Below are 285,748 nucleotides of genomic sequence, written 5' to 3'. Positions count from 1 at the left end.
GCTCACACGTCGATCTCTTACTAAGTAAGCTCCCTAAATATTTGAGAGAGAGCTTCATTGAGTTCCTGCATCTTGAAGGAAAATTGACTTTCACAGCATTAAATCCCTACAATTTGAGAGACTTGGCAGCCTGGTCATATTCGAAGGCTCAGCAGTAGCGGCTATCAGACCATCTTGTCCAAAGGTATCAGCATAAACGGCTCAAATCTAAGAGATCCAGAACCCTTATTACAAGAAACCAAGCTGTTTATTATCAGGGTTATTGCAGTTCACTCCCTCCCATCAAGTCAAAAGGCCTTTGTATCAACAAAGAAACAATCAAACGTTCACTGCTTGTTCTGCCGACGCGATGACCACTACCTGAATAAATGCTCCCAAATGAAATCTCGATCTCAGGAGGAATTACAGAAATGGTTAACAAAGGACAATAGATGCTGGAAATGTGGCCATACATCTCATTCAACCACTGACTGTATTCTATGGATGCCTTGTCCAGAATGTGGGGGCCTCCATTTGCAGTTATTACATCTTGTTGAAAAAAATGTCGTAGAAATTTCATGTCCACCGCGCAAAGTGTACTTCTCTCAGACGTCAAGCTGTGTGCTTATTAAAGTTGTCCCAGTGATCCTTTGGAACGGGGATGTTTCCCTGAACACATATGCCATATTAGATGATGGCTCAGTCCGAACGATGATCCTACCTGCGGCCGTTTGTCATCTCCAACTTGAAGGGGAAAATGGAAGTTCTAGCACTTCGTACCATCAGGTCAGAGCTTACTCATATTGAGGGAATCAAGGTTCACTTCGAAATAGCTCCAATTTCAGACACCACAGTCCGATACCCCATCCATGATGCATTTACTGCAAAGGAGATCGACTTGATTGAACAAACTTATCCAGTTCACTCACTTCAGCAATGTTACCATCTTCATGATATTCCACTTTGACCCTTTAACAAAGTTCAATCTCTTGTCCTTATTGGCTCTGACAATCCATCTTTGATCTCACCTATAGAGCCAGTTCAAAGAGGTAAAGATAGTGGTCCTATTGCTGTTTGTACTCCACTTGGTTGGACCCTTCAAGGCCCTGCAAGACCAGGCAACACACCGGCTCACCGTCTTTTCACAGCCTTAATGAACCCATCTGATTCGTTGCTCAGCCATGTTGAGAGACTATGGAAATTAGGTATCTTACCTTTCCAAAGCGAAAGACAGGTCACTTGTTCAAAGCAGGACATTCATGCAATGCAAACACTGGAGAACCAGACTCAGCGAGTTATAGTCGATGGAATTGAACGTTATGCCACTCCATTGCTGCGCATAAGTGGTGCAACTAAATTGAAAGCTCCAATCGAAGCAACCATGCCCGGCCTAAGGAGTACAGAGAGGAGGTTACTTAAGGATCCACCGGTGGCTGATATTTACAATGCTGAAATTGTAAAACTTGATAATCCGTGCTATGTCAAGATGGTCACCCCTGAGAAGGATAATGATACTGAAGAATCTTGGTACCTGCCACATCATTTTGTGTTTCACAACAATAAACCACGTGTGGTGTTTAACCCTCTGGGGTCAATGCACGCGCCGGCGCGTTTTGACGCATCTTTTTCTGATAAGGCCGAAACAAACTTAAATTACTCCGTCAATTCTGATCGTACAGATAAAAGAAGTATATCATTCAAATCTGTAAAGGGTCTAGTTTTAGTGGTATACCATCATAATAACAACAAAACATTGTGCTTTTTTTAAATAAAGAAAGCCGACAGGGTGCGCTCTCGGACTTTTCTGTCTCTGCCATTTCTCTTCACAGACGCGTAAATAAAACAACCAGAATCTCAGCGAATACTTGGCTCATAAAAATAAGAATTATATGGCTAGAAAGCTTGAAATGTTTTCTTTTGAGTGAAACAATTCAAGTCAAAAACAAATCATCACTTTTTATTTAATCCGTATGAACGTAAGGAGAAGTCCGTTTTTTCCTGTCTCACCTCATTACAGGTAATGCGGTCCCGCCTTGTACACTGTCCACTGTTCACATGTAAATAATCTCAGGTGAACCAGGTAAATATGTGCACGCCCCCGAGAAATGACACAAAATATCAAACTTCATCATAGAATTTACTCACTTTTTCGGCGCGTTTGGATGATGGCGCGTTACGCACGTGAAGCGGCGCTCCTTACATTCCTCACAGAGACAAATAGTTTAGCTTGTCCTCAGAGTAAAAACACTGATTTTAACTCAAATGAGGATCGTTTGGCTCCTCATTGTGTTGTATTGTGCTGCACTAATCCGTCCCATCTACATTGACTGAAAGGCTCATTATGCGCGGCTTTGTCTGGACGTTCAGTGCGTCTTTTGTGTTCTCAGGTCCTCAGGTAGTCCTCAGGTAACGCTGAGGACTATTCATCCTCAGACACACCCTCTTGCATATGGCCTTTCTGGACAAAAAGTGTCTTAGAAAATTTAAATCAGTGTATTGTTTACTGTGAATGTGTGAACAAGATGACATTCACAGCACTCTGAAGTAAACACTTTAGCCTACAACATGCAGGTCTCCAAAGTCTTGTGAACCAATGTTCTGTTTGTGTTTTATGGTCTTATTTCAGTGAGTAAAAAATTGTAGTTTTTCACTAAGCATGCATAAACACTTTTTTCTCAAAAACACAATAATGTATAAACTTGAAGCTCACATATTATTGTAGCCAATTTTGTGCTGATTACAGTGTTATTAGACTTTAGACATTAATATGTTTAAAAAACACTGAAAAAAGCACAAATGTCAGGACATGTCAAAATTTGTCCAGGCCCCAAAAACCCCCTCAGATCCCAGAGGGTTAACTGCTCTTTCAGGTAACTGCTCTTTCAGTTTCTTCTATCTTTAAATGAATAGCTTCTTCTGGGTCCAACATTAAGTTCCTCATTGATAGGAGTCCTCCTTCACTTCCGTCAGCATTCAGTGGTGATATCAAGGCAATGTTTCACCAAGTACGGCTGCTACCGTAGGGCAAACCCTTGTTGCGCTTCCTTTGGCGTTATATGGAAAAAGAGGTGGTACCAGATGTTTGAGTGGCAGGTACTACCTTTTGGAACCCCTAGTAGCCCTTGCTGCGCCACCTTTGCCTTGCAAAAACATGTCAGAGATAACAGTACAGGCTATGATGATGTTCAGCAAACTTTAGAGAATAATTTCTATGTCGACAACTGCCTGACTAGTCTTCCCAATGTCCCAGAAGCTAAGTCATTGGTAGATAAAATCTGTAAATGTCTTGTGACAGGTGGTTTTCAAATGCGTCACTGGGCAAGTAATCATCAGGGCATTGTGGCTTATTTACCTCCTGAGGCCCAATCACAGAATGTGGAATTATGGCTATCACAAAATTGGGTTGATCCACTTGAATCTGAATCTATCAGTATATTTCATACCCTATCTAACCCGAGCAAAAATCCTTGTCCAGCAATTATGGTCTAAACAAAGAGATTGGGACAATCTTTCTTTACCAACTGATATCTGTGCCGCTTGGAAGATTTGGGAGAATGAGCTGCCCAATCTTCAATGCATCTCCATCCCAAGGTGTTACACTCGAGTTGAAACATCCGACACAATAAGTTATGTGTGTCTTGTGATGCCTCTGAAAGGGCCTATGGTGCTGTAGCCTACCTGCTCGGTAAGTCAAATAAGGATTGTTACAACAGTTTCATTATGGCCAGATCAAGAGTTGCCCCCTAGAAACAACTTTCTATGCCACGTCTCAAACTCTGTGGTGCTCTTGCCGGAGCTCAGCTAGCTTATCTTTCCAGAAGGAGCTCACTATCCTCCTTCAAGACACCACCTTTATGGACAGATTCCACCACAGTCCTGGAATGGCTCAAGTCAAAATCCTGTCACGATAAGGTATTTCTAGGTGTCTAGGTGGCTGAAATCCAGGAGCTAACTGACCCAAAGTGCTACTTATGGCCGATCTTCCATCTGCCTGTCTCAGGCTCCTAAGCCCCCCTTTTTACTCTACTGGAGTAGACTGCTTTGGCCCTCTTCTAGTCAACGTCGGAGGACTTACAGAGAAACGCTGGGGAATCATTTTCAAATGTCTTACCACCAAAGCTGTACATCTTGAGCTACTTACCTCCTTAGACTCTGATGCCTTCCTCCTTGCCCTTAGGAGATTTATATCCTGCCGAGGCAAACCTATGCAATTCTGGTCGGACAGAGGTACCAATTTTTGTGGAGCAGAAAGAGAGCTCCAGGCCATGAAACCCAACCTACAAGAAAGGCTTCACTCCTATCAAATTAATTGCTGGTTTAATCCTCCAAATTCTCCTGACTTTGGGACTATCTGGGAGACGGAGATATGCTCCGTGAAGTCTGGCCTTCAAGTCACTATTGGACATCAAGCAGTGTCGGAGGACATGCTTCACACAGTTCTTACTGAGATGGAAGGTATCCTCATTTCGAAACTCTTGGGATATACATCCTCGTATGTGGCCGACCATGACCCCGTAACTCACAACATCTTGCTGATGGGGTGGCGTGATTCCTCTCTGCCCCAGGTCATTTACGTACCAGAGGCTATGGGGCGGCGACACTGGCGTCAAAGCCAAATTTTGGCAGATCAGTTTTTACCTTACCTGTCAGAAACTTTGAGCACTTGTTTCTGAGTTTGTGGAAGTTGTTTGTTTTTTTGTGTTGATAAATCTACCATGAAGGTGCTTTGTTTGTGTATACAAATCAAAGCATATGCAAACTCATATCAATATTAACCTTGAGACTTCAGTGTCACAATTCCAGAGTAGAAACCATCAAAGAAAACAACCTCAGCTTGAGCTACACAGCAGTGACCATGGGCAGAACCATCATCATCATTTTTCTCTGTACAGTTGTTGAGGGGGAAATAGGGAAACACAGCTTTATTTCTATAAAGAAGACTTGGCTTGATGCTCAGAGTTACTGCCGGGTGCATTACACTGATCTTTCCTTGTTAGTAGTCAGAGTGACCAAGACATGGTTGTACAAGCTGCAGGTGGACAAGATCCCGCAGGATGGATTGGTCTCTACCGAGACCCTGACAACACTACTGCCTGGATATGGTCAGGAGGGGGAATCATCACATACCAAAACTGGGCTTCTGGTCAACCAGATAATAACAAGGGAAGAGAGACCTGTGTACAACTCATGTCTAATAGAAAATGGAATGATGCAGGTGCAGCAGCATACTTTCCTTTCTACTGCATCAATATTAACGTGGTGAATATGAAGATGGCCTGGGAGGGGAGGCCCTGGAGCACTGCAGAAAGAACCAGAGTGATCTCCCCAGCCTGCTCTCTGAGACTGAGCTTCTTCAGGCCCAGAACGCGGTACAGAAAGCCGACATCTCTGACCCAGTGTGGATCGGTCTGCGTTACCTGAGTGATCACTGGCTCTGGGTGAAAGGTGACCCTCTGGTGTATGAGAACTGGCCCCAAGGAGATCAGGACCACCAGTGTCCAGTACAAAAACGCTGTGGAGCCTTAACCACAAATAAAGGGTGGGAGAACCGTGACTGCCACGACAAACTCGCATTCATCTGCATCTGAGAGAGTCACAATATTTTATCTGGTAAATAAATGGTGTGAAATCTATCACAGTTTGGCTTTTGTCACAAGAAAGACACAGCAACATAGAGAATACGGAGGCAGCAGCTGCCGATGGACTCAAAATGTAGCTAAAACAGGGCTGGTCCAACTAAAATGTCTAGGGAGGAAATAATATGTCCTGATATAGAGAACTGTAAAATGAATCTACACTGATATTTTCCATCCTTTGTCTTATTACTCTATTAATTGTTGTTTTTGATGACTGGTGTCTACTGTCAAACTAAAATCATTTACTAATTAAAATGTTGTAAGGTCAGCCTTTGACTTTGTCAGATTTCTGGAAAAGAGCCTCCTAAAAGAAATTACTGTCAAAATTAAAGTCATTTTCCAACTGAAATATTGAACCAGGTACCAAGCCATGACTTTGTCTGGAAAAGAGCCTCCTAAAAGAAATTAAAGCAATATAAAGTTTTGATGGTGAGCCTGACTTTGTCAAAGCTAAATCCACTGTAGCTGATCTAAAACGTACACATCTGCCATAGCAAAGTTGGGTTGGTCTTAGATAAGACCAAACTAGAACCTGGTCCAGATCTTATTATTGCAAAGCCGAACTTTTGTACTTCAGTACTCACTGCAGTCAGAAATCATTGTGCAAAAACTCCAAGACTGACAGATTTACCTTCTATACAGACATCAAGGATGATTTTCACTTACAGTCACAGTCTAAGCACAAGTTTCTGCATATGTGACAACAATCAGATACAAGAATTGAGCAGTTGTCTCAACCCAAATAATCAAACGTTGTTTCATGTGAACACAGCCCAGCTGACTATGGCGCTTTATCAGTGGTTGTATGTTATTTCACAGGTACAACTTGGCTTTGAAGCTGAACCAGCAGGTCCTGAAGATGAAGAGTTAGACCCAGACTCTAACCCTGAAATACGCCTCTTAGTGACCATGTTCACTTGGTTGAAATTGCTGTTTTCAGGTTAATCTGTTTTAACAGTGTCATTAAATCAAACCTGTCAAATGTTTTATGTTGAAACTAAAATAAACTGATAGAAGGAAAATTTGTATTATATAAATTGTCAGAGAAAAAGTGACTAGTGTAAGTAGTGTGATTTCTGAAATCTTCAGACTGACACTGCTCCTTCTCCACCTCCCCAGTCTCAATAAATCGTGTGCACATATGCAATACCTGCTCTGCCCAGCTATTTGGCTGAATTTTGTATGTATAAGTCCTTTGTTTTTCTTTGGTTTTTAAGTGTACGACGAAAATACTTTGTGTATACAAATCAAACCATGTGCAAAGTCATATCAGTGTCAACCTTGAGACTTCAGTGTTATCACACCTGTTAACACAAACAAGTTAACCAGACTTCAAGCCTGTCTAACTGACATAAAGGCCTGGATGACCAGTAACTTTTTACTTTTAAACTCAGAGAAAACAGAAGTCATTATATTTGGGCCAAAAAATCTCAGAAATAACTTTTCTAAAATTATAGCTACTCTAGATGGCATAACCCTGGCCTCCAGCAGTACTGTAAAAAACCTTGGAGTTATTTTTGACCAGGACACGTCCTTTTAACTCACACATAAAACAAATCTCTAGAACTGCATTCTTTCACCTGTGCAACATTTCCAAAATTAGGAACATCCTGTGTCAAAATGATGCAGAAAAACTAGTCCATGCATTTGTTACCTCAAGGCTAGATTACTGTAACTCATTACTATCTGGATGTCCCAATATCTCCCTAAAAAGCCTCCAATTAATCCAGAATGCCGCAGCCAGAGTCCTGACAGGAACTAGCAAGAGAGATCATATTTCTCCTATATTGGCTTCTCTTCATTGGCTCCCTGTAAAATATAGAATAGAATTTAAAATCCTTCTTCTCACATACAAATCCCTTCATAATCAACCTCCTTCATACCTTAAAGACCTCATAGTACCATATTATCCCAATAGACCACTTCGCTCTCAGAGTGCAGGTCTACTTGTGGTTCCCAGAGTTTCCAGAAGCAGACTGGGAGGCAGAGCCTTTAGTTATCAAGCTCCTCTCCTGTGGAACCAGCTCCCAGCCTGGGTTCAGGAGGCAGACACTCTCTGTACTTTTAAGGCTAGACTTAAAACCTTCCTCTTTGACAAAGCATATAGTTAGGGCTGGCTTCAGGCAACCCTGAACCATCCCTTAGTTATGCTGCTATAGGCCTAGACTGCCCGAGGACCATTGGTGCACTGAGCTCCCCTACCCTGACCCCCCCCCCTTCCCCTCCCCTCCCTTCTCTTCCTCTCCTCCCACCTCATGTATATTCCACCATTGAATGTCATTGAACAGGCTTGAAGTCTGGTTAATTGGTTTGTGTTAATAGGTTTAATAGATAGATACAACTGAGTGTCATCTGCATAGCAGTGATAATTAATAGAGTGCTTCCTAATGACATATCCTAAAGGAAGCATGTACAGGGTGAACAGAATCGGTCCTAGCACAGAGCCTTGTGGAACTCCATAACTAACTTTTGTTCGAGTGGAAGGTTCATCATGGACATGAACAAACTGGAATCTGTCCGATAAATAGGATTGGAACCATTTTAACGCTGTTCCTCTGATACCAATCACATGCTCCAATCTCTGTAATAAGATGTTGTGGTCAATGGTCTCGAATGCAGCACTAAGGTCTAGGAGGACAAGTATAGAAACAAGTCCATTATCTGAGGCTAAGAGAAGATCGTTGGTAACTTTCAACAGTGCTGTTTCTGTACTATGATGTGCTCTAAATCCTGATTGAAAATCTTCAAATAGTTCATTCCTGTGTAAGTGGTCTGATAGCTGCTTAGCAACCGCTTTTTCTAGGATTTTAGAAATAAATGGCAGGTTGGATATTGGTCTATAATTAGCCAAGACTCCTGGATCAAGACTAGGCTTTTTGAGTAAAGGTTTGATTACTGCAGTCTTAAAGGCCTGTGGTACATAGCCTGATTCTAGAGATAAATTTACCAAGTCTAATAAAGATGAGTTCATTAATGGCAGGGTGCCTTTAAGCAGTCTAGTCGGGATGGGGTCTAAGAGACACGTTGATGATTTTGATGAAGCAACTGCTGATGTAAATTCAAAGAGATCTATGGGAGAGAAGCAGTCTAAACATAACTGAGGTCCTACAGATGATTCAAGAGCTACTGTAGTAGAAGATTCATTTATGGCAGGTATAGGAAGCATCTGCTGAATTTTATCTCTAATAGTTGTGATTTTATTTGTAAAGAAACTCATAAATTCATCACTGCTGAGAGCTAAGGGAACACTGGGCTCAACAGAGCTGTGACTTTTTGTCAGCCTGGCTACAGTGCTGAAAAGAAACCTTGGATTGTTCTTATTTTCCTCTATTAGTGATGAATAGTATGCAGTTCTGGCTTTACGGAGAGCTTTTTTATATGTTAGTAGACTGTTTTTCCAGGCTAGAAAAATTTCCTCTAAGTTTGTGGAACGCCACTTCCTTTCCAGCCTTCGCGATGCCTGCTTTAAGGTACGAATATGTAAATTATACCATGGGGCTAGTCTTCTCTGATTCACTAACTTCTTTTTGAGAGGGGCTACAGAATCAAGCATTTCACGCAGTGAGGTTACAGCGCTGTCAACAATATGATCAATTTGGTAGGGAGTGGGATTAAAGCAGCTGCCCTCCACTATGTTTATACTTGGCATAGACGTAAATAAAGATGGAATCATTTTCTTAAATTTATTAACAGCATTGTCGGATAAACATCTGCTGTAGTGGAATTTTCTTCCAAACGCTGCATGATCCATCATTTTAAATTCAAAAGTTATTAAAGAATGATCTGACAAAACAGGATTATGTGAAAAAACTATTAGATGTTCAATTTCGATGCCATAAGTCAGAACAAGATCAAGGGTGTGATTGAAACAGTGGGTGGGTTTATTAACATTTTGAGTGAAACCAATTGAATCTAATATAGAATTAAATGCAGTGCTGAGGCTATTATTTTCAACATCTACATCCATCCATCCATCCATTTTCTACCGCTTATCCGGGGCCGGGTCGCGGGGGCAGTAGCCGAATCAGGGATACCCAGACTTCCTTCTCCCTGGACACTTCCTCCAGCTCTTCCGGGGGGACACCGAGGCGTTCCCAGGCCAGCCGGGAGACATAGTCCCTCCAGCGTGTCCTGGGTCTTCCCCGGGGCCTCCTCCCGGTGGGACATGCCCGGAACACCTCCCCAGGAAGGCGCCCAGGAGGCATCCGAAACAGATGCCCAAGCCACCTCAACTGACTCCTCTCGATGTGGAGGAGCAGCGGCTCTACTCCGAGCTCCTCCCGGGTGACCGAGCTCCTCACCCTATCTCTCAGGGAGCGCCCGGCCACCCTGCGGAGGAAGCTCATTTCAGCCGCTTGTATCCGCGATCTCGTTCTTTCGGTCATGACCCAGAGCTCATGACCATAGGTGAGAGTAGGAACGTAGATTGACCGGTAAATCGAGAGCTTCGCCTTCTGGCTCAGCTCCTTCTTCACCACAACGGACCGGTACACCGACCGCATTACTGCTACCAATGCCCCGATCCGTCTGTCAATCTCACGTTCCGTCCTTCCCTCACTCGTGAACAAGACCGCGAGATACTTAAACTCCTCCACTAGAGGCAGGATCTCTCCCCTGGCCTGGAGATGGCAAACCACCTTTTTCCGGTTGAGTACCATGGCCTCGGACTTGGAGGTGCTGATTCTCATCCCAGCCGCTTCACACTCGGTTGCAAACCGCCCCAGTGAACGCTGGAGATCCTGGCTCGATGGAGCCAACAGGACAACATCATCTGCAAAAAGCAGAGACGAAATCCTGTGGTCCCCGAACTGGACTCCCTCCGGCCCCTGGCTGCGCCTAGAAATTCTGTCCATAAAAGTAATGAACAGAACCGGTGACAAAGGGCAGCCCTGCCGGAGTCCAACGTGTACTGGGAACAGGTCTGACTTACTGCCGGCAATGCGAACCAAGCTCCTGCTCCGTTTGTACAGAGACCGGATAGCCCCCAGCAAAGAGCCCCGGACCCCATACTCCTGGAGCACCTCCCACAGGATGTCACGAGGGACCCGGTCGAATGCCTTCTCCAAGTCCACAAAACACATGTGGACTGGTTGGGCAAACTCCCATGAACCCTCGAGCACCCTCGAGAGTGTGTAGAGCTGGTCCAGTGTTCCACGCCCAGGACGGAAACCGCATTGTTCCTCCTGAATCCAAGGTTCGACCACCGGCCGGATCCTCCTCTCCAGCACCCTGGCATAGACCTTCCCCGGGAGGCTGAGGAGTGTGATCCCTCTGTAGTTGGAACACACCCTCCGGTCCCCCTTCTTAAAAAGAGGAACCACCACCCCGGTCTGCCAATCCAGGGGTACTGTCCCCGAATGCCACGCGATGTTGCACAGGCGTGTCAGCCATGACAGCCCAACAACATCCAGAGACTTGAGGTACTCGGGACGGATCTCATCCACCCCCGGTGCTTTGCCACCGAGGAGCTGCCGAACTACCTCAGTGACTTCGCCTTTGTGATGGATGGATCAGCCTCCGAATCCCCAGCCCCTGCTTCCCTTATGGAAGACGTGTTGACAGGATTGAGGAGATCCTCGAAGTATTCCTTCCACCGTCCGACAATATCCCCAGTCGAGGTCAGCAGCTCACCACTTCCACTGTAAACAGCGTTAGTAGAGCACTGCTTCCCCCTCCTGAGGCGCCGGATGGTTTGCCAGAATTTCTTCGGGGCCGACAGGTAGTCCTTCTCCATGGCCTCACCGAACTCCTCCCATACCCGAGTTTTTGCCTCCATCACCGCCTGGGCTGCAGCACGCTTGGCCCTGTGGTACCTGTCAGCTGCTTCGGAAGTCCCACAAGCCAACCAAGCTCGGTAGGACTCCTTCTTCAGCTTGACGGCATCCCTTACCTCCGGTGTCCACCACCGGGTTCGGGGATTGCCGCCACGACAGGCACCCGAAACCTTACGGCCACAGCTCCTAGCCGCCGCGTCGACAATGGAGGTGGAAAACATGGTCCATTCGGACTCAATGTCCCCAGCCTCCCCCGGGATCTAGTAGAAGCTCTCTCGGAGGTGTGAGTTAAAGACCCCTCTGACAGTGGGTTCGGCCAAACATTCCCAACAGACCCTCACAGTACGTTTGGGCCTGCCAAGTCTGTCCCGCTTCCTCCTCCGCCAGCGGATCCAACTCACCACCAGGTGGTGATCAGTTGACAGCTCTGCCCCTCTCTTCAATCGAGTGCCCCTCCTTGAACCGCCACCTTATCGTGGTGGAGGGGTTTGAGTGCCCGTATGATCCTAGGAGCTATGTTGTCCGGGGCTATATGCCCCTGGCAGGGTCTCCCAAGGCAAACAGGTCCTAGGTGACGGACCAGACTAAGAGCGGTTCAGTGACCCCTTATGGAGCGACAATTGAAGACCGTGACGTCGTTTGGATGTGAGAGACTAAGAGTGAGGCTCTCAAATGAGTTATAACTGTTCTGAGGATGAAAGTTTAATAATAAGTTTGAGTGGAAGATTGCAGCTGCTCCTCCACCTCGACCTGTGCTTCGAGGAACATGATAATTTTTATGACTGAGGGGGGTTGATTCATTCAGACTGACATATTCATCCTGCTGTAACCAGGTTTCAGTAAGATAAAGTAGGTCAATTTGGTGATCAGTTATCAAATCATTTACTAACAGAGATTTAGATGAAAGAGACCTGATAATTTCTAGAGATGAGAGCTGCACCATTCAAAGTGGGATGGATGCCGTCTCTCGCTACCAGACCGGGTTTTCCCCAGAAAGTGGCCCAATTGTCTATGAAGCCCACATCGTTTGCTGGACACCACCTAGACAGCCAGCGACGGAACGACGACATGCGGCTAAACATGTCATCGCTGGTCAGATTGGGGAGGGGTCCAGAGAAAACTACGGAGTCCGACATTAATTTAGCAAAGCTACACACCGACTCAACATTAATTTTAGTGACCTCCGATTGGCGTAATCGGGTGTCATTGCTGCCGACGTGAATAATAATTTTCCCATATTTACGATTAGCCTTAGCCAGCAGCTTCAGATTTGACTCGATGTCACTCTGGCCCCAGGAAACATTTGACTATGGTCGCTGGTGTCTTTATTTTCACGTTCCTGACTATGGAGTCGCCAATTATCAGAGTCGGTTTCTCAGCGGGTGTGTCGCTGAGCGGGGAAAATCTATTAGAAACGTGAACAGGCAGGTGATGAGCCGTGGGCTTCTGCTTAGGAGAACGTTTCCGTCGGACCGTCGCCCAGGCTAATTCTCCGGGCTGCTCCGGAGCTGCCCTTGGACCGCTAACAGACCCTGAGCTCGGTGGCTCCACACCAGCTAACGGGGCTAGGCTAGCTGGCTTTTGTTCGAAGGTACGGAGCCACGCTTCCAAATCAGTGATCCTCGCCTCCAAGACTAACAGAACCTTACACTTATTACAGGTATCATTATCGCTAAAGGAGGCAGAGGAATAACTAAACATGTGGCACACCGAGCAGGAAAGAGAGAGAGAGGGAGAGGCCATGTTAGCTAAGCTAACTAGCTAGCAAAGCTAACCGGTAGGCTAACGAGCGCTAAGTCAGGAAATAGCAATAAATACCGGTCAAAATAGAAAGGTACTTGACTAGTACCGGAATGTAGCAGTTAATGAATTGTTTAGAGTTTAGTTGGTTTTTAGGAGTGTTAGACTATAGCTAGTCTGTTGCTAGTCTGTAGACGAACTATACAACACACACTTACCTCAGTCCCACAAACCATAAGACAGACCTAGTATTTGCAAATGACAACTAACAATACCCCAGAACTAGACTTCCTCCTCTTACCGCAAACTGCAAAAGGAGGTGGTGTTTAAACTTTTGGCAATCCATCTATCCTGCTCACCTACAGACAACTAATCTTCAAAAATGGACCACAATCATAAATGTATTCTTTCTCCTAATTCCCTGGCTTACCTGCAACTAAAGACATTGTCACAACTGGAGATCATGGCTCAATCTCCAAAGTCTCCCACTCCCAATAGCTCTACCAATGTACTTCTCCGTCCCTCTCATCCATTGTGCCACTCTATTACACTAATAATCAAAGCCATACACTTTTTCAATGCAATCGCGCACTGCTTTCCTGCTGCCACTGCTTCGGTCATCCAGAATATACTTCCTTTCCTGCTCCACTTGATCCCTGGATCTTATCCTAGAATATTCAAAGGAAAAGAATAGTCCATACTGGTTCTAATGACACTGTGTGACATGCTATGCATGTCATGCTTTATTGTTTAACTTTGAGTAACAGAAGTATAGCAACTTGTGTTTTGTTTTGATGACATTTTTATTAGTTATTGTTTTGTGTGCTTTGTGTGTATACATGGTATTGACATTTTTTGTTTTCTTGAAGGTTTTTTATTGGTTCATTGCATATATTGTTTCATGCATGACTTTGGCTGTGTTCTGTACTGTAGTCACATGTTCAGATTTCTGTAGCTCTGTTTTTTTTTATGGTCAATAGTCCATAAATGATTTCGTGTAGACAGGAAAAGCATCTAAGCCTATCTCCCATAGTAATATTACTAATTTAATCAAGATTCAAATTACTGCCCCAGGTCCAACAACAATTCACGCTTCAATATTGCAGAATCATCTTAGGTCAGCCCTTCATAATTGTAGATCTATTTCTAAAAAAACATTCATTATGAATGATTTCCTGGTTGCACCTTGGCAATTATAGCCAGCTTATTGAAAGGTCTCCCGCTGCAGTGTCCTAGGGTTTCTGTGGTGTTGGCCCTGTTGCTATTTACAATGTAGGAAGCAACCCAAGGTAACCCAAAGGTTTGTAATGATTTTTGTTGTTTGAAGTGTTTTACTTTCATTTCTCAGGTTATATTTGCTACACTTTATTCATAACATTGTTATGCAGTGTCATTAAATCAAACCTGGAAAGGAAGTTGATACTAAATAAATTGCAGCAGAAAAAAACCCTACTGTAACTAGTATGATTTCTGAAATCTGAACTTCAGTGACACTGTTTCTTTTTCATAGAAATCCCATCCCTCCCCGATACCACCTCACCAGTGTCAAAAAATGTTGAATATGCATGCATCATCTGTTTTCACTACCCAGCCATTTGTATCCTTTTTGTGTTTGTGAAAGTCATTTGCTTTTCTGCGTCTGGTAGGTCTACCATGAAGATGCTTTATTTGTGTATACAAACCAAAGCATATGCAAACTCATATCAATATTAACCTCAAGACTTTCAGTGTCACAATTACAGAAAGACACCGTCAAAGAAAACAACCTGAGCTTGAGCTACACAGCAGTGACCATGGGCAGAACCATCATCATCATTTTTCTCTGTACAGTTGTTGAGGGGGAAATAGGGAAACACAGCTTTATTTCTATAAAGAAGACTTGGCTTGAAGCTCAGAGTTACTGTCGGCTGTATTACACTGATCTTTCCTTTGTTAGTAGTCAGAGTGACCAAGACATGGTTGTACAAGCTGCAGGTGGAAAAGATCCCACAGGATGGATCGGTCTCTACCGAGACCCTGACAACACTACTGCCTGGATGTGGTCAGGAGGGGGAATCATCACATACCAAAACTGGGATTCTGGTGAACCAAATAATTTTTTTGGAAAGGAGTCCTGTGTAACCATCGTATTTGATGGAAAATGGAATGATGCAACTGAAACACGATCCTTTCCTTTCTACTGCCTTAATATCAATGTGGTGAACATGAAGATGGCCTGGGAGGAGGCCCTGAAGCACTGCAGAAAGAACCAGAGTGATCTCCCCAGCCTGCTCTCTGAGACTGAGCTTCTTCAGGCCCAGAACGCGGTACAGAAAGCCCACATCTCTGACCCAGTGTGGATCGGTCTGCGCTACCTGAGTGATCACTGGCTCTGGGTGAAAGGTGACCCTTTGGTGTATGAGAACTGGCCCCAAGGAGATCAGGACCACCAGTGTCCAGTACAAAAACGCTGTGGAGCCTTAACCACAAATAAAGGCTGGGAGAACCGTGACTGCCAGGACAAACTCGCTTTCATCTGCATCTGAGAGAGTCACAATATTTTATCTGGTAAATTTCTTAAATGGTGTGAAATCTATCACAGTTTCTGACTTTTGTCACAAGAAAGACACAGCAACATAGAGAATACGGAGGCAGCAGCTGCCAATGGACACAAAATGTAGCTAAAACAGGACTGATCCAACTAAAATGTCTAGGGAAGAAATAATATATCATGCAGGGGAAGATTAAAATTGAAATCTACTCTTATGTTTTCCTTCTTTTTCGTTGTAACTTTATTACTCTTGGTTATTTGGTGTCTGTATATATCTATATACATTTTAACTTACACTGACATTAGGCTTTTATTTAGCATTGCTCTTATCTATTCTGCCTTGCTTTAAATAATTTATATTTTATTTATTCTGTATTTGGTTCTTGTCATATTAGTTGTCATGACATGAGAGTAGCCAAAAAATTTTTTCATTGTACTATGTATATGTATGTGACAATAAATTAATTCAATATGTTTTGTGATGTTCACCTCAATGTAGACTTCACTGACGTCTACATTATCAAGCTTTTAGTTGCATCATTAATCATCTTCTGCTACATGTCTGTGAATAATCTCAGTTGTCCAGATGAAGTTTCACTACTCATCCATGTAGTTTTGCATTACCTACTTGGATGAGTAGTGAAATGTTTTGTCCTAAAAACTAGACATCCAGTTGCCATGAATGTCATATTGTTTTATAATACAGATACATTATCCAGGAACACATTCACTTGCTCAACAGTGAACATTGACCTTTCTAGCATGTCATGATTACTATCGAAATTAAAATCATTTACTCAATAAAATGTCTTGTAGCAGATGTCAGCCAATGACTTTGCAATCAATTTCTGGAAAAGAGCCACCTAGTATTTAAAGCTATGTCAGGTTTTGACAATGAGCCTGCTTCTGTCAAAGCAAAATTTATTGTAGCTTATCTAAAAGTCACACAGCTGCTAAAGTAAAGTTGGGTTTGTCTTAGATAAGTTCCAGATCTTATTAATGCAAAGTACAAGCATTGTACTTCAGTGCTCATAGTGGCAGAAATCTTCATGCAAAAACTTAAAAGCTGTTCTGTTTGCAGTTGTCTAACACCCACAAAAGTAATAAGGATTTTATTCAAGAGTTTTTGGAGTTCCTAACTGAGTTTATGCCAAGATTTGACAGCCTGCTGATTTGTGGTGACTTCAGTATTCACATATGCTGTTCTGACAATCAAATAGCAAGTGTGTTTATAAGCCTATTGAACTCATTTGACTTAACACAATCAGTACATCGACCCACACATCAGCTTGGACACACACTGGACCTCATCATCTCACATGGACTTCCTGTATCACTCAGAGAAATACCTGCATCTCGGATCACCTCCCCATTTTATTTGATATCACTGCTCCTCATCCTGCAGCTAGACCTCTTATTCCAGCCTGTCACCACCACATCATCACCTCCTCCACAGCCACACAATTTGCAACTGCTTTCATGAACACCTTTATGCACCCAGGTTGATTTGGCTTCTCCTCTGTGCCCAGATGATTTCATCTCCTCCTTTCACTCCTCCTGCTCAGAGATTTTGGACTTGGTTGCACCTTTTAGCTGTAAACCTACTAAAATTACTCAGGGACTCCTGGCTTATTCAGGGTCCTATGCATGGATCAAGAAATACTGATGTCCAGACCTAAATTTGGTTTGGGATCCATCCATATGGTGGTCAACGAAGTTAGGAGGTCCGAGGACATGTTCCCCTGGAAGAAACGTAAAAATAAATAAAAATAATCCCTTAAATGTTGATTTCTGGGGAAATTTGTGGAAACTTATGAATAAATTAAGACTCAAAAATATACTACATATTGTAAATATTATTATTATATAATACAGCCTATTAGGATTATTATATTCAAATAATGTAAAAGTGACACCTGTTGAACTCACAGCAGCATGACATTTACTGAGGGCAGTAAAAATGTTAAAATCTTATAAACAATGAATTTTCTAAACTACAGTCTGAAATACAAAAGAGATTACAACAAATAATTTTGAAAGTTGAACATTTTTATTTAAAATGAGTAAAATAGTACAGTTTGTGTATGTCTGTGTGTGTGTCTGTCTGTCTGTTTCTGTGTGCGTCCGTGTGGATGTTTGTGGGGGGGGGGGGGTTCTTTTGTAATTGTCTGTAACTGTCTGTGCCTGTTTGTGCGTGTTTGTCTGTCTGTGTGTGAAAGGGTGTGTCTGTTTTTATGTCTGAGTATTTGTGTGTGTGTACGTGTGTGCTATTACATGTGTGTATGTATGTGCATGTCTCAGAGTGCGTGTATTTGTTTGTTTGTGTGTGCGTGCGTGTGTGTGTGAGAGAGAGAGAGAGAGTATTTGTGTTTGTGTCTTTAAGTGCGTATGTGTTTCAGTGAGGGTGCAGTGGATATCATCCAGAGGTCAGTATTGTCAGGGTTCTTCTTATAGATTCACTGAAATGACAGAAATTAGTCTATATGAATTCTGATTGATGGTCTTGTCTGTACCATGACACCATGATTTCTTGCTTGTCTTTGTTGAAGTTTGACAAAGCTGAAGGTAGTAGATATGAGGCGAGCATAGCTGGTTCAGAGTCTTCTATAAACCTAATGTGTAGTTGGCTTGTCACATGGTCAATAAAGAACAGATTCGGTCTGTAAAGTTCTACTGACTGTGATGGTACGTTTCCTCTGTTTTGTTGTTTTTTGTCTGTTTTTTTCTGGAACAACATCACTTGAGCTGGCATGTTCTTTTGCTTTCTCATTCTCCTCATTTCATAGTGTAGAGATGACACTATTCTAGCTTCTTTCTTCGCAGTCAAAAGGTCCATTTTTGGTGACTGGATGAATGTGCCAACAGTGATGATCATATTAAATGATTCTATACTATGTCATAAGTTGCTAGCCTCGCCAGATTGTGTTGATGTTCCTGTTCCAATTCAAAGAGTGCTGAGTGGACTACATTGAAATGATGCAGAAAAGCTTCTGGAACCCCAGCATGTGTCTGACATGAGTGGGATGCCTCCTGTTCCCCTTTTGTCATTAGCCCGTGTGTCTGTTATTTGCTGTTCTTGTAGCATGTTCTTCCAGACAGCAGAACCAGACAAGAGAACAGCAACATTTTTAATGGTAGCCCTTGTATTTCTGATGGCTTGAATGTCTGTGCATCCATGAACAACCACGACTGTGCATGGTTATGGCCATGTGTGAACAATGCTCAACCTTGAAGCTCTACAATTCGTTGCTGTACTTTATTCAAATGTCTACTCATTGTGCTGGCTCCATCATAAACCTGTCCTCTGAGATATTCAATTTCTAGGCCCCTCTTCTCCAGTTGAGAGAGGATGGTTTCATTGATACTGGCAGCATCTTGTCTGACAAGAGGACAGAAGCCCAGGAACTCTTCACATATTTCAGCTCCATTGTCCTGCTTTATGTTATGAATGCAGATAGACAGTTGTTCTGTTCCACTCACATCCACTGATTCAATTGCAAAGACTGAAAAGAACTTGGCTTTTTTAATTTCCCCAACTATGTTTTTATGTAATTCAGGCTCACAGCAGGCTATTAATTTATTCTGAATTCTTGGTCCTATATATTTGGCATTTCTTGGTGAAGTCTTGAAGTGATGTTTAAGTGTGGCATCAAATGAAGATTTCCAAGTGAGGAAATGACTGAAATTGCCATCTTCATTTTCTCTTGTCCAATTTCCCACGCAGTGCTATGGTGTGCTTTGAGAAATTGAGGAGAACATCTGTGATGGACAGGAGGGTCTTATAATTTTCATTGACCTTGTCAATATAACACAAGTTATGCTTCTCTGTCAGAGGCCTTTAGATGGCCTGGGCTACAACTGTGGTTTGAAATAATTCCCTTCTTCATTCTAATTGCATTTTTCCAGTCTCGGAACCCTTGGTTTATGAAAACAGCATTTGTTGTTTTTCTGCTAAATGACTTACAAACAGCACAATATGCAGAATCTTCTGAAGCAGAATATCGAAGCTGAGGATATTTGTCCTCCACATTCACATTGTAGCATAGTAGCATTTGGTCAAACTTTGTTTTTGGATATGGTCTCTTTGGACCACTTATTTGTCTTCACCTGTTAGTGGCACATTCTGTCACGGCGGTGTGCGTGCGTATCAGCGAAGAAGCAGGAACCCACGAGCAGATGCCAAACAGAACAGAGTTTATTGTGCTGAGGAACTGAAACGGGGCGGTGGCCCCTGATGAGTCGCCCGATGGCTGTCGGTCGAGGCGGAGATCTCCACAGGTGGCGAGACGAGGCTGGAAAACCTGGAGAGGAGGTAAGTCGTTAGACTGGGAATTGCCAACCCGTCAAAACAATAATCGGTTGTTAAGCTACCGGGAAAGTCTGACAACGAACTGGCGATCTGACCGGAGGGAACCAGGCTTCTTATTGTCGGAAGGTGATTGCTGATTGGAGAGTCGTCCCGCCTCGCGCACCTGTGAACAATAAGCCCTGAGAGGGAAAAAGGCTGGAGGAAAGGAGAGGGTAGGAGTAGTAGTGAAAAATAAAAACAGGAAGGGAGTCCCGCCGCCTCATGACAGTACATGGGGCGCCACGGGGCGCCACCCGGCGTCCCCCAGGCCCTACCGGATGGCGGCGGAGGAACGCCCGCACCATGTCCCGATCCAGGATGTCGGAACGGGCCACCCAACTACGTTCCTCCGGACCGTAACCCTCCCAGTCCACCAGAAACTGAAGACCTCTACCACGCCGGCGGACGTCCAGGAGCCGGCGGACGGTGAAGACTGGAGAGTCGTCGATAAGGCGAGGGGGCGGAGGGGCAACAGCCGGGGCCTGTAGGTTGCAGGAGGAGACTGGTTTCACCTGGGAGACGTGGAACACCGGGTGTATCCTCATGGTGGAGGGCAGGACCAGGCGGACAGCCACGGGGTTGACCAGATGGGAGATCCGAAAAGGCCCGATGAACCGGGGGGCCAGCTTCTTGGCGTCCGAGCGGAGGGGGATGTCCCGTGTAGACAGCCAGACAGACTGGCCGACCTGATAGGCTGGGGCAGGAATCCTCCGCCGGTCTGCCAGACGTTTATTCTGTGCTGAGGAACGTCGAAGTGCTGCCTGCGCCTGGCCCCAGACGCGTTTACAGCGCCGGAGATGGTGCTGCACGGACGGCACGGCGACCTCTGCCTCTTGGGAAGGAAAAAGCGGAGGCAAGAAGCCGATGGAGGCTTCAAAAGGGGTCATCCCAGTGGCAGAGGACCACTGGGAATTGTGGGCATACTCAATCCAGGACAGGAAGGAGGACCAGGAAGATGGGTTCGTTGCCGCCAGGCACCGAAGTGTAGCCTCGAGCTCCTGGTTGGCCCGTTCACACTGACCATTGGATTGTGGGTGGAAGCCGGAGGAAAGGCTTACCGAAGCTCCCAGTGCTTTACAGAAAGCCTTCCAGACCCTGGAGGTGAATTGGGGACCCCGGTCGGAGACTATGTCCAGAGGGATTCCGTGTAGGCGGAAGACATGATCAGTCAGGAGCCGTGCCGTCTCCAGTGCAGTAGGGAGCTTGGTGAGAGGGACGAAATGCACAGCCTTTGAGAACCGGTCAATGATAGTGAGGATGGTGGTGTTACCTTCAGATGGAGGGAGGCCGGTGACGAAGTCCAGGGCAATGTGCGACCATGGCCGAGAGGGGACTGGCAGCGGGTGTAGTAAACCCGCCGCCCTCTGGTGGGAAGTCTTGCTCCGGGCGCACGTAGAGCAGGATGTCACGAACCCCCGGACGTCGGCGTCCATGGCCGGCCACCAAAACCGCCTTCGAAGGATGTTGCGAGTCCGCGTCACCCCTGGGTGACAGGCGATTCTGGAGGAGTGGGCCCACTGCAACACCTGCGGACGCACAGAGGAAGGAACGAAAAGACAGTTAGAAGGGGCCCCACCCGGGTCTGGTTCCCGGGTCTGCGCCTTCCGAACCTGGGCCTCCACATCCCAGGTTAAGGCGGCGACGATTCTCTGAGCCGGGAGGATGGTCTCGGCGGGGGCCTCCTTCGGGACCTGGGGTAGTTGGCGCGAGAGGGCGTCTGGCTTCTGGTTGCGGGAGCCCGGCCGGTAGGTGACCGAGAAATTAAACCGACTAAATAATAAGGCCCAGCGTGCCTGTCGGGAGTTGAGCCTCTTGGCAGACTGAAGATACTCCAGGTTCTTATGGTCTGTCCAGACCAGGAAAGGTTGTTCGGCTCCCTCCAACCATTGTCTCCATTCCTCCAACACCAACTTTATTGCCAGCAGCTCACGATTGCCCACATCATAGTTCTGTTCCGCGGGTGACAAGCGTTTGGACATAAAAGCGCAGGGGTGCATCTTGTGATCCTCCTCGGAGCATTGGGAGAGGACCGCCCCGACCCCTACATCGAAGGCATCCACCTCGACAATGAATTGCCGCCGGGGGTCCGGTTGGATCAGGATAGGGGCGGATGTGAAGCGGAGCTTAAGGGCATGGAAAGCCGTCTCTGCTTGCAGGGTGCAGCCAAAAGGGATCTTGGTGGAGGTGAGAAGGGTGAGGGGCTGAGCCAGGGTGCTGTAATTCCTTATGAAACGGCGGTAGAAATTAGCGAACCCCAAGAAGCGCTGGAGCTCCCGCCGGTTCCTGGGTCGCGGCCAGTTTACTACCGCCGCAATCTTACAGGGGTCTGGTCGGAGCCTTCCTGCCTCGATGATAAAACCGAGAAATGTGATCTCCGAGCAGTGGAAGTCACATTTCTCAGCCTTCACAAAGAGCCGATTCTCGAGGAGGCGCTGGAGAACGAGGCGGACATGGCGACGGTGTTCGGTCAGTGAACGGGAAAAAATAAGGATATCATCTAGGTAAACAAAAACAAACTGATGCAGGTAATCCCTTAGCACGTCATTAATTAGAGATTGGAAAACGGCCGGGGCATTAGTTAAACCGAAAGGCATAACCAGGTACTCGAAATGCCCGAGCGGCGTCTTAAACGCCGTTTTCCATTCATCTCCCTCCCGTATTCGGACCAGATGGTAGGCGTTTCGTAAATCTAATTTGGAGAACACTACTGCCCCCTGCAGGACCTCAAAAGCTGAAGTGAGCAGCGGCAGGGGATAGCGGTTCTTAACGGTGATCTCGTTGACCTTACGGAAATCTATGCAGGGACGAAGGGTCTTATCTTTCTTTTCAACAAAGAAGAACCCTGAGCCGAGTGGAGAGGAGGAGGGTCGGATAAGACCCGCCGCTAGGGAGTCTCGAATATACTTTTCCATCGCCTCTCTCTCGGGGCGAGACAGACTGTACAATCTGCTCGAAGGCAGGGGAGCCCCCGGGAGGAGGTCGATGGCGCAATCATATGGCCGATGTGGAGGAAGGGAAACGGCCCTATCCCTGCTAAACACCTCTGCCAGATCGTGATAACAACCTGGTACGCCGGAGAGGTCCGGAGATGGCTCACTAGCGACCCCTGTGGGCCCGGCGGGGGACTGCGCGGACCGGAGGCAGGTGGCATGGCAGAGGGTGCTCCACCCCGTGATCTTATTTTGTTCCCAATCTATGTGTGGGTTATGCTGTTTTAACCACAGGTGACCTAAAACTAGTGGTGACACGGGAGACGGGATGAGCTTAAAACTAATCTCCTCTCTGTGGTTGCCCGACAGGAGCAGGGGAAGGCGCGCGGTTGAGTGAGTGACCCGTGCCAATGGCCGCCCATCCAGCGCCTCTACCTGGACCGGCATCGAGAGGGGTTGCTGCGGTATGCCCAATTGGTCAGCCAATCCCGTGTCTAAAAAATTATCCTCGGCTCCAGAGTCAATCAGAGCCGAGATGGAATGAGTCTGGGTTCCAATCGTGACTACTGCTGGTAATAACAAACGGGAATTACAAGTGGTGCTCTTAAGTGGGCTCGCCATTATCCCCACGCCTACTGGCGAGCCAGTGCTTTTGGGGCGCCCGGGCAACTAGGGCAGTTGGCAACGAGATGATCTTTCAAGCCACAGTACAGGCAACATCCCTGGCGGAGGCGCCGCTGCCGCTCAGCACGGCTAAGTCTGGAGCGACCCAGCTGCATAGGTTCCTCTGGTTCCGCAGGGCAGGTTATCAGGGAAGGCGTGACCACTGCTGGGGTCTCGGAGCCGTGGGTGCCGGTGCGCCTCCGTCTCCATCCCGGCTCCACCTCCCTCTCTCTCCGTCGTTCCCGCAGCTGGTTGACCAGGGTAACTGTAAGGGATACCAGAGCACTGAGGGAGGGCTCCTCATTTCGCCCCACCAACAGGTCCTTGATGTCTCCGTTTAGTCCCTGAACATAAACCCCCATTAGCTCTCTATTTCCCCAGTTCACGGCCGAAGCCAAAGTATTAAACTCTATAGCATATTTTACCACCCGCCGGGCTCCCTGGCGGAGAGCCAGCAGTCTCTTAACCGCTGTCCCTGCATGGTCTGCATAGTCAAAAATCTGGCGGAAGGAGGTTAAAAACTGTTCAAAAGTCTAAGTCTCTAAGGGGCGAGCGGTGAGTTCCGCCTGGGCCCACGTAAGAGCCTCCTCCCTTAATAGTCCAGAAAAAAAAAGTAACTTGGACTGGTCAGTGGTGAAGCTAGTGGGACGAGCCTTGAACACATTCGTGCATTGAAAAATAAAATTGCGGCACTTATCTGGGTCGCCAGAGAAAAGAGAGGGATCTGGTACCGGCGTGTCCCGCGGGGGGCCCGGTAGGACTGCAGCACTGGACCGGCTAGAACTCGAGGTGTCGGCCTCCGGCTGGAGGGCCGGGGGGTTCAGGCAAGCGGTCAGAGCGCGCATCTGTTCCGTCACTTGTGCCATCTGTTGAAGGAGCTGATGATTAGTCTCCATTACCGCTCGTAGGGCCCGGTCGTGTTCGCCCAGAAGTGCCCCCTGGCGCCGGAGTGCCTGCTGCAGGTCCGAAGCCGGAGGAAATGGTTCTCGCTTGGTATCCGCTGGGTCCATCATGGCCAGTTCGTTCTGTCACGGCGGTGTGCGTGCGTATCAGCGAAGAAGCAGGAACCCACGAGCAGATGCCAAACAGAACAGAGTTTATTGTGCTGAGGAACTGAAACGGGGCGGTGGCCCCTGATGAGTCGCCCGATGGCTGTCGGTCGAGGCGGAGATCTCCACAGGTGGCGAGACGAGGCTGGAAAACCTGGAGAGGAGGTAAGTCGTTAGACTGGGAATTGCCAAGCCGTCAAAACAATAATCGCTCATCTTCTCTGATCTCTCCATCTTGAACATCTGTTCTCTCTGTCTTTGTCTTGTTCATTCATCTGTCAACTGCTCTTTGTTGTTACTGTCCCTCTGCATTCACTGCCTGTGACTCCTCACTTGTCTCTCCTGCTGAAATTCATTAAAATAATTCAATTATACACCTTCATTATCTTTGTCTTTGAGTTTGCATGTTTTGAGATTTGAATTATATAGGCTAAATGAAGACAGTAAATGGCTAAGCAATGTGTTTGATAAAATAATGTGCAATATTTTGTTTGTTTTGACTGACTTGTTCTGTTGTAATACATATTTATAATTGGGATATATCATTTCTATTTATATATTTGCCTATTGGCTATGCTATGCATGTTAGCCTACCTCCATCACCTCTCTCCCTTTTTCTCGCAGTATCCCCTCCAGAGTTCCAAACTTTTTGCCTCATCTGGTGAAGTCTTTTCATTTTTGTATTCTAATAGCCTAATGACTCAAAGGGCTAGTCCACAGACTTTAGTTAAACCCTCTTCTTCAAAAGGTTGTGCTTTTAGACAGGTTCAATTTTAGAGTTTTAGAGGATTTTAGAGGAGAATTTTATTAACTTTAGTTCGTAAATCAATGAATCTGGAGACTGCTGAGATTATTCTCTTCATTTTATGAGATGTACCATCAGTCAGTTAATAAAGTCGGTTATCTTGAAGCCATACAATGTATTTACGGCACCCAAATGGTTATTTTTAGCAATTATTTCATGACTTCTGTTATATGTGCCTTGGAAAAAATACCAAGGTGGTGGGTATGACCATGAGCTTAATGATACCACCCGAGCCCTCAGGCACAAGTGGAAAAAAGACAAGTGTCATGTATTACTGGGTATATTGAAGGACAGTATAGCCAACTATCAAAAGCCAGTCAAAGAAGCCAAATGTCATTATCTTTCAAATATTATTTCCACCAGCTGTGATTATCCCAGGGTGTTCTTTAACACAGTTCAGTCTAAAATGAATCCATTTAGCAGTGCTTTTAAAAATGTCACAATCTAACTGTGAGGTGTTCTTACAACACAAACACATTCTGTTTGGACCAGTGTCTTTGTCACTGTTCTCTGAGAGTGGTCCAGGGCCTCACAATGACCAACTGCCCTCTGAACATTATTCCAGCAAAGGTGTTCAAATAGGTTTTTAATACTATGTAATAATACTAATACTAATAATACCTTATCTCCTCACGCTTATTAATAGCAGCCTCAGCTCAGGGTCTATCCTAGTCACCTTTAAGGATGCTGTGGTCAGATCATTTCTGAAAATACCTAATCTAGACCCTGCAGTTTTATCTAATTTTAGACCTGTCTCTCATTTATTATTTTTATCTATTTTTTTTAGAAAAAGTTTTTATTCAGTTACAGTCAATTTTAAAGAAGAACATTATTTTAGAGAAATTTCAAGAACAAGAAATATTCTTGTTTTAGATCACAACACAGCAGGGAATCAGCGCTGTTTAAAGTAAACAATAATATTCTTTTATCCCTTGATGCTAAAAAGCCTGTGCTGCTGATATTGCTTGACCTCACAACAGCTTTTGACACTGTGGACCACAACAAGTTGGCCTCCAGGGCACAGTCTTGCAGTGGTTCAGCTCCTTCCTGACGAACAGGAGTTTTGTTGCAATGGTTGATGACTTGTCATCTTCCACTGCCCTTCTGTCCTCTGGTGTGCCACAAGGATCCATTCTTAGTCCTGTCCTCTTTTCATTGTTTTCATGTTACTGCTTGGATCTACAGTGGGTACGGAAAGTATTCAGACCCCTTTAAATTTTTCACTCTTTGTGTCATTGCAGCCATTTGCCAAAATCAAAAAAGTTCATTTTATTTCTCATTAATGTACACTCAGCACCCCATCTTGACAGAAAAAAAACAGAAATGTAGAAATTTTTGCAAATTTATTAAAAAAGAAAAACTGAAATATCACATGGTCATAAGTATTCAGACCCTGTGCTCAGTATTGAGTAGAAACACCCTTTTGAGCTAGTACAGCCATGAGTCTTCTTGGGAATGATGCAACAAGTTTTTCACACCTGGATTTGGGGATCCTCCGCCATTCTTCCTTGCAGATCCTCTCCAGTTCTGTCAGGTTGGATGGTGAACGTTGGTGGACAGCCATTTTCAGGTCTCTCCAGAGATGCTCAATTGGGTTTAGGTCAGGACTCTGGCTGGGCCAGTCAAGAACGGTCACAGAGTTGTTCCGAAGCCACTCCTTTGTTATTTTAGCTGTGTGCTTAGGGTCATTGTCCTGTTGAAAGGTGAACCTTCGGCCCAGTCTGAGGTCCTGAGCACTCTGGAAGAGGTTTTCTTCCAGGATATCTCTGTACTTGACCGCATTCATCTTTCCTTCAATTGCAACCAGTCGTCCTGTCCCTGCAGCTGAAAAACACCCCCACAACATGATGCTCCCACCACCATGTTTCACTGTAGGGATTGTATTGGGCAGGTGATGAGCAGTGCCTGGTTTTCTCCACACATACCGCTTACAATTAACGCCAAAAAGTTCAACCTTGGTCTCATCAGACCAGAGAATCTTATTTCTCATAGTCTGGGAGTCCTTCATGTGTTTTTTGGCAAACTCTATGTGGGCTTTCATGTGTCTTGCACTGAGGAGAGGCTTCCGTCGGGCCACTCTGCCATAAAGCCCCGACTGGTGGAGGGCTGCAGTGATAGTTGACTTTGTGGAACTTTCTCCCATCTCCCTACTGCATCTCTGGAGCTCAGCCACAGTGATCTTTGGGTTCTTCTTTACCTCTCTCACCAAGGCTCTTCTCCCATGATTGCTCAGTTTGGCTGGACGGCCAGGCCTAGGAAGAGTTCTGGTCGTCCCAAACTTTTTCCATTTGAGGATTATGGAGGCCACTGTGCTCTTAGGAACCTTGAGTGCTGCAGAAATTCTTTTGTAACCTTGGCCAGATCTGTGCCTTGCCACAATTCTGTCTCTGAGCTCCTTGGGCAGTTCCTTCGACCTCATGATTCTCATTTGCTCTAACATGCACTGTGAGCTGTAAGGTCTTATATAGACAGGTGTGTGCCTTTCCTAATCAAGTCCAATCAGTTTAATTAAACACAGCTGGACTCCAATGAAGGAGCAGAACCATCTCAAGGAGGATCAGAAGAAATGGACAGCATGTGAGTTAAATATGAGTGTCACTGCAAAGGGTCTGAATACTTATGACCATGTGATATTTCAGTTTTTCTTTTTTAATAAATTTGCAAAAATTTCCACATTTCTGTTTTTTTTCTGTCAAGATGGGGTGCTGAGTGTACATTAATGAGAAATAAAATGAACTTTTTTGATTTTGGCAAATGGCTGCAATGAGACAAAGAGTGAAAAATTTAAAGGGGTCTGAATACTTTCCGTACCCACTGTATTTTTGCAATATAACACAATCTTTCTTTCCATCTATATGCTGATGACCTCCAGGTCTATCACTGCTCTAGATTCTCTGCATAGCTTCCTGTCTGATATAAACCAATGGTTATCCCAAAGCCTTCTTCATCTGACTACTGCAATGCACTTTATACTGGTATTACACATGCCTCACTCGAAATTAAGCTGATCGTCTTTTAACTAGTTCATTCACATTTAACAGGCTGACTACTCCTGCTGGCTGTAATCAGTCTCCAGGCAGACACACTCTTTAGCACAACAGCCCTGGCAACAGTAGCTGGCCAGTAAGAAGTAAGTACAGTAAGAACAGTAACTCAAAAGTAAGTAGCTAATGAAAACACGGTCCTGTGACAAGCACCCCATATAGCTGGCCAATGAGGACACAGCCCTGTAACACCCATCCCCAAAAGACTTTTGTGAAAAAAGGTGAACTGAAAAAAACAAAACTGAAAAATTGAGACTTGAAACTGAAAAATACTTATTTACTTTCAGTGTCTTCACTTCTGTTGAGTTCTCATATGTCATTCCATATTCCAGAATGTTGTTAGAGGGGATGATACGCCGTGGTAAACATGAGTCTGTCCCAACTTTTTTGAGACATCTGGCTCCCATCAATTTCAAAATGACCCTATGACACATATACATTTTTTCAGTTCAAACATTTGATATGTTTTCTGTATTCCATTGAATAAAATATGAGCTTCTGAGGTTTGAAAATCATTGCATTCTGTTTTTATGTCAGGGTTGTCGTTGAAGAATTGTCATTAGGTTTTAGTCAACTATTAATCATTACTTTTAGTCAAAATGCAATTTTCTTCCTACTGAATCCTGCAGGTGTAAAAGCCAGATAACTGTGTCATTAAATTCAGCGTTTCATATTTAAACAAAAGTAAACAGATAGAAAGTAAATTATTATTAAACAATTGGGAACAGAGAAAACTACTACTCTAACTGTTGTGATCGAGTCTTTAGACTGACTCTGTTTCTTCTTCCTACAGATCCCATCACTCCCTGATACCATGTTTCCAGTCTCAGAAGTGTTGAGCACACATGCAGCATCTCCTTTCTCTACCCAGCTGTTTTGTATTCTTTTTGCTTTGTGTTTAAGTCCTTAAGTGTTTCTTGGCGTGTTAGTTGTACCATGAAGCTGTGTTTGCATATACAAACCAAAGTATATGCAAAGTCATATCTATATCAACTGTCATGCTTACACAATACAAGCCATCTAGGAAATAACCTCAGCTTGACCATTTATTGTGAATATGCAAACAAACAAACCAACAGCAAAGAAATACAAAGTATGTATGTATATATATACACACATATAACTAATAAAGGATCAATGCAGACATGATTATTTATCTGACCCAGACTGTCCAAAAAGGAGTGAGAAACAGTAAATACTTATTTGCTCTCACCCCTTTGCATGTACAATAAAATCAAGTCATGAAACTTTTAAATGTAAATATCACACCTCGAATAATCCTGAGGTAACAGCTTAATCAAAGAATAATAGAAGCTATTCATCTTTCCCCATTATTGTTTTTTACTTTCTTCTTCTCGCTTATCTCGCTTATAAAAATATATTAAAAATATCTTGGACAGATATTTTTAATATATTTTTTTAAACTGAACTTTACACTGTTTTTTCAAGATTATTCCACAAAACCACCCCACAGACTGAGATACACATGCTTTTGAGTGTGATTCAAGCACAACGTTGCTTCATATTTATTTCCATTCTTAAATTATCACCCCCGTCTCTATGCATAAATAGTTTCTACATATTCCTAGGAAATAGTTTTCTATTTGCATTGTACATTCTTTGCACAGTTCTGAATTCAACAACTAATGTACAACTAATCTGTAATTCCAGAAACAGTATATTAGTGTGACTGCAGAATCCAACATGGTTTAACATTAAGATGGATTTCTTCTGTAATGTGCACAATGTTTGTGGTACTTTTGTAGGTGTTGCCCCAAACTTCCAAACAGTACATTCAGTATCGTAAAAACCAGAGAACTCTGGCTAACATTATTTATCATCGCTTTTACTTGTGTATTGATTCTATGGTTTCCAAACAGCATTCATTTAGTTTCATTCAAATTTGCTGATAGTTTATTTAAGTCAAACCATAATTTATGTTTATCTAAATCTGATGTGACCAATTCCAAAAGCAGCTTCAAGTTTTCTCCAGAGCAAAAAATATGTCATCTGTAAATAAAATGAATTTTAGTATCTGGGACACCTTACATATGCAATTTATATATAAAATAAATTATTTGGGACTCAACACTGACCCCTGTAGCACTCATCATGTGATGTCCAATATTTGATGTTCTATTGTATCAAAGGCTTTTTAGTAAATTGTTTTCTGTCTCCAGTCTTGAATAATGGGATGACCTTAGCTGTTTTCATTTTATATAGAAATACACCTTTGTAAAGGATAAATTGTAAATATAAGCTAATGGCTTTACAGTTCCATCAATCACTTTCTTAATTACAAACATGTCTAGGTCATTCCACTCAATGGACATTTTGTTTTACATTTACTGACAATGTCAATATTTTGTAGCTTTGGCTGTCAAGAACATTGAGCTTGGGTTGATTTCTACAAACTCATCAGCCTTCCTCCCTCCTTCTTCTTGCTGTGGCATATTGATTTGCTCTGCTAGATTTTGTCCCAGGTAACAGTAACAGGTTTTGTTCATGCTTGTGCTTTGAGGAGGTTTGACTGTACACTGGAGTTTCTGCAGGATTTGCAGTAGAAGAAAGCCAAGAGGAAAAGGTAGTCATTCACATGGAAGGAGGGTTTTTTCATGGCATATAATCCAGGCAGCTAGTGACATTTCATAACTTTGGGATAATCACAACAGAAATAAAAATGCACAGCAAACATGGACCTGCAGGTCTGCATCTGACCTTAAGTGACTGACTTAAGTGACTTAAGTAACTGACCTGCATTCTCCATCTGCAGGGAAACATATAATCCAGCTGTGTCCAAATGTGGCAACAGAAACCAAAGATTAAGTCCAGAATAGAATAAATCATTATTTGGTTGAAATTGCTGTTTTCATGTTAATCTGTTTTAACAGTGTCATTAAATCAAACGTGTCAAATGTTTATGTTGAAACTAAAATAAACTGATAGAAAGAAAATTTGTATTGTATAAATTGTCAGAGAAAAAAGCGACTAGTGTAAGTAGTGTGATTTCTGAAATCTTCAGACTGACTCTGCTCCTTCTCCACCTTCCCAGTTTCAATAAATCTTGTGCACATATGCAACACCTGCTCTGCCCAGCTATTTGGCTGAATTTTGTATGTATAAGTCCTTTTTGGTTTGGTGGTCTTTGGTTTATAAGTCTACAATGAAAATACTTCGTGTATACAAATCAAATCATGTGCAAAGTCAACCTTGAGACTTCAGTGTTATCAATATACTACACATATGCTGCTGACATTGTTACCTCAATCCCACAAACCATGAGACAGACCTAGTATTTGCAAATGACAACTAACAATACCCCAGAACTAGACTTCCTCCTCTTACCGCAAACTGCAAAAGGAGGTGGTGTTTAAACTTTTGGCAATCCATCTATCCTGCTCACCTACAGACAACTAATCTTCAAAAATGGACCACAATCATAAATGTATTCTTTCTCCTAATTCCCTGGCTTACCTGCAACTAAAGACATTGTCACAACTGGAGATCATGGCTCAATCTCCAAAGTCTCCCACTCCCACTAGCTCTGCCAATGTACTTCTCCATCCCTCTCATCCATTGTGCCACTCTGTTACACTAATAATCAAAGCCATACACTTTTTCAATGCAATCGCGCACTGCTTTCCTGCTGCCACTGCCTTGGTCATCCAGAATATACTTCCTTTCCTGCTCCACTTGATCCCTGGATCTTATCCTAGAATATTCAAAGGAAAAGAATAGTCCATACTGGTTCTAATGACACTGTGTGACATGCTACGCATGTCATGCTTTATTGTTTAACTTTGAGTAACAGAAGTATAGCAACTTGTGTTTTGTTTTGATGACATTTTTGTTAGTTATTGTTTTGTGTGCTTTGTGTGTATACATGGTATTGACATTTTTTGTTTTCTTGAAGGTTTTTTATTGGTTCATTGCATATATTGTTTCATGCATGACTTTGGCTGTGTTCTGTACTGTAGTCACATGTTCAGATTTCTGTAGCTCTGTTTTTTTTTATGGTCAATAGTCCATAAATGATTTCGTGTAGACAGGAAAAGCATCTAAGCCTATCTCCCATAGTAATATTACTAATTTAATCAAGATTCAAATTACTGCCCCAGGTCCAACAACAATTCACGCTTCAATATTGCAGAATCATCTTAGGTCAGCCCTTCATAATTGTAGATCTATTTCTAAAAAAACATTCATTATGAATGATTTCCTGGTTGCACCTTGGCAATTATAGCCAGCTTATTGAAAGGTCTCCCGCTGCAGTGTCCTAGGGTTTCTGTGGTGTTGGCCCTGTTGCTATTTACAATGTAGGAAGCAACCCAAGGTAACCCAAAGGTTTGTAATGATTTTTGTTGTTTGAAGTGTTTTACTTTAATTTCTCAGGTTATATTTGCTACACTTTATTCTCCCCCTAAACCAGCCAGTTCATTCTTGATGGAATTTTCTGAATTTATTGTCTTAAAATACAAGAGTATTATTCTTTGTGGGGATTTTAATATGCGACAGACTGGTGACCTGTCTAGGGTGTACCCCTGCCTTCCACCCGAGAGAGAGCTGGGATAGGCTCCAGCGGATCCCCGTGACCCTGAACAGGAAAAGCGGGTATAGAAGATGGATGGATGGATGGATGGGATTTTAATATCAATGTTTATGTGCTTTTCATCCACATGTATCTGGACATTCATAACTGTGGTCAGACCGTGGACCTAGTTTTCAGTCTGGGCCAGTTCCACAGAAAGCCCTGGCTTGATCCCAAATTATTGTCTAATCTCCAATCTGCCTTTTATTTCTAAAATTCTTGAGAAAATTATGTTACTTTCCATTCTGGAAACTACCAGTATTTTCAATCTGATTTTCACCAGAACACTAGTACTGACTGCCCTCTTAAAAGTCACTAATGGCCTTATAATGCAGTGGTTTTTCCTGCACCAAAAGAGCCAAAAACACAACAACCAAAACACTGAAGACAAGACTGTACAATAAGCATGGCACAAAGACACAAGAGCACATTAAAGTGTACACAGTTGGTCACAGAATTCTCCTGAATAGGTTGAGATGTTGCGTTGGCATATGTAGTGCAGCTTTAAAATGGTTCTCATCTTATTTGTTGAGCATAAAGTTCTGTGTCTATGTTTATGTCTTCCTTTTCCCATAGTAAGTATGGTATACCACGGGGTCCTATGCTTGGTCCTGCTTTATTTTCTTTGTACATGTTCCTGATGTCATCCATGTAAAGATGCTGATGATGTAAAAATTTAATTATGTTCTTATGCAGATGAAGCTCAGTTGTACCATCCCGTCATGCCAAAAGACTATAGTATGCCTGGCTCATTACATCTCTATTTTTTTTGTTTGTTTGTTTGTTTGTTTTAAAAAGCATGTCAGCCAGGTTTTAGACTATCCACAGAGAAAATCATTCACTATATGACAGAGTTGTAATTAGGCCAGCACAAAACCTATAGTGATAGATAGCATCAATGCTGATAACTTACAAAAACAGTCATAAGTTGTTTTTGTTCATGCAAAAATGGGCCTATCTGCAAGGAAAACTGTCTACAAATGTGACAGCAGAAACCAAGGATTAAGTCCAACAAATGTAAACTTTCATCTTTTAATTTTGCCAACAGTTTTAAAGAAAATAAATCAAAAGCACAAATAAAGGACAATGCAATAATTTTACTGCAAAATAAACAACAAAATAGATTGTTGCTCCATACCATCCAGAACACAGAGTAGCGTTTTCTGATCTCATGTTACTCTTGATAGGGTGACAGTGTCAAGTCAAAAATAAACATTTACTGATATTACATCTCTGTTATTAAGGCTTGGTGAGATTTATGCACAAAACAACTTGATCACAGTGTGTATTTGATCGATTGGATTAAAATTGCTACTGCTCATGTTTTCAATCTGTTTTAACAGTGCCATTAAATCAAACCTGGAAAGGAAGTTGATACTAAATAAATTGCAGCAGAAAAAAACCCTACTGTAACTAGTATGATTTCTGAAATCTGAACTTCAGAGTGACACTGTTTCTTTTTCATAGAAATCCCATCCCTCCCTGATACCACCTCACCAGTGTCAAAAAATGTTGAATATGCATGCAACATCTGTTTTCACTACCCAGCCATTTGTATCCTTTTTGTGTTTGTGAAAGTCATTTGCTTTTCTGCGTCTGGTAGGTCTACCATGAAGATGCTTTATTTGTGTATACAAACCAAAGCATATGCAAACTCATATCAATATTAACCTCAAGACTTTCAGTGTCACAATTTCAGAAAGACACCGTCAAAGAAAACAACCTGAGCTTGAGCTACACAGCAGTGACCATGGGCAGAACCATCATCATCATTTTTCTCTGTACAGTTGTTGAGGGGGAAATAGGGAAACACAGCTTTATTTCTATAAAGAAGACTTGGCTTGATGCTCAGAGTTACTGTCGGCTGTATTACACTGATCTTTCCTTTGTTAGTAGTCAGAGTGACCAAAACATGGTTGTACAAGCTGCAGGTGGACAAGATCCCGCAGGATGGATCGGTCTCAGCCGAGACCCTGACAACACTACTGCCTGGATATGGTCAGGAGGGGGAATCATCACATACCGAGACTGGGCTTCTGGTCAACCAGATAATGACAGGGGAAGAGAGACCTGTGTACAACTCATGTCTAATAGAAAATGGAATGATGCAGCTCCAGGAACATCCTTATCTTTCTACTGCATCAATATCAATGTAGTGAACATGAAGATGGCCTGGGAGGAAGCCCTGGAGCACTGCAGAAAGAACCAGAGTGATCTCCCCAGCCTGCTCTCTGAGACTGAGCTTCTTCAGGCCCAGAACGCGGTACAGAAAGCCCACATCTCTGACCCAGTGTGGATCGGTCTGCGTTACCTGAGTGATCACTGGCTCTGGGTGAAAGGTGACCCTTTGGTGTATGAGAACTGGCCCCAAGGAGATCAGGACCACCAGTGTCCAATACAAAAACGCTGTGGAGCCTTAACCACAAATAAAGGGTGGGAGAACCGTGACTGCCAGGACAAACTCGCTTTCATCTGCATCTGAGAGAGTCACAATATTGTATCTGGTAAATTTCTTAAATGGTGTGAAATCTATCACAGTTTCTGACTTTTGTCACAAGAAAGAAACAGCAACATAGAGAATACGGAGGCAGCAGCTGCCAATGGACACAAAATGTAGCTAAAACAGGACTGATCCAACTAAAATGTCTAGGGAAGAAATATGTCCTGACATAGAAAACTGTAAAATTAATCTACACTGATATTTTCCATCCTTTGTCTTAACCCTCTGGGGTCGACGAACGCGCCGGCGCGTTTTGACGCATCTTCTCCTGATAAGGCAAACAAACTTAAATTACTCCGTCAATTTTGATCGTACAGATAAAAGAAATATATCATTTGAATCTGTAAAGGGTCTAGTTTTAGTTGTATACCATCATAATAACAACAAAATGCTGTGCTTTTGTTAAATAAAGAAAACCGACAGGGTGCGCTCTCTGTCTTTTCTGTCTCTGTCATTTCTCTTCACAGACACGTAAATAAAACAACCAGAATCTCAGCAAATACTTGGCTCATAAAAATAAGAAACATATGACTAGAAAGCTTGAAATGTTTTCTTTTAAATGAAACAATTCAAGTCGAAAACAAATTATCACTTTTTATTTAATCCGTATGAACGTAAGGAGAAGTACGTTTTCTCCTGTCTCACCTCATTACAGGTAATGCGGTCCCGCCTTGTACACTGTCCACTGTTCACATGTAAATAATCTCAGGTGAACCAGATAAATATGTGCACTCCCCGAGAAATGACATAAAACGTCAAACTTCATCATAAAATTTACTCACTTTTTCTGCGCGTTTGGATGATGGCGCGTCACGGACGTGAAGAAGCGCTTCTTGTATTCCACACAGAGACAAATAGTTTAGCTTGTCCTCAGAGTAAAAACACTTGATTTTAACTCAATTGACGAACGTTTGGCTTCGCATTGTTTTGTATTGTGCTGCACTAATCCGTCCCATCTACATTGACTGAAAGGCTCATTGTGCGCGTTTTTGTCTGGTCGTTCAGTGCGTCTTTTGTTTTCTCACGTAAATCACATGACTATTCATCCTGAGACACACCTTCTTGCATATGGCCTTTCTGAACAAAAAGTGTCTTAGAAAATTTAAATCAGTGTATTGTTTACTATGAACAAGATGACTTCACATCATTGTAAACACTTTTGGCATCAACATGCAGGTCTCCAAAGTCTTGTGAACCAATGTTCTGTTTGTGTTTTATGGTCTTATTTCAGTGAGTAAAAAATTGTAGTTTTGCATAAACACTTTTTCTCAAAAACACAATAATGTATAAACTTGCTGCTCACATATTATTGTAGCCAATTTTGTGCTGATTACAGTGTTATTAGACTTTAGACATTAACGTGTTTAAAAGCAACTGAAAAAATCACAAATGTCAGGGCATGTCAAAATTTTTCCAGGGCCCCAAAACACCCTCAGACCCCATTAATTAATTGTTGTTTTTTGATTACTGGTGTTTACTGTCTAAACCAAAATCATTTACTAATTAAAATGTTGTAAGGTCAGCCAGTGATTCTGCCAGATTTCGGGAAAAGAGCCACCTAAAAGAAATTAAAGCAATATAAAATTTTGATGGTGAGCCTGACTTTGTCAAAGCTAAATCCACTGTAGCTGATCTAAAACTTACACAGCTGCCTTAGTAAAGTTGGGTTTGTCTTAGATAAGACCAAACTAGAACCTGGTCCAGATCTTATTATTGCAGAGCCCAACTTTTGTACTTCAGTACTCACTACAGTCAGAAATCATTGTGCACAAACTCAAAGACTGACAGATTTACCTTCTATACAGACATCAAGGATGATTTTCACTTACAGTCACAGTCTAAGCACAAGTTTCTGCATATGTGACAACAATCAGATACAAGAATTGAGCAGTTGTCTCAACCCAAATAATCTAACAATGTTTCATGTGAACACAACCCAGCTGACTATGGCTCTTCATCAGTGGTCGCATGTTATTTCACAGGTACAACTTGGCTTTCTGGTTCAGGATTTGCAGTAGAAGAAAACCAAGAGGAAAAGGTAGTCATTCACATGGAAGGAGGGTTTTTTCATGGCATATGATTCAGGCAGCTACTGACATTTCATAACTTTGAATTGGGATAATCACAGCAGAAACAAAAATGCACTGCAAAAATGGACCTGGCTGTCTGCAGGGAAACATGTAATCCAACTGTCTCCAAATGTGGCAGCAGAAACCAAATATTAAGTCCAGCAAATGTAAACTTTAATCTTGCATTACGCCAACTGCTTACAAGAAAATAAATCAAGAAGGCAAGACAATGCAATGGTTTCACTACCAATTAAAGAAGAAACTATGTTGTTGGTCCTACCCAGCGAAGAGCAGAGAAGCATTTTCTGATCTGATGTTACTCTTGATAGGGTGACAGTGTCTAGTCAGAAATAAACTTTACTGATATTACACCTCCGTTATTAAGGCTTGGTGAGATTTATGCACAAAAACAAATTAATGTCAAGGACAGATCATAATTTGGTTTAAACATAGTTTTTCATTTTTTAAAAGTGTCATTAAATCAAAGCTGTCAAATATTTAATATTCAAACTAAGTAACCTTATAGAAAGGAGGTTGATATTAAACAAATTTCCACAGGAAAATAAATGTTTTTGTAACTATTATGATTTCTACAATGTGGGCTTCACACCAACACGGCATCTTCTTCATACACATCCCATCATTTCATAATATCACTTCACCTGTGTCAATTTATGTTGAGCACACATGCAACATCTGCTCTACTGCTGAACTTTGTTTCTCATTTGCTTTTCTTTGCGTGATAGGTCTACTGGGGACATGCTTTATTTGTGTATACAGTATAAAACAAAGCATATGCAAATCATATCAATATTAACTTTGAGACTTCAGTGTCACAATTCCAGAGTAGAAACCGTCAAAGAAAACAACCTCAGCTTGAGCTACACAGCAGTGACCATGGGCAGAACCATCATCTTCATTTTTCTCTGTACAGTTGTTGAGGGGGAAATAGGGAAACACAGCTTTATTTCTATAAAGAAGACTTGGCTTGATGCTCAGAGTTACTGTCGGCTGTATTACACTGATCTTTCCTTTGTTAGTAGTCAGAGAGACCAAGACATGGTTGTACAAGCTGCAGGTGGAAAAGATCCCACAGGATGGATCGGTCTCTACCGAGACCCTGACAACACTACTGCCTGGATATGGTCAGGAGGGGGAATCATCACATACCAAAACTGGGATTCTGGTAAACCAGATAATAACAAGGTTAGAGAAACCTGTGTAGAACTCATATCTAATAGAAAATGGAATCATGCAAGTGCAGGAGCATCCGAGAATTTTTACTGCATCAATATTAACGTGGTGAACATGAAGATGGCCTGGGAGGAGGCCCTGGAGCACTGCAGAAAGAACCAGAGTGATCTCCCCAGCCTGCTCTCTGAGACTGAGCTTCTTCAGGCCCAGAACGCGGTACAGAAAGCCCACATCTCTGACCCAGTGTGGATCGGTCTGCGCTACCTGAGTGATCACTGGCTCTGGGTGAAAGGTGACCCTTTGGTGTATGAGAACTGGCCCCAAGGAGATCAGGACCACCAGTGTCCAGTACAAAAACGCTGTGGAGCCTTAACCACAAATAAAGGGTGGGAGAACCGTGACTGCCAGGACAAACTCGCTTTCATCTGCATCTGAGAGAGTCACAGTATTTTGTCTGGTAAATTTTTTAAATGGTGTGAAATCTATCACAGTTTCTGACTTTTGTCACAAGAAAGAAACAGCAACATAGAGAATATGGAGGCAGCAGCTGCCAATGGACACAAAATGTAGCTAAAACAGGACTGATCCAACTAAAATGTCTAGGGAGGAAATAATATGTCCTGATATAGTCTTGTACTGCAGCTCACCACTGACAAAAAGTGGTGCTCTATTTATCTTTATTTGCTGACTTGTGTTGTGAAGTCTAAAAATGTGATTTCTTGACATGTAAGAAAAGAAAATGTATGTAAGCGGAACATTGTCCTCCATATTTAAGCCTATTCATTCATCTATGCATTTTCTTTAGCACTTATTCTTGTCCAGTGTGGCATATAGACATTGTCTACCAAATAATATTTTTTATTATTCTCGTATTTCTTTCACATTTAGATTCTTTTATGAGTTGACTGTAAGTTCAGTTTTCAGTTTACTAATATTATATGTAATTTCAGTAAATCAGTGAAATGTTTTTGAAACCAAATATTGCATGTTAAACTTCATTTAAAAAACATGTTTTTAAAGTGTGATTCTTTTCAGAAAACATTAAATATTATAATATTATATAAACATGTAAAGAAGAAATACACTCAAAAGAAAAAAGCAAAGAAAAATTATTTAGCAACTAATTTATAGTATCAAAAACAGTTGTTTGATGTTTCTGTGTTACTCTGGAAGAAAACTTCATTTACAATGAGTTCCTAAATTTTGCTGGTGTTGAGCAGGAGGTTGTTGCAGGTGGTCCATCTCCTCCCTATTGGCTGACTCATTGTGCTTGGTGAGCCTGATGACCATGGTGTCGTCTGCAAACTTGATTATGGTGTTAGAGTCATGCACAGGATTGCAATCGTGGGTGAAGAATAGAGTAGAGAAAAGGACTCAGCACACAGCCTTGTTTTAATCTGGTACTGACAGTGCAGGACCAGTGATGTTCTAACCAAACACAGTGGGGCCTTTTGGTCAGAAAGTCTAGTAGCCAGTTGCAAAGTGCTACTACCCAGGTCTTCACATTTAGTGATTAACTTGGAAGGGATGACAGTGTTGAATGCTGAAACAGCATATGAGTCTTTATTATCCAGGTGCAAGAGGATGGAGTGCAATGCTGTGGAAACTGCATCCTCTTTCAATTCAATTCAATTTATTTGTATAGCGCCAAATCACTATACAAATCATCTTTACAAAAAAAAAAAAAACCCATTAAATCCCCACACGTCCGCAGGTCCCATATATAAGGCGGCGGTTCGGGCGGGCTCTTCCCTTTCTTTTCTTCAGCCTAAGCACTGAAAACAGGATCTTCCAATGAACTTAAATAACATTTAGCTCTCATTTAGCTCTCTCTTTAGCTTGTAACCTTGCTAATGTAAAGGTAATTCAATTCAATTCAATTCAATTCAATTTTATTTGTATAGCGCCAAATCACAATACAAATCATCTCAAGGCACTTTACAAAAACTAAAACTAAAAACCCAACAAATCCCATATGAGCAGGCACTTGGAGACAGTGGAGAGGAAAAGCTCCCTTTAACCGAATAAAAAACCTCCAGCAGAACCGAGTGCAGTTTGGGCGGCCATATGCCTCGACTGGTTGGGGTGAGTGGATAGAGGAGAGAGAAAAGAACAGCAACAATAAACAAATTCAGTGCACCGATGGTCCTCGGGCAGTCTAGGCCTATAGCAGCATAACTAAGGGATGGTTGAGGGTTGCCTGAAGCCAGCCCTAACTATACACTTTGTCAAAGAGGAAGGTTTTAAGTCTATCTTTAAAAGCACACATAGCGTCTGCCTTCTGAACCCAGACTGGGAGCTCTGCCTCCCATTCTACTTTTGGAAACTCTGGGAACCACAAGTAGACCTGCACTCTGAGAGCAATGTGATCTATTGGGATAATATGGTACTATGAGGTCTTTAAGGTATGAAGGAGCTTGATCATAAAGGGATTTGTATGTGAGAAGAAGGATTTTAAATTCTATTCTATATTTTACAGGGAACCAATGAAGAGAAGCTAATATATTTGCATAATTTGTAATTGATTTATTCTTTGAAACTTTAATATTAATTTATGCAATTGCAATGCCTTGATTTTAGTAAAGTTAGTACACAGCCATAGCCATAGATGCAATGGTACTAATAATTGGCATAATTTCTTTCGGTGTTTCGGTTTTCGGCCTTGGTTTCCTCTTTTTCGGTTTTCGGTTTCGGCCAAGAATTTTCATTTTGGTGCATCCCTACTGAGTAGTCTTAAGCTGTAGTCACACCACAAAGTGCTAGCCATCCATTAGTCAGGTACAATGGCTCCCAGAACATGTTCATTTTTCTGTACTGTTCTGCTTATGTCTCCCAGACGATGTCCCATTTCACATTTTTTTTCTATAAAAATTGACTGAATATGCAAAAAGAGATCTCTGAGCTAACAAACTTGTTATTGGTATGTTGGCAAATCCATAAGCACACATAGCGTCTGCCTTCTGAACCCAGACTGGGAGCTCTGCCTCCCATTCTACTTTTGGAAACTCTGGGAACCACAAGTAGACCTGCACTCTGAGAGCAATGTGATCTATTGGGATAATATGGTACTATGAGGTCTTTAAGGTATGAAGGAGCTTGATCATAAAGGGATTTGTATGTGAGAAGAAGGATTTTAAATTCTATTCTATATTTTACAGGGAACCAATGAAGAGAAGCTAATATAGGAGAAATATGATCTCTCTTGCTAGTTCCTGTTAGGACTCTGGCTGCGGCATTCTGGATTAACTGGAGGATTTTTATGGAGATATTGGGACATCCAGATAGTAATGAGTTACAGTAATCTAGCCTTGAGGTAAGAAATGCATGGACTGTCATTTTGAGACAGGATGTTCCTAATTTTGGCAATGTTGTGCAAGTGAAAGAAGGCAGTTCTAGAGATTTGTTTACTGTGTGAGTTAAAGGACATGTCCTGGTCAAAAATAACTCCAAGGTTTTTCACAGTAGTGCTGGAGGCCAGGGCTATGCCATCTAAAATAGCTATAATTTTAGAAAAGCTATTTCTGAGGTTTTTAGGCCCAAATACAATGACTTCTGTTTTCTCTGAATTTAAAAGTAGAAAGTTACTGGTCATCCAGACCTTTATGTCAGTTAGACAGGCTTGAAGTCTGGTTAATTGGTTTGTGTTAACAGGTTTAATAGATAGATACAACTGAGTGTCATCTGCATAGCTGTGGTAATTAATAGAGCGCTTCCTAATGACATAGCCTAAAGGAAGCATGTACAGGGTGAACAGAATCGGTCCTAGCACAGAGCCTTGTGGAACTCCATTTTAACGCTGTTCCTCTGATACCATTCACATGATCCAATCTCTGTAATAAGATGTTGTGGTCGATAGTGTCGAATGCAGCACTAAGGTCTAGGAGGACAAGTATAGAAACAAGTCCATTATCTGAGGCTTAGTGAAGATCGTTGGTGACTTTTAACAGTGCTGTTTCTGTACTATGATGTGCTCTAAATCCTGATTGAAAATCTTCAAATAGTTCATTCCTGTGTAAGTGGTCTGATAGCTGCTTAGCAACAGTCATTTTCATTCAGTCATTTTTAAGGATTTTAGAAATAAATGGCAGGTTGGATATTGGTCTATAATTAGCCAAGACTCCTGGATCAAGACTAGGCTTTTTGAGTAAGGGTTTGATTACTGCAGTCTTAAAGGTCTGTGGTACGTAGCCTGATACTAGAGATAAATTTACTAAGTCTAATAAAGATGAGTTAATTAATGGCAGGGTGTCTTTAAGCAGTCTAGTCGGGATGGGGTCTAAGAGACATGTTGATGATTTTGTCTTTTTGTCAGCCTGGCTACAGTGCTGAAAAGAAACCTGGGATTGTTCTTATTTTCCTCTATTAGTGATGAATAGTATGCAGTTCTGGTTTTACGGAGAGCTTTTTTATATGTTAGTAGACTGTTTTTCCAGGCTAGAAAAATTTCCTCTAAATTTGTGGAACGCCACTTCCTTTCCAGCCTTCGTGATGCCTGTTTTAAGGTACGAATATCTAAATTATACCATGGGGATAATCTCCTCTGATTCACTAACTTCTTTTTCAGAGGGGCCACAGTATCAAGCGTTTCACGCAGTGAGGTTACAGCACTGTCAAAAATATCATCAATCTGGTAGGGAATAGGATTGAAGCAGCTGCCCTCCACTATGTTGGCACATGGCATAGATGTAAATAAAGATGGAATAATTTTCTTAAATTTATTAACAGCGTTGTCAGATAAACATCTGTTGTAGTGGAATTTTCTTCCAAACGCTGCATGATCCATCATCTTAAATTCAAAAGTTATTAAAGAATGATCTGACAAAACAGGATTTGGGGGAAAAACTATTAGATGTTCAATTTCGATGCCATAGGTCAGAACAAGATCAAGGGTGTGATTTAAACAGTTGGTGGGTTTATTAACATTTTGAGTGAAACCAATTGAATCTAACATAGAATTAAATGCAGTGCTGAGGCTGTTATTTTAACATCTACATGAATGTTAAAATCTCCCACTATAATGACTTTATCTGAACTAAGCACTAAATCAGACAGGAAGTCTGGAAATTCAGTTAAAAACTCTGAGTAAGGGACAGGTGGACGGTACACAATGACAAGTAGAACTGGTTTTTGTGTTTTCCAGTTTGAAATGTGAGAGGCTCAGAGTGAGGCTCTGAAATGAGTTATAACTGTTCTGAGAATTAAAGTTTAATAATAAGTAAGTGGCCCAGCATCTAGCCCAGCCCAATCTGGCCTCATTTTTGGCATTAAAATGGTTTGTATGAATATTTAATTGTTGATTAGCTGAATTAGCTAAAATGTGTATGGAGGACCAGTCCTTAAATTTCAAAACAAAATAATATTCTAACAGATTTGAGGTTTGTAAACACATTACTCCAGCTGAAATTGTACTAAGTTGAATTTCTCAAAATTGGAATAACACACCCAGATAATTCATGTAGGAGTTTAGTTTCAACAACAGAGGAAACTGGTGATAAACCAAGACCTGTGCATTTTTGGATGGAGAAGGAGACGCTTTATGCTATGCCAGTCTGTTGATGTCACATTTTAGTATCAGCTTGGCTCACTTGGAACCTCGGCCAATTAGGTACTAAAAAAGTACCTGGTACTAGGTACTATACTCTGTATCCTCTAATGGAAAACCAAACAAACGAATCGTGTCGAGTTGACGGTTGCATTTGACAGACAGACGGAGCTGCCGTATCCTCAGTGATTTCACACATGTGAAACCACATGTGATTGAGGATCTGCCCTGACAGAAAACTGACTGGCAGAGCTGCCAACGGCATTAATGTACTCTATATTTCTCTCCTCTCGCTTTCTGTGGCCAAGGCGGCCTTGACACAGGGATCAAACATGTCAGTGCTGGTTTTCTTTTTTGTAAGCTCAAAATACAATAAATGCTGTATCAAACAACTTCTCTCAGTCAATTCATGGAGTAAAATTCTTTTACACTTCAAGACACTCAGAAAATGTGCTTTTCAATCCATTCTCATCCCAGTGATCATACACACTTCCACACACATGCACACTCCCTACAAATGTCTTTGTCATTTATTAGTCCGAGCACATCATCACTTTATGAACTACTTTTAACTATCAAGTATCAACATCAAAAGAAATCAAAGGAATCTATTCATCTATTCAGCAGTGTCTTCATTCCTGCCATGTTTCACTTTCAGTAAAAGGAAAACTCTATATTTCTGAGCGTGCAATCCAAGCCAGATTAGCCTTCGTTCCCATCCCTTCATCTTCCATTCCTTTATCTTCTGAAAGTTTTTCACTTCTGTACTCATGGCAAGTAAACATGCATTGTCATTTGTGTCATTATAATAATAATTTCTGCTTTTCAAGAACTCAAAATACTGAGTGCCAAATTCACAATCAATACTTGTATTCACTTTATTGCATTTAGAAATAATATAACATTTTAACCCCCAAATGGTTTTTCATCATGTTCAAAGATAAATTGACTGAGTAGTAGGGATGCACCGAATATTCGGCCACCGAAAATTTTCGGCCGAAAGACTTTTATCACCGAAACATTACGGCCGAAATGTTGTGATGACGCAAACAGAAATCGCGACCTGCACGTGCTTGTCTGAAGCAACATGTCTGCAGTGTGGACGTATTTCAGTGTATCTGAGAAAGACCCACAGACAGCGATTTGTAAAACATGTAATGCCGAAATTTCAAGAGGGGGTGCATCTGCAAAGACTTTCTCCACGTCCGGTTTATTCCTGAAAACCAAACATTCCGATCGCTACTTCACTGCATTGTTGCAATGTGCTAAATAAATATTTGCATAATTTGTAATTGATTTATTCTTTGAAACTTTAATATTAATTTATGCAATTGCAATGCCTTGATTTTAGTAAAGTTAGTACACAGCCATAGCCATAGATGCAATGGTACTAATAATTGGCATAATTTCTTTCGGTGTTTCGGTTTTCGGCCTTGGTTTCCTCTTTTTCGGTTTTCGGTTTCGGCCAAGAATTTTCATTTTGGTGCATCCCTACTGAGTAGTCTTAAGCTGTAGTCACACCACAAAGTGCTAGCCATCCATTAGTCAGGTACAATGGCTCCCAGAACATGTTCATTTTTCTGTACTGTTCTGCTTATGTCTCCCAGACGATGTCCCATTTCACATTTTTTTTCTATAAAAATTGACTGAATATGCAAAAAGAGATCTCTGAGCTAACAAACTTGTTATTGGTATGTTGGCAAATCCATAAGCTTTGTTCATTCACTAACTATAAAATTAGTTTATTCAAAAGACATATTTCTACCATCATTCTTATCTCATAAGTGTCTCCAATTGATTGCTGTGTTGTGGAACAGTATATACGCTGATGTTAAATAAAACGCAGTAATGCAGCTTAGGTCAGCACGGCGGTGCTGTGCACCTCACTACAGGCTACAGCTACAGGCATCTGGGTTTTTGTGGAGTTTGCATGTTCTCCCTGTGTCTGCATGGGTTTTTTCCAGGTGCTCCAGCTTCCACCCACAGTCCAAACTCATGCAGGTTAGGTTAGTGTGTGTGTGTGTGTGTGTGTGTGTGTGTGTGTGTGTGTGTGTGTGTGTGTGTGAGTGTGTGTTCTGAATGCTTAACGTTAAAAGAAAGACGCAAAAAGAGACATATAGTGGATATTCTGTTTGTTGAACTTACTGAAACATCGATTATACTATGGTGTTTTTATGATACTGAACAGCTTTTCATTGGTTATGCCAGATAAACCCTGATGTTTACTGATCATGCTGTCCCTTCAATGACTCTTGGTTCATCACTGTCACCCATGTTTACCGTAGCAGAAGGATATTGATTCTTTCTAAATAGCTCAGACTGTGAATGCATCACTGTTTTGGAGAGCAAATGAAGGATGTGTGAGTCACTCAAGGTGTGCCGGTGAGTAGCATAGACTGTTTTCTTTGGAGTTTGTTCTCAATATTCACTCTAAATTAAACACAACACATAGATTCACATACTTACTCTCACATGCACAGGACTGCAGGCTTGTAAGGAGTTTTTCTTTATTCTTTAATTTATTTATATCCTTCTGTTCAATAGATGAAAGGGGAAATAAAGTAGCATGTAATTTTTTTCTCCTATTCCTTTATTCAAGTATCACCGTGAACTGAATTCAGGTCCAGTAAATGGTTTCAGAACATTGTAGAAATATGAAAGATTTCCAGAGGCCAGAACAGGATACAGCCAATTCAGCTAGTACCCCAAAGTGATATTTAAAAGGGTGTACGAGTTGTGACAGGACCTAAGAAGGAAGTCAGGTGACCCGCAGACTAGCTTAGCTAGCTGGTTAGCTTAGCTAACATGGCCTCTCCCTCTCTCTCTCTTCCTTGCTCGGTGTGCCACATGTTTAGTTATTCCTCTGCCTCCTTTAGTGATAATGATACCTGTAATAAGTGTAAGGTTCTGTTAGCCTTGGAGGCGGGGATCACTGATTTGGAAGCGCGGCTCCACACCTTTGAACAAAAGCCAGCTAGCCTAGCCCCGTTAGCTGGTGTGGAGCCACCGAGCTCAGGGTCTGTTAGCGGTCCAAGGGCAGCTCCGGAGCAGCCCGGAGAATTAGCCTGGGCGACGGTCCGACGGAAACGTACTCCTAAGCAGAAGCCCACGGCTCATCACCTGCCTGTTCACGTTTCTAATAGATTTTCCCCGCTCAGCGACACACCCGCTGAGAAACCGACTCTGATAATTGGCGATTCCATAGTCAGAAACGTGAAGCTAGAGAGACACCAGCGACCATAGTCAAATGTTTCCTGGGGCCAGAGCGGGCGACATCGAGTCAAATCTGAAGCTGCTGGCTAAGGCTAATTGTAAATATGGGAAAATTGTTATTCACGTCGGCAGCAATGACACCCGATTACTCCAATCGGAGGTCACTAAAATTAATGTTGAGTCGGTGTGTAACTTTGCTAAATTAATGTCGGACTCCGTAGTTTTCTCTGGACCCCTCCCCAATCTGACCAGCGATGACATGTTTAGCCGCATGTCGTCGTTCCGTCGATGGCTGTCTAGGTGGTGTCCAGCAAACAATGTGGGCTTCATAGACAATTGGGCCACTTTCTGGGGAAAACCCGGTCTGGTAGCGAGAGACGGCATCCAACCCACTTTGAATGGTGCAGCTCTCTTAGGTTTATTAGCCAACCTAAAGCCTGACAATCCAGAGTGGGGACTGGGACGCAGAGACTCAGTCTAAAACGCCTCTCAGTTTCGTTAGAGCCGCCGCCCCCCTCAAACCACATAGAGATTGTGTCTGCCCCTCGAACATATAAATCAAATAAATCAGATGTTAACAGAAGAGGAGTTATTCATAAAAACTTAATAAAAATTAAGACCACTCCTCTTATTGAACAGAAAAACAGAACTGTCAAATGTGGATTAATAAATATCAGGTCTCTTTCATCTAAATCTCTGTTAGTAAATGATTTGATAACTGACCAAATTGACCTACTTTATCTTACTGAAACCTGGTTACAGCAGGATGAATATGTCAGTCTGAATGAATCAACCCCCCTCAGTCATAAAAATTATCATGTTCCTCATGTCATGTCATGTTCCTGGCATCGAAGTTGAACAGCTAATAGTTTTTCCCCAAAATCTTGTTTTGTCAGATCATTCTTTAATAACTTTTGAATTTAAAATGATGGATCATGCAGCGTTTGGAAGAAAATTCCACTACAACAGATGTTTATCCGACAACGCTGTTAATAAATTTAAGAAAATGATTCCATCTTTATTTACATCTATGCCAAGTATAAACATAGTGGAGGGCAGCTGCCTCAATCCCACTCCCTACCAAATTGATCATATTTTTGACAGTGCTGTAACCTCACTGCGTGAAACGCTTGATACTGTGGCCCCTCTGAAAAAGAAGTTAGTGAATCAGAGGAGATTATCCCCACGGTATAATTTAGATATTCGTACCTTAAAACAGGCATCACGAAGGCTGGAAAGGAAGTGGCGTTCCACAAATTTAGAGGAATTTTATCTAACCTGGAAAAACAGTCTACTAACATATAAAAAAGCTCTCCGTAAAGCCAGAACTGCATACTATTCATCACTAATAGAGGAAAATAAGAACAATCCCAGGTTTCTTTTCAGCACTGTAGCCAGGCTGACAAAAAGACACAGCTCTGTTGAGCCCAGTGTTCCCTTAGCTCTCAGCAGTGATGAATTTATGAGTTTCTTTACAAATAAAATCACAACTATTAGAGATAAAATTCAGCAGATGCTTCCTATACCTGCCATAAATGAATCTTCTACTACAGTAGCTCTTGTATCATCTGTAAGACCTCAGTTATGTTTAGACTACTTCTCTCCCATAGATCTCTCTGAATTTACATCAGTAGTTGCTTCATCGAAATCATCAACGTGTCTCTTAGACCCCATCCCGACTAGACTGCTTAAAGGCACCCTGCCATTAATGAACTCATCTTTATTAGACTTGGTAAATTTATCTCTAGTATCAGGCTACGTACCACAGACCTTTAAGACTGCAGTAATCAAACCCTTACTCAAAAAGCCTAGTCTTGATCCAGGAGTCTTGGCTAATTATAGACCAATATCCAACCTGCCATTTATTTCTAAAATCCTTAAAAATGACTGAATGAAAATGACTGTTGCTAAGCAGCTATCAGACCACTTACACAGGAATGAACTATTTGAAGATTTTCAATCAGGATTTAGAGCACATCATAGTACAGAAACAGCACTGTTAAAAGTCACCAACGATCTTCACTAAGCCTCAGATAATGGACTTGTTTCTATACTTGTCCTCCTAGACCTTAGTGCTGCATTCGACACTATCGACCACAACATCTTATTACAGAGATTGGAGCATGTGACTGGTATCAGAGGAACAGCGTTAAAATGGTTCCAATCCTATTTATCGGACAGATTCCAGTTTGTTCATGTCCATGATGAACCTTCCACTCGAACAAAAGTTAGTTATGGAGTTCCACAAGGCTCTGTGCTAGGACCGATTCTGTTCACCCTGTACATGCTTCCTTTAGGCTATGTCATTAGGAAGCACTCTATTAATTACCACTGCTATGCGGATGACACTCAGTTGTATCTATCTATTAAACCTGTTAACACAAACCAGTTAACCAGACTTCAAGCCTGTCTAACTGACATAAAGGCCTGGATGACCAGTAACTTTCTACTTTTAAATTCAGAGAAAACAGAAGTTATTGTATTTGGGCCTAAAAACCTCAGAAATAGCTTTTCTAAAATTATAGCTACTTTAGATGGCATAGCCCTGGCCTCCAGCACTACTGTGAAAAACCTTGGAGTTATTTTTGACCAGGACATGTCCTTTAACTCACACATAAAACAAATCTCTAGAACTGCCTTCTTTCACCTGCACAACATTACCAAATTTAGGAACATCCTGTCTTAAAATGATGCAGAAAAACTAGTCCATGCATTTATTACCTCAAGGCTAGATTACTGTAACTCATTACTATCTGGATGTCCCAATATCTCCATAAAAAGCCTCCAGTTAATCCAGAATACTGCAGTCAGAGTCCTGATAGGAACTAGCAAGAGAGATCATATTTCTCCTATATTAGCTTCTCTTCATTGGTTCCCTGTAAAATACAGAATAGAATTTAAAATCCTTCTTCTCACATACAAATCCTTTCATAATCAAGCTCCTTCATACCTTCAGCTTCAGGCAACCCTGAACCATCCCTTAGTTATGCTACTATAGGCCTAGACTGCCCGAGGACCATCGGTGTACTGAGCTCCCCTTTGTTGGGTTTTTAGTGTTAGTTTTTGTAAAGTGCCTTGAGATGATTTGTATTGTGATTTGGCACTGTACAAATAAAATTGAATTGAATTGAATTGAATTATACCCTTAATCACATGTTTATTATTGAAACCATGAAACCATGACGCTCTTCTAACCTTAATGAAGCCACCATGACGCTCTTCTAACCTTAATGAAGCCATGTTTTTATCCCAGACTGCAATGTTTCCGTAACTTTAACAAACTGCTTAGTTTAATCCAAATTGTGACATTGTGATGTCCTTAAACCTTAGCATATGAAGGTTTTTAAGTATATTGACTGCATAATGGTTCAGACACAGATAAGAAAGCCCCTCTGGGATGTTTGTTCTGGTCTTTGTTAGACATGTTCATTCTGGTCTTGGATTGAAGCAGGGAAAAACTACATTTTGTCTTATTAAAGGTCCTGCACCTGAAAGCTCCGCTTTATCATTAATTGTTTACATTGAACCTGGTGTGCAGACCTTTTTATTCTCCGTATCATGGAACTTTTGTCAATAATTAGAAAATGCAGTCTGTAATTTAAAATGCCAGATTTGTTTCAGTTTTATACCAGTATAGGTTTTGTTTAATTTTCAGAAGTAGTTGGTATGAAATATTTCTGAACAAAATATTAAAAGGATGATGACCTTTTAGTTCCTAGCTTCATGCTGATTTCTACATGTTCAAGGAACAGTTTGGCATTTTTGGAAATATGCTTATTTGCTTTTTGGCAGTGTCACATGAGAAGATGAATACCACTCTTGAGAAGGAGTCATCTTACAGTTCAGTTTTGTAATGCTTAAATAAATAGTGATCCTTAGAGGTGATAGACTTCGCTATCTTATTAAATATACTCTCCCCAGAAAAGATTAAATGAATTTTACAAAATGTCACAGCTTCATCTAATGTCAAACAATAACATGTTTGATTTGAACTGGATCATCTTCTTATCAAGTCTATAGCAGAGGTGTACTAGCAGAAAAATATTCAGTAATCTTGATTATTAAATAGCCTTTTAAGATTTGCACTTCATTTTCACTATAATTGAAATCTGATGAGCTTCAAGCTTCTGAATCGCTATCATGGCAGCCTTATATCTTCAGCATCTGCAGTCAACCATATCTAGGCCTTTTTTCTGATTTAATTTAATTTTAATTTAATTTTTCCAAAAAAAAATCCCATACAGATGAATGGAGAGAATGTTCAAATCCTCTTCAACTTTGTCCTCTTTCAGCTTTAACTGTGACAACATAATTTCAGCTAGAAACACCATTCACCACATTTAAACAGGTCTACAAGCATTAATCTACTCACGGCTGCAATTTTGTATCTTGATACACCATTTTCTCAAAAGTAGTAGAGATTTTTGTCTTCTTTCAGGTAATGCTGTTCTCATTTTGATAGGACCTATGGTTTTTCCACCAGGTGGCCAAACCCACGGAGAGTGACTGCTCAATCTCTCATTCACTCCCATTATAAAATAGCTCCAGGAGTTCTGGTAAAAATCACAAATGAAGGCTGTTTCTAACTTGCCAGCAATCCTTCATTTTTTGGAATATCTTCACAAAGTAGATCCGTCTCTTTGTTGAAGCCTCCTGGCACTGTTAGTGAAGGAATTATTTTGATAGGTCTTATACTTTTTCTGTATTCCTCCATTTTGTGAGGTGAAGTTTTCTCTGCTTCTCTATTCTGCGTGTGTAAAGTGCTGTGTCACTGTCACTCCCCCTCACACTCTGGGCTCAGGTCACCATAGCAACAGCTCACAAAGCAATAGCACAGATCAAAGCTGTCTGTGGTTGGTAATTAAGAATAACTGGCTGCCTAATGTCCACTGCTTTTACACATGGGGCCTATTCTCAGTAATTTAGAGCAAGTGACTCTGTGGCTGTTTTAAATATCAGCCATGGTGTTGTCTCCCAGCAGGCCATGTTCAGACATTCACAATAAAAGTCTTTAATAGGAAGATATTACATTTTTGTAAAGTATAAGGAACATTCAAATAAGGTCCTGATTCTAGTAAAAGGTCAGAAGAGTCTCCTGCAGTACTTTGTCTTTTCAAAATAAAAGCCCTGAAATAGCATTTTCTCAACAGAAAAACCTTGAAACAGCAACTCAATATTACAATGGACAATTACCTATTGGCATACAGCTTCAGGTACCAACTGAGGCCATTTTCAATATCAGCCATGGTGTCTGCTACCAGGACATGGTCAGACTTTCAAAATAAAATCTATAGTCTTTTATAGGAAAATATTAGATATTTGTAAATTATAGGGAATATTCAAAAAAAAGTCCAGATTCTTAAATAAGGTCCCATGAGTCTCCCGTAGAAGTTTGTCCTTTCAAAATAAAAGCCCTGAAATTGCATTTTCTCAACAGAAAAGCCCTGAAACCGCAACATGACCTTAAAACGGACTTTTGCAATTGGCACACAGCTTCAGGTACCAACTTAGGCCATTTTAAATGTCAGGCATAGTGTCTTCTTCAGGAGGACATGGTCAATATTCAATATTAAAGTTCAGATCTTAACTCAGGGTCACATGAGTCTACTGCAGCATGCTGACTTTTCAAAATAAAAGCCTTTTTATTAATAATTTCAAAATAAAAGCTAAGAAATTAAAATATTTGCTCTTTTCCAGCACATTTTCCCTTTCAGCCTTTTGACCAATGCTCATCAGTTTATTCTTTAGTGAAACTACTTTCATTTCTTCAGGTCTTCCCTTTTTCAGTCTCTCCTTCTTTCTCTATTCCTTCAAATACTCCTGCTTTGGTTACACATCATTTACCTTCTGTATTTTTCAGCAGTATTTATTGGTTTTAAAACTACACTATATAGTTTTTCTACAATTTCACTTTTTTGCTGTTTCAGTCTTCCCTTTTTCTTTCTTTAACTCATATTTAATTCCTTCAGTTCTTCCTTCTTTGTCTTCTATCCTATCCTGCTACAACGGTCCTTCACTACACTGTCTTCTTGCATGATAGTGTAAGGCTTCTTTCTTTAGCAATTGAAAGCCAATTTATTTCTACTTCATTATATCATTCTCTTTCCACCCTTTTCAGCAATGTTGAATGTTTTTTTAGCTAAACAAGTCAAGCTTCCAACTCCAGTTTTACATTTCAGTTTCCAGGATTCTTCAGCATTGCATTTCAGCCTTCAGCTTATTCAGCAATGCATTTCAGCCATTTTCAGCATTTTTTGGGCAGCTCCATTCAGCTTTCAGTATTCACACGCATTTTCAGCAGGAAATGCATTTGTCTAGTTTATTATTTCAGGTCATAACAATCATACTAGGGGCATCTTATAAAAAAGCTGTTTCTGAGCCTGAATGTGAGGCTTCTTGTAGTGCCTCCTATAGGACACAGTGGTGAACAGTTCACTTTCTAATTCCAATGTTTGCTGCCGCTATCGTGAATAAATGAACTGATAATGTGCTGTGCAGTTTTACCAACCAGCTGCAAGGCTTTTGTTAGGTTCTATGGTGAAATGAGTTATGGTGTCTGAATATGCAGACGTGTGGAAAGTCCTATGCACAAGGGTTATTTGACGAAGATCTGGGGTGTGTTAGACGAATATTTTCATGTGTAAGATGTTGTATTCACATGTCCTCTCAAATCTGTTGTTTTTGTTATGCCATGCTCCACACACCTGTGTGAGGTGGGTAAATGCCTGGTTAAACATAGTATTAAGGGAGCAGAGGGTCTACTTTTTGTGCACAGCCTGAGCGGCACAGTTGGTCTCCAACCAAACCAGCATATCTCTCCAAACATAAGATCTTTAAGTATAATTGTATAAATTTTTATGTAACGGAGCATTATGCATGAAGGGCTAACAGCTGGCCAACAGTTAATGTCCCCCTCCCAGATGAGCAAGATATTTAAGTGAAAGTCTCTGGGCAGTGTTGCTGCTCAAGCTAGGATAAAGCATTTTTCTTCCAGCTCTTGTGATGTGACAAGCACAAATGCTCTGCTTTGAGCATTGTTTTATTCACTCTTCACTCTACCCTCCACAGTGTGGAGAAAGGTGGAAGAGGGGGAAAATGAGGAAATGCAGACATGCAGAAGGGAAAGATGGTCAGAGGAGTTTTGGATAGGGAAATGAATTGAACATTTAGAAGAGATTGAGAGATGAGAAGAAAATATGTAAAATGTTTTTATCATCTTCACTACCTACACACAACCTCTTGTTAGGAGTTAAATAAAAGATCATGGAGGGTGAGCAAATGAAGGAGGAAAGATGAAGGAAAAATAAATGAACAGTGATGTAACAGTGATTCTTCAAATTAAATCATCTGATATGGACATGATTATGGTCATCTTCTTCTTTTCCTTTCAGCTGCTCCCTTCAGGGGTCGCCACAGCAAATCATCTGCCTCCATTTAACTCTATCCCCTGTATCCTCCTCACCCACACCACCTCTCCTCATATCCTCCTCCACTACATCCAAGAACCTCCTTTTTGGTCTTCCTCTAGGCCTCCTTCCTGGCAGCTCTAACCTCAGCATCCTTTTACCAATGTATTCACTGTCCCTCCTCTGAACATGTCCAAACCATCTCAATCTGGCTTCCCTGGCTTTTTCTCCAAAACATCTAACATGAGCTGTCCCTCAGATGTCCTCATTCCTGATCCTATCCATCCTTGTCACTCCCAGAGAGAACCTCAACATCTTCAGCTCTGCTACCTCCAGCTCTGCCTCCTGTCTTTGCCTCAGTGCCACTGTCTCTAAACCAGACAACATTGCTGGTCTCACCACTGTCTTGTCCACCTTTCCTTTCATTCTTGCTGACACTCTTTTGTCACACATCACACCTGACACTTTCCTCCACCCGTTCCAACCTGCTTGCACACGTCTCTTCACTTCTTTTCCACACTCTCCGTTGCTCTGGACTGTTGACCCTAGGTACTTAAAATCCTCCACCTTCTTCACCTCTGCTCCCTGTAACCTCACCGTTCTACTTGAGTCCCTCTCATTTACACACATGTACTCTGTTTTACTGCGGCTAACCTTCATTCCTCTCCTTTCCAGAGCAAACCTCCACCTCTCTAGATTTTCCTCCACCTGCTCCCTGCTCTCACTACAGATGACAATGTCATCTGCAAACATCATGGTCCACAGAGATTCCTGTCTAACCTCATCTGTCAGCCTGTCCATCACCACAGCAAACAAGAAGGGGCTCAAAGCCGATCCTTGGAGCAGTCCCACCTCCACCTTGAACTCCTCTGTCACCCCTACAGCATTTTTTTCCCAATGATTTTATGATACACTTTTTTACCCTTTTTTTAACTACACTTGAAATTTTAGTGAGGGTTTTACTTTTCTTTTTAACAACTAATCTGACCTATTGAGGGACTACAGCCATGGATTGTTTATATTTCAACACGTCTGGAAAAGAAAACACATTGTGCCAAAACTGCCGGATATACTGTATCTTCAGGAAATCAGTGTGCTACAAATGAAGATTCTTGCTCTGGAATCTGAAAAAGGACTTCATGACACGCTCCTGTTCAGACCCAGTGGTAAGAAGCCAAAACCTACTATCAATAATAAGTGCTATGTTGACCAAAACGCTACTCTGAACCCGGACGATACAGTGTCTTTCCCAAAACTTTCAAGAGTGGGAATTGATCAAAATGAAGCCACCTGGCATAAACTTGGTGCCAAGCCAAAGCGTCACAGAATTAGACAAAAGAATGGTAGCACCCTAGGACCACATGTAGCATCAACAAACATACAGCTCAGTAACAGGTTTCAACCACTGTCTGAACTAAACCCTGTTGAGCAAGAAATGTCTGCTGTGACTGAGACACAAAAAAGCAGTAACTTTAAAAACAGGAGTCATGGAGCTAGTCAGAGAAACAGATACAAAGAATCTGTGACAAATGTGAAGGACAGAGATATCCTTCTGCTTGGAGACGGTGCTATTGGTGACATAAACAACAGCAGAATTATTACATACAGCTACCCAAGTGCCATGGTCACTGATATAGCAGCTCTCCTCCCCCAGGTCATCTCAAAACACCATGGAGTCAAACAGCTGATCCTGCATGTAGGTGAAGTGGACACCAGAAAGGGAGAATCAAAGGTTTTAAAACAGGACTTCTCTAAATTTTTAGAGGAACTTGACAAACTGAAAATCCAGTCATTTGTCAGTGGACCTCTCCCAAACATCGACAGGAGGATTAATAAATTCAGTCGGCTGCTTACATTGAACACACGGCTGTCCAAGGCCTGTGAGATAAGAGGAGTGCACTTCATTGATAACTTCAACCTGTTTTGGCAACACGACAACCTATTCAAGGGAAAGGGCCCATATCTGAGCAGGAGTGGAGTGAGACGGCTAACGGATAACCTCCTCCACTCTCGAAGGCACCAGACTGGGTCTGGATGGTCGTGTGAACAGCCAAAGGCTCCTCTGAGAGAAGAGAGGAGTGAAGTAAACACTCACCCTCACCAGCAACAGCACCTTCAATGGTGCCCCCTCCACTGCCCTGGGCCCCCCCCCCAGCTGCATCCACATCCTCTGCAGACTCAACATTGACCATCCCATCCCCGGCTTCACCAATGGGATTTCCAAATCATTTGTAAACCTTGGTGAAATCAGGAATTAAAATGGTGCCTCGTACCCCTAACCTGACAAGGTCACGGGTATTATCATCAACGCCAGTGAATTCATCCCCCCAGCAAACACCACCCCCTTTGCCACCCAGGAGCATGACCTCTGTCCACAAGGCAGATACCAACTCTGCAGCCATCTAGGAGACACTTGGTAAAACTGACACACTTTACACCTGTAAATTCGTCTGAACACCGACGCTGGCAGAGTCTCTGTCTTAATACTGCTGGATCTAAGCGCTGCTTTGAGTGGACCATGTGATCCTGTTACAAAAGGCAAAGGCAAAGGCAAATTTATTTGTATAGCACCTTTCATACACTACGCAATTCAAAGTGCTTTAGAAGGCATATAATTACATTAAAAGCATTGAAAAGAGCATTTAAAAATAAAGACATTTAACATAAAATAAATTTAAATCAAGTAAAGTAAATTAAAATAAAACATAAAAGCACATTAAGAAAACAAAGATGAACAATTATTTGAAGGCAGCAGTAAACAACAGAGTTTTCAGTCCTGATTTGAATGAGCTGACAGTTTGAGCAGACCTCAGGTGTTCAGGAGGTTTGTTCCACAAGTGAGGAGCATAGTGACTGAATGCTGCTTCACTTTGTTTGGTTCTGGTTCTGGGAACATACAGTAGACCTGTCCCAGATGACCTGAGGGGTCTGGAAGCCTCATAGGGAACCAATATATCTTGGATATATTTTGGTCCACAACCATTTAGTGCTTTATAAACTAGCAATAAGATTTTAAAATCTATCCTTTGACTAACGGGAAGCCAGTGTAGTGATCTGAGAACTGGTGTGATATGGTCCAGTTTCTTGGTGTTTGTAAGGACTCTGGCAGCAGCATTCTGGATTAGCTGCAGCTGCCTGATTGACTTTTTGCTAAGACCTGTGAACAAGCCATTACAATAATCTAACCTACTGAAAATAAATGCGTGAACAAGTTTTTCTGCATCTTGTTTAGACAGAAAACCTTTTATTCTAGCAATGTTTTTCAGGTGATAATAGGAAGATTTAGTGATGGATTTTATGTGGTTGTTAAAATTCAGGTCTGAGTCAATGATTACACCAAGGTTTCTGGCTTGATTTGTAGCTTTCAATGACATGGAGTCAAGGTGAGCAATGACCTTTGACCTTTCATTTTTGGGGCCAAAAACAATCACTTCTGTCTTGTCTGTATTGAGCTGGAGAAAATTCCGGCGCATCCATTCTTCTCCATTCACTCACATAATGAAATTAAAGGACTATAATCATGAGATGATACTGATATATAAAGTTGGGTGTCATCTGCATAGGTATGGTAGTCAATGTTGTAGTATTCCATAATCTGAGCAAGGGGCAGCATGTAGATATTGAATAAGAGAGGACCAAGAATAGACCCCTGAGGAACCCCACATTTCATTTTTGTTTGCTCAGACTCATAGTTACCAAGAGACAAAATAGTCTCTATCTTGTAAGTAAGATTTTAGCCAATTTAACACTGAGCCAGTAACTCCCACCCACGCTTCTAGTCTATCAAGCAGCACATCATGATCAACTGTGTCAAATGCAGCACTGAGATCCAGTAGTACTAAAACAGAGGTTTTGGATTCATCATTATTTAAATGTAAATCATTTAAAATTTTAATAAGTGCAGTCTCGGTGCTGTGGTGTGCGCGAAATCCAGACTGAAGTGCATTAAAAAGATTGTTTTGAACCATGAATCTGTGAATTTGTTGAGAAACTACTTTTTGAATTATTTTTCCCAGAAATGGAAGATTTGATATTGGCCTGTAGTTACTTACTGCTGAATCATCTAGATTAGGCTTTTTAAGAAGAGGTTTTATAACAGCAGTTTTTAAGGCCTGGGGAAACTGCCCTGACTGAAGAGAACTATTGACAATCTGCAATACATCTGGAGCTAAGCTGTTAAAAACATTTTTAAAAAAATTTGTTGGTAAAATATCAAGGCAGCATGATGTAGATTTTAATTGTAGAAGCGTTTCTGCCAGAGCTCTGTGATCAAGGAGATCAAAATGTTCTAGATTCACTGGAGAACAAGGAGGCACAGGTGATATTGTCATGTTCCTTGGACTGCAGCTAGAGATAGTTTGTCTTATCTTTGATATTTTGTCTGTGAAAAAGGCTGCAAAATCATTGCATGACTTTTTGGACAGCAGTTCAGAAGGAAGAGAAGGTGCTGGGTTTGTGAGTCTGTCTACAACAGAAAACAATGTGCGGGCATTATTGGTGTTTCTATTGATAACCTCTGAGAAAAATGATTGCCTTGCATTTTTTAGTTTTTGGTTATAGTTGTGAAGAGTTTATAGTTTGTGTAACAAAAGTTAGAGGACTGGATAGGCATCTCTGCAACTGTCCTTAAATGGTCCTATCACAGTCCTATCATGAAGACAGGAAGTATTTCATTGATGTTGGTAACTGTGTCTCGGACCAAATGGCGTTGGCATGTGGGGTCCCCCAGGGGTCCATCTTGGGACCCCTTTTGTTCAATCTTTACATGTTTCCTTTAGGCCAGTTAATACGCAGCAATAATGTGTCCTACCATAACTATGCAGATGGCACTCAGATTTACATTTCACTCACAGCTGGTGAGTATGGACCAGTCGATTCACTGTGCCGCTGTATTGAACAGATCACTCTGTGGATGCAAAACAACGCTCTCCAAATAAATAGTGACAAGACTGAAATAATCATTTTTGGGCCACAGAAACAAAGAGAAAGTGTCAGCAGTCACCTCAAGTCTCTTTCTCTAAAATTTAAAAATCCAGTCAGAAATTTAGGGGTAATCATGGACTCAGACTTGAACTTTAGCAGCCACATTAAATCGATAACATCGTCAGCATTTTATCATCTCAAAAACATTGCCAGAATCAAAGGGATCATGTCTAAATCAGACTTGGAAAGACTCATCCATGCATTTATCTCTAGCAGGTAATCTATACTGTAACGGCCTGTTCACGGGGCTCTCAAAACGAGCTGTAAGGGAGGTGCAGTACATTCAGAACGCTGCTGCTCGGGTCCTGACTAAAACCAGGAAGTACAACCACATTACTCCTGTTCTCAGATCTCTGCACTGGCTTCCTGTCCCTCAGAGAATAGACTTTAAAACAGCCCTGCTTATGTATAAGTCTCTTCATGGCTCAGCATCACATTACATCTCTGACATGTTGATGCCATATGAACCATCTCGAACTCTGAGAACATCAGGGACAGGCCTTCTGCTCGTGCCCAGAGTCAGGACAAAACAGGGAGAAGCAGCGTTTCAGTTATATGCAGCTAAAACCTGGAATAGTCTTCCTGATGATGTTAGACAAGCCTCATCTCTGACAATGTTTAAGTCCAAGCTAAAAACCTTTCTTTTTAGTGTGGCATATATCCTATGACAACTGACTGTGTTTTATCCAAAGTGATATATCTGCACTCAGTTTCCTTTAATATTAATTTCACTTTTAATTCTTGCTTATGTATTTTTAACTTGTCTTTTATTTCTGTAAAGCACTTTGAATTACTCTGTGTATGAATTGTGCTATATAAATAAACTTGCCTTGCCTTGCCTTGCCTTGCCTTAAGTAGCCCAGTCAAAAACTCTACTGCCGCCTCTCCTAAACACTTCCATACCTCCACAGGTATGTCATCAGGACCAACTGCCTTTCCACTCTTCAGCCTCTTCAACGCCTTCCCCACTTCATCCTTACTGATCTTTGCTACTTCCTGCTCCACAGCCAGTTCCTTCCATCTTTCCATCACACTTGTGGCACCTGTCAACACATTTCCATCCCTGTCCTTGATCACCCTAACCTGCTGCACATCCTTCCCATCTCTGTCTCTCTCCCCCGCCAACCTGTACAAATCCATCTCTCCCTCCTTAGAGTCCAACCTATCATACAAATCCTCATATGCCCTTTGTTTGGCCTTTGCCACCTCTACCTTCACCTTATACTGCATCTCCCTGTATTCCTGTCTGTTCTCTTCTGTCCTCTCAGTGTCCCACTTCTTCTTAGCTAACCTTTTCCTCTTAACACACTCCTGAACTTCCTCATTCCACCACCAAGTTTCCTTATCTGCTTTCCTCTTTCCAGATGACACACCAAGTACCCTCCTACTTGTCTCCCTGATCACTTTAGCTGTAGCTGTCCAGTCATCTGGAAGAACCTCCTGACCTCCCAGACCCTGTTTCAGCTCCTCCCTGAAAGCCACACAACACTCTTCCTTTTTCAACTTCTACCACTTGGTCCTCTGCTCTGCCCTTGTCCTCTTCATCTTCCTCACCACCAGAGTCATCCTACACACCACCATCCTATGCTGTCTGGCTACACTCTCCCCAGCCACTACTTTGCAGTCACTAATCTACATGATTATGGTCATCTATAAGCCAAGAATGGCTGGGGATGAGGTTTTTACCCTCAACAAAGGAGCTGATTTCACTCTATCTGGTCACTTGAGTACTAGATCAGAAAACATAATGTCTTTTAATGACATGTCATGTTGCTCTTGTCCTCAGTGTCTGTGCTGCCAGTGTTAACTTCACAGCTCAGCACAGCATTGGATCAAATGCTTTTATAAAGTAGTTAAACTAGTGTTTGGCTCCATCTGGTGGATGTTTGAGGAATGTCTTTTTTTACTGAGCAATACTGGAAAAGAACAGTATTTATGAAAAAAGTTGGAAGTGGAAGATGTGACATGAGATTCATCTCTCACAGTTTGTCTCTTAAATTTTAATCTTAACAGTTGTCACCTCTTGCACTCTCAATAGTCATAAAACAAGTTTAATGTTTATTCTGTTGTTTTGTTCTAAGTCCACCAGGGGGGGAAGTTGCCTTTGATTCACCTTGCAGTTGCCAGTCCAAGCTTTCCTTTCCAGAAAGCTGAGCCTTGCTCTGTTATGTAAGTTTACAATGGTCTGTGGGTTTGAAATGCACAGTTCATTAACACAGGAACCATAACTTGGTGCCAGGTTTAGCATGTATCTCATTGCACATAGCTATATTATAAAAGGAGTTGGGCATTTGACATATGCACAGAAACACAGCCTCACTTTGAGCTTTCCCACGCCTTACTGTCAAATACTTACTAATAAAAACATAACACCTTTCTCTTTTCTGTCACCTGAAGTACAGCCATAAATTAGATTCCCATATGCTTAACTTTTTCCACTGTAGCAACAGAAAAAGGTTTAATTAGCCTGTCACCACCACTTGCACTCTTTCTTCCTCCCTTTTCTCCACAAGTCTCAGTTGCATTATCCCATTTGAAGCATTACATTGGAAATATATTATGTAACATGTATTTCTTTACATCTGTCCGTGTGTGTATGTATTGACCCTGGTATAGGCTGAAATACCAGGAGTCTGTTTTTATGTGAAATGCCATACTGTAAGCATTCCAGCACTGGGAAGACCAGTCCAGGCAGTGGGGCACTTGCTCACTCCTCCCTTTGAAAAAACAAATTCTCTTACCATGAAACACCTGCTGTCCCCCTCCTCTTCTGTTGCCTCTTCCCCTTCTTTCTCACCAACCCTTTGCCTACTTGTATTCACCGTTCTTTCCTGTGGTCGTTTCTCGTTTTCCTAAATCAGCACTTTCTCATGAAGCTGATGTTATGTGTCGTGTTGCTCCCAGTGTGAACCTCTCAGGTAACAGGCCATGTGACACAAACTGCACAACATTTGCTTGTTTAACTTCTGACTTGATTTTGTTGTAAGTGGTGGAAAGTAACTAACTACATTTAGTCAAACACTGAGATCCATTCCATTTTTCCATTTTATTTTATTTTGTTTTTCTACACCACCACATTTTAGAGGGAGTTTCTGTGCTTTTTGAATCCAATACATTTATTTAACAGTTGAAGATTGAAGTTGAAGTTGAAGATTTAATCTATGAAGGATATGAATGATATGATCATCTTATGAGGCTGGAGTGCCCAGAGAAAATGGGAATCATACCTAGAACATTCTTGCTGTGAGGCAACAGTGCCAAACACTGCGTCACCGTGCCATCTGTAGGTTTAAAGTCTGTACGCATAGTACCTGAAAATAGTTTTACCCAGTTCTGAGTTGGAGAACATTTTTAGTCAACCTCTCCTGTGATCTGGTGTCATGATTGCAGGTTTGGAGATCATCAAAAACAGTGGGGGTTCTGGAATATATAGTTAGTGCCATCAGTATAAAGATGTGCCTTAGAACACTGAGTTTAAAATTAAATATTGTATGGAAACACTAAAAAGTAGTGTCCCTAAACTTGATCACCTTCATTTGATTTGAAGTCATCTGCAGCAACAATTTATGTGTATCAGAACCTGTTTTTATTCTTTCTGCTTTCATTTTCCATCTCAGATCAATCCTGTCATTGTTTCATGGGTTTACAGCCCTAAAATAATGGTCTTGCACATTGTAACATGTAACTACAACTACAACTAGAAATTCCTAGGGCACTGTACTAAACAGCTGCAATTCTAATTAAAAGTGCAGTGTGGAACCTCTACGATGTCAATAGCTGCTTCTGCTTGCTGATACTTTGCAAAGCAAGAAGGCTGTTGGTTACTTGATAAATAATTAGTACATCATCTGTGAGTGGTCAAAGGACAGTGCAGCTGGGTTCAAAGCTCCATAAATGTGATCTCGGTACTACACAGACATCTCCACAAACCAATCACAGCACATCACATACACAATAATGAAAGTCACACACAAAGCTGTTGTTGTCCAACAACCTGTATAAAACGTAGTTAAAACTAGCTCCACATTTACCAGCTGTAATAGTAAGGTGCTGCTTACACACTGCTTCAGTCTTAATCAATGTGTTTTATTTTAAGATTACTTAAAATACTTAAATAATATTTTGAATGCAGGTTAAGGCTATTTATAATCTATTATTTCTACTCTGTTGTACTGGTACTATTATTTGAATAAATGTTCTGAGTACTTCTTCCACTACTGCCACTAAAAGTGCCTGAAACTGTTACTATTTATAAAAACCTTATTATGGCAAAGCTGTAGTCTACTTCCTGATTAGATTCTGAGCAAATTCAGCCCATCTGTGGCTCAGACTCTGATTGAAATCTCAGCTTGGAGAAAACTGGCCTTGACCTTTATATTTCCCTGATACTCTGCTAAAACAATGCAGATGGAATAGACATAACCATAAAACTTCACAGACAAGTACTTACGGACTAAAAATGACTGGTCGATTTCACCACACAGGACTAGTTTTACATCTCTGTCAGAATGAGGCTCCTGTGCTTCTGATTTTCTCTCGTTCAGCATCAGTGGAGAAGCGGAAAACAACAGCAGTCACAGGACTTTCAAAGCTCCCCTTGTCTGATGACCACAGGCAGATTAAAATAGATCGGCCATGACCTTGTCTCCTTGGACACATCATTACAGCTTTGACTGATAACTTCCTGAGGTGGTTTCCTTTTTTAAATGGAGAGTCATGACTCCAGTCAGTGAGATACTAGTCAGACAGGTGCATGCAGACTACAGATGAATGTGGGTTGTAGAAAAAGATTAACCAGAAATTGTATCTAGAACTTAGCATAAAGACTGGATATGGGGGAAATTATTAGTCTGGCTCTGTCCAATAGTAAAAAAACTATCCAACAGTACATTTAATACTCATTAATTGATAGCATGTTTTTTGGACCATTGCTTTCCATCCACTGTCAAGACTTGCTGATTGGTGAAGATTTGCACATCAGTGTTCACCAACGTTGAACTTTGTGCTTCCTCATGCAGAACCTCAGATTTTGCAGTTTCAATTGAAATGAATTGATTTTACCAACAGATTTTGCAATATTTTTAATCCTGTTATGATCAGAAAATCAGACAATGAATACGATCAGGAACTGAAGAACCTCCTGCCCACGTAATGAAATTACTTGTATTTATACCCATATACACATGGCTTTGTTAGGATTAAAGCTCAGCTCAGTGCATCACAAAATGTGCATAAAATATACCAAAGTCTGGTTGAGGTTAAGCTATGGGAGGAACAGGAAAGATGCACAGCTGGGGATGTTTTCCTCATATTCATCTGTCTTATTATGAGTGTTCATGTTGTAGCGGCTGGTTTGGGACATTGTAATCTCAAACAGAAGAACATTGCTTGGCAAGGGACTGAAAACAGCTAACATCTGTCCACTGTCTGGGTGAAGAAGAAGGGCACCCACTAACCGCACCATCATTATACTCTCTCAGCTTCAGAAGGAGCATTTGTTGATTTGTTTTATGTTTTACGTCTAATCTGATCTTTATTTTATATCATTTAATATTACAAAAAGGCTACAGAAATAGATAATCATTGAACAAAAGCAAAAGTAGTTTAAAAAGTGGACATGGAAAACATGATGTGAAGTATAGAACGATAGTTCATTTTTTATTTATAGAGATGAGGCAGATCATTTTCCCCTGTTTTAACTTGACTGGAGCCGCCAGTGATGTGCTGGTTGAGGAGTAGATCACTATTTTTGATGTTTGAAATCTAATATAGGGTGCAAATAATTACCTCCTGAATGAAAGTGAACCAATTCACCAGCACAGAGAGTTCCCATCATTTGAAATGTTTGGCTTTTTCAAAGTCTAAGTCATAACTTTGTGAGTATACATGGACATTCATAGCTGGAATATAACCTTTAAACCCCTGCTGATCACATTTCCATCATCAAAGGACGGCTCTGTTAGGGCAGGTGTGGTTGAAAACCTGTGGTTGAAAAGAAGGACAGCAAAGGAGGAGGTGGAGGAAGCCAATCATCATATGAGCTTCACTTAAAATAATAATCTTACTTTCCCCCAGGACTTTCTAGGTGATCAGATCCTCATCATTCCCATGTCAGCTCCATGTGGTTAGAAATAATAGTCAGCAACAGCCAGGCCATCTGAATTCAAGATGGAGCATTCAGAGAGAAAAACAATCAAAAGCTACACTTTCAAAATTATGGACAGACATCTTCTCAGACTATGATGGTCACAGACAAAGAAAGATATGTTTACACTTTCTGACAACTGCTATTATCTTGCTAAACACATTGCACTTCAATTTTCTGTCCTGGCACCTGTACTGGTCTGGAAAAACAGGGAATTTCTCCTGCCTCCTTTTTTCCCAGAGGTGGAGGTCGTATTAAATGTCTGGTCCAGCTGAATATATTTACTTAGTGTTAACAGAGTGGTGGCCAGAGGCTCAGGAATGTGCCTAAGTGTGACTTGAAAGCGACTATTACCTTTTAATTTTTACCCCATAACATAAACAACAGCGGTCCTGCGATTTCATGAATGGCTGCATTCATTCCAAAACACGCTCGCCAATCAGCAAACTGCCCCGTGTTACAGCCACGCTGATTGGTTAGAAGCATGGAGAGGGGCGGGGTCTGTCGCAGGCTCAGAGCGAGTATAAATAAGTTAGACCGAGTTTCTCCGGCAGAAAAACAAAGAGCAGGGTCTGAAAAGAGGTAGAAACGGCATGAAACTAAACTGACAACTATTCATTGGAGTCTAGAGATACTATTCCATATTTATTTCTCTTTCGCTTCATAGGCCAACAATGACGTTTCTTATCTATCTGTCTGTACTGACAACAGCCGTCATTGCACAGGTAAGATGTTTATTTCCTGACAGAGGCTCCTGTAGTCTAATGTCTATGTAAAAAAATAGATTAAACATCAGCATAGCAATACCGTGATTTAACAAAAAAACAAAACAAAGCTTTTATACATATTTTCCTCTACAAAGATTTATTCTATATTAATAGTAATTACTGAAGATCTATCTATCTATATATAATGATCAGTCTAATTCTTCTGTTTTTGCCCGGCCTGTCTGGTAGTAAGCATGTCTATTCATGTCTACTCTTTAAGCACTGTGACATGCTGATTCTTACAGACTGGAACAAGTTGCCTCTAGTGCTGAGCTATGACTCAAATCAGTGAGGGACTGGGTATAAAACCTGAGCTGTCTAGACACTCGAGGATGGCTGGCCAGCAGTGACCTGACATCCTGTAGAGGCATGCTGTAGTGCTTTGTCTGTGGAAGAAATAAAAATCTGTCACGAACCCTGCATAGCTTAAGAGATAATACAGAATCAAATTTAAATGTACCAGAGTGCCCCCTTAGACTTTGCTATTGGCAATAAAAGATTAAACTGGTGAGCAAAGGTCTCTGGCCAAGTTTCTTTGTCTCCACTTCTGACATTTTTTATTTTTATAGCTGTCAAAAATGTTCCATTACCCAGACACAAAGTGGTTTGAGTGTTGTCTTAAGATGAGACCTCATGCTCTGCTCCTCCCTTCATCCTACCAGGTGACTGCTAGCTGCCCAGCAGAGTGTAACTGCCCTGCAGACCCTTTGATTTGCCCTCCAGGGGTTAGCACTGTATCAGATGGATGTGGGTGCTGCAAGGTGTGTGCTGCACAGCTTAACCAGAACTGCAGCCCCATGAGACCGTGTGACCACCACAAAGGACTGGAGTGTAATTACGGCAATGATGTGACTATGGCCTGGGGCATCTGTCGAGGTGAGGGAGCAAGGAACGATCCATACGGAGATGATAGAATTTCAGTTATCAAAAAGCAGCTTCTGCCAGTATTTGCACTGATCCACTGGGCATAGTATTAACATGCATGTACATGCAAATGTAACATTTTTTCTGAAGTTCACCATATATAAAATTAATATGGTGAATGTGTTAAGCTCCAATAGTCAAAAGCCACTATTTCTGTGCAACTAAGAAACTGATATTAATTAAAACTCCTTTCCAAAAAGTCACAACTCAGTGATCATGTGACATGTAAACCTGCACACCGGGAACAGAACAGGGGGTGTTTTAATGAGTAGTATCTGTTTTGTGACAGCAACAGGGAGTTTCAGAGATAAAAATACACTTTCCATCTTCACCATGCCAGTGCTGCCTCACAAACTATGAATAGCTGGTCTTTCCTTGCTTTGGAGACCAGGAGTCTCATGCCCCCTTATTTCCACTGATCTTTTAGCCTTAGTAGTCCCATGCATGATTTTTGTGTGGTGTTGCAATGTGAGGTCATTGTGTATGTTTTGATAAAGTCAGGAGAAACTTTGCATAATAGGAATCATTTGAACTGTTGAAATTAGATAATATGGGGAATATGGCTGAACATCCCTGTGTGATGTAAGCAGAGGCTCTATAATTTGTCCCCTTTTAAAGCATGTCCTGTCCTGTAGCAAAGGATGCATCTCAAAAACACTTAGCCCGTGGATTCTGTTGTAATTTGCGAATCATATTTCAGTCGAGTATTATTTCTTTCCAGCTAAATTGGAGGGACGCACCTGTGAGTACAATGGCAGGATGTACCAGAATGGCGAGAGCTTTCGGGCCGGCTGCAAACACCAGTGTGCCTGTATTGACAGTGCTGTTGGTTGTGCTCCCCTCTGCACCAACAAGCTGCCTCCTGTTTCACCATCCTGCCCCTACCCGCGGCTGGTCAGGATACCTGGGCAGTGCTGCTTTAGTGTGGACTGCCAGAAAGGCATTGTGCACCTCTCACCTATGCATCAGGTTTGTTTTTTCTTATAATGACAAATGTCTTGAGGAAACTGATACGTTATTTTTGGGACATACACTTAAACTGGAGTAGTGTAGTAATACTTGTGGAGGTGCAATACATCACTTGCCCTTGTGATATTCTAGTGGAAAAGAAAGAAAAAAACATTTCTACAAAACAAAAAAACTGATAATAAAATATATATATTTTCTTGATTAACAAATAGGAATAGCCCAATTGAGATTTTTTCTAACTACATAAGGGCTGCAGCTAATGATTTATTTCAATCATTAGTCTAATAACTCTTGCGATTATTGCAAGAGCACTGTGGTTTTCCTTTAACCAATTGCACTAAAGTAACCCCTTGATAATCAGAGTGCTATGCTGATAACACTATGGAAAAAAAAAGCATATGACATAATACATACACAGATGAATCCCCAACAAATAGCACTGTTGTGTCTCTTGTCACAGGTGCCTCCACCACAACAACAACAACAACAGCACAGACCTGCCCCACACCACACTGAAAATGAGCTGGTCTTGGCTAACAAATTTACAGGCATCAAGCCTGGTGGCTGGGAGAGTGAACATGGCTACAAACATCTGCCTGGTGAGAGAAAGACAGAATCATTTAAAGTATTTATTTTCAGGGAAGTTTGTTTTAAAATGTCTGTCCCATAATTAAAGGCAGAATTAAGAGTTCTTTGATAACTGAGTATGGACTCAATTGCTTTTACACTTAAACTGATTTGAAACCATGCAAGTGGCTTTTATATGAACAATGGATATTAATTACATTTCTATAAATATGCAATTACTGAGGTGAGAATGAAGTAAGAATTCATCCTGATAGAGAAAGAAATGTGTTTACCAAAATCCATGCAATAGTTGAGTCTGAACTAAAGTAGTGGACTGACTGACCAACAAACAACAGACATTGCCACCGAGAGTACCTTACTCTTAAAAAAACTAAAAATGAATTTTAAAAATAATGTGTTGTAACAGAAAGAGTTTTTCCTGCTCTTTCAACCTGTCAATCCTTTTGCAACCCTTAAGATTAATCTTGTGACCCCTCTTAATGGAGTCTGACCACCAGGGTTGGAATCGCTCTTCTAATTGATGTGTGTTTCTTTTCCTACCTGCCATCCACCCTCCTCCATGTGTTTGATGCTCCGCAGTGTGGAACCATCTGAAAGAGAAGTGCCTAGTCCAGACCACTGACTGGTCCCAGTGCTCTCGCAGCTGTGGAATGGGAATTTCTTCTCGCATCACCAACAAGAATCCTCAGTGCAAGATGGAGAAAGAGACGAGGATCTGTACCATACGGCCATGCCATGCCCTGCCTGTCCCAGCCAAGGTGACGTAGACTGAACTTGACTTGTACTAAAGGAAAGAGAGACAGACAGGGAGGATAGGCTAAATATCCACATTACTGTCAAGAAGACTTTTTATCACAACAGTTTATCTCTCACGCAGTGAACCCTGGACACTTATCAATAAAGAAATTATTCCCTTTCTTATCAATCCATGTCTGACTATGCAGAGAAAAACAATAGATGTTATAGCCCTGAGTAAATATGTTCTTAGTACTAACGGCATCTTTATCCCAGGCTTAAAAAAAAGATTATAATAGCGGTTCTTTCAGGAAGTTCTGCATCCAGTAAGAACTGGGCCGGGCTGATTTACTGTTTCTGTGGCAGGCAGGGGTCTTTTTAAATATAGTCCCTCACCCACAGCATTCCTGCCAAGCATCTCTCAATAGCTTTGTGTTCTCACATTCCAGGGAAGTGGTGTGTCTATATTAATTCTCCATGTTAGACAGAGCTATTTTCTCTGCTCCACTGAGTTAAAAGCTCTGGTGCCAAGAATGATCATAGGTGTCATGGTGTTTAACAGAAATGAACCATCAAATGTTGAATAATGTTTAATTTTTAAAATTAATCACTTAAATGTAGAAATAATCCATCTCTTATGTAAAGCTGAAACTAATTAGATTTTCTTCATCATCATCATCATATGGTTTGTTTTGGTGAATTTTGCTATTGAAGGCAATTATAATTATGTCTTTACATTTTCTTTTTTTCATCCAACCAAAGAAAGGGAAGAGGTGTTCCCCGACCCACAAAGCCCCAGAGCCTGTCCGCCTGTCCTACGGAGACTGTGTAAGTGTCCGTCTCTACCGGCCCAACTACTGTGGTGTGTGCACGGATGGACGGTGCTGCTCACCACGTCGTACACGCACTCTACTTGTGACTTTTGTCTGCCCAGATGGTGAGCATTTCCAGAGATCAACCATGTTCATCCAGTCGTGTAAATGCAGTGATGACTGCGGCCACCTCAATGATGTGGCCCTCCCACCACAGCACTGGATGTATGGAGACACACACAAGTTCGTAGACTAGTTCTGTGAAAGTAATTTTTTAATGTGATGAGTTCAACTTTGTTGATGAAGGAAGACATTACAAGACAAGGGACTATTTTTCCAAAGTGGCTCTAAGTGACTGAAGACCACAGTGCCTGACTGCACAGACAGCAGGGGGCTATCTTGGTTTTATTCACAATTCCAAAGGTAACCTTTATTGTAATGTACGACTTACATGGCTGCTCCTGTTAAAATAGATGTGGGAATCAAATTGGAGCCCTGAAGCACTCCTAGACTTTTCTTTGAGAAACCTCAGATCAGCTTTAGAGGATAAACACTACAAGAGGAACAATGCACTTTGTTTAGCACTGACAATTAGGAACTGTAACATATAGCAGTGCACACGTATCATCTTGCTTACTGTGACAGGAAAGACTCTATATCCCACAATGTACTGTGATGACTCCTTTAGTGACAACCCGTAGATACGTACACTTAAATGCCACATGCGATATGTCAGTACAGCCGTCAGGTTAGAAAGGCTGTATTAGGCAGGAGGTCTGTCCACAATTAAAATAATCATAACACAATGAATTACAACAGACTGTATAGTACAGGGTACTTGGTTATGTTAAAATGTGGCTGTTTATTCCAAAGCACTTCATCTTTTGTAGATTGTAACTTTCATATTTCTAAAATATTTAAACCTAAGTTACACTTGGTAATTACTGAAAAAAGCATCTTTTGTTCTTATTGCACTGTAAAAAAGCCATTTTGCCTTATTAGAATTTTATATATAATTTTGAAAATAAACAATGAATAAAAAAATACAAGTACTAAATATCCAATACATCCATTGAAGCACACACGGAGGATACACAAACTTCACATAGAAAGTCCCCAGGTTGAGAGGAATTCAAACAGGGAGCTTTCTTGCTGAGGCGACAGTGCGAACTACCTGCCTTAAGTCATGTTTTTGGTGAAATATTCACATTTTGCTCAGTTACATTTTATTTATGCAATATTTATATACAGTGTACTGTGCATCAGGAGGGTTGTGCAATTAAACAATTACACATTCTGATAAACCAATAAATTACTTCCAGCTGCATCCATACAGAAACCTTTTGCTAATGGCATCAGGATCACTCTTTTGTTTAAACATGTTGTCAGTCCAGGCCTGTCAGAGTCTTCTAATGAAAGCTGCAGACCACTCAACAGTCAATGGCTCAGTGTCCTTTACGCTTATAAATTTCTGTTTTAGACCCCTACCTACAAAAAAATCCTTAAGAAAATTCTGGTTTGTACCTAATGTTTCAGACATGTAGGTTAAGGTGTGGTATCCTTCAGATTATTAATGTGTAGCTATGCAGCTAACTAATATTCACTCCACGGTGTTTGGTAGATGTTAAATTAATATTAATGTATTTCTTTAGAAGACATTAGGAAGATTTTGAAAATGTTGATTACTTTGGATAATGCACCACGGGCTTATATGTAATTGATGACAAACATGCGTCGATTTGCGTGGATTACGTCGATGCGTCGCACTGTTTACGTTCAACCCAAACTATGGCGGGTTCCGTTTCCGTGTGAAACGGGACTTTATCTGGAGAAGTGTGAGTGTGTCCAGACTAAGTCGTAGAAAGTGTGAGTTCTTTAACGGAGCCCCAATAAAAAGTTGTTCTGCGCTTTGTGAGACTCAAATGTCCGACGGTCCCGCCACAGCAGCTAGCGTTAGCTTAGTTAGCTAACTGCTGGACCAGGCTCAGGAAAAACCTCCCGCGGCTCTTCGACCTCAAGACGACGAGACAGCTGAGTAAGTATTTATCTTAGCCGGTCTGGTCTGGTTGTTGGTGTCTATCAGCTCCTGGGAGCAGTTGTTGCCTTTTTCATCTGTCGTGTTTCGGAAGAAATAACGGAAGGCTTAGCGGATGCTAACCGCTAACGTTAGCAAGACAACGCTGCTTTGCGGTTTGTGCGAGTTAAATGGATTTTGTTTATATGTTTGTTTATATCGGCCTGTAAAACTAACCGACCTGTGTTTACATCAGTGTTGCGGTGTCAGTCCTTCTAAATAATCTCCAGATAATAATTAATACGGATTACAGTCGGTAATAACGTTCGCCATCGACTAAATCACACTCAACACGCTAAACAATGCAAGATAAGGTTAATATACAGAATATATCACTTTTCTCACTTTCTAAATTTAAATTTTAACATTTTTCGTTTTGTGTTTTTTTTTCTATGATAATTAGGTGAAAGTTAAACATTGAAATTGTTTATTAATAGATGTTATGTTAAAATGGGTAATAAATGCACAAATGCAGTTTTTTGAAGAATTGACTAATTAAGAAGAAAATGATTGACAAAAATTAATTATTAGATTAATCGTTTACTTTTAAAGAACTAATCGACAACATATTTGTTAGTTATCGCAAATACGTAATTTAAAATGTGTTTAAAAGACGTTTTGTTATTCAAAATATACAAAATCAGCATGTTGTTAGCATCAACACAAACTGCACCAATTGTTTTTGTGCCATGCTGACATGACAAGCCATCTGAAGTGAATCCAAACACAGCAATGAATTTCATTTCACTTGAACTTCAGGGAGGACTCAGCCATTGTGCAAATACCGCCCTGTCAGATTTAGACAATCCAGTGATGAAAGATGTATGCTGCATTGTTGGATTGTTTGGAGTCTAAACCATTGATGGTAACTTTTAAATGTACATTTGGCATAGCCTTTTCATGTGATATCTTAGACTGAAGAGTGCCATATCCCTTAAATAGGCATAACATTGTAGTGTGCCCTAATTTCTACTTTTAAGACAGTCTATAATTTAATTAAGCACATATGGCATGTTTTTACTTGGATTTAATTTTACAGTCATGTGTTAAATAATTCTTCCACATCACCTTGTATGAAATGGAATAAGCTAGATGCACTGTCCTTCCACTGATGTCAGGGTCAGGCAGGCTTATCACCCCACCAGCTAAGGCATAAATTCAGTGGAAGGTTTTGGCTCAGTATTCATTAATTATCAATTATCTACTAAGACATCTATGAAAAGATATCACAATAGATGTTTTTTTCCATTGTCAATGCATGAATGCATACCCATCTTAAGTCATTTATGTCTGGTTTCAGGTTAGCACACCAGGAACATGTCCAAACAGTCCATCAAAGAATTGCACAACCTACGTCACTGGCTTGTCAAAGTCCAAGGTGCAGTTATTTGCAAAAGTATGCCAGTGCTTTTCCTTTAGACATTTTTTTATTACTTGAAATGAAGCAGTATAACACAAGCTTTTTTATATATATATAATTTATTATGGATAACACTATTCTGTAAATGCATATTCTTTATTTTGATCCAAATTGGTATTATTGTTAGACCAAGACACCACAATATAGCTCTTAAGTCGATGTTGTTACACTCGTGATAAAAATGGCTGCTGAGCTCAGGTTTCATGTGAGATTTTATTTTTATTCAACCTGTTCAGTTTCAAATTTTCCCACTTTGCAGCTAGTTCAACATGGTGAACTCTTTGGGGAAACAATGGCTGTTTTCATACTATGACAACAGCACCCTCTGCTTGTGAGAATGACTATCTACAATCAAAAGTAGCCACATAACAGTTTGCATTTTGATAGCTTCAGTGTAACATCTAACAAACAAGCACCAAATAAGGTATAAAAAGTTTATTTCTTAAACCAAAACAATATATCCATGGTTTCAACAAGAAAAAACACTAGAACACACACCCCGTAAGACATAATACAAAAAGTTTGAACATTGTGAACTTGCCAACAAATATGGGTGGAGGGGGGGGGTCTTTAAAATGCTTAGCTTTTTTGCCTCCACCAAAATACAGCAACACCAAGGGGTCACACGCAGTCTTCACTGAAAAGATGCTTCAGGCTCATCTGGACTGTTCAACTGCAAAGAGAAAAGGTAAGGTTTTTCAGGTGTCACTTTATTGGATAAAGAAAAAGACAAAAGATGTGTTCTGTCTTGTTCGCTAACTTGTAAACAGATTCCAGTTATGTGACAGTTTAACATGTACATCAGTATCCCATCATCATGTTATTCAGATTTTCAAGTGTTGTCCAGTCATGTTGAAAACTCCTAGAAATTACTGTCTTTTCTGGCAACACTGTTTTAGGACAAACACAGTTTAATTTCTGTGTAGACTGTGTAAAGACAGCTGCAAGAGAACTTACTGTAGGAGGAAATGTCAATCTCCTCTGGTAGTTCTGCTACATTGACCTCAAAGCGGTCTTGGACCTCATTCAGGGTCTTAGCGTCAGTCTCATCTGACACAAACGTGATGGCCAAGCCTTTAGTCCCAAACCTGCCAGCACGGGCCACCTATAATGCAGACAAGAAAGTTAGGCCTCAGATGAATCCTTTAAAGTCTCCATAAAAATAAAGTTTGCTTTTAATCATGAACAAAGGTTACAATCATGAAATTCTTTTTTGACCATTATGAATTTCTAAATGTTTTAGATCACAATCTCCCTATTAACCAAACACAGCCTCCACAGTAAAGCAGGTTCCTGTGTCCTTTTACACGTGTACATTTAAAGACAGATCAGGATTGTTTCGGTAATTTTAGTACAAGCTAAATCTCCTTGTAAGTGACTGTTTATTCAAAATACACACCTCTGTTACAAATAACATAAAATAACACAACTGGACTTACTCTGTGAAGGTATGTGTCAGAATCCTCTGGCATGTCGTAGTTGAAGACAATGTTGACTCGTTCAATGTCCATGCCTCGGCCAAAGAGGTTGGTTGCAACCAAAATCCGCCGCTGGAAGTCTTTAAACTGCTGGTATCGGGATAACCTGGAGAGGATGGCCAACAACAGGTAAGGTAATATTCCAAGGTGAAAAACTAAGTAAACTGCCAACCTCCACACAAAAATAGATGTAAATCCTCCCCAGTTAATTAGATTTCATACATCAGTCAGCTACCTTGATTGTGCTGGTGTCCACTAACATTTTAGTATTAAAATTTACATGGCCTAAAACAAGTTACAACACAGCAGTGTGCTTTTTGTATTTTTTTTTGTGCTTAAGCTATTAGTGTTAAATTGGAAGTGTAAACAAGAAGTCAGCGCCTACCTCTCCTCCTGTGCCATACCCCTGTGGATGGCAATAGCAGGGAAGTTCTGCTCTACCAGCAACTGGGACAGAGCCACACAGCGATGCACTGACTTCACAAAGATCACAACCTAACAGGAACCAAGAGAAAAGGACTGTATATTTTTACTGAGAAAGACTGATGAAACAGACTGAATTTATTAAAACCTCCCCTTATTAGACAAAAATTATTGATGAAAGGCTGCAAATCGATATTTGTTAATTAAGCCCTTTAACAAAAACTTTAACTGACTCTGACTCATCTAAAACAACTGCAAACTACCTGGTTGAACTCAAGCACATCAAGCAGGTCAAACAGCTTTCGGTTCTTCTCACTGTCCTTCAGCTTGCAGTAATACTGCTGTAATCCATGGAGTGTCAGCTTGGTCTCATCATCCACAAACACTTCCATTGGCTACAAAACAAGGGCAGAAGCATTAGTTTCTCACACACACACACATATCTCTACTGACCACATCAGAAATATAAGAAGCATGAAGCAAGAAAAGCTGTTGTGTGTGTAAAACTACTAGGTCAGAGAGGCCAGAAGTTCCCTGTAGCTTATGATTTTCATGTGACAACTCTAAAATGTAATTTTCTGAACTTGCACCAACTTTTGACAAATTAACTGTTCTCCTGGATTGCAGCTGACCCAAGAGGAGTGACTGTCTGAGCCAAGCAAAATCTACCAAGGAGAATCACTTTACCCCTCTTGATATGGCCACTGATGACACCCACAGCCACCAGTGGGCAAAGCATTGAGGGAATTCAACACTGAACCAACTCAACTATCATATTTGTCAATTGCAGGTAAGTATTTTTGAGATAATCATAAAAACAGCAATTGTGATTAGCAATGCTACATGGTAAAATTTTCATAACTTAAGTGAATAAAGATTTATGTCCCTTTTTAACATTTCTCTATGAAAACTACAGAAAAGCAGACTATTTACATAAAACAGCTTATGAATAAGATTCCATTTAGATTATTGACAAACAGCTTGTAGCTCATTTTATCTTGGCTAAAAACAAATGAAGATGGAAAATATTTACATATAGCTGACTAAGCAGATGAGGGCCATCTGGAAACACCAACAATCTCAAGAATAACTTACATCCTGCATGAACTTGCGGCAGACAGGGCGGATTTCCTTGCTTAGTGTTGCACTGAACATCATAACTTGCTTCTCATGGGGTGTCAGCCTGAAGATTTCCTGGACATCACGCCTCATGTCTATGACATAAAATAAATACTACACATTATTCTTCTTATAAATGGAAAAAACTAACTTGCTTCTTATCTCTAAATGACAGGCAGTTATTTCTCAAGATAAATTTCAAAGTTTCATATTATTATAGTCACTAATAGATAACAGAGATTATTTCACAGATAATTTACCCTAAATATTTTATCCATATTAGTATAGAATTCTCACTAACTGGTCTTTCTCTTGGTTTCCAAACAGACTAAAAATGAAATGACAACTGGAAATGTCCCGTCTTACAAACTTAACCACAGTCCTTTACCAAAGTTAATTGTTTCTTAATAACTCTTGTTCCTCTCACTCACCCAGCTGTTCAAGCATCTTATCGCACTCATCAAGCACAAAGTGTTTGATGTTCTTCACACTGAGGGTCTTGTTGCGGATGAGGGCCAAGGTGCGCCCTGGAGTTCCTACAACAATGTGAGGACAGTTCTTCTTCAGGACTTCCTCGTCCTTCTTGATGGCCAGGCCTCCAAAGAACACTGACACTTTGACACTGGGCATGTATTTGGAGAAGCGCTCGTACTCTTTGCTGATCTGGAAGGCCAGCTCTCGAGTGTGGCACATTACAAGAACAGACACCTAGTATACACAGAATGAGTATATTATTTCTCTTAGCTTTTTACTCTTTATTACTTACTCTTGCATATGCAAGATGTCTCAAGTGTTACAATTTGACTCGAAATTTTCTTACATCTGACAACTACAAAAATGAATCCAGAGCAGTGTTAATTTCGTTGACGAAGTGTTTTCATTATAATTTTCGTCAACAAGCTTTCACTGACGAAAACGAGACGTTAACTAAATAAAAAATTAAGTGATGACGACGAAAACTAAATAAAAATATATTGACATTTTCGTTGACTAATAAAAACGAGACGAAAATGTGAGTGAGGAACATTTTTAGAAAAGATCCAATCAGAATTAATCTTGTTAGACGCACATTTGAAAAGTAACTGATCCACCTAGTGACACGGGATGCGCGAGTACACAACATCATCATAGCCTACACTGGGTTTCTGTCTGACTTAAACTATAATGAAATGGAAACAGCTGGGAGAAAACAAAGAGAAGATATATGGGTCAGTTTCATGTTTGATGCAGTGGCATTACTGCTAAATACAGTTTTTCTTTTAAATATTTTGGAGTTGCTGCTTTGCTTTAAAGAATGAAGAATGTTATATGCAGGTTATGAACAATCCATATCTAATTTTTGGTCTTTTATGGAAAAGCCATATTCCATATATATTTAATGAAACTTGTTTTTCATTTAATTTAGAATATTTTGTGTATTACAATAGTTTTACTAAATTACACTTAAATCAAACCCAAAATATTTTAGTCTACTAAATATTTTTACTACTGTAGATTTAGTTGACTAAAATCTTATGCTATTTAGTCGACTAAAACTAAAACAAAGCAGATGACTAAAATATGACTAAAACTAAAATGCAATTTTACAGTGCAGTGCATATTCTTCCACTACTCTGTACATTGTCATTGTCAAGAAAATTGCATTTTAGTCAAAAGACTATGACTAAAACTAAGTTCAAATCTGCTGTCAAAATTAACACGGATCCAGAGGAATCTAAGTTTACACAATATAGCATATATATATTGGGCGCAGTTGTGGCCGAATGGATAGAGAGTCGGACTTGTAACCTGAAAGTTGCGGGTTTGAGTCTCAGGACCCTCAATACCACGACTGAGGTGAGACCCTTGAGCAAGGCACCGCACCCCCGTCTGCTCCCCACAATGGCTGCCCACTGCTCTGGGTGTGTGCACTTGGGTGGGTTAAATGCAGAGTGGAATTTCCCAGTTTTGGGATGTATAAAGTAAATTCTTAATCTTAATAGTTCTTAATATGAGAAACCATCAGTATACAGACATGTAGAAGCAGCATAATGACTCTGCATTAATTATGCACAACCTGAAAAAACAAATGACCAATTTACCTGACCATCCACAGGTTCTATCTGCTGCAGGGTGGCCAGGACAAACACTGCCGTCTTTCCCATACCAGACTTGGCCTGACACAAGATGTCCATGCCCAGGATAGCTTGAGGAATACACTCATGTTGGACTGAAAATTGAACAAATGTGAATTTAAAATGAATGGAAATTACAAAAGCACAACAACATGAGATCAAGTAAGAGATTGCATATTGTGAATTATTGTGTACAGCTATAGTTTTAAAATAAGGTTTGTGTACACAACTTTTCAGCAACCTAAAAATGCCACTCACCTTCTGAGGGGTGCTCAAAACCGCAGTCGACGATGGCACGAAGTAGCTCTGGTTTGAGAAGAAAGTCTCTGAAGCCAGAGCTATGGATGGATACGTAAGACCCCTTCACCTCCTTCTTGTTTCCTGGGATCCCACTCTCGGGGGCTCCCTGGGGCTCCTCATCCTCTTCATAATCCAGAAGTTCATTATCCACGTCGTGCTCAGTCATCTGAGAGGACAGAAATTCCACGAGCCTTAATCTCAAATTCCCGTATTCAAAATATCTAGTAGTTTTTTACTATAGTACTGTCTGTAACACACCGTCAACCTGAAGATTGACAATGTGTTATGAAAATAAACGAGTTAAAAGGAAAAATGTGTATACTGCTTCGACGGCGTATTGATCATTAACCAGGATTAGCGGCAAAGCCCAATGAATCCTCGGCTAACGTTAGCAGGCCGGAGGCTAAACTAAAAATGGATGAATTGTTCGGAAGAGAAAGGTAATATTAGCCTTCGCATGTGCGGTCCTTGGTGATCGAAGCGGTCATAGGGACCCGTTTAGTCGTAACAAAAACTAACTCAAAATGATATCCGGGGGCCGTGTGACCCGGTAGACATCGCACTCATCAACAATGGAGTCGCTTTCCTACGGCCAGACCGGCTAGTTAGCATGCTAATGGCAGTTGCTAACCTTGATAAAGACTCACGACTCAATTTGAACGTTTATTTTTGCTATAGTTCTAGCCTCTCTAGCATCACAAACATTGTATGTGATGTATGTCAAATTGACGCTTAGTCAGAAAACAGAAATGGGTATTTAGAATAACCAAATGTCTGAAACTAATTTTCTAAATAAAAACGAAGCTAATGTTATTGCTGCTAGCATTTCGGTTAACGCTGCAGGAGCAACTCCCAAAACCTATTTTACAAACTGCGACAACGCTTTCGAAACTGTTGCGCATTTATAGCAACTAAACATGCCTACACACTGGTGACTTCGTTGTGAGAAGCACAAAAGTACCGTATAGTTACCTTGGTATGATATTTTATGCTCAGACGACGTCAATGTGCGTGATTCTAGCAGGCTAGCGAGTATTCACAGCACAGCGAGCACACATGTATGGTGTGTTCAAGGACACCCTCAAAAATACTCCGTTTTCCATGCTATGTGACCCATCGGCCGCAAAAGAACTTGTTGGGGTGTTTTTACTTAATAATAAAATGGACCCTGCACTGACTTTATCAGGGCAGTTGTTATATTTGTCTACATCTTGTCGTGCGTACTTTACATTACACCTATTGCTAAATTAAATAATACGTACATGTTTAAAATTATTATTTTTTGTCCTGCCACTGGATGGTGATCATATGGACTGACTTATGAACAACGTCGGAGTCAAAATGTTAGTGTTCCCCTTATTCACGCGTATTCCTATTGAAATAGTTAGGTCCAAACTGTGTTTGCTATTATTACGGGTAACACCTGAAGGCATCAGTCGTAGCATTGCCTGTACACAAGTCAGGTTTTCCGTGACTGTGATTGACAGCAACAAAATGGGCAGGCAAATGAGTCAAAGTGTTGACATTAAATCAAGTATAATTATACATTATTACTATTGTTTTTTTGTTTTGTTTGTTTTTTTGAAGTCGTTTGCAGTCAATGTGTCACTCCTGCTATTTATATAGCAGAGCATACCGGTTGTGCAGGCATTATAAAGGTCAGGAAAAATGGTACTGATGTTTAAGGAAACATAGTTATGTCTCATTATTTCTTTAAAGAATATATGAATATACATTTACAGTGACTCTGTTGCTTCTGTCTTGTAGACAGTATAATGAACTGTACAAGCGCTGTGCTTGTACTCTTTACAAGAATGCTCATATTTGTTAAATAGGGCCTCACTACAAAGGCAGAGACTAAACCATGTCTAAATAGTGTAAAGCATCATGATATCTAATCAGAACTAGACGGAAATATGCTATCTAATGACTATCTTTGTTTACTGTGGTCGAAAGATCAAATCTTCATCCAAATTGCTCTAAAATAGTGCTTTTTGTTTTTTTTTTGGTTTTTTTTGGTTAAAAATCCATTACTTGGGTTTTTACATACACGGAAACCTTCAGATATTGTCTCACTTGGCTTACAGATGGCTTCCATAGCCTATGTAGGGCATAAACACAGATTTTTCTTTAAACCTTTGTACAGACAGTGCACAAAATTAGTTTTACTACTAACCAACAACTTATTTTCTTTACAGGTACAAACATATATCTACAAACTTACAAAAGTCAAACAGTTAATTTAATATTACACTCAAACAAAACAGTCAGTCAATCATAGATTGATTGATTGCTAAAACAATCAATAAACCATGTAGTTTATTGCTATGGGTCAGTCAATCACAGAACCAAACAAAGATCGAGACTATTACAAGCAACGTTTTATCACACAATTAATCATCTACTTGCAATATATAATAAATCCTGTAACGCTAACACCGCTCTCACACCTGCTGGTCCCGCCTTCCAGCAGAATTAAAGCTAAACAGTGATTGGCTCTCATTGTTGTCCTTCAGAAGCGAACGCTCAGCTCGGAATATCATTGGTTCTTGACATGCCACTCACATCTTACTCTGCAATTTGATTGGTTCGCTGCACCTCGTGTCCGGAGAAGACTCAGCATGCCAGCCATTCCGTGAGGTTTACTCGTAATGATTGATGCTGTCGTGAAAACCGTCTCTCTGTTGAGCTGTAGGCTGCACCGCACGGCTGTCACGGTTATTTTAGCGCGGATCTACAGAAAGACTTTTTTTCCCTCTGATTCGGTTCACAGGCACCGACACACGACACAACCCCCCCACTCACCGACCCACCGGTGCAGACCCTGGCGGCCAGCTGTGAGACGAGGCGCTCCCTCCCGGTTGTACGGCGGCAGGAGGATGTCACTGCGATGAACGGTATCACCGTGCGTGTCCTCGGTGGTCTATTTAGATTTTAATTAGCTGATAATACACGTTTTCATTTCACGGCTGCCAGGAGTGGGAGCGACGTTAAACGCACCGCTTCGATTATGGACCAGGAGACCAGGTAAGAATTTAAGCTTTTATTTCGTCATTTGAGACGTTTATTTTGAAAGAGCACATCAGTGCTGCCGCGTGGAGCCTGTATTGACGGGTGCACGAGCTTATTAGTTTGCACCAATCTGTAAAAATGAAACAGGCGCATATATCATGTCACATATTATTACAGCCACATCAACAGCAGCCTCAGCTGTGCTCCATTAAGCTCCGTGTAAAATTACGCTGTGCAGCATGCCAGCGCAGACACGGCCCATTCCTTAACCTATAAACCACATTTATTGCTAAGGCATAGCATGCTGCGGCTGCGTGTCATGTCCATATTGCCTTTTCTCAGCGTCCCCGTCCTCATTTTTTAATGTGGTTACACAAGCGTGTTGTTTTGTGGAAGGCAGGGCTTTTGGTGCTGCTGCATAGGGGATGATGTGTCGTCTTCGCCACAGATGCTGATCCAGCCAAGCCTTGAGTCAGCTGCAGAGCATGAAGGCCTGTTGGTCAGCAGCAGCAGGCCGTCTCTAACCGGGATAATGAGCTGTCATGTCCAAACAATGCAGTCAATAGGATTACAGGCTCTTCAAGTATGAAACTGCAGAACAAAGGATTAAAGGAGTCACTCCCATCTTTCATACAGAGCTGTTTTATTCTGGGCCAACAGTGGATAGAAGGCAGAGTGGCTTCTATGTTGTGTCCCCCTGTATGTCTTTCTCCTGATGATAGTCCTGGATAAAGACTATAGCCTACACTTTGAGGCCTTTCCTGTCCTTTCCCTGGTCACCTTGGTTAAAACTGTCATTTAAATCCACAGTTTTGACATGAAATTTAGCCTCTGTATCCATCTAAGCAGAGAGTTAATTACAGGTTGTCCCTTTAAATGCTCTTGACTGCATGGAAGACAAAAACCAGTACTACTTGAAACCTGAGGAACAGAACTGGAAACCATGGAGTTTGATGACTCTATACTTTAAATCTCGACTAGGCAGATATCATTTTTATCTCCCGAGTGGAATTAAAAAAAGTGGAGAACTGACACAGTTTTTTGGCTATGATGTTGAAGGATTAAAGATACTGTCACAAAATGAGAGATCTCCTGCAGGCACTTCTCATTTTTAGGAAGGGATATTCAAGGAATTAATTATCTTATTCTGTTGATTATAATTGCATCTTAAATGCCCCATGACTAAGGACATATGCCACTCAGTCATGGGTTCACTATGTCTTTGTGTGAGATACAATGAGATTACTTGCAGGCTTATCTGTGAAATCCTCTCACCATGCAAAAGGCCTCACACATTTCACCATCAAGGAAAAAGGTATCTGATTCTCACATCCTTGTGACCTGTTTTTATGTGCCTCAACCTTGAAACTTCCTCTTTATCTGATTCCATCATCACACACATAGACGAGTGCGTGTTACACCACAAGGCACGCCAGTGCTCATCCCAGCTCACCGTTTCCTATGTTTCACTGTTATTGGTGCTCCATGTTATTCATCTGTGTGAGAGATTGGTAAGCTAATAGGCGCTGCTTATTTTCATCAAGATGTACGGTTGCATGTGTGTATGTGCGTGCATTTGAATGTGAGACGCATGAGTGTGTTTATCCTCCAGCAAGAACAGGAGGACGGATAACATCTCACAGCCTTGTCTGTGTGCTGTACAGTTCCTGTCTGCTGTTGCCCAGGTTTATTATTGTCTGCCACTGTGTTTGGTTGCCACATAGGGATGGCATTGACCAACAAGGCCCACATGTCAGTGGGCCATGAAAAAGGTAGACTGATGGAATTCCTTCATGTCTAAAAGAAGCTTTACCTTTGATCACTTGTGTAAATAAGATCAGTAGTGCTTGTTTTTCCTGAGCTCTTACATCTACTAGTGGCTTAATCCAGAAAGAAAACCTGAGATGAATCATCCTACAGGCATATTATGTGTTTTTAATAAACTGGGGTTGTGTAGACAGTTCTTATCACATGGAGAAGTGCTATTGTAAGTGCTCAGCATTGCATACAGTACATTACATACACTCAACTCTGTTTCAGGATTTTCAGGAACAACAAGAGGTGTGGTGTAAACCTTTAATCATCCATTCAATAGGGAAATATTAGTCATGTAAACACTTAATCCAATCATTCCTCTCTTGATGGAATAAATACATTGTTTCTTTACGTTTGTCAAATGTGGGGGCACATTAGATGACATGATGAATTTTCGGGAGCTATGAAGGTCCATTTGCACTATTCTCTTATTGAAAGTTTCAGGAGCAGTATGTACATCTAAGATCGCTGATTAGTTAAAAAGAGAACTGCAAATACTGTTTTCATGACATGATGTGTGTCTGTCTCAGTATCCTGTATAAATTGAATTGTCTCAAAACTGGAAAAATAAGCTTCTGTTATATTTCTGGCATTTAAAAACATCGCAGTAGGCAGAACCACTTTGCCTGTAAAAAGTTATGCTTTCAGCATGTAAACCCACATTGTACTGGATCAGCGTCCATATAAATAGTTAATCAGAATGGTTTCACTTGAATTGAGGAAATATTGTCCCTGTAACCGCAGCTAATGTTATCAAAAATAACTCAACTGAATTGATTTAAAAATAAGGGATTCAGTCTTGTTTTGTTACTCCACAGGCTAAATTTGGTCTCTGGAAAGCCCTCAGTTGACTTTAATAGAAGTTAAAAAGATATATAAACTACAAATCTATTTTTCTTTTCAGTGTTGACTAATCTACAAAATAATTTCTCAAATTAATTGTACAGTCTATAAAATGTCTAAAGTTAATGAAACAGGCTCATCATATTTTATGGCTTCTTTTGTCTTGTTTTCATAACCAACAGTCCGAAACCCAAAGTTTTTCCACTTAAGCCTTAAGTGTCTTCTGTCCCAGCTCATGCTTGTGATCGTGGCTGATTTGCTGGTGGCTCGTTACCGTGCTGGCCTGGCCTGTGCATAGCACTGCACTTTATCTTCTTTGCTGACACATGGAAACAGAAAGCAGCTTGATGTCTTGGCTGTTGAGCTTGAGGCTCACTGCGACTGTGGTTCCTCCCCAGCTCTCCCCTGTCCACACTATCGTTCTCAAAGGCTGCAGATTTGTAACCAGATCTCTGTTGCCCTGCAAATTTTACTATCACTTTATAATCAATCGTGAACTAATTTTCCCAACTACTGTGTGCATTTACACCAGCATGCAAATTATGTTCAGATAATGTGGTAGAAATAAATGTAGGACCACTACAAATGCTGCAGAGGTTCAAACCCATCTTAAAATCATAAGCTTGACACCGAATATGTTGCCTACCTTTATATTTAGACAGTGACCAGTTACCAAGCAGAAAGGGTATCGCTTAAGTGTATGCATGCCAGACTGCTTATGCCTTTAATTACCTGGACCTCTGTGATTTCTGAAATGGATACATAGACTTTCTATATGAAAGTCAGAGTATTTTATCAGATAAGTTATTGTTTAACAGGAAAATGAGGGACTGATTTACTGCAGAGTATGGGAGTATGATTAACAACACAAATTAATGAGTGAGAGACTAAGGTGCTGTGGAACATGTGTCGTCACACCAGGCTGTTGATGTTGTTTTCTTCACTCAGTCAACCTGTAACGGATGTGTCCCACTAAGTTAACGGACCATCTGTGCGTTGTTCGAAGAAACAACTTGGATGTTAAAAGGGTTTTTTTTTTTTTTTTTTTTTTTTTTTTTTGACAAAAGATTTTTTTTTTTTTTAGTATTTTTTATAGATGCCAGAATATATCTATACTAGAAGATCTAAACATCATGTTATAGATCTTCTCATTTTTCTGGTTCCAAGTTGAAACCAGTGTAGTCTCAGATCATCAAAATATGAAATACAAGAAAAGCAGCTCGCAGTAAAAAGAATCTTAGGATGATATGAGTGGTTCTTTAGCGTTTAACAGCATTTCCATTTATTTTTTTAATCATAGCAAGTGATTAACCTCTGAAGCCCTTAAGTTATTGCCAAAACATTTTGCAACCGTACCACTGGTAGTTATTTATAATCCTGTTTAACTGTGCCCTGTACTGTGTCCATCTGGTTTAACATGTTCAACAGGAACTCGGTTACTGATCACTAGCCATGACAGTGCTGCTGGGAAAGTATGAAATTAAAAGGTGACATAAATGAAAGCAGCAGGAGAGTTAATGTCATTACTTTGGCATGACATTAAGCAGTGGCTATGTGCCCATGATAGCACCCAGTTTGTAGGGGTTATCCCTACATGACGCACTGATGTAGTTCAGTTTAGGGATTAGTTTGCAGTTGGTATCATAATTGTTTTACTTACAAGATATTAAATAATATGGATCAGTGTTGGTAGTATTGAACTGAGTATTTAGTGCGAGCAAAGGGCAAAATTGTTGGCTGCACTTGAAACTAATTGATGGGTTGTGGTCATGTGGTCCTATTTCTAGGAAATTTCCTCTCACTGGAACTGGGGAACCACATTAGCTGGAGAGGAATACCAAATAAATTTAGAGCAGGAAAGTATTAGGCATAAAAAGTGGTCGGTGGATTTAGGGAAACATTAATCATCGCTGCCTCTGAATATGTCTCCCCCTCATTTAGGCTTAATGTCACACTAAGTTGCACTTATGAGAATTGGTAATTTCATCTCAATTATCTACACAGTGCAGGAATGGCTTTTTTTTTTTTTTTTTTAAGAAGAGACTACCGCAACAACGATGCTGGAAAGCTGATATTCTCTGGTTTATTTGTAACCTGACATGAACATGAACTTACAGTACATAAACCATCATGCCTTCAGGATTCAGAATAGCTTAGGCATGAGTGGTGCCTTAGTGTGCAGAACTTCAGTGTTCCATGTGTAATATTTAGAGCGATCAGAAATGGAATAATAAATATGTTATCAACAGTGTGTAATCACCAGAAAACACCAACCACTGCATTTTCCTAATCTTAGAATGAGCCTTTTAAATCTACATAGGGAGTGGGTCTCCTTTCACGGAGGCAGCCATGTTGCACTGCCATGTTTCTACAGTAGCCCAGGAAGGACAAACCAAACACAAGATGTAGACAGGGAAAGTAAAGCGATGGCCACCGTACACTCTATCATGTTTAGATACAGAGGGTGGGATGTGAGGGGTGTTCAGAAACTTGTATTCTGCAGTCTCACCACTAGATCTTTCACATTCATTTGTTACAGCTTTAAACTTTAATGGCACAATTAAAAATTGTCCATTGCAAGTAAAGGTCTTGCGTTCCAAATTTAATTAAGGAACGAAGTATTGGAAAGTACAGCGCTCATGTCAAATGAAATGTTATATTGTGACATTGTCATGTTATTATTTATGCATTTATTTTTGAACAATACAGCTAAAGTTATAGGTTGTCAAATTCTAACCCTACTCCTTTAGCCTGCTATTAGTTTGTATGTGCATCATTATTTAATAAACAGATGTTTTGTATATTTAAAAAGTGACCCAATATTATATTGTTAAATGCAGTGTATTTAAAAAAAGGTGCAATTTTTTTCTCTGAAGGTATAAAGTTTTAAAATGTGAATACTCAAGTAGAGTAATTATCTCATGATTTGACATTTTGAGTAGAGAATTTGAAGAGAAGTATTTGTCAAGCAGATTTAAAATCCAGCCTTGGCCATACATGATCACAAACTGATAGTTTCTTCTGCACCAGAGAGGTATGTTTAACTTCTTAATATTTTTTTTAGTGCAGTGAAGACTAACTTCATGCATGGGTTGTAGGTAATGGAGTTATTTTCATTCCATTCATGGCTTTCTCAAACAGGAAGGAAAGGATTTTGTGTAGCAATATTAGAAAAAAAACACACCCCTCCTTTACAATGGGACACTTTGAGCAGTGTGGAGCCCAGCAGCAGTCACAAGGACAGTGGGTACAGTAGATGAATAGCATAGAAATGAACACTCCACGTGTCTGTAACCAAACACGAGATCATGAGTTGGAACAACAGCAAGCTTGGCAGCTATGGATTAACAAATGGGTTGCCCATGAGGTCAAGCCTGGAAGGCCCCAGGATCAAGGCGTACTCGCAATTAGATGGAGGGGGGAGGAGAAGAGGGTGGAGATGTTAGTGAGGGTTCCTATGAAAACTAGTAGAATTTTTCAGTTTTTCTCTCATAAACTGCTGGTCAGGTTTTTCTGATTTTGGGTTTCTGATTTTTTTATTTTTTTTATTTTTTTTTTGGCTGCTTGGTTTATATTCTATGCTACAATATGTCAACAATAGCATGAATGTAATATGTCTTTGTTTTGCAAGATGGAAAATATGCATGGCTCCATCATTTAGTTTCTACATCAAGAAGCACAGAGGAGCACTGTGAAAACATCTTTACACTAACAATATTTTGTGAATCAGGCACATTCAAAACCTGGATAGGCAAAGGGGCTGTGGTTTCATGTCAGATAACTGGAAGGGGTGTGTGGCCTTCCATGTGATGCTGGTGGCCAGATGACTTGATCTAAAGTTATGGTGATTTGTGAAATGAATGTAAAGTCCTCAAGAGGGATGAAAACAAGTGTGTGCATGTGTGTGGAGGAAGGTCAGAGGAAGGCACAATAGAACTGTCTGTTTTTGTGAACAGTAAGAGCCTGGAGAGGACGCGTTCAGGCATAGACTATGCACAATGCCATAACTGTGCATAGTGATATTGGTTAAGGAGAGACTGAACATGCACACACACAAAATTGTGTATCAATCCACTGCACAACAGAGCTCCTACAAAAATCAACATCCCTGGCGTGCTCACACATTGCGATAGAAGAATACAGAGAAAGAACATGGGGAATATGAACATGGGCGCACCAAACATGAAGTGCATATCAGTGTACATGGCATGGTATACAGCAGTCTTTTGTGTAGCACTCACATTAAGGATGCTCAGAAACATGGATATAAGTGAAGTCCCCCCCCCCGACACACACACACACCTTTATCTCAGCCCTCTACAATTTCTCCCAAAAACACAGTGACATTAGAGTAAGCCTGCAGCCATATACGGAGCATAAGCTGAGCTCAGGAAATCTGGCTTGTTTCGGTTTGTCAGACCTTCACAATGTCCTTCCATTAATGTGAGTGTGTGGAAGAGGAAAAGGAAACTCTCTTTAATTCCACTCTGCTGTAGCCCTGCATGACTAACACTTTCTATGTTGTGGTCTGACCACAATGACACAGCTGAATAGACCCCTCCTGTAGTGCTGAACCCTCCCTAATACATCATGAGATGATGCTTGGCAAGTTTTTATTCACATTTTAAAAAATAAACATGTATTAGTTTAATATGATGCCATTTGCATTTGCATTTCTAGTTTTTAAGTTTGTGTTTTGTTTTGTTGTCACCAAAGGTCTGGTAGCTTTTTTGGTTGTACATGGATATGGGTCATCAGTGGTATTTTTGGTTTGTCAATCCATCCTTTTGGTGACTGATGTTAAGCCCTTTTACAAACAGGATTGGTCTCAATGGCTTGTTAATGGCTCTTTTGATCGGGCTGGATTCTGTGCATGAATGTGGTGCTTGTCTTTCCCCATGCTGTGTTTTCCTTTTTCAGATAGTTATTATTCTCCTCTCCTCTCATCTAGGCTCTGTTCCTTACTCTCCTTGTTTTGTTGTGTATGTTCATATGCTTCATGTTATACAACTTCTAAATGTTTCCCTCCGGCATTTTTCCAGAATTTTTGTGAGTTTTCTAATATAAGGTCAGTGCGATATATTGTAGGTCAAACTATTCACTCTGTTATACCGACCGGTCCTCACAACTAGAGAAAGACCAAGATATGCATGTTGTGGATGTGTGCATTAGGTGATATGTTTATTATTAGGGATGTTAATGACTGATCGTTAGTCGACTCATTGCCATTAGGAATTGAACCACTTAAAAATGTATTATCTGACAATGCTTGTTTTTCGTAACATTTCTCTGTAGCTCCGACAAGCTCACAGATCCAGTAACTTGTACACCACAAGAGGGTGCACTTACAGTTAAGACAAGCTACTGGCATTGAGCAAATCAGCAGAAAAAGCTGCCCATTGGAAATATAGAGGCAAGTCCTAGGGTGGGAACATTACATGCTATAAGGGAGTACTGTGAAACCGTGACAAAGTGCCAATGTGCCACCTGAAAAGTCAGCACCCAACGTGTGCAGTGCAAAATGAAAGTGGAACTTCGTCCTATCAGTAGGTGATCATGTCTGTGTTAGCTGGGAGAAGCTGTAACAATATATGTGCAGAGGCAGTTCCTCAGAAGCTTTGCTCTATGACTGAAAAGGACATGATGCCTATAAATGTATTGGACACATGGTAGACAAGCTCCGAGATGACACTGAGTCAGGCTGAAGAGGTACCATAACTCATTAATGAATAATCCATCATTAATTCTTAACGTGTTTATTGGTTAAGGAAAAAAAGCAACATTTGCAACCCTATACATATTCACTTGACATTATTGGGTATATTTACAGTGATGAACTCTTTCACATGTCAACATTTATTAAACATATTTCCAGTGCATGAGTTTAAGACCAGATACTGGTATAATCTTAGAAAAGCAACATACCCCAAAAAAATCGAAACAATTCAGCCAATGAAAAACGTTACCTGCATTAAGCCGGAATGACACAGTGATGTATCTCTCCTCCAGGAATCTTATGTGGATGGTGAGGCTGTTGGTGTGTAGTACAGCTCAACTAACTATCTCCCAATAATAATCGTTCATCAATGTCTCTCCAACACAAAAGTGGAAAAAACAGTTGTATAAGGCAGTATGCATGTTGAATGTGTCTTCATCTGTACAGTATCTCGTCTCTGATTAGAAGCTTTCAGCCCAATGTTCATTGCATGTGTGAAATCGACACACTGTCCCTTCATCTGTCATTATGCATGTGTTTGTAAGGATCAAAATGGTGCTAGTAAGCAAAGCACATGGTCTAGATTTGCTGTCTCACATCAGCAAGTTGAATGTTGCACTAAAGACACAAATTCCTGTCTCAGAATTTTCCTTAATCACTGGAAGGTCAAACATACACAGCTTTGTTTTTCTGTCATTTATAAGCTAAAAAACAGTCAATTATTTAAAAAAAACACTAAAGACAATGTCCGCGACCTGAACAGCACCAGTTTTTCACTGACTGAAAAAATGTTTTTGTGAATTCACACCTGGGTTTAGAAGAGAAGGAAACCAAAAGCTGCCCTCACCCTTCTGTTCATTGACAATAGCATCAGGTCCCTGTGGACTGTGTGACACCTGCCTTATTTCTCTGGATGTGGTCAGTGATTCATCTCATTTATTTAATTAGTCTGGTTTTAATAAATTCTCCGGTTCTGTCCAATAATTTTTTTTTGCTAGCACAATAATCTCACAGGTGTTGTGTGAAAGGCATACAGTGTGATATTGGTTGAATAATATTAGCAATAACTGCTTAGTTTGCTGACTCTCTCACTCCTCTTCATGACCATGGAAAACATGACAACCTAGAAATAATTTTTGTCACATTAGCAGTAGTGTTTCCATATGAGACATCGCTGTGTAACTATCTCATAAACACAGATCACTGATAACAGAGTCTGTCTGCGGTGACGGACCATGAGGTCATAATGATGTCATCACTAAGGGCCACCCTGGTACTGTGGGTATAGGAGCCATGGAGTGGAGGAGCAATGTTGGCATCTAAATGTGGACTGGTATCTTGCCTGTGGGTCTGATATTTTTGCTCCTCCTAATTTTTAGGTGGTTTGTATATGAATGATGAAGTCTCCTTCATTTGTTCATTTGTTTGATTGTTTCACACTTTATTATTCTGATACAACAGCTCAACCACTTTTGGTGTTCCTAATGTGTTCGATGGCATTTTTGTCCTTTTGTCCAAGTTTCCTGCTGAATCTTCTTATATTCTATAACAGAATATTTATAATTTGATGACGTTAATTGATAAATTTGATTAATCTGTTAAAGGTAGTTGGTTTCATTAATTATCTTTAACTGCAGCATGTTATTTTTATTCATTTGTTTCTTTGTTTATGACAGGTTTGAAGATCTCTGATTGTATTCGCTCCGCGGTCAGACAGGTGGCCAATCGGGGCGACAGCCAGGTTCACTGAGGAGGGAGACCCAACAGTGAGACTGGGAGACCTTCTTACTGCAAACACACCGCTTCACCCATCCCACCCCATTGTCACCACAATGTCTATACCCAGCAGCAGCCCTGAAAGAGAGGGCCCTGGTGTGGCTATCCCACAATTAGAGTGCCCTTCTTCTCCTCCCGGTTTGGACCCAGACCCACCGTCAACAGCCAGCCCAGTGCTCAGCCCAGACTCGTCTTCCCATGATGCAGTGCTGTCAGCACCAGCGGTCTCTCCAGCAGATTCTGAGAATCTGAGTCCTGATGAACTGGAGCTGCTGGCCAAACTGGAGGAGCAGAACAGGTGAGATCAGTCGCTGTAATAACAAAACTGTGATTGCAGTTTCAGAGTGGAGCCTGCTCAGTCATGTTAATCCCATGCCCTGTTATCTACCGTTACTATATATATATTTTTAAGCTTCTCATTCTCCCAGAGCACAAATTTGTTGTTGTTTCGCTGTTTTAAGATATTCTTTAATTTAACACAGATGTAAATAAAAGTAGGGTCTCATTTCTAGATGACTGCATTTTGTCAGCCCAAATGAGTTTATCAAACATAGTTAATCAGTAAAAGCTAATGGTAAAATAAACAAAACTGACTTTTGATTTTCTTTTTTTTTTTTTTTTTTTTTAAATGTAAAAATTATTCACAATTTTTCAAACTTTTTAATTCACTATGTCTTTTACCAATAGCTGTATACACACTGTTAACACAGGTCTGCTGTGCCTACTTACAGTTGCTAAGCTATAATTAGATAATTATTGTTTTGGAGCAGGGTTCAGCAATGTGTTGGCAACAATGAAATGATCCCTGCTTTGGTGCAGGGTTTAGCATGGGGTTAGGGTGCAAGGTAGATTTCCTAATGATTGCAGCCAATGTAATCGCTGTCTGACCTGAGCATACTTTTATCCTGTATGGGCGTTTGAAAAAACACCACAGTGTAAAATAAGAGAATCATTTGGAAGATCCATCATTTAACAAGGAAAATCAGTGAACTATAGTGATGTCTAATCAACTAAGAACATAAACTCAATAATGTACATAAACAACAACAAATTAACAAGTTGGAAGTGCACTAAAAGTTTGACTAAAGTGCAGAAATATGAGTCTAAGTAGGATTAGCGCCACAACTTATTAATGAGCAGGTTGAATAGAGGAGATAATGACGACTTTATGATAGGAATGAAAAATATGATGTCAAGAGGATGGTTTTACAATGACGACATTGATAATAGCCTAATAGAAAACTAGACAGCTGTTCATCATTCTGAAAGTTTCATACAGGAAGATCATAGCGTGTGTGACGTGATCACATACTGAGAACCTAATCAGTACTGTCATACTGTTGAAATCACTGGCATTAATTACCTTGATGAAAATTAACAGGGGTATGCTAAGATGAAGACGACTATTAAAATCCATAGGAGTCTTAAAAAACCTAGATTTTTCCAGAGCACATACAAGCATCAGAAATTTCTGTGTATTTGCGAAGCTCAAAGTTAATAGAACCTTCTTGAGATTTTTAGCACTGTAATTAGAAAAAAAAATTACATCAGTTTTAAATGCATGAACTATGCAACAAATCACTTAAACTATCTGTGGATGTTTTGACAATTATGAGTCCAAACAGAGTAGCCGAGTGACAGCCACCTTTCACATCCATAAGGGCTAGGTATCAATCCTACCCCCAGACTTTGTCAGATACATTTAACTAGATGTGAATCTAATAAAATAAATACAATAAAGTATCATATTAGTCCAAATAGTGGCATCACCCAGTCAGTCACAGATTCCTAAAAATCAGTCTTCAGTCTGGTAAAAGCTTCAAAATGCTCCTCAGAGATTGCAACTTGCCCCTCACAGCAGGATTAAAAGATTTCAGACCTCCTTTAAGATCAGACCAGAATGTTATTCAGGTCAAGCAAGGAATGATCAAATAAGGGAATTGGGATGTACCTTTGTAGTCCCAGCTGGCAAGGACAGTCCCTCTATAATAAGAGGGACCAAGGAATCAGGGAAAACCTGTAAAAAAAAAAAAAAAAATAATAGAAGAATAATAAATAGAATAATTCATAAATAATCAGATTTCCTGTTGTCTTTCTGTTCAGTTTGAATAAATCAAACAAAGAAATCTAACAGGGAATTTCATAATTTGCATTTTAAAAGAAATCTTAATCATTTTTGGTGTTGGTTATTGACTGTAACGGCGATTACTGTAATAAGAAGCTCACAAACAAAGATATGTCTTACAAAAACTAGGTCTTTGAATTTTTCCTACTACAGCAGCCACAGTAGCTTCAATTTGTCTCCTTCATAGGATCACCTCATCCATAACTTTCAATTTTTATTAGAGTAAAACAGTTCTATCACTTACACCTTGTACTTGGATATTCCTGTATGATCTTCCCAGAAGCTGATTGTTTAATCGGGTCAGGATAGGTTTTGTAAGGGATGATATGTAATATGGAATCAGCCAGTTTCACAGTTATGTTTTAGAAAATGACCTTTCTGTCCAGGAGTGAACAAATGTTCCCCTGAAATAGGCCCCACTGCACGAAAGTGTTTTGTTTTGATTATCCTTTAATAACCCCAGCAGGGACTTTAAATAGAAATAGCACTGTGGTATTTTAAGTCTCATGCTGTGAAATTCTACATCCAGCCATCACATTTCAGTAGGACACACCCTTCATTTGACTTAAAAAAATCAGACAAACAGGGTCAAAGTCTGAATCTGACACCCTCAGGCATAAAGAGGGGTCTCTTTAATCACATCATCTCTGCTGCCCCAAATACAAAGCAGAACAAGGATTAAACATGAAAAACACTTGAACTGAGAAGGAATATTTCAACATTTTGGAAAACATGCTTATTTCTCTCTGGGAAGTAGGTGATAAGATTGTTACCACCCTCATGGACCAGAATGACAATATCGTTCTTATCATTCTTATTTCTGTACAAATTATTATTTCTGTACAAAGTATGTGGACTAACTGATGTAAACTGACATGCACCTACATCTTTGTTCACCTCCAATAAGGTCTTATTGTATGTAGAACAAAATATTAATGTATAAGAAATATTCTCTGCAACATTTTTAATGAACATGTCACCTGGGATATCAACGCTGATTCACACTACCATTGTATTTATGCTTTAGATGCTGGCTCCAAAATCAAGATGTTGAAATAGTTTGATAGTTAAAGCCCAACCTCCCTGCAAAAATAACTCTGATCCCGTATGCAAAGTCGCATCCAGCAGTCTGTGTATTATCCTCATGGGACTCAAGGTAACAAACCCTGAGGCCTCTGATCCCATGACTGTGTTGTGCACAAACTGTACTGACTCTCAGTCACATTTGCCTGGTATGACTCTTAATGCTTCCCTGTTTCTCCTCTGTGTGTTGTCTTGTGTAAGACAAGCCTGCTGTGCCTTTACATTCAGAAATAATCACTTATATGAGCTTCCTGTCGTCACTAACTGTCTTCATGCAGGCTGTTAGAGGCTGACTCCAAGTCCATGCGATCGATGAGCGGCTCACGGCGAAACAGCGGCTCCTCGCTGGTGTCCAGCTCCTCTGCATCATCTAACCTGTCGCACCTGGAGGAGGATACCTGGATCCTGTGGGGCCGCATCGTCAATGAGTGGGAAGAGTGGAGACGCAAGAAGGACAAACTCCTGAAGGTGGAGGTCATGATGTGGCGATGGGAAATTAAAGATTAAAGCCATCACTTTTAGCATTTTCCTAAGAAATGAGTCACTGAATATGATTCAAAATGAAAACACAGTAAGAAGATTATCAGCCTCCTCATTTTATTTTTACATCTGTCATTTAGGTTTCACAGGCAGTTCAATGGATCAGAAACAGGGAAAGAAAACCTTAATGATCTCCATGTTTTAATACAATATTTTAATAGAATTACAGCAGTGACCTTTAGTGCTGCTGCACCAAATCTCTCATCTCTTTCTCTGCGTTCTCTGTGCAAACAAAACAAAGAACCCAGGGGAAGAGAAGATGGATGAGTGAAAGGACAGCAAAACTGACTCTGGGGAAAATGTATCTGCAGACAAACCAAGAAAAATGATACTGGCTGCCTGCAAACTCTACAGACACAAAACTGACAGTGTTAGACTGTAATGGTTAGATTGGTTGGAAAAACTGATTAAAAAATATAGTGAGGAGTGACACTTCATAATGTACTGAGTGATTTTGAAAATTGTCTTAGCAAATATATCTCTTAATCATTCCATCTTTGATTCCTCCTCCCTCATGTGCCTTTTCTGCTCTTCAGGATGTGTAGCTCTTTAAAGCTGCTCCCTCTATTTGTAATGGACTGTTACTGTAATCATCAGTCCTCTTCAGTCTCTCTCTATCTGTGCCCTTCAGGAGCTGATCAGGAAGGGTATCCCTCATCATTTCCGGGCCATCGTCTGGCAGCTACTAGGCAACGCCACTGATATGCCAGTGAAAAACCAGTACTCTGAGCTGCTGAAGATGTCCTCCCCATGTGAAAAGCTCATCCGCAGAGATATAGCCCGCACCTACCCCGAGCACGAGTTCTTCAAAGGCCAGGACAGCTTGGGCCAGGAAGTCCTCTTCAACGTCATGAAGGTGAGCGCTCCAGCATTTGACCTCAAGGGCTGATACTTAACGTTTATGGTTATGCAAGACGTGTGTCTAATTATGTGGAATAAACATATTTATGTGCACGGATACCTGTTTGAACAAAGGTACGTAGTTACATGACTACATTTAAGATGCAATCAGGCTGCAGTTTGGTCACTGCTACAGGCTCAGATTGTGTTAATGTAGTGATCAATAAGATATTTTGTATTTGATGTGATGGTATACTGTCAACATGGAGGCATCCTGGTGGCCACAGCGTTAAAGATGCTAAGTATGTACTGTAGTTATTTGATGCCAAGAACCTTTGCCGTTGCTATTTTTGCTGAAGTTGTTTACGTTCATTGTTATTCACGACTTGCTGACTGGTTTGTGTATTCACAAATATGATCGATGTGTTTTGTTTATCAGTAGAGTTGTTTTTTTGTTTTTTTTTCAATGGTGCATCATTTGCCTCGTTTGCCAAGTAACACTCATGTTTACATATTTTATTGGCTCATTGTATTTGTTTTGTGCTGCCTGTTTGGTCCTGTTCTTGTGCAATAGAAACACCCTTCACGCTTCATGTCTTCAACATGTTTCTTATTTTTTCAAATCCCATTAAGATTTCTGAGATTGTTTATTTTGTCTGACCAACTGTTCAGAGAAAATTTTGTTTGCCAATTTTCCCATTTCAGGAAATAGAACTGCCATATGTGTGACTTATTCATCAGGGTTGTTTGTTTCAGCAGGACCAGTCTTACTAAGTGCCTAGACTGCCACTGTTAAACCCTGCGAGGATGTGAATGGCTGTAATTAAGGACCTCTGGGCACGTGGGGATCCTGTTTCTCACTGTCTGAAAGTTCAGTCAGGATTACAGATGTCATCTTACTATAAATACAGTAATATGTGTCTGTGTGTGATTGTAGGCATATTCTCTGGTGGATCGAGAGGTGGGCTACTGCCAAGGCAGCGCTTTCATAGTTGGCTTGCTGCTTATGCAGGTGAGGATCGAATATTTCAGGTATGAGCCCTTTTCAGAGTATTTTTCCTGAAGGCTTGGTGCAATACATCATCATGGGAGTTGTGAGGTTTATCATAATCTTTTGGCTTTTGAAAAGCTGCCACAAAATAAAGCTCTCTCTAGAGATTATGTTGAATTGTTTATCACATGGTGGCTTCACATTTCACTGATAGTCTTTAATTTATATCTGATGAGGGAACTTTACTCACCCCTGGTTCCAATCTCCTCCCAGATGCCTGAGGAGGAGGCGTTTTGTGTTTTTGTGCGTCTGATGCAGGAGTACCGACTGAGGGAGTTATTCAAACCCAGCATGGCTGAGCTGGGCCTCTGCATCTACCAGTTTGAATATCTACTACAGGTAAAGAGGCAGCAGGAGGGTCTAGCAACAAACATGACTTACAGTGTGAAGCTTGTCCACAGAGGGGCAGCAAATCACTTTCTTTTGTTTTTTTACAAGGCCTTTTGAGCTTATTGTAGCTTCTTGAGGTTTGAAGTCGTGCTCTTTTGTTATGACAGGAGCAACTTCCAGAGCTGAACGTCCATTTCCGATCCCAGAGTTTCCACACATCTATGTATGCCTCGTCCTGGTTCCTCACTCTCTTCCTCACCTTCCTCCCTCTGCCTGTCGCCACTCGCATCTTTGATATTTTCATGTATGAGGTAGGAAACATTTTTGAGCATGTCTTTTATATGTTTTAACAGTGCATATTAATTTACTAATATCTTTTATTTAAGCTTATGAACTGTATAAAATGTGACTATTTGTAGGGCCTAGAGATTATCTTCCGTGTGGGCCTGGCCATCCTGCAGTACAACCAGACTGACCTCATTCAGCTGGATATGGAGGGCATGTCACAGGTGAGCAGACACAGCTTTTTCTACTATTTCACATCACAAGTCAGAGGTTCCATGTTCCACTTTTGCAAGCTCGATGTGTTGGGTTGATTTTTTTTATACTGTGTTTGTAAAGCTTGGCGTCTTTGCTGCTACTCTTTTAACAGTCATGACGTAAAGAATTAGCACTGGAAAAAGGTTTTATTAGTTATTAGGAAAAGATTAAAAACAGGTAAATTAGATTGTGATTCATCTTTATTGTGACTGAACTGTACTTAGACAAAACTAGAAAAAGAACTAAAGGTCTTGTACTTCTGTCTTCTCTCTCCCAGATGTGTTTTACATGTTTTGTCTAACATCCTTGATGAATACCTGTAAACTTTTCACAATTCAAACGTTCATATCCTAATACGCTCATAAAAAATACAAGTTATATGGCTCTGTGACTCATCAGACTGAGTGACTCTGCATGTTTTTAGTTAAATTTCAACCACAAATGGAGTTTATTGTTTGTGAATCACAGTTGATTAAAACAGCCGCTGTTCCAAAAGTGCAGCAGCTGTCGGCTCACCACAACAGCAGAAACAATCCTTCACTGCTTTTCTCCACTCTTCTAAGATCTGTCTGCCTCCGGCTTCATAAAATATAAATGAGCATCTTTGTTTTGCGCTGTCTAATCTTGTGTCTGTTTCCCTCTGGGTCTTCCAGCATTTCCAGAAGGTGATCCCCCACCAGTTTGACAGCTGCCCAGACAAGCTGATCCTCAGGGCCTACCAGGTCAAATACAACCCCAAGAGGATGAAGAAGTAAGAGTGTACTAGAGTAAGACTTAACCTGGATGGGCTTCATGTCAGATTTGTATTTCTGTCTTACTAATGCTGAGGTTTTTACAGTGAGGCACACTCATATCCGGCGTCTGTTGCATGTTTGTTTTTGCGTGTTGTTCTGAGTGGCTGATGCACCAGGAAGAGGCATTTTGTCCCCTTTAGATTTTCATTGTTTAAAGTGTTTGGTAATTATCAAAGAACAGCAGCCAACAAGAAGTTCTTTGGAAAAAACGCTAAAACATTTACTATTGAAAAAATCGTTTGCTGTTTTTATTTTTCATCAGGCTCGAGAAAGAATACACCACAATTAAGAACAAAGAAATGGAGGAGCAAATTGAGATCAAGGTGTGTATGTGTATGCTCAGTTGCATGATGTGTTACATTATACATATTACACGATTAAAACAACTCCTCTCTTCTTGCTGTCTCTGTCCAGAGATTACGCACAGAAAACAGGCTGTTGAAGCAGCGGATTGAGACACTGGAGAAGGTAAGAAATGGGCGTTTGATGCCAACTCATCTAAACACTAACATGAAACAGATTTATTCAGCATAGAGAAGTAACAGCCAGATTCCCCAGTAGAGGACACTTCATATTTTGATGAGATATTGCAATGCTGTGTGTTATTGTGCGCTCAGCTTCTGTTGTTGTTCTCCAGGCTTATATCTGTGTGTGTATGTGTGTGTGTGTGTGTGAGTGTGTTTGCGGGTGCAGATGCTTGTGATTGGTCCTGTTTGCAAGTGAGGGTTTTCCCTCTGCATTTGAGATACTACAGTTTTTAATCTTCTCCTCCTCTGTGAAATACCTTTTTCTGAGTGATCTCACTGCTGCCTCTCTTGTCTTCACAACCATCTTCGCTTCTCTACATTTGTTTCGAATGACTGATCCCTCTTTTTATTCTTCTGCTTGAATTTCCTCTTGGTTTGGTTGTGTTTTATCCTCCTGGATGTCCCTCTGTCCAATACTCTCTTCATGTCTTTTTTTTCATCCTCTTGTTCCTCTCCTTCATTGCACTGTAGGAGAGTGCTGCTCTGGCAGACAGACTGATACAGGTAGAGTACTGCAAACCACTTTCCCATTGACCTTGCTGTCCTCTCCTACTCACGTCCCTTCTCCTCCTTTTCTGCTCTCCTGCACTGCTTCTGTCCTTCTTCTTGACAGTGACAAGCCAAAAGTGCATGAAAATATATTCTTCACGTTAAATTGTTCTGTTGTGTAATCCCTGAATGCATGTATGTTGTTTATCCATGATGGAAATTCTGATAGGAGGTTGCATGTGGCATGTAAACATCCAGTATTCTCATTACTACTATTCTGTATTAAATACTTTTATATCAATATATTATTATTGTAAATACTTTATTTATGCTGAGAGTTAGATCAGAAGTCTCTTAGGCATGTTAAACACAAAGCTACTATCAAGAAAGAGTCAAACGTAGAAACAGTGCAGCTAATTCATTAACTAATTAATTAATCAGCAGTTAATTAGTGAACTGTAGAGGCAGGTTTTGTTACCTACAGGCAAATCAGGCTGTTTCCAAATTTTTGTGCAAAGCTAGGTTTACTAATTGTTGCCTTTTTTTTTTTTTTTTTTTTTTTTTTAATGCTTTGAGAGTAGTATCAAACTCTCATTAACAAAACAGATAAGCCTGTTTCCCAAAATATCAAACTATTCCTTTCAGACTAAAAAAATCTGCCATGTAACATTTAGCAAAGTTCGTCTTAAGCATAATAACGGTTCCCCAAATGACCGCATTTACCCTTTTCCCCTCATTGTTAGTCTGCATTTTAAAGTTGAAACGCTACAGCTGATCTTGACCCCTGATCTGCCGTTTCAGGGCCAAGTGACGAGGGCACAGGAAGCGGAGGAGAACTACGTGATAAAGCGGGAGCTGGCAGTGGTGAGGCAGCAGTGCAGCACAGCTAGCGAGAACCTCGAGAAAGCACAGGACACGATCAGAGAGCTGCAGCAACAGAGGGTAAACAGCAACTCAGAATCTGCACATAAACACTGAGAGGAGCAAGTGAAGTTTAACCTCACAAATGCTGAGCAGTGTATTTATGAAATAAACTTTTCCGTAAAAGCAGATGCAATTTGTCTTATACAGAATCTTATTTGAATTGTCTATTCCCTTATTAATAAACACAATGCTGAGAAATAATTAGGCCAAAAAGGTTTAGTACAAAGTGTTTATGATCCGTAATAGTTTCTTTCTTACAGAAGAACACAGTTATGTAAAAGGAGAAAAAACATTGATTCAAACTGCACAAACCACACAACATAAAATTTTAGGATGTGGTTTATGATGAAATGTTATATCTCTATACCTCAAAGTTTATGATATAGCAACACAGTATGAAGTTTACTTAACAACCTATCATCTTAAAAATTTATGTTTTTTGTTTTTGTTTGTTTTTTTTAAGTTGCATTATCCCTCCAGAAGTATAAAGACAAGGCTGAAACTGAGCTTTAATTTCCTGCATTTCTTTTATGTGGCTTTGCGTAACAAAGAGGCGACTCACATGTTTCCACATGCAGCTGAGAGGGAATGAGAAATCAAATGATTTATTCCTTTAAATAACTCTGTTTTTGTTTTGTCTCTGTTTAAAACAAGGTAACACATTGGAGTGCTTACTCTCATTCACGTAATTTGATGTTTACATCCTGAAAAGGGCTGCAAGTTTTACCCAATGGGTGTGACCACCAAAATGTTTAAACACCTTAAAAATCAGCATTTTAACATCATAGTCTCCATGTAATTGGAAATTTAATAAGCCAAATAATGTGAAACTTGAGCTGCCAGAAAATGTATGGACTTCCCTGTATTTGGCCTGAGGATGACCTAAAGGTCTCAGATCATAAAATATTTTATTCAGTGTGCAGAGGATTTCTTTTATTTCCTACATTTATGACATACAGCCCAATTTAAAGTTAAGATGTTATTATTGATAATCATTATCCTCATTGCTGGCTCCATAATCCACAGTAAGTCTACAATATAAGGAAATTTGAACTTTTAATTTAAACTAAAGATATTTCGTTTGACTCTTATTGAAAAGCTTTGACTGTGGAGTAATGCAAGTGCATTTCCTCAAGTGCTGAACTTAAGGACAAGTTTCACGAACTTTATATTAAAATATAATATAGAATAAATGTAATTCTATTAAAAAATATGATGAATTGTTATAAACTAACTAAAGAGTAGTATAACAGCCGTATATGAATATATGCTATAATAAAGTATAATATGATAGTATAGTAAAATAACACACAGATATGTTTTGCATTTTACTTGTTACTTTATTTTTGTGTTTAATTTTGTTTGTTCAAGCACATTTTACTAATGACCTTTTTATGTTGTATTTTTACACTTGTAACAGAGTTTTTTTTTTGCCCTGTAGTATTACTCTTTCTTTTGAACCATTTGTAAAACAACTAGCAGACTGAATACTTACTACAATAATCTAGAGAGGATTTGTGCTATTTCACTGACTGCCACTTTATTAACCAACAGATTTACAATTCAAATTAACTTTGCTGACAGTATGATGTGTGATAAAAATCATATGTTGTACAATTTTTTTCCAGTGGTCTGTTCACACAGTTAAGAGCAAGCAAAAGATGCAAATCAGGCAAAACTTCAGCTATTCAATTTTATGGCAACTGATTTTATTCCAGATCAGATTGCTGGCACCCATCACCCTCCAGAGTTCACACACCCCCAGACATTCACAGTCCTCTTTGATAACCAAGACTGAAATACCCGAAATGACAAATCAAGACTCTTATACTCACGCTATGTACTTGCCCAATTTCAAGCTTTTGTATTTTGTCTCGTAGGAAAGTATTTTTCCACTCAGTCCTGTCTGTTTTTCTGCACCTACTTTCTGCACCCATATCTTTGTAGTTTCACTTTGATGTGGTGACATGAAAATGTACAGTAGCTTCATATTTTCTGACATAATTCTGAGTCAGTGGGGCAACAGCGTTACTTGGTACTAGCGTCATTTTGTTGATCAACTGTTTGGATGTTGTATTAGAATATAGGCTGCTGGGAAAATAGGGCCCAAAACACAAAACACTGTTCATTCTGTAGCTGTGTGCAGACTAATTGGAGATCATCTTGATCAGGGGTTAAAGTGTCATGTTGTAATTAATGCTTTTGATTTATTTGGAAACAAAGTTAAATGTAGTATGACCACTTTTTTTTTTTTTTTGCTTTGAAGCTGCTGCCAAATGTAGATGTAAATGTAGATCAAATGTGTTGCTTCAAATTTCCTACTTTCCTTCCTTTTCCCAAATGTAGTTCATATTATGAAAACCTTACAGGCATCACAATGATGGTGTTAAATGGTGTGTGGGGGGGGGGGGGGGGTCATGCAAGGATTCAGGGCTCCATGAAAGTGTGTGTGTGTGTGTGTGTGTGTGTGTGTGTGTGTGTGTGTGTGTGTATACTAGATGTGCCGTTGGGTTTCTCAGCAGAAGAGACAAAAGAAACAGAAAGTTGTGTAACAGCAGAATTCACACCCATTGAATCTCTGTGGTAACTCATGCTGAGTTTCAGCCTTTAGTCATAACAAACTCCATCATCTGCAACTTGCCTGCATATGACAAGAAAGTGACACCTGGCCCATCAGCTTCTAAGTAAAAGTGACTAATGTATGTATGACAACATGAAAAAGCTGATCAGATCAATGATCAAATCCAATATCAGTCCCCACTGACCTAGTGTCCAATCCACCTGTGTGACACCTATGATGTTTGTTTCAGTACACAGAGCAGTTTGTGAGCAATCTGCAGACTCAGCTGGAGCAGTCCAGGCTGAGAGAGGCCGAGCTGCTTGGAGCACTGAAGGAAATGCAAGACAAGGTGCTTGACCTGGAGAAGGTGAGCAGAGGTGCATTTTAGCGTGATAGAGCAATGTGTGAACGCTGATCAGAGAGAGACGCTGTTTGCACCTGTGAACGTGTTTTCAACAATTCAGTTTTACTTGATGAGGTGTTAGGACACAACAGCTCTGCTTCCCCCTGATTCTGGTTTTACTGTAAAGTAAAAGTGAAAGCTGGAAAAGGCAATTACGTCTCTGTCATTGTTTACTTGTACAGTTTGAACTTCTGATTGTTAGTCACAGTAGTGGCTCAACAGATGGTGACGTCTGTCAGCTGACTGGTCCAGACTGACATTTCTCAGCCTTCCCACAATAACAATAGGTTTGTTGACTTGATCGTGCTGACCTGATAAATAAACAATATTCAGATTACATGCACCACAATCAGTGTTGCTAGACAAATTCTATCATGTGTCCTTCTCTACACGTCATTTACATGGCTGTTCATTGGTCAGTTAGTCTTGTTGAACTGTCAACGTGACATGTTTGTCCATCCAGAGGAGCAGTTCCCTGCCTGATGAGAACAACGTGGCGGCTCTGCAGGAGGAAGTGAAGCAGATGAAGCTGAGGGAGCTGGAGATGTTGCGCTCGTTCAGAGAGATGCAGGACACGGTCACTGAACTCAACCAGCGCTGGCAGGTAGCACATGCTAACTGCTACAGTACCTGTACGTGCACGCTCATGAGCTGTGCTATGGCAGGAGAGTTACACCTGTTCACTCTGTGTTTCTTCAGCATCATATGTCCCGTGGCAGCAGTACAGGTGGCGGGGGCGGCCACTGGAAGGAATCCCCAAAGAAAAACGCCATGAACGAGCTGCAGGACAAACTGATGACGGTCAGACTGAGGGAGGCCCAGGCCCAAGCCGAACTCCGAGAGGTCAAACTGAAAGCTCTGCAGCTGGAGAGCCAGGTCAGAACCACTGTAGAACTACACACCGACAGTCAGTCATCGGGGGTTCACAAACATACGCATCCTTTTCTTACACGCACATACAAATAAGTCATTTGTACTTTATCACTGACTAATAATCATTTCTTGGAGCCCTGCTGGCTTTTCACATTTGACCTTCTTCACTCTAGAATCAGATCCACAGCAAGCTGATCGGTCGCCACGAGCAGGAACGCTCTGCCCTGCAGGACCGGCTCCAGATGCTAGCCAATCAGAACAAAGCTCTCCAGGCCCAACTCAACGAGATGAAAAGGAAGCAAGCTGAGTCTGACTGCAAGGTCTGGATGGAGAGTAGAGAGAAGAAGTTAGCAAGAGAAGGGGGAGCTGATTGATGCAGACAGCAACATCTTCCTAGTCCAGCTGAATATGTAATATATGACATCCAGTAAGGAGACACTAATAAATGAATGATGGAAAAAACAAGGTATGAGGATACAACAAAGCTAACAGGGGACAGAAGATGAAAAAAGATGGAAGGAACAACAGAAGGAAAGAATAAGGGAGATTTTCATTTAGAAAGTAGATCAGAAATGAGAAGACTCACTATAAATTTCTATCCAGCCAGGAAGGACAGATGCAACAATGAAGGATTCCTGGAATTAGGGATGGAGGACAGAGCTGGATGTAGATGGAGGGACTGAGAGTTTCTAGTGTCCCTCACTGAAATTCAGTAAATCATGGTCTTTAGCTGTTAAACAGCAAAATTAATCTTTTTTTTTTTTCCTCTTTCTGTCGACCTCGATCCTTCGGCCCTCACATGTAGAGCAAAGAGGAGGTGATGGCAGTGAGACTAAGAGAAGCCGACAGTATGGCTGCCATGGCTGAACTCAGACAGAAGATCGCTGAGCTGGAGATACAGGTCAGTGTGTGTGTGTGTGTTTTAAAGATGTGTCTTTGTACCTGTGTTTAATTTGTCTATGTAGAGGATTGAATCTTTATGTTTAGTCAATTAAGTGATTGATTTCTGAGACCTGTAACAATTAAGCGACTTTGGCGCAGTGTAGTTTGTGTAAAATTTGCTTTTCAGAAAGAGGAAGGGCTGATCCAGGGCCAGCTTAACCACTCAGACTCCAGACAGTACATCACCCAGCTCCGGGTCCAGATCACTGAGCTGAAGAACGAGGTTAAACACACACACACACACACACACACACACACACACACACAAACAAGAAATACACTTTTTGTGTAGCAAACGTTGCACAATAAATTCAGGCAACTTGCAGAACTTTAAACATTAATACTAAGTCCACATTAACAAATTTTTAACCTTTTTACAATATGGTGCTAATGACACATGACAGTGTCATCTGCCAGGTGGCCCTTTCTGACATCACTGGTGTGTAGGCGAAGTTTGTTTTGCTATAACCAATATGCAGAGAGTGATGATTTAATTCTCATGAATCGTTTGAGGTCGTTTTCAGTCAACACAGACACTGTGGGAGCAGTGAGAAAAGAACCATGTTCATTCTTCTGTTTCTGTTTTTAATGAACATAGTTAGGTAGCCGTGTGGGAAGGTGATATTCCCACTTTTTAATCCCACCCACTAACCCCTGATAAGTTTTTGGTTTTTCTCAAACACCTATTTTAATCCTGTCTTCTACCTGAAACTAACTTCACAGCTGAGCAGAGACTGAGAGGAGTTTGTGATAGTAAATTCCTGTTATCTGACCCAGAGACCTGTAATGTTAAAGATAGTTTAGCTCCTGCAAACTGGTATTTTAAAATGAAGTTATCATACGGCTAATGATTTTCCCAATGTCTTTGTGCTGATTGCGTGCACACATGCAGTGCATATATATTTTATACATACCTTGCTACCCACCACAGATCAATCATCATCATGCAGCCACACAAGAGATGCTGCTTCCACCGCAACACACTCACTCTCATGTCAACATCTTTCTGGTAATAACACTGCTCTTCCCAAAAACCCTATTGTCATAATTTTGTTCAGTGAACTTTAAATCTGAAAGATGCGTGAGTTTCAAAAGAATAAGTGTGCAACAGTCAGATTTTAGTTTTTCCCGTCAGAGGTGAACCCACAGCTGTGTGACTCCTGTGCACAGTTGTTCACTCATTCTGTCACTGTCGGGTAGAACCGAATAGATCAAATAACTATAATTTGTGTTTTTGTGATTTCTTGTGTTTTTTCATCCAAAGCCTACATGTGGTTTGAGAATATCCAGTAACCTGTTGGAAGATATTTCCAGCTCTCTTTTGGAGACACAAATTTCTCAGCAAACACTCGCAGGGTTTGTTCATTCAGAGAGTGGCAGTGCGTGACTAGTAGGGAAGTGTTTAATGTGAGGGGGTGTGATGAGACTGCCCTGCCCTTTACTGCTCTTCTTCTCTCTTTTCTTCTCCTCTCCCCACCTTTTTTTTCTTTAATCAGAGCAGTGGTTTTCACAAATAAGACCGAAACTTGCGTGAGTACTGGTGAGGAAGCAGTGAACTATTTAGAAAAATCTCAGTATAGTCGTCCGAGCCATCATCATTTGATTGAGTCATATCAACAGTGCTGATACATAATGACACGTTCTTAATAATGCAGCTGGGATAGTTTTACACACATACTCAGTACATTATGTATTGTGATTCAGCTTGGCATTCTTTAGCAGATTTAACATGTAAATGTTAAACAGTTTTCTGTTTGTTTTGATCAATTTAAAATGCAAAAACAAATTGCTAAAGATGACCCAAAAAAAACCTGGCTGATGTTCTTTATTTCGCTGCAGCTTGAAGCGTTGTGAGACAGTCAAAACATTTCCATTGGTTAACCACTGGTCCACCCCCCCCCCCCCCCCGCCCTGCAGCTTGTCTGAGTGTGTCTAAGTGGGGGGGAAACAAAAACCTCTGAGATTTGTCATGACTCACTGTGGTACATGCAAAGTTTACACACAAAAGCATGTACGTGTAGAAAAACTGGGCCAGTAATGATTCTGTCAGGCAAGTGAACCACTTTAATCAGAAGAAAGATGAACGACAGCAAATGATCAGAAACATGCAACGCTCTATTTATTTATTTTTTGTTTGCTTGTTAATGTTAATGTTGTTCTCACATCCGACATGGCAGTCAGGTGGGGAACCTCTAGTGCTCTGATTTAGTTGTAAATACCCCACCCTGGTTGTTCAACCTCTAAAGGGTGAGCAGGATACACGAGTGGGTTTCACAGGTTGCTTTTTTTTTTCTTTTTTTTTTTCACACCCAACAACCTGTTAAAAATATTCCCATCACCTGACATTTGTTAACATAATGGTAGACATGAAGTTAACTCAATCAATATAAAATTACGTTTCCCCTTACTGTGTTAAATAAAACGCATTGCTCTTTATTAAAAAAACAGTAAAGGGACCAAACTGTTGAACTTCTTCAAATGTCACAGAGCTGTAGTTTAATTTGAAATAATTTTATGTGTAGCTGTCAGAAATACTCACCAGAGCACCAAATGTATTCTATCTGTCATTTAAACTATTTTCTCCAGCTACTGCACATTCTTTTACTATTTGAGCATTTTCACAACTGTTTTAAAAAGTAATATTTGCACACTTTTTTTTTTTTTTTTTAAAGTCCAGATCTTCCTGATTTCTACAGGATGAAATACTACAAATACTACTGAAATACACACACAAACTGTAGCACCCACTAAATTAAAACCTTATTCTCTATATTCAGATCAGGCAGTTGCGAGGACAGAAGCCGGCCCCTACCTCCAGGCTGAGCAGTGGGGGCGGAAGTACCAACTACCCGGATCTCTGTCTAGCCAGCCCCGCGTCTGCCGAGGTTGACTACCTGAGCTCAGACGAGGACCTCCTCCCCAGCCCACTGCCTCCCAGTGCCCTCTACCCCACCCTGTCAAGCCCGTGTCACCCATCCGCCCGCCTTGACAGTGAAGGCAGCACAGACAGCGAGGCGGAGGAGCGGGTGAGGACACACCCAGACCCACAGCAGCTATACAGCAGCATGGTGTGTGCCGAGGCACTGGACAACTGAGAACTCGGGGGGTGAGAAGATTTCATTGGATTTCTTTGACCTTAAGAGACACTGGACCTCTAAAGGACAGGACTGCTGTTGTAATCCAGGACTATATTATCCAGTCCAGCGCTCATCCTTGACCTTTGTTTACCTTTTACTTGATGCAGACATGGTGACATTGACTGAACCTCTGATAGTCACTCTCAGTTGTCTCCGCTCCTCTTACTGTTCCCACATTGTCCAGTCCTTGACGGAGGTCTTAGGGAGCCTCCTCCTTGTTCCCATGTGTAACTGCCCTGGAAACTCTCCTTCAAAATACATCCATCCAAACATAAACATACATGAAACTGACTGAAAGCAGAGCAGCCAGATGTTGCTGCTCGCTGCTCGAGATCAACCATCGGACCTGAATCTGTGACCATGAGAGTGAATTATGGGTAGCCAAAAAAAAAAAAAAAAAAAACATCTCCTGTAGCCTGTAGCCTCTGTCAGTTCAGTACATCTTTATCCTCTCTTTTCACCTTTTTATGTCTCACTTGATAAACACGCACATCAACGTTCACTGCCTTCGGAAAAAATCCTCCACCATCAATTCACCTCTGTGCAGAACAACAGTGTGTTAACAAAATGTCCAAATGCTTATGAGTCTGAGCAGGAAAAGTGCAGTGTAGAAATGTGTACTCATCAAACTATTGGTATATCACAAGGGGATAATATTGATTAATGAAATTGATTAATTAAATTATAATATTGATTAATGAATCATAAACACTTCAACATACTGAATATATATGTGTTGTCTCTGTGTCTTGGAGATGACAAGAAGGCAAAAGAGATTATACGACAGCTCATGTCAAAATATCATAACTCACAAAAAAGGAAGAAACTCAATATTGCCAAATATTTAGTTTACTTTTGTCTAAGTATTTATATGTTGTAATTTATTTCTTTTTTTTTAATATGTATATCTATCTATATGAACCTATCAGAGTATAGAGATACCACCAGAGGCCAAACTTTCTCCAGCATCCTTTGTGCCAACTAATCGTCTGTTACAAGTTTACTGCGACTTTACTGCAACGTTGAGTGTTTCAGAGATGGAGAATGTGCTGCTATGATTCTGGATTCACTTCTTCCTGTTTTCTGTCTTTAATCTTTGCGAGATGAACATGCAGCCTCCTGTTACAGTAACTCTTCTGTGGATTAGGTTGAAAACTCCTGTGCAGACTGATCAAAACATCATCCCTACCCTTATCTTCTCAGTGTTCATCAGTGATTGGAACCATTTGGTTTACTTCCAAACCAAACACTAACTTTTTAGTTGTGTGTTAATGTTACAGATTTTTGGAAATACATTTATTTGCTTTCCTGCTACCCACTGGACGTGAAAATCCAAACCACTGTCGAGCTCCATCTGGGCAACAGCGTGGCGGACAGGGGGTTTATAAAGCTGGATTTTTTTTTCTTGGTTGGGCACAGTTACTTCCTGCGCATTACCAAGAAAAAGTACAGCAAGTACTTGATCCAACCTCTTGTTAAACCCCAACTTCTTTTGGGGTTTAACTGCTTCTCCCTGTTTCCAGTTGTTTAGCTAAGATTACAAACTTAGTGGTGGAAACAAGTGGTGTTGGTCCTTTGATCTAACCAGATGAGTGTATTTCCTAAAATGTCAAACTATTCCTTTAATTCTCAACACAACAAAGAAAAAATGCTGCGTCACTAGTTCATGAGATAATATCATGTTTTGACAGCTCAAAGTGCAACATGTGGTCAGCAAGGGAGAGGGAAGTAGTTCGTATGTGAGGGGAGAGTGAGCGTGGGTGGGGGGAAAATATTTTGCATATAAAACATTAATATATTCTGTGAGATGTATGGAGACATATGGAATATAAAGTCTGACCAAAAGTATATAAATGAGATTTAAGCTTAAAAGTATCACTGTCGGTCAAGTCTTACTAAAGGTTATGAGTGTGTGTCGTCAAACAGGGTGTCGTATGTAGAGCAATGGTCTCTGCTTTTTGCACTGCAGAGTAGAAATCTGCTTTGGATGAATGGATTCATAATGGGATCATTTCTTCAGATGGGCCTTGATGTGATCTAAGTACTATGCTCCATCCTAACTTAGCTTCCTTATGTCTCAGATGGATGTTGGAAGAGTTTCTCTAAATGCCCCCTTTTTGCTCCTCAGTGCTTGTGTTTTTCTGCAATACAAATGAAACGATAAGAAAGAGCATTATTGCCATCCTCTCAGAAATAAGGAAACTGGATCTTCCTTTTAATGGCCATCAAACGGCTGAAGAGGATGTTGGTTTGCCCACCGTACTGTTGCAAATAACAGCTTTTTATTGGTCGTCTGTAGCAACTGAAATCTCTACACTGAGATCAGTGTTTGGATATCGACAGGGCAAATAAATGTTGTACACATGAGTTGGGTTGTTTCTCATAGTTCTCATTATGTACAGGATGTAGACTGGGATCTGTTCTGTTGAGCATTTAGGCCTTTAAATATTTAATTTGTCATAACTGTCTGACTTTCTCTCTTTTATTAAATCAGACCCACTTTACAATAAATACTTTGGCCCACAATAGGTGTTCAGTCTATTTACGTTCTGTCATTACCTCACACCTTTCAGGAAACCTACTGGATATCATTTGGAAGATGTAACATTTGATCATGAGTTCAGTATTACTACAGGAATGGTTTTGAACAAGTGCAAATGCTGAAAATTGGAAAAGGTGTTTTTGTTCTGAGTTTGGAAGTTGGCGTATCAATACATGTGACAAAACAGGTGGCAAACTTACTGATGACAGGTTATTGATGCACATGAAACATGTAGCCTAAACATCAGTGACCAAAAACATCAGGCCTGCGTGGAGCGATGAGCAGACTAACACTCCTCATCGCTCCACGAAATAAGCATAAATGTCATGTTTTCCTCATGTTTTCAGCAGCGTGTTTCATCATTTAAGGTTTCATTGGTGCGTTTAATTACATCACTCTGCGGCGCCTTCCTCTTCCACAGTGGTTTAATGGCACAGGACTGAAGAATTAGACCAATAATTCACCTGGTTTCCTAGAAATTCTGTTAAAATTTGTGCCACATTTGGATGGAAATCTTCTCTATGCTTTATTGAAACACAGCAATGCATCATTTCATGATTTGTTTGAAGATGCTCTAAACATATGATCTGCTCTTTTAAAGCATGTTTCCAACAAATCTCTGAGTCTGTCTTATTAACACACATTTACTGTTACTAACTGCAGGTGTGGTGAAATCTACCACAGCTGATATCTTTAGGGTTAGAACTGTTGGATTTCAGTCCAAAATCAACTTACAATTTACAAAATCAACCGTGATCTGGACCAGATCAACATATCTGTACCCTGCTGATCAATGATTGTGCTCTTTTCTCACCACTGTCTAAATACAAACCCTCTCTCCTGTGAAGAAACATTTTGTTATGCTTGTAAATTACCTTTGAGAATGGTACCAGCTGTCATGCCTAACATTATTTTTGTAAGGGCCAGAATCAGTACTTTGGCTTCTCCTGCTAGCAGCATTACATGAGATGATAATGGTTAATGTGCCATATGTCGATAGATTCAAATGACTCTTTTGACAAGAGTTTCATTGCCACCTCAGCCCATCATTAAACAGCCATGTCATGTAAAGTACAGTACAGTTAAAATGATCACAGATTTACCCTGAGACTCCTGAAACACCCACCATGTATCCCCTGATTTAAAGCAGGAAATGAGATGATGCAGTGATAAATGCGTTTTTCTCTCCCAGATTCAGTTCATCCTGGTTAGTCTGGTGCAGGACTTCTCAGATTTATGTGATGTATGTGACAGCCATTTGATATCCACAGCATCATACAGGAACCCTGTCTGCCTCCTCTCTTCCTCTTCTGCACTTCAGCTGATGTTGTTATCAAATATATTAAATGACAGTAAAGACTATATCAACTCTAGTATGATGGGGACATACATTTCAGTGTTCTGTACCCATGAATGATACAAAATAAACATTGACATTACACCTTTGCAAAAGTCTGATTGTGTTGTTGTTTGTCTATTACCTGTTGATTATATTATATTTGCTCATCTTTAATCTTCTGATGTTCATGCCTGCACCCCCCCCCCCTCAGGTCCAGGTGAACAGGAGCAGGGTCCACCAGTTCTCCACAAGTTGAAACCTGGCTCTGGTATATTGTAGGTCTTCTTACTTCTGTTTGTGCTTATGAGGACTGTGTTATATTAGGTTTGAGCTACAGAGGCAACGCCTGTTGTGTTGTTTATATGTGTTGACAATAATGTAGAATAGTTAGATTAAAAACAATTTGAAAGGATGGAACATTTTCACTGGCCTAGACATTTTACATTTCCTCTTTCTCATTAATTCATGTTGAATTTTTTCATTGTTAATGAAGGAATGTACTGTTGCATCAGGGAGCTTCTTTTGCCCTCAATGGTCTATTTTGAAACACGACTGTGTCAACATAGTATGTCAAAACGTTCTGAAGAATTTTCAGCACAGTAGTCCACCCTCTTCCTCTCACATCAGTTCATCTACTGCTGTGTTCAGCTGGTGCGCCAATGCAACATATCCACACTGCACAAACTTTACGTGAGTGTGTGCAGTGCTTGGGTTTGTGTGTGAGGAAGCAGTGTGGTTAACATGTCGGCTCAGAGGTGTCAGAGCTTAAACACTTCCTCGTCCTGCATTAGTCTGGTCACGCCGAGCTGCAGCCAACATCAGGGGGCTCCTGGTCCAACTCAGAGCAGGCTGACTTCACATGTGACATGCTGAGCTCACATGGTCGCGCTTCACCGTGTACAAAACTCATTTCAGTGAAATCATCAGTGTGAAGCTTGTGTGTGACATTAAGAAGCACTAAGGGAATGTAAAATCTGGTGAGTCTTTGCATATGTTTCTTATGAAAACTTTATTTTCTAGTTAAACAAGAGCGATCGCACCTTAGTTTGAGTTTGTTGACATTTATTTTTCCCTCTTTTCAAATGATTTTTAAAAATGTGTATATTGGACCGTTTGGCCACCGTAGAGGTTTTTGTCTGTTCTTGCTTAGACATGAATATGCTGCTAAACAAACAGTCACCTACAACCCGTTGTGTTAACTTATTTCAGAAGTACTGATCTGTATTTGACAACTCAAATATGTCAATTGTCCTTAATTCACTGTTTAGGAATTAAGAGAATAACAACCTAGTGTTGGATCTGTCTCCATGTGGCCATGTGGGTCATTGCCTTAATTGTTTCCTGTAATATTTTAGATATTTCATGTTGAGATGTATAAAATACATTAAGTCAGTAAGTTATATCATCTTATTGTGACTTTTATTGTTAATAAAACATTTACTTATGAGATATTACTAAAGCAGCTGAAAGGAAAGTAAAAGAAAGAAGATACTGAAGCTGTCAAATTTCTTGCAACACCTTCTTCTGCAAATACACTGACCCTGATACTTTTACCACATTTTACAGTTTCTGCTCATACTTTAAATGCTTTTCTTCATACATTTATACTTTAAATTAAAAAAGTAGAAGAAATCACGAAGCAAATCCAATTTGTACCTAAAACATTTCACATAGAGCTGCAGAAAGTTTTATTTACTGATTCAATAATCATCCTTCTGATGATGATTGGTCAAAATTGTTGCTCATTTGTAGTCATGTCATCCTTCTGAACTAAACAATGTGAATAACAAAGATGAGCATATAAAGAAGTGTGCGGATGAAATAAGTAAATGAATGCATGTCATCGCACAGATCCTCATCAGTGATTATGAATTAGCTCCTAAAATCTATATTTATTCCAGTAATAGCAGCTTCATTTTTAGTATTTAGTATTAAGAAAATCCAAAAATATGACAGTGAATTGGTGTCACAAAACTTTGAGGTTTTAAGTCTTAAGTCCTGCTCTTCAATTCAGTTCAGTTCGATTTGTATAGCACCAAATCACAATACAATCATCTCAAGGCACTTTACAAAAACCAAAAACAAAACCCAACAAATCCTTTATGAGCAGCACTAGGCGACAGTAGAAAGGAAAAACTCTTTAGCGGAAGAAACCTCCAGCTGAACCGGGCTCAGTTCGGTCTCACAAGCCTACAAGCCTACAGATTTATCACATGATTCTCAGGTTGGAAACCACATTGCTAAGTGAATTAATCTAAAATAGTTCAAACTACCTCCACTGTGGCCAGCTACAACAATAAAATGTCATTTAAATATTGTAATATCACTAATGGCAGTCTTTTAATGTAATATATTAGTTTGTAGCAGCAGAATGGACATTTTTCTTTTATTTTTTGATACGTAAAGTACCTTTTGCTGATAATACTCTACTGTATTTTCTAAGCTCCTTATGCACACATGCATGTAAACATAAAAACATGTAATAAAAGGTCCACGATAAGTCCACGATCCCGTGGTCGCCCCATAAACACTGAAATAATGTGCTGTTCTCTGTTTTATGTTTGATACATAAATCAAGAACACCAACGTTAAGGTTGGTGCTCATTATAGTTTCTTTGGTGTGGGGGATTGTGTGTGAGCTGTGGTAATCTTGTCATTTATGTACTCACCCCACATAAGCCTCTTATAGGTGATCTGAGAACCATTATTTTGTAAAAGCAAATAGAGTGAAAAGTTGTCTTTTCTACAGAGGGAAAAACTTGCGTGTTTAAAAAGAAAACTTTTTTTTTTTTTGGCCATGTGGTCTGACGCCTGCATGTAAATGAAAGAAATGTGTCATGAAATGTGTTGCAAGTGATATATTTGCATTTGCAGTCATTGCTTTATCCTTTCTGGGCTACTATAGGAACATGGAGGCACAACAAGGCTGCCTCCGTGAAACGAGACCCGCTCTATGTAGATTTGAAATGCTCATTAAGAAAATGAAACAGTTCGTTGATTTTCTGGTGATTAGTCACTAATGACAACATATTAATGAACACTATATTTCATTTCTGCCAATATGTCGCTCTCGGTATGACACAATGAAACTTTAAGTGCAAAGTGATTTCAGTTTGGCTGGTAAATGTATTAAAAATTAGAGATAATCACACAGAAAAAAAACACAGAAAGCTGGATGAGGAAAACCTCTAGTCCACACAGTGTTATACAGGACAAAGATTCAACTTTCAGCCAGACAACAACTTCACACATATGACAAAACCCACTCGAACCCCTGTGAACAATCTGTGGAGTCCTACGTAAAGTCTAATGCATCTACACAACATATATTTAAAATGTAACTGTAATAGCACAATGTGCAAAAAGTGAAATGTCAAAATACATCCAGAAACAGCTTTAAAGATTATTACAATGTAAAATGTTGTGAACATAAATGTTGTGCTTAACAGTAGCAACAAATCTAGACTATATGATTAGTGTGTATGTGTCTATTTATACAGACTGAAATAAACTATAAATACACAGATCTGCTGCCCTCTTTTGGGCATAAATATCAATTTCAGTAATTTAAGTCCCTCCCTTTAGTTACAATGGATCACAAAATATCCATATTACAAATAATAAAAATAACTGATTTTATTATGTATATGTAACCAGAAGATTCAGATTAAGAAAATGTGAATGAATCAGCTGTGACAACAAGCAGTTGTGCTGAATCCAACTCAACACATATTTTTATTTTTACTTTATAAATCATTTTGATTTCAGCTGCAGAGCAGACCTTTCTTCATTCTGAGCGATGCCTCGTTCTTTCTTGGTGAAGCGAGGAGGGCTGCACCACCTTCGGACCGCAGCAAGAAGTCCCAGCCCTGGATCGAACCTGGTACCGTTCAGCCAGCTAGAAAAAAAGATGGGGTCCTGGGACACATCCTTGGAGTACTGCACAGCAGAAACGCCAGATAATAAGCCAGTGTCCGTCACATTATTAAATCAGGACCTTCCTCCTTCCAATTACTCTAGTGGAAGTGGGAACCATCAGCCACAGAATCCCAAATCCTATGGTGAGTTTTTTAATGGTTCTTTGTTTTGACAGACTTTTAATACAAAACACTTCCTAAATAACGTTTAGCAAAATTACTCACAATAAGCAACAATGACGGTTCAGTGAGGAGGGAAGAAGCTTATCTGCCTGTTATTCTTAGACTGTAGACCTGCTGAACCCCTGAGGACCGTCAGTCCAATCAACACCTCTAGTCCCATGGACAAAGTCATCACTCACCTTATCGCACCATCTCAATGTTCCCGGCCTCTTGTGAGCCCAGGATATCCGGACAAACTCTCCGTGGGGCTGGGAGACTTGACTCAGCACCCTCAGATCCTGAGGGAGACCAGGAGCAGCGGCTGCTCGAAGATCAGCGCTCTGAAGCAGGAGTGCCCACTCTGTAGCAAAGTATGGCATCCAGAAAATTTGTCCTAAAGACAAACAACAACTCTGATGGGTTAGGACAACCTGCAACTTCATGGTTTCTGTTTTATGTCAAGAAAACTGCCTCAATGAAAACGTTAATATAAGAGTTTGTAGTATATAACAGCATCATATAAATAAAGTATATTGAAATATACAAGATAGAAATTAAAACAACATATACCACCTTTAAAAGTACTAAAACACTCACTAACGGAAACCATCGGCTGACATGGTAGCGCTGTGCTTAGCTAACACCAGCATGATGACTGTGTATCATATTATTTAGCAGTAAAAAGTATAGCTAGGGCTGACTGAATGTCATTTACATGTACATTACAAATACATTTACACAAGTACTGTACCTTACAAATTTAATTTATTTAATTTTCTGTTACTTCATATTTTGGCTGAACTACAATTCAAAGGAAAGTATTGGGCTTTTTTCAGAATTAGATTAAAAATACAGACAATAAAAGTTTACTCATCCCTGTTTGGACATACCCACCAGTATGTGAAGTATTCATATCATAAGTACATGAGGTATTTAACTTTAGCTGCACCAGCTGCAACATTAAAGTGATGAACACACTAATCATGAATCAAAAAATATAAGGCACGTTCATGTGAAATGTGCCATTGGCTACTTTAAATTTAAGACTTCAGATGCATTTAGCTACTAATACTTTTGTACTTTTACTTGAATCAAGACTTTTACTTAGAGTATTTTTAAACAGTGATATTTATTACATAAGGAATCTGAGTACTTTTTCTACCACAGATTAGTTTTGCAGATTGTAAGTATTGGACAACTTTAAATGCTGAGCTGATGATGCTACACTAATACAACTGAAATGAAAATGGACCTTAAAGAGCCAAAGATTCAACATCTGAGTGTTAAGCTGCTTCGGGGAATCTATGACAGAGTTGTGACCTTTCTGAAGTGAGGAGATAAGAGAAGGGAGTGGTTTCAGTAAAACGCACTCTGCAAAAATGTGGGGATTTTGTTAACATGGCTATTATATTATATTATATTATATTATATTATATTATATTATATATTTATGATCTGCAGAGATTATAGTTCTAAGAAGTCTATATTTTTCATATCTTGTTTTCTGGCTCTTTCTATAGTTAGTTTCCATCTCACTCCCTCTCTCCTGACGTCTACAGTGGCCTGTATAGTTTTCTCAGTGTTAAACTGTGTTTATTTCGTCTTTGCAGATATTTTCATGTCTGTCTAGTTTGAAGACTCACATATGCAAAAGTCATGGAAGCAGAGCACCTCTGTCAGCAACGCACATCAAGTCCAGCAGGACAAGTACTAATCAGTCACCATGCAGTAGCAAGGTCAGCATCGCTTTTCTTTTTCTATTCAATTCTATCTTGTGCATGTGGTGTGTTTACACTCCTGAATCCCTGTTGTTTTAGGAGCGGACATTTGGCTGTACAGTGTGTGGAAAAGTCTTCAAGCGCTCCTCCACCCTGTCCACTCACCTGCTCATACATTCAGACACCCGGCCGTATCCCTGCCAGTACTGTGGCAAACGCTTCCACCAGAAGTCTGACATGAAGAAACACACCTTCATACACACTGGTGGGTTTACATATACCCTTTGGTTGCAAATGTCACAGTCCACAGCTTGACATGATTCATATAAAATTATTATTCCAAACTGCAAATTCCTTTCCCTTCACTAAAGCTCCCAGCATATGCACATATCCCAGCCTTGCATGGCTCAGTATTATCTGCAACCCGGACTAATTCTTACAGTGTTTTTAGGGTTTTTTAACCATATTGCTGTGAAACTACACTTTGATGGATTTTTTACCTTCAGACAGAAGAACGGTTCATGTCTCCACATGTTTAGGGTCTTTATGTCAAGCTAACCAGCTGTCCAGTAATTTCATATTTACCATACAGACATACAGAGATATATCAATCTTCCTGTTAAATCTCAGTTAGCAAAATGTGTAATGTCACAATTCCTTTATTTCCTTTATTTAACACCTCAAATATGAGGCTTTTCCTAAATGTCTTTGTGTTTGAAGTGTTGGTTGGAAAAACAAGTAATTGATGATTTTTAACTCAGTTACAAAAGGTCATATTTTCAATAAAACGCAGCATTTGTTAAATCTGTACAGTTTGACATCTGACGTATTCAAAGATTGTGCTGTGTTTGTGTGGCAGGAGAGAAGCCCCATGTGTGTCAGATATGTGGGAAGGCGTTCAGCCAGAGCTCCAACCTTATCACCCACAGCCGTAAACACAGGGACGACCGGCCCTACCGCTGCCCCCGCTGCTTCTACAGCTTCCAGCACAAAGTGGACCTGCGGCAGCACCAGGAGCACCTCTGCGCCTACTGCTGACAACTCTTTCAGTAACACAATCAGAACAGTAAGCGACTGTGACCGTGTTGTTCTTCTGACCAAGTCTTACTTTTTAATCAGATGCTGTAGCAGCTTATATTTTGGATTCGACTGTCTTTAAGGCGGTGATGTAGGTGGGCTTCAGTGGATCTAAGCCCCTACTCCCTCTGTTCACACTTGACTACATAACATCTTTAATATTAAAGTAATGTAATATACTCTGGAAGGTTACTATGGATTTTCCTAAGTAGTGTACTTAAGTATAAATTAAAATATAAATAAAAGTGACTTGTGATTTGCGTGAGTATTTCTAACATTATACATCTGCTGCACCGACATTCAGAAGCAAAACATTGAACTCCAATATATCTGACACCTTTAGTTGTGGTTTTCTTCAAAAATAATAAGTTGATATAGCTGCTATAGATTACACTGCCCAAAGAGTATATCTCTGGTTTCCAACACAGTCACAGGATATCATTTCATAAACAAAGCTTGGAAGTCCACTTACTGCCAATTATAGTCACACCAAACCCAATAAACAGAAAAATCGTGTCTGTTTTTTTACATGTTTATTTTGCTTGTATTTTGGCACATGATGCATATTAGCAAGTTTCTTTCATGATCTGTAGGAGGCAGTGTTGCTGTGGACATCTTCAGATTTTAAAGCCACCATGGGTTTCATACCAATGAGCTCTGGCAACAACATCATTGGAGTAGTCTTTCCCTGTTGTGTGGGCATCCACATTAGCATAGGAATGGACATTTCCATCCCCCATATTATAGGCTGCTATTCCTCCTGCAGAGACAAACAAAAATGAGAATGAAACTAAAAAGTGTGAATCTACTGATTAGAGAAAACAAACCTTTCAGCTTCTCCTCCTGGCTCCAGCCTGAAAATTTGCTGCTGATCCGTTTAATAAAATAAACCAAGATCTCGGTGCCTTGGCAGAGGTGTTCCTCACTGTTCCAGGCGCCCTGTGGGGTGTGTCCACCTCCGTTTGGATTAACATCAACCTACAGAAATGCAAATAAAATCGGATGAACTTTACTGTTCTTCTTCTCTTCCTTTGGGCTGCTCCCTTCAGGGGTCGCCACAGCCAATCATCTGCCTCCATTTAACCCTATCCTCTGTATCCTCCTCACCCACACCAACTATCCTCATGTCCTCCTTCACTACATCCAAGAACCTCCTCTTTGGTCTTCCTCTAGGCCTCCTTCCTGGCAGCTCTAACCTCAGCATCCTTTTACCAATGTATTCACTGTCCCTCTGGCCTTCTCTGTACTTCTCCATCAGCATTCTCAAAGCAAATATTGCATCTGTGGTTCTCTTTCTTGGCATGAAACCATACTGCTGCTCACAAATGCTCACTTCTGACCTCAGCCTAGCCTCCACTACTCTTTCCCATAACTTCATTGTGGGACTCATCAGCTTTATTCCTCTGTAGTTTCCACAACTCTGCACGTCTCCCTTGTTCTTAAAGATGGGCACCAGTACACTTCTCCTCCATTCCTCAGGCATCCTCTCACTCTCCAAGATCTTGTTAAGTAGCCCAGTCAAAAACTCTACTGCCACCTCTCCTAAACACTTCCATACCTCCACAGGTATGTCGTCAGGACCAACTGCCTTTCCACTCTTCATCCTCTTCAACGCCTTCCCCACTTCATCCTTACTGATCTTTGCTACTTCCTGCTCTACAACAGTCGCCTCTTCTACTCTGTGCTCTCTAACATTTTCCTCATTCATCAACTCTTCAAAGTATTCCTTCCATCTTTCCATCACACTTGTGGCACCTGTCAACAAATTTCCATCCCTGTCCTTAATCACCCTAACCTGCTGCACATCCTTCCCATCTCTGTCTCTCTGCCTCGCCAACCTGTACAAATCCACCTCTCCCTCCTTAGTGTCCAACCTATCATACAAATCCTCATATGCCCTTTGTTTGACCTTTGCCACCTCTACCTTCACCTTACGCTGCATCTCCCTGTACTCCTGTCTGTTCTCTTCTGTCCTCTCAGTGTCCCACTTCTTCTTAGCTAACCTTTTCCTCTTAACACACTCCTGAACTTCCTCATTCCACCACCAAGTCTCCTTATCTGCTTTCCTCTTTCCAGATGACACACCAAGTACCTACTGTTACTGTACTGTTATTTTTACTGTATGTTATTATTACTGTTATATGCTACAACCTGCATTAGGCCCCAGGCATTATAAGCTCCTCTCCTTGTGTCATAGTCTCCCCAGCCATCATGCAGTGCATTTCCAGCCCTGGACTCTCTGGAGATGATGGCAGCGATGAGAGCTGGATGAATACCATACCGCTTTCCCACCCTCTTGATCATGTCCCTGTACTGACTCATTCTGCCTGCGTCAGTCTGGGCCATGGTTTCTGATGCCCTCACACCTAGAGAGAACCAGATTATAGCATTGGTGCAACACATGATGTGAGCACATATTTAGATCATTACTTCTGAGATGTGTTTTGATCAAATCTGCCTCTGTGTTTCTGTGCTGCTGTCTGTACCTGAGTATCCCAGATTGTCCTGCTGAGCTGTTTGCGCTGAGGCTCCAGATGTCTCAACATCCATGATGTTTCCATAATCTATAAATGTTCAGTTTATTTGATTATTCCTCAGCAATACACCTACACATCCACATTACCACAAAGTATAAGAAGAGCCTGCACAAATTGTCTATATACAAAGAAATCTTTTAACCACTGGGTTAGTTGGAAGGCTATCACTAAGGATTTAATCACCTGTAAAACAGAATGTTAGTTTTATGAGACATCCTGTAGGGATTTTTTTATCTGTCGTTTTTGGTTTGGTTCTTTGGTTATGTGGATATTTATTTGGAGATTTGTGTTAGGTGCCTTGTGGCTTGGTTTCTGTGTGCGCTGTCCTGAGAGTGTGACACCTGATTAACTGATTACAAACATTTCTTCTGTGTGCAGAACACCTAGTGTTTATGTAACACAAGCTAAAAATCAACTTCTATCTAGAGTAAAACAACAGAAGGACTCACCCATTTCTCTGGTTTTGTCTTCTAATGTGCACAGAACTTAGGAAGAGAACGCTTTAAGACGCTGGTTATATTTGTATGTGTACTTTCAGTTTCACTCTGACTCCTCCTGTTCCTGTTTTTGTTGCCTGCAGGGGGCATTTGTAAGCACTGCTGAATGCAGTTGACCAGTGTGGAAAAGGAGATGGAAAGGGGGCTGGTTATCCTCCACTGACTGTCAGACACATTAAAACAGCTGCTCCAACTGTGTCTATAAACCAGCCAGAGCAATGCAGCTTTCAGAAAGCACCATGTAGCATAAAAACTCACTTTCATTTTGCCCATGTTCAGATTTGGAAACAATAATCCTTCATCTTTATCTCACCAAGTTAATGAGCTCACATTTTTCAGGCCTACTGTACAGAATCTTTTACCATATTTACATTTACCTGAATGAAATCAACATCAAATCAGCTCCAGACACAAGAAGACTTTTATTTTTATGCACAGTCAAAAGTGCAGTGTTGTGACAGGAGGGACCTGGACAGTACTGAAACAGTAATACCCAGACCTAAGACATCGCATCTGTAAACGTCACTGTATAACTTCAGGCTTCAAACTTTAAGCCGCCACTGAAGAACCGAGTGGTGTGTCACATAGCTGGGTATAAACTGCTGCCTTAGGTGGGCCAGAAAGAAACATTCCCAACAGGAATCTGTCATTTGCAGTGGAAGCAGACAAACAATAGAAGCAGGAGAGAAGTGATTTAGTTCAGGGTGTGCCCAGATCGAAAGCTTAAGGGGTGACGTGAGTGTGCAAAGATACGCACATGTCCACAAAAGGAAATGTATGTTTACCATTATACATCCTGTGCTGTTCCTTGGCCTCAGTTGTACTGTATCAAATTTCGTCCAAACCTCACTGACCTTCCAGTGGGTCAGTCATTAAAAACATTGTTTAAATGCACAGAACTTTAATTTTTGCTGAGATCCCACAGCACACTGAAAGCTGCGACAAGCTGATTTGGCTTAGTCTATATTTAATGATGCAAATCTGCTGAAATAAAAACAATTTGTCTATAGTCTAAGAAAACAGGGTGCTGCTTCTTAAGCTATTGTGTAACACTAAACCTGGAGATGGCACTGCTGTCAACAAAAGTGTAGCTTAATGAAAAGAATAGCTTGATTGCAAATTTCTGAGTGGGAAACTTTGTCTGGCATTATTTTTCATCCTTACTCTCAATGAAGTCTGTTCTTCTACCAAAATGTGAAGATTTTCTATTTCTTTCCCCTTTTTTGTATTGTTATATGAATATCTTTGTGTTTCGGACAGGGGAGGTTCTAGACCCCTTTTAAGGGGCCTCCCTGTCTGTCATTTCAGCCCCCCTAAAATAATCAACTATCAAACTATCAAAATTTAAAATTTACTTTTTAAAATAAAAATGAAAATAACTAAGAAATGCAGGACATGTTGATTTTAAAAAAATGGCAATGGCTTGTGCTGTATGTCAGCTGAAGGCGGGAGACAATGAAACGTCCTGGTAGGTGGTTATAAAAGGTAGGTAGTGTTATCAGCAACAATAGTGATCACTAAGCCCCCCTAAGGATGAAATCCTAGAACCGCCCCATGATTTTGGATTATTGGTCTGATGAACTAAGAAGATTTGAAATGTCACAGCAGTTTGAAGAAGGGCTATTATCACTAGTTTCTGACTTGGTAGATCAGACAATTAGATATGATTCATTTTAAAAAAATCTCTAACTTGTTTCCACTGATTTCAATGGATTTATTTTTTTCTGAGAAATATTACAGAATCTGATTAATTATCCTTCTAACCACAGCTGCAATGAGGACAGGGTCTGTTATGGCTGAATGACAAAGTCCATTATGCACAGTTAGCTCTCTTTTTTCTTTGAGTGAACACAAATTATCTTGCCATGAGCAGTGATATATACAGATATCAATTTGCTACTGGCTAATGCTTGGCATACAAAAAGGAAAATAGCCGTCCAAACTGAGCCCGGTTCTGCTGGAGGTTTTCTCTTCCGTTAAAGGGAGTTTTTCCTCTAAATCCAGTTGGTGGAAGACCTGATGCAAATGAACAGTTCAACAGTCTCATTATTCCTCTGGGGTTTTTTTTCAGTTTCCTATAAAAAGAGGAGAAAGTAGATGATTGTAAAATAGGACTGACATTCTTAAACATGTCTTTTGATATATTTGTGTTTATCTCTGTCCCACATCAGGGGTACAGGGAAATTCAGTTTGTATTTATCCTTAATTATTTGCCCACCATTCAAATCCACATTGACAATTCTTCAACAGAAGAGTCATCTCATGCAGTCCATGAGATATTAAGAAAAATAAACAGCAGTAACAGTTCTCATACCCCAAAGTGCCATTAATGATGTTTGTCCCAAACTGGTGGTGGAGATCCTGTCATTCCCTGAAGTGTTCCCAGCCTCTTATTTCTGAAAAGAAGGCATCTCCAGGGCAGGTGGTGTAGTTCACCGCCTGTCTGTGGCCGTGGATGGTGAAGTTGGTAATCAGTCCTCCTCCATCTACTGCACATCGGGCTAGACTATGGCGCAACAGGTTCATGGCATGGTGAGACGGCAGGGTGGCTGTGTAGTTACCAATGATGGAGACTCCATACCCAATGTCATTATGCCCCCTGGTGTGTGTTCCAAGGTGGTTCCAACCTCTGCCTTCATAGACGTATCCATCAGAGCCGACCACAAAGCTGAGAGCCCAGAGGTAGAGCAGCTCATGATTAATGAAAGCAATGTGCAGTGACTGGTGTGAGGAAAACTTATATTTATGGAAAAACTGGGGAGATTCAGGTAAAGGCTGGTTACCTGTATCCTATGTCGCTCCAACCACGGTCTTCCTGATGGAATCTCTGCATGGCTCTCATGTCTTTAGAGCATTTTGCGAAGGATAAACAGGGAGAAGATGGCTCATAGGTGTGGTGAACATACAAAAACTGGAGGGGCAGAGATAGAGGGACCGGTGTACCCCGGTATGGTTTTGCCCCCCACTGACAGCGAGGGATGATTTGAGGGCAGTCTGAGGAGAGTATAAGAGAGGATGAGGGTAGGATAATAAAACCACTACAGATATTACCAGGTCCAACTTCTAGGTTTATATTTCCAACACTCTGAACCTGAAGTCTACAGCATGAATGAGGAACTGTCTCACTTCTTCAGTCTGGTGTGAAGTCACTCTCTTAGGTGAACTCTTATCAGCAATATTTATATGATGTGTTTATGTAAATCACTTTTTGTTAAATTAGTATTTTACATTCACAAAATTTTATTTTGTAACAGGCTCAAAACTCCAGTGTTGTTTGGGCTGATCAAGAGAAACTGGACTGTAGTCCTGAATAATGAGAGAGACTTTTAAGAAAGGACAAATCAATATTGAAGAAAGACATTTAATCATCCCAATGTCCAGCTTTTGTATGTGAGCTGCAAACACCTGCCAGACTGATTGATTGGTACTTTTTTAATCAACAGCAATTTTGTGTATATTTCTTATATATTCTCCTTTTTCGATGGCAACAACAGTATATATTTGGGTTTGGGTCACTGTTTGTCGATCTTTTAACACCAGGGTTGCTACATTACTTTACACCTACACATATTTTGTTCGTTTCATAACTCACCCAGGTACTTGTGCACAAATGCCTGCAATCCATCCTTCACTGCCATCCCCACTTCAGTGTCCAGAGCAATCCATTCTGTATTCTCCAACTTCCAGACCAATGCAAGTGTCGCCATCACCTGGCTGTGAAGATCAAGAGCCCCCAGAATGGATCTAGAGATCTCTCTCCGCCTGGGGCTAATGTGGCTGGTCACATCATCCAACCCCTGTCCCTCATGCAGAATGAAACTATAGTATCCTTTCAGAATCTCACTGAGGGCCTGTGGCTGTTCAGAGGCTGATAGGTTGCTGAGGTCCGTGCCCAGTATAGCTCCATCCATGCCCCCATTTATAACAGCTTCAGTAGCTGGAGTGGCAGGCCGGATCAGCTTGAACACCTTAGGGTGGCTCACACTGTCCCAGCATCCATTGGGCCCCATACGATGGGATGGTGGGAAGTCCTGGAGACTGAGGAAGGACAGGCCCAGGGTTCTGCCTAAGGTAAGAGGGATGATCCCATCAGCTGGTGTTTCCTCCATCTTGGATTTTAGTCCTGATTCAATTCCAAGCAGTAAGGGTGCAAGTGCTACTGTAGTGCCATCTGGAGCAAGAACCACCCCCCGTTCTTCTCCATGGTCTGTCACAAGGTGGTGGATAGCCTTGTCAAAAAAACTGAAGGATGACGCATTGAGAATGGCTGTCTCTAGGACCTCAGCATCAGTGAGATTTGATGAGGCACCCAAGAAATGGATGGTCATCGCATCATCATGGCCGGCGGTCCTCCGCAGGGCCCGGACCAGAGCTAGTGGGGACAGACCAGGGTTGGACTCTTCAACCTGCTGCACGGCTCGGATGAAGCTGTCCATGTTGCGCAGGTGGACAACTGATAACAAGCAAATAAAGAAAAAAACATGGAGGAGGGACATGATAGTTACTTAATGAAGTCTTTAGTTACTCCAGAGGATTGTCACACTGTGGCCTTTCCTAAACAGCATCATAAGAGACAATTTAACAAAAATAAATCTCTGCAAATAAAAGAAGGTAAGATATGACTTTTAATAGTTTCTCAAATGTCTGTTGGACCCCTTGCTAACCTTGTTCAGACCTAATTCAGACACTAGAAGACAATTACTAATTAATTAATAACAAGATTTTATTAATAACTTTTAAAGCACTACAAGGCCTTTCTCCAAGTTATATATCCCAGCTGCTACAGCCGTAAAAGCCTGCTCATAGCCTGAGATCTTCTGATAGAGATCTTCTGTATCCCCGATGTTAGAATGAAAACCAGAGGTGATAAAGCCTTTGCAGTTAGAGCTCCCAAACTCTGGAATGACTTACCTGATGAAATAAGATCAGCTGACGCAGTACCATCTTTAAAAGCCCTTGTTAAATTTCACCTTTTCCAGCAAGCCTTCCCTCATCGCCTTTAAATTGGGACGAGCTTTTATCTTCCTTTTATCCTCCTTACTATTTAGGACTTTGTTGTTCTTATATGTCTTTTATTGTAAAGCACTTTGTAACATATGTTTAGAAAAGTGCTCTATAAATGAATTTTATTATTATTATTATTATTATGAGGAAATGTATGTTTTGATTTTTTGAAAACAAAGACCATGTCCAGCATTGTCAGTATATTCTCTGGGCAAAAAACAGCCACTCTCTCCCTCCACTAACTTAGAATACAACAGAGTTAGTTCAGTTTGTGTCACGATTACTAAACAAGGCTAAGCATAAAAATGTATTGTAAAGTAAAAAAGTAAATATCAATGAGATCAGACAACACTGTGGCCTGATAAATTTGACATCAGGTGTAATTGTGGTTGTTGCCGTCCATTGTGACTTTTTCTATTCAGATGAAAAATAAATATATTAACATGTCAATGATCCTGGTTGGATCAAGCAGAAATGGCAAAGCTCAAATCATTCAAGCACACAGGTCTAATTTAATAAATCTAGGAAACCCTGTGAATGTTTATGTAACAGGTATTGTCTCTCTCCTATATGTGTTTTGTGTCTGTACATGTAAAAGTTGTGGTTTGTTCATTTATGTTCAGAAAACAGGAATCATTGCATCACTACATGAGAGGCTTCCTTTTAAAAAGTACCTGCAGCCTAATGGAGAATTTAATTAAAGATAGCATATAGTTTATATAACTGAGCTTACCTGTTGGCCTGCAGTAGACAGTAAAGACGTAGAATAAAGCCAGAATAAAAAGCCTTAGTCCAAGTGAAGTCATGTTGCATCTTCTAGTTGTTGCCTCCGAAATAAGAATTTTTCTGCTAAACCAAACAACCAGAATGAGCTTTTCTTAAGTTAAATGATCAAACCTATAGAGTCAGGGTCATTAGTTGTATCCATACAGCTTGTGAGAGGAGACGAGTGAGTATATTTGTGTAGCTGTAAGTGTATGACTGCAGCCTTGTGTCCCAGTCGGGGAGAGTACAATTTGTACACTGATGGCTCCAAATATTGATTTGGCCTACAGTACATTTTAAAGTGAGTCATGTGCAAACCAAAGTTTTCCACCTCTTCCCAGGTTTATTAAAACAAAGTGATTGATTTAATTATATTAGGTTTTACCACACTTTTCCAGTACGGTCTTAAACATCTTCTTGTTTAATAGAAACAGAACTGAGGTGAACGATAATGGAGCTTTAAGGTTAATGTTTACCATCTCATGTGATGTGTAGCTACATCTGCTGTGTATTCACCAGTGGGAGGAAACATTTTTGTCATTGCTGATTAAATAAACAGTCATCTACATGTGAACATCAAATATAGAGAAATTTAAAAAAAAACAAATAAACAACTGTCTTGTTTTGAGGTGGATTTTGTTATTGCAGGTGTTGATAACCTGTAACTCAACTTTTTACAACAATGGCCTATACATATCTTATTAATAATTTTATGTATGTCAGTGACTTTTGTGGTTTTCACTGGCAATTGAGGCAAAATCAAGAAGTAGAATGTTAATTTGACATCCATATTTTTCAATATGATTGTCGATTGTCTGGTAATAGCTGGTTATTAGGTTTAGAATAAAGTGTTTGTCATTAAACCGTTTTAAAACAAGACTCTAAATGTGAATTTGAGTTATTAATTTTTTGTGAATCCACAGTGGGAATGTGAAAACAATAAACACATTTTATAATGTATTGTAAATAAATAATAAATGATATAAATTATTTTTATACATTGTTTTTCACGTTTTGTGTTTTGATTGGAAATTGCGGTGTCACATGACAGAGTAACGTTTACAGCCGGACCAGGAAATAAACAAAACGACAACAAAAGCAAGTGTAGTAAGTTATCACATGAGGTCCGTAGTTTGTGTGTGTGTGTGTGTGAACATTGAAATGAAAAGTATGGCTGAATAAATAACATGTTATTTTCCTGTTCCGCCTCTGACAGCAGCGTTTTGGTCTGGTTAGCATTAACCTCTTAGCTTGTCTCCATGCTAACACTCTCTGTCCTTGTTTTAGCGCCGCAGCTGCTAATTTAATAACAATGGAGACTCGCTTCACCAGAGGCAAGTCTGCTATTCTGGAGCGGCCTCTGAGCCGACCCAAAACCGAGGTGAGTGTGAGCGCCTTCGCCCTGCTGTTCTCGGAGGTGGTGCAGTACTGCCAGAGCCGGGTGTACTCCGTGTCCGAGCTGCAGGCCCGTCTAGCGGAGCTGGGTCAGCGGGTGGGGGGCAGCCTGCTAGACGTGCTGGTGCTGAGAGAGAAGAACGGCAGGAGGGAAACCAAAGTGCTGAACATACTGCTATTCATCAAGGTACGCACTCAGTGTGTGTGTGCGTGTGGAGGGACAGACCTTACAAGCATATCAGTCCAGATTAAAGTGGACTCCTAAAGTCCATCCATACCCACTTATTCCTATTTAGGATCACAGGGACCTGCTGGAGCCTATCCCAGCTCTCTGTGGGTGAAAGGCAGGGGTCCACCCTGAACAGGTCACCAGTCCATCACAGGGCCACAGAGAGACAAACAACCTCACACACTCACACTCACTCCTATGGGCAATTTAGAGTCACCAATCAACCTGACATACATGTTTTTGGACTGTGGGAGGAAACCAGAGTACCTGGAGAAAACCCACACAAACACAGGGAGAACATGCAGACTCCACACAAGGGGGGCAACAGTGCTAACCACTATTCCACCGTATTTGAGAAGTCATTCATGCAACTTCTTCGTACCATGAAGGTCGCTATGAGTGTTTCATATAAAATACACCAGTAATACCTGCAGAGACATTTGATAACAACAACAGATCCAGAGCAGAACATTATTTGATATAAATAATGTTATAAGTCAGAACTGATTCCAGCTGGAATATCTGCTGCAGTAATAGTAATAGTTCAGTGAGGTCTGTATTGTTTGTGAAGGAAACATATCTTATGCCACCTCTTCTTCTCAGCAGAGGTGGAATTTGATGTTTTGGTTTTATGGCTTAAATGCCACTGTCGGATCAATTATCTTATGATGTAACCATTTATGACATGAGGCACAATAAACTGACATATAATAGGATTGACCTGGTCATATCAAGGGCTTGCAGATCTGTGGTGCTGTGTGTTCACATCATGCCTCTCTGCTGGTCTAGGATATGCTTTCCTGGAGAAGCGTCTGTAAGCTTTTACTGTCATACTTCACTGAGATCGGCACATGTTTCAGAGCCATGAGACCAGTGATGCGACTGCATGTGTTTATTCATCACTATACCCAGCAGTGTATATTTCCCCTCGCCCTGCTCTTTTATACTCTGCTGATGTACCTGAACCTTAATACAAAAACGTAGCAGGTGTGCCTAAGACTTTGCATTGATTAGTGTACTTACATAGTCACTATAGCACTAATGTCAAAGAACGTCAATTAAATAAAGTGGGAAATGAGAGTTGAGTTTATTATTTATATTTAGTGATCAGCTGTAATCTCAGGAGTTTTGAATAATAAATACGTTAGGGTTAGTGTAGTTTTAGTTACTGTGATTCCATTGTAAACTGTTTCTTCAGTCATTTGCCTTGTACTCCATAGGTTTCTGTGTGGAAAGCTTTGTTTGGCAAGGAGGCAGACAAGCTGGAGCAGGCGAACGATGATGACAAAACCTACTACATCATCGAAAAAGAGCCCCTCGTCAACACGTACATCTCTGTTCCTAAGGAGAACAGCACCTTGAACTGTGCAGCCTTCACCGGAGGGATCATAGAGGCCATCCTCACCCACAGCGGCTTCCCTGCCAAGGTCACAGTCCACTGGCACAAAGGCACCACACTCATGATCAAGTTTGATGAGACAGTGATTGCCAGAGACAAGGCCCTGGAAGGCAGATAGGGGAGAGATCAGATGAAAAGGGTGTGTGTGCGTGGAGGTACGATGTTTAATGGACTAGTGTCTCATAAGACCTCTGCAGACTGCGATGAAAGGAACACCTCCACTCAATGTAAAATAAAAAGTGCAAATAATTATTTATATCATTGAATAATCTGCAGAAAATATGCAGTTAATTATTAGGTCTGTAAAGCAACTGAAAATAGAGTGTAAAAGAAAATAAATGAGAGAAATGCACATTATAATTTTCCAGGACAGTTTTTATGTATTGAAACAGGTTTTTTGTCCAATCAACTGTAAAAAAACCTGAAGAGGTTCTGTTTATTATCTTGGATAAAAAACTAGAAATTGTTTACAATTCAGAAAAATGTGTCCTGCCAATATTTATCATGCCTCCAAAAGCTCAATGAAAGTAAATGTTCTCTTCTCCATATTCAGTGATAAAATGACTCCCAACACCCTTTTTTGTGTTGGGTCACATGGTAGTGAACACACCAGCTGTGCACAAGTTTTCGACCCTCCTGTACCCTCCGTGCACTGTGCACTCACACATAGTGTGTTTGAGCCACAGCGTCACTTTAGGGTTATGTTGAATATAAATTGCTGTACTATGGTTGATAACAGCATCTGGACAGGCATTTGTTGGTTTTACAGGCAGGAGGCTGTTGTTGTCTCAGGCACTCTGGAGTGAATTCAATATCTGACTGGTGACTTCTTCCTTTACCGCTGGTTTTCTTCTTTGCAGCAGAAAGGACTTACCAGGTCAAATCCAGAGTGTGACTATCACGGTGTCTATTTATTCATCTGAAACATGATTAATCTTGTGCTGCAAATGATGCAAACAGTTTCCAACACAAACAGCTGAGGGAAAATGTTCCATTTGTGCATCTTACCATATTAGTCAGATAAAACCTGTGATTGTATCTGTAATGATAGGCCTTCTGGGACTGTCTGTGCATGTCTGTACAGCCTAACAAGGATGGGACATGGGGACACCCTTATTTGCTCAGCCTGTAAGTAAGGCATTAGTGACTGGTGTGTGTTTATGCAAAATAATGTTTGTATTTGTATTTTGCTCTTATAAAATGTGAATAAACACAGACTCGATTCTGGGCAAAGACGGGGAATAACAGTCAGTCGTTACATCCTGGATGTTAGGCCATACAGGTTGCTGCAACTGGAAACTTTTAAGTGTTGAGAAATGAGGGAGGGAATGTGAGTAATTTGTCTGATGAAAGAAAAAGAAGTATTACTGTTACTATTTGATAAAAGGAACAAGGCATATTTAATTAAACAAGTATACAGTCAAAGCAAAACAGGCGTTTTTTTAATTTATTTTAAATTGAAAATTATAAAATGAAGTCATTGATTTATTTGATATTTGATTTAAATGGAAGGTACACTGATTTTTCTGCTTTCTGTGCTGTTGGCTCACCAAATGTGATGAAGGCCCTAGTTAGGTTAGCTAAAGGTTAGATTAGGAAATCCGTGTGAAGTCTGGACGAGATGACTTTAAAGAGAAGACTCGGTTGCTGATATGCAGTTACTGGCACCACCAACGTGCACATTATTTATTTGTTGTTTATCGTTCTTTTCTCTCTCATGTAACCCCTCACCACTGCACCTACCCCCTTTTTCTGTTTTAGCGTTAGATCCCAAGACTCGAGAGTAGAGCCTGGGGTGAGTGACGTCCCTTTACCTAGACCTGGTCCATACCTGTCCCCTAGTCCTGATCCACCTTGCCACCAGTCGTGTTTTGTGAAGCTTAATCTCATCTGAACCACTCACCGCCACCTGCCCCCGAGTCTTAGGATCTAACCTCCACCGCATCAGGGAGGCTGGACAGTGCTGTCACGTGGTGTCGGTCACATGACCTGACCGGAAGCGAGCAGCTCCGCTGTGTGCAGCAGTTTCAGTCATAAACACTTGGCGTTACAGTAAAACATGCGGCTGCATGAAGACTTTTAGCCAAATCTAGGACTATTTATTGGGTTTTAACCGCTTAACGTCATGGATGCGCCAGGACACCAGGACTTCCCAGGTAATGTGGCGGCTGCACTTTACTTTTTAAAGGCACTCTCAAAACATTTGGTCTTTACGCAAGAAGAGTTTCAGCTCCCAGCTGTGTGTCGTTGTGTTAGAGCTGGAGTTAAAGTCAGTTCAGAGCTGCCTGTTGCTGTTTACATCGAGATTTTGATGTAAACACCATGTGATGTCCAGTCGTGTTTATATTCTCTGCTGTTATTATGTTTAAATGCTGCTCGACAAAGTGTCTCAGCTCCAGGTTTAGTTAATAAGACTTTAACTTCAGTTTGATTACATTAATATGGCAACTTGAGAAATGTATTAAATTATTGTTGTCGCTATAAAACCCTGCTTCATTTAACTTTTATACCAACCTGCAAAGAGTTAGTGATTTTATGATTATGGGTTTATTTCAATTAAACCAGTGTTGAAGTGACATTGAGGTTTCCAGCCTCTTCTCCAAATGAGCCCTGGAAAGACACAGAACCACAAGTTTGAGATAATACAACACATACATCAGTCAAACTAAGCAGCAGTGTATAAAATGTGTAACAGGCTAAGGACAAAGGAGGCTTTGACAGACACGGTCTCATGATCTGAGGTTGTGGCTGTGAAATGAAATAAGTGAAATGAAGATACAAGGGCAGTTTATCTGAATAGCTTCATAAATAAAAATATTCCAGTGACTCAAATGGTGGTCGGTCAACTCTGGAGTACTGAACACAAGAATATGTTAATGACAGATTTTAATACGTAATAAACACATGAAGACTGTGCAGGTGCGTTCATATATAACAAGTCAGCCATAATTTTAAAAAATACGTTTTTAAGACCAAAAACATGAATCAGACCACATACCAAGATGCTTGGAACATGTGACAATATGTATGTGTAGGTTTTTAAAATGTCAAGTGTCTGATGGTCTTGAACCCATAATGAGCATTTTCACTGTTAAGTAATTGGTTGTTCTAAACATAATCGACAGAGCAATCAAAACAGAAAGTAATTGATGCAGGTTTTATCTTCAGCTACCTGTAAACTATCATCAACACCTTTAATGTGAAAACATCAGGACCCCCCACCGTCTCGAGACCCCATATCTAAAGAAGGGGCAGAGTGGAAATGATAAGACTGACTGACCCACCAAATCTGTAGACACAATATCACATACATTTCTGTAGTTTGTGAAGTGAAGCTGTAAACACCTTTTAACATTTCAGTCAACAGCACTAACAACACAGTAGTTAAGTCTGAAAATGACTGAGTCAACCCAGTAAATTAGACAGTATCTCTGTAGTGCTGCACAGTACAACAGGAAACAAAGCACCAGACATATTTTCTTCAATGGATATTTAAACGGTTTTCTGAGCTGGATCCAGTTATGTAAGTCTACATTAGGATTCTGGATTCTGTTGTCTTGTGGCTACTGCTCATGCTGTAAAACCTGATTGGTATTTGTACCAGACTCACTGGGAGCTGTGGTGCTGAATCCTGCCTTTGTCTGTGGACTTATGGCTTCTAGATGTACAACTATTTATTTATTTATTTTTCTAACTCAAAATTTCTTTTCTCTCAGCCTTTTGGCCTCATTGTACATTTTTAACTATGTCCTTTTCTGTATAATTTGAGATAATCCAAAATTATAATTGAAGACCGGTAACTTTATGTATAAATTACTGTAATAATGTAGTTTTGAATTGTGCTGATGGTGAAACTATTTTCCTGCATCACATGTGTGGGAAGGACTGTCAGAGAGCTGGTGTCAGGACTCTGCAGTACTTGCATTAGACCTAGATGCTGCACCACCCCCTCCACCCCCCTTTTAGCAAATCATACATAATCATACCTTCAACACTGTTTCATAAGCTCCTCTCATGCGTGGTTGAGTCTGGAGTATTTCGCAGAATATTTGAGGTGCAGTTGATCCTCTGTGCTGTGAAAGATTTTTTGAAGTTCATGGCAAACATTAATTAAACACAGAGGATTTGAACTCAGTGTCAGCTGTAGATGTGGAAATATAAGGAGACTTTGATCTTAGACACGTTTATAAAAGTATTTTAACACCAGCTTACTTTTTCCTGCTCTTCTCTGTGGAGCTATGACTAACCTGCTTTGCGTAGCGTCACACCCAACATGCCTGCAAATTAAAGGTTCAGTTCACTAATATTACAAAAAGATTTTTGTCTGACCACATGTAGAGTATCCGTGCATACACAGGTTTTGTGATGCTGGTCTGTCAGATTTTTCTCTTACTAGTACAATGCTACAGATGTGTAGGTTGTGCTGTTCAAAATACAGAGAAGCTTTAAAAACAGACCTCACATGAACTGTTTTTATCTAAAATTATGAACTCTTATCTACACAAAAATATTTGTGGAGCCATTTTCCTGACTCCTATCTACAAATAAGCCAGAACATGCTCATCAGTTCATCATCCTTTTGTTTTGTTCGAGTTGTTTCCCTTAACTTGGGTGTAACTTAAAGTTTAGTTCTGTCGCCCTGTGGGTGGCCTTTTGCTGTGCACTGCCAGACTAGATCCTGGCACTGATACCAAATTGTTGAGATTGCCAGTTGACAGTGAGGATTTTGAGTGACAAGTAGTAGCATCAGTGTGTGTGTGCCAGCGCTCTTCAGGCGACGATGAACCGGAAGAGCCAGAAAATTTAACTGATGTGTTCAGCTTGAGCGGCTGTGTCTCTAAGTGTTAAACCCAGTGGCACGGTCAGTGACCTGCTCCCACTTTTGTTTGTCTGATTTCTATCTGCCATGACGATCGACATGCACCTCTTATCAGAGATATGTACGCACTTGTCTCACACCTATTATCTGTACGAATTGTTATGTTGTTGGATTCTTTTGGCTGCTTTTCATTCCTTTCACCGAGGCACGCAACCTCTGCCAAAGGCATGGCTCCTTATTAGCTGCCTACTCAGTTAAATGTTGCTCTTAGCTAATTGTGTTGAAGCAAAGTGCTCATCTGGATGTTATTCATGTCACTTTAACAGCCAGAAAGACGTATTAACAATAGGTTGTTTCATGTAGGAAGTGATCCCTGTACATCTGGGTTTGGTTTACTTCAGGCACATGCACATGGGTATCATAAAATCTCAGGTTGAAACATCTTTCCAATGGTGAGTCATGTACAGTAAACAGTTCAGTCAGATTTGACTTACAGATATTGGACAAAAACAAAGAATTGAAGCTTCATTTAAGATTTAAGCACCTAAAACTATTCTCCTCAGTTTGTGTTTATGTTGTGCTTACTTTAAGGTGCATTCTGTTTTTGTTTGTTTTGTTTTGGGTTGTTTTTGACCACATGAATTGAACTTAAAGTGGCATGCCACTTTTTTATTTTGTTTTAAAGTTTGTTTACAGGTGCCAGGGAGTAGTTCTGCATACAGCAGAAGAAACATTTCTAAAAGCTTTTGTGTTTGTGTGGGGAGCTGTGTGAAATCTGCTGAGTTGCCTCATGTGATGTTGTTTTATTCAGTGTTTGTGGCATTCAAAAGAAATGAGCTCTGTAGCGTACCCCTCATCTCAGCTCGAGTCTTTGGGCCAAAAACTACTGGCATTACACAACTGAGTCTTCAGTTTCATTGTGAGTGACCAGAAATTGGAAATGAAGATAAATTTATTGAATAAAACAAAACAATATCTCTTATTTTGCTGCATCGATTTTGGTCCTTTTCCTAAAACTATCCATCATGAGTCTGATGATGCTAAATCAGTGGAATACTCCTTTACTCAAAGAGTTTTTCCCCTTGTTTAAAAAAATGAACAAACCAACTAAAATAAAAAATAGGATTGGAAACTGCAAACACTCCTGAACAGACATCAGAAAAGAAACATGTTTTTTGATGCTCTTAAATGTTTACGTCAGTACTAGGCCTGTGTCATGAAGCACAATCACCAAATTAGGTGGTTTGTGGCAGCCAACAAAATTGCTGATTGTACCTTTAGCAGTATCAGTAAACCTGAGGTGCATTGCTTCATTATTTGATTGCAGTGCCAGGATGTAGCATGACAATGTGCAGTTATTGCTTCTACGTAAGGACTTCTGCTGAACTTTCATCTGATTTTTAGTTTGTGCTGACTAATACTGAACACCATTGGTGCATTCCTCCTGTTTCACTTCTTATTTCCAATGGACAGTCTGCTAAGACAGTGATTCACTCTGCTGACCTACTGTGTTCGTTTAGTTTGGACATATCAGCAGGTTATTGAACTTTGCATGCACTTTTGGTAATCCATAAATGCATAAATAATTTCACCAAGTCTGTCTATTGACCTCACAACAAGTCACGTCCTTTATGTTAAGGGAGTGAACAAACTGAGTGACCCCGTTCTTTTTTCTTTTTTTTTTGTAGGAGTCGGGTCTAAAAAGCTCAAAACATGTGACACGTGTTAAGCATGGGTATGCCACTTTGATTTGTGGCTTTGCTATGAGATGTGGTCTGTTTGTGCAAGACACTGATCAGCTTTAATGCTAATCATAATTTGACTTGACTTCTTTACTAGCTTTGTACCACAGCTTAGGTTATACTTTATGTGACTTTCTCCAACTCCACCATTGTTTTGCACTACACATACAAAATGTACTCTTTTAGGTCAATACTGTGAACAGTGTTTTCCTCAGTGTTTTATGAATGAAGTAGTTACAGAGTGCATGTGACTGTAGGTGTTTTACCTCACATTACACCCCATGTAACAATGATTTTATCCATATCTAATTTACTGTGATCACAGTTTTACAGCAGAGCTGAACGTTTCCCAAACCAAAAGTTATTTATTCAGTTATCACTTTCTTCCGCTTCACCCTCACACGCTATTCAAACGTCTCTTGTTCATCAAACATTGATGATTTTTTATTATCACTAAACTGAAATTGTCCTGTGCTCACCCTATTTCAACCTGCAGCCTGTGGGTCAAGATGTTTCCAATAAGGTTAGGGCTGATATTGTACAGGAGTTCAACACTTTCCCATTCTGTAATCATGACTGAAGCATTTGTGGTAATAAGCAAAGAAAAAATTCTGAATAGACACCAGGACATATGACATTTTCACTGCAAGATTTATTCTAGCCTTACTACAAGGGAGGACTTCACATTAGTCTAATTTTAGAAATTATTTATATTATTTATAAACCCTTTTCAGCAGTTTCAGGAGAACATTTTAGTTGAACACCTGTCAGTGTTTCCCTGTCATGGTCAAAACATATAGCAGGTTTATGTGTGTAACCTCATACGTCTGTTTCTGTTCCTACATTGGTCATTTCCAGTCAGCCCAGTCATCTGCTACATAGACATCAGCAATAACTTGTGAGCAGCGTCTTTGATAAGATCGCTTTCTCCATTTTGATGTCTCTGCTGGAAATACTTTGCTATAACTAAAATTCAACCCTTAGTTAACCTTAACGTGTCTTAAATAAGGCAAAGGAAGAAAGAATAAATTATGACTGCCTTTTAAAATGTATACAAATGTAGCTGTGTTTCTATTAACACTATAAACAGAAATTTACTATTTTTTCTACCCTGTACTTTGGAGGATGTGACTCAGCAACATTAACTTCTCTTTTTCCTTACTGGCTTTAAATCACATTGACAGAGAGAACTATATCATCATCAAAATGCTTAGTTTTCATCCTGTGGACATCATTGATGTCTGCACACATTATAATGCTAATTTTCTAAGAGCTGCTGAGATATATTAGTCTGGCGGACTAATAAAGAGTGCCATAAGTTGGATAAAAAAAACTAATTAATTAAACTAATAAATTAATTTCTATCAAAGAAAACATTAACCATAAGGGAAAAAAGTACAGGTGCTGTTTGATACGCCAAATACCACTTTTAAAATAAGCGTGGCTGTTGTTTATACTAACATCTACTGACTAAATTGACCATGATGCAAGATTAGGATCATAGTGCCTCATGGCCTTGGCTAAACAGTTTCTTGGGGAAACCCTAAATGCACTTTGTGACATATGTCTGCCACATTTAATAAATGCCATGCTTAATGAGGCAAAACAGGGGGCGGAGCTTAAATCAGGCAGTCAAGAATGTGGCAGACAGTGCAGTAGACTCCAGTCGATGACTCTGGCGAATAAAGGGGTGTCACGACAAGGATAGGTAAGTGTAGATCTAGCAACCTGGGTGTTAGGAATTGTATCAGGCAGCTTTGAGACATACCAGGTTTGAGGTAGCACTGTTTGCTGGTAGTCCTGTGACAGTATAAGAAAGCCAACATGAGAGCAGAGAGGGGTGTTGTCTGGTTTGGTTAAGGGATTCTAGAGACAGAGTGAATGCTGTTTTTTTGCAAAGGCTAGCAGAATATTTTGGTGGGTAGGGTAACATACTATATGTAGGTTTGAGACCTGCTAGGCTAGTTTGTCTAAGTGGGTTGGAGGTGCAGGGTGCTCAGTGGGTCCCAGGCAAAGACACTGGAACACACTGTTGATCCTTCTCGTGTCGTGGGCCCAATTCATTGATACACCATTATTGAGCGGGTGCCCACCTGATGATGATGCAGACCTGCCTGTAGAAAAAGTGCTGCACATTGTGGCTTTTGCTTGGTAATGTTGGCACAAGTTAGTTTTAAACTACCTCAAAACATGTTTTCAAAGACCGACCTGTATACTGTATATATCCTCTGTTGTGATACAATTTGAGTAGAACTCCTCAAAGTATAATTAAGTGCTTCTGACTGTGTTTAAGTTCTTAGAAACATTTGCATGTGCATTACTGAGTAAATAAACATTACTTTTTATTTTTTTATGTATTTTAGAACACAAAGGCCTGTCCTGCTCAGCAGCTCACTATGGCTCTATGGACAGCAGCGGCGAGCATGACCTTCAGAGTAACTGTCACGACAGCAACCATAACAGCCATCAGTTTCCTGCGGCAACAACAGGTCATTGGGTCCGGGCTGATCAGGAGGAGGAAGCCCTTCGCAGAAAGTTGAAATACTTTTTCATGAGCCCTTGTGATAAATATCACGCCAAAGGCCGCAAGCCTTATAAGCTACTCCTGCAGCTGCTCAAGATCATTATTGTCACAGCACAGGTACCTCATATGTTGCATCTTCATCATGTGTTGTTGTTTTTATCACCACAAAATAGTTTTACGTCAGGGCCTCTCAGTCGTGGTTTATGTACACTCTATTAGACGAAATTAGAGATGGGATCAGATAAACTTTATTAAACCCTGAAGGAAAATTAAGTATTTAAATCTGCTTTTCCTGCTTAAATTGGTCCCTAAGTCATATTTTTGTTTTTAGTAGAATTTACATTTATATTGTCCTAGATACTATTATGGCTTGTTGTTTAGTGGAGCCCTAGATCCTTTTAGTTAACTGTCTTTTTAGAACAGTGATCCCAAACATGTCCTTGTCCTTGTCCTTGTCCAACGTGCATGATACTTTTTTTTTTTTTTCTTTTTAGCTCAAACTCAGATTATCAAGCACATAGGTCTAATTTATTACTTTGCAACTTTAAGATGCAAGAACACAACATACACGGAAACAGACACATGTATCTATATTATTATTATAGTATATAGTAAATATTATTATAGAACAATAGTAATCAACATTGTTTCACTATTAATACACACAAAAGTGTAAAAAATAAAAATATGATAGAGTGCATGTACATGTAAAGTGGTTGTTTCCAATCTCATTTGGTGTTTTTTATTATTTTGTTCTTATGAAGATGCCCTGATTCTCAGAGAGTATTAAATATGTACTGTTATATATATGTTTTCTACAGACGTAAATGAAATACTGTATGAAAGCCCTACATTGGTACTTTAGATTGGTCTTTCCAGATTGTCTAAATGAATTACAGATAAATATATATTGCTTTAAGTAATGCAGACTTGTACAGCATTATTTTTACTTCATAGCAATTCTGTCAGTAGCTTAGTGTCTTATCTCTCCCTTTCTTTCACCTTTGACTTTTTAAACACCCTCTCTTTGCTCTTTCAGTTATTGCTGTTTGGCCTCAGTAACCACGTGGTGGTGACTTTTAAGGAGGAGAACACCATGACCTTCAAACACCTCTTCCTCAAAGACTACGATGAGTCGTCGGACGACTTTTTTGCTGTTTACACACAGAAAGATGTTTACGACCACATCTTCTATGCAGTGGAGCAGGTGAGCCCTAATAAACGTGGAAAACCTGTTGAAATATATGAAACTAATGGATTTGCATCTGAGATCTGATCTAAAGCTTAGATTGTTCATAATATACAGAATACAAAGCACATGGTATTTTGGTTGGAGGGGGTTGGAGAGGAGAGTGTGTAGCGGCTAGAGAATGAAGAACGGCAGCAGAACTATTGCTATTTTAGCCAAACCACTCACAAATTCTCCGGATACTGAGTGATATGGGATATGGGAGTGAAAACAATACAAAGGTGGTTCCCACCCGCCTACTTAGTGTTTCTAACAACCACAGTGATCTCTGTGAATGCTCAGTGTATAGAGAACCCCATATTTCCATATAACAGCTTTGTAAAAAATACGGTGAAATGCAAATGACACCCAGCATGTTATTAATCATCTGTTGTTAAATTTTTCTGCATTTAAAGCTGTAGAACCTCTAGGCTGTAGTGGACTAAACTAATGTAACAGTAACTGAAGTCAGCCAACAAATCCCTCATTAGAGATGCAGTCAGTAAGGATTGGATCAGCTTTGTAGCAGAACCATCTCTTAGGAGCTCAAGGAAATTGTGAGCATCATTTTTAATATTTTAAAGATACAATTTTACATCTAGAAAACTAAGTGGGAGATTGATAAACCCTAGACCACACATTTGTACACTCAGAAGTCGTGGGGGGGGGGGATAAGTGACTGTTCCTGAAAAACAGCTTGAAGCTACATTGAGTAGTTTTGTATCTACTGAGCAATTTGAATTGTAACAATCCCAGCAGTGCAGACACAACTCACTTCCTGTTTTTGTGTCTTTATCAACCAGCCTACATGCTCACAGTGGCAACGCTATCAGATTGATGTTTATCAGGTTTCGCCTCTTATTCTTAGAATTATGACATTAGCTAATTGGTTGAAATAAACAAAAAAAATAGTTGACATCAATGAGGATTTCAAGTTCTGTCACAGTTCTTCTCTGCCAGAAGACAGAAAGAAACTAGACCAGCTCTGTTCTGGGCTCCTCATTGGAGGATCAGACTGTTACTCATCATCAGCGACACCTCTTCAGTATGCTACATTAAATAAATAAAATTAAAGTTTTTGTCACTAGTCAAGGTGTGAGTTGGATGGCTGATGTGTTAGAGGGCTTGTTGTAATGGCCCCACACAGTGCTGAGCCCCCACTTGGTTGCTGCTCAGTGAGGCACAGGTTTAGGTGTTTCATAAAGTAAGAAGAACAGTTTAAACTGTAAAGAAAATCAATAAAGGAAAGCTCATTTTATTGAATCCTTACACAAGCAGGGTTCACAGACAGAAGCAAAGTTCGGAGGCGCAGGGTGACACAAGAAAATCAGACAATTTGGGGAATTTGAGTCTGTGATTGTTTGAATTGTGCCAACTGTAGAGATGATACAGATGGAGGAGGAGGCAACGCTGTGTCTGGTCACTTCAGTCACTTCAGCCTCTCGTCTCTTTTCTGTCTGCGTTTATGAAGCAGAGTCACACAGTTGTGTGATATGTGCAGATTTTTTGTACAAGTTGAAGTGTTTTTCAACTAAAATTTTCTCTTCTTATCTTCTCCCCAGTACCTGGCTTTACCAGAGACCACAGTGGGACGCTACGCATATGTTTATGATGTTGGTGTGAATGGCAGCGCACTGTCTCTCTGCCAACAATACTACAAGAAGGGAAGCATTGATCCAGCCAATGACACATTCAGCATAGACCCTAACATCATAACAGGTAGATGAACTACACTGTACAGTGTGAAGGAGACGCTGCTGAATAATAATCGCCATTCACAGTACGTTGCTAATGGTGGTAGAGCGCTGTTCTCAACTCTCAACTGTGTAGTGCTATTGTGTGAACGTTTTATTCTCTCAGACAAGTTGTTGGTTCTAGGAAAAGGAGGGTGGATGTTGTAGTGGGTGTGAATAACACATCAAATGAGTATAATGTCACGTCATATAAAATGCAGTGTGAGTATTTGTTCCACTGCAGGTTGACCTGAGCCCAAATGAATGAAACAATGAGGGTAGTGCCACAGAGGCAGACAGCATAAAGGATATATATATAAAAACAGAGCTTGGCGCCTAGTTTAAAGGTAGTTTGGTCTTAAAAAGTGCAATTATCAGACTGCTTTCCAGGGTGCAGCTGTTACCTGATAGGGCACCACAAGCAAACTCTTATCACTTGCAGAGGAAATGTCTGAGGAGGAGGAATGTTAGCTGTATTACAAACAAAAGGCTTATTGACAACAATTTTATAAAGTCAAGGAAGTAAACAGCTACAACAGCAGAGACTCTTTGGCTATTGACTTTCATATCATTTTCTACTGAAACTATATATACACTTTAGGTCAAACTGTGACGCCTTCTTCAGGAATTGTCTTTTAAACAAATAATCATATTGACAGTGATCGCCTTGCAGGCTGAAAGGTACACTGAGCAGTGAGAACAGCACGTGATGATTTATGGATACAGTCATGCATCGGGCGTGCATCCAAGCAGACATTGTGGTGATATATCATGTAATCTAGAAATCTTTACAGTGGCAATATAGCAATGTGCCACTGCACCTTATCAGTCTGATGGTTCACAAAACAATGTATGTGATTTTGTGATTATACACAGTCTATCAATAGTTAAATATAAGTTCTCAGTCCTTTTCATTTCCTTGGTGAGTGCAATGCACTACCATGCTTATGTGGCACTAATAAATGCTGCATTAAAATCTTACTGATCCTGTTGTCACCATTATTTTGTACATGCATGTGAGAAAATGTAGCGTACTCTTCAAATTACTTACTTCCTCATATTAATGTGTTTGAGTCAAACTTGACCAAATGAAGAGGAAGTTAGATCAACACTGGAAACAACCTTATGTTTCTTTGTCATTCTGGATCACATTTGTGTTTTTTTTTTTTTTCTTTTGTGATCTGTTCTTTGTAATAATGCTTTTTCATGGTTGTAAATTTATATTCAGTATGGACAAAGACATAAAACATACAAGTTGGAAGAGATTAGAAATTCATGTTTTCCCCTCTGTTTGATTTTAATTTTAAAAATGCCAGTGTTTACTCATCATGAGCTTTCTGTCTTCAGACTGTATAGGTGTAAACCCTCTGTCGGTCCCTCGAGCTTCACTCAGCAGCAGCTATAAGAACATTACCCTCAAGTTTCACAAGTAAGGCTTCATTTTTTACATGGCTTCAGCTTCTTATCGTTTGTTCTCCATTGGTGAGATAATGTCTGTAGCATCTGATTATGACATTCAGCAAGTTACTTATCCCTGCTGAACACGCGTGCTCAAGCATAACAGGTTTCAGTACTAAAACTCACACAGAGATATGAATAGTTTGTTGTCCAGCTCCATGTGTGTTTCTGATCATCTTTATTCATCCTGGTAATATGACAATTTTCCTGTTTTCCCTTTCGATCTCCATCTGTGTGTTTCATCTTTTTCAAGGCTCATTAATGTCACCATAGAGTTCCAGTTGAAGGCAATCAACATACAGACCATCATCAACAACGAGATACCAGACTGCTACACATTTTACATAACAGTGCGTAAAAATCTTAAAGGCAAAAACATACTTCATAGCTTCATAGCTTCATACTTGCTTGATACAGTGATAATGGATGACAGGTGGGTTAGACAGGCTCTTACTTCAAATATCTTGGGGTAATAACCCTCAAAGGTTTATTGAATAGACTGATAATTGAATTAATTAATTAATGGATTAGCAAATACTGTGTTTTGTGAAAAAACAACAATCCACCTCCTGTATGTATGAGGTTTCTTGTCCATATCCTCACATGTTTGATAGAAATCCCCTGAACTGATTGACTGGTGAAGTTAATATGGTAATTATGCTCCTCTTGTAAATGACTAGTACATTTGTGTGTCACACACTCTCTGTGTTGAACTCTCTGCTGGTCTCCTCTCTCTTCCAGATAGTTCTAGATAACAAGGCTCACAGCGGCAAGGTGAAGATCTATTTAAAAAACAAGGCATCAATACAGGAGTGTAAAGACCCAAGTGTCTCTGGACACGGTGAGATGCTAGATGAGTGTATGGTCTTGAACATAGGACAGTAACAAATCAACAACAAATAATGCAGCAGTAGTCTTCAAGATAAAGCCAGCACTAAACCAGTTATGTTACAAGTAGTTTGCAGTTACCATGAACAATCTTTAATACGTGAAGTTACTTGTACACATATGTGAAATACTACTTATAACTCTGTTTTCTTTGTTTTAATACGTTGAATTTTCCAGCTGACACCTTTTCACGTGTAGTGTTTGACGTCATCGTGGCTTTGGTGTGCATGGTGTCACTGCTGCTCTGTGGACGCTCCATCCTGCGAGGCATCATGCTGCAGCAGGTAGAGAAAGTCCACAAAAAGAAAACATTGGATTAAGCAATAAATCAGGTTGATCCATACTGACTTGGGCTTTACATGTTCACAATGCTAAGATAACATTAACATTAACATTAACATTAAGATAACATTAATGACTAAAACTCTAAAACTTGGCAAAAGAATAGTCTTGTGCAACGATATTTAGAAAACTACAGATATAATTTCAGACTTGTGTGTAACAATATATTTACTGTACATGAAATGCACAGCTAAACCTCATACTGTCTGTGTGTGCATTTTTCAGGAATTTGTGCAGTTCTTTAAGGAGACTCTGGATCGTAAAGTGTGCTGGGAAGACCGCATGGAGTTCATTAATGGCTGGTACATCCTCCTTATCATCAGCGATATCCTCACCATCACTGGCAGTGTCATCAAAATCGGCATTGAGTCCAAGGTGAGTCCTGTCTTCTGCCAAACCCTTCAGTGAACGAGTTGTCCACTCCATGATTGTAAAAAAGAAGTAACTAAGTAAAAGTTACTAACTTCAACATGTAACTAATATTAATATCTTTTTTCCTATTTTAAATATTATAAAATATAGTTTAATTATTTAAGACACAAGGTTGTCATTGCATTTTTGATTTTGCCATTGCAGAGTATGTCCTCTTATGACCTCTGTGGCATCCTTCTGGGGACCTCGACGCTCCTGGTGTGGGTGGGAGTCATTCGCTACCTCACCTTCTTCCAGAAATATAACGTAAGTCACCGACACAGCGGTGTGCTCCTGCTGATAGTGTTGTAACGTGCTGCGTATTTGATAAGTTGCCAGGAGGTGAGAAAACATTATGTAATGAATCCAGTTCATCTTGTCTCCCTGTTCTTTATCACGGTGTAATTTGATCTGTCCAATCGATGTGCGTGTCCCACAGATCCTGATTGTCACACTTCGAGCTGCTTTCCCCAGTGTGATCCGCTTCTGCCTCTGTGTGGCCGTCATCTATCTGGGCTACTGCTTCTGCGGCTGGATTGTCCTGGGACCCTACCACGTAAAGGTGAACACACTGTTACTGAAGCTCTTGTAGACAGGAATGTGATTATTTGGTACTAATGCATATTTGTTCTTTAATTTTAGTCTCATTCTGCTTAAGTTTCTCTTTCCCAGCAGACATCACAACTCCATGTTTACCTCAATTCTCATCACCCTTTTTTAACGATTCTTATTTTTCTTTAAACATATGATAGAGGCTGATGCTTTATTTCAGCCTGTAAGTAATAAAATAAACAATTACCAGTAAATTAAAAAAAGAAAAAATCACCTACTTCCAACAAAACAGGAAAAACCTTTTCTGACCACTAAAAATGTCGTACAGTGAAGCTTCTTGTGCGAGAGCCCTTTTATAATGTGCAGACTTTGAGTCAGAAAGAAATATGAAACTACATTATACTGTTTCTATAACAACATAACATCCACATTCTGCTCTCCTTTATCCCACACAACTTTTTGAGTCTTTTATGTATTAATTTGTTAGCGTGATTTGGATTATTTTAAAACCTGCCAAGTATTTCAATCAAAGAGCCTGTAATAAAGATAAGTCATTTGGTCTTTTTCAGTGTAAAATACACATGTCCTGTCAGTTTAAATAACAAACTCATGGTAAAGAGCTTCCTCTTTGCTTCCTCCTCCACCCTGCTCCTTTATGAAACCATTTGTCTATCACTTCTCTACTCACAGACAGTGAAACTTTAGGGTTAAACCACAGAAAACCTGACTCACCCATAGGGTTTGTTCCTCTCTTTTCCTAGTAGACCTGTGAGCTGGTGTATTAGTTACTGATGTCTTCAGTTTCAGGCAGTAACCCTTTTCATTCATCTTCCTTTCTTCACAAATGCAGGGGTTTGATGGCGTTTAGTTTGATGGTGGTATTTTCCGTCTCTCAGTTTCGTTCCCTAGCTATGGTGTCGGAGTGCCTGTTCTCCCTCATTAACGGGGACGACATGTTTGTGACGTTTGCGGAGATGCAGGAGAGTAGTACTCTGGTGTGGGTGTTCAGCCAAGTTTACCTATACACCTTCATCTCATTGTTCATCTACATGGTGCTGTCACTGTTCATCGCCCTCATCACAGGAGCTTATGAGACCATTAAGGTAGGAAATGACATTGACCTAAACCAGATTCATGGTTTCTGGTTTTCTGACTGAAATAAGCCTGACTGACTTTGACTTGACTGTGTATTGATTTACACAGCACCAAACCCATGAGCCCATCCACATCACGGACCTACACGCATTCATAGCAGAATGTACGGACGTGCCGAGCTCTGGAAAATTTAGGGGTCTGGAGACCTCACCGTGCTCTTTCTTCTGCTGCTGTGACAGGTGAGGATGAGCAGGCAGGCATAAATAGCATTCCTAGAACCAGATAAAGCACATTCTTACTCTATAGAAAATAAACATTTAAGTTTAGCTAACACAGACTTTTGTGATTTTTAGAGTATATATACAATTTTCATAACTAGTTGAACAGGAAGTAGAAAAAGTAAAAACTGGAGCTTCCAGTGTCGAGCGGTTTGTTGCATGTTTTTGTCCCTCCTTCCTGCCTCTAGCTCTACAATCACTATCAATAGCAGACAAATCTTAAAAAAAAAACACTGGAAGTTATAAAGTGTTTTACATGACAGCATGGGCTTGTAAAGATTTTGAGGTACAGTGGACTCAGGGAATGAAAAATATTGTTTCACCAAAAGGTTAATCCTTTTTTCTAACATTTGTTGACGGCCTTGATGTATATTACTACAGAATTGTAACCTAAACACACTGTTGCTCCTATGTTTGTAATTCTTTTCCATAATTTTACGACATGAAGTATTTTTCAGCATATACCATCATTAACAGTAGAAAATTGACATTTATTTCATGTTTTCTCTTCATTTCCTCCAGAACGACGACCTATGAGGATGTCCTACTGGTAAACTGAAATTGGCCTCAGAAGCCTCAGTGGCCTCTTCTGCCCCCTGCTGACCACAGGGTGCGCTGCACCCTTTTGATGCCCGGTGTCTCTGTACCAACAGCCTTTATCTCAGCACTCATCTGAAGGAGGCATTGCCATCAGCTGAGCCAGCACTCTAGAAGGAATATGTACCAACGGTCCTCTAGAACTACTATTTGTCCTGGGTCAGAATCCAGGAAAAATGGTTTGATGAAAGGCTGGATCCTTCTGTGTGAATGAGACTCTTCTTGAATGACAAGACATTTCTCGGTTTCTTGTTGTTTTTTTTAAAACACAACCCAATATTTTTATTTTATGTATTTAATAACACAGCATAATGAACCAGAAGCGGGACCTGTGGCCAAGATACTGCGTGGGTACAACTGCCAAGACAGGGACTGCAGTGGAGCAAACATGGTGCTGACTGTTTTCTATGTTTGTGTTTTTCACTTTTATCGTATTTTAAGATCAGTTACCTCTTGAGTACAGAGCTTTTAGATTGAGGGAATCATGTCCACCTTCCAGTAGCTTTTTTTTTTTTTTTTGCGAAACAAGAATAATGTTTCCAAAAAAATCAGACCTCATAGGGCACGAGCAGACATTCTGTATCAGGTGTGGGATTGACATGACTTGTTTGGTGTCCTGTCAGCTGCACCTACAGTCTAAAGTTTCACACTGCTTCTTTAGCTGTGGTTCTGCTGCACAAGCATCATATTACCTGTGGTGTGTTCTGTTGTTGCTGAACTTGAATGCTGTAGTAGAGTTTGTTGCATTTATATGTATGAATAATAATCAATGCAATGAGAGGCACTCAGTCACCAAAGAAGCTCTCAGTATTACCTGTGGTTAGCTACAAGGAAAGCTTCTCTCCAGTCATATTTATTGATGCCAAAGTATTTCAGTTTAAGTTCAGGAAAAAAACATTACCACCTTTCTCCATTTCCGTACATCACTGGTGTCTATGAACCTACTGTATCTGTCTTAGTTAAGAGAAAACCTTTAAAAATCAAGTAGGGTTCAGGGTACATTACAAAAAGACTTCATGACAGCAAAGACATTCTTATCATTTTGGAACGTCCTCTCATAGTTTTACAAATTGCTTTACAGTCTGTGTATTGTCTTAATGATTTCTTAATGTTGTAGCTCAGTAACGGGATCTTTAGTGGAAGCTTGAATAACTTTTTTTTTTTTTTTTTACTGTTGTAAAACGCACAATAGGTAAAGGAGTTTCCTCTTAATCTGGACTCCAGAAGGTTTTTTTAAGGAGAAAGTTAGATTTTATTAAGAGATGATCTAAGGTCCAAACAGTAACAGTAAGTTAATTAAGTGTAGGATGTCAGTATTTTTACATTGATCACATAGTCTGTCTAATAAGCTAATTACTCTTTGAGTCCTTGGATCCCAGATGGCAAATGTATGCCAAATGTGTCAATGACCTTCATTTAAATGATAGAACATGTATGTGTATATTATCTAATATTACTAAAATGTACTTTTCCTACAGTTTATTTTGTATTGTGTATAGTTTTTATAGTCTCAAGTAGTCTCCACTGGTACTTGAAATGCAAACATAAAGCCATCTGCTTGGTGTTATATATAGCAAATACACTAATTAAATTTTCCTAGATCATTTTTCATTTTAGAATATAGTTTCATTTTGTTGCCTATTGTTATCTGCCTTCATTAAGAAGGCCACTAACAGGTGAGTTGTTGGAGACTGTCAAGTTATTGTTGATAGTTTCATTCAAATGCAGTTCCTTTGAATTGTCAGAAGAGGGAGCAAGTAGCTCAGGTATGCGGCTCTGATTCACACAACAATGTACTTAAGGACTAGAAGTTTACTTTTCTACTTTGCTGGCAGATGGAAAGGGCACTTTAAGAATTTATTGTACTTTGCAAATAAATCCTTAAGTCCACCAGTGTCAAACACAGTTGTGTGAATCCCCTGCATGTTTCAGTTGGGACTCCGCAGCACGAAAGGAAATTATTCTGGATTTTTTATTTATTTTTTTTAAACAACAGTCCGATACGATGAGCTCATTTCCTGGTTACTGAGCTTCCCATGTGAGAGTTGGCAGCTGATGTAGCACATCTTCGCCTTCCACCCACTTAACCTAATATCATCATACATTATGCACTGCTCTGATGATGTCCTGATGGTTTGTCTCAGACTGTGGGAGAGAGAAGGTAAAGTAGAAATCATAGTTAAATGCATGTTTTTATTTATTTTCCTAGAACAGGGAATTATTATCACCTGTTTTTTACGTGATGTGTTCATATGTAGGTTTATGTAGCCCTTAGGTTAAATCTCTCTAGAAGCTGCTGCTAATCATTTGTACTTTTATGTGCTTATGCCAGACATGGTCCTTTGTTGATGCCACTTTGATCTCTGCTTGAATTAATATATTCTTCAAATTGTGACTTGTTTGAACTTCAGAGCCTTTTATATTAACAAAGCACACCAGATCAAAAAGGCAGGTCTGCAGCAGCAGCAGTTTCCTTTTCCTGTCTTATTTTTATGTTCTGAGTCACTGAATCTGCAGCCACCTGATTTTGTTTGGTTCATGTGTGTGTGTGTCTGTGTGTACATTTGCTGTGTGTGTTTTGTGCTGCAGGCCATGTGCAGCTGTCTTCACTGTAAGGTGTTTGAGCAGATGGGGAACCAGATCAAACTAAAGAAACAGATTTAAAAGAAGTCAGGTCTGTGTATGAAAGGCCCTTAGATTATCAGTCTATTCTAATTCTGTTAAGGATTTTTACCAGAGCCCAGTGCTGAGCCACACCCTTGTGTAACAACATTATGAAGCAATCTGAAATGGATGGGCAGGATGTGAGGGGACGTAGTAGCTTTTCCAGCTCAGTGATATAATGGCGGATGCCATTAGCGCCTAGTTTTAGTCAAATAAAAAACAGAATTTTACATGTTACTGAGTAAACTCCTTTATTCAATATTGTGTAAATGCACCTCTGAATTTGTTTTTGAATGATACAGTTGCAGGTTCATTACAGAATTGCAAACTCCTTAGCAAAAGTGATGAAGAATCAGTGAAACATTAGCAGGAGTTTTGGGTTTTCCCCCTCGCTCTGGCACAGGGCCTCTTGCCGATTGGAAAGGCTGATGGCCTGCTGACTAAACAACTGTCCTATAGAGAGCAGGGATGGAGAGAGACAGAGCTGAGACATGACTCACACATACTCTCATTTCTCAGACACACATTAAGAACATGAACATTGACAAGTCCATTTTTTGATGGTTTCTGGTAAGCCTTCAATCCTATCTTCACTCAGTTTTAGATTTCGCTTTCTCTTTTCAATGTCTCCATTGTTTTCCTTTGTCTGAGTTTTATTAGACAAAACAACAGTTGATGTTAGCTGCCTCAAACCATTTGCTCTTCTTCTCTTTTTTTAATTGCAAAAGTCTTTGTATGGCTTCTTTGCATTGATTTCTGTTGCAGAGCCTACAGCTGCAGCTCAACAATTAAAAAAACAAAGCATTCAACTAGTAGCCATTATGGGCTTGTACCATAGCGATGTGGACACCGTGCTAAACCACAGAAAATGAACAATGTGTTTTAAAGTTTAGAGTCAGAGTTTTATTCAGACATGCTCTCAAATGTTAAAATCTCAGGAAACAGAAAATCCTTTGTGCATGCAGAGAAAGAAGAATGATACTCATTCAACACTGCATCTCAAATTTCATTTTAAGCTCAGCAAATACACAAGTGGGTAGTAGAGAAAAAGAGTTTATGTGGAGTGTCAGTGCTTTATTGGAGTCACAGCTCTGATATCTTGAGCAAAGTGTTTAACCCTGTTTTACTGACACTGCATTGCTCTTCCATCTTTGAACCTTGGTACAGCACAGGAGAGAGGGCCATGCACTTAACCTATACAGTGGGTGGAAATGCAACAGTGGAAACACTGAAGCCTCACTGCAAAAGTAGATAAACATTTGACAAAAAGGCACAGTGTGCATAAAACTACTACTTCTACTATACAATGAGACTTCATAGATCCTAATTTAGCCCTTGGTGCTGAATGTAATTTGTGCATCTGCAGGATCATAGTTCTAGAAGAAAAGTGAAAAAATGTACTTCCTCTTGTTCTCCTGTCTTCTGCAGACAGAAATGAACACGGGATAATGGTTTCTCAATTCAGAGAATAAAAAAATAATGTTACGAGCATTATACAGTTATCTATTTTATGGGCTAGTTTTCTTGAGTCCATCATCATTATGGATGTGCAATACAACATTTCTTGGGTAATCCCTGTTAGTTAAACAGGATGGCTTTCTGTTTACAATTGAGGAATATTTTGCTTATTATCGGAATACCTTACATTTTATAGGATTATAATAGTGTGCTTGACTGTTCTTTCTCTACTGTTTTGCCTTTTTGTTTTTCCTGTTTTTTGTTTTTAATCCCTGAAAAAAAATCTGGCATTGTCATCAGCCAGAGAACCATCAAGCAAATCTCATAACATCAGAGGAGTGAAATGTTCGTTCTGCAGAAAACTGTCCCCAGTGAGTTCTATTATTTTTAATTTGGAGATTATTATTCTTGATAGATTCATGTGCTTTATTTTCATGTTGTATTCTGATAATTGGAGTTAAGCATTCTTTATAGAACTGCAACTGATGATTATTTTAATAAGGGAGTCATCTGCTGGTTATTTTCTCAATGAACCAATTGATTTCTAAAAGATTTTTTTGTTCTAAAAAGAAAATGCCCTGTCACAGTTATCCTTAGCCCAACATAGCACTTCATTTTTTTTCTTGCTTGCTTGATTTACCTAGTTATCAAAAGATAAAGCATATTGGCAGATTTTAGAAGCTGGAAATCATTGGTGGTTGGTGCATGAAAAGTGATTTGAATTAAATAATTGCCATTTAGTTTTCAATCAAAATTAACAACAAATAACAAAATTAATGAGTTGACTAATCATTTCAGCACAGCCCGTATCTACATATGTAGTTACCCACCACCGCTGAATATAAACAAAGCTGTATATTTGGTGCAGGCTCCCCTGGGCTCCCCAGGACCCCCTTTTCAGGCGGCCCAAGCTGGACCCGCAGCCCAGCTTGCCCCGCGCCCTCTCCCGTGTTACGTTTTACGTCACCCCTGCTTTGCATAACCGCCAGTCACGCGCCTGTGATTGGGCGGCTCGCAGGCTTTAACGTGCTGCGACCACCGCGCGCCTCCGTCCACCCGCCCCGGACACGCCCCCATTAAGGGGGAGACGCCTGCCGCCGCCTGTCGCTGTTCAAACGTGGAGAGAAGGGCACGGAGAGGGGTCTTCGGCGCTGATTGTGTGGCTCTTTTGTTAGTCCGGTGAAATTTACGGTTCTGTCGACACAGTGACAGTGTCGACACATTTTTTTTCTACCTCGGTGCTGGACCCGAACGGAGGACCGGTGTGTTTCTCCGGGAGCGATTGAAAGGTAACGTTTAACGTTACTAACACTGACGATAGCGTTTCTAGCCTGACAGAAACGAAGTTACCGTTTCACTACATCACCTTCTCGGTTATTTGTGTTATTGTGACCGGAAAGTGCCGCACGTCGTGGTGTTTGGCACCACCTCTTCAGCCTCTTCTCGGACCTCAGGTGGTTTGAAGCCTCCGTCGTAATGTGTCCAGCTGGGGCTGAATGTGATGATGGATGTGTAACGTTAGCTTGGCGTGGTCCGGCCAGGCGGTGGTTTCGACGTGTTTTACTCCAGTGAGACATTTGTTTGAGTGGTGCACGACTCGGCTGGCACGGTCTTCGTACTATCAGGTTCAATTTATTGACTGGCTCCATGTGTTTCTGTCGGCCAGCTGCCCCGGCGGACACCGCTATTGTTCTGTGGGGCTGCGCTGGGCCTTTTGCTCGGAGTGCTTGTTCCCACACACACATTGTGTTATAAAAGCTCCACACAGAAACGGCTCCAGACAATGGACCCAAATGTGAAACCCTGGGACCTCCTAAGGGTCCTTGACATGAAAACTACATGAATAAAAAGCAGACAGTCTTGTTAATTAATGTTAGACACTGGTTTATTCAGTAAAAAGTAACCTAATGGCTTTCAGAGACTCATGTCCATGGACTGATCTGGACTCCTGTTTATTATGGCACCTTGAGGTCCAGGAGGATGTGTCTTCTATATATTTCACTTTGTCATTTGAGATCTGTTGAAGTCACTTTACTAAAAACATATCATGCATCATTAATATTGATGGAAAAATTAGCTTGCACTTAGTATTTCTTGCCTGTAAACCAGAGGCATATCCTCCGATGCCTTCTTGATTGCCTTTTGCCAAGATGACTATCATCTGTTCTCATATTTGCACCCCATGCACATGGCGTGATCTCATTTTGCACTTGGCAGAGAGGTATGAGAAAACGAAGGGAGACAGCCAGACAGCTCCATCTGCAAATCTCGCTGGTAGCTGGATGCTGTTTATCATCCAGGTTTTGGCTCTGAATCTGCATTACATAATCATGTGTTTTGGACTGACTGGGTGTGGTGGGCAGGGCTTGGGTGTAGGAGCAGTGACTCTGTCCTTGGCTTCAAAAAGGAATTTGGCATGCAGACACAAGCTGAGGAGTGTGCCACCATCTGAAGACCCTTGTTCTGCTACTGCCAGGGTTTGTAGTTGTCTATAGTCACCTGGTTGTGAAAACCAGTTCTGCTTTTTCTGTTACTATCTGTATTGATCTCACTGCAACAGTGACCCTGCCCTGAGTTTTTCTAGTCATGTAAGACAGCAAGTCTGACCCATCTGAAAACTCCTCTGAAGGCAGCAGAGAGATGCATCCTTCTTTGGCCTGAATTGAATAAATGGGATATAATGGGATACGTGAGGGATCATGCTGCTGCTGGAGTTCTATACCCACCAATCACAGATCTAGAGCATATGAAAATCCATTGTGGTAGGGCTCATTTTCTCCAGCAGAATTGAGCCCTCAGTTCAAGCATATGCCTATTATCAGTTCTCATAAACAATGTTAAATTGATCTAAAGAGGGCCTGTTCTCTCCAGTACTTGAGACAGAACATTAAGGCTTCAGGAAGCATCTTAATCCATCCCACATAATCATTAGGTTTGGTCTCTTTGAAGCTAGAATTTTGTTTTCATGGGAGCAAGAGACGTTTTTGCCTGTTCTTCAGTTTCTGTGAAAGACTCATCTTTTCCAAATCCAGCTCTTAAATTTAAATATTTGCCTTTTTACTGCACAACCACGTTTCCTGTCCTCCACACCTCAGTTTCCTTTTACTCTTCTTGGCCAGAGAAAACTAGAAGAGTTCATCCATACTCATTTTGGTGCTTACTGTAACCTTGAAGCCTCAAAAGACTGGATTAGGTAGTTCTTTTTTTTTTCTTTTTTTTGAAAGAGGTGTTTTGTAAAGAAAGTTGTCATACTTAAATCCTGGCTATTCTGAACAGGGTTTGCATTAAAATGTGACCAACACTAAAATATAAACAACTCTCAACAAGAGGTGTGACCTGGAATTGTTTTTTGTGTTTAGTCAAGATGAAAATTTATTCTGTTTATGTTGGATGATTGGGTTGCTTCAAGTTCTTGTATGTTGTCTAAGTATTTGCTCCTGTTTCGTGAACGCCAAGCCTACTTTGGGAAGTATCTAGTGCCTGATAGGGTGGCTGTAGTCTAATTCAGGCATGACAATGTGAGAGAAATGCATATGGATGGCATTGCAACATCTGTTTTATTGTGGCTGTTTTAAATTGAATGGCCACACATTAGTCATATCAAGCCTAGTTCTGTTGGAGAATATGAGAGAAATACTTTCCACCTTCCTCCTAAATGTTTTTTAATGACCTTCTGGTCATTAACTTAATTATATTTTAGATTAACTACCATAGTATGGATGCTTCTAATCAATTATTTTATTAATTAAATTGCAGATTAATTGATTATTTGCTCTATAAAATGTTAGAAGATAATGAGAATTAATCCCATAGTCTTATGTCTGACAAACAACCCAAAACGGAAGTGTATATGTAAGGTTAATGTATCTGATCTGTGCTGTTTATACAGCTTGGCAAATGTTCATGTTCAACAGGGCAACAGCTGTGAGGGGTTATGATGGTCGTGGATGTTGAGGTCAAGGGTTCAGATCTCTTCAATACCATGTTCCCTCAGTATGAGAACAGAATGTACTTAATGATTACTCTGGCTTCAATAGCCATCACTCTTGGTATTTTTAGTTATGATGGAGCAGAATTTAAAGTCAAACTAATTCACATCTGAGAGGTAATAAAACACATTTATTTAAAATGACAAAGGGAAGGTCATGTTCATTCTGCACACGAAGAGAAATCGGTTCAGGTAATATTGGAAATATAATCAGAAAAAAAAAAGAAAAATCTCTAAGTGCCCCCTGAACTTAAAGCTTTAAAAGTTCATTGCCAGTTTTCCTCCTGGCCTTTGCCTGAGAAGGTGCTCAAAAGTCTTAAATGGGAAACACAACCCTTGTAGAGCTCAGGGCATTTGCATCTGCTTAGAAGTCAGCTGCTTTTAAAGCCTGCAGCTAGTGTGAGCCTGCAGTCCCACACTCATGGAAATTCAGTCTGAGCTTTCGTCAGCTGTGCTGCATCTTTTTAGGCTGACATTTAGGATTAAACTGTATTTCATTATTCTCCAATATTGCTTTTGGCTGTTCTGGCATAGTGAGATGGTGTGGTGCTGTAACTCTCGTCACTGTGGTTTGGAGGCTGGCACTCTCCTGCCCATTAGGATAAAGTGGTGGACGCTGGCGCTGCATTTTTAGGCACTCTGTCTGGGACTGTGAAGCTAGGCTCAGTGCACTATAATTATTGAAAGGGTAGTTCAGCATTTTTATAGTCTGTTAGCTCACTTTGGTAGTCTTGAATGCAATCCTATAGACATACTAGACTAGCTTTTGAGAAAAATATTTGGCATTATTATTTACAGTGGCATGTTTTGCAGTATTGTCTAGTGTTGTATTTGCAGATAATCAGAGAAAGACATGTATATGGTGGGAAATCCTGTGTGTGGTATTCATATCCAGTGCAAGGAGGGAGGGCATAAGTATATTGTATAACAAAGGTGTGTTTTGTTTTTTTTTTTGATATAACTTGGCTCCATTTGTCATGTGTTGCAGCTGTCTTTGCTAGCAAGGCTATATATTTTGATCTCTTTAGTTATTGATCCAAGTCTGTCTGAGGTTAATCAATGTTTGCAGCTGCTATAAGGGTGTGTTTGTGTTGTAGAGACACGAGAAGTCCTGTGTGTACAGTAATTGGTTTGTGTTTGTATTTCACACACTTCAGAGAGGTGTGGCTGTGGTTTGGTGTGGCTGTCAGAGAGGCAGGCAGGCAGGCAGGCAAGGTGTGGGATCAATGTTGTGAGTGGCCTTGGCTCACCATGCCCAGTCAGAGGCATGGTAACTACTCGCTGGCATTATATTGACTATCTGCCTTGTGCACTGGAAAACAGCTGCTGGGTGACATTAAAATGGGAAAACTGATGTCAGCTTTGGTTCCTCAACAGCACTCATGGACAGAATCACTTTTTTGGTATTTCATGTTAAATCCAAATTACTAACAAATGCAAAAGGCTTTCATTGCAAAGATCATATGAACAGAAGGTAGTGTGTTAGTTTTTCTCCCATCAGCCCTGTGTTCTGCAGCCCATTTAAAGGCAAGAGGAAATATGACAGAATACAAGGAGATAAGATGAGACAAAGGTCTTTGCTAGGAAACTGGTATGAGCTTTATACTGCTGGATGCCTGGTGTAAATCTGTTTTATAGTCAGTTTTACTCTACAGCTCCCTCCTTGCCTTTTATTTTCCATCACTGTCTAGCTGTTCTTCTGCAGCCTTTCTTCTTACTTCCATCGTGACATCTCTTTTAAACAAAGTTAGATAAGCTGGATGCTGCTTAATTTTTGTCAACAGATGTATCTATTGAGGATAATTAAATTTTTCTGGTAATTAAAGTTTTTAATTGACATAGTCGCATAAAGTGAAACGGAGCATGTGTAATGTGCAACACTAAGGCTGTGATATGGCAGTGACATGTATGGAGACTGCAGCTGCAGACACCTGGCCGTGAACAGTGTTGTTGCACTGCGGTCATCAGTGAACAGCTTAAACTTGCATTAAATGTACTTTTAATGCTTCACGTAACATGAAAGACTACTGTATGAAAGAGGTGTCATCCATCTTTCCTTCCTTTTAAACATTGCCTCATGTTTGATATCCCCGGGATTTCTTGGGTGGATTTACACAATGCAGCTGCGCCTATGTCCCGTTGCACCAGTTCATCTAAAAGACACCAACCCCCTCTCAGCCCTATGCCTAAGGGCATTACATGGTGCACAGTGCAGACAATGGGGCTTCTCTTCCCACCCTCTCCCTCTCAGTATACCCTATGTTATGCTTTATGCACGCAAATGCCTAAGATTATTGTCGCTGTTTTTCCTTTATGTCAGCTCTAACTGCATACAAATGTGTATTCCCTTATTTCCTCTTTAGATTAATACTGACTTTACTCACTCAGCTGTTAGTTTGTCCTGAGGACAGCAGGACTTGGCCAACTCCTCTTGAAAATCCTGCCAGGTTTACAGATTGTAACCCATTTTCCTGCAGACCACTGCACTGCCAGTAGCTGCAAGCCCATCCCCTTTTCACTGCCACTCCCTTAAAGGCTAACCGGCTTAGTCCATTTGACTTGTAGCTACACTTAACCACCTGCTCCTAATGGCCTTATTGAGTAGCTTACAGTCACTTAGCACATGTTAGTGTCCCGTAAGGAATTGATGTGAATGAAAAGCAAACCCAACCCCACTTGAAAGTTTTTCTCTTGCTCTCTCTCTCTCTCTTTCTCAGAGCATTGCTTGTTGTCCCATGGAGAATCCCCAATTTCTCCGTTTCTTAAATATTTCTTCTTTTTTTTCCCGTCTGTGAAGGGAAAAATTTTCATACTCGATTTCTGCGTCGTTCTACTGAATTAATCTTATTAAAGTGATACTAATAAACTATAGCCCTCCCCTTTGCCTGCATTATGCCTGTGAGGGCTTACACTTGCAAAGGCTGAACTGTGTACATTCTGGCCCAATTATTGTGGCTTTGCGACACAATAGTAGGATTTGACTTTAAAGCAACCATGCCAAGTTGCAGTAATGGAAATATTAAGGTGGATGTCTTTCATTTGCCTTTGCTGCCAGCACAAGTGTAAATTTTTTCTTATTAGTATGTTTATTTCATGTGGTCTAGTTAGGAATCAGGTTAATTTCTTACTCTTCAAGGAAACGGTGCATATGCAACCACATTACATTAAGTATTGTGTTACTGAAGAAATCTTCCAGGTATTGAATTTTTAGAGCTTTGTAAAGTGCAGATGAATGTGTCGGTGCTATTTAGAAATTGGCTTTTTCTGCCTGGTTGCTAGTGGTTTTATTTTAGAACAGAAATCATCTCATGAAAATCTTTTATTGTTTTAGCCAGTGTACATTCTCTTTCTCTTTTATGTGGATATGCCCATTACATTACTTTCCCTTAGTTTTGCATTTTATAACAACATAAGTAATTGTTGTTTTAAGTAATTGCAATTCTTTCTCTTGCCATAAGGAACATAAGCTTAAAATGGTCATAGCTGTTAATATGATCTTTGCAATACTGGTGTTTTCACAGTGTTTTCTGTGACATTGCTGAAAGACTGTGAAAAACAATGCTAGTGTCTTCTTACGCCTGCTTCTTTCACAAGGAGTAGGGCTGTTTTCTCACCTTTGATGAAACCTACAGAGGAATGCATCCAGTGGGTAGTAGGTATTGTAAACAGCCATCATTAGTCTACTCACCTTGGCCATGTCTCATCTGCTAAAGCAGGTGGTGTGATGTCAAATGGAAAAGTTCTAGAAAGCTGGAATTTGGGAACTGAAAAAACACACATTACAGCAGAAGTGGAACTGTAAACCAGAACAAGAAAAACAAGAAATCCATTCTGGATTGAGACATCGTCAGATGAATAATTTAATATTTTACACCAATGGCCTTCAGTTTTAGTTAACTCAGAACATAAATCATAGAAACCATATTATATTGCATAGCTTCACTGGAAAATAGAAAGACCAGGTCTTATAAACAAGAGCAAAGTTTGTGCAATAAAATGGCTGGTATCGATCTCCTCTCAACTTGATGCTTAAGTTGCATCTCTGGGTTTAGTGTGTAACAGTGTTGCTTACTTTTGTCTGTGCTTTGTTTCATAGTTTTAGTTACAATATTTATTTGGCCCTGATTAACACAGTGCATTTTTGTTTTCTCTTTTATGATGCATTCCTAACCTTACACGTCACTGTACAAAACAAACCTGACTGGAGACATTGCACGATAGTTTTGTTGCACTCATCTGAAACAGACAGCAGTCACACCTAAACCAAAAAGTATTTTACTGATAAGTCTGCAATTGTGAAATAACCAATCACTTGTGATATATCATGTGTGATAGACCAAGACAGTATTTGTGCAGCCATAGTGGCAACTATTTAGCAGTGTGCTCTGTAGAGCTGCATGTTCACATGGATCTTATCCACTCCAATCCAGTCTCTCCTGTCGGCATGCTTTGAGACAAATGTGTGTTCCAACAGCAGATCAAGTTTCTCTTCTTTCTCGCTGTCTCTCTCTTCATCAATGTGTGAACTAAACAGTCCTTCACTTGGTGATACAACAGAAACAGCACTACCTCCTTGTATGGTCAGATATAGCAGTAGGACTTTAAACACAGCCTCCCGTTTTTTTGGAAACAGTATACCGATCCACTTTTCATGTGCATTTCTTTTTGGTTTTTAGTGGTCACTGAAGGCTACTTCTATAAATTCAGATTGTAGTAGTAATAGCAGCAGCAGTAGTGTGCAGTCAGTAGAAAACACCAACTTTCTGTCTGTTGTTTTCAAACTGAAGCTTGAGGTTAGGAAAATGCTTTTCTTTTCCCATGCATGAATAAACCTCTCATTTTGCTCTTCATTGACGGTCTGAAATGACCACCTTCCGCACACACACACGTGCATACACACGCGCACACACACGCGCGCGCACACACCCGCTCATGAGGATGAATACGCTGTCTTTTTTCCTGCCTCTTCCTCAGACACACCAGAGGAAATTTAGTGAACAAACAGACAGTGGGGCTTCACAGTGTAAACAGTCATACTCCATTCTACCAACACTATCTGCCAAACACTCCCAACTATAAAGCTCCGTCCGTTTACCAGGCCAACTTTAGTTTATTTAGTTGTGTAAAGGTGTGGCTCTAGTAAGAATGTAGATATGAGTCAAGTGTGTCTGTGGAACTGAAAGAATGCAGGTAGTGCCAGTATCAGTTTGATTTTTATTTATTTATTTTTTAAAAGCTCCATATGAATGCACATTTGTTACATAACACTAACTTTCTATTGTTTTCTGTGTCTCATGTGTTACTTCTGGTGCATGTTTGCAATGTTTACACTCATTCACTGGCCTCCATTTGACCCCTTCATTTGGTACATGCCCATGAACACACATGCAGCCAGCTGTCACTGTGTAGCCCTGAGGAGTCTTGAGGAAGTTAGTAGAGCTGGAATCTGGACGGGTCGGATGTGTGCTTGATTACTGTTGCAGCTTTAGGTATCCACTTTCTACTACTTTTTATTTGAGAGCAGGTGCAGCATCAACATTGGCCATCAGGCCAGTTTCATGTGCGAACTGGCTGTATCTAACAATAATTTCTATTACTGATTAATCAGACATTTTCAGATCACCAGAGCCTGAAGTGACATCTAGAAATGCCTGCACTTCAAAGTCCATAACATTCACATTATTTTTTGCCTGGCAAAGAGCAGGAGCAGCTGGAATGAGAGATTGCTTTGTTTGAAAATGACTCGAGTTGGCTTGATCAGTTATTAAAATGATTGCCAGTGGGTTTTTTTTTTTCCTGTTGGCTGATAAAACATTTTAGCTCTGAAACAAAAGGCACGTATGGAAACATGATTCTAATTTTCCTTCACTAGCATGTGTTTGCATTTACTCACAGTTTAGGCAGACAGTCAATCTGTTACTCGTTTTGCTCTGTTATAATTGCAGCATTGTGTCAGCAGTCTGGGATAAATCTAGAGATGACACTAAGCCCCAGCATCAGTATCAACAGCTCCCCTCCACCACCTCCTCTAGCTGTCTGCACAATGCATTCCAAACCCCTGCCCTGCTCTGAACACAGATAAATCCCTCCCTGCTTGTATCAGACAGTATTATAAGTGACCCATTTTGTCAGGCACCACTACAAATGTGGAGCAACAAACTAAGACATGGGGTATGACCAGTGTAATTAAACTGCCTCAAGACAGAGGTCAGCAGTAACGTTTAATGACATATTAGGCCATATTTCTTTATTAGACGAAGTGAAATGTAAATATCATTGAAACTGCTGAGCTCTTCCTCCATCTAGACAGCTTCCCTCTAAAATGTTACAAAATGAAGGCTGCTTTTGTAAACACACTCGAGTTTTTTTTTTTTCCTTCAACTTTCAGTTCTTTTTGTTCTTTTCCTTGCAGCGAAATGTAATTGTCACCATGGGTTTTGAGTTAATTGTGATATTAGCCATGTGGAGCTGGTGAGAAAGTAGGTATGCTGGGTCTTGGATGTGGTTTTTAATCTTTAGTGCACTGGGTTTTGTTATGCAAATGTGAACTAGGAGAATGGCAGACCATAGATGATTTGTATTTCATCTTGACCCAGAGAGACTTTTAAAAATGCTGCTGGTATTGTTGTGCAGTCATTTTTCTAAACATAAAAGTTGGAGCTTTAACCCAACAAGTTTCTAGTATTGGTCTAAGTGTCACACTTTCTGACATGAAAAGAACAAGCACCAGTGCTGCAGAGCAATCTGTGCAGTTTAGTAAAGAAGTCACTTCTCTGTGCGTGTAGATGGATTTTAATGATCCATTTACTTGCTCTGTGTGCTGCCTCACAGTCGGTGTCAGCTGATCAGAGATGATGTCTTTACTTGGCCAGAAAGGGGTCATCACATGAGGAACATGATTTATGCTTCTATCTGCTATGCCACTGGCATTAGTCTATGCCATGCCATGCACCTCACTGCCTCCATGTCTCAATGCTCTTTCCCTGGGGTCACTCCTGGGTGGGGTGTATTAACAAGATTCACCCCCTTTCCTCAAAGAACAAGTTTGACCTGATTTTAAAAATGCATCCTCAGTAAAAACCATTTTAGCCTATGAACATTTAGAGTAGAACTGATCAGGATCAACCTGTCTTTTCTAGGTGGCTTTCTGCTTTGACAGTTTATACAAAAATGATGTGAAAAGACTGATTTGTACTTTTTCTACTTTTTCAAATGTGGATCATCATTATATGGCTTTTAATTTGATAATGGTCTCACTACTTACCAGTAATGGACTGGATTCATGCATCTCTTCCCAAGAGCTCTGTGCATTAGCTAATTGGTCCTCATTTAGGCCTTTAATTTTCCAAAGAAAGAGTCTGATGCTGATTTTTTTTTTTTTAATAAAGTTTATGCTACACTACTCGGCTTCTTTTCTGTATATTTGTAACCACAGTCTAGAATAGCACAAGAAATGTAAGAGAACAGAAGGAGTGAAGACTTTGAAAGTAAGCATTTAAATCCACAACTTTTTTTCATCTTAACCAAAGGGTATGGCTTACTTACATTAGAAAAGATAAACTTTCTTGACGCAGAAGGCAAATTCCTTGTTGCTTTATACAAAGCTCTAGGGGGGCTCTGGTAGCTGTATACAGCCAGTCAAAAGTTTGAACACACTTTCCCAGTGGGAGACTTTTGACTAGTGCTGTACGTGCAGGTGTGGGTGTTTGTGTAAAGTTGTGTATTCAGTGCTAAACTGGCCAAACAGGTTTTTCTAGAAATGACAGCAAATTGTCCATTTCAGCATTTGCATTTCAATTAATGCATCTTGTTTTTTAAGTTAGCCACCCTTCTCACCCCTATGGGTGGTGTGTGTGTCTTCCTGAATCTCTGATCCTCTACTCTCCCTGTTCTCTCTCTGTACCTTCTGTAGGTGTCCCTGGTCCTGATCGCTGGGGTTATTCATGTAGTAGCATTCCAATAGTTCTCTATTCTCAGCCCTCGTCCATGAGTGTCGTGTTCCAGTAGCCCATCAGGTTGCCCTGGTTCTCTACCACCTGACGTGGACCTGGTTGACCCGGGCACATATATACAGTATGTATATATGTATACCCTAGTGGGAAAATGGTTTCTTTGACCTTTGTCTGCTGCTCCCCCCCCAAAGGTCCTAAAGTCCTGAAATGTTCTCAGACATACAAAGGATCTGTACATAATTGCACGTGTCACTGTGAAGGCAAAACTAGGTTTTTTTTTGTAGTTGATTAATGTACATTGTATGGCTGTCACGTATTTGGGAATTTGGGCTCATCGGAACTGATTTTCCCAAGATGTTTTTAGTTATCTGGATTAATATCTTACACATCATAAATCATCACTGGTCATAAATGTCTTAGTTTGTGCTGAAAGAGCACGGCCTGCTCTTTCTGATTTGCTGTCTGTTTGTTCATTCTTCTTCTGCTCGTCTTGCCTTGAAGTAATTCTGAGTTGTCAACATCTGTTTGTGTTACATTGTTGAAAGAGCCCATTTCAACTTTTTATAAACCTCTTTTACTCTCCTTGTTGTGTTACTTTCACTTTAATAAGCTGGCTATGTTTTTGTTCATCTGGATTCCCCCCCCCTTCCATCCATCTCTTGTGCAGCTTGTTTCCTGGGTCATATAGAGCTTCTGCTGGTTAGACCATCTGTGTGGCTATTTACTGGAAGCAGTTCTATTAACAGTGGGAGGAGGGGAGTAGGAGCAGAGATGAGCAAGTAGCTTGAGGGAAAAGGAGAGGAGTAACCCTGAGGAGCCTGGCAGGAGCTTCTGTAGTGGCAGAGGAATGGGGAGTGTGGGTTGCAAGGATGTTTTGGGGGAAGGGAGTGGGGTAGCCATAACAGATCTGGGGAAACTGCTCTCTCCCTCCCTCCCTCTCTCCCTCTCTCCCTGTTCTCTCTGTACCTTCTGCAGGTGTCCCTGGTCCTGGAGCTGTATATCACTGATGTGCAGTTACTGGTCCCACCAACCTGCAGTGTCTATTTGTTGTTTATTGTTGCTGTTCTTTTCTCTCTCCTCTATCCACTCACCCCAACCGGTCGAGGCAGATGGCCGCCCAAACTGAGCCCGGTTCTGCTGGAGGTTTTTTCTTCCGTTAAAGGGAGTTTTTCCTCTCCACTGTCGCCAAGTGCTGCTCATAAGGGATTTGTTGGGTTTTTAGTTTTAGTTTTTGTAAAGTGCCTTGAGATGATTTGTTGTGATTTGGCGCTATACAAATAAAATTGAATTGAATTGAAAAGCTCTCTCCAAGAGAAAACTTAACTGAGGTTAATGAGTTCAAGATCTATATATGACTGTGCTCAAATCTCACAGCTTTCTTATATCATTTTTTTGCCTGGATTTTCTCATGACAGTCCTATCCGTTGCCTAAATTGTAGATCTTGACAATTACCATCTGCATTGGATCAACAGATGAAGACAATGGCCCACAAATAGGCCAGTTGGTGCTTGTTTTTTACCTCCTCTGACTCTGTGGGCTGTGTCATGTCAGCAGATTGACGCCTCTCTTGGGTTTCAGCTCTCCAAACCACAGCCCTTTCCCTTTTTAAATTTCAAGATGCTGGAAGCCATTTGAGGCAGTTGCAAGTTTTTGTTTTTTTGTTTTTTTCTTTTCTATTTTGGCCCCATAAAATGTCCATTAAAACAATTCACTGCTTCATTATTGTGACATTTTAATAGCGATCTCTGGTTAATTTAGGTGCCTCATGCAATATGTCTTACTGTTTGATTATTTTTATATTTATTATAATTTTTTTTTAAGGTTAGTCTGGAAGAGAATGACTGGTTTAGTGAAAAGATCTGTTGGCGTCTTTCACTGCTCACTTCCTGTTTTTCAGACTCCCTCAAATCCCACAGAGGCCCCTTAACCATTAACTTTGGGTGATATTGACATGTATCATATGAGTAGTGTAACATGTTTCAGTTGTGCATTTGAAAGGCACTGTGCAGTAAAAGAATCAACATTGTAGTCCACGCAGAGCCTGGAGAGTAATCACTTTGTTTTGTTCTTCTACAGGATAATAAAACTGGCCATTCAAGTGTGTCCCTGGACCTAGTTAACAGCAGCAACATCAGTGTTCATACCTTAGGAGGAGGGAATGAAACCGGATGGGGTTAACATGGAAACCACAGAGCCCACTGAAGCTGCAGGAGTAGCAGAGCCCTCATCATCACAGGACAACGTATTAGAGCAAGCACCATCGCAACCAGAGGGAGCTGTAAATGATACAGCACCTGGGGAAGCTCCAAAGGCCAGCGCCAAGCCAGTGGCAGCAAACTCCAAAGTCAAAGCAAAAGCTGTTTCAAATAAAACGCAGCCTACAGTAAAATCTGCAGGGGCTTCAGGATCCAGCTCACAGCCAGGTACTTCCATGCACCGCACTGTGAATAGCATCAACTCCTCTAATCATGTTTCTGCAGTTGCAGCCAAGAAAACAGCAACAACAAATGCAACAAAAGCATCATCGACAGGAGCTGTACCTAAAAGACCACTGGGCGCAGCAACATCTTCCACCACAGTAAAGAATCAAACTAAAGTGCCAGACAAGAAGCCTGTTGGACCTTCCAGGACTGCCTCTGTTGCTGCTGCCACGGTAACAAATGGTACCAAACCAGTAAATGGCACTTTTACAAGGAGACCAGCAGCTGAGACTGTTAGTGCAACTCAACCTAAAACCAAAGGTGAGTCTGATTTAGAATTAAATGTGACACATCTCTCAAGCTTTGGTAGTGTTGTGAAAGCATTTGTACTGTCTTTGACAACATTTCTTTGCAATCTGAACATTTTTTTATTCTTATCTATTTATTTGTAGGTACTGCCAGCAGATTGGTGGTGTCCACTGCCCCAAAACCCAGTACTTCTACCCCAACAAAAACTGGTGGTGCTGCTGTTTCAAAGAGCACAAGGTATACATGTCTTTCACAAACAGATAACAGGTGCTGAAAAGCTTACATGCCTGATTTGAATCAACTGTGAACTATGAAATTATGTGGTTAGGGAAATCAAGTTATTATATATGTTCTCTCCCCCTCTTCCTTGTGTTTGTCTTTAATACATTTTTTCCTCTTGTGGAGGTCTGTTCTTTGGTCAGGACTGAATGAGAAGGAGACTTTGTATCTTGATGCCCTGAAAGAGAGCAGTGGAAGAAGATGTCCATTGTGGTCTTTGTGCAATTACTGAGTCAGATTTCACTTCATATGAGTTACGTTACCAGAAATATCCTGAGACAGAGGGCTTTAACACAGGCAGCAATACTGAAGAACCACTGCTTGTCTCAGACAGACCCCCAGCAGAAACTAGCCCCAAATCTCCAGAGCACAGAGCTATTGACTTGGATCATAATACCTTCTCATATTGAGCTGGTGGTTTGGTTAGGGAGTGACTGAATTAGACAACTTGCTGAAAATGCTCAAATGATCATTTGGTTGTTGTAGAATTCCACAGTTGGTAATTTACTGCCATTTGAGCTAGAAAGCTTTTGTTGGTAAAGATGTCTTTACTTGACAGAAATGTACAATTTTCCGGCTAAGTGGAGCCCTTCTTAATCTGTTGCCAAATACAATTTATCAGCCAGAGCAAGTGCTATAAAACATTTTCTTCAAATGTTGAAGCTGAGTCGTGGCTGGATGACTGGATATGGATATCCACTTGCAATGACTCAGCTTCTTGATCACTTCACCTGGATGACTGAGACTCTTGAGAAGTTTACCAGTCCTGAACTTGATTCTTGTGTGAGATACTTTTCATTTCTTTTTTTTCTTTTTTTCGTTTTTTTTTCAATAATCCGGCCTATTCTATTAAATGGTTCAAATTAAAATGCCTATTCTAAGTTCATTGTGATTGGCTGTCAAAAAAAGGTTAGGTTTACATTAATATGAAGCAGAACCGTTGGAAAAATCTTCTCTGGCCAAACTGGAACCTGGAGGGTGGTTGTATTGTAGTTTGTTTGATAAAGAACTTCAATACTATGTCTTCAGTAAACAATTGATACCATTGCTGAGGATGGGCATCTATGCTGGATTTAACAAGAATGAACATGATTTAGTATTTGTTTGCGTATTGAGAAGTGGTACCTGGCAGACTAGGGCTATTAGTGTGTGAAGGTGTGCACGTGTTGAAGCTCTGAATTAATCAGATGAGGCATATCATGTGTAGGAGTCTAATTACAGTGACTGTTCCCTGAATTGTTCCTCAGGACAAGGCACACACCTCTCATCTGGAGACACACAGGACACCAGTAACAGGTGTCTGCCCCTAAGACCTGTGATGCATGTTGCATTTTCGTGCCACCTTTGTGTGATTGTTTGTGTAATTACAAAGTCAGGAGCATGACGAATCTGTTGTGTGGCAACCATAACAATGGTGTGCATTTCGTTCTGTACCGGTTTTTGTGCAGTTTCTCTGGCAAAGTTGGACAATAACACAAACAGAACTGCTTCTAGCTCAGTCAATGACTTGCATTTCTCTTGACCCTGAGCCCAATAGCACTAACCTTCCATAGCAACACATGCAATAAAATTTAATGAGATTTAGTTGAAGCACAATAGCTGCATCACCTCCTGTCATTTTACAGCCACTTCCATTTTCCTTGTTTCTGATATAACAGGAACATTTTTCAAGTCGTGCTTCTAGAGGTACATCTTTCATTCATCTATCAACCTTGCAGCATAGACAGGGACTGCTGTAAGGCAAGCATTAACAACAGGGCACTAAATGTGTAGCAGCACACACTGTCTGTGATTAGTGGAAAGACCAGCCACTCATGAAGTATTAATGCTAATTGGCCCACAGAGAGGAATGAAAACATATTAGGTTTTTAAAGTTGAGATTTACGTGAGCTTCATTTGTTAAGAGCAAATGAGATGTGGTGACTGCATTTGACTATGAAATTAATTCCATTATGGTATGCAGGGCTGTTTTAGCTATGCTTTATTTTTTGTATTTGTATTGATTTCGTAGTTACAGTATATAATGAAGAAATGTGTTGATGTACGTCTGAATAATAGTCGGTGCCTCTCAGTCAAAGCCAAATGTTTTAAATCTGGCACCTGCTCTCCTCCAGTGGAGGGGTTTTGATGTCCTTGCATTGACTGAGTAATTGTCCACCACGCCCCCTCTTTCAGTTTCACTTCCCTTTCCTCCGATTCCTCTTTTATGCTGTGCATGTGCACTGCTGGGGCATTTTGGCCAGAATCTCCTCAAGCCTTCATTGTGGACTAATGTCTATCTCAAATTCTAACTCCCATATCATTTAGCTTCATGCAGACGCTGGAAATTTTAGAGTGTAGTTGCCATGAGAAAAGTCATTGCGCTGTCATACATTTCTGAGTAGGCCGAATTGTAACTGCATAGTTATTTATTTAGTTTTGTTCTCTGAGATACTAAATTTACAATTATTGAAAAACTGAATTTCCATAATGCAGTTAAACCCAAAACATTAGTTTTTTTTTTTTTTTTAATTACTTTTTTTCTCTCCCAGTTTCTTCTGCGTTATCCTTTTGGAGATGAAACTCATTTCTCCCTGACAGTCTTGGCAGGGCTCAGCATTAATGTCCTAACAGAAAAGACCCATGACATCTATCACAATAACAGTGGGTGCCCAGGGCCTCGTAAATTCCTGTGCTGTCTGCCCTGCTATTGCTAGGCTGCAACACTTCATCTAAAAGCTACACTAAGCTGGTTCAGGCCTCCACTCTGTATTGTCGAGGAGATAAATGTAGGCCCACACAGACCTAGGAATATGTGCTCTGCTCAGAAGGAGTAAAGCAGCTGGATAGCCAACAATCCAAACAAAGTATTGTTAGTGTGCTCCATTTCCATTTGTTGTCTCAGAAGGGGGCTTTTGAAGTGATGAAGGGGGAGGATGAGGACAGAGGAATTTGTACTTAGTTTGCATTTTATTTGTAGGCTGAGCTTACTGCAAAAATGACAGCGCACCCCCTGTCTAAGCCTGTTTTCTCTTTGGCTTGATTAAAACTGAATAACCACCAGGAGCAGGTATGCCACGGGAGTCTCGATGTGTTTCTAGAAAGAGCAAGAGGAAAGAGGGGAGACATGGATGAGACAGGTGTTGCTTCAACAAAACTCTCCTAGCTCATGTTTATACTTTGCTTTTTGGCCAAACAGATGTCACAGCTGCTCACTCTGGTTGTTCTACAGGCATGTTGTTTTGCATCTGTTGTAAACATTTGTGAATATTGACTGCAAAGGAAAGAAAGCCCATGTCATATTGAGTCAGTGAATCCTTTGCCCTTACAAAGACCTCATGTTGGTCAGTAAAATCACATAGATGGCTGTGCCGTGCCTCTCATCCTCCCTTGGGCTGCGATTTGTATTGATTTCAGCCCTCTGCTAGCAGGAAAAGTAATCCATATTAATACACCAACAACAGAACCACTAGCCACTAGTATTCGACTGCAGGCATTAGTGGGTATGGGTTTCTTTTTGGTGCTTTCCCTTTGGATCAAACCTTTGAGTTATTATTCCCAATAAAAGAAAGGAGGGAGAGTTTGAGGTTATTTGGGCTCATTGTAAATTCCCCTTAGCCTCTTTGCTCCTGTCCTTTAACTCCTATATTCATTTCTTTTACTTCTCGTTTGGAGGAAATCATTCTGTTTTGTCCATCTTGATTCCTACTCTAATTAAGTGAGCATGTCTATTCAAATTTTTCTGACATGCAGTATTGGATATACAAACTTTTCCCAATTATTGTAGTTTTTTTTCTGTCTTTCACCATTTTATTGTTTTTGTGCTCAAAACCTCAGACCTATGCTTTTATAATGTAGTTGGCATATCTATTTTTTTAAAATTTGTTTTCTTGTGTTCATCATTACCTATCGGTGCAGATTTCATATCGGTGTCTGACACACTTCCAGTATTTTGGCTGTACATGACAGCCCAAATCTCTATCTGATGGCAGCCAATTACAGTGTCCCGAAGCCACGAGTCCATATCTATCCAGAAATTGTCTTATCTCAGGGAAACAAATGGTCATTGTAATGGTTATTGTCATGTAGGAGTGGCATCTGTGTGCAGGCGTTACACTCCACTGAAAGCCATGAAAGTCTGTGGTGTTGAAAGTTCGTCTGTTCATCTGTTCATTTTAGCATTGCTTTCTTCAGTTGACCTACTCAGAGCAGGACAGTTGTTTTTAATATAAAACCACGGAGTCTCCACATAGCTGTCCGTAAAGCCTTGAAATACAACTATCATTTGTGATAAGATTTTAGGTGCATCATTTATTTAGTTATTTATTGAAAAGGCTGGCAACCTCCATGCTAATGTTAATTTTGGCACCAAATTCTCACTTTTAGTCTTGGCAAAAAATATATATGTATAAGTTTTAGTTTTGTTTTAATCAGCAATAACTTTTGCCTCAGAAGGTTAATGACTAAGATGTTTCCTATTGTTTGCACAAAAGTCAAGCGGTTAAATCGACATTTATATAAGAAATTCTGGGCAGCAGTGGAAGCTGTTTTACTTATCAGGAGTTACAGCTTGTGCTTTCAAATAGAGGCTGTTGGATGCAGGTTGTTGAATAAGATTCATATATTCAGACAGTAATTACTTCATGTGTTTTAAATTATGGTTTAGTTTTTACATAGATACTGTATTAAGCCTGAAAGGATTTGACCAAAATTGGCTTAGTTCTCTGACGAAATTACTGCTGCTCTATTTCCTTATTATACAACCTGCCTGCTTTGCTAGTCAATAAATTGAGTTTTTTTTTTTTTTTTTTAATCAGTTTTTCCAGTCTTTATTTTTTAAAAAAAAGTAAATGTCAGCACACCAAACATGTCTCTTTCTCCATGTCCAGGCCTGCTACGGTTCCTCCAACATTGCGACCTGTGTCCACCACATCCAGGCCTAATACAGCTGCAGCCAAGCCTTCCACCACTGCTAAAACTGCTGGTTCCAGAGTTACCCCAGTGCCATCTACTGTCAGGACCACAGCAGTGCAGTCTCCCAAAACTGCTGCTGCTAAGAAAGGTTAGGAGTTATCCCTTGTTGTGACAGTTGTACTCTTCCGAAGCCATGCCTTGGAGGAGCTATTTATAAATTGACAGTGGACACTTAGTTAACAACTAGATTTTTCGAGACTTTTTTTTTTCCAGATGAGTGGATAGTAACATTAAGACAGTTTCAAGTTGCTCACCTACAATATCTGTATTAAATAAATAGTATGCTGTTTACTTTAGTTCCCACAAATGGATATTGTTAATGTGATTGTAATAGTATTTTTGAAGTCTTTCTCTGCTAAAATGAAGTAACATTGGGAGAATTAATGTCTGTTTTCTCCTTGCAACAGATGTCAGTCGACCACCTTCTGCTGCAGTGTCTAAGAAGCCACCAACAGCTACATCACCAGCTGCTACCAAAAAACCTGTTCCAGCTAAGGCCATGGCCACTGTGAAGCTCAACACTGCTCCCAAATGGTCTGCAACAGCAAAAGCAGCAGACCCAAAGGTATCACACTCCAAAACTGTACAGCCTGCAAAACCACCCACAAAGAAATCTGCACCTGCTTCTTGGTTCCCTGCTGTTAACAAACCACCTCTTGGCCAAACCCCACCACCTTCTTCAGTGAACAAACCTGCAAATAGCAGAAACTCTCAAGCAAAACAACGAACCAAACCCACTCAGGCTGTCTCACCTTACAGTGCCGTTAAGACAGGGGAAAGAAATACTACCACACCTGCTGTAGAAGCACAGAGTTCTACTGGTGCTTCAGTAGCAGCTGCCACAGTAGTCACCATGCTAGCAGAAACACAAGCACAGGCTACAGTGGCCTTACCACAAGAATTAGTCCCTGCTGCCCATGTACCGGACGAGGTCCCTCTGCTAGAAAGCAGTGCTCCCTTGCAAACCATGTCGATGCAGGTCCCTGCCCCAGCTGAACCTACATTACCCCCTGTGGCATCCCCTGTAAATGAATCCAGGGAGCCTGTTTGTTTAACAGAACAAACACCGTCCACATCTCAAGCCCTCCCAGCAGAAGCAGAAGCAGCAACAGCAGCAGCAAATGTTATCACTCAGGTAGTTCATCCAACCAATCTAAATGAGGACGACGACGAAGAGAAGGAGGGAAGCCAGCTTGTTTCTGTGTCTGAAATGAGTGGGACCACACAGCCAACAGAGGAGTCTCGTGCAGGCTCAGCTGGACTAGTGGCAGGGTCTGCTTGGCGAGCTGGGGGTGCCTTGCTGTCTGAGCTGGACTCTGAGGATGTAAGTGGCAGCCAGCAGGGTGCATCTGAATTGAGCGCCCCTGGCGTCCTGGAGGGTACAGAGAGCATGGATGATCTTGGTGATGGCAGTCTCAAAGGAGCCATTGACATGGAAGGTGCCTCAGCAGGTTCACCTGACTTTGAGAAGGTTCCTGACATACCAGTAAATGACTATGAGGAGGAGGAGGAGGATGATGACGATGATGATGATCATGTGTGTGACATGGATGTGTGCTCAGAGCAGACAGATGAACCGCAGAGACCCAGGCATGACAATGATGTAGATGAGGAGGATGAAGATGTGGAGATGGCTAGTGAGGGGGTGACAGAGAGTGGGCTGGAAAGCTATGGGAATGCAGATGAGGATGACTTTGATGAGGACGAAAGGGTGGACAACTTGAACAGGGTGGCCCAGCCACCTCCGCCACCTCCCCCTCCTTTGCTTCCCTCTGCTCCAGCTGCTCAGTGGGATCAACCAAACCCTTTTGCCGATCCCTGGGCAGAACCTCCTCAGCCACAGCAGGCCCCAGCTCCCCTCTCATCCCTGGGAATGTATTTGCCAAGCACTCTTAGCAGTGAAACCAGCACACCAGAGGAACTTGGTGACTACCTTCAAGATGAGAAGACCCAGCCTGAAGCTGCCCAAGTCCTAGTGCTCTCTCCACAGCACTTGGCGAAGGCAGACAAAGAGGGTGAGGAGGAGGCAGAGACTCTGCCTGCAGAAGTAGTCCTGGGAGGTCCAGCAGCTGCTCCCACTTCGAACCCTTCTTCATGCTCAGTCACAGAAGATGAGTCCAGTGACCAAGAGGGAGAAGCTCAATTGGATGACTCCTTGGAGAATGCAGCAGTCAGTAATGTCATCTTAATCAGCCAGCCAACAACCCAGCGTTGTCTGTCCACTGTGGAAGAGGGAGAGGAGGCTGAGATGGACACAGAGGGCGGTGCAGGTGAGGATACCACCCCACCTTCAGCCACCTCGTTGGCCTCTTACGGCTTTGACACCACGACCACAGCTTCAAACTCCAACGCCCAGTCCACAGGGGAAAGCTGCATCAAGAGCCCTGGCATCTTCTCTCTGGAGGAGCTGCCTGAGGAGGCCAAAGAACCCTGTCTCATTGCACAGTCTCACACCCAACCATGCCTCACAGAGCAGCAGTACATCGAGTGTGGGAAGCAGGAAGCAGAGTCAGCTGAGCATGCCAGAGAGGAAGCGCCGGGGTCAGATGAAGCCCTGGGTCCTTCATCAACTCTGAACACTTTGGAGCAACCAGAGGAAATCCCAGATGATGTCCAGCCTCCCTACTATTCTGCTATCTGTGAAAAGACTGAGAATTCTTTTGCAGGTAATGTATAGTTCACATTCCTACCAGCCTGAATAATGCCCCATCCTCTCCACAACAATATCTCACTGTTGTACTTCTTGTCAGTGTTTTGTCTTGACATCTCTGGGGGTGGATGTAATCAGTTTAAAAAAAAAAAAAAAAAAAATCAGAGAGCAAAAAAAGGGAAGAAATAAGAGGACAGCAGTGGCACTTGCCTCTAACATAACATTTCCATTATGAGTATATGGCTTAAATTCCTGTATGTGCAATAGCTACTATTTACTCTTAATGTGTGAGTGTGTCTGGGTTTTGGTTTTTGTTTTATTTAACACAGAATTATGTGGTTGCTCTGAACTAGCATGGATTTAACCTGTTTACTTACAGCACTTAAAGAGGGGAAAATAAAGAAAATGAAGATTAACAAAAGGAATGTGGAATTAACTGTTTATGTTCTCATTTGTATTTGTCTAACTTTTTACTGAACAAAGCTGATAATTGAAACTAAGTTTTGATTGTATAGTCATTGGATTTTCCTCTTCAATCTTATAATACAGGCAATCTTCCTTATTCCCAATCACGCCTCATCTTTTTGCACTTTAAATTGTATCCCAGCTTTTTCTTCTGTTTATTCAGCTTTTGGATTAATGAACCCTAAAACTTTAAATAAAGATTAGATTTTTACTATTATGTATTCTCACTGTACAGTTTTATTGCAATGGATGCTTGCGAGTGGAGTATAAGGCATTATATGGTCTGTGGTTCAGTGTGCAAGACAAATCATCCAACACCACTAGTATTCATTTCAAGGTTGCACAAATTTGCGTTTATTTATGACCAGTGGTTGTAGACCTCTCATACTGCTGACACACTCAAGTCTTAAATGTAGACAACAGGCTATCAATGCTTTACACACAGAACATAAAGTTGTGACCTTTCTTCTGAAAAGTGGACACACATTGGAACTTATGCCTAACAAGACCTCACTGGTCTGAAAACCTCGTAACTGCAATGAATCTGCCATGAACTGATCATCTACACCACCAGACCGTCTCATCCATGGATCAAACTTCAACATCTCGAGCAGTACAGAAGTTTGACGTTCATCAGGCCTCCAGAAGAACCCAACTCTGCTCATTCTGCCGCTTTAATTTCCCTCCAGTCTACTGTGGGTGTGTTCCTGTTTTAGCTCTTTTCTAATGCATTCTTGCTGCACTGTTCTCCAACACTATTAACAGAGCTTATGCATGTCACAATTGCACAATGAGTTGACTTTCATCTCATTACTTTGGATTGGTTTTTCAGGGTCAGCCAAATAGCTTGGCTCTAGGACTGAACTTTGGTTAGAAGGTTGGGTCCTTTACTGTATTGCTTCTAAAGCCAAGCTATTATTTTAGTTTTCTGTTGATGCTGAATGTCTAAATGCATGGACAGCTTTTGCATGTATCACTTATTCACTAATGATAAATACCATTCACTGGTGATGACTGTTTTAAGCTCGCAATAAGCTTTTCTGTGGATGTTTGTCTCACCACGGTTGATAGTCATTGCATATACAGGAAATTGGCTGCATTTTTTTTTTTTTTTTTTGCACACATTTCTTTTCTGGGTGTCTTTTCTTTTTTTAAGATCACATATAGCCAAAAAAATCACTCTAATTATGCACTGTTGCTCTCTGTGTAAATTTCCTTTTGGCCCAGACACCACCCCGGTCACCTCACTTTGGGTCACTATTTCCTGGCGTATTCACAATTCTTACACAATACTGGTCCCCACCCCCCAGATACTTCATTACCCACTGTTACTTGCTCAAAATACATTACTGCAAATAATTGCTAGTCGGTTTGTTGCTATAATTTGTTGGCAGATCTTTGGGCTTGGCTTCACAATGATTCCACTATTCTTTGAGTCTTTCTGAGCCTCTCACGGCCTTACCCCTTTTCCCTCTACACCCTTCTGCTTGTGTTCATACTACACTGCACTGCTGTCGCTGTCCTGCTCCCTGTGACTTCTGTTTTACAGCATCACGCTACTGTAATCTTCCTTCCCGCTTCCTCTCACACAGGCTTCACTGCACTACCGCACCCTCACCGCCGTGATCACTCAGCGTACCTCAGAACCTACTGCGATATCGTCAAACCTCACGGTGCCGCTGTCAACCTGCCAAAGCTGACCTGTGCTGACCTGCCACCCAGAAGTCCCGGGCAGCAGGCTCTGAGCCCCCAGCTCCGCAGGCTGGAGCAACACCAGAGACAGTTGCTGGAGCTGCAGCAACGCAGGGAGCAACAAAACAGACCACTGGAGGTGGAGGTGGAGGAGCAGGAGAGGAAGAAGAGGGAGGAGGAGGAGGAGCAGAGGAAGAAAGAGGAAGCTGAAGAAGAAATAAAGAAAAATAAAGAGGAAGAAGAGAGAAAGATGAGGGAGCAGGCACAAAGGGTGAAGAAGGAAGAGGAGGAAAAACTGAAGAAAGAAAAAGAGCTGAAGCAGAGGAGAGACCTTGAAGTACAACTACAGCAGCAGCAACAGGAGCTGAAGCAAAGACAACAAATCATGCAGTGGCAACAAGAGCTGCAACAGTCGAACAAATGTCAGGCAGTGTTGCTGTCTCCTTCCTCTGGCCTCTGCACCATCTATGAAGCCCTGGAGAACAGTGATGGTGAGGAGGCTGAAGGTGAAGAAGAGGCAGTGAGTGAGCTGCAGCCCACTGAAGAGATGACAGAGTCCAAACAAGTGACATCAAATCAAGAGATGGGTGATGATTGTGTAAGGGTGACATCAAATGAAGACAAACATCAAGACTCTTCATTGTCCACTACACACCCCACACCTCACCCAGACTCCCATCAAACACCTGGCAACCCCTCCCCTGAAGAAGACTGTGCCTCCCCTTGCCCTCCTGCGTCTCCAGAGCGAACTCCACCTCTGGACCTGGACTGGGGGAAGAAAGTGGATATAGTGCAGCAACTGATCAATCAGACCCTGCTGCTTAACGGAGATAGCTGCTCCTCACTGTTGCTGCTGCCAGGAGGTGCAGGAGGCACACTGAGCCCCCTGGAGAGCAGCCTGTGGCCTAGCCTGCTGCCTCCAGTCACCCCTCCCTCTGCCACCATCACCTCTGTCAGTAGTTTCTCCCCAGAGGCCACTGGGAGCTGCCCACAGGGGGAGTGGACAGTGGTAGAGCTGGAGACACATCACTGAGGGACTTGAGTGTGATTTAAAGCATACACATTTAACAGTACTGCATTTGAACACCCATACAGCAAAGTGCTGTCTACACACACACACACAGACATGAATTAATGACTGAAAGATACACACATAAACAGGGTAATATGTGTATGCACAACAACCCACCATGTTTGTACTAGTCCTATGTGTATATTTTAATATTTAGTTGTGGAAATTAGCGGTGCAGACTGAATTAAATAGCCAAAAACTTGAAGAAATACTGAAGAAAATCCATGTACATCACAGTATCTTTTAAGGAAGACGACAAAACAGCTCTTTCTAGTTCTGAAGAAGCAAAAAAAAAAAAAAAAAATCTACTTCCTGCCCAGTCCTTTATCTAGGCCCATAAACTTGCGACACTGCAGATATGTAAGGGTTTAAGAAGATGAGACACAAAAAAGATAAAATGGTTAAGGGATCTTCAGGCAAAAAGCATCAGATGACTGCTATAGGTTAAAAGTAAACTACTGAGAAGCGAGTTTTATTTTTTTGAGAAATTCCCCTAACTGATTTTTTTTTTTCCCCCTCCTTGAATACCGATTATGCCTGAAAATAAAGTATTCAAGTGCACGAATTCGATCAGGAATAACCACTTTGATTGAACTGGTCACATTCTGTGGATGCAGATAAAAAGGTTTTAAATGGCTCTCAGGGCAAAACCATTGGGAACCAATGCTATAGCTTTGACAGAGACAGGGATTTCTAACTACCGTAAAATCACACAGAGACAACACATAGATACTGAGGCATGTTGGTGCTAATTTAACAGCTAATCATGTTTCCAAGTGTGTATGCTGTTTAATAATGCAAAAAACAGCTGAGGGACTTTCTTACCCTGAGTTATGACTCTCGGGGAGTATGTTCTTCCAGAGGAACTGCCTAGAAAGACTGAAGCTGTAAGTCCTTTTTCAGTTTTCTTTTCTTTTTTTTTTTTTTTTAATGTTTATGCACTTTGTTCCCATTTTACTTACTAACATGAATGTCTATAAGCCTTCTCCACACCTTTAGGAACAACACTATCACCCATAATGCTTCTATAGCATCAAGTGACAAAGTGCCTGGTATTGGACAAATTGTTAGGCTTGTTTACCAATTCCTCACTCAGATATTTGCTAGTTTTTAAAAATGAAAATTGTCAACTTTTATCTTTTGAGGCATTTTTAGTTCAACACTAATAGATTTTGCTAAGTACAGAAAAAGTCTCCAAACATTTTTATATTCCTCTAAGGTGTAATATTGGCTTTAAAGTAGTAAATTCTAAGTAAAGGAAGTGTCCATACGCTGAAAACAACCTGTAAAATGTAAAGTACATCTTTAACTCCTGCTGTTAAATATACCAGACATGTCCTCAGTGGTAACTACAGTGGAAACTACAGTGCTGCCTGAGGGTCTCTAGTCAGGACAAGAAAGTTTTCATGCCACCAGTGGGGAACCTGAGTCTCATCTCTGCCACACAGAAATCCAAGAAGACAAACGTAACGTGACACTGAAACTTGGCACCTCTGTTACCTCACACTTCGTACCCACCTGCAAACACAAGCTCTACAGACAGTATCCCATTTGAATAATTTGAAACCACACAGCTTAATCTATCTGATTACTTACACTTACAAAATCCCATGATGCATCGCTGCTGCTGGCTAACGGGGTGGACCTGGACACTACTTTATGCCAAATCTTTGTGCAACGGGTGGACATGAGCACACACCAATGGTGCCAAACGGCCCCTATGAGTCTAAGCTAAACTGATGGATTTGCTTTTACTTTAATGTTTGACCACCTGTCGCTATTTAATTGAAGCCATATCTGTTTCCTTTTCACCTTATTAAAATGACAATACACTGGACATGTTTTGCTACTGAAAAGGCTGTACTTACTGAAATTTCTAAAGTCTTATAATGTGAATCAATTCAGATGTATTGATTATAGAGTCTTAGACACTACAGTTCAAGTAAGTCATCATCATCCAAAGTTCAATACAATGAGTAAACCTTTTGCTTTGAAAGCCTGGCACTAATGAGGTGTGACTTATGCACATGGACTTGTTTTGATTAAAGAGGCTTGTTTGTAATTAAATATTTTTGAATGTTAGTTTTTGCAGGGAAACATTTCTGTTGGCACATTTGTGTTTTTTTTATTTTTATTTTTTTTAAGACTTCAGTCATACACTATGGATGGAAGATAGTAGCTTGTTATTATACCAGGACCTCTACACTGCCCATGTCAAGCACACACTTTTAGAGGACCACCACTAACTCTGGGTTTTAACCAATACTACTGTGAGGGTCAGGGGTCACATCATTGCATGTTATGAAGGCAAGTATTTTTACAAGGAAGGGAATGCTGGTTATTCTGGGTATTTTCTGTGTATTAGTGTTGAAACTGTAAATTCCAGTACAGTTTACATCACTGGTTGTAAATATTGATTTTTGCACTGTATGTCAATGCCAGTCTTGTCTGAATATTTTTATTTTTGTCAGTGTTGTTAAAGGCCGTTATATTAAGCTTCACTCATAATGCCACAAGTTTAAAGACAGTTCAGTCAGTCCGTGATTTGAAATTTGCTCCGAGTGTAGAGCACTAGAAAAGGTTGCTGTTCAAAAATCTGAAATTTATTTTTTTGTCCATTTAAGTGTTGTTTAGTATTTGGTCAGGTCATTGCTTGCTGCCTTGCTTCCTTAAGTGTTAGAGTAAATAGTTTACTAATTAAAATGAAAACTGATCAGATTTGACATCCGGTGTTTCACTTACTTTTAAAACAGATTCTTGCCCAATCTTCTCCACTATTTCATCCAGCAAAGAAAATTCCCTTTAACATCACTCACTAGTTTGTCCACTGTTATCAAAGTCTACATTAGCAGCTGAGAAGCAAGGTGTTTATGCTTACTATGTTTCTGTGTAGTGTTTATGTGCGCATGTATGTGTATTGTTTTAAAGAGGACTGATCACTGTAATGAAGGGAATCTCCACTTTAGTTTTGTATTGTAGAGATTTAGAAGTATAGCAGTCCTTTCAGAGTCATATAGATTTTTATTGCATTAGAGAATGAATATTGGTTGTAAAATTGCAGATTTTATTCTTTGTTATAAGTAAAATGCCTTTCTCAATGTCCAGTCAACAAACTGAGGTTACAAGGTCAAATTGAACACAGTAGGCTGGACTTCAAGTGAACAACCCCATCTGTGACTTAGGCTCCAAGTTGTTACTCACTTTGTGTATTTTATTAAAAACGGAGCGAGGTTTAATGTGTACTAATTTCAATGAAACACATAAGCCTGATGAAATGAAGTAGACTGGGTAGTCTCACATGTGGGGCCCTTGTCTTGGCAGCTTGTTTTAAAATATAAAGTTCCCTTATTGTCTTTGTTAAAGACAGAAGTCTGTGATTGAGTGTAATTATTTCAATACAATGTTTAATATAAATAAAATGTTTTTTTAATAATGCTTCTGAACTTCTTTACAACACAACAAAATGGTCTTAAAATGTTAACTTTTATAAAAAAAAAATTTTTTAAAGACTTAAAATATTTGCAAACTTGCAAACGGTACAACATTAACACACAGAAAGAACAAAGTATACTATGCAACAAACATCACAGTTAAACAGGCCCATCATGAAAAATACTGACTTAGAAACCAACACTGGTCCCAGATTATTATGAAATCAAACGGCCTCAGTGATGCATATTGCAAAATAATGAGGCTGAGGATTATCTTCAGCGAACTGTGAGATCTAATCTGGTCCAGTCTGTCCTGTGAACCATCATGATGACCCACAGACGTGTTTGCATCATTCAGTCTGTTGTCTGGTGTGACAACAGCACCTGCAGCAGGAGGTCTGTAGCATTGCGGTTAGACGGCTCATCGCTGCCCAGAGACAACAGCCTATGATAGTTTCCCTGAGGAACCTCACACATGATCCTGAAACAGGAAAATAGAAAAATGACTCAAAAAACCTAAAAGAACAGTTATCAAGTCACCAAACGTACTGATAATGATCAGGAGCATTTAAATCCATACCAGTTATAGAGGTCCTCTGTGTCGGGGTCAGGGTTCACCTGCACCCACTGACCAATGGACCACATCCTCACCATGTTATCAGGAGAGACACCCTGACGGCCCCTGTCAGCCTGTGCATTGGGAATATCCTCGTAACACAAGAAGTAACTTTTAAGAGATGCAAACACAGCAGTAAGACTGGATTAAAGGGTTTTTAGTGAGAAAAGACGTGATATTTGCAGAAAAGGGGTTTTGAAGCTTTTAGACAAGAAATAAAAGAAAAACTGTATCATCCAAACTCACTACTCTGTGTTGCTAACTCTTTCTGCCATCTCCTCTTTGTTACCGCCCCTCCCTTCAGCTGTCTGCACCTGCTCATCGTGGAGCCTCTCCACGTTCCAGCGCATGCATTTGTACAGGCCAGTGTCGACTCGGGCCAGGTATGGTGTTGGCTTGCAGTAACGGAACATAGTCAGCCTCAGTCGGCCGAGCTGACGCTGGCCGATGTAGAAGTGTGACACACTGGAGAGAGTCAGATGGTAAAAGAATTAGAAAACGCCTCTCTGTCCAGGACAGCAGCCAAGAGTGACATGATTCTGCTGGTAGAACAAAGATTTTAAAATACAAGTAAAAAACAGAAAATACTAATATATCTGAGGTTTGTTGGAAGAACTAACCAAATATTCAGAATTAACAACCAAGCTGTTGAAATATCAATATTTCTGACTACCACACTGTTACATGTGTGACTACCATTTCATGATTTGAAGACCAAACAAAAACTTAATGTATCAGGAAAAGAAATTTGTGTGTGTGTACCTGTGAGGGTCAGTCTCATCCAAACAGAGAAGATTGTAGCTGGCATATTTTGATATCAGCCTCTCCAACCTGTCACACATCTGCTGAGAGAAGTCCAGCAGCTGCACACACGATGAAGGTTTTCATACAATGAAAACAAACGGTTTTGTGATTTTGCTATTAGCTGTCAACAGATTTCTTTTTTTTCAGTTACATTTGACCAAATAAAACTTTAATCAGTATCAGCGTGATTATATAATGTGCCTAGAAAATATGTCTTTTAATAATTTAGCTTAACGTAAACTTAAGGAAATTTTACCATTGTAGAGAGGTGGAAGGACGGGGGAGTGTCCTGGGACATGGAGCCTCTTGCTGTGGATTCCAGGTGGTTAAAATAAGGCTGACAGGTGTACAGGAGCCTTCGCACCGCAGCAGCAAGGGCCTCTCTCTCTGGATTACTGTGCCTGTCGGATCACCCAGAAAACGTAGCTAAATAGCCAAAACGCCCATGTAAAATCAGTGCGTTGTGACAAGTTAAGCCCCTACCCATTCACAAGGCGATCGTGTAAGTCATCTGCTTTTCTCATGAAGAACTGGAGCTGCAGCTGCATGGACTGGAGGCTCCTGTCAATCCCTCTGCCCTCCAGACAGCTGCAGGCCTCCAGGTCACAGCTGTAGGCCGCATCTCCACCACTGGGTGGCGACAGAAAAGCGTCCGTGGGGGACGACAGCGGCTCCTCATCCACCTCTGAAACACATGAATCATCATAATAACAATCTCACACTTTTGTTTACAGCAGGGCTGTGCAGGATGTTGTGCTCAGTACTTACCTTTAATCAACACACGCAGCTGTAACTACCACAGTTATTTGAAGATTAGCAACAGTCTGTGGATTATGTGGCTGTTACATATGAATTTACTGAAAGTGAAAGCATGGAGAACCAGGTTTTTAAAGTCTAAAAAGGAGACACACATCCAGGACAGGGTGTAGGCTGCATGACCTGACCTCTGTGTCCAGAGATTTTAAGGCTCTCCCTGCGGTCTGGATCCTGCCCCGCGCTCTGGTCCCGGGCCCCACGTGCGTGTTGTCCCCAGGTTGAGTTCTGGCTTTGGGTGTCAGCCTGGACCCGTGTGTCCGTCATGTATTCAGCAGAAGATAAGTGTTTCTTAGAAAACCTGTGGAAAATAAAACAGTTTGATGTCGCACAGTGTTGGCCCGTCACCTGTTAGGAGGAGCGGCTGTTAGCATGCTACATGCTAATAACAAAAAAAAATACGTTACACCGACGTTTTAGCAAACTACAAACCTGAGATAACGACTGTGTATTAGTCGACTACAAGTAAAACAACCTGACTAAATGTCACTGTAATCTGCTGGTTTTAGTAAGATTTTAGTTAATCTAACCATAATATAACGAGCTAACTTTACCTAGCTAGCGGCTAAGCTAACGTACCTTTAGTAGTTAACCTCTGCACTAAGGTGTGAAAGGTCAAAGGTCTTTGTGACCCAAGAAAAAATAAAAATAATAATTATTATTATTAATATATTGTTTTCATGTTAGAGCTGAAAGGATTAGTTTCTGGATTAGCTAGTTTAATGTTAAGGACAACAGTTGTGATAATTCATTGTTTAGTCATTTATCAAACTAAAATGTAAATATTTGCTGGTTTCAGGAGCAAATGTCATTAGTAACACGTGCAGCTTTTTTAGTCTTTTTATTAAATGTAAAGTGAATATGTTTGAGTAGTGTAGTAGTGGATCATATTCATGTACTATTTGGATTGTAGGTCATTAGTGGGCCTTTTCTATTATTTTCTGACATCTAGTACCCTAAATTATCATCTGAGAAAAAACAGTCTGTTAATTATAATAATAATAATAAAAATCTAATAAATAATTTATAATTTACTCAAAATTTTAATTAACTGGTACTGATCATTATTTTATTGTAATTTCATTGGAATACCAGTCCGTGGTGACATTATGCTTAATGATTTAACTACAAACAGAAACTGTGGATATTATTGATTTGCCACCTCTCATCTCCATAAATTCATGCACTGATAAATAACAATACATTTATGTACAGTCAGTTACTTTTTGGAAATTTGTCCAAAACAAACCATCTCAATTATTAACCTACTGACACAGCACCTAAATAACACATCAATAAATAACAAATTCTCATTATTTTAATTTTGGTAGGAACATTTGAATGACATTCTTTAATAAGCATGAAATATTTTTTGTCCACATTTTTCATGCCTTCTCATCAAAGAAAACATTTACAGTTTGGTATTTATTTCTCAAACCTTTTATAAGTCTTTCACAGCAAATGGAATCGTGCTCGTTGTAAAAGTCATTTTATTTTAGTGTCACTTGAGGTTGTAGAGATTTTAATGTCATGTATACAGAGGATGTGTATCCTGGAGCATTAGGGTTACGCTGTTACTGTTTTCTTCTTATCGTTCAGGTGATAAATTTTCATTTTGCAAATGAGTTATGCAAATGTTGTCCAGTTCAGTTTCTCTATAAACTCTACTAAAGTCACCTGCTCCCAGCACCATGACATCACATAACCCTGTTTTCGTTTTTGTCTCTGCCTTTTTTTTTTTATATCTCTCACACACACGCACCCAGCAGCTTTGTAACAAGTTAATATTGTTTCTGCTGATTGAGATAAGCAGCAGTTGTGCTTTTGAGCCAAAAATGCCATATGCAGCAGGTGTTGGATTTGAATCAGATTGAACCCTTACAGCAGCTGTGCAGCTGCTTAGATTATTTAGAACTGATTTGTCCAGAAGGACTACAGCACTGGGTCGTCAGAAAAGCTGAGCAACATGCAGGAAGACTTTTGAATGTATTTGTATAAATCTGACCAGATTGTCTTGTTTAAAGCAGGAGATACAGATAAAAATGGGAATTTTCTCATCAACAATTGAAACACAAATGGATACTTCAGACTAAAGGCAGCTATTTAAGGTTTTAGTCATTGGGTTTCATTTTCTGTTACTTTATATGTCTAATCTGCTGAAAATATTGTGTTCTGAGTCATGTAACTGACATGGATCTAGAGATAATGCTGTCTATCTCTTGCTCTGTTGCTCCAAATATCTCACTAACTTCTTGATGGATTGCGACAATATTTTGCACAGACTTTTATTGCTCCCAGAAGAAGAATCCTGCTGATTTTGGTGATCCCCTGATCTGAATTCCACCACCCACAGTTTTCACTTATCCCAACATCAACAGGGCAGATTGGAACCAGACTTGTACAGAAAATAATCATTACAAGGAGATTACACTGTTGACACATATAACGTGGTACAAATATTCATATCTTTGTCAAGATCAATGGTAATAACTTACCGATCTTCTGACCTCTAAAACTAAAAATTACAAAAAACCTCAGGTGAACTTTAGTTTTTGGCTAATTAGCACCAGTAAATGTTGCTAATGCAATAAACTACTACCCATACTACTACTACTACTGCTACTATTTTTGTACGTATCCTTATCCTTAGAGAGAGTCATATAATCAACATTAAGTTATCCAAGGTTTATTGTTATTAGTATTGCCTTGTCAATATCATAACATATTTTTTATAAATAGTACATTTTAATTGATTTTAACAATGAAGACCATCAATATTAGTGTTCATATCGAGTAATATCTGAACCTAAAATTACTTGGATTGAAACACAATTTGTGGTTTCTTGTTTACTTGTGTCTTTTTGTAGTTGTTTTCCATCCAGTTTAACTTGTTTCACATCACATTGTAGCTGTTACATTGACAAAACATGTTGGTCATGACTTCACACATCAGCTCCCCATGAGGCCCCTGACTAGGGTTGCCAGTTTTTAAAAGATGGAAATAAGGGACACCAAAGCTCCGTGTGTGTGTTTAGCAAAAACAAAGCATGCCTAACATTATTATTAAGAATTTTCTTGGGAGTGTGAAAAACAACAGTTTAACCCATCCATCCATTTTCTATACCCTCTTATTCCTAACCAGGGTCACTGGGATCGCTGGAGCCTATCTCAGCTCTCTTTGGGTGAAAGGCACAGGGTCACAGGGACAGTTTAACCTATGATATATTATCAGTCTTTACAATGAAACAGAACAGGATTTTAATAAAAACAATACATATATAAACATGTCCACATTGGTGTAACAGTGCATACCAGACAGTGTGTTGACAGTGCTTCTCACAGCCAATGACTCAGATCTGTCTCAAATCACCCCGTCTAAATAACCAATAATATTTCTCCCCCATATATTTGCACAGAATTGAGTCTCAAAAATACAGATCAGGTCGTTTAGTTTCCAGTTGAACTTGAATGAAACGTAAGAATGTCCCCTTTAAAATGACACCAAACACAATAGTATAAAACACTGACAAATGTTCTGACCAAAAATGATAACAAGGTTTTGCCACTGTCAGTGGTATCGACAAGTGAAATTTTAGGGTCCGGCCCATAGAGTATTATGGGACGATTCTGTATTTTACAGGATGGTTGGCAGCCCCCATGGGTGCCTGGGGTTGTACCTAATAGGCCTGTTCAGTTATCCATCAATGACAGTGGCTTCTAGTGGCATTATTAAAATGTTAATTGCCTGTTAAAGCACCAGTAATAATAAAGGCAATAATCCAACAGTACAGAATAATTTACAGTCTAGTCTATAATAAGTTTATGGATGAACTTGTATTTTTGCCCTCAGGTGTCAACTAATCCTGAGGTGTGCCACCTTGCACATGGCTCCGGGTTCAACAGTTGGCTCATCACAAGTTCCCGCTGACAACTGCCGCTGCGGGTCACATGGTACATCCGGGCGCGCCCCCGTTGCCCAGCCTTGGACCAATGGACGCCCGAGCGGCATTTCTGGAGCGTCGGGGGCGCGCCGCAGGGTCTGGCGTACAAGTGGAGCGCGCGCTTTCCCAGCCGTGAGTTGCCCGCTGTCCGGTCGACGGGACGTGATCTCCACCGTTTCACCGGCACCAAACACCGGAGGACGTTAACGTTTAAGCCGGGTTGGCTTCAGCCAGCGGGGTATTCGGTGGACGGACGCTCAGCCTGTTGTCCCCGGTCTTGACTGTGTGCGAGCGGTGGGTGAGGGACTGACAGGCGGCTTTTTGTGTGTTCGTGTCTCACGGATGTTACCGGGCAAAAGAAGAGAAAAAAAACGGGGCGAAGCGGATTTTTCTTTTCATTTTATGCTGTTTGTGGATGGGACTTTACCACCGGTCGGGTTCAGCCGGACGGAGGAGCGGCTGCCGGTGTCTTTCACGCGGCTCTTGCTAGCTGTTGGAGCAGCAGTTTGGTTTGGATGCTCCGATGCTAATGACCCGTTCTGCAGGTAAAGTGTCCGCCCCTGAGCAGTTTGATCTTTAACGCTGCTCAAACACACTGAAACGACCTGGGAGGATCCGTTCAGGCGCGGCCAGGGACGCCAACAATGCGGATTACCTCTTGACTGTTTAGCCTTCGTGTCACTGCCGAGGGTTCGGGTCTAGTTAGGGGGTAGACTCGGGACCCAGAGCCAGTCCTCTTCAATCAATCACTGCATTTTATTGCCCGGGGAAGGAGACAAACCCACAGGTTGTCTGCAAGCAAAGACAGCAACAGAGACAACGATGGCGAACGACTCTATGCAAGTAAGTTGATGAGGCTGGATGCTACCTGCTCGCATGGTCAGACAAAGTATCAGGCACAGGGTCTTGGTTGGTCCATTAGCAAGTCCTTCAAGTCACAAGTACGTGCCTTACATCACTGGTTCCCATTTTTGGGCTTATGGCCCAATATCTACTTGTGACCATTCATCACATGACCATAGTTGCCTGTATTTTTTTTTTCTCCCCTTCTCAGATTTAGACATATTTATTGCTTTGTTTTTTTATAGTAAATGTGAGAATAACCTGACCCCCATGGATAAAATAAAAGGGAAAGAGCAGGTATGTATGCAGACACAATACTACTGCTAAGTTGCATTGTTGTGGAGTGGTCAAGTAACATCACGACTGAAAGCACTGCAGGAAAACACCATCTTAACATGCACAGACGGGCTACTTTTAAGTAAATATCCTGGTTTGCTTGGTTGCATCTCAACAAACCACCAGATACGCAGTGAAATTGGAAATGGATAGTTTGTCTCTTGTTAATAATGTATGATGGGACACTTTCAGGTTTTGGAGAGGAACGCTCCTCGTTCAGTTTGGTGCTTAGCTGTGTTTCGGTGCTATGGTCCCTTGGCGTTACTGTGGAATTGTGCCTTCACAGTGTTGTGTGCCGACAAAAGGCAGGCACATGCAGGTACCATCATGCTGTTTTAGTGCATCTCCTGTTCAAGAAGACATTAGCAGCAGGAAGCCTGCTGCTTACTTTGCATTTTTCAGTGAGTAGTCGTGTGCTAAGATAAAACACCCACAATTTCTTAATGTAGCATGTAAGCAGTAGGTTTATGGATCTTCACTCAAGAGTCACTAAGCTTAGAGTGGCAATATCAAGTAAAACTTCTACATGACACTTATGTGCACATTATTTTGACAGAGTTTATGAACAGAAACGAAACAAGAAGCATCATGGAATTCATGGTCCTGAACCTACTCAGTGAGTGTCATGTTTCGGCTGCCATGCAGACATGCAGTTCAGATATAAGGGTGATAATACTGTCATGGAGGTGACTGTGTCTTATCTGTTTGTTCTGCAATGAAACCTTCCTGATCGTAATTTAGGAACTCTGATGTCAGTCAGGCCACAAGTTAGAACTGATAAACCCTATAATGTAAAGTGTATAACTGAGGAGCACATGCATGTGAAAGTACAGAAGTAGTGACGGTAACTATGACATAGTAAGTTAGTTGACTACGAAGATACTGGTTGAAGTAATAGTTGGCTGAAACTGTCACTTTTACAAATATCATCGTCATTGTGTGTCCGTGGAGGAGATCCCAACGTCATAAAATGCTGACTGAACACTTCGTTGTCCTGTGAATCATTTTTACACTGGGAATTAGCAAGGTGTGCTGTTTGATTGATGTCCATTTCTGCTTTGAATCAGGCAAACAAGAGATGATTTGTTTACAGGATTTAGAAGGGGTTGCCTTGTAACATAAGTTGCAGTCTTGTAATCTGTTGCGCACTGTGCTCCCCACCATTCAGTCTGTATTTACTCCAGTATGTGCTGCTTTCTGACTCACTGACAATCATGTTTAGTAACAGAGCTTTAGGAAATATTGCAAAATCATCACAGTTTACTGCCGTGATTAATCGGAAAAAGAAATTACATCTAGATCAATAATTCTTGCAGTTTTGCATGTTCTGTCTTTTACACATTGTCACTCTACTAACTGCTCCCTTATCAGTTTTTCCTGCTTTAATTTGTGCCAGGAAGTCATGGACCCCAGCATGTGTCAGTAATAAAATGCACCACAGTCTCTGTTTAATTATGCTGCTTAACGTCCCCAGTCCCCTGTTGAAACAGTTCGCCACTTCAACCAGGTCTAATTGTAGCTGTGGTGTCTTGATGTCCCTTGGCTAGACATCAGCTTAGTTACTGAACATTTGTAAAACTGATTTTTCTCCCGCTCAGTGTCAGAAAGAACTGAGAGCTTCAAAATCCACACCAAACAAATACAGCTAAACTTGGCCATGTCTCATTAGAAACTGACCAGTTTCCTGCTGATTGAAACTTGTATAATTGAATCAACCACCTACTTATCTGCCTACACCATGAGGACAGCTGATTTTGCTGGAGCTCTAAAGAAACGCTGTTGGTATTTTTTTATTTTTTTTCCTTTAAGTAAACTGCAGGATTGTGATCATCAGAAAAACAGCAGTTGAGGATGTGTTTACCATAGCTCTGGCATTTCTTTTTTTCCCATGTGGGGTGCTTTATTTGTGTTTTGGCCAAGCTCTCAGAAAGCTGAAGGACAATGGAGGAACAATAAAAGAATGTAAAACAGAGAGGAGAAGATAGAGATGGGCAGTTGATTTTATAGGTTTTACGGTAAAAGCGAGTGCAGACGCCTAGTAAGCTCATTTCTTTCTAAGTCTAACCTCCAAATTCTTCTAACCCAATCAATATCCGTTCAGGTGCCATCACTTGAGGCAGTGTATTTAATTTCACACAGCTCCCCCTGGAGCAACAAAAGACATGATACAGCATTTTCGCATTCATGCAATAGCTTTCTGCAAGTCTGTAAATACACCTTGGTGTGTAAAATCTGTGTATTTTCCCTTTAATCTTGCATATTTGTGGATGTGAGACAGCTAGTTTAGTGCTACACCCCTCCCATGGCATGCTGTTTGTGTTTGGTCCCACAGGAAGATGATATTAAATGGCCCAAATAGTACTCTGAACTACACTGCATCATATTTCCTTATAAACATTAAAGGCTAGAATGGGATTGAGTGGTGTAGTTTCACTCCACTCTACAATACGTTAATGAATCTATGGTGTCTGTATTGTGTGTGTATGCATGTGACTTGTTTTGCAGTGTGTGTGTTGGGAAAGTCCAGACAAGCAGGATACACTTGAATAGTTTCATATAATGTAAACATGCACCAAATGTTCATGTTCCTAAGTGCACAGATATAACTGATATACACATATGGAGTCAGACACTCCAGGGAATGCACAGGAGTACTCCCCAGAAGCCTTACCATGACGTAAGGAGCCAGCTATGCACACAAAATAGGATTTTCTCAGCACTGTCCTGTGGCTATGTAGGCAGACAGAAGCCACAATAATGCATCATGAAATGTCTGAACAGCCAGAGACTTACAGAGAGAGAGCAAATATTCTCATTCATTTCTCTCTCAAGCATCTTGGGTTCAAAAGACAATGTAGTGTAACAGGGCTGTGTATTCCCTGTCATGTGAATAATTCCCTATTTAAGCTTCTAACCCATGAGAGTAACCTCATAATGACTCTGCTGACCGTGCTCTTTATTTTGTCTGACCCACATGAAAGTTATAACACGATGTTTCCAAAGCCTTCCACACATATATAGGAATCGAGGGGAATTAACACCTTGCTAATATCATTAGAAACCACTTTGAGGTAGAATATAGTCGAAATGCTCTCATTTATATCTACCACTTCGAAAGGCAGCAGGATTGTTTTTAATTAAAAAGCAGTTTATTCACTAAGCCCTAGTCCTAGTGTAACTTTACCCTTTCCTTAGATAATTTCCTGTTAACTTAATATTTTCTCATGAGTGAGATGCAGTTGTGCAGCACTCTGACTTGGCTGTTGGAAATGCACTGCTGTAGCTGGATTGTTGCTACTCTGATAGGAACAATTCAAATGTGAGTAAGGATATGATAGGGCCCGGGGGTAGAGGGTAGGGGAGGTCTAAAGGGCACTGTGCTCATGATGGGGCTCTACAGGCGCAGCAGTACAATAGGTTGTATTGTCTGACACTAAAGGCCCAGATCGCTTTCAGTTCACTGTGAGTTCATTTTCCTCATCCTGGCCAGATCATGTTAGTGACCACACCCTCACCAAACTAACCCACCCATATATCAAGTGTGGTTAATGGTGTTTGGGTTGTTTTTGTCAGTGAAGGGGTGAGAGTGTGTGAGCTTTTCGTGTCTGCATAAACCGAAATCCCGAGTGCATTTGAACCGTGTTTGTGCTTCATAGTTGGTACGAGCCCCAGCAGCTGTTGTGAGCTGAAGTTTCTCTGTGTGGATTCTGAGTCTTTATCTCAGCTTCACATTTCGCCTTCCCTCTTTGCAAACATCCCATAATTCTCATGATCTCATAGCAATGTACCCCTACATTCCAGTTTCAGATCGACCCCTCCTTCTCCCCGGACACACATGTACAGGCCAGCAACACTGGGCTCATACACGGCCATGACATTAATAATCCCATCTGGCCAGTGAAGATTTCTGTGTGAGCACTGGGAAGGATGGAAAAAGCAGAAGTGGTCAGGAGGGTGTACAGGAGCTCATAGGTCAGGGTGGATCACTCAGGCAAAAAATAAATCTAACAGACATTTTAAAGCTCTGGGCAGCTTTTATTTTATGAGGTAGAATAGATTACAGCTGCTGAAACCACTGCATCAGTGCAGATTTGGCACCAGCCCTTTCTTTTTTTGAAGTTTCATTATATAACTGCATATTTAATATAACTTAACCTTCAGACTGGCTTGTCAACACCAACACCCATGCACTCTTACATACCTTGACCTATGACTCATTATGGCAGTGTCCATGTTCCCCCAGGCCACATACATCGATCCCCTCCCTATCAGTCAGTGCTGCTGTGCTGTTTAAACAGCCACTCAGCTAGGGTAATTATCTCTGGAGCTACTAGGGGATTGGTGCGTAAATTGACAGCTCTGTTGGGAAATATAAAACGTTGTTGTGCCACAAAGTCAAACAGACCAACAGGATGAAGAATGTATTGTTGCTGTGGGTGAAGGCTGTACTCTGGGTGATATTTATATAATTTGATGCTCTTCTGGTGAACCTCCAGCAAACAAATCTGTTTAGTCTGCCTCAAAATACAGGGCTTGTAAAAATCAACATTAAGCCATCACATGCTTTCTGGTCCTGCATCAAGAGGTCATAGATGTTTTTTAGTGGAAATAAATCAACAGAGAGCATTATGCTTTAATCTCTAGTAGGAGTTTTCACTCTGGGGAATTTTGCTCTTCCCCTAATAGGACAAGATATTTCAGGAAATATAAGCTGATGCAGTGGCTCTGGATTTACTGGAGAAGTAGTTAGGAAACAGTGTGTTTTGATTAGGAGTTGTATGAAGTATGTGTATTTAAAGCTGTATTTCCTTGTTGCTTCTTTGGCAGATAGTTTATAAACAGTATGTACAGGACTTGGCTAGAAATTTTGTCCACTCATACAGGATCTTAAGTCTGGTTTGTAGTTTTTGAACACCACCTGTTAGCTCTGCAGTGTTCCCACCCTTTTGTGCAGAATATTGTCAGTTAAACAGGCTGATTTCCCCCACAGCAGGGGGTCGGCTGGTAAACAGTTCATGAACAAAGCAATGTCAGCCAATTTAATGGGATAAACTAGGCATGGTTCCCTAAGGCTCACACTGCCACCAGACAGCTCAAGTGCAGATATGTGTAAGCCTCATTAGGCAGTGTGCATATTAAACATAAAGATGGTTTATTTCATTATTTTATCTGACCTCCTTAAGGATAATTTGCACCTCAGATACCCGAAAAGTGTTAGTATATTCTGTATGAGGTTATTACTTCTGATTTAACAGGCCATAAACCATCATTTCAGGGGTATGTGTCCTAAAAGTATGATCGCATTTTTATTCCTTTTAGGGCATGGAGATGGAAGCCAAATGTAGTCTCTAATTTATATTTCAACCCTCTTTGTCCAGGTAAAACCAAGCTGACATCCAGTTTTAATACAGAAAAGCCCTGGTAGGCTGTGTACATTTGGAGTGATTTGACATGAATGTAGTTTTGAATGAAAACACTGCTGGTAAAATCTGTAGTGTTAAATGACATTGTACAGTCATGTGACTATGTAATAAAAAGATGACTGATTGTGGAGATTTTCCAACGCCATTTTCTGAGCACTTATAGAAATTCTGTGGCTATATTGTGATATTCATTGCACATTATGCATAATTTATAATGACATAAATGCATCATAATCAAGTTGCAAAACGTGGCTAAGTCAGGTCTAAGTCAGCAAGTCACCATCAGTAAGGTTTGATGAATCCTTTTAAAGATTTATATTGTCGTATACAATTATACCCAGAACTTTTTTCATAGCATTAGTTTTAATAACACAGAGAGCCTCAGTGGGAGCAGGTAGCTGTGCATCCATAAAAAGCTCTGTTGCATTTGATTAGTCAAATGTGCTGTCACACTGGTGCTTTGGTGATCTGCTGCATCCAAAGCTAAACTCTGTAAAACTGTCCTGCCTGGTTTGCTGCGTTCGTGTTCAGCAGCTGCATTTCTGCCTTGTCAAATTCTCCTGCAGTTTGTCTGCCCTGCTTTATTTTTCATGTCTTGGAAGTTTCTTGGCCGTCTTTAAGTTTTGTTTAACTGTTTTAGTGTAACCTCTGCTATCTCGAGGGACATTTTTTTTAAATTTTTTTTTTTAGCCTTGCTATTTCCAACAGAGTACTGTAAATCAATGAGACAGCAGCTCTGTCATTCAAGCAAAAAACCATCCACCGAGGGAGGGGCATACAGAAACATGAAAAGTGTTAGTCGGGGGCTGCCACTGTGGGAAGTGGTTACAATGGGTCTCATCTAGTTACCGGGAAGATGTGATGTGTAGGAGGGAGCTTTACATTCACATCAATAGCCAGAGAAGTTAGTGCAGCAGCAGCTACCTTGAAAGAATTTCATCTCATGTGTAATACAGTAGTGATTCATATATTCAGTGCATGACAGAGGCTTCTCCACACTTGTAAGGAACCATTTCCCGGCCCCTGTACTACAACCTGAACTAACTCCCCATGATAAATGGTTGTGGACGAGTCAAAGTCATGAGTGTAAAGTGATCTACCATGTTATCTCGCCAGCCCCCACTTCCCTTTTCTGGTCTCTCCTGTTATCGGTCTCTCCCTCCTGTTCAGGCTGTGCACCAGCTGCTGCCTTCCTCCTCCTCCTCTTCCTCCTCCCTCCCTCTCCTTTTACTGCCCTCATATTTTCTCCACTGGGGATAATTAGAAGGAAAAGACTTTTTCTTTCAAGTGATGTTGTAGCTGTTAACTAGCCTGCAACCAAATGAACTAAGCACTTGCAGGCCAAACATGGTTAACTTTTACTGCATAATTTCAAAGTTATTACTGTACAGCTTTTAATGTGTGTGTTTGTTTGTGCGTCATACACGGAGGGTGTGACCAATACGATATAAATAGGTTATGGGAGTTATTAAAGCCTCTGCACAAACAGTCCTTTCGTTTGAATGGGTGGGAGATCAAGTTGCAGTGATAAGTGGTGGTCTATTAGGAGGTTTAGATGCGCATCCTGAAAGCTGAGGATGCATGGATGCTTGGATGCTTAGATAGCTGGGTGGCATTATAGCCAAATCACTTACAAATCAGTCCATCATGTAAAAAAGTGCTATGTGCTATTAACATCATATTCTTACACTGGATAATATGTCAAGGATCTTTGAGCGGAAAGAACTGAGGCAGGACTCAAATATTTGACTCTTCAGATATTTGTTCTTTGGGGAGGTATTCAGTTTTTTAGTTTTGGTATGTGGATATTTTTTTCTTCCTCTAAAGGGACGCTATCAATAAAGTAAAATATTTATACTTTTTAATTCCACCATTAAAATGTGGACAGATATACTATCTCAGCCCCTGGCCTCCCCCTCGCTCACAGCACTGAACAGCTTCTAGTTTACCTTGGGCTTTGAAGGGAAGGCAAAATGCAGACTGATGCATCATGTCTGTTTCTGCTGCTGTATCAGTTTTGATCTTTTTTGTTATAGTTAGAAGGGAGTACCCTTTTAAATACCTGAAGATGTTAGCGACAGGTGTAAGAGAAAGTGTCTTTAGTGTTGTCTTGTTATGGACAGAAAACTGTTTTGATAATTGATTAATGGTTTAAGTTCTTCTTCAAGAATCATGTAAATAGTTTCCTATATCTGAGGTTGTGCCATTTTTGTGCTTTATCATTATACTGAATACATGATATTTGTCAGACCAAAGAATGAAAAGAAATAAATATTAACATGTATTTTTTTATTCCATGCATGCTGCTTCTTGGTTAAAATCTGGTGCATATATTACCCACATCTCCCTTTGGATCAAATCCAGTGTTTTTCACATACAGTAGAAAGAAAATGGCTTCCTGTTGTGTGCTCTCTTGAAATTGCAGTGTAAGTAAATGAGCATAATGAAGCTGCAGCAAGAGCACTGAGCCTATGTGCTGCTTCTACGTCACGAATCTCTTCAGTCATTTAATTCTCAGTCAGTGTGACACTCAGCTCCTGCTCATTTGAACATTGGAGGGTGTGTTGGACAAACACATAGCTGAGAGGAGGAGGAGGAGGAGACAGGTGTTTCCTGGTGTGTTACCTGGAGGATGGCCTGTCATAGAAACAACTGACAACAGGATGAGCTCATAGTTTTTCTACCTCATGATTTATAAGCACATAACAATGTCCACCACCACATACACACAGTTTTCCAGGCGACTGTGTAATTTAGGAATCAGTGGTGTATTTGTGTTTAAAATGTTATATGTGAAAAAAGACTGTGTTCTCCTCCCGATGTTGTTTACAAGTCAATAGTTTTTTTGAAAGCTTTATTGAGCATGCACTCTCAGAGGACAATTAACTAAGTGTGGGCTGTAAAATTATATTTAACTGTGTAATTACAGATTGGATTGAATTGCACTTTGCCTACTCCCTTGATTAAATGATTGCTTACATTAAGCTGTGATTACTCAAACAGGTCCAGACCTTTCCTCAAATACTTTATATAACCTGAATCAAACACGAACCTCCGCTTGTTTTTGTTTACATTAGCTGACTTCTACAGCCCTTATCGGCTAACACACATTTTCCCCAGAATATCTCTGGTTTATCTGCTGTCTCAAGGAAGGCATTTCCATCTCCATCATCCACATGTCGTTCCCTGCTACATTTATAAGTCAAACTGCTGAACATACTGTCTGTAGCTCAGGGTAAGCCTCTATGAAGATGAGTGCTTTCAACAATATTAAACATGGCAGTTTAATTTACTGTGTAGTTATGTAACAGGTTAATCTAAAAATAAAAACAGCAGCCTTTTTTTTTTTTCTGTACACACAACAGCTCAGTTGTGAGCTGGACTTGTTCCTGCAGGTGGTGTAAACACATGCGGACCTGCTACACTGGTCTCTGCTGCTGCCACACCTGAGCCCAACTGTCATAACTGTAAAAGCTGTGACACACATGGACACACAAAAGGCAGTGTGAGTGCCCAAGGGTGTTTCTGTAGCACACTTATGTGCACATCCACATTCCTTCTCTCTGTTAGGTTCACTGTGTACAGCCACACATCCTCAGTCTCCCTCGGGTGCTCTCAAAACACACAATGTACTTATAGCTGGTTTCTATCTCACCATGCGCGCGCACACACACACACACACACACACACACACACACACACACTTCTTCGCACACATTGTAACTTGCAGTTGTGACTTGTTCTTGGTCAGTCGTTGTGTATCAAGGCTCAGCTGCATCAATGAACAAAGTGACAGGTAGTTTAATGGAGACCTAAAACACTTTGTGTGTGTGTTGTCAGGTTTGCCAATAAGTTATAAATTAACTACAGGATTTGTTAGGATGATGGCTTTTTTTATTTGCGCAGAACTAGTGCTTGTGTGTTACCGATTGTAGTGAGTGTGTAACCGACTGACCTAATGGAGCCAGGATGGAGCAAGAAATCTGCATTCAGGAGAGTTTTGGACAAGCTCCATATTTTTACCATCACTACACTGTCTGATAGAAGCTGTATAAAAGTTCTACAGGCTGCTCCCCTCCTCACCTCCCTGCAGAACTGCTGAAACCTGTGGGTCAACACTGATGATATGCATCAGATGATGCATATCCGAACAGCTTGTCACACAATTTTGTTTCAGGCTTCTCGCTCACCCCGTGTTTTGCTATCAGGCAGTTTAGCGTTAAGCAGCTAAACCCACTGTTTCAACACCAGTGCTTCAAGTTCATACACTCCCACTCAGTCATGTACTTCCCTCTGCAATTTACTCATGTCTGAACCATCTGAGCTGCTTCATGTGCCTATTAATAGTTTTTCTTTGTCTGACATTTCATAGTCCAAAAGCTTATCTAGTCATCAATGAAATCATAAATCTGTAATGAAAATACATAAATGCAGCTTTATGTAATTCCTACAAGTATTTTATAATGGAGTGAAACTAAAAATAAACCCTTGATTTTTCAAAGAAACAAATTAATTTTAATGTCCAGTTTATCTCTAACTGCGCAGTAAACCCATGACCTCACTTTTTTCTCCTCCCGCTGTTTCCCTGTCTGGCTAACACTCACTCCAGCTCTCTAACACATACAGACTCTGTTTTGATTTTGCCTCATGTGTTTTTTAAAAAAGGCGATAATATGATTTTGATTATGAGTGGCAAGACACAATTTAGGAAAATGATTCAAGTCTTTAAAAATGGTCAGAATGAGACGCTTTAGTTTATTGCTTAGGATGTTGATTTAATGTGCAGCCAGAGACAGAGAGAGCTCTCAGTGAACTCCTCTCCACCCTTGAACACAAGCTCTTTTTCATCCTCCTCCTTCCCCTCATGTGTCTGACATCTGTGTGTTTGGCAGTGAGTCTGGCCTCCCAGCATACTCTCACATGCTCTTTTATCTATCAATTGCCTCTGGCACCGTGGGTCTACCACCCTCCCTTCCTCCTCCACCTACTTCTTTTATCATTTTTTGGCTGACCATCTCTCCCCCTCTCTCTCTGTCCCCCCAGCTCCCATCCTTCCTGTCTCTTCCTCTCTGCCTGTCCTCCTTCGATCAGTCTCTGTGCTCAGAGACTTTCTTGGCCTTTGTCTGTCTTGTGGGGAAGGGTGGTGTCCATCTCTCCTCTCCCCTTCCCTGCAGCCTCGTCCCTCCCTTGTAACGTTAACGTTATTCGTCCGGCTTGTGTCGTGTATAAGTTATGTGTTAAGCATGTTGTAATGTTTTAATCTGGTTAAATGGTTATATAGATGTTAAAATGATATTATTGAATTGGTCAGCCACAAGAATAGTAATCACCATTATTTCTTCTAGTAATCAATTATTTCTTTGAATCAAGCGAGTTTCTTCACATTTTCTGTTTTATATTATTAAGGTTTTGAGGTTACGAACTTTAAATGAACAATTTGAACACATCACTGTGGGGTTTGGGGATTTTGTGACATTCTTTATCATTTTGTAGAATTTCTTTGACAAAACAATTGTAAATTTTCATAGAAGAAGAATAAATTGAATAATTAGTAATGATTATTAATACAGAAAATAAACCTGCACACTCACAGATTCTCCACACACACTACAATCAGCTGAATTCAGAAGAAGCTGAAGCTTGTTTTATTACATGAAATGAAATGAGAGCAGTGCTGTTTCTGCAGCACATCTGTTCCAGTTTCTGCTGATCACAGGAGGCTGATCTAATAAAACACTTATCTTTCAGAAAATGAAAAAAGGAAATTTTAAGATAGTCTATTTGGTGTCATTGGGGTGAGATTCTGGTTACCAATCATCTCAACTGCAGCTACTTTCATAGAATTTCACAATTGCTTATCAAGGTATTGTACTTGTTATTTGTGTGATTGAACTGAAAATGAGCATGTGTTATGATGGGTCAGGAATCCGGGAAAAATTGACTTTTTATTTCACTTCCCTGTGTTGATTCTCATCTTGGGTGGAGCCAGTACATATTTGTTTTACCTTCACGGGTCATCAGGAACAAGTGACACTCCCCAGCATAATTTTTTTTTTTTTATTGACACTGATGTCACAGAGTTTTTATTTCTGTGAATCTGCATTTTTAATGAGTGCAGTTATGGTCCATACTCTTAAAATCACACAAACTAAGCTCTAATCACCCTTGTTTTAAATGGGTTCAGTGATATCCATGTGCACTTTAATATAATACAAGTAAATGCAGATCAATTATGTGTAGACACTGTAAGAAGTGCAGGGAAATAAGTTAAAGCCTAAGAGGCTTTATTGTTTTACTGCCTATCTACAGGATGGCTATTGTCATCATTCAAACATCTCAGGAATGCTTCTAGATGTTTTCTTTATGTGACTCAGCTACATACAGTATACAGTGTCTTGAACCCTCTTTTCTTTAACACATACACACAAACATGTTGAAACACACATTGTTTTGATTTCAGGTGGAAGTCTGTGCCTAATCTATGCACTCCAATCCAATCCAATCCCATCCAGGAACAGCTCGTGTCTGCTTTATGCTTTTTATAAGATATGACAAATCCAAACTGACATCAGACCAGTGAGCCATGTAGACCTATTTCTATTTCTTTACAGTTAACACACACACGTACACAATAAAATACAGTGAAATCAGTGTTGTTTGTGCAGCTGCAGGGCTGTCTTTCCATGTAGCTCATCTAGGAAGATAACCCAGACCTGTCAGAGCAATTACATCTCTGCTCAGCCGGCTTTCACATACAGTGAACACATACAGTGCACATACAGCACATACATACACATACAGTGCATGCAAACGTCTCCCAGGAACAAATACAGCACCAAAGACCTGATGATCCTTATTTTATTAATTTCCAACATATGATACTTCTTTTTCATCCTGATTAACATCGATTATGGCATTTTGTGACAAAAATAACTTCTGTTTTTTAACCACAGGAAACTGAGAAGACTTGATATCACACAGTTTAATCTGCAGGCCGCTGGCCTGCAACAGTGCAGTGCATCAGCACAGTACTTGTGCTGAGTTACTGGAAACACTTGGTGGTTTCAGTAACTGGTTTATACATATAAATACACTTCTATTGTTTATTTTAAGTTGGTTTATACTATACACACGCATATATATATGCGTATCTCTCTCTCTCTCTCTCTCTAGAGAGAGAGAGAGAGAGAGAGACCAGGTTTTTCAGATGAAACAAGACATTTGCTGAAGTTACCTTTGGCTCTTATGATGAGAATTTTTAATTGAAAGCAATACATCAATAAAATAACTGGCAGATTAATCAATAACAGGGAAACATATTGGTTGCAGGATTATACTTAGGTCTTTAGAAGAGCAGGACAAACATTTGCACTCTGAATGGGAACATCTTAGCTATTGTCTATTTGTTCTGTCTGCATGGTGTGTGTGTGCTGCACGAACAGCTAACATGCCTCAAATGATACAGCAACATGTGCGACTGGTGTGTGTTGCTCTGGAGTCCCATTATTTGTTATTGGATTTTATAAATTGTAAGATGAACAGGTTTGGCAGCTGTGTTTGTCCTGTCACTAAAAAGCTGGATCAAGCTCAGAGAGCAAGGTTTCCTCCACAACTGCCAAGTCGACGGACTCAAATGAACTTCAAGTGAAACAATAAAGTGGCCTCTTCTGGTAAAAACAATGGCTGTCAGGTTGAGCCAAGTTTATGACTAATATACCATTTAAAAAATGGCAGATCCTGCTTCAGTGTTTTCTGCCCAAAGAGCAGAGATTATTGTGCTGATTATTTTTTCATGAATTTCCCCTTGAGGATGGGTATGCTGAAACCTAAAGGTTGTAGTTTGTGGTCATAGTAGAAACTGAAGAGAGAGACTAGGTTTATAATATTTTAGGTTTACCCTAAAATGAGGGGCGTTAGATTCTTTCAGGATTTCTTGTCAGAAGGATGAGCCCAAGAAGAAGAGGGAGAGTGCAGATGGATGGGCAAAGAAAGGAAAGGAACATGGAGGGTCGGATACAGTGGAAGAGGGAGGGAGACGGACAGTCTGACAGTCTCATGGATGTCCTTGGGGAGGGTCAGGTCACGCTGCCTCATCACTGCAGACGTGATTTTCTCTAATTCAGTTGACAAAAAAAAAAAAGATTAATCATTTCAGTTATTTCATAGCCAAATACTCAATAGTGTTCTGGCAGCTGAAATAATAAGGATTTGGTGTTTATGTCAGATGGATACTTTTGAGCTTTTGGCTGTTGAATTGAAGTTGAATATAGCAAGCCATCTAGTTACGTTATCATTAAAACTTTGGAGGGCATTTTCACTGTATTTTATAGACAAAGCAGTCGGCAGATTAAGCAATATTGAAAACAATAAGTTGCATTAATCAAAGCCTTAAAGCCTGAAAGCTGTTACTCTAAATATTTAAAGGGGTCAGTCACTTTTTTCTCTTGTTCATGAGCTCTTTTGATTAACTCTTGACTGGCACATGTGTTGTACACTGTAGTTGCAGTGTGGTTGCTGATTCATCTCTGGTCTCTGCCCCGTTTCCATCTCTCTTTCTTTCTCTGCTTATTTGTCTTTTCTGTCTGCTTCAACCCTGTGACCCTCTCAGCTGTGCCTCATCCGTCTCTCTCCTCCCTCTCTTCCTGTCCTCATGCTGCTCTCTTTTTGTTTGCCTGTCTGTCTTTCTCTCACTCAGGCCCTCACTAAGCATTTCTGTCTTTTATATTAGTGTGACTGGGCAAACTGGCTTTTGCTATTGCCAGCATGTTTTTTTGTTTTTTTTTTTTCAGTTCTCCTTTGTAGATGTTCCACTTAGTCATGATTGTCCATTTGTCTGAGGTTTACTATGTTACTACCAACAGACATGTAATCTAAATTAATGGTGTGTGTTTTTCCACCACTCCAAACCAACATTTCCTTCTAAAACAAATGGTTAATTTTTGGTTTGGTTTTTATTCCCCTCTTTTACTTGTCCACTTTCCTGCGTGGCTCCCTCTCCTTGCATCTCTGTCATGCTGTCAGTCAATTTGCCAAGAATAGGAAATGGTATTTCCCAGCAGGTTGGTCGTTTCGGCAGGATAATGCACAGCATCCCATGTGGCAGTGAAAGACGTCTTCAGGAAATGATTTGCAAGTTAGTGGGAAACCATTAGAGAAACCCTTTGCAGACTCATGCTTCGGTCATACTGTACATGTTGGTGAGGGTGTGCCTGATGGTTTCAGCATCCTCAACTATGTTTGTGCTGTTTGTCTGCCCGGGCTGAAATGTCTCTATATCTTCGGCACAGATTGACTAGATACAGGTTGAGACTTGTGGATGTGAATAGATTTTTTTTTTTGGGCAACTATTGGACTAATATAGCTGATAAGGGCTAATTAGCAAATGTCATAGCAAGATGAACTAAGATGTGTGCATTTTGCTAAAAGCCCTACTGTTTCTTCAGTACACTTTCATATAGCCATATATTTCATATATGTTGCTATAGACGGTGATGGTCAAAAACTGGCTTCATACCTTAAGATCTACAGTTTTCTGTCACCATGTAAATTAAATGACAATGGGTAGAATGACAGGTTTGTGACCAAAAAGAAGCATCAGCTGCCACAAACTGTGTACTTAAAGAGCCAACCAAGAATCTGGTCACCTTGTTGAGTAGAGAGAATTAGCAATACCATCTCGTATTCGGGTTTGGTTGCTGTAAAAAATCTTAACAGAACTGATAATCTCTTCTTCCTCTTGTGTTTTTCTTCCTCCTCTGTTATTAGCTGTACGAACCAGAGCTTGTCAGTACTTCCTCTGTCACATTAGAGCCTGTGTCCAGTCACAGCTACAATGGCATTTTCACACAGCGTTAAATTCAGCAGCCTGCCACTACACAGGACTATTTTGGAATGAGTGTACTGGGAGTGCACAGGCAACACCCACTATAGTAACACAGGCCTTAGTGAAAATGGACTGAGCTCTGTGGCCTTATTCCCTGAGAGGCACATCCTCACGTTTCACTGGTGTGCGTGTGTGCGTGTGTGCGTGTGTGTGTGTGTGTGTGTGTGTGTGTGTGTGTGTGTGTGTATTTCAATGAGTATCTCTCCTCCTATTTTTGTTCGCGTCATGCACAATTTCAGGACCGTGTCTTTCTATGACTTTTGTGTGGACACTAACTCTAATCTGAGTGCTCATTGTCACTCCGTAGGAAAACTCCAGGCGTTGGCCTCGCCGTGGAGGACACACACACACATGCATGTTACCCATGTTCTGCCTTGTCCCTCCCCGTCCAGCCTTAGGTTTATCTACGCCTCTCACACAGTCTGATCGAATTAGTCTCGCATGGCGCCGTTATCTATTGAATTACGCCATTGTTACTTCCCTGGACATCGCTGGTGAATGTTCCTCCCTGGGCTAGTTCACTAACAAGCTGCGGAGGATGAGTCATTTATGGCCTGTAGCGGTCACCATCTTTGTGGTGTTACACAGGGTCAGCAGCTAGAGGATGAAGTTGAATGTTGCGTTTTACCAGCTTCATCTCTTTATCTCCTGAGCTCAAACCATTGAAAAGGTGCCAGTATAGGAAAGGTGTGTCTGTTTCTTATCTGTGTATGACTGGTTTATAATGAAGCATCTATGTTGGTCAGAGCACACTGTCAACATCTGCTGCTGTTAACATGTTCCTGACACAACAGAAGATACTTTTCCACCAACTGGACCATGATGTGTCTGAGTGTGATTCAACCATTGGCTGCATCATTTGCAGCAGAGATTGTGTTCATTTGTTATTGTTTTACAGCAGTGGATACTGACGACACTTCTATCAATCACGTGCGACACATATTGATGATACAAACCCGTGGTGCAGTGATGGCCATAAAGTTGACATCAGGGTTGATTATAAATCTCTCTACTGATGGATTTCTCTATCTGTGAGTTCCCTTTTTAACAGAAGTGCATTCATGTTGGCTGTGGGTTGGGGGTTTGATCCTTGGCTTAACTGGTCCACATGTTCTTGGGCAAGACACTGAACCCGTAGTTGCTCCCGGTGGCTGTTCCATCGGTGTGTGAGTGTGTGTGATCGTGCGTGTGAATAGGTGAATGGACAAATCATGTAAAAGAGCTTTAAGTGCACTTGAGTGTAGATAAGTGCTCCACAAGTATAAGGCCATTTACCAGACCATGTTAGACCAGCAGTGATGGTTGGTCAGTTTATATATGAGATTAGATTTTTGTTTTGTAAGCTTTTAGAAAATGTAGGTCAGCTTTCAACATAATTGTAACAAAGTTATATTTGATTTTGTCACTCATCATGTATTTGCATTTTTGAGCCCACTGATCTCTCTGTGCCCTGTTTCAAATAGAAGTGGAGGAACAACCAGTTCACTCAAATGTAGCGTGTATGTTTTCATTGAAGACAGTGCTGAAATATTACCAGGCTAACAGTCCACAGGTATGCTTGAGGCTATGTGAATATGTACTTATGTTTCGGTTCATGTGTGTGTTAATTAATACTAATTCACATTAAACACAAGGTCAAGCTGAAGCTGGTCAGAGAGTCAACCTGATGATGGTGCTACAGGACACTGAAATGTGCACAGTTCAGCCAGAGAGGACATGCTTATCTGTGCCAGATGTCAAGGAAATCCACCCAAATTGTTGTGAAGGCTCAAAACCAGAAATGACAATCTCATGATAGCAGCAGGCACAAGGATTAATCTTATCATGAACATGAATACCTACACAAAATTTCATGGCAGTCTTTTCAGTAGGTGTCTGTTTCAGTCTGGATTAAAGTGGTAGGCTTTGATATCCCTTATAGTCAGGCCATTAATGATCTCAAACACTAGCTGAAAGTATTACAAGCTGCTTAAAACCTATTTTTATTATCCAGTCACCTAAAAAGTATCAATACAGTGGGGCAAATAAGTATTTGATACACTGCCGATTTTTCAAGTTTTCCCACAAAGAATAGAGAGATTTGTAATTTTCATCATAGGTACACCTCAACTAAGAGACAGAATCTAAAAAAAAAAAATCCAGAAAATCACATTGTATGATTTTTAAATAATTAATTTCCATTTTATTGCATGAAATAAGTATTTGATCACCTACCAACCAGCAAGAATTCTGGATCTCACAGACCTGTTAGTTTGTCTTTAAGAAGCCCTCCTATCCTCCACTCATTGCCTGTATTAATTGCACCTGTTTGAACTCGTTACCTGCATAAAAGACACCTGTCCACACACTCAATCTATCAGACTTCAACTTCTCCACTATGGGCAAGACCAAAGAGCTGTCTAAGGACACTAGGGACAAAATTGTAGACCTGCACAAGGCTGGGATGGGCTACAGGACAATAGGCAAACAGCTTGGTGAGAAGGCAACAACTGTTGGCACACTTATTAGAAAATGGAAGAAATTCTAGATGACTGTCAATCTCCCTCAGACTGGGGCTCCATGCAAGATCTCGCCTTGTGGAGTATCATTGATCCTGAAAAAGGTGAGGGATCAGCCTAGAACTACACGGGAGGACCTGTTCAATGACCTGAAGAGAGCTGGGACCGCAGTCTCAACGGTTACCATTAGTAACACACTACACCGTCATGGATTAAAATCCTGCGGCGCACGCAAGGTCCCCCTGCTCAAGCCAGTACATGTCCAGGCCCGTCTGAAGTTTGCCAAAGACCATCTGGATGATCCAGAGGAGGCATGGGAGAAGGTCATGTGTTCAGATGAGACCAAAACAGAACTTTTTGGTATAAACTCCACTTGCCGTGTTTGGAGGAAGAAGAAGGATGAGTACAATCCCAAGAACACCATCCCAACTGTGAAACGTGTGCTTTTTTGCAAAGGGGACAGGACGACTGCACCGTGTTGAGGGGAGGATGGATGGGGCCATGTACCCTGACCTCAAACACACAGCCAGGGCAACTAAGGATTGGCTCTGTAAGAAGCATTTCAAGGTCCTGGAGTGGCCTAGCCAGTCTCCAGACCTGAACCCAATAGAAAATCTATGGAGGGAGCTGAAACTCCGTGTTGCCCAGCGACAGCCCCAAAAACTGAAAGATCTGGAGAAGGCCTGTATGGAGGAGTGGGCCAAAATCCCTGCTGCAGTGTGTGCAAACCTGGTCAAGAACTACAGGAAACGTCTGACCTCTGTAATTGTAAACAAAGGTTTCTGTACCAAATATTACGTTCTATTTTTCTATTGTATCAAATACTTATTTCATGCAATAAAATGGAAATTATTTAAAAATCATACAATGTGATTTTCTGGATTTTTTTTTTATTTTTTTTTTTTAGATTCTGTCTCTTAGTTGAGGTGTTTTGTGCAGTGTTTTGTTGCATCTCTCCTTAAACCTGGAAAAGAGATTGATGAGCAGAGTGGAAGAACTCAAACAGGCTCTCTTCAGATCAGTTACACAATCAGTTCACACATAATCTCTTGGCATTAAGGCGACAGCTCGGCAGAAGAACAACAACCCATACTGACACAATCCAGCCCCAACAGCAGCTCCTCACACTGGCACTGGTGCTATGAGTGTAAGCAACCATTTCATCAGTGTTTCTTACAGAGAAAGATGTAGATCACCTGCACACTTTACACAGGGAGGTGGAGATGGTGGAGGAAGAGAGGCAATGATCAGTGATAAGAGAAGCCTTTGGTCCATTACAGTATTTGATTAACTGGAAATCATTTTTCAATACAAATGACAGTCATCAAAGAAAAGGCATTTTTTATGCAGTGTTTAGTGATTACTGTGGCCAAAAACATGACATGATAAATCAAATACATTATGAGTCACTATTGCAGGTTTCACCACAGGTACTGAGACTTAACCATGATTATATGTTAAGCTTTACTATACTGTAGAGTGACAGTTGGCTTCCTTATAGCCAGTGAGTTTTAGCAGTCTGTTCACCTTGAATCCACACAGCCACTGTTTGGTTCAGTCTGCCTTCTCTTATGTCACCACCAAATATCACAAATTGTCAGTGGTCAAACTGTAAAGGTCTGATTTGCAAAATATTTTGTACCTGTCCTCTTTTCTGCCTGTGGAAAAACACAAACATAAAGGTTTGGTCATCAGAGCAATCTAGAGAAAGTCACCAATAATAAAGCAATTAAAGGAATTTAGTAATTAGCAGTTAGGAAGGGGCTTTCCCCATCACTATCCTGTTGAGCCGTCATTAAGCAAACTGCCTGCTAACTACTACCCTTGGCTTGGTAAACCCCGTCAGCTGCCTGTATTGTAGCTGTGGCACAAGGCTAGCAGCTAGCGATTACCCCTTTCTTATAGTGTATGTTATGTTCACAGATTAGTTCTTCTGTCTACAAGTAGCTAGAAAATCAGGTAAACACAGTGTGAGTGCAGTGTCCATAAATATAGGCTTATGGGATAATGATCAAAGCTGACATTTCTCAGCTTGCATCATGTGTATATGTGATATACATTTAATCTATATTTGATTGTACATCTGGCAAAGTGTGACATGCAATAAACCTGTGAGGTCACTGTTATTGTGCATTGTAAACTGGCCTGTAACTGCTCATTTCCCACTTTGGAGGATGATGTTGGAGGTGAGCAGTGCTGGTAACTCCACCCACTGCTGCTCATATTGAGATATTATCATATTTCAGATGAAGCTGTGTTTCAGTCCACATAATATTTCTATAGGGGAAGCAAATCACCTATGTGGAACCTAAAGGAAGCAAGAAGTCAATGATGCAACAGAAATCATCCCAACTTTACTCCTGGGCTTAGATCCAATACCTCGAAAATGCATCCTTCCCTTGTTTCCGCTGTCAAGATTATATCACTGACCTGAGTGAGAGCAAAAAAAAAAAAAGCTGTCCTCCAGTCACTTCGAGCCAGATCTGATTAACCAGTGAGCAAAAGCAGCTGAGGAAGACTTGACATCATGCAGACTTACTGACACAGATCAGACAATGATTTACAAAACCTTCAGCAGGGAGGACGTATAGAGTCTCTTTCCTGTTCGCTCAGTCTTGCTCTCCACTGACACCAGTAAAAGCACAGAGGAAACAGGAAAGGCCTGAGCAGCTTGGTGTTGGGACGGATATCCTGTTTCGGAGGCGTTCCCCCTCCTCTCTCACTTAACTCTCCCTCTTTATCTCTTTTTATCATTTTCCCCCTAACCGACTTTGCTCTCTATGTGGCATTAACGGTTTGGCAGAGTTCAGGAGCGAACCAAAGATTTCTGCTTTTGTAGATCGCCGTCTCTGAGTGAACCATGTGTTGGCATGGTGACGAGGAGGATGAGGACAGCTCTGAGGTGAAGTGTTGTTTGCTGGTTTGTTTTATCGATGTGTTTGTGTCATAGTCGCTGCTGTTTCTAGTGATTGACGCTCTCTTTTCTGTTCCTTATTGTGTGTTGTGTTTACAGATCTAGAGTTTACAGACTCTGTAGCAAGTTGTAGTGAGATTATCGTTGTAGTAGACAGGAAAAGGTTGTTAGAAGTGAGTAGAAACTGTCTCAGCACTGAGTGTTGTGTGGTGGTCCTAAAAATGTCTATGAAGTTATAAACTAAAGAGAAAGACTGGATCATGAGAAAAGGTTGAAAGAGGACAGTGGAACAGATTTGTCATTCACTTTAATGTTTGTGTTTAGTATGAATCTTAGCCAGTCTAGCAGGCAGACTATGCAGAACTTAACTTCACTAAATCTAAAACTCAGAGGTTGCAGATTTGTTTTGAAATATTATGAAAACTGGCTGAAGAAGATTCTTCTCATTCCTCTCTGCTCCTCCTGCATGACTCTTTCTGTCCTCCTGCTTTCTTTTCTAGCATTTTCATTTTTACCCAGCTTTGCCTCTTTCTTTTGCCCCATCACGGTCAACCCCCATCCCCCCAGTCTCTGTCTCTTTCCTCTCATTACTGGCTTATCCTTCTCACCATCTCTTCCTCTTCTGTCTCCCTCACTCTCAACACCTCCTGTTACCTCACTGGGATTGTTATGTTGGAGATTCACCCTTGTGCTGCCATGTCAAAGATATTTATTCTGCTCATAAGCACATTGCCTAACTTTTCTTTCCTTTATCCTCTTTATTTTCTACCCTCTTTCCCTATCTGTCCAGAGTGACCCAGGTGGGCTGTCAGTCCTGGAGCAGCTCGGTCTAGACCAAAACTCAGATTTCTCAGACTCCAGTGTTCAGCAGCTTCTAGATGAACAACGCGAAAGGATCCGCAGAGAGATCCGCAAGGAGCTGAAGATCAAGGAAGGAGCTGAGAACCTGCGCAGGGCAACGACTGACAAGAGAAACGCTCATCAGGTCAGGCACAGCCTCACTTAGATACTCTGCAATGCAATGCTTTAGTTCAGGGGGCCCCAGCCCATGGTCTTTGTGGCCCACTGTCCTGCTTGTTTTCTCTGCTCGCAAACTGCTGATTACCTGGATCTGGTGTGTTCACTCACCATCTGGACAATAATAATTCATTAAGTCCTCCTTTACACCTTTCCACCCTCATTTGAGATGGTATTTTCTAGCTTCTGATTGGCTGAGCACACCTGATCCAGGTAATCAACAGTGTGTAGGGCAGGGATAGTTGGAAACAAGCAGGGCAGTGGCCTGTTGAGCACCAGAGTTTGACATCCTCGTTTTATTCGATAGGTCACTTTTTCTCGTACACCAGCCAAATGTCTCATATTTAATATTGTTTATCTTCTAAATGTTTTCCACTGCTAACATCAGACTCAAAATATCAAAAGGGAACATCAGGGATTATATCAGAATGCATATTCTAAATTGCTTTCCACACAGACCCTGAAATGCAGGAATGGTTTATCACCACAGACAAAACATCAGTAACAAACAAGGAAGGAATATAAAGATATAATCATGGAAATACTGACACTAAAGTTGGAAAGTCATAGATACCACATCAGCACCACTGCAGGAAACCAGTATAATGACCGCTATCTGGAACAGGCTGGTGAATCAGACGCTGGAATGTGAAGTTCTTATCCTGTTTGTCATTACTGAATGTTGGGACTTTCTGAAAAAATTTTGCAAAGCCCTGGGTAACCAATGTTTTGACCTTTTAATCACCCTGACTGAGCTAATTTCCACATTTTGAAGTAGGGGGTTCCCACAGTCCATTATCACATGGGTTCACACTTGTACTGGGCAGCTGCTGAAAGTTAAACTGCTAGAAAGCAGCAACAACAGTGCCAGACTCTGGTGTAAGAGCTGATCAGCTGAAGGATTAAATGTCTTGCTCACACAGAAGTCTAGGTGGGATTATGGGAAGAATGGGCATTAAAAGGAAAAAAAGAGGGATAGTGTACAATTGCCCCATTTGGATACTGGTTCTAGACAAAGGTAAAGGATCTCCACTGTAGCAACATCTGACTCCATTAACGCATCGTTTTCTGCTTTAGGCAAGTCATTATACACATTTTGTCCTTTGATTGATCATTTATTTCAATATGGCAATATGATCCAAACACATTTCAATTTTTGGTGGTGTCAGTTGATTTTTTTTTTTTTTTTATAAAATGAACTGTTTTTGATCTTCAGCCATTCATATTAAAACCCACTTTTTTCCTGTGGATGTGAATGATGGAAATTTTAGGTCAGTAGGATCTGTTGCCTACACCCTGCCTGTAATCTGGAAATGGAACAGCTCACTGAAAACTGAAGAAGAAGCAGGTTGAGATTGTTAAACTCACATATTTTCAAAAATAAGAAAGCTTTAGTCAGACTGTCTCAGGAATGTGTAGGCATAAAAAGTACGGATTATTCAGAGGCAACATACATATAGTTTGCTCAGGACTAATTGCACCTCTGTAGAAGGCAGAGTGGGTGAAGTGGGTTTGATTTGTTTTATTTAGTTTGACAGGTATATTCAGACTACTTGCCTGTGCCTGCCTATTGAGTGCTATTATATCTTAATCAAGCACATTAAATAAGATTTGGACTGAAAGACAACCTCAAAAGAGGAACCTTTGTTAGAAGAATTAAATGATCTAATAGATCTGAAAACCTGCTGAAAGCTTAATGTCTCACAGAATCAGGTCTAAGACAATGCTCACCAGTTTGTCATTACACTGATGTTGCCATACAGCCAATCAGTGGGAGTATTAAAATTTCTCCTTAACAAGAAATATACGAGGTTTTGTGCTGTGTATTTATCTGCAGGTGGAAAATCAGTTGCGATCTTCCAACCGCAGGCTGGACGACCTGCATGCTCAGCTGCAGGAACTGGATGCTCACATTGTGGTGAAGGGAGGGGAGGAGATTAAAGGTATGTGAGAAACTATCACTCATATTGTCCTTTTGTTCTATCGTATCTATCAAGACAGTGTTCAGATTTGCATCAAGGTAGTGAAGTAACTTTTATCTGTCAGGTATTAAAGGATATTATTTCATCAATATTTGGTAAAACATGGAAAACACAAATTTGCATGTTCAAAAAGGCAAATCCAAAAGACGGAGTACAAGTGAGACGACTAATTATAGGTACAGCAAAGTCTGATGACCAAACCAAACTATTTTTGAAAGCCAATTATACGTATATGCTGCAGCAAATCTCAACTTGGTGCATATGTTTGTCCTCAGCGGGCCATTGTAAGTTTTCTTCATAGTGAATTTAAATTCTTTCTAACATGTTGTTACTAAATTTGGACTGGCTCTGAGCACTGGAAAAATAACATACCATGTTGCGTTGTTTTTCCAGGATATGAACTCGTATATGCTGCTGCAAAAATCCAGAAGGACAACAGTATTATATGCCATCCTGTGAATTTCCCTGGAGTATTTTCATTTTAGAGCACGCCATGTGAATCCTCATCTTGTTCCTTTTTTATCAGCTCCAACCTTTTCCTTCCCTCCACAGATGAGTGCCCTCAGTCTCCAGGGGCAGAGAGCCGAACGTCAGCCCACAAGGAACGCATCGCTGCTCTTGAGAGACAGCTCAACATCGAGCTCAAAGTCAAACAGGGAGTTGAGAACATGATCCCCATCTACGCCAATGGATCCACCAAGGTACAGGACATGATTTCTGTCCATGCACACAAAAACACACCTGAACACAACTCAATAGGACAATGTATCAGACACTAATGCCTTCAGGCACGACATATTGTATCATACAGCTCCTCCAAGATGGCTGGCCTTGACTGTGTGTGTTTGCATAATCTAACATTCTCTGACATACAACATAATCTGACATTGATGATGAACTCTAAATATATTTAACCTGTGACATGCAAAAACCCTCCCCTACACACACACCCCATATATTAAATACTTCCCACCCTCTTATTTATGCAGCACCATGTCGTCCATTTCACCTTGGATTCGCTCTAATTGGTTTTGTTTTTGGGAAACAAAGACAAAGTGGCAACACCTTTCCTCATGTCCTTCATATACGTTGCCTTTATTTTATAATATATGGCTTTGTGGTTTCAGTCATGTTATTTGCTCGTTGTTTTGTTCCTCCTTCATCCAGGATAAGAAGATGCTGCAGACGGCCCAGCAGATGCTGCAGGACAGTAAGACCAAAATTGACATCATCCGCATGCAAATCCGCAAGGCAGTACAGGCCACTGAGCACAATGACGACATGCAAGGTAAGTGTGGTTTGATTGAATAAATTATTCCTGACAATATATGACCTCAATTATTTAATAGGCTAATAATGTAGCACCTTGTTTGTTTGTTTGTTTTTAAAAATAGAGTGTCGAGAACTAACAGGAACTGATGAGAGAAGTTGCAGTTACATACTGTAATTAGCATATTAAACCTGCAGCTAGTTAATACCAGATATTTTAGTCTCAAGGGTTGTATGCTGTGGTTTATGGTCAGCTGACACTGACAGGATGCTATTTGCTGGGTCCCTCTTCACATGCCGCCTGCAGTCTTTTTCCTGAAATATCAAACATTTTGTCCTGAGTAGGAGCTGCAGACAGCAGATGCACTGTGGCATAAACAGATCAATCAGGAGCCTGCCCGCTGTTTTCATAACTCACAGCCTGAGTCTTGTGGAGAAGACGAATACACACTGAATTGTCTGAGTTTTTGTGTGTGTTTGAGTGTGACTGTTTGTGGGGGTGGGTGATACAAAGCCTGTGAATTAGCCCACCTGGCAAAAAAAAAAAAAAAAAAAAATCCAACAAAAGGAGCGACAGATCAAAAGTCTGACCTGTACACACACACACACACACACACACACACACACACAGTTTTGTGTGTAGCGGTACAACAAAAGCATTGTCTGTGCAGGTGATTGCATGTATGAAATGTCTGGAACCATGTTCATGTGGATGTTATACTCTTGATGCAGCTGTGCATAATATCCAATATATGGTCCCATTCAACTACTTTTACATTAGACATTGATTGAATACAGTCAAACAATTGTGATATCCTGTTCCTCCGTACACTATCACTATCTTTATATGTTGTGACAGAACAATCAATGCCATTTCAGGGCAGGCGAATGAGTTTCTATAGGTCAGGGAGAGCTGGAGGACCATTATAGCCCCTCTGATGGGAACACGTTGAGATGGTGGTTTGTTAAAATGAGGCAGGGAGACAGTGAAGGGAGGGGATAGATGTTAAAAAACAGATTTTAAAGATGGAGTATTCCCTTTGGAGTCATATATTCCTTTCTGCTCCTGTCAGACTGAGGGAGCTGATGGCTGTGGGTGTCTTTTAAGGCAAGAAAGATAATGGCTGTTTGGAAGGATCATTTAAGGGCCTTTTAAGGCCACATTTAATCCCTCTATGTTCTTCCTGTGGGCTTAATGATCTGAAGTCCTTTATATTGCCGTAACATAATAAAAATAGTATTAAAAGTGTTAATGACCAGCCTGTGCATCAGTTATTTTGTGCTTAGAGGGAAATCCAGCAATTTTACATATCAAAGTTATTTACTGGTCTTAAGGACCACTGCTACTTATGTGAAAAAAGTTGAATCAAGGCAGGGAGGTGTATGAAGTATGATATATTGCCTCAAGTGATATAACTTGAGTGAACTGAGGGCTTGGAGTTAAGAAGAAGTGGGCGCAACAGACCTCTGTATCCTGCTCCTTATTTCTAACGGAAACTTTATTAACCTCCACTAGCACAACATGCCGAAAAACAACAGTCAGGATACATTGTTGTGTTTAGGCATGACGCGTTGACAGGAATAAGAACATGTATAATAAGAAGGCAAGGTCTCTGGTGTTTCTGTATCAGCTCTAATCATTTTTATGAGTGTTACAGGAGTGTATATGTAAATCACAGGTGTATTCTTTCAACAGTGTAGTTATCCAAAACCACATCTGCTGCTTTGCACAAATATGTAGACTATCTACTCCTGTGCCTGTCCACACTTTTCTGTCAATGCTTTCATTTATGTGAAAATAATTTTAATATAATTATCTTCCACCTTCAAAATTTCTTCTGTTGTTCTGGTGTCCCACATAGTCTCTGGATCTTTTTGGTTTTCTCACACACACACAGAGAGACGTGTGTGTAGTGCACACAGACAGTCTCCAGGCACCACACCCCGTGGAGGGGTCATCTAGCAGGGTCTGTGCTCCAGGCAGAACACCTTATTAGGAGATAAAAGCATCCGCATCCATCTCCACCCCCCTTTCCTTTCTTACCCCTCCTGTCTCATGCAGCGGCCCGAACAGCTCATAAGCCATAAAAATCATTTTTAATCACCCCCCCATGTCTTTTCGTCCTTCCTGCTCACTAACCATTTGAAAGTAACATAACATTTGAAAGTCAAATCCACTTTTTGTGAATGCTATTTATCCTGTTGTCCTTTTGCTTATCTCACACCTCCTCTCTCCTCTTCCCATGTCTGTGTGTGCTCTATTGTGTTTACTGCCTACTGTGAAAGGCTGCTACTATGCCATTAAGCTAACCACTTATCTCTTTATCTGTAACTGTGCTGCGTGGTTACTACTCTGAGGCTGACCCCATATCTGATTTCTTTTTTCTTTTCTTTTTTTATGTGAGGGAGCTTCAGTGTGTTTTTGTTTTTTTGTTTTTTTTTTTCCTGTTGATTAATAGTGATGCATCACATTTTGTGCTTTAATCTACTTCAGTCTTTCCATTTAAGGGGTGAAATAAGCTGTTGTCATTTTTTTTTGTCTAAGGGCAGTGGTTGCATTTTGAATGACTGGAAATATAAAAAAAAAAAAATTATATGATTATATCTTGTCTTTTGAGTTATTTATGTATTGGAAGCAGAACTTGAATTGTTAAACTGTGGCAATGGAAGGTTTTTGTGAAATATTATGATATCAACATAGGTGGCTTTTTTAAGCAATTGTGTATTTTTGTGTGTTAGAAAACCTGAGGTTGGACACATGGGTTGTTTAATTTCTCTGTTTGGTTTTATAGCCAGCCGATGGAGGGAGAAAGCCATTTAGATGTTGAGCTCTAATGCTGCTTACTGAGGAGTGCCTGCTCCCAGGCACTGCTAATGTTTGTTTTTGTCTGATTCTTGTGTAATGCATGACATGCATTAGGGCATTAACCTAACATAGTTTGCCCAGGGGAGCTCTCTGTAACACACTGCTGCCAAAACAAAGACCATAACAAGCTCCTGCCAAATACAAAGCAATACAGTACAACTGAATAAAGGGTGCAGGTGTGATTTAAACTGTTTCTTATGCAGTCAGCCTTATCTGCATTGTGTAACATGTTCAGTCCACCATAATGTTATTGTTTGTCTCTCCGCTGTAGGTAACCAGGACCTCTGTGGGGTGGAGCTGCGTATTGAAGAGCTAAGGCATCATTACAGGGTGGAACATGCTGTCGCTGAGGGGGCCAAAAATGTGCTCAGGCTCTTGGGGGCCAGCAAAGTCCAGGACAAAAAAGCCCTGTCTGAGGTTAGACCAGACGCCCTCTCATATACACACATCTTGCATCTCACACATCTTGGGTTTTGTTTCACACACTTCAGTGCATGCTCCTGCAAACCTGTGAGACTTTTGTAAAACTCAGCTGTGTCAGTCTTTTCATGTCATAGTGAAACACACACCCACTGAACTTTATGTGGGATGACACATCAGATGCTTGTGCTTCTTCTTGTGGTGTCTCTGCTGTGAGACGAGCACTTTTTAACTTCTGAACTTGTGTTCTTTTGTCTGTATAACCACTATTTCTCTGTCTACTGCAAAGTTACCTTTTTTAAATTTCACATTGTTTTTATGGAAATAAACACACCTTTTACAGCATTGTGACCTCCTACTGTGCATGATTGTGTTTACGTTTTTAAAGTAATGTAGCATCACGGATCAACTCTCTGTTGAGTCCAGTATCTCATGGAATTGTAATTGTAATTTCAGTTTTGACTTATGGCTTTTAACACTTTAGTCCCTATTCTTTTAAAGCAAATACCAATTCCTATTCAGCCTTGAAACATGAAGCTGACTGACAATTTGTCCCGGATCAGCCTGAATTAGCCCCAGCCTCTTTCGTGACCCTATAAAGGTCAAGGATGGATGAAAATTAAGGCTGAAATCTAAAATCAAAGCAGTGTTATATGGTGGGATGGATGGATGGTGGGGACTGTAAGATTGGATGGCATAAATAGTTTCCTTAATGTACACCTACTGTAGCAGTTTAAGGGGTCACTCAGTGGATGTAAATCGCTGTTAATGCACTGCAGGCGCAGTCTCGTCTGAGTGAGGCGTCTCAGCGGCTGGACCTGCTGAGGGACTCTCTGGACCAGCGTCTGGCAGAGCTGCCGGAGGACCATCCCAAGGCCAGCGTCATCAAAGAGGAGCTGGTTCTGGCCTCCTCACCTGCCTTCAGCTCCCGCCACGGCGCCCCCTACCTCCACAACCAGTACAGCACTCTCAATAAGCCCTCACCTCTTACTGGTACGTTATACAAAACAAAGCTATGCAGGCCGAAGTTGAGCTACAGAAACACATCTGTATGACCCCATTGCAGAGATGAGGATATGAAAGTGCTTTAACTTCATATTGTCTGATACTTTTATAGCATATAGTTCATTAAATGGGGATTGTGTTCTGTGTTTTTATATTAGTACATGTGATGGATCCATGTTCAGACTGGTACTTCGGACTGCTCTCTATGTCTAAGCCATCTTTGTGTGGCCATTAGTAAATGTGCACACAGTTTTTAACAACATGTATTCATATCTTGCACATTAGAAGACTGTCTTTATGTTAACAAATATTTCTCACTTTGAAGTTATACAAAGGTATTTATCTGGCCACTGGTGTTCTGGTCTGTAGGTGGCTCCACCTGAGTTGTTCTCTTCTGTCCTCAGGTACCCTGCAGGTGCAGCTTTTAGGCTGTGTGGGATTGTTGGAGAATGTACCTGGTCGCAATAAAGGGTCAGCCGTCATGCTGCCCTGCTACAGCCCAGGAGACACCAGGTCCTTCATGAGAGGCAGCAAGGGACTGTATGGACGGAGCGGTTCAGTCAGTGGGAAGACACCGAGCAAGACAGACGAGCTTTCATGTACGTGTGTGTCTAGTTAAAGAACATTACATGCTAATGAATACTCACCTACAGTATATAAAATCTAATTCAACAAGGTTAAAAATAAATAAGCTCATTTGCTTTAGCTTCATATTGTACCTTTCATTGTACTTTGCCCATTACACACTATGTACTGTCACTGCCACTTTCAGTGAAATATAGCAATGGAGCCGCTCCATATTAATTACAGTAAGATACGTTTGCAGCTAGACAATAGCTATGGCAGTAGTCACTTTAGGGTGGTGAGGATGGGTAGTTCAGTGCTCACACATAACACAGCATCAGACAATACCTGAACTGAGTAGACAGGTTTTTTTTTCTACATATCATGCATTTTCTGCAGTGTGTTTTAGACAACGAATGACACTCATTAATCAGTATCTAAATTGTATTATGTACTGTGTGCATATAAAATTTGCTCTGCATGTGTGTAGCTGAGGTGAGTGCAGTACTAAAGCTGGATAACACAGTGGTGGGACAAACAGCTTGGAGGACAGTGGGAGAACAGGCCTGGGACCAGACCTTCACTGTAGAGCTGGAAAGGGTCAGTACAGACACACATACTTTATGTGCATATGCACATAAAGCCGAAGGTTTGTGTAAATATCCTTTAACCCTCTGACGCACAGTGGCCACTACAGTGGACAGCTATTTAAAAGTAATTTTCTTCTAAATGCAGTGGTTTCTAAGGTGGAGCTGCATATCAGCCTCTGTTTATTTTTAAAAATAAGTGTTCAGAGATGCAAGGACTAATATGTCAGTTCTTGTTGCGGAAAACGCTATTATAATGCCATGGTATTACCAATCCTGCATCCTTAAAGAACTATGGAGACACTGTGAGTGTCATTTGTTTTCTTATTCAGGCCTAAACAATAGGCAATACAATGTTAAATTCATGGAAATATATTAAAATGTTTCTTTGAATCATAAAAAGAAATAATTGTTCATGGATTTACCATAAAAACACAATTTAATTTATTTTTACATTAAGTTCATATCATATCTGTAACTTTCTGAAAAAATCAGATTTTTGAAAAAAATTGTAAATTTGTTTTCATGACCTAAGAGGAATAAAAACACTTGACTCAGACTGTCATAATTCATGCATCAGAGGGTTAATTAAGTACAATAAAGCTGGATTTCTCTGCTTACCACTGTTGAGTGTGTGTGTGTGTGTGTGTGTGTTTTAGTCGAGGGAGATGGAGATTGCTGTTTACTGGAAGGATTACCGCTCGTTGTGTGCTCTGAAGTACCTGAAGCTGGAGGAGTTCTTGGACAACCAGAAACACAGAGTTCAGCTGGAGCTGGAGCCTCAGGGTTTGCTGCTGGCAGAGGTACACACCCGCATACAAACCTTGACATAGACACACACACACAACGACATAAAACAAACGGCCCTCCATGTGTTTGCATAAATAGCACCTGTGTAAGTGCTAATAATAAGATAATCAGATGCATACATACACCTGCCCACACACACGTACACAGGCTGTCACAAACACCTGTGCTGAAAAACGCTGCTTTGATAAGTCACACTTGAAAGGTTCCTCTGTCTGAGGAGGATGTCTGAAAATGAAATGTGGGTTTTTGCATGTTTTGTTTTTGATGTTTTCCAGGTAACCTTTTTTAACCCGGTGATTGAGAGAGTTCCTCGTCTTCAGAGGCAGAAGAAGGTCTTTTCTAAGCAGCAAGGTGAGAAAGAAGCACAACAGAGGAAACAGAAACGTGCTGAACTGGGGAAACAGTGTTTTACTACTATTTTGGAGCTTTAGAGCAGTTTATATAGAGAAACCTTTGAGACAAGTTGTGTGAAACCTGGAAGATGAGACTTATCAGAAGGCAGGCACTCTGCTAATAAAACTCTGCTAATCAGTCCATTGAATGTTCATGTAGGCCACTGTACCCCCTAGTGGTGAATAATAATGTTTTTTAGATTTATTCAACTTTAGTATTAGATTTATTATTGCAGTGGTTATCTAAGTGCATTTAGATAAGACTTTAAACAAAATAGAAAACAGATATTAAAAACCCTCATATTCAGCCCATTAGATGACTGAAAGAACTAGAAAATGTCTCTTTGGTGATTGTGAAAGTTTTGGAGTATCGTTTATTTTACAGGGGCAGTGGCAAAATGGTGCAATGATTACCACTGTCGCCTGATGTTATAATCTTGGTGTAAAATAATGCAATAATGGCTTACTGTGTCTAAGACTCAAGGGGTCTTGAGCACAAGCTTTCATAGCAGTCATTTTCACTTAATAAAATATCTGATAAACCATGAGTGAATAAACATTTTAGGTTGCGAAACTGTTTTTCATTAGACTGAGAGCGGCTGAAATGTTTTAAATCAGAGCAGAGGGGGTTAGTAAAGTCAAAATGTTGGTATTGTGTACAATATACATTTAAAACTAATCCCTAAAGCTATTTCTGGTGAGTGACTGTCTGCTGTGAGAGACAAATCTGAATGTGTGCTGGTTTCCAGGCAAGGCATTCCTTCGGGCTCGTCAGATGAACGTGGATATCGGGACATGGGTGAGGCTGCTTCGAAACGCCATTCCCACTGTCAATAACTCAGGAACCTACAGTCCCAACGCACACAATCTGACACTCAACTCCGGGTGAGACACACACACAGCAGACACAGTCACACACACTCCACTTATCTGTACTGGAGAAACCTTCTGCATCTACGTGCGACGTTTGATAGCTGCCATCCAGACTTTGCTGTCAGACAGAGCAGCGTTCCTTGAACCTTTTTCCCTGTGTTTCCTGGCAAAGAATAAAGCTGCTTTCTCTGCCCCATGTCTAACAACCCTTTTGTGTTCTCTTTTGTCTCTGTTCATTTGTCTGTCTGCATCACCGTGTCGGTCTGTTTGTGTGTGTGTCTATGGGCTCGTTTATTTTTTTCAGGGAGATCTCAGTGGAGAAGCTGAGTCTGGACAGCGACTCTCCGATAAGAGGCGATTACAAGAGAGACACGGACACACATACTCCGGTGAGACAGACAGAGGGAGAGGACACCAGTCAAATGGAGAGGTGTAGAAACTGAGTGTAAAAACTAACGTGGTCCATCTGCTGAGTCAGCTGTGGGAAAAAAGGAATCCTTCTGTTTAGTATAAAACTCAAAGTCCAAGCTTTTTATCTACAAGTAGTAATGAAACTAGTAACCATTTAACGCTAAGACGTCACAAAGTGAAACATTCGCAAATTAATGTTTTGTCAGTAATACACAAAAAATTACTGACTCTAGCTCAGTTCCAAAGGGAAATCTTGATAATCACTATAAAAAAATATATATATGTTAATGTACAATAAAGGCAGCAGGAAAAATGTGGTTTCAGATTTGATAGAAGAGAACCTGTTTGTTCTGAGATGGAATAACAAGACGCTTCAGTTAACATTAAACTGTCTTATATCTTTTATTTTGTGTCCTCTTATCTGTCTGTCTCTGCATTTCCCTCTGTGTCTTTTCCTTTACATCTCTTTCCTCACACACCTGCCATCAGGACCGACTGCCAGTCATTGAGCCCTTCTCTCCCCCAGACCTCACCCCTGAGTCTCCTGTCCAAACCCCACCTGTTAGCAGGTACCGAACATGAACCGGAACAGAAGCACGCACCTTAACACATTTATTTCATGGATTTACTGTATGTTTTTGCTGATATGATATGCTTAATATAGTATTGTCTGTTTGATATTGTCAGTGTATATTCTTCTCTTCTAGTCTTAACTAGAAGACTAACTATGCCTTTTTCATGCAAATCAGTTTGACACATAGGAACAGTGGGAAAAGTCCAGGTGTAAATAAAACAATGGCTGAATTACATGTAGCTGCTTCAGTTTCAGGTTCCTGGTTTGGTGCTGGCTCACTGTCACACAGCCATGGGACAGCTGAATAGAACAGGAGCACCATTAATTATACAAGTTAAAATGTCTGCTGTAAAATATAAATATTGCTGCTGACTGTTTGTGTAAATTTCTCCAGTAAGCAGAAGAAAGGCCCTCTGTCTCTCCAGGACTTCAGGATAATCGCTGTGTTGGGCAGGGGACACTTTGGGAAGGTACGGTTTCACAAAGTGACTAATCCACCAAAAACTATGGAAAATACAAAACAAAATGACCAGGCAGCTCATCTGGATCACAATGCCATGTTAATGCTGACATATTTCAAAAAAGAAGGAAAAACCAGAAAGTGATGAGATAATTGCACCATAGCCAGAAAACTGTAATCTAACCAATTTATGAGAAGTGTTTTGTGTTTTTATGTTACTTAAAAGCTGTATTTTTTGCACATATTGAGCATGTTTTGTCACATTAGTTCCATTAGTTCTTTCTTTTTTGGATCTTTAGTCCCACTCAAACAAATAAACATGCACAACTACAAAACCTCAGTGTATTTTTGTCCATGTTCGAGACTAATGAGGTCAGTTTTTGCTGCCTCCAGGTTTTGTTGTCAGAGTACAAGAAGACAGGCACGATGTATGCCATCAAAGCCCTGAAGAAAGGAGATATCATAGCTCGAGATGAGGTGGAAAGGTGAGTTTGTGCTGCTGCCAAGTTCATCTGTGGGATCATCAACCACAATAAAGACAGTCTAATGATGTGTACATGTTCTCCTGTCGTCCCCTAAATCTTTCATTTTCTCTCATCTTTTGCATCCTCCCATCTTTGTCAACTTCTGTCTCTGCACCTCCTACCTCCGTCCTTACTCTCATTCTTGTCTTTTCCACTTTTCTTTCCCTCGTCATCCACCTTTTCTCTCCTCCCCCTTGCAGTCTGATGTGCGAGAAACGCATCTTTGAGATCGTGAACATGTCACACCACCCCTTCCTGGTCAATCTGTTTGCGTGCTTCCAGACGCCAGAGCACGTCTGTTTTGTTATGGAGTACACGGCAGGAGGCGACTTGATGATGCACATCCACACAGACGTCTTCGCAGAGCCTCGAGCTGTGTATGTAACACTTGTATATGTGTGTTTTAGAGGCAGAGAGGATGGCTTTTCAAAAGCTAATTCGTTATTTTATTGTGTGAAAAGTGACTCTGTAAGTACACTAAGACTTTTACACAAGACTGTGAAGTCCTGATATAGTAGTAGTAGATAAGTGAGGTTTGGATTACTATAAGTCTTAGTTACAGTGACAAACCTGTTTATTAGCTATAATAAATATAGCCCCAATAAAGCATACAGTCATACTTTAGACACTAATGAATACACTGTGTTGGTCAGCAGTTGACAGATGATGTGTGAACCCTGTTTATTCCCTAATAGTGCAGCTGTATAATACTGTTTCTTTGGTGTGACTTCAGGTTTTATGCAGCCTGTGTGGTTCTTGGACTTCAGTTTCTCCACGAACATAAGATTGTATACAGGTGAGTGGAAACGTCAGGGCGTAAAAAAACAGGTAAAACATACAGGTCTACACCAGAGCGATGGACTAAATAAATCTCAGGTGATGTCCACTAGAACAGCTGAAACACCTCCACCAAGCTCAGTGTTTCTCTTCATTTTGGATTTGTGAACTAGTTAACAGAAATGATATGTAAAGAAAACCATCAGAATGACCTCACAAAAGAACAAGAACACGGGTGCAAGAGATTGTCTGGAATTAATATCGTGATTCAACTGTCCCAACATTTGTTGAGGTCTGATTTGGGTTTTTTTGTATTTGTCTTAAAACCATGTACTCTCTGCTGTACTTGAAGAGGCATTGATACTACCTCCATCTTTTGACCTTTCCTCTTTCAGAGACCTCAAGCTTGATAACTTGCTGCTAGACACAGATGGTTATGTGAAAATCGCTGACTTTGGATTGTGTAAAGAAGGTGAATATTGATGTCACTGACAGGCTTGTTTTATTTCTCACATTGTTTGCACAGCTGTCCTGAAAGCATTTAGCCAGAAACAAAAATCTACCTTCTTCTGTCTGTAGGAATGGGTTACGGAGACCGAACCAGCACATTCTGCGGAACCCCAGAGTTTTTGGCCCCAGAGGTCCTCACGGATACATCCTACACCAGAGCAGTGGACTGGTGGGGCCTGGGGGTCCTCATCTATGAAATGTTGGTCGGAGAGGTGAGAACTAATACATATCCACATAAACAAAGCTCTTACAGTGTACATGGGGTGAAGGTTGACTAAATGTTCTTGTGACCACACATTTCAAACTCGTTAGGCTGATATTGCACTTATCTGATGTCACGCTGTGCTTTCACAGCAGAGCTTGTAGCTGAGACAGTGTGAAGGATAAATTTAATCACTTATAGATTATGAAATGTGTCGGTGTAATAAGAGACCGAAGATCCAGATGGGGTGTTATGGTGACACCGGGGTCTAAGGCCATGATGCTTTAACATTGGCAACACGTGACTGGATCGTCCTTTGACCTGGAAAATTGCTCATCACACCCTCATTGTCCGTCCTTCCCAGAGATGCTCACAAGTCATTTTTGAAAGTCCGAGTCAAGTCTCAAGTCTTTTAAGGATGAACCTCAAGTAAAGTCCCAAGTTTGTGTGTGCAACTTAAGTGCAACTGGAGTTTTAAGTCACAGACTCGAGTCCCTATCTCTGCTCCTTCCACCATCTTCTGTCAACAGTCCAGTAACAGCCAGTACAGTAAGTCAGTGCACTGGCTGTGTGTTTTTAGTGGTACAGCATAGCTAAGATATGATTGTGCGTGTGTGCGTGTGCGTGTGCGTGTGTGTGCGTGTGTGTGTGTGTGTGTGTGTGTGTGAAGTCTCCATTCCCAGGGGATGATGAGGAGGAGGTGTTTGACAGCATTGTGAATGATGAAGTCCGCTACCCACGCTTCCTGTCAACTGAGGCCATCGGCATCATGAGAAGGGTAAGAATGCACACGCTCCTTCTCACTCTGCTGCTGACTTTTCTCACACAAACAATGAGAAGAAAAATGTGAAATCTGAGACACTTACTCACCAAGTCCACTTAGTCACAGGGGTCATGGTTGTGATTGATTGTGTGTTATGTGCAGCTGTTAAGAAGGAACCCAGAGAGAAGACTGGGCTCTGGTGAAAAAGATGCTGAGGAGGTGAAAAAGCAGCCATTTTTCAGAGTAAGTACACTAATGGTGTGTTTTGACATGGGCGAGGAAGACCAGTTGTGTTTTGCTGTGCTGGTACAGTGAAGGTGTTTTTTTTTTTTCCACAGGAGACTGCAATGTTTCACCTTTTTTTTTTCCTCTTTCTCCCTCCAGAATGTGGACTGGGAGGCGTTGCTGCAAAGGAAGGTGCGCCCTCCCTTCGTCCCCACCGTTGGCAGCAAAGAAGATGTCAGCAACTTCGACGAGGAGTTCACCACTGAACCTCCGACGCTCACGCCTCCACGTGAGCCTCGCGTGCTCTCACGTAAAGACCAGGATAGCTTCCGGGACTTTGACTACGTCTCTGACCTCTGCTAGTGGGCAAGGAGGCACACAAACCTCAAGGAATGTTTGATTTTGAAGTCTTCATTAGGATTTGAATGGAAGTGGACGAAAGGCCTGTACTGACTGTCCGCTGACTGTTTGCCTGCCATTAATCATACTGTGAATGAATGCAGAGAGGCCCGAGGAAGTCAGCCTGTGTTTTGCGTGTCTGCAGGGTTTTAAAGATCGAGGACCGAGGAAATAAAATCTGGGACAAACGGCTGATGGGGGTTAAATGTTCTATCATGAATGAAGGATAAATGAAGGACCCCTCTCCAATCATTGTGCAACACACCAGTGACTTGTGTATCTTACAAACATTAGCCTTTAAAATACCTCCTCCCATCCTCTTGTGTATCAGTGTAGTTACCTGTGCAGCTGCGAGAGGAGGAGCTTAGTACTGACTGTTAGTTGACTGTTTAGGAGGCCGCTCAGTGGCCTGTCATACCAATGCCTTAATAGTACTTTTATTTGAGTCATAGATTTTTTTTTTTTTTTTTTTTTTTTTTTTTAGCAGCACAAGGAATGAAATGACATGCTACAGAAATACCCTCAACTGTTGTTTTTTGTTTGTTTGTCAAAATGGAATTAGAGAATTTGTACTTTTCAGGCAGTCGTATCAGCAACGCAGTACAAATTATGGGTTAAGTAAGGGGTAAAAACCACTGTCTTATTTACTTGCTATGGACTTTTATTGGGACTTCTACCAACTCCTTTTTAAAACTTGTGCTGCTTGGATTTTAATTTCTGTGACAAACAGCAATTTGTAAAGGAGTCGTATTTAATGACAGTTGACTCCTGAATACTTTATTCAGTACTCACAGATTGTGATGTTTTTTTATTGAATACTTAGTTATTACACATAATTTGATATAGACATGTGTAGCACACAAACAACCAACAGCATAAAAGCTACGTGGCACGAGGTTTTGTTTTATTGAAAAGAAATCTGAACACTAAGACTTGATGTATAAGTAGCAGGCTGTCCTTTATGGGTCTGAGACATGTTCATTCAGTTATCTACGTGCTACAAGGTTTATGAGCATGAAATGCTTTCCCTACAAGGCAAATTTTATATCTGTTTTTTTAGTGTCTGTTTTAAGAACTCACCCACAGGTTAAAATCTCCCCACGGTCATTCTGGGGTTTGGCTTCTGTCATAAACCTAAAATCATCTTTGTTTCAGCTGAAACTGACAAATCTTTTTAAGAAAATCAGGGTGGCGCCACAAATAGAACAAACATCTCCATCCACTTTGCCATAGTAGAACTAATTAGAGAACCTGGTAATACATTTAGAAAGGAAGAACATCATTTGAGGGAAACATTTAAAAATGATAGTTCAATGTAAAATTTTGAGCCTGTGGTATAAACTTCTGTAACATTTTACTGTTTCTTAGTACAGAGGACATCTGTTATGAAGCTGGATGTATGATGATTTTACTTGTCTTGTGTATGACAATAGAAAACCATATGTGAGTACGAGTGGACTTGTTTTATAAAGAAAACCTGGAGTGAATATTATGTCTGTTTATTGTTGTCATGGACATGAGTGTTGAAATACAGATGTCAAAAAAAATGTATGGTAATACCTCAAATACATGTGACTGAAAAAAAGAACATATAGTGTATTGATAAATAGATGGGGCAGCATGGTGGGATAGTGGATAGCACTGTTGCCTCACAGCAAGAAGGTTCCTGGTCTGAAACCCATCAGGGGCCTTTCTGTGTGGAGTCTGCATGTTCTCCCTGTGCTTGTGTGGGTTTTCTCCAGGTACTCTGGTTTCCTCCCACAGTCCAAAAACATGTATGTCAGGTTGATTGGTGACTCTAAATTGCCCATAGGAGTGAGTGTGAGTGTGTGAGGTTGTTTGTCTCTATGTGGCCCTGTGATGGACTGGTGACCTGTCCAGGGTGTACCCCTGCCTTTCACCCAAAGAGAGCTGGGATAGACTCCAGCAGATCCCTGGGACCCTAAATAGGCATAAATCCGAAATTTTCAGTTTATTCTAACTCAAGGAGAAGCATTACATTTGAGAAACTGGCACCAGAATTCTTCGGTTTTCTTGAAAAATACTTAATGATCAATCCATTATGAAAACTTTTTTTTTTTCATTTTCAAATCAACCAATAACTGTTTAATCTTTAAGGTCCATATCAAAGTTCGTACTGATTGCTGAACCATGTCAACTTACTGAGTTTGCTCTGTTGTCGAACTGTTATCAAACATTTACTGCTCCAGGACAACTGAGCAAACTCCATCTGCAGATCAAGAACTTGTGATGAAAAGATTCAAAGTGCCAGAACAATCCCACAGCTGTTTCCAGTGGCAAGCACGAACTGTCAAGCTCAGCTTTTTCCAACATGGATAGCAAATCCTCCAGATGCTCATAAAACACTTGAATGTCTACAATCCTTGGTCCCTGAGCAAACTCATCATTCTGCACCTCTTTCTGACACGGCAGTATTTATAAAAGGTTTCTCAGCTGCATTTAATGGCTCTGTTACTGGTTCCAGACATACTTTGGGTGGCCAGGTTGTGCCAGCTTTTAAAGGAGACCCCTCCAATGAACTGTTTGACCACTCACCATCTGAAAAATGCCATTTGGACTAAAATCCATTTCAGACTTGATGGTGACTCATTGTGACTTATTGACATTTACAAATGCAGGTGATGAACCAGTTTTCCAATGGCTCATTAAAAATCAGTTATACCATAACAACGCCACACCTGTGAATGTCCATAAACAAGTTTATAAATAAATTTGGTCCAGAGATCCTGCAGGCCTTTTCCAGCTAAGTGGTCCAACACTCCGCTCGATGGTTCCTTTAATTAAATAAAGATAAGCACAAGGGGGGAGAACAAAAAAAGCATTAGTTGATGCAGTGGTAGAAAGTAACTACACACATTTATTTAAGTACTGCACATAAGTACATTTTTGAGGTATCTGTACTTGAGTATATCCATTTTCTGCTACTTCATAATAAAATGTAGACATGAATAAACCATTAATTAAAGCTTATGTGGCTTTATCAATGATACCTTATCATATGGTACCCTGCCGCTGAGGAAGACCACGTAATAATGTCAAAAGTACCAGAACAAAACAGTAAGGATACTTACGACTTAAAGTCCATAGACCTTTAGTCCTTAAATTGAGATTGTTCAGCTGACTGCAGTTCAAATATCACAAACAAATTCTCTAAATATGTTTGAACTTATTCTAACAGAATATTTGCTTTTTCCCTGTGAGGACATTTGACCTGCTGTGACAGGGTGGAAAACGTCTATCGCTGACTGAACATGTAGGACTAATACAGGAGGCATTACTGACTGTGTCCAGGCAGTCAGTCACTTAGCCAGTCAGTCAGTCAGACAGTCAGTCAGTCAATCAGTTACCCACTCAGTCAGCCAGTCAGTCATTTAGCCAGTCAGTCAGTCAGTCATTTAGCCAGTCAGTCAGTCAATTGGTTACCCACTCAGTCAGCCAGTGAGTCACCCACTCAGTCAGTCAGTCAGCCACCCAGTCACCCACCCATTCAGTCACACAGTCAGCCAGTCAGTCACCCAGTCAGCTACCCAGTCAGTCGATTGGTCAGTCATTAAGGCAGCAGTCAGTCACACAGTCAGTCATCCAGTCCCCCAGTCACCCACTCAGTCAGCCACCGTCACCCACTCAGTCAGTTACCCAGTCAGTCACACAGTCACTGACCCGCTCAGTCAGTCACCCAGTCAGTAAGCCATCCAGTCACCCATTCAGTCACACAGTCACTCAGCCAGTCAGTCAGTCACCCACTCAGCCAGTCAGTCAGTCACCCAGTCACCCACTCAGCCAGTCAGTCAGTCAGTCACCCACTCACCCAGTCACCCACTCAGTCAGCCAGTCAGTCAGTCAGTCACCCACTCACCCACTCAGCCAGTCAGTCAGTCACCCAGTCACCCACTCAGTCAGCCAGTCAGTCAGTCACCCAGTCACCCACTCAGCCAGTCAGTCAGTCACCCAGTCACCCACTCAGCCAGTCAGTCAGTCAGTCAGTCACCCACTCACCCACTCAGCCAGTCAGTCAGTCACCCAGTCACCCACTCAGTCAGCCAGTCAGTCAGTCAGTCAGTCAGTGCTGCTACCCTGCCTGCCACAGAGGGGAGTCGAGAGCTCCGCTGAACTACATGGTGCTCAATTTTTCAAGATGTCGTCGCTGGAGCAGAGGCTGTCGCGAATCGAGGAGAAGCTAAAGCAGGAAAATGAAGAGGCTCGACGGAGAATAGACCTCAACATCGACATGAGTCCGCAGCGATCACGTCCGAGGCCGAGTGAGTGTCCACCTTGGAGAACCGGGTAGTCGGCGACGGCCAGAACAGCGGGGTGAAAGCTCGGAGAGGCGGAGGGAGGGAGGGAAGGAGCTGGGTGTTATGGTGCTCCTTAGCCACAGCATGCTAACAGGCTAGCGGCATAAACAAACACCGACTGAGCTCGGTCGGTTGATCTTTGCGTCAGATCAGCTGCTTGACCGGTGCGATTCTTTCTCTAGTCGGTACCGACACATGTAGAAATGTCCCGACTGGTCCCAACTGGTCCCGGCTCGTCCCGAGTCCTGTTTGGTCCTGTCCTGTCAAACATGCTAAGCTAACAAGCTACCAGTCAATGATAGTCGGCGACGGGCCCAGCGTCGGTCTGAAAATCTGATGTAGTTTCCAGTCTGTCTGTGAAACATTAAAGACGCCACTTGGTGCAGCTTCGTGTCATTTTCCAACAGTGTAGCTGCTGGTGACTCTTTGCGCAAAGTGAGTTTTCACTGCCGTGTTTGAGCCTTAACGAAGCTAATTTGTTCCCGAGCTTTGACGCTAACGCTAGCTAGCGTTAGCTAAGGTTAGCTAACGCTAGCTAGGCTGTTCTGTTGTAAACACACTGTGCTTTACTCGTAGTGGAGAAATGTCAGTCTGCTGTCTGGCTGACTTGTTCCACAAACACTGAACCTGAGGAGAAAAGCTCTTTATTGTCTCACCTGTGTAACACGGTGCACGTTTAAAACCCAGAGCAACAGCATTAAACACATTTTCACTCATGTTATTGGACAAAGATCATTTTCTTACAGATCATCACTTCTTGTTCATTCGCAAACCCTTTCTCTTCTGTTTTTAAGAGTGCTGTTCTTTATTTCTTTCTGTTATTGTCAACAAATCTCAGGAAGAGGCCAAATTCAACACTTTAGTGTAAGTGTGATTAATTTATTATGATCTACAGCCTTTACTGTGATTCAGACCTGGACTTCTACAACTATGGAAACTTTGATCCTGTCTGTCCTGTTGGTCTTATCACCAATATTGATCTTTTGGAGCAGATTGGCTGACAGTCATGTAATAACAAAAAGTCCAAAAAGTCGCTTTTGCTCTCTGAAAGATGTTTCAGATCAGTCTCTGTGAATAAACACAGCTGAGTACAGACAAACATTTCAGAGGCAGTGCCTTCTTCAGTGGGAACTAAACATATGATGTGCTCATACTGAGTAGCTTCCCAGTGTAACCAATACATTATGTCTTACTGGCATAATATCGGCACTACCACATCTTAGAGCGAACTTTCCTCTGTGCTCAGCCAGTATTCATGTTTTTATAGTAAAACAAACACGTTTGATATGTGTTCATTGTATTTAATTGTTGATGGTATCTGACAAAGCTGAGCAGGACATTCATTGAAAAATAAACTTGTTATATGTGTAAGACAACTATTTATGCTGCTACATTAAAACCCATTTAACAAGCAGAAACTAGACAAAAACCAGGGGAAAGGGGGGATGGCAGCATAATTTTTCAACCGAATTTTCAAAGAAGAAGAATTTAAGAAGAACATAAGAAGAATTTTCTCATATTCAGACCAACAGGATTACTTAGTAGAATGAGGTGAAGAGTTTAGTTTTATGTTAATGGCTCATGTTGTTCGCTGACAAGCCATGTCATAGGTAGTTAGGAAGGAATTCATCTGCAAGTGTGTGTTTTATAGCAGTGGTTTATTATTAAAACTCTTACTGACTGTTTTATAAACGTTTTATAGACTGACTTTTATAGACCGTTTTATAAAAAGTGTCAAGGTTCGGCCAACTACCATAGTGACTTACTGCTGACACAACTGCTCTCTACACAAACTAGTAACAGGTTTATTAACATTACAGTAATGTGTTACACATGAAAATGGGAACCTTACCATGAAGATCCATGAGATCGATAAATGCTGACATGTACCAACTTGAGTCCCTCAATGTAAAATCAAAAACAGGGTATGAACGTCGTAAAGTATTGAGAGATCCAGTGACGCATTGTTGATTCTGGTTTATCCGTTTGATTATTTGTTGACAATAAGAAAAACGTACAGTAACACCAGACTTATCCTCTACCCTTCACTGCAGAGTTGTCTTGTTTCTGTGGGAAGAGAACAGGTGAATTATAACAAATCAGAAAGTCCTTTTCTTTGATATGTGATTGAGTTTGTGTTTGTTTGTGTGTGTGTGGGTGTGGGTGTGGGTGCACATGTATGATTGTCTCAGTAGTACCGTGCAGTAATGTGCGTGTGTGTGTGTATATTTTCTTTCCTCTGTCTAGTCATCGTGATCCAGCTCAGTCCTGCTCCAGCTCCTTCCCAGCGTGCAGGTATCATTCAATCCATCGCTCTCTCTGCCACTGCACCCCCTCCTCTCCATCACACCCTACCCACCCATCTGTGTCCCCCTTCTGTCTCTGATTTTTATTTTTTATTTTCAAGTTCAAGCACAGAGTGTTATTAGCTTTGATATCAGTGTAGCTCCAGTCCCAACAGAGCCTATTAGGCTCTCAAGCTACTACTACTTTATATTTGTCTATTTAACACTTTGTGAACATTTCTTACCTTATTTGTGATTTAAAGTCTAACATAGATAGATGGTGTTTGGAAAAAAGTACAACTAATATAGGTCCCTATTGGGTTTCAGCCAGACCAACTAGATGGTCTTTTAGTAACATATAAGAAGCAGTAACTTGTATTGGTTTTGGTTTGGTTTTACAGACATTGTGGATTAAGCACAACAGCATGCTGACTCACATTTTCATTCATTTCAAACCTTATGCCTGCACATGCATCTCACGCTCAACACACTCAAATTCTTTCTCTGTATCTCACATAAGCATCACATTAGTATCTGAGGGGTAAAAGTTTAATACATGTTTGTGAAACCAGTCCCTGACCAGTGCAGATATTTTAACCCAGCAGTTACTTCCACATCCTCTCAAATCACATCTTTCCATCCTTTCTCCTGTCTGTCTGTGTGTCTGTGCCAGTGGCAGGGCAGAGTTGGTGTGTGTTGATGTTCACAGTGTATGTGTGTCTGTATAGATGCGTGTCAGGTGATTAACCTTCATTTTGCTGGAGGCAGAGAATCACGGTGCATGTGGCTTTTCTGCACGGCACGATGTTTTGGGTTGTGTTTTGTTTGACACGGTCTCTAATCCAGCATCCCCACCGGTCCGTCTGCAGGAGTGCTATGAACACACTGTCTTCTCCTTCAATCCTCTGTTTTCTTTGTTTGCCAGCTGAAGACTTTCCTCCTGAGTCTGACTGACTAACTGTCTGACTTCCAGCTTAGTCTCTGCTATGCAGTTTTGGCCATATTTCTCCTCTCTTCCACCGTCTTTCACATCAGATTGTTTAATGTTGTTTGTCTGTTATTCATCTTCTGGCATCCTCCCTTCCTCCGTCCTTTAGCAGCGGGACTGTGCAAGCAGGAGGCAGTTCAGCAGTGCCTGTGAATATCTCTGTGTCTCTCCCCTCACTCTGTCTGCCTGTCTATCCTCCTACCCGTCCATCTGGAGCCAGCCAAACTATGGAGATGCAATCTGTGCCAAAGACTGCCCGAGTCTCCCTTCCTCTCCACATTAACCCCTCCTGCCCTTTACTAACTGATTGTCCCCTTACAGGCTGAAACATCCACAGGTGACTCATGGACACAAACACCCACAGGCACTCTCAAAGGAGTTTTTTTGCCATCCTGCCACTACAAAAGCAGTGATAATTACGATAATAACAACAGTTGCAGGGTCCTTGAAGTGTTTTGTGAGCTAGTTTTGAACATAAAAAATTTGCTGATGTGACACTTCTAATAAGTACAGATTGAAACTAGTAGTCAGAGGCTGATGTCTTAATTCATGCAGTCTGTGATCATAGCTACTGGCTTCCTCTGTGTTTTGGTTGCATGATACGTGTGTGTTAATACTGACATACATAAGCACATCAAACACAAGCAACACACACAAAATAGATACTCATGTTAGCTAAAGTTATTCGGAAGAGTAAACAAAGGTGAACGGTACATTATTCACCCAACAGCCTCTTGTAAATGTTTCACAGATTGACTCTGACCTACCGTACTTCTTATAGCACTCACTCCTTTATTTAGATTATTAAAACTATCTGTGCTCACATTTGGTTTTACCTTCAAATCAACTGTTTACTGGTCATTTTATCAGTAATGTTACTATATCCTGAGACCTCACCGACCTCTTTAGTGAGTACAGTGTTACCCTAACTGTTAAAACCAATACCTGGATCCACAAAATGAACTGTAATTTTTCTTTAACAACTGTCGGATGTCCACAGCCCTTTACTGAACTATGGGCTAACTCTGTGCTGTCGCTCTCTGCCTGAGAATGGTGTTGCTTTTTTCTGCGATAACGCTCCTGTTTGTTTTAACATTGGCTGGGACATAAGTGAAACAGAAACAAACCTATAATTCTAAGGGAAAAAAAAACAAGCTCTTATGCTGTATAAATATAATGCAGACTTTAGATAGAAGAGTTTTTGGTAATGACTCCTAGACTGTGCCAAGGCCAGTTTGTCTTGTGCTCTTTGTGCCTCATGGGAAATCATTTTCAGTCAGTACTACACAAAAATAATGGATCACTCTCTTTTCTGACACTTTTTATATAAAAAAAAAAAGTGTCAGATTTCCGTCAGGAAATGTAAAGTTTAGGAAACAAAACTATTATAAAAAATGAACACTATTAACAAATTCTACATCATCACCACAGCAGCTTAAAATCACTACAATGTTGGAGTTAGTGAATGCATGAATGCATGCTAGCCTAGGGTGTAAAGCACATACTTGGACCCCTCAGCCTCCTGTCTGTGTCTAAAGTGTCATGTCCCCCCACCCCAGCACTCCAGCTGCCACTGGCCAACGATGGAGGCAGCCGTTCGTCGTCTTCAGAGAGCTCGCCTCAGCACCACCCGTACCCCATCCGCCCGCGAAACATGCTCACCCTGCCCACACCTCCATACGGCCTACAGAAGAGTTTAGAGAAGTATGTCGACTCTTGACAAAAACAGAAACTGTTTCCAGTAATGTAGGAACAATAAAAGGCTTTTACTGTGGCTATGTAGGGCCTTTTGTTGTTGAAAATCACTATGAAAGTGCAGCGTTTAAAGGTTGTTATAAATGGAAACATGTCTGATTCGAAAATGTACATAGACTCAGTGATACCCACACAGGTGCAGCATGCAGAGAAGAAGAGGCATACAGTCACCGAGTCAGTTCACATTCAAAAGGGTCACATGAACACACACATAACACTGCACATGTGTGTTCTATTGTGTATGTGTTTTTGTATTGTCAGGCACACACACTGGGGGAGTGAGAGGTATGAAGTGATCCACATAATGGATCCATGTGCAGTGTGTGGGTACATACAGTATCCATTTATGAGTCAGAAGTCACCCTCTTGCTCTCTCTCTCTCTTGTCGCAGTGTAGATGCTCCAGACTTAGGCATAATTCATTTAGCATTTATGATCCCTGACTTTGTGTGTTATTGTGTTATTGTCCCCACAGTGCAGAGATTGACCAGAAATTGCAGGAGATCATGAAGCAGACAGGTTATTTGAAGATCGACGGACAGGTGAGATGTGCATATGGAGGCACATGTTGCAAAGACAGATCTAAAAGCAGAAAGAGATATTCATTGTTTTTGTTGGTTTCAACACCTCCCATTAAAAGATCAAAACCAACAATGAACATTGTCTGTGCATTAAACCCTGACCTCGTATTTGACTCTGTGCCATAGGGCTGCACACATGAGCAACAAATTTGTATCAGTCGATGCAAAAAATGAAATTATTGTTGGGGACTATTATTTACTGCTATCTGTTTAGGAACTCATTGGTTTTCTTTTAAATAATGCAAAATATTTGTCAACTGTTTTTTGAGAGTAACATCTCTGTTTGGCCTAAGAGACAGTGGAGACAAATGGGCAAAGTGTTTCAAGAGGCATTGGCCTTCCTTTAATTCAAAACACTGTGACCTTGACAATAAGATAATAAATGAGCCTTTTGCTGCAGTGATAAAGGCTCAGTGAAAAAGTGTGATGAGCACAGAGACTGTTGTTAGACTAGATCAAGATTAAAAACTGACAGTGGTGAACACACAGACTGAAGGATACTTGAGCAAAGCAGAGACTCTTTGATAGTAAACAGAACATTATGAAAACTGTCAAAAACCTTGAGGTCTAATGTTTTGTCTACTGAGATAATGTGGAGGAGCTTGACTCTGTGTTGGCCTGATTTTGTTTGTTTTTTCCCTCCAGCATCATAATCGGAACCAGTCAGGGTTTGCTTGAGAGAATGATGTGACTCACTGCTGCACTCATTAGCTCAGCGCTCTCGCTACATTGTGCACTCATTGAGATGTCACATCAGCATCTGAGTCACCACTGTTTTAATTTAACGATGATGCATTCATGTCCCATGGGGAAGCAGCTTAATTACACATCAAAACATTTGTTACTAAATGGCCCAGAGGGGATTACTGTTGCTCTATTATACAGAAAGTCAGAAATGGCATGTCCCTGAGATGTTTCTCTTTAGGAATTTACATAATTATATCAATTACCACGGTAACCAGTGAAAACATCTTAAGCATGATCCACAACTTCTATTTTGCCTCGTGTACAGCGATATCCAGCAGAGGTGTCAGACCTGATCAGCGAGGGGGAGATCGGTAGTGGCACCTGTGGACAGGTCTTCAAAGTGCGATTCAAGAAGACTGGCCATGTCATCGCTGTCAAAGTAAGAGTCTCTTGAATTCCAGCTCTTCATCATTTACACAGCCACTGTACAATCTCTAATCTAGGATCTATATGATAAAGTCTGTGATATTCTGAGACAAAATATTAAAATTGGACTGAATTGGTACTTAAGTCAGGAACCACTAGGAAACTGACCTGGTGATTATATTTAGATTCTAATATCACCTGAATTATACGTCACTTTCTTTCTTTTGCATGGACAACCAGTGAAGGCTTTGTCGATAATACGCTTTCAGTTTTGGATTGATGTACACTTTTTAGCATGTCTTGTAAACTGCTGGTGTTTCAAGTTATTGTATTTAAGCTGTGCTAGAGAGAAATAAGATTAAATCAAGAAGGTGGGTTTCCTGATAAATAACTGCATATTAAGATGTAGTTTGGTTTTGACAGGTAGCCAGAATAGTCCATCACAGGGCCACATAGAGACAAACAACCTCACACACTCACACTCACTCCTATGGGCAATTTAGAGTCACCAATCAACCTGACATACATGTTTTTGGACTGTGGGAGGAAACCAGAGTACCTGGAGAAAACCCACACAGGCACAGGGAGAACATGCAAACTCCACACAGGAAGGCCCCTGATGGGTTTCAGACCAGGAACCTTCTTGCTGTGAGGCAACAGTGCTAACCACTCATCCACTGTGCTGCCCTCTGTTGTTTTCAGTTGTGCTTAAATTGTGACTAGTTTACCAACACAGTGGCAGTAATAACCCAGAATAACCACCCTCCACTTTAAGAGATGACTTAATTGTAGCCCCCCCCAGGCTGTTTAACAATTAGGTAGTCAGTCAGTTCACTAAATAAGAATTTACTTTGTGATTAACTAATGGCTTGTTTCTGGGCGCACGCACACACACACACACACACACACACACACACACACACACACACACAGCGGGTACTATACAAATTCATATGCTGGCAGGAATCTTAGATGTCTGATATTACTGTGTGTGTGTGTCACCAGCAAATGCGCCGTACAGGAAACAAGGATGAGAACAAGAGGATCCTGATGGACCTGGATGTAGTCCTGAAGAGTCACGACTGCCCTTACATCATCCAGTGCTACGGCGCCATTGTTACCAATGTGGGTGTTCTCAAAATACATTATTTATATCAACAAAGTTATAGGAGAGCAGTCACCAGAGCATGTTCATAGCTGAAGTTAAACAAACTGATACTTGAGGTTTATTTTTATAATAGCACCCAATGTCACTGCTTCACACTTCAGTAAACTCCTTTCTTGAACTGGTAACAGCTGAATGTGTGTGTCTGTGTTTGTATACATGTACAGACAGATGTATTTATTGCCATGGAGCTGATGGGAACGTGCGCTGAAAAACTGAAGAAGAGAATCCAGGGCCCCATTCCAGAGCGAATCCTAGGGAAGATGACAGTGGCTGTAAGTGGAAGCAGCACAGATGGGAAAGTGTAACACTGGTGGTCATTTGAAGATTTTGTTCTTACTGTGTGTTCGTGTGTGTGTGTGTGTATATATATGTGTGTGTATCTAGATAGTGAAAGCGTTGCTGTACCTAAAAGAGAAGCACGGTGTCATCCACCGGGACGTTAAACCCTCCAACATCCTCCTGGATGCTAAAGGTCAGATCAAACTATGTGATTTTGGCATCAGCGGGCGCCTCGTCGACTCCAAGGCCAAGACCCGCAGCGCTGGCTGTGCTGCCTACATGGCAGTGAGTGAAAAGATATAAGATATAATGAGTCTTACATGTTACATATCTTCAAACAGTGCACAAAATAGATGGATGCAAACAAGTGCTATCAGACATTTTGTTTGCATGTGGTACATGGTACTATCTGAGCAGTATCAACTGTTTATGTATTTGTGCAGCCTGAAAGAATAGACCCTCCAGACCCCACTAAACCTGACTATGACATCCGAGCAGACGTGTGGAGCCTTGGCATTTCTCTGGTAAAACAAATGAATGATTAATTACTAATTATTGCTGTATAGAGTATAAAACCAGTTGTGCCTGCAACAATAATATTTCATTTCATTCATCAACAAATTTTTTTATGGGAAGTCAGGGATGTTTTTACTCATCTAAATCTCTGGCTGTAGCTTCATCCATTATTTTACAGCTGTAGTGTCAAAAGTGGTTACCATGTAATGCAGAGCCAACACAGACCTAAGATCAATAGCCTCTGTGAGGAGGAAATTAATTAAGGATGCAGCTAATTTACTGTTATTCTTATTATCAATGAATCTGCCAGTTTCTAGCCATTCTGTGTAGAAACTCGTGCAAAGATGAATTAAACAAATTCGATTTTCAAGTGGCAGATTAATTTTATAGCTATAAAATGAATTAGAATCACATGAGTAGGAGCAGCAGAGTCAACAAAAAGTGTAAATATTCTTAACATTGAGAATATAAGGGAATACTTTATGACAGTGCCCATGTTTCCAGTAATGGATGAAAAAAACAGGTTTAAGCACAGAAGAGAGTTCATGAACTGTAAAATAACTATTCTTGATTTAGTTGCTTCATTTTTTGGACAAGTGAAACATTTGTTGTCGATGATGGTGGATGCTTTAGGTGGAGTTGGCCACAGGACAGTTTCCCTACAAGAACTGCAAAACAGACTTTGAGGTTCTGACCAAAGTGTTGCAGGAAGACCCCCCTCTGCTGCCTCTCAGCATGGGCTTCTCCCTTGACTTCCAGTCCTTCGTCAAAGACTGGTGGGTTCATATCTCATTTAAAAGCTGATTATATTAAAATTCATTGATTGTAGCTTCACTTGTGCATGTGCACGTCTTTCCACAGCCTCACAAAGGATCACAGAAAAAGGCCAAAATATCACCAACTGCTGGTGAGTCTCCCGTCTTGATCAGCAATTTCCAGAAATACCTGGTGCTAAACTGCAGCTAAAATGTGCTGTCTCCCTCCTCTAGGAGCATAGTTTCATCCGGCGTTACGAGGTGCTGGAGGTGGACGTGGCTGGTTGGTTTCAGACAGTGATGGATCGTACCGAGTCGCCTCGCAGCAGCCAGTGTTACAGCCATCAGCACCAGCTCCACTCGCTCTTCAGTAGGTAGCCTAGCGTAGCCTAGCCTGGCATTAGCTTAGCCATACGCTTGTCTAGCCTAGCTTTAGCTTTGCCAAGCCCAGACTCAGTCTGGCCTAGTCTAGTCCAGCGTGAGCAGCTAAGTCTAGTGTTAGATCCAGCCCACCTGTCCATCTGTCCACTGGAGAACCTAAAGAGCCCACAGGGGAGGGAGAGCTGGAGACTCGGTAGAGAACTCCGGCTGGACAGATGGAGTGAGGGACAGAGAGACGGGCTGATGGATGGATGGATGACACAGGTGGTTCTGTTTATCAGTGTGTTGATTCTGGACAGGCAGACACGGGGAGGGTGTGGGGCAGAAAAAAGTGCACACTGTATTTAGCTTCTTTCGTTCACACACTGCTCAGACTCATACTATACGTCATACTATCATATCATGTCACATCGCAGTGTAACAGGTACACACACTGCAGTACAAAACGTGTGTGTATCTTGTATGTGTTTTCTACATTTCATCCACTTTTCACTGTCACCTAGCTGTCTGTCTTCAGCATTGATCCAAGCTAATGGATTAGTCAACAGAGTAGTCACTACACACTGGAACAAACATCTGCTACATTAGCAAACATGAATCACTCTTGTACATAAACGTTATGGAGGACACAACAGTGTCCGGTGCAATTATGATTCTTCAGGTGTTTCTACTATCACACATTCTCAGGCTGTATCTGTGTGTGTTTGTGTGTGTGAGTGAGCATTTCCATGTCTGTGTGTGTGTGTGTGTGTGTATGGATAAAAATCAAGACACAGTCACTGGTTGTTGTTTTTTTTTTTTAAGTGAGAGTTGTTTTCTAGTCTTTTATTCTCCTTCACACTACAGCTCTAATGCACAAACACGGACAAATGAATCCGTTGTCTGTGCTTCATTTCTAACATGTAAGGATAGGAATTCTCATTAACGTCGCTATGAAATATGTTTAGAGAATCGATCGTTGTATTTATCAGCTGCATAATTGGAAAAACGATGAAAAAGAATTACAAAAAAATTTGTGTTGCTTAGTGTTTGTAGAAAAAGGGGCCATTTATCATTAAGTTTGTACATTTTCAGAACTAAAAGCATTAAAGGATATGGAGGGATACTAAGGAGAGAAAAGATGTGTGATGCTTTCTATAAGTGCAGCAGAGAAAGTAAGAGAAGGGAGTCGTATGCTGAGGACTATTTGGAGACTGAATAGCTGTTTTAAGAGTGAACAGCAGCTTATCTTGTACAAAGAATATAAATGGGGTATTACCTGTGGAGCTTTTGTTTCCTTCACTCTCCATTTGTCTACCTCTTCCTCCTTGTCCACCTCGGTCTGTCTCTGCTGTGACGTAGTGCTCCACTGCATTTCCAAACCAAAGGCTGCGTGCAGGTTGTGGCTGGTGGAGGCGAAGAGATTCAGACTTACACCTGCAGAATTTCAGATATTAAGAAACCACACTCACTCAAGTTTTGTTAAAGAAAGTTTTGGTGTCTTTTGAAACCTGGAGACGGGGTCTCAAAGTACTGGCCCAGGGGCCTGCACGATCATTAGGACTAAGGTTAGGACAAGGATTCATTTTGAAATCATATCTCCCGATCAGTTTTTTTACTATCACTGATTGTGTTTTTAATTTTTCTGTAACAATATTAACGTAATAATTTACATTTTTATAAGATCAAAACTCACACTTTCATTATCATTACTGGTGAAACTATTTTCATTTAACAAATTTATAAGATGCACATGGTTTCAAAAGACAAGGATAGCTGGTGATTTTTTAACTCTTTAATTGTTTACTTAATACAGTTTGAGGCCCACTGAATATGTGGAGCAGCTTCATAATTGCTTAGCTCCAGAGTGTGTATAGTTACAATCTATGCAGCAGGTAGAACTTGACCCAGGGCCAAGGGATAAACCAGACACCTGAACAGTGTGTTTGAAGCTGCGATGTATACTGTAGATGTATGAGAGCAGATCACTGATTAGAGTCTACTGCCTCCACTGTTACAGGGCCACAGCCAAAGCCTGCTAGACGTGCAGACTCAAACCTCCCACACCCCGTCACGCACTAAACCAAATCACTGCTAGACACAGAGTACTGAGGGTGGCAACGATAGAGGCAGGGAACTGTTAAGTGTCAGAGAGTGAGCGAGAGATCCAGGGATGTTGTCGAGAGGTTGTCAATTGGCGATCGGAAAGGAAAAAGGAAGGAGAGGGCAGAGAGAAGTGAAAAGGAGACAGGGAGCGTTAAGAAAGTGGGTTGGGAAGTCAAAGAAAAGTGAGAAACGAGTTGGGAAAGACAGAAAGTTAATGCGTGATAAAGGAAAGGAAAACATCAGCCCAAGTTTCACACGACTGCCGAGCTCTGAGGCTGGGTATTGTAAAAAGCTTTCATGGTGTTACACCAACCTGTCCATTTTGATTTTAGCCAGTGAGTTAGCATGTTGTGTTTATGATGGTGATGTTCTCTTCAAACTGTGTTATTTATTACATGGCTACTGCTGCTACTTTTTATTGCTTTAGACGCTGCTGCCACTTCTTTTCCCCAAAGGACAAATACTTTATTCTTTTTCTTTTAAGCCAAATAAGTGAAATAATGCAATGTCTCCTCATGTTACCAAATACAGAAGAGCAGGTGTGAAGAGGGTAAAAGCAAGTGAGAGTTTGCAGGTGGGATTGGAAGAGAAAGTGCAGGAGGGCTTCACGAAAAGTACTAACTCACACGATATTAACTAACAACACACACTGCACCTCAGCTGTAGCTCTGTGTAATGGAAGTAGTCATTTATACACCATCGTCACACTACAACTCTGTACAGCATAAATATGAACAGAGGGAACGTCTGTCTGTCCAGATGCTTTTTGTCACATCCTTTACTCCGCCCATCCATCCCTCCATCTGTCCACAGGTCACCTGCAAGCTTGACAACCTTGACAGTTCACACCAAAGGTGTCTGCAACTCCACAGAAATACAAGACGTTGTCATGACTATTGTTATTGACATTAGAATTGATTACTCTCAGCTATGATATATATGAAATCTCTCTATGGCTAGTGGGGGGGGGGGGTGCTGTAGTAAGCAGTGCCATGTGTGTGTCATATACCGTACAGGGGAGACTGGTGCACTAACACACAACAAGGGCCAAGCAATAAAACCCAGCCGGCTCATCCTTCTGCTCAGTGGACTCACCTTGGGCCTGCGTCAGGACGCGAGTGCAGCTGAACTTTATCAGTCCCCTAGAGCCACCGTCACTAATCCGTTATCAAGCGGCACCGTTACCTCTCTAACTAATCCAGCTGTGAGTGTGTTCATATGGACAAGGCCGTTCTTAGTTACACACTACTCAAGTGTGTCCATATAAAACATAATGTAGCACAGAAGATATAATCCAGATGTTAATACTCCTCACCGTTATGTAAAAATGGAGGAGTGGTCCTTTAAATGTAGCTGGCATTCTGGGTTAGGAGTGTAAAGTTATCATTGTGAATCTATTGTGTTATCTTTAACCTAGTTATCATGAAAAATAAATTAACTTGTATATTAAGAATACGGTATACTGTAGCTTTTTTATTATTACATCTGCCCACGTCGGACAGTCTTTCTGACTGCTTCCAGTGACTGGTCAGTGTGCCATTGTTAAGTTTTAACAGATGTGATAGAAGTGAGCCAGCTTTGTGATACCAGCCCAACAATGGCTCAGTTTGCTTCGTGATACAGGCCCTGGGGCAGATGTGACAGTGAGTTGGCACAAATCCGTTAGCTCGGCCGTTGTCGGGTTTTAGTCTCCAAACCAGGGTGGGACCTAGAACTGATTCAAGGATTTACTTTCAGAAGTGAACGTGGTCGTCCCGCTTTTGTAAATTCCCCAACTCTCGGGATTCAGGGCTGATCATGGCCTCCCTGCTAAACCTGTTGTATATAAACCTAGATCTGGTGCTTAGCATCTGTCAGCTGTACTGCACTGACAGCACAGTCTGAGGTGCATCATTGGTGCAGTTTCAAAAACAGTCTCTCTAGGAGACGTGCAGCCCACACTCACTGCAGTTTCACTGTTGAAACTCTGTCCGGCTAAGTCTTGTCCAAACACACAGCTGGACCCAGTCTCCCACTGTTAAGGCTCTCTGTTATTAAGGTGATGTGTGTTTTACAAACACACACTCGCTCGACTGTGCCGTCAGCGTGCATTTCCATCCACACACCTGGCTGGGCTACACCTATGCTGCGTGAGGAAACACCTGATTACACGCAAACACACACACACAAACCAAATGTATAAAGTTATCCCATGCTACGCAGCAATGCTGGCTACTGCCAACAAGTGGCTTTATGTGTATATCAGCTTGCCAGATGCGAGGCCAGCGGTGCATATAAACAGCTAATTCATAGCGTGTACCTGAGCTGTGCCTTGCCACTGAGCGAGAGAGTGTGTGTGTGTGTGTGTGTGTGTGTGTGTGCGCGTGGGGCTGTGTGTCGATACCCATCTGTAAGTAAACCAAATATCATTTTTGACTATGCAGTCATTCAAACCATGTCAGCTTGCTTCGATGTGTACATACACAGATTTACGGCTAAACTGGAGTGTGTGTGTGTGTGTGTTTTGTTTTATTTTGTTCGTCCGGCCCCTCCACCTCAGTGTGACTAACATCGCCGCCTTCAGCTAGTTCACAGAGAAATGAGAGCACGAGGGGCGTGTTTTGAATGGGCTGACAAATATTTAAGGATTGTATTGGGGTTGGGGAGGGACACGGGTTAGACGGGGTTAGTAGTTTGGGGGAGATGCTGTAAGTATATCAATTGCATGTTATTGTCACGGCTGTAACTGCCATTGTTTGTTTTTTTTTTGTTTGTTTTTGTTTTTTTCTTCCAAGACAACGGTGGGTTGGGGTGGGGATGCACAAAACTTTATCCTTATTTATGATTTTTACACATATAGTCTGTATTTTTGTTCTTGTGAAAATGTTGAATTGATTGTGTACTTACGAAAAGACACACGTTTTTTATTTTATGTTCTCTGTCAACTTTACAAACACACGTTTTGACATTGGACCCGTCACTAGTTGTCAAGCAGGAGGAGCTCTATCTTTATTAGCAGGAAGTGTTTGTTAGAAAAAAGTCCTGTTTCCCCTCATTCATGTGTCTTTTTTTTTTCATTTAGCTGAGGGAGCGCGGAGTGTGTGTGATGTTTATTGGTCTACCAAAAGTCTTTATTGATGGTGGTTATAATTATTATTAGCTTTTATTTTTGTGTATTGTTTTTTTATTATTCTAATTACCGTGATTACGGTTTTTATGGTTATTGTTAATATTATTATTATTCAGGGCAAAGATGACACCAAATTGAACAAAGACATAAATGGGTGATCCCAGACAGACAGTGCTGAGAACGTCTTTCCCAAGGTTTCTTTTGCTGGCGAGGTGGAGCAGTCGTGTTTGGTTACGCTGTAGTGTGTGTGTCCACCTTATCTAAAGCGCCACATAAAGCTAACCTCTGAACTGAAAGTCTAGTAGTACTTTTTTATTGTATATTGTTTTCCTTTGATCAGATATCATGATCGATTTATTTCTTGTTATCCCAGTTTGGGTCATAAATTGTGTGCTGTTGTTTTTTGTTTTGTTTTTTTTCTCTCTCTTTATCCCTGCCCACTACTTTTGAATTTAATTTTTTTTTAAATCTATTTTATTTTATGAATATTATTTTGTATTCTTTCTGGTTTGTCTGATGCTGTAGTAGTGAGCTGATTGTTTTTTTTTTTTTGTAATGCTGAGACTGTCATGACTGATGTTGCACTTGTGATGGGGTTTATTTTGTTTTTGTTTTGTTTTGTGTTGCAGATTTGGGATTGTTGTGCAGAGAGGAGAATATTGGGTGTTTTCCTTATTTTCTTAAAGTCACAGCAGTTATTTTATCAATCATATAGATCTGTGACACAGAGCAAGAAAATGATTCAACAGTGTATTTTTTTCACTGATATTTATTTATTGGTCAATTGTATGTATGTTTTTGTTTTTTTTATTTTTATGTGTACTCCTTTTTTGTGGAGGGCAAACAGGACACAAGGTGAGGAGTAGTCTCATTGGCATTTACCATTGTGTACAGAAAGTAAAATATTATAATCAGTCATCACACTAACATACAGTCTCTAAAGTAACAGATTAAGAGGTTAAAATAGAAACCTACAGCACAGTAAAGTGTTCTGTTTCTGGCTTTACTGTGACTGTCAGATTTACTGACACCCATTCTTTTGTTTACTGTTTACCCTCTCAGACAAACTGCTTGTGGTTCAAAACCCCAGCGTGGTGTATTTGAACTCTAGTGCTTGGCTAATAGCTCACAGTTTGAGCTGGTATCGTTTGAAGCCTGGGGGGGTTTTAATCATTAGGAACTGAATGCGAGCTACGAAGCAGACTAGATTTGTTTTTTAAGATTTAGGTGTTTCAGCTGATAACTGCTATGATAGTGGACTGATTGCTGTGTCATTGACCTGTGGGACATGCCTGCATTGAGGTTTGTTGCTTGTTTTTTTTCTAAATGCAGTTCTCGGTGTAGATTGCATGAGTTTGCTAGTTTGCAGGACAGGGGGAGGACTGACTTCAGTCACAGCTGTTGCTGTTCAGAGGCTTCTTGTATGTATCACACCACAGATATATTGTCTTGACAGTTGTATCAATCGACACAGCTTTACTGCCTGTTCCTTTTTTTGTTTTTATTTTGTTTATGGCTGTATTTTACCCCCCCTTCTCCCATTCTCATTTCAAACAGAATAAATGCCATTATATTGTGAATACCTCAGGATTTTTTTGGAGAAAAAAAAATAATAAAACACTTAAAAATGAAATAAATAAATTTTAAAAACTCAAAAGTTGTCTTCCATGTTTGCCACAGAGCACTGCTTTATTTGCATTACCTCTTAACATTTCTCTCTTTTTACTTACTGCAACTTGAAAATGCTCCTACGAACATGGACCCATGTCAGCTTGTAATTTCCAGTGTGCCCACAGGAGGGAGCAAAACTCAGTGTCACCTTTTAAGCCTGAGAGCGATGACTTAGGGTTGATGAGAATCTGCCATGTCACAACACATTTTAAAACTGAAATTTCACTTCCTTCAGATAATCATTTAACTTCTCTGCTGTGGAAGCAGGTCAGATTCATGGATTGGTTTGGACTAGAAATTGTGTTTGTGTGTTTAAGTCACTGAATTTCCACAGATGTCATTTGTCTAAAACTAAACTGTAAAATCTGCCCTCTGAAGCCAACGTGCTCGAACATATTCAGCTTTCATGCAGGCCTGCTCTGGTAGCGTTGCAATCCATCTGCTGCTGCAGCAGCCTCTGCACTTTCCTCCTTACCACAATTACCTTCATGACAAGACATGACGTGACACGACTTCACTTTAGCTCCTGCTTTCAAGCTTACACAACAACAGATCGTGCAGATTTTAACTAACTCGAAGTGACTTTTTTCGTGGTTTAGCTGTTTCTATGGTGTCTGCACAGCTGGTGTGTGTACTATGCTGAAATAAAATAAATGATCACAATTCACCAAGACCATTATGTGCCGTGTGAGGCTGTTTCCCTGTCCTGAAGCGAGCCGCAGGAAACTGAAGTGGTGTTACAAAAGACTGTGTCCTGGGGCTGCAAAAACAAATGAACCAATAGGATGATGACTGTGTGAAAAAAAGTAAACCATAGAAACTGTTAAAATGTTTTACTTCCATGTTGTAACGGCTGTAACCTGTAAGACGTGTAGACGTGGATTTTGTTTGCTTCACATCATCGCAGTCTGAGCCAGTTTGATGTAGAGACTTGAACCCTGCACTTCACTGAAACCGGACATTTTAGTGGCTCTGCAGCAAATTGCATATGCACAAATGAGCAATCTATCAATATCTTTGCTAACAGCAGCTGGAAGGATGATTTGTTTGTAATGTAGTCTAATAAAAGTGGAAATGCAAGTTATAAAACTAATGCATCACATAAAAGTGGTAATGAAGATGACAAATAGTGGAGCAATAAAACGGAAATGAGGTAAAATTTCAGTAAAACTGAATGAAATCAAAACATTAAAAACAATGCAGTTATAAAATAATGGGGTTGTCTAATAATTTGCATATTGTGTGATGAGGGTTTTAGTATCTGGACAATGAAACATAAAATGTTAGTGCAGTGCTAACAATATGACTGTATGTGTGTCCCTGTTCTGCCTCATTCATGCTGTGACACGTTGCTCTTACATTTCTATCAGTCCATCTCTGATGTGAGCCGAGCCCACAGGAGGACCAGGGCTCTGGGTAATGACAGGGTTTGAAAAGAAACCTTACACCAACCAGTAAACCACGCCTCATCCACCCCTCTCCTCTGAAGCCTCAGACATTAGGAACCATATATGGTCGGGGTTTTAAACCAAAGGCTCATGGGTGGATGACAAAGTGCAGGTAGACATGATGATGATGATGATGATGATGATGATGATGATGGGGAAAGGCCTTAAATCGCCTCTTTTGCATCATGTTTATTTTGTTGTTTATTGATCTTTAATATTAGAAGACATGATTTCTGAAACATGCAGAAGTGTCTACATTAAACATCTGGACTGTGACTGGGGCCCAGTCACTAAACCATTAGAAGTGACATTTCCCAGGTAGCAGTGCAGTTTAAAGTGTGTGATGTGTTTTGTGTCATATTTCCACATCAGCAGTGCCACACCCAGCTCTTGTTGCACACAGATGTGCCTACTCTGCTACAATAACCACTGACTGTGCAGGTATTTAATCACAGTATCTGAGTAATGACAATGTCTTCAGCTCAGAGCTGTATCATATAAAACATGAGGCCTGTTTCTCTAATCTTATGTTTCTACTTCATCCTCTGTTCATTTATAGTCGATGAGTCGACCAACTCTAACTAACTCTAACTGTGAGGCGGGTGATCAGTCCTTCACGCCGCACAAATAAAATAAGACATCTCTAAAGTGGCAACTCGTTGTCTGGATAATAGTAGATTTAAACCTCACATTATGCAAACAGCGCATTGGTTTCATCGTAGAGACTATTGAAACACTGACCCATGCACGATGCTCACATTTATCCCTTGGGTACAAGTTATTAAAACAGAAAATCTACTTCGAGGTGCTCTACCGCATTTTACGTGAAGCTCTTGAACGCAGCACACGGCGGCCGGAGCAGGGGGTGGGGCGTTTAACTTACCTGCGAAACATAAAACTGGGCGTATCAAAGGTGCAGACCGACTATCCTGAGCAGCCACATGACCGAGCGGAGGGACTGGGCTGGAGACCAGAGGAAGAGAAGCTTGTTGTTCGCTGAACTTAGTGTGGTCGAGCCGGGCGGTGCTGCTGCTGAAAACAGAAGAGCCGAGCTCACCTCTAGTGCCTGCAGCTGAACACCAGGTGAGCTCTCCTGATTCCTGCTGCAGGTAGAGAAAGCCGGGGGGTTTGTGTGTGGGGTCGGAGCGGATGTGGGGTTTAAAACGCGTTTATGGAAGAGGGAGATTTGAGTTTTAGTAAAACAGGCAGGAGTCAGCTGGTTTGATGAAGATGAGAAATGCGGTGCACCTGGCCAGGTGTTCTCATCAGACAGGGGAGGAGCCCTGCAAACCTGTGCATGCTCAATCATCACTGACCTGTCTGTCTGTTGACTCACCTACATTACATGTTGTGCACGATTGAAGCTGATTAAACCCAATTTGATAATCAAGACGTTTGATTCTTCTGGTGCATGACAGTTTATTTCCTGTGCTGTCCTTGGTCAAAGCTGTTCAAGTTAAAGAAAAACTAATACATTTTTCTGCTACAATGTTTGTTTGGGCAGCTTGAATATAAGTAATAATAATGTTCCCACTGATGAGGAAGGACGCTGCCATCCTGTGACGTGTCGCCTCACACCGTCTCTGCTCAGACTGTAGCTTGTCTGTTATATTTACTTAGCTGGGACCTGCAGTGCAGTTAGTCTTGTTTGTCAGGTGGTTTACATGAGCTGAGCACACACCCTGCGTCTGTGTCTGTGTCTGTGTCTGTGTCTGTGTCTGTGTCTGTGTCTGTGTCTGTGTCTGTGTCTGTGTCTGTGTCTGTGTCTGTGTCTGTGCGTGCCCTCAGGATACTAAATTGACATGCATCCACCAAAGATGACTTGGCTGTGTGGTTCTGCTGAGTAATGGTGTCTGTCATGATCTTTTAAAGACAGTTTCTGCTCAGAAGTAGTTTCTATTAAAAAAAAAAGTTTGCTTATCAGAGTTTAGTCTTCCTCTTTTGACTCAGTCTGGAAATGAACAGCACTGTTTTCATATGTGGAGAAATAAAAACAAAACAAAAGGCACCATCTCAACCATCCTCATTCTGCTCTCATACTTTTATATGTAAAGTGAAGAGAAAACACCTTTTTACGTGGAGAAGGTTCTGCCTGATCAAAGTTCTCTCTGTGCTGCCCCACCCTAAAACCTGAACATTAGAGAAACCAAACATCTTCACATTCGCTGCTCTCATGCACCGACTAATCCCTGATATCAACTCCACAGCGCTGTCCGCAGATGGCAGGACGCGTGCTCCCTGTGTTAGATAAGAGCCGTGGATAAAGCTGGGATTGACTGACAGCCAAGAACAGGAGAGACAGCAGGAGCGTGGAGATGCTTTTGAAAATGTGCATGATAAGGCAGTGGAGCACGAGAGGCAGGGACTGAATGGCTCTGTGCAGACAATGGGAACGGATCTGCTGTGATAACCAACTCTGAGAGCTGGAAGGTCAGTGAGGTTAACACAGTGAGGGGATCTGGAGTGATTGTATCTCCAGACGTGGCTCAACTGGTCCAGAAAAATGGTTCCAGTCAGGTCAGTCAGCATTTTAGTCTCCACTCTGAAACAGCAGAGCCTTTTAAGGGTTGTTTCCTTTTCATTTCTCTGTGTTCAGATGAGGCGAGTTCATATTTAACAACTGAAGTTGACCATTGTGTTGTTTTGAAACAGAGTGTCAAAATGTGCAGAGTTTGTGCAACTTCCTGGGGAAGTTAGCCCATAAATAGCTTTAGTCTCAAGTGTTCTCTGTGTAGCCTTCATGTGTAATTCTTTTAGGGTTTTAGTTTGGTCCTTGTCACTTACTGTATATACTTAAGTCTGCCCTGACCTCTGGGAATGCTGCAGCTTTCACACACTGCAAGATTTTACTGCTCTGTGATAAAACCAGAGGAACACCAGTGTGTTGCTCTTCCTCCCCCACTGGTCTTCAAGAGTCTGAGCACATAATGGACTTAGGAGAGACACAGATGACACCTTGTGCACTGATCCCTTTATCCCTCACTCTATAAGCACACACACACACACGCGCACAGTGTCTTTGTCTCTTCACACACACATAAATATGCTGTGCAGTTTTTAGTCTGTCCTCTACCTGAGAGGAGGAAGCTGTTCGAGCAACTTCTGCTTCACATTCATACACAAACCTTTAAACGCTTTTAACTGGGTTTTAACTCACAGCAGTTTGATGGGAATCTGACAGTAGGTCTTCTTCTGCAGCTCCTTCTCTCTAGTGTTTTATTTTATTTTTGAAGGATTCTCTTGTCTGAAATGAGCGTCTTGATAAAGGCACTTTGAAGTATATTTGTGATTTGGAGCTAGATGGTTAAAATTCACTTCAGGACCGAGGAGTGAGATAAAAATAAATTGAGGAGTGGACATCATGTAGAGGCCCAGACCTGTTTGAGCTTTTGCTGTCTCTTATTTAAAAAAAAAAAAAAAAAAAAAAAAAAAAGCATCATGTCCCAACTGCTGTTTCCTGTTCAGCAGTACATGCACATGAATTCTTATTATACAAAGTCTCATCTTTTTTCTTTTCTGCTTCTGAGTCCAGTGTTTCCCTTAAAGGTGCAAGATGTTAATAAGACAATGAAAATTAGATGTGACTTTTCTCTGATCTTGGCATCTTTATTGTGAAATACTGAACAGTTGTAAGATTTCAGGGCTCAAAAGCTTAAATTCTTGGCTGTAGAAAAATGTTTCTCCTTCGATTGGACTGAGTTACTTTTGTACAATAACTTTCTAGCCTCCTCAAACTTATTCATAACATTTTTTTTCTGATTTAAGGTTCAGCTACTGCTAATTATTACTGTTTTCCTGTGCGTGAATTTGGTCGAACACAATTTCATCCCTTTGAAAATAATCTTGTAATCCTGTAAATGGAAAATTAGTTCAAAAGCAGAATCTGGGTGATGGTTTAGTGCGTTTTATTGGAGCATTGAATCTTTCTGCAGGGTGTGGCAGGAGAATAATGACATTTCTCTCTTTGCCCAGACTTGTGCTCCACATTCCTCCCTGCCCCTCTGACTGCAAAGCATCCCTCCATGTCCTTTACCTGGACTTTGACTTAGCTTTCAACAACTACAGAGATTTGAATGCACAGGTCCATTCTCTTTATCCTGAAGCAGAATCTGTAACAGCTGCACGTTTATTAGCTGTGGTGGAAGTTGCAGCCCTGGAGAGATGGTTATTGAGCAGAAAAGTTGGGAATTTGTGGAATTCTGTGTAATGAGCTGGTGAGGAAGGAATGTGGGCCAGACAGGGAATAAAGCACGGACAGGTAGTCCGACTGTAGAGCTGACTGTTTTGTCTGGGTTGAGTCTCAGGTCAGCAAGAACAATGGGAACGATTTAAAGTACCGTGACACACTGCACATATTATAGTGTATATGGATTAAATGTCTGGATACAGTGATATTAAATGCACATGTGGTTTTAGAACTGCATCTAGTGATTACATTTCTATTATCAATAAGTCATTTAGACTAATGGTGAATGTCATGATTTTTAAAGACCAACGACACTTTATCAATAGCATAAAGAAACAGCTCTGACACCTGTGAATAGATGTAATGTAAATACCTCCACCAAGGCAGCACAGTCCTCTAAACTAGCCTTTAAGATCAGATCTTAAAGTTGTTTGAGCATCACAGTACACACAGTGACAATAACTGATTGAGAGTCTTAAATAATCCCCAGGTCCTGGTCTTGTCCAAGAATAAAAGGAGTTTGTGCAGCAAATAAATGTGTAAAATGCTGATGAGACTCAGATGCTTGAATCATGTTGCTGTTGCGCCACCTGTGTATTTGTGCCATTAAACATTGCTGGATCACTTAGAGTTCATAATTCATGACTTAAGGCAGTTTATGTTGATGCTTGTTGGCCACACCTTCAAGAATTTGGCTGTAAAATAATACCAATGATTTAAAAAACAAAACAAAACAAAACAAAAAAAAAACCTTCTGGGTCACCTAAATAGATCAAAACCTTGATCTTAGTCAACATTTGTGTTGTTTGGATGTTTTTCTATTTTATTTTCTAGTTTTGTGGCTAAATCTTCCATTTGGCCACCAGTGGCCAATAATTTTCATGTTTTTATGGATTTGGAAATTTACATTTGGTGATGAAGAAACTGTACCAAGACTGCAAATGAGTGGAAATGGACTTCTCTGCACCAGAACATAGAGAGATTCGATCTGCACAGTGAAGCTGTCTGCTCTAAACCAGTAGTGAGCAAAACTTCAACCAGGTTAAAAGATCGTGAACCTGCCAAATAAACAACTTAACCTCTGGACATTTTTATGATTTTCCTAAATTCTAAGTTGCTGTGAAATAAACACTCATGATATGACATTTGAACTCTCATCTGGCAGTTTCAGATCTTGCCTGTGTTACCATGACGGCACTCAGAACAGTTTCATCTTTTTCTGTCCCAGAGCAACCATGACGGACGCAGACAGGTTCCTGTATGGGGACCGCAGTGGAATCAACGACCCCCTGGCCCAGGCCGACTGGGCCTCCAAGAAGCTGGTGTGGGTTCCCTCTGAGAAACAGGGCTACGAGTCCGGCTCTGTCAAGGAGGAGCAGGGAGACGAGTGCGTGGTGGAGCTGACGGACTCTGGCAAAAAGGTTAATGGTTATGTAAATGTAAATTGTTAGTAAAAATGAAGCCGTCTCTGCTAAGTGTTGTTCAGGAAGCCTGTGGGACATGTGTCTGGTCTGTACATCTCAGGTGAAGGTCAACAAGGATGACATTCAGAAGATGAACCCACCCAAGTTCAACAAGGTGGAGGACATGGCGGAGCTCACCTGTCTGAACGAGGCGTCCGTGCTGCACAACCTCAAGGAGAGATACTACTCTGGGCTCATCTATGTGGGTTTGGATAGATACACATCATCGAGTGTTTTCATGCTCTTATTTTTACTGTGTGTATTCCCGTGCGTCGCTGCAGTGTAAAAGTAATTATCTTCCGTCTTACCTACCCAGACCTACTCTGGTCTCTTCTGTGTGGTCGTCAACCCATACAAGTACCTGCCCATCTACTCTGAGGAGATAGTGAACATGTACAAGGGCAAGAAGAGGCACGAGATGCCGCCGCACATCTACGCCATCACAGACACGGCTTACAGGAGCATGATGCAGGGTACCACATCCATATCCAGATCCTGAGAATGATTTGTTTTTTCTGTTGCGTTGTTTACTTTCAGCTACAGTTGGTCCCCAGCCATATTATTCAGTTAATTACTGAGTTTGTTCCTGATCAGGGTTTTTCTTCCTCTTTCTGTTACAGATCGTGAGGACCAGTCGATCCTTTGCACGTAGGTCTCTCTGTTCTGTTGGTGCTTTGCCAGTTATCAGTATCTGCACAGATTCATCCAGCTGTCTGTGCAATATGTCAACTCTTGGTTACAGGGTCAAACTTGAAATTGGTTTATAGATATTTAAATCAGTCATTATTTTCATTCTTCTCATTCATGTTGGCTGAAATGAAGTTCAATGTAAGTTTCTGTTTTTTGATCTGCAGTGGGGAGTCTGGAGCAGGAAAAACAGAAAATACAAAGAAAGTCATTCAGTATCTTGCACACGTTGCCTCATCCTTCAAATCTAAGAAGGATCAGGTTAGTTAAGTCTGTTTTTTCTTCAAATGCGTTCTCCTCTTGCTTTCTGGTTCTTAATCCACAGATTTGTAAAAATCATGATGTAAACTTCCCTGTATTTTTTATTTTTCCTCTTGAGTCTTTCTGCCTCTGTTTTCATGTTAGTCCATCTATAATGCAGCCCACCTGAATGAGCAGTGTGGCAAGGCTGAACATTCCTGTTTCAGGCCTCGACGTGTGCGTGTGTGCGTGTGCGTGTGTGTGCGCGCGCGTGTGTGTGTGCGCGTGTGCGTGTGTGTGTGTGTACAGGATGATTCTTCATGGTTCATCAGGTGACAAAGATTCCTGTGCACTTACGTAATTTGTATTAAAGTTATCTAATGTTTTTTTAAATTTTTGATGTTCCCCTTTTTTCACCTCTCCTCCAGGGCAGTGCGGTGTTGTCACATGTGAGTTTGTCTCTCGGCCATAAGCATGAAGTCTGTTAATGTGCTGCTCAGCTAACAGAAAACCTTCCATGGGTGTTGAAGGAAATGCAGTTAAATGACTTCACTTAAAGAAATAGTGGGAAATTAGCTTATTCACTTTCTTTCTGAGAGTTCGAGAAGATAGACACCACTGTCATGTCTCTGCAGCAAATATTAAGAAAAAATGAGCCCTGAAAAAATGAGTTCACTCATTAAGCAAGTTAGTTTAATCTGCACAAAAAAGTGAAATGGGCTGGTGTATTAATCCTTTAAAGACTCTTGTCTGGATGGATTAGTATTATTAATTATATTAGAGTAGCAACAGTCTGCTTATCACACTGTCACTAAGAAAGCAAAGAAGATTTCTTAAAATATGTAATATAAAATATCTCATCTTTTTTAAAAGAATGGAGAGAAAAAAAGATATAAGGTGGTGGTTGCTGTTGAAATAAAAAGTCTTCCATGTAAAATAGTCTGGTATTATTTTAGAGTCTTAACCCTAGTGATTATTTTTGTCTGTTCAATTAACTTGTGGTGTTTATGCCTAATTTAAAACCATATTAGGTCAAAGTATCGTGCTCTACCCTGCAGCTAGTTTTTCTCAACCTAGTCAGTCCTGATTGTCAGAATGTCATATGTAGCTTGTCTGGGGTGTTGCAGTACATGACTGCATTTCCTTTGGAGCTGTCTTGGCTAACCTGCATGTGTTGTCTTGTATGTTCCTGCATGGACAGAGACATCTTACCTGGTATTTGTGCTTGAGTGGACTTGATGTGCTGCGGGAATGTGTGTCAGAATTTGCGGGATTCGGCTTTTGCTCGTGTCTGTCTTTGATTAGGCAATAACATCCCTGAGGTGATTCTTTTGACTCCACAGCCTGAGTCGTTTAAATCGGCTTGATGAGTCACTGCCCATAGCTTTTTGCATTTGCAATAAAGGTCCAGTGATGCAAAAAATGCATAATTAAAAGCTGTGCATGTTTGACAGGTGTCCATTTGTTTTACTGAAGTCTGTAGTTTTGTTCTGCTGCTGTTTGTCTGTCAGGGTGAACTGGAAAAGCAACTGCTGCAAGCAAACCCCATCCTGGAGGCCTTCGGCAATGCAAAGACTGTCAAGAATGACAACTCCTCAAGATTTGTAAGAATGACTTCAAGGCCCAGAAAACTTTGCCTCCAACCTTAAAATATTAAATTCATGTGTAATAAGCAACAATCAGTTCGTGAAACATTGGGAGTTATGGGTTTAATGCCTGCCCACTTCAAACTGTGTTAACTAAAACATCTTGATGTGAGAAGCTGATTGACACCCTAAGTGTGCAGGACCTTTTAAATATTATATCTACTCTGAAAACACCATAGATTTTTAGTGCTGCATGTTAAAATGGTTTTGTTTTCTTTCAGGGAAAATTTATCAGGATCAACTTTGATGTCAATGGATACATCGTTGGAGCCAACATTGAAACTTGCATCCTTTTTTAAACTCTGTTACTTTATGGGTCCTAACGCAAAAACTGAGCTTCCCATAATTGATCAACATTAAAAGTATTAATTATTTTTCATGATAACAGGTTAGACTTTATTCATCTCTGAATGGAAATTCAGGTAAATTAGATACATTTTCATCTGCACTGTAACTTAATACTTTTCATTTGTGTGTTGTTGTGCATGTTGCCAAACCAGTTTAAAATTAGTTGCATTACCACACAGGACACCCAGGGTTTTTACCCAGTGGGTAATCTGGCCTTGCTTCTTTACTACATTTTAAATATCTGGTTGTTGTGCTGCCTTTGCTTTGTGTTTGTGTCCTTGACTCAAATGCCAACAGATCTGCTGGAGAAGTCTCGAGCCATCAGACAAGCCAAAGAGGAGAGGGGCTTCCACATCTTCTACTACATGCTGTCGGGAGCAGGGGACAAGCTGCGCTGTGAGACATTTTATTCAAATATGAATGAAGAGTTGAAATGTGGAGTTTCAATTAAACACTGAGTCACTGAGAAACTTTTGACTTAGGCCACTGATTGTTTCCTTTAAGCTCCGCTTTCATCAGCTGAGCAGTCCAATATCAAAGACCCAAATCTCCTTAATCTGACAGGATTATTGTTAATATCAGTTATCAATAAGTAATGATCTCGTCTTTCACCATCTAGCTGAGCTGTGTCTGGAGGACTACAGCAAGTACCGTTTTCTGTCTAATGGAAATGTGACCATTCCTGGACAGAAGGACAAGGACATGTTCACCGAGACCATGGACGCCTTTCAGATCATGAGCATCCCAGAGGACGAAACAACTGGTAGCTATAATATTTATTTATTTGTGCATGAGGATGCACAGAAGGCTTCCTTGTTCTGGTGAAAACCAATTTAGGACTGAAGTATTTTCAGCTTGGTAGATGTTTTAAAGGAGGGACATGTGTTTGGCTTTTTTGTTAGAGTCCAGGTAGGTGTAGTCATATTGGTGCACAACACTGACTCTAAATGTAACACAGGGCAACTTAAATATGTCTGTTTTATTATTTTCCATATTTGTCTTTTTCCATGAACAGTCCAAAATCAAAATATGTTGAACTGGTTGAACTTTATTATAACAAAGAATCAGATCTTCACATATGAGAAGCTGTAACTAGTAAATGTTGGTATTTTTGCTTGTCAGAATAAATAGCCTTTTGTTGATCCGCTAATCGATTAATCAATTAACTGCAATTCTACTTACTTAAAATGTCTGTGTGAAGTTGTATTTTTTTTTTTTTTTCAGCAACCTGAGTGATATTCCTAAATGTAAATTGGTTTAAAAGCTTTTCTTTTTTTTTTTTTTTTTTCTTAAAGCATGAGTTTTTACAGTGGGTTTTGAATATTTCCTCAGCAGCAGACGCTGACATGTGTTGTTTGCCTAGGTCTGTTGAAGGTGGTCTCGGCTGTGCTGCAGTTGGGAAACATGAGCTTCAAGAAGGAACGCAGCTCTGACCAGGCCTCGTTACCCGACAACACTGGTACAGCACATTTCCAGACTCATCCTCATCTCTACACATGTTGACTGTTTCGTTCAGTTTTCCTAAACCTTCCTAATTCCTCCATCATCCACCTTCATCTCCTACATGCTGACCCCCATGTTTCACCCCTAGCTGCCCAGAAAGTGTGTCACCTGCTGGGCATCAATGTGACTGACTTCACACGTGCCATCCTGTCTCCCAGAATCAAGGTCCGCATAGTCATCATTACACATTACATCCTTCAAAATAATTGTTCTGACATGTTTGGTATATCTTATGATTATATCTACAAAGATTTCAGATTTCTCTTTTGTCTCAGTGGATCTTTTGTTTGGACATTATTTTAACTCCTTTCCACTTGTCTTTCCACCTGGCGTTTGGTTTCTGCTTCTTCGCAGTGAATTAGGGTTTAGTCAGTGAACCGCTTTCCATGTAATAATTTTAATTTTTAGTTCGAAATCTAAGCTCTTCTACTTCTTCTTGCAGGTTGGCAGGGACTATGTCCAGAAGGCCCAGACCCAGGAGCAGGCTGAGTTTGCTGTTGAGGCTCTGGCCAAAGCCTCTTATGAGAGGATGTTCCGCTGGCTGGTGCTGAGAATCAACAAAGCTCTGGACAAGACCAAGAGACAAGGAGCCTCCTTCACTGGCATCCTAGACATCGCTGGGTTTGAGATCTTTGAGGTACAATATTTAAGGCTTGACTGGCATCTGTCAAATGGAGACTTGGCAGGTTAAACTTCACAAAAAAGATTTAATACTTTTGTTTTACAACAACCTTCTAGCTCCGTTTCACCAACAGAAACTTATTCAAATGTTTAAGTAGTGAGCTTATCCTACATTTCCATTTGCTAGATTATCCAAATTGCTGCAGGTGACTTTTCTGCTGTATAATGTTTCTAACTCTCTCCTGCAGTTGAACTCATTTGAGCAGCTGTGCATCAACTACACCAATGAGAAGCTGCAGCAGCTCTTCAACCACACCATGTTTGTCCTGGAGCAGGAGGAGTACCAGAGGGAGGGTATCGAGTGGAGCTTCATCGACTTCGGCCTCGACCTGCAGCCCTGCATCGACCTCATTGAAAAACCTGTAAGATGTCTCCCAGTCTTTGTTCCTCCTAAGACTCTTTCAAATGAACAGTGATCAACCTGACCTGGACTAACGCTTCAGACTAAAGACCAGTTAAAAGCTTTCTGCAGGACTGTGCTTGTTTCTGCAGGACTGTGCTTGTTTCTGCAGAACAGCTGCCAGTCGGAGTTTAATTACACATTAGACCTGTTGTTTCTGTTGAACTGTTTTCACTCTGTCCATCACAGGCCGGCCCACCAGGCATCCTGGCTCTGCTGGATGAAGAATGCTGGTTCCCCAAAGCCACAGACAAGTCCTTTGTGGAGAAGGTGGTTCAGGAGCAGGGGACACACCCCAAGTTCCAGAAACCCAAGAAACTTAAGGATGATGCCGATTTCTGCATCATGCACTATGCTGGAAAGGTCATAACTTTTATTGTAACATATCAGTTGATAATATAACATCTGTATTTTAATTTACAGCTGGACACAAGAAAAAGTCAGTTTAACATAAAGGCTTGATAAATGAGCAGTTTCCTTTCTTTTGCCTTTAGACAAGTCAATATAAATCAATTCTGAAGAAAAGTAAAATATCTTCCTGAAGCACCTTTAGTTAAACGCCAATGTGACAATACTGACACCAGTTAAAACAAGTAAAAAAACTTATCTTATACTTAAACTGTTATTAGCACTGTGTTTTTTTAATGTATCAAGGGATGAATCAACATAATATTTTGATTGTTAATCTGCAGCCAAACAAGTATATTATATTACTGCTATTACACAATTATAAATGTAGCATGTAAAATATGTTTACCTCTCAGATTTGATTGTAAGTATAGTCGTCTGTAGTATTATCTTTACAAATATATCTTATACATTGAATTAGTAACTACATACATTGTTGAATTGTTCGTTCTAAGATTTGACATTAATTTAAAGCCATAGTGGTTTGGCAGCAGTCTAAGCTTTTCAGTTCTGTGTTATAAATGTAGTTGTCCTCTGCTGCAGGTGGACTACAAAGCAGTCGAGTGGCTGATGAAAAACATGGACCCTTTGAACGAGTGTGTTGCCAGTTTGCTCAACCAGTCTACAGACAAGTTCACTGCAGAGCTGTGGAGAGACAGTAAGTGTAGTTAAATGTCTTTGTGCTGTAACTATTGTCAAGAAAACCTTTTCTACGTGGACCTAACTTTAAAGACGATGCTGATAGTGTGCAAGAACTAGATGGAAATTTGATATGATTTAACTTTTTCATGTTTGTCTGCTAGGAATGCATAAAAAATTAGTCAGCTCAGGTTTTGTCATAAAACCTAATTTTCAAAACATTTTCCACCTTCTTCGTGCCCTCACAGTGGACCGTATTGTTGGCCTGGATAAGGTGGCAGGAATGTCGGAGTCCATTCCTGGCGCATTCAAAACGCGTAAAGGCATGTTCCGCACTGTGGGCCAGCTGTACAAGGAGCAGCTCAGCAACCTCATGGCCACGCTCAGGAACACCAACCCTAACTTCGTCCGCTGCATCATCCCCAACCACGAGAAGAAGGTACAGACCGAAGGACACTCATGATTGCAGCCGCTGCAGAAAGTGATGCACCACTGCACTGACAGAAGATTCAGTATAATGTCCTAATAATATTAACAGGTCCTGGCATGTTACTGTACCAAAGAAGAAAATGAGCCTTGAACTATATAAAGTAAAAAAAAAAAAAAAAAAAAAAAAAAGCTGCAACCTATTTAGGTCTTGGCAAACATTTTATAATACATATCAAATCATTGTACATAATGGCAGAAAAGAAAAGAAGCAGATGAGACTCTAATGGTCTCTTCTTGTATTTGTTTCCCTACTTCAGGCTGGTAAACTGGACGCTCACCTGGTTCTGGACCAGCTGAAGTGTAATGGAGTCCTTGAAGGAATCCGCATCTGCAGACAGGGCTTCCCCAACCGCATCGTCTTCCAGGAGTTCAGACAGAGGTGATGCAAGAGACTGAAACGCATAAAAAAAGCAATGTTTTCCTGATCTATCTCATATTATACCTCTTTAAAGAAAACATCCTGCCTTCGGAGCATTTTTAGACCAAAGATCCCCATCTTGGTCTACGCATCCCACATAAAGCAAACGCACTAAGAAACGTTGAGGTTATCACAACATATGGTTAGAAAATGAGAACAGTTATTACTGAAACAAGACCTGCCACTGTTGGTCCACAGCTGATGAAAATGACGGTAGTCATTTAATTCTACTTGTCTGACAGGTATGAAATCCTCACTCCAAATGCTATTCCAAAGGGTTTCATGGATGGCAAGCAAGCCTGTGTGCTCATGGTAAGTACAGTAAGTCAGAAACACACAGCAGAAGGAAAAATACTCCTTTTGCTGTCTCGTGAGTGTGTGTGAGTGTCTGGACTTGTCCCTGAGTCACTGCTGTCGACCATGTCAGATCAAAGCTTTGGAGCTGGACCCCAATCTGTACCGTATCGGTCAAAGTAAAGTGTTCTTCAGAGCCGGAGTCCTGGCCCACCTGGAGGAGGAGAGAGACATGAAGATCACTGATGTGATCATCTGCTTCCAGGCCTGGTGCAGAGGTTACATCTCCCGCAAGTATGAGGAAACAAGCCATTGAACTTTTTAAATCTTATCAGTCAACATCTGTACAAACTGGACATAATTCTGAATAATCTTCACATCAATGTGAAGTAAAAAATAAATTATTTTAACTGCAGAGCATTTGCCAAGCGCCAGCAGCAGCTGACAGCCATGAAGGTGATCCAGAGGAACTGTGCAGCTTATCTCAAACTCAGGAACTGGCAGTGGTGGAGGCTTTTCACCAAGGTGAGACGTGTCAGGTCACAATTATAATTAAGAAGAGCCCTGTTTTTATCTTGTTAAAGAAAAATCAGCTCCTAGTCCAGTTGTGAATCACATGCTCATCAGTCCAGACACTTTTAAAACTAGTTAAAATACTTTTGTAATATTAACCTCAATGATAATTCAGAAATGTCAGATTTTGGCTCAGTTTTTCGGCCTGTACGTCTTCCCCATGAAGTCCAGACATCACTCAGCTTGAATAACTTGGGTTAATTTTCTTCTCTTAGGTGAAGCCTCTGTTGCAAGTGACTCGGCAGGAGGAGGAGATGGTCGCTAAAGAAGAGGAGCTGATCAAGGTGAAGGAGAGACAACTTCAGGCTGAGGAGCAACTTAAAGAATTTGAAGCCAAACAGCAACAGGTAGAAGTTTCACCTTAATTTAGGCTCAGAATCTTATTTTAAATCTGTTAAACTGGAGAGATTTATTTTTCTAGCTCTGCATTGAACTTTCTCTGGTGTGACTGACAGTATTCAAACTGTGGCACATCTGGAATTTATTCATAAACATTTGAGTTAGTATGACCAGTGTCCTTCACTATGCAACTCTGAAATGCAATTATCCAGCTTCACTTTGTTTCACTTTGGCTCCCCTCTGCTAGCTGAATGCTGAGAAGCTGGCTCTTCAAGAGCAGCTCCAGGCAGAGACGGAGCTGTGTGCCGAGGCTGAGGAGATGAGAGCCCGTCTGGCCACCCGGAAGCAGGAGCTGGAGGATATCCTGCATGACCTGGAGTCTCGCCTGGAGGAGGAGGAGGAGAGAGTGGCCCAGCTGCACACGGAGAGAAAAAAGATGCAGCAGAACATCACAGTCAGTAAAATCCTGAGGGATATGGACTGGAAGATATGGGGAAAGAGTGCAAAACACAGTAACAGTTTTGGGCTGTTTTTCCAGGATCTGGAGCAACAGCTTGACGAAGAGGAAGCAGCCAGACAGAAACTTCAGATGGAGAAAGTCACCATGGACGCCAAGCTGAAGAAACTTGAGGAGGATGTCATTGTGCTGGACGACCAGAACAACAAGCTCAACAAGGTCTCGTGCAGCATGTTGATTTAAACCAGTGGTCTTCAAATGTTATAGTGACAAAGAGTTAAAGCGGGATATTAAGCATTTGTCTTTTTTAACCTGCAGGAGAAGAAACTGTTGGAGGAGAGGATCTCAGAGTTCACCACCAACTTAGCTGAGGAGGAAGAGAAGTCCAAAAGCCTGCAGAAACTCAAGAATAAACATGAAGCCATGATCACAGATTTAGAGGGCAAGTATCTGTTGTATACAATGAGATAAAAAAAAATACTGATATACCACTTTTGTGTATATATATATATATATATATATTATGTGGTCTATTTAGGTCAGTAAATTACAATATAATGTCATAATATATATGTCTGTCTTCTCACAACCAGATCGTCTAAGAAAAGAGGAGAAAGCGCGTCAGGAGTTGGAAAAGAACCGTCGAAAACTTGAGGGAGACTCTGCTGAGCTGCATGACCAGATTGCAGAGCTGCAGGCGCAGATCGCTGAACTGCGAGCTCAGCTGGCCAAGAAAGAGGAGGAACTTCTTGCTGCACTGGCCAGGTTAGGATCATATTCAGTGTTTTAGTTTAGACCTGCTGTTTCAGTGGAGAAGACACAGAAAACAAAAATGACAGGAGAGACAGAGTAACAGTCCATCTTATTCCTCTTCTGCCCACTTCCAGGATTGAGGAGGAGGCTGCAGCCAAGAACACAGCCCAGAAGAAGATCAGGGAGCTGGAGGCCCAGATCTCTGAGCTGCAGGAGGATCTGGAGCTGGAGAGGCAGGCGCGCTCCAAGGCTGAGAAACAACGCCGAGACCTGGGAGAGGAGCTGGAGGCTCTGAAGACTGAGCTGGAAGACACTTTGGACTCCACTGCAGCACAGCAGGAGCTGAGGTAAACACATGTAGACATCATGACTTCACAACAGCTTTGGAAAATTACTCCACTGCCTAAAGAGTCCTACATCTCAAAATGTTTAATAGCTTGTCCCCTACAGCTGATGCTGTGAATCAAAAATGGATCTTTCAAGCTTTTATACTCATGAAAACAGTTTTAGAATGGATGACAACAAATATAAGGATCAGCTGAAGCTCAGTGTTTGGTCTGCTGGAGACCCTGGATGAAAGTCGGTAAGGGTTTTATTTAGTCACCTTGTTTTTCCAGGACAAAGCGTGAGACAGAGGTTGCTCAGTTGAAAAAGACACTGGATGAAGAGGCAAAGGTCCACGAACAGCAAATGGCCGAAATGAGACAAAAACACAACCAGGCATTTGAAGAGCTCAACGAACAGCTGGAACAGGCCAAAAGGGTAAAGAACAGAAAGATGGTGATGGTTTAACGAATATCTGAATACCAGTAACATGTCTCATTTGTGCCACTTGTGCAGAACAAGGTGTCGGTGGAGAAAGCGAAGCAGGCCCTGGAGAGTGAGTGGAACGAGCTTCAGATAGAGTTGAAGACTCTGACACAAAGCAAAGGAGAGTCTGAACACCGTCGCAAGAAGGCTGAAACCCAGCTTCAAGAACTGCAGGTCAAATTTGGAGAAAGTGAGCGACAGAAGCACGAGCTGGCTGACAAGATAGCGAAGATGCAGGTATGGATGGTGTGGTCTGACAGGTGGTTTACAGGGTGCAGGACTAAATGTAGGCTTAGACAGTACATGAAGAAATGTTTTGACATACAGATGTTCATGATGGTTACTGGGAGGTTGTATGGAGGAACTGATCAAACTGTGTGATTCACTGCTTCTTTTTATCTGGTGTCTAGTCAGAGCTGGACAGTGTAAACGGCCTCCTGAGTCAAGCAGAGGGCAAGAACATCAAATCCAGCAAGGATCTCTCTTCTGTGGAGTCCCAGCTGCAGGATACACAGGTAAACCATGAGCTCATGTATGTTAATTTGAAAACACACTCTTTTGTATTTAGAGATGTCAGAGCTGAACTAGTCAAATCAATCAGCACTTTAGTTAAATCTTCTCTTTGGGCTTCAGAAGACTGGGGCTCATTTGTCATTTTAGACCTGATCCCTTGTACCCATGTCTGCTTGAATAGAAATGTTTTTATGCAAACAGCATAGTTTCTGTTACACAGTGTTAATATTTATTTAGTGCTCAATTGATTATGTATCAAACGTCACTCCTTAAATCCGAGTCATAACACAAAGACTTTTGGGGGATATTGTGAATGTTCATTACAAATTAGACATCAATGTAGAAGTAACAGGAAAAGATGATTTTATTTTTTTCCCCCAACTAGAGGAGGGTGTCATCTGTGATTTATGTAGATTCAGTGACACTGCAAACAGAAACTGACAGTAGCTAATTCAGTTAGTGTGGAAAAGATAATAAATGTAGGCCAAACTCAACAAATGGTGGAAGAAGCCTGGGTTTCAAAGAGTTGCTTGTTAACAACCTGTTTGCTTTCTGTCCTTTTCATAACTCCAGAGGTTGCTCCAAGAGGAGACTCGCCAGAAGCTCTCTCTCTCCACCCAGCTGAAGCAGCTGGAGGATGAGCGTAACAACCTCCGGGAGTCGCTGGAGGAAGAAGAAGAGGGTAAGAAGAATGTGGGGAAACAGGTTGCCTCTCTACAGGCCCAGGTCAGTGTCACCCTTAAAGTCCTTATCTTTGGGTATTCAAAGAAGTTCTCCTGGTTGTATTGTCGCCTTGATTCATTCATGTGTCAACGATGTCCTTGTCTTCAGCTGACAGAGATGAAGAAGAAACTGGAACATGAGGCCTTGTCCCTGGAGGGGGCAGAGGACAGCCGCAAGCGAATGCAGCGAGAGTTGGAGAACTTGATGCAGCAGCTGGATGAGAAGAACGCAGCCTATGATAAGCTGGACAAGACCAAAACCCGTTTACAGCAGGAGCTGGATGACCTCCTGGTGAACCAGGACCACCTGAGGCAGAATGTCTCCAATCTGGAAAAGAAGCAGAAGAAGTTTGATCAGGTATCGTGTTAATGGTGGAGACTCATACTAGTCTAAACAATTTCCTTTTAACATTTATTTATTAAGGTAAGTTCTACTGACTTACAGGTTGGCTTTTACAGTTTTCTGCTATAAATTCAGGTTCAGCAGCATAACACATCCAGCATCTTTGTGAGGAGGCCTCCATGTCAGTAACATGTTTAGGGAACATATTGATAATAGTGATGATGCTCATAATAACACAAGAATTAACTAAGTGTTCTGTGTGTCTACAAATTATATTACACAGGATTTTGTAGTGAAAGCAATGTCTTTTTTCTCTAGTAAAACTGAAGGATCAAGCAGTATCACTTAACGGATGTGGTTTTTCAGAAAAATGTGCTTTCACAAAGCTCCAAATAAGTCCTGTTTCCCATAGCTCATTTAAAAAAAATCTACATTTTGGAAGTACAAGATTGATTTGTCAATGTGACGCAGACTTCTCCTTTCCCTAGATGCTGGCTGAGGAGAAAGCCATTTCTACTCGTTATGCTGAGGAGCGCGACAAGGCTGAGGCTGAGGCCAGGGAGAAGGAAACACGAGCGCTGACACTGGCCCGTGAGCTGGAGGTCATGATAGACCTGAAGAACGAGTTGGATCGCACCAATAAGACACTCAAAGCTGAGATGGAGGATTTGGTCTCCTCCAAGGATGATGTCGGCAAGAGTGTAAGAGAAAACCTCTTGTGGTGAACAGATAGTTGGAAAGAAATTGTTCCGTCTGTGTTAGTCTGGAAAGTGGTTCTGTTTTCCACTGGGGAAACTTTTTATTAAACGGTGTAGAAAAACTTGCAGGTTTCTCAACTTTGGGAAACATACACTGGTTTGGTCGTAGTTACAATAAAAATGGCAAGACTGCAGTCAGAAGAAACGATAAAATTGGTTAAATCAGTACCAATGCAGCCTCCTTGTTCACAGGTCCATGAGCTGGAGAGGTCAAAGCGTGCCATCGAGCAGCAGCTGGAGGAGATGAAAACTCAGCTGGAGGAGCTGGAGGATGAGCTGCAGGCCACAGAAGATGCGAAACTGCGTCTGGAGGTCAACATGCAGGCTATGAAGGCCCAGTTTGACCGAGACCTGCAGGCCAGAGACGAGCAGGGAGAAGAGAAGAGGAAGCAGCTGGCCAAACAGGTGCAACACAGGAACTTAAAATGTCTGGCACATAGTTCATTTATAATGCAAGGTTATAAATTATCACTTACATTTTATTGCACAAAGGTTGTGAAACATTTGATAAACTTTTTTGACTCTTTCAGGTGCGAGAGATGGAGGTCGAACTGGAAGATGAACGTAGGCAGCGTTCTCAGGCGCTCTCATCCAAAAAGAAACTGGAGCTGGACCTGGCAGAGCTCGAAGTCCAGATTGATGCTGCCAACAAGGGCCGTGAGGAGGCCCTCAAACAGCTGAAAAAACTCCAGGTAAACTGCATGTAACACAAACGAGCAAAAATAAGGGAGGCAGACAGTTTTCACTAGTTTGACCTGAGAAATTAATATGAACAGAATGGTAAATGTGAACAAACACACCTCTTGTACACTAGATGGAGGGATAGATTCAGTACTTTAATCCCTAATCCTTTGGAAATAATTGATGGATCTTAATACTTAAAACTGTGGTCACATTGATTGAAAACCTCATGATGATGAACATCTGTGTCTGCATGTCCACTGCCCAGGCCCAAATGAAAGATACTATGAGAGAGCTGGACGAGCTGCGTTTGGCCAGAGATGAAGCCGTCAACGGGGCCAAGGAGACTGAGAAGAAGCTCAAAGCCATGGAGGCAGATGTCCTGCACTTCCAGGAGGTACACCAATAACAATAGTGGGAACATGTGACCAGGTGACAAGTTGTGGGTGTATTACATGGTGATTTTTATAGGATGGTATAATTATCCAAAAATCGTAAGAAAACTATTATCTAGTAACTGTTTGGTACAGCTGTAAGAAGTTTTCCATGAAATGCTTAACAGCAGGTAATTGTGAAAGAGCAGGAAAGTTCTTTTAAGCTCCGCTGTGCAACCCAAAACTGTTGGTGCTGTTGTAATTATAGTTTGTAGTGCATTTACAACAGAAAGCAAACAAAATAAAATTTAGATTTGGCAGTAGTGTTTAGTTGCTGTTTCATTTACCATGCACATAATTTTCTACTAACATGAGAACTTCATGTACATTGTCATTTACTACCATGGCTATAGAGAAATGTGTGATGGTACCTGGCTTTAAAGTACATGTGTTCTGCTCCCTTCAGGATCTGGCCACTGCAGAAAAATTGAAAAGACAGGCCCAGACCGAGAGAGATGAGCTCCAGGAGGAGATTGCAAGCACCAACACCAAAAAGTACAAAACAGTAACAGCACAATGAGTTTGTATTTTAATACACCAAAAGATGATGCAACCAACCAACCATTGTATTTATGCTGAACTGACATTTCATTCATTTGCAACAATTACAAACTTAAATTGTCTTTGAACTTTCATCTTTTAAATGTTTTCAAGGAAATGTTGCAAATGTCTCCTTACACTAGTTATTACTTCTTCTCTCCCTCACTTTCTTCCAGTTCTCAGCTCGCTGATGATAAGAGGAAGCTGGAGGCTCGTATCACTGAGCTGGAGGAGGAATTGGAGGAAGAGCACCTCAACACTGAGATGATCAATGACCGCCTGAAGAAGAGCATGCTGCAGGTAGGGCTGCATGATGGCTTAGATTACAGTTAATCACAGCAGACGATACTTTAACCTTTATATGCAGGAGAAAACATTATTTGATAGAAGGGGTGTGCTTCTGGTATCAGCAATAAACACTTAATTTGGAATAACAGATGGCTGTAATTAGGAGTAGGGCCTGAATACCTCTACCAGGGGAAAATCCAAATAAAATGAATTGCAGAAACTAAGTTTGAAAATAAACAGTGTGACTGCTTTAGGATATTCTTTTAACGTCACTCTACTGTTCATGTGTCTAAACTTAGGGTGAGCAGTTGACCACCGAGTTGGCCGCAGAACGTGGGAACACCCAGCGGGTGGAGAGTGCTCGCTCCCAGCTGGATCGTCAGAACAAGGAGCTGAAACAGAAACTGCAGGAGCTTGAAGCAACCATCAAGTCCAAGTACAAATCTTCCGTCACCACCCTGGAGGCCAAAATCGCTCAGCTGGAAGAACAGCTCGACATTGAGTCTAAGTGCGTGCCAGTGGAAAACTGGATATTTAATTTAGTCAGTCCATAAATGAAGCAAACACATTTTCAAAGAAAACTACAACTCTTGTTCTCTTTGCTGTAACCAGTGTATTTACTTTGTTTGACATCTATGAAGGGTGATAGGGACTTTTTTTTTTTGGTAATACATCTGTCTTGTACTTTTTCAAAGTTGTCCTGATTATTGCTTTTTCTACTGATCTCAGGGAGCGTCAGCAGTCATCCAGGCTGGCCAGGAGGACAGAGAAGAAGCTGAAAGAGGTGATGCTGCAGGCGGATGATGAGCGGCGCAACACGGACCAGTTCAAAGACCAGGTAAACCTCATCACTAATCTCCTTTTTTATTTTTGGTTTTGACACTGGGATGGTGAAGAGAGAAGCTGCCTTTAAAGGCATTTTTCACACCAGACATTGTGCTTTTTGGCTTGGACAAAATTTGTACGTCAAAACATCTGCAGTGAAACAGGCCTTTATTGTAGTTGTATCCGCACATGAATCCTCTTTTCTGCTCTATTGTTGTTGGCCCTTATTTCTTCATTGGTGCTGTCCACACTAAATTAATGCACTCCCTGTAGGTGGAGAAGGCAAACACCCGAATGCGCCAACTGAAGCGTCAGCTGGAGGAGGCAGAGGAGGAGCTGACACGATCCAACGCCTACCGTAGGAAGTTGCAGAGGGAGCTGGATGATGCCGCTGAGTCGGCAGATGCTATGAATCGTGAAGTCAGCACTTTGAAGAGCAAGCTCAGGTAGGGTCTTCTAACACTCTGTATCCAAAGTTGTTTCCTTCAAGTTCAGAGTAAATACACTACATTTAAAAAAAAAAAATAATAATAATAAAATCAGTGAGTAGTACATGAATTTAACACATGAATATCAGTTTCTTTATCATGACAATATTACTAACCCCCTCAGCTGTTGTATACTTATTAAATTGCATTATTGGAAGTGTGGGATGCAGAGGTTTTGGAGCTTGACCTATTTTGGGGACTAAATGTCAGGATCTTTTGTCCATCTATTGCTTTGACTTTGGCCAGTACTTTATTTTATTTATTTATTTGTAAACCTGTTGTCTATTGTACTCTGTATTTGTACACCACTTGACCATTATCTGTTTTGTTTTTAAGACGGGGAGATTTGCCTTTGAATGTGCGGCGTCCCACTAATCGTGCCGGCCTTGACAGCGATGACGATGCGGACGTGAAGACTGAGATGTCTGAACATGTGGCTGATTGAGTGAAGGAGCAAGAGAGAAACGTTATGAGCACAGTCAACATGCAGATACAGTAAAATATTATCTATGCAAGCTATCAAGTAAGACTTTTCTGGCAGGATTTAGCCTTGTATTCCCCTTGTCAATCTTTCTATAGCCTTATTGCTACTTTCAACAAAATGCATCTGTGTTTTTAGCCAAATAATCTTATTCACATTAGTGAATGGGAGCAGTATTTTTCTAAAAAGGCTTTACAAATACTTTTCTCTATTTTTCTACGTAATGGGTATAATCATCAAATATTGATATTCAAACAAGCCATTGCAATTTTATTTGCTTGAGGTTTATCTGCTGTTATTTTACTGTCTGTGGGGGTGAAACACTGGTCATTTTATGCTTGTTTTGCACACTTTTTTTTTTTTTTAAATTTCTTTGAGAGCTTTGGTACATATACAAACTGTGGTTCACATTTGCTCATTAGTATAAACCTGTGATGTTTTTCCTCACTGTTTCCCTTGCATGTTATTACCTCAACCAAAATTGCACAATGCCAACACAGAGTAGACAGCAATAAAAAAATATTTGGCATAATCAAGTTGACTTATAGAAATGTTGTTGAAAGCGTTTATGATCACATGGTTGATGTATCGTTTTACACTTTCTTGCATAACGGTGGTGGGTCATCATGTTGTAGTTCTTACTGTAATGTGTTTGGGTAACAATGTCTTACGTACTTTATATAGTGATACTTAAGTAATGTTTAACTAATGTATAAATCACGATGAATTAACGTATTATTTCAAAAGGTATCATGAATTCCTGTTACTCTCCATTAACAGATAAAGTCACTATAGTTTTGTGTTCATCAGGTAATTCACATTCAAATAACTAGAATTCATGATGCGTCTCGCAATAATTCATGCATTAGTTAAACCTTACCTTGTACGTTTATTGTAAAGAGCTGCCATATCTTGTGCTTTTCTATAACAACGAGGGGGTTTAGGCAGCACATTAGTCTGTCGAGTCCTGCCTATTTTAGGTCTAGTATGATAGCCTACACTGTATTACAACACAAAGTACATGTCCTTGATGCCAATATTTCAAGGCTATTCCATATTTTATAAAATGCCTTAATGCAATAAATTGAAAAATTCAAATTCCATTGACTTTCTCTTATGTGCTGAACTGAAAGGTTGTAGCCTTTTCCACACCAGTTGAAATAAGTCATATGTTCATATGCATAGTGGAAACATTATGGGCCTCTAAACAATCCTCCTGTCGATATTGGCTGCATATCTTTAATCATCTTCTAGAGTAATTTATGCTCCAGGTTCTTCAGTATGGAGTTAAAACGCAAATTGGATCACATATTAAAGACACTAATGGATTCAGAAAATGTATTTATGTTGTACTTTATATATATACCTTACAATCCTGTGGAAAATCAAAATGGTCAGTATTTTAAAAAGACACGGTCTGCTCATTCAGAAAAAAGTCCTGATGAAAAGTGCCATTATGAAATAAGGATCATCTTTGGGGGGAAAATTGCATGAAATGTTTAAAAATGCATGCAAAAAAGAAACAAGATGAAATAACATTACCTAAAAAAAAAAAAGCTATCAATTATTATAGCTTTTTAATTTTTTTTTAAATTATTAACTTGTGGATATGAGTAGGACATATAATTTTTATCACAATATCTAAATATAATGGAAATATTGTAGTGCAAATGTCATATATATGGACATTCAAAATGTACTTTTGCATTGTTAATGTAGTGGAAAAACCTTAACTGGCTTGTGCAAAATATTACTATTAACTCTGCCTGCAAATCATGGGGGTGGAAATATTCTTTGGGGTTGTGTGGCAGAGGAATGTGGCATTTACCAATGTATTCACTGTCCCTCCTCTGAACATGTCCAAACCATCTCAATCTGGCTTCCCTGGCTTTTTCTCCAAAAACATCTAACATGAGCTGTCCCTCTGATGGACTCATTCCTGATCCTATCCATCCTCGTCACTCCCAGAGAGAACCTCAACATCTTCAGCTCTGCTACCTCCAGCTCTGCCTCCTGTCTTTTTCTCAGTGCCACTGTCTCTAAACCAGACAACATTGCTGGTCTCACCACTGTCTTGTCCACCTTTCCTTTCATTCTTGCTGACACTCTTTTGTCACACATCACACCTGACACTTTCCTCCACCTGTTCCAACCTGCTTGCACACGTCTCTTCACTTCTTTTCCACACTCTCCATTGCTCTGGACTGTTGACCCTAGGTACTTAAAATCCTCCACCTTCTTCACCTCTACTTCCTGTAACCTCACCGTTCTACTTGAGTCCCCCTCATTTACACACATGTACTCTGTTTTACTGCGGCTAAGCTTCATTCCTCTCCTTTCCAGAGCAAACCTCCACCTCTCTAGATTTTCCTCCACCTGCTCCCTGCTCTCACTACAGATGACAATGTCATCTGCAAACATCATGGTCCACAGAGATTCCTGTCTAACCTCATCTGTCAGTCCGTCCATCACCACAGCAAACAAGAAGGGGCTCAAAGCCGACCCTTGGTGCAGTCCCACCTCCACCTTGAACTCCTCTGTCACCCCTACAGCACACCTCACCAGTCTTACAGCTCTCATACATAAACATTTGCACATGCATCAATTATTTTTCTTTAGTTCAAAATTAAGAAATAAAAAACTTCATTAAAATTTAATTAAAATAAAAAACATTAAATAAACCTATTGTTTTTTATTTTAATTAAATTTTGTTTGTTTATTAATAGGATGCGTTTACTTCGTTAAAAAAAAAATCAATATAATACATTTTTAATAAATTAGTCAAACGGGTCCTGAGGGACAACAGCGACACCATGAGGCCACTGTTAGAAATGCACCGACTACAGTGAACAGTTGGATAGAAAATTCACTAAGTTGACAGAATATAAACCTCTTGTCTTATAGCTACATACGTCGGTGCCTTTTAGCCCAGATGTCGCATATGGACCTCAACTTTCTCTACTGCCCAAACAGCCAGTTTAATAATCATTTTCAAGTTATTGATTATTATCGGGTGTAGACGCTAACGGTCGCAGCCAGTTCTGCCGATGTTAGCTAGTCCGTGTTGTATGAACCTCATCGCTGTGGGTTCAGGTTTCTCACGGGGAAAAAACAACTTTGTGGACTGAAACTTCGTCAGGATAATGTTTGTGTTACATCATAATGTAGAAGGAAACCAGTCTAAAGGTAAATAAGCTTTCTGCTGTGCGCTGCCTCTAACGTTAATGTCACAGCTAGCTAGCTAGTTAACTAGGTTCTCCGGAAAGTTGTGTGTTCCGCCTGACAGGCGGCTCAGACGGGTCACCTTCATAACCTAACCTAAGAAACTGAAGCCCAGTGTCACAGTAAAACCCAGAACATGGTGGTCCCGGAGCCTGCAGGGCTGAGCACCTCCTCAGTCAGCACCTAACGGACTTCAAAGTCAGGTAAGAGAGGCTGACAGCTAGCACGCTAACTAGTCTGTGCCAACTGTTATGTTAACGTTACAAGTTATTTTCCAAAACAGGCTCAAAGTTATAGTTAAGTGTCAGGTTTATGGCAGAGCCTAAAGTCCACCTACTGTCAGTGTTTTTTTTGACCAGTGCCTGGTTAAAATAAACACCACTGACAGTCGTTTGACTCAACCACACCGACAGCTAGCGTTAGCTAACCTAGCTCAATGCTTCCGGTGTCTGCGTCAGACACCTTATTGTTGTGAAACGGGACTCACGGCTCCAATCTGATTTTCTGTCTTTTAGTCACGTTTACTGACATTAGCCAGACTCAAAACAACGGCGGCAGCAGCAGGAGAGAATCTGGACTCATCGGGCTCAGCGTCCAGGTCCAAGATGGAGTTAGCAGCGGTGAGTGTCCATGCTGGCTGCTGTCATACACACATTGAACTGAATCTGCCATGTCTCATCAGCATGTAATTTACCACAGAAATAAAATAAAGTATCAGTGGGTTTAAAACAAGGAGCTGTAATACTGTTTGTCTGTTGTAAAACACCTTTAACCTAACTAGCTCTAACTATGTGACTGTGCAACCAAGCTCCGAGCTGCTGATTAATGATGAGTGATTCTGAATCACATGTCAGCTTAAGAAATGTGTGTGTATGGGTAATGGCACTGTGTGTTTCAGAGTATTCCAGTTGATCAATGACCTGACAGGTTAAGAAGCTAAGCCCTGCACATTGATTTTCATCATTGCCTCTGATAATCGAATACACCCAGAGTTGCTACCACAGTATAAGCAGTATGGCAGATCTAGACATTTGTGTTGTCTTACCCTCCTAATCACAACACTGAATGCCATCAATGCATCATTCTTGACTCTGTTTGTCCTTAAACATTAGAGAGTAATATCCTGCTCATGGTAATCAGAGAGCCACACAATTTATTTTGAAATTCATAGGAATCCTGCTGCTTGGGAAAGGTGTATGAAATCATCAAAATTAAAGCAGAAGCTTCCTGATTGATGAAATTCAGTGTGTAAAATCACCACAGCTCAAAGTTTGATTGTGGAATTTGGATTAGATTGTTAACTTGTCATCTTTGTGAATAAACTGTGCTACGTCTTTGCCCCTGAGAGATATATAATTGCAAGCAGATTATAGATGGCTGCTTAATAACTTGTGCAAATTGACTCCTACTACATACATTTTCAGTGACCCACATTTAAAGCACCCCGAATGCACGCACACACACTTACACATGCAGCCACTTCATGACTCATGCTGTTTGACAAAGATGTGGTTTAGCAGTGTCATTTGCACAGGGGCAAGACTAAAATACAGATGTGTGAGTGTGTCTGAACGATAAAGATAGAAGTCCATAGAAAAACGCAGGCTGGTTTAAGCTTCTGCTTTGGCTGCAAAACTGGGGGTGTGGGGAGGGGGAGGCTAGAAGCAGGAGAAAGCTATTGTGGATGAAGAGAGAGGTTTGCGCAAGAGATGGTTTATTTTGTAATATACAATTTATAACCGCAATTTCACAGAGAAAAGGTTAAAGAGGGAAAAATGCAGGAAAAGCAGGATTCTCAGAGCCAAGCCCCAAGCACCCTGGGCAAGGTAGGACTGTATGTTTGTGCATTATGTGTATGTTGAAGTGGCATGTGTATGTAGAAGCTACATATTGTATGCACTGAATAGTGTGTGTGTACAAGACATGCTATTTGTGATTCAGATGCTTATTTCATGTTTATTGTTGATTTAATTTTGATTATTGTTATAGCCATAAGAGAAGCATTTGTTCCCCGTTGACATTTTTTCCATGTAACAGTCAGATCCAATTAAATTTATTCTTTGTCTGTCTCTGTCCATGTCTGTGTCTCGTGTCCTCACTCCCTGTTTTTCTGTGGAGCATTTAAACACATATGATGTTGAGTCTCAGTATAATTCTACCCAACAACCCCTGTGTATGTGAACTGTCTCTGCACATATCCATTGGTATTGAGAATCTGGCCTCTGCTTGTTTTGTTTTCCTTAATGGAAACATCACACAACATATTTCTAATCATATTGTGATAACTGATTGTTATCATTTTGGGGCACATTTCTGTTGGAGTAGGATTTATGATGAAGATATTTGTTTCGATAATGTTTCCCTGGCATTCAACAGGAGGTGACCAACGGCATGAAAGATGTTGGTTGGAGCATTTACAATGCTTTTACCCTGTGACTAATCCTTTATATTTTGATTTTTCCCTGTCTGTGGGTTTTCTCTCTCTCCTCTGTAATTAATGTTTTTCTACGTTCCCTTCCAATCTCCTTCTTTCACTGTCCACTCTGTGTGCATCTCTGTCTGCCATTTATTTCCCCTATCACTTCTCATGCTCATGTCCTCTCTTTGCCATTCCCCCTTCCTGTCTTCCTTTCTATCCCTCTGTCCCCCTCCCTCATCTCTCTCTCTCTCTCTCTCTCTCTCTCTGTCTCTCTGTCTCTCTGTCTCTCATCTTCCTCAGGCTCACCCAGCTCTCAAAGCCTTTATGTGTGGCTCTCTCAGTGGCACCTGCTCTACGCTGCTCTTCCAGCCTTTGGATCTGGTCAAGACACGCCTGCAGACACTCCAAAACAATGCTCAGCCAGGGTGTGTGCACACATAACACACAGACAAATATTGTATGTGTGGGGTTTTGCACCCAAACATATTTTCCACATTTGACCTATAAGTATCCTTATTCAATTTCTTTGATTCACAAACACCCCCAGCACATACATTTGTTATGTATGACCAAGCTACAAGCACACACACAGCAAGGCAAGACAAAAACTGTAGGCAGTGAATATTTTATTATGACCCATATAGGGCAATTAGTCACACCAGCACCATGTAATCATGCTGTCAGGGTGCTAGGCTGCAATTACTTCCACTAAAGAAAGGAACAGGAAACAGCTAAGACTAGATACTTATTTTAAACAACATTCCACAGGTGGAGGAAATGCTTAAGCACCAATTTCCAAACAGTGTTTTTTGTCTTTAATGATTGTGTATTTTTGTATGTCTTTAAGTTTGTATGTTTTCACGGGTTTGCACCTTTGATGTGTTACTAACCGTTCTTAAACTTCATCTTGCAGTTCACCGAAGGTGGGGATGTTTGGTGTTTTCGTCAATGTTATTAGGACAGAGAATTTCTTCAGTCTGTGGAAGGGAGTTTCACCAGTGAGTTCTTGTTGTTTTCAACATTTACTGCCTCTGTAGTTATAAATTCTGTTATTTGTAAAGTATTTTGTTAGTCCTTGAGAGCGGTTGATCTCTAGCATTTTCTCAAAGAATGAGACTTATATTCAGTAAGTTTAAATCTCCTTTTATTAAATATCAAATCGCCATGGTCCTGTCAGAATGCAGAATGTACAAAACAGCAGCCATTTGGTACAGTGACTGTAACTCTTCACATAGACTAGACAAAACATTTCTAGGGCTTGAAGGAGTAAACTAAGCATGACACAGTACATCAATAAAACACTGTAGCATGATTGTAGAATGGTAAATGTCATATTACACCTTTATTCACAATGAGCAAAAAGCTGAATGAAAGAAGTGTTAAACATGTTTATGTCTGTCTGGCAGTCATTTGTGCGCTGCATTCCTGGGGTGGGCATCTACTTTAGCACCTTCTACTCGCTGAAGCAGCATTTCTTTCTGGAACGGGCACCCAACGCTGGAGAGGCTGTTCTGCTCGGAGCAGGTGCCAGAGCTGTGGCTGGTGTCTGCATGCTGCCCTTCACTGTCATCAAGACCCGTTTTGAGGTGAAGGACTGTTTCTTTACATACTGAGAGATATATTGTATGATTTGAGGACCTCAACATGGTACTACTAGTTCAGTAATTTTGCAATTATTAATTTTTTAATAGGGCAGATTACAGCACTTGCTGCTTGTAGTCAGTGGTACAAAGACGATTTGTCCATTTTGAAAATATATTTGTAATTGTTTATGAATCACTTCTGTCTCTTGAGATTTTGTCCTTGAATAATAGAACTTTAGTAGACCAATTTTCTAAACTTACTGACTTAATACCTAAGCCAGGAAAAAGGAAGCTACTTTTTGCAGGCCTGTTCACTGATAATATTAAAAATGGCTTAATATGACCTTTGAAGTATCCATGAGATCCTTTGTCCTGTGAAAGACCATTGCACATAGTTTCCATAAATAATTTTTCCATAATGTGTAATTTAAAGCTGGTGACCTACATTGTAGAAAAACAGCATTCATCTGGGTGTTTTTAATAATAATAATAATAATACATTTTATTTCATGGCGCCTTTCAAAGTCTCAAGGTCACCTTACAGATAGAAAAGGAAGCATACAGCATGATATACATAGAGTGCATTAAAACAACAGTAACAAGAATACATAAACGGCGGGAGAGAATGTAAAGGCAAAAGCGTGGATTATCTAGGAAGTGGGCGAAGTACAGTAAAAGTAAATTGAAATACAGAAACCCAGATGACAGAACAACAAATATGAAACAGTATGAGACAATATGAAATAGGCAGAGGGTGGTAGGACATCACGGGCTGCTTTGAGAAGTTAAGAGAGTTAGGTGGAAAACGCTATACGGAACAGATATGTTTTGAGTGATGATTTAAAAGTTGATAAGTCCGGAGACGACCGGATGCGATGAGGGAGAATGTTCCAAAGGCGGGGCGCAGTGTGGCTGAAGGATCTAGCGCCCATGGTGGCCAGGCGCGCTGTAGGGGTGCAGAGGAGAGTGGAACTGGAGGAGCGGAGAGGACGAGGCGGAGAATAGATATGAAGTAGTTCAGTGATGTATGGTGGGGCAATAGAGTGGAGGGCTTTGTAGGTGAGAAGGAGGATTTTATAGTTTATACGGAAGGACACAGGGAGCCAGTGAAGTTGTTTAAGGACAGGGGTGATATGATGTGAGGATGGAGTTCTGGTGATGATTCGGGCAGCAGAGTTCTGGACAAGTTGAAGTTTGCGAAGTGATTTGAGAGGTAGACCAGTGAGGAGTGAGTTACAGTAATCCAAACGAGAGGTGACAAAGGCGTTAATGAGTATTGCCGTGCTATCGGTGGTGAGTGAGGAACGGATGCGGTTTATGTTACGGAGATGGGAGTAGGCCGACCGGGTAGTGGTATTGATATGCTGAGTGAAGGAGAGAGTACCGTCTAGGATGACACCCAGGCTTTTAACTTGGGGGGAGGGGAGGACAGTATTGTTGTCAATTTGAATGGAGAAGGTGCTGGTTTTAGAAAGGGTGGATCTGGTGCCCACGAGGACATTGTGCAATCCCAATGTGATAATAGCCACAGTGCAAATAAACCTTTTCCATAGTTTTCCATAGTCATTGAAGATACTTATATTTTGTTTCAGAGTGGCTATTACAGCTATGTGAGTGTGGCTGGAGCTCTGAGGAGCATGTACGAGACAGAGGGAATCAGGGCTTTGTTTTCAGGGCTGCCTGCCACGCTGCTCCGAGACGCTCCGTTCTCTGGCATCTATGTCATGTTCTACAGCCAGGCCAAGAGGGCACTGCCTCAAGGTGAGAGCTGTACTGCATCAGCAAGTTATATATATTGGCACATGAAGCAGGCGAGCCAAAGATATGATGTCCTGTTGAGTCTTGGCCACTATTTTAATATAAACTGTAATATTAGATATTCTTAATCAGAAATGTTTATGCAGTCTCAAGTAGTTAAAAGTATGTCTTGAAAACCAAACTGTACACTTTCAGTATACTTTCTCCTAATACTTGGTTTTTCCTGTCTCAGAGGTGACTTCTTCGGCCTCTGCCCCGTTGGTGAACTTCAGCTGTGGAGTGGTGGCAGGTGTCATGGCATCACTGGTCACACAACCTGCAGATGTGGTTAAGACCCACATTCAAATCAGTCCATCCCACTGGAGCACAGCAGATGCTATTCGCTACATCTACATGGTGTGTGCTCATTTAATTACATAAGGCAAATTTTTTGCCTCTGTGCATGTCCACATCATTTTCAGTAAGAAGCAGTGCTGTCATTGAAAGGTAATAACATTGCATATGCTACTCTTCTGCTCTCCCCTCTCCCTCAGGAGCACGGCATGGGTGGCTTTTTTCGTGGTGCTGTTCCTAGGTCGCTTAGACGCACTCTGATGGCTGCTATGGCTTGGACTGTCTATGAACAGCTTATGGCTAAAATGGGCCTCAAATCCTGAAAAAAATGTAAGGAATATGAGGGCATAATGAGAATTTTTTTCACTGAAAGCCTTGTTCAAGAAGAAAAGAAAGGTGAGGAACTTAGAAAGAACAAGCACTACCAAGAGTTTCAGCAAAGGAACCAGTTGGATAAATGCCTGAAAAAGAGAGTAGGAGCGTGTGTGTGTGTGTGTGTGTGTGCGTGCGTGTGCGCGTGTGCGTGCGTGCGCGCATGTGTGCGAGTGCTGTTATTTTAATATTTGTGAAAATGTGCCTGTTTGTAAGTTTGAGATTGTGATGTTACACCTGACACACCACTCTCATTTCAACCTTGGACTGAAGTGACACTCCCAACTGTGAAATTTCTCCTCTTACTATTTATGTGTGAACACTCTGAGGTATGGCTGCTACTCATAAAAATGCCCTTGACACAGCACCATAGCTGTTTTCTGCTGAAAACAAAGCACCACGGGGACACTGAGAGGAGCTCTGGCTTCTGCCATATTTATAAAACTTAAGATTGAGCAATGTTTCTTACTTGGCCATTGATATTAATTGACAAGCAGACCTAGAGGACATTTATTTCTTTCAGGCTCAGACAATCACAAGCACTCACAGCTGCATTATGGGTAGAAAATCTAGGCTACCCTGAACAATTACAGTAAAACCTTTATTGTCATACTGCGAAGAACTATGCTAATTTAGCTTAACTTTATCTGCAACTGTTGCATTTTTGACTCAGCACAGGGGAAGCTGCTTTTAAAAAATAATTGTAGTTCTATCTGTAGCTAAAGTATAATCAGACTTGTGAAAGCATCTCAGGATTTCCAAGAGTGGTGTAATTGAAATGCTTGATTGTTTTGAGGACTGAAAGGCATCCTGTGGAGATTTTGACCACTAATAATTCTATGGAGCAATCTTTCATGAGTGAGTCTACCTTTTGTTTGTATTTTGCACACAGGAGCAACACGATACTCGTGTCACCAGGTTTGATAAGTTGTTCTACTTATCGAAAGCAGCAGTATCATACAATAAAATGTAGCAATACACCGTATACCAATACCGATACACCAATAAAGTAAAGGAGGAAGGCTGCAAGCTAGGGAACACTGCACAATTTAAATTACTCAATGTTTTATGAGCAGGGAAATATATTCAGTATGTTTTTTTTTGTTTTTTTTTTTTTGTTTGTTTTTTTAACCTCAAAAATACCCACAGTGAGCTTTGGTGTGAAAAGTGAAAGTAAATGTTTATTTGTTTACAAAAACACTCCAGAGTACCCTTAATCAAAAATAGCAATGCAGCTTGCATCATAAATTTACTTTTCAGCACATTAAGTAAATATTTTGACGACAGGGAGAAAATTTTACACCTATTTCAGATTTTGTTGAAGTCGGTTCCCTCCGGTGGTTAAATGAGCAGCCTCTTTGTGTGTTTCCAGAACGTTAAGCTCGCAAGTGAAGCATTGCTTAATCAGTTGTGCTACAGTGTTTAGAAAAATGAAATGAAATAATCCATATTAGTGCTGGAGAGATGTGGCTCTTGACATTTTCCAGGTTCTTTCTAGCTTTACAAAGATTTGACTTAATATTGAACTAAGGCCATATTTATATGTTGCTTGTACAGTATACCCATTTCCATAGATTCGATTTATTTCTGATGAAGAGGTGATATATTGAAAATAATTATTATATTTAGAAGTGTTTGATGGAAATGGAGGTTTTCATTAGTGGGACAGACTGAATGATTTAATTTTGTGAACAAAGTACATCCTAATATTTGGAAGTCTTGGTGACATGACAGAACACTCACTAATGTCCAGTGTGATCTGTGCTATAGCAGAGAAACATGTGCTGCAAAAAATGATGAAATGATTTACAAGTGTTACCTCACCGATTATCTTCATCTTCTCATCACTCCTGTAGTCTTCTGTCTTGACTTAATTATGTATATGGTCATTGTTATTGTGGATATTTGGATATGTGGTTGCTCAGACACACTGTGCTTGTACCTGCCTGGTTTTTAACATCAATAAATTTTCCTCTTTTGATTCTGACATGATGTTATTAGAAGTTAAGAGGAGGTTGACTTTGCTTTATTGTATTTTTAATGAATATCACATTTTGTATTTCTGGATGACTATTATATCAAACATGATTTAAAACCAGAGTATGCATGATGATGATGTCAGAAAGCCACTTACACAAAAAACAAATGTTATAACCACTAAATATTACATAGAACATCTGGAATTAAAGATTTATAGGATATTCAGTTGATGTTATTATTAGAGACATTGTGGTTAAAGCTCTACAGTGAATTAGCTTTGGGCACTGGTAGACCTGATCTCCTTGGGACCAGACCAGAATGCTGTCATCTGCCTGAAGCTGAATTCTCCTCAGAGACAAAAGGTGCTGGGTCTGGGAGCCCAGGCAGTGTCGTATCACCTCCCACAAGGTCGTCATCTTCTACCTCACAATCAGGTTGATGCAGAAAAAGGGTCACAGTTGCCTCAAGACACCATGCTATTTGTGCCATCTGGTTGCTTCACATCCCATGGTAGGCTGTATTTGTTTCAATTCCTCCTCGTCCAGTTGCCCTCACATCCCTATCGGCCGTGTCTGGGGGTGGATGATGCTGTCATCTATCTGCTGCAGCGAGCTTTGTCACACCTGGATGGTGGTGGTGGCACAGCAAGAATCATATTCTTTGATTTCTCCAGTGCCTTCAACACTATCCAGCCTCCATTACTGCGTGAGAAGCTGCGGCTGATGGGTGTTGGTGGGTCCACTGTCTCCTGGATCACTGAT

General features: G+C 40.8%; 14 protein-coding genes across 27 annotated transcripts; 10 read left to right on the top strand and 4 right to left on the bottom strand.

Moving 5' to 3' along the window:
• The first annotated feature begins 66,706 nt into the window (after positions 1-66,706).
• On the top strand, positions 66,707-72,143 carry LOC113128246 (CCN family member 1-like). The gene is made up of 7 exons (XM_026303435.2): positions 66,707-66,720; positions 66,806-66,863; positions 67,568-67,781; positions 68,551-68,798; positions 69,259-69,397; positions 69,966-70,144; positions 70,884-72,143. Exons 2-7 carry the CDS (start codon positions 66,813-66,815, stop codon positions 71,187-71,189), a joined length of 1,137 nt encoding a protein of 378 aa, XP_026159220.1. The 5' UTR covers positions 66,707-66,720; positions 66,806-66,812; the 3' UTR covers positions 71,190-72,143.
• A 2,483-nt stretch (positions 72,144-74,626) lies between these two features.
• On the bottom strand, positions 74,627-80,940 carry LOC113128786 (ATP-dependent RNA helicase DDX39A-like). Its single transcript, XM_026304349.1, has 10 exons — positions 80,834-80,940; positions 79,820-80,027; positions 79,529-79,656; positions 77,879-78,155; positions 77,424-77,542; positions 76,592-76,723; positions 76,291-76,400; positions 75,867-76,011; positions 75,385-75,532; positions 74,627-75,100 (listed from the first exon to the last, which is right to left on the bottom strand). The coding sequence occupies exons 2-10, from the start codon at positions 80,025-80,027 to the stop codon at positions 75,084-75,086; spliced, it is 1,284 nt and encodes a 427-aa protein (XP_026160134.1). The 5' UTR covers positions 80,834-80,940; the 3' UTR covers positions 74,627-75,083.
• A 1,536-nt stretch (positions 80,941-82,476) lies between these two features.
• Positions 82,477-113,869, top strand: evi5l (ecotropic viral integration site 5 like). 2 transcript variants are annotated; one of them, XM_026303287.2, is made up of 20 exons: positions 82,477-82,888; positions 92,924-93,321; positions 96,510-96,699; positions 97,403-97,627; positions 98,549-98,623; positions 98,876-99,001; positions 99,160-99,303; positions 99,412-99,501; positions 100,186-100,283; positions 100,589-100,649; positions 100,741-100,794; positions 101,325-101,357; positions 102,144-102,284; positions 105,077-105,193; positions 105,693-105,833; positions 105,929-106,105; positions 106,276-106,422; positions 106,908-107,003; positions 107,172-107,267; positions 109,822-113,869. In XM_026303287.2, the coding sequence occupies exons 2-20, from the start codon at positions 93,080-93,082 to the stop codon at positions 110,137-110,139; spliced, it is 2,571 nt and encodes an 856-aa protein (XP_026159072.1). In that variant the 5' UTR covers positions 82,477-82,888; positions 92,924-93,079; the 3' UTR covers positions 110,140-113,869. The 2 variants fall into 2 exon arrangements, with proteins under 2 accessions (XP_026159072.1, XP_026159074.1); XM_026303289.2 differs by lacking the exon at positions 101,325-101,357.
• Positions 113,870-114,694: 825 nt separating this feature from the next.
• Positions 114,695-121,192, top strand: LOC113128448 (zinc finger protein Gfi-1b-like). Of its 2 annotated transcripts, XM_026303790.1 has the most exons (6): positions 114,695-115,039; positions 117,831-118,123; positions 118,265-118,512; positions 119,752-119,877; positions 119,959-120,124; positions 120,719-121,192. In XM_026303790.1, the coding sequence occupies exons 2-6, from the start codon at positions 117,862-117,864 to the stop codon at positions 120,895-120,897; spliced, it is 981 nt and encodes a 326-aa protein (XP_026159575.1). In that variant the 5' UTR covers positions 114,695-115,039; positions 117,831-117,861; the 3' UTR covers positions 120,898-121,192. The 2 variants fall into 2 exon arrangements, with proteins under 2 accessions (XP_026159575.1, XP_026159576.1); XM_026303791.1 differs by lacking the exon at positions 114,695-115,039 and having other exon boundaries at positions 117,821-118,123.
• Positions 121,193-121,452: 260 nt separating this feature from the next.
• Positions 121,453-124,065, bottom strand: LOC113128449 (lysozyme g-like). Its single transcript, XM_026303792.1, has 5 exons — positions 123,923-124,065; positions 123,423-123,500; positions 123,088-123,302; positions 121,764-121,914; positions 121,453-121,696 (listed from the first exon to the last, which is right to left on the bottom strand). The coding sequence occupies exons 1-5, from the start codon at positions 123,924-123,926 to the stop codon at positions 121,554-121,556; spliced, it is 591 nt and encodes a 196-aa protein (XP_026159577.1). The 5' UTR covers positions 123,927-124,065; the 3' UTR covers positions 121,453-121,553.
• Positions 124,066-126,283: 2,218 nt separating this feature from the next.
• On the bottom strand, positions 126,284-130,124 carry pglyrp2 (peptidoglycan recognition protein 2). Its single transcript, XM_026303505.1, has 4 exons — positions 129,708-130,124; positions 127,563-128,423; positions 126,754-126,964; positions 126,284-126,638 (listed from the first exon to the last, which is right to left on the bottom strand). Exons 1-4 carry the CDS (start codon positions 129,778-129,780, stop codon positions 126,335-126,337), a joined length of 1,449 nt encoding a protein of 482 aa, XP_026159290.1. The 5' UTR covers positions 129,781-130,124; the 3' UTR covers positions 126,284-126,334.
• A 642-nt stretch (positions 130,125-130,766) lies between these two features.
• Positions 130,767-134,177, top strand: trappc5 (trafficking protein particle complex subunit 5). Of its 3 annotated transcripts, none has more exons than XM_026302320.1 (3): positions 130,767-130,846; positions 131,027-131,321; positions 132,584-134,168. In XM_026302320.1, the coding sequence occupies exons 2-3, from the start codon at positions 131,052-131,054 to the stop codon at positions 132,878-132,880; spliced, it is 567 nt and encodes a 188-aa protein (XP_026158105.1). In that variant the 5' UTR covers positions 130,767-130,846; positions 131,027-131,051; the 3' UTR covers positions 132,881-134,168. The 3 variants fall into 3 exon arrangements, with proteins under 3 accessions (XP_026158105.1, XP_026158106.1, XP_026158104.1); XM_026302321.1 differs by having other exon boundaries at positions 130,792-130,837; positions 132,584-134,177; XM_026302319.1 differs by having other exon boundaries at positions 130,798-130,863; positions 132,584-134,176.
• Positions 134,178-134,754: 577 nt separating this feature from the next.
• mcoln1a (mucolipin TRP cation channel 1a) lies at positions 134,755-152,045 on the top strand. The gene is made up of 14 exons (XM_026302378.2): positions 134,755-134,918; positions 141,687-141,964; positions 142,887-143,054; positions 144,638-144,794; positions 146,156-146,237; positions 146,520-146,616; positions 147,008-147,107; positions 147,332-147,438; positions 147,722-147,871; positions 148,073-148,174; positions 148,347-148,469; positions 149,356-149,562; positions 149,663-149,793; positions 150,355-152,045. The coding sequence occupies exons 1-14, from the start codon at positions 134,888-134,890 to the stop codon at positions 150,389-150,391; spliced, it is 1,770 nt and encodes a 589-aa protein (XP_026158163.1). The 5' UTR covers positions 134,755-134,887; the 3' UTR covers positions 150,392-152,045.
• Positions 152,046-152,450: 405 nt separating this feature from the next.
• On the top strand, positions 152,451-183,773 carry prr36a (proline rich 36a). Of its 3 annotated transcripts, none has more exons than XM_026302376.1 (6): positions 152,451-152,590; positions 168,569-169,233; positions 169,365-169,458; positions 174,369-174,541; positions 174,861-177,119; positions 179,161-183,773. In XM_026302376.1, exons 2-6 carry the CDS (start codon positions 168,651-168,653, stop codon positions 180,291-180,293), a joined length of 4,242 nt encoding a protein of 1,413 aa, XP_026158161.1. In that variant the 5' UTR covers positions 152,451-152,590; positions 168,569-168,650; the 3' UTR covers positions 180,294-183,773. The 3 variants fall into 3 exon arrangements, with proteins under 3 accessions (XP_026158161.1, XP_026158160.1, XP_026158162.1); XM_026302375.2 differs by lacking the exon at positions 152,451-152,590 and adding an exon at positions 155,608-155,840; XM_026302377.1 differs by lacking the exon at positions 152,451-152,590 and adding an exon at positions 166,490-166,612.
• A 344-nt stretch (positions 183,774-184,117) lies between these two features.
• On the bottom strand, positions 184,118-186,263 carry c1h19orf67 (chromosome 1 C19orf67 homolog). Its single transcript, XM_026303195.1, has 7 exons — positions 186,128-186,263; positions 185,667-185,868; positions 185,440-185,584; positions 185,142-185,242; positions 184,626-184,844; positions 184,344-184,490; positions 184,118-184,244 (listed from the first exon to the last, which is right to left on the bottom strand). Exons 1-7 carry the CDS (start codon positions 186,261-186,263, stop codon positions 184,118-184,120), a joined length of 1,077 nt encoding a protein of 358 aa, XP_026158980.1.
• Positions 186,264-190,023: 3,760 nt separating this feature from the next.
• On the top strand, positions 190,024-229,954 carry pkn1a (protein kinase N1a). Of its 3 annotated transcripts, none has more exons than XM_026303166.2 (23): positions 190,024-190,780; positions 212,625-212,819; positions 214,689-214,794; positions 215,386-215,534; positions 216,001-216,121; positions 219,240-219,385; positions 220,168-220,381; positions 220,798-220,992; positions 221,448-221,557; positions 222,204-222,347; positions 222,630-222,705; positions 223,496-223,631; positions 223,924-224,008; positions 224,520-224,599; positions 224,999-225,074; positions 225,458-225,549; positions 225,789-225,965; positions 226,322-226,384; positions 226,761-226,837; positions 226,945-227,087; positions 227,748-227,855; positions 228,003-228,083; positions 228,225-229,954. In XM_026303166.2, the coding sequence occupies exons 1-23, from the start codon at positions 190,760-190,762 to the stop codon at positions 228,426-228,428; spliced, it is 2,799 nt and encodes a 932-aa protein (XP_026158951.1). In that variant the 5' UTR covers positions 190,024-190,759; the 3' UTR covers positions 228,429-229,954. The 3 variants fall into 3 exon arrangements, with proteins under 3 accessions (XP_026158951.1, XP_026158950.1, XP_026158952.1); XM_026303165.1 differs by lacking the exon at positions 190,024-190,780 and adding an exon at positions 211,672-211,822; XM_026303167.1 differs by lacking the exons at positions 190,024-190,780; positions 227,748-227,855; positions 228,003-228,083; positions 228,225-229,954 and adding an exon at positions 211,672-211,822 and having other exon boundaries at positions 226,945-227,706.
• Positions 229,955-232,602: 2,648 nt separating this feature from the next.
• Positions 232,603-249,451, top strand: map2k7 (mitogen-activated protein kinase kinase 7). Of its 2 annotated transcripts, XM_026302795.2 has the most exons (12): positions 232,603-232,744; positions 235,028-235,075; positions 237,613-237,757; positions 238,283-238,349; positions 239,401-239,514; positions 240,507-240,626; positions 240,834-240,941; positions 241,054-241,233; positions 241,392-241,472; positions 242,098-242,240; positions 242,326-242,371; positions 242,454-249,451. In XM_026302795.2, exons 1-12 carry the CDS (start codon positions 232,621-232,623, stop codon positions 242,595-242,597), a joined length of 1,320 nt encoding a protein of 439 aa, XP_026158580.1. In that variant the 5' UTR covers positions 232,603-232,620; the 3' UTR covers positions 242,598-249,451. The 2 variants fall into 2 exon arrangements, with proteins under 2 accessions (XP_026158580.1, XP_026158581.1); XM_026302796.2 differs by lacking the exon at positions 235,028-235,075.
• Positions 249,452-251,820: 2,369 nt separating this feature from the next.
• On the top strand, positions 251,821-274,423 carry LOC113127896 (myosin-9-like). 4 transcript variants are annotated; one of them, XM_026302791.2, is made up of 43 exons: positions 251,821-251,996; positions 256,328-256,520; positions 256,624-256,764; positions 256,879-257,035; positions 257,183-257,210; positions 257,417-257,510; positions 257,918-257,938; positions 259,001-259,093; positions 259,357-259,420; positions 259,781-259,879; positions 260,103-260,246; positions 260,847-260,942; positions 261,075-261,151; positions 261,429-261,623; positions 261,856-262,029; positions 262,257-262,430; positions 263,019-263,133; positions 263,363-263,553; positions 263,861-263,982; positions 264,264-264,333; positions 264,449-264,609; positions 264,732-264,840; positions 265,104-265,235; positions 265,475-265,681; positions 265,766-265,903; positions 266,003-266,126; positions 266,278-266,449; positions 266,572-266,784; positions 267,055-267,199; positions 267,278-267,484; positions 267,658-267,762; positions 268,334-268,486; positions 268,592-268,840; positions 269,314-269,526; positions 269,776-269,988; positions 270,114-270,275; positions 270,533-270,661; positions 271,105-271,193; positions 271,415-271,538; positions 271,826-272,034; positions 272,256-272,364; positions 272,625-272,797; positions 273,176-273,284. In XM_026302791.2, the coding sequence occupies exons 2-43, from the start codon at positions 256,335-256,337 to the stop codon at positions 273,282-273,284; spliced, it is 5,886 nt and encodes a 1,961-aa protein (XP_026158576.1). In that variant the 5' UTR covers positions 251,821-251,996; positions 256,328-256,334. The 4 variants fall into 4 exon arrangements, with proteins under 4 accessions (XP_026158576.1, XP_026158579.1, XP_026158578.1 ...); XM_026302793.2 differs by lacking the exon at positions 251,821-251,996 and adding an exon at positions 253,128-253,343; XM_026302794.2 differs by lacking the exon at positions 273,176-273,284 and having other exon boundaries at positions 272,625-272,801.
• A 2,291-nt stretch (positions 274,424-276,714) lies between these two features.
• On the top strand, positions 276,715-283,690 carry LOC113127898 (mitochondrial glycine transporter B-like). 2 transcript variants are annotated; one of them, XM_026302798.1, is made up of 9 exons: positions 276,715-276,745; positions 277,058-277,162; positions 278,296-278,368; positions 279,262-279,386; positions 279,875-279,959; positions 280,368-280,547; positions 282,137-282,305; positions 282,535-282,698; positions 282,836-283,690. In XM_026302798.1, exons 3-9 carry the CDS (start codon positions 278,318-278,320, stop codon positions 282,956-282,958), a joined length of 897 nt encoding a protein of 298 aa, XP_026158583.1. In that variant the 5' UTR covers positions 276,715-276,745; positions 277,058-277,162; positions 278,296-278,317; the 3' UTR covers positions 282,959-283,690. The 2 variants fall into 2 exon arrangements, with proteins under 2 accessions (XP_026158583.1, XP_026158584.1); XM_026302799.1 differs by lacking the exon at positions 278,296-278,368 and having other exon boundaries at positions 276,727-276,745.
• The last annotated feature ends 2,058 nt before the right edge of the window (positions 283,691-285,748 follow it).

The sequence above is a fragment of the Mastacembelus armatus genome, chromosome 1 (genome assembly GCF_900324485.2).
Source record: "Mastacembelus armatus chromosome 1, fMasArm1.2, whole genome shotgun sequence".
Classification (NCBI taxonomy): domain Eukaryota; kingdom Metazoa; phylum Chordata; class Actinopteri; order Synbranchiformes; family Mastacembelidae; genus Mastacembelus; species Mastacembelus armatus.
This window is presented reverse-complemented; position numbering and strand designations above follow the sequence as displayed.

Excerpts from the sequence above, each read along its gene's own strand:
- prr36a (XM_026302376.1), top strand. The coding sequence starts at position 168,651 with ATGAAACCGGATGGGGTTAACATGGAAACCACAGAGCCCACTGAAGCT. Across the intron at positions 169,234-169,364 it reads AACTCAACCTAAAACCAAAG|GTACTGCCAGCAGATTGGTG; the intron begins GTGAGTCTGATT and ends ATTTATTTGTAG. Across the intron at positions 177,120-179,160 it reads GACTGAGAATTCTTTTGCAG|GCTTCACTGCACTACCGCAC; the intron begins GTAATGTATAGT and ends CCTCTCACACAG.
- map2k7 (XM_026302795.2), top strand. The coding sequence starts at position 232,621 with ATGTCGTCGCTGGAGCAGAGGCTGTCGCGAATCGAGGAGAAGCTAAAG. Across the intron at positions 237,758-238,282 it reads CTACAGAAGAGTTTAGAGAA|TGCAGAGATTGACCAGAAAT; the intron begins GTATGTCGACTC and ends TTGTCCCCACAG. Across the intron at positions 242,241-242,325 it reads CAGTCCTTCGTCAAAGACTG|CCTCACAAAGGATCACAGAA; the intron begins GTGGGTTCATAT and ends GTCTTTCCACAG.
- c1h19orf67 (XM_026303195.1), bottom strand. The coding sequence starts at position 186,263 with ATGACGGACACACGGGTCCAGGCTGACACCCAAAGCCAGAACTCAACC. Across the intron at positions 185,869-186,127 it reads TAAAATCTCTGGACACAGAG|AGGTGGATGAGGAGCCGCTG; the intron begins GTCAGGTCATGC and ends CATGTGTTTCAG. Across the intron at positions 185,243-185,439 it reads CCTTCCACCTCTCTACAATG|CTGCTGGACTTCTCTCAGCA; the intron begins GTAAAATTTCCT and ends TCGTGTGTGCAG.
- LOC113128246 (XM_026303435.2), top strand. The coding sequence starts at position 66,813 with ATGACGTTTCTTATCTATCTGTCTGTACTGACAACAGCCGTCATTGCA. Across the intron at positions 68,799-69,258 it reads ACCTCTCACCTATGCATCAG|GTGCCTCCACCACAACAACA; the intron begins GTTTGTTTTTTC and ends CTCTTGTCACAG. Across the intron at positions 70,145-70,883 it reads CCCTGCCTGTCCCAGCCAAG|AAAGGGAAGAGGTGTTCCCC; the intron begins GTGACGTAGACT and ends ATCCAACCAAAG.
- pglyrp2 (XM_026303505.1), bottom strand. The coding sequence starts at position 129,780 with ATGACTTCACTTGGACTAAGGCTTTTTATTCTGGCTTTATTCTACGTC. Across the intron at positions 126,965-127,562 it reads ATTTGTGCACAAGTACCTGG|ACTGCCCTCAAATCATCCCT; the intron begins GTGAGTTATGAA and ends TACTCTCCTCAG. Across the intron at positions 126,639-126,753 it reads TGGAGCGACATAGGATACAG|CTTTGTGGTCGGCTCTGATG; the intron begins GTAACCAGCCTT and ends CTGGGCTCTCAG.
- trappc5 (XM_026302319.1), top strand. Across the intron at positions 131,322-132,583 it reads ACATACTGCTATTCATCAAG|GTTTCTGTGTGGAAAGCTTT; the intron begins GTACGCACTCAG and ends TGTACTCCATAG.
- LOC113128786 (XM_026304349.1), bottom strand. The coding sequence starts at position 80,027 with ATGACTGAGCACGACGTGGATAATGAACTTCTGGATTATGAAGAGGAT. Across the intron at positions 79,657-79,819 it reads TTTTGAGCACCCCTCAGAAG|TCCAACATGAGTGTATTCCT; the intron begins GTGAGTGGCATT and ends TTCAATTTTCAG. Across the intron at positions 77,543-77,878 it reads TAAGATGCTTGAACAGCTGG|ACATGAGGCGTGATGTCCAG; the intron begins GTGAGTGAGAGG and ends TTTATGTCATAG.
- evi5l (XM_026303287.2), top strand. The coding sequence starts at position 93,080 with ATGTCTATACCCAGCAGCAGCCCTGAAAGAGAGGGCCCTGGTGTGGCT. Across the intron at positions 102,285-105,076 it reads GAGAGCTGCAGCAACAGAGG|TACACAGAGCAGTTTGTGAG; the intron begins GTAAACAGCAAC and ends TGTTTGTTTCAG. Across the intron at positions 106,423-106,907 it reads AAGCTGAGTCTGACTGCAAG|AGCAAAGAGGAGGTGATGGC; the intron begins GTCTGGATGGAG and ends CCTCACATGTAG.
- LOC113127896 (XM_026302790.1), top strand. The coding sequence starts at position 256,335 with ATGACGGACGCAGACAGGTTCCTGTATGGGGACCGCAGTGGAATCAAC. Across the intron at positions 263,983-264,263 it reads TTCCAGGAGTTCAGACAGAG|GTATGAAATCCTCACTCCAA; the intron begins GTGATGCAAGAG and ends CTTGTCTGACAG. Across the intron at positions 269,527-269,775 it reads AGGATGATGTCGGCAAGAGT|GTCCATGAGCTGGAGAGGTC; the intron begins GTAAGAGAAAAC and ends CCTTGTTCACAG.
- LOC113128449 (XM_026303792.1), bottom strand. Across the intron at positions 123,303-123,422 it reads GGACAATCTGGGATACTCAG|GTGTGAGGGCATCAGAAACC; the intron begins GTACAGACAGCA and ends GGTTCTCTCTAG. Across the intron at positions 121,915-123,087 it reads ATGCCTGGGGCCTAATGCAG|GTTGATGTTAATCCAAACGG; the intron begins GTTGTAGCATAT and ends GCATTTCTGTAG.
- LOC113127898 (XM_026302798.1), top strand. The coding sequence starts at position 278,318 with ATGCAGGAAAAGCAGGATTCTCAGAGCCAAGCCCCAAGCACCCTGGGC. Across the intron at positions 278,369-279,261 it reads CCCCAAGCACCCTGGGCAAG|GCTCACCCAGCTCTCAAAGC; the intron begins GTAGGACTGTAT and ends CATCTTCCTCAG. Across the intron at positions 282,306-282,534 it reads CAAGAGGGCACTGCCTCAAG|AGGTGACTTCTTCGGCCTCT; the intron begins GTGAGAGCTGTA and ends TTCCTGTCTCAG.
- pkn1a (XM_026303165.1), top strand. The coding sequence starts at position 211,781 with ATGTGTTGGCATGGTGACGAGGAGGATGAGGACAGCTCTGAG. Across the intron at positions 222,706-223,495 it reads GGTCTTTTCTAAGCAGCAAG|GCAAGGCATTCCTTCGGGCT; the intron begins GTGAGAAAGAAG and ends GCTGGTTTCCAG. Across the intron at positions 225,550-225,788 it reads GCTCGAGATGAGGTGGAAAG|TCTGATGTGCGAGAAACGCA; the intron begins GTGAGTTTGTGC and ends TCCCCCTTGCAG.
- LOC113128448 (XM_026303790.1), top strand. The coding sequence starts at position 117,862 with ATGCCTCGTTCTTTCTTGGTGAAGCGAGGAGGGCTGCACCACCTTCGG. Across the intron at positions 118,124-118,264 it reads ACAGAATCCCAAATCCTATG|ACTGTAGACCTGCTGAACCC; the intron begins GTGAGTTTTTTA and ends TGTTATTCTTAG. Across the intron at positions 118,513-119,751 it reads AGTGCCCACTCTGTAGCAAA|ATATTTTCATGTCTGTCTAG; the intron begins GTATGGCATCCA and ends TCGTCTTTGCAG.
- mcoln1a (XM_026302378.2), top strand. The coding sequence starts at position 134,888 with ATGGATGCGCCAGGACACCAGGACTTCCCAG. Across the intron at positions 146,238-146,519 it reads ATTACCCTCAAGTTTCACAA|GCTCATTAATGTCACCATAG; the intron begins GTAAGGCTTCAT and ends ATCTTTTTCAAG. Across the intron at positions 147,872-148,072 it reads AAATCGGCATTGAGTCCAAG|AGTATGTCCTCTTATGACCT; the intron begins GTGAGTCCTGTC and ends TTGCCATTGCAG.